General features: G+C 42.5%; 3 protein-coding genes, 1 non-coding gene and 1 pseudogene across 12 annotated transcripts; 3 read left to right on the forward strand and 2 right to left on the reverse strand.

The window, feature by feature from the left end:
* Positions 1–20,849: 20,849 nt before the first annotated feature.
* Positions 20,850–21,865, reverse strand: LOC137757360 (cell division control protein 42 homolog pseudogene; annotated as a pseudogene).
* Positions 21,866–37,826: 15,961 nt separating this feature from the next.
* On the forward strand, positions 37,827–37,899 carry TRNAV-AAC (transfer RNA valine (anticodon AAC)). The gene has a single exon. It is a non-coding gene; the product is annotated as a tRNA-Val (tRNA).
* An 11,356-nt stretch (positions 37,900–49,255) lies between these two features.
* On the reverse strand, positions 49,256–179,179 carry CTPS2 (CTP synthase 2). 8 transcript variants are annotated; one of them, XM_068532803.1, is made up of 20 exons: positions 167,983–168,083; positions 167,023–167,130; positions 161,691–161,895; positions 155,179–155,349; positions 152,929–153,029; positions 144,152–144,268; positions 143,791–143,874; positions 142,843–142,923; positions 139,409–139,560; positions 135,389–135,521; positions 133,064–133,152; positions 131,822–131,916; positions 129,779–129,841; positions 129,629–129,672; positions 87,260–87,356; positions 74,948–75,003; positions 69,519–69,615; positions 64,548–64,692; positions 51,104–51,214; positions 49,256–50,223 (listed from the first exon to the last, which is right to left on the reverse strand). In XM_068532803.1, exons 3-19 carry the CDS (start codon positions 161,854–161,856, stop codon positions 51,145–51,147), a joined length of 1,761 nt encoding a protein of 586 aa, XP_068388904.1. In that variant the 5' UTR covers positions 161,857–161,895; positions 167,023–167,130; positions 167,983–168,083; the 3' UTR covers positions 49,256–50,223; positions 51,104–51,144. The 8 variants fall into 8 exon arrangements, with proteins under 8 accessions (XP_068388904.1, XP_068388906.1, XP_068388908.1 ...); XM_068532805.1 differs by lacking the exons at positions 167,023–167,130; positions 167,983–168,083 and adding an exon at positions 179,120–179,179; XM_068532807.1 differs by lacking the exons at positions 167,023–167,130; positions 167,983–168,083 and adding an exon at positions 168,095–168,238.
* Positions 103,226–109,046, forward strand: S100G (S100 calcium binding protein G). Of its 2 annotated transcripts, XR_011072257.1 has the most exons (4): positions 103,226–103,340; positions 103,855–103,998; positions 107,296–107,465; positions 108,807–109,046. XR_011072257.1 is itself a non-coding variant. In XM_068533230.1 (3 exons), the coding sequence occupies exons 2-3, from the start codon at positions 103,864–103,866 to the stop codon at positions 107,398–107,400; spliced, it is 240 nt and encodes a 79-aa protein (XP_068389331.1). In that variant the 5' UTR covers positions 103,226–103,340; positions 103,855–103,863; the 3' UTR covers positions 107,401–107,560. The 2 variants fall into 2 exon arrangements, 1 of the variants encoding a protein (XP_068389331.1); XM_068533230.1 differs by lacking the exon at positions 108,807–109,046 and having other exon boundaries at positions 107,296–107,560.
* SYAP1 (synapse associated protein 1) lies at positions 174,572–202,787 on the forward strand. The gene is made up of 9 exons (XM_068532811.1): positions 174,572–174,904; positions 181,422–181,540; positions 182,347–182,413; positions 186,388–186,461; positions 193,855–193,994; positions 197,584–197,732; positions 199,077–199,135; positions 199,580–199,727; positions 201,851–202,787. Exons 1-9 carry the CDS (start codon positions 174,712–174,714, stop codon positions 201,976–201,978), a joined length of 1,077 nt encoding a protein of 358 aa, XP_068388912.1. The 5' UTR covers positions 174,572–174,711; the 3' UTR covers positions 201,979–202,787.
* The last annotated feature ends 18,871 nt before the right edge of the window (positions 202,788–221,658 follow it).

The following is a 221,658-nucleotide window of genomic DNA, read 5'->3' on the forward strand; positions in this document are numbered from 1 at the left end:
ATGCCCATCGACAGACAAATGGATAAAGAAGATGTGGTACATATATACAATGGAATATTACTCAGCCATAAAAAGGAATGAAATTGGGTCATTTGTAGAGACGTGGATGGACCTCGAGACTGTCATACAGAGTGAAGTTAAGTCAGAAAGAGAAAAACAAATACCGTATATTAACGCATATATGTGGAATGTAGAAAAATGGTACAGATGAACTGGTTTGCAAGGCAGAAATAGAGACAGAGATGTAGAGAACAAATGTATGGACACGAAGAGGGGAAAGAGGGGGGTGGTGGTGGGATAAATTGGGAGATTGGGATTGATATATACACACTAATATGTATAAAAAGATAACTAATAAGAACCTGCTGTATAGCACAGGGAACTCTACTTCACTTCGCTGTACAGTAGAAACTAAGAACATTGTAAAACAACTATACCCCAATAAAAAAAAATTTTGCACTAATGCCAGGCATATGATACATATTTAATAAATGAATCTGCTCTTCTCTCTAAAAAAAAGAAAAATAATATTTAATGGCTTATCAAAAAATGTTAATTATGAGTGAAAGTAATTATCTTTCTGTCAGCATCAATACATCATTTAAATATCTTTAGACATCTGTGAATTGCATAGGCAAGGTTCACAGCTTAGGGAACTATTTGTGAAATATCCTTAGCCAAGGATCTAATCTACTATGTCCAGCAAGTTTAAATGATCATGAAGATTAGGTTGCAACCCCCAAATATATTTGCCAGTAACGAAATATAATTTTTTATCTTCCAGTTTTATTGAGATATAATTGACATATAGCACTGTATAAGTTTAAGGTATACAGCATAATGATCTGACTTAATACATCATGAAGTGATTATCACAGTAAGTTTAGTGAACATCCATTGGAAATACAATTTTTAAATAGCATAACAAATTATCTGATCCCCTTATGTTTAAAATCCATATATTGCTGTGGCCACTAAAATCTGAGAAATACATTATCTATGAATTAACTTAATCAGGTTTTTGGATGGCGAGAAATTTTCCCTCTCTTCCATGGATAAATTTGTAGAAAGTAGTTTATATTCTAGAAAAAAAGTTGATCTACTTATAAATATATGTTTAATTTCTTAGTTGCAACTCCATCATCCCTGGTAAGTTAATTCTCTACATATAAGACTTTGAGATAGAAGTGGGGCAGAATGTGCCAGCCCAAAATATGCCTCTTTGGCATAAGAATTATCTTGAAGCCGATTATTTTTAAGGACCAGCAGTCAGAGAAGAAGCTCTGAAAATAGAGCAGAAGTTACCCTTTTGTAAGAGACATTTACATTTATAGGGGAAACCTCTATTTGTAAGGATGTCTCTCTCTCTGTACCAGGAAAGGGAGGATGACTAAAACTCTAGAAACTCTTATCAATGGAGAAGGCTTGGAGCTAAATCTGTATTAACAACCTTACTCTTGTTTGCTGTGTTTTTCCTGACATCCTCCCATAACTGGCTCCCTTCTCCCAACGTTTACTTTTGTCTTTAGCTGGAGCTTGCAGTGAAGGTGGTGGCTTGGGCCATTTCAGGGAGTTACTCAGTTCCCCTGGGTCTCTCCCATCTATACAGCAGGTGTACATGTTATCAAACTTCTGTTTGCTTTTCCTCTGTTAATCTGTCTTTTATTAAAAAGGAGTCTCAGCCAAGAACCTAGAAGGGTAAAGGGAAAATGACTTTTCTTCCCCCACAAGATAATATTTATTAAATATATATGTGTTGTCTCAGTAAGGACATTTCTCATTACTAGTGATAATAAAACCAACTCAAACTCGTTTTTATTAAAAAGGGAAATTATTGGTTTGATTAATTGAAAGGTAGAGGGAAGGAATTCTAGTTTCAGTCACAGTTGTATCAAACAATAGCATCAGGACTCACTACAGTCCATGCCTTGACATCCTCACATCTATACACACCTTTCTTTTCATACACAATTTTAAAAATGTCTCCTTCCAACATTATGCAACTATTTGATGTCCCACCAAAACTGCACTCACTCCTTCCCAAAAGGATATAGCCCAATATTAAGTCTCATTAACTTATTATACTCAAGATATCTAGTTATAATACTCAAGATATCTGGGTGATATCTCCCAGACAAGTCTACATGTAGTGCCTTGTTGTCCAGAAGTCTATGGAGACTATATTTAACCACCCTAACAGACCCAGTATACAAAGGCTGCAGGGAGAAAAGAGTAGAAAACAGGACCACTGTTAGACAAACAACTCCCATTTGAAAAAAAAAAAAAAAAAAAAAAAAGGAAAGGAGGAAAAAAACCCACAATGATCACGAGTAATACATCCTACTTGAGAGGGATCTCAACAATGTCCTTATGTAGAAACCCAGCTGCCCTGGGTTTTGCTCTCTGGGAAAAGCCTCCTTATTCATTGTCCTCCATATATGCATCTGAGATGGGCTTTGGTGGGAGAGTCTCCTCTTAGGGGGCTGCACCTTTTAGTAGCTTGATCCCCACTGTTGCAGGTTTGGGAGACTGAACATGACCTTTCAGGTTAAACAGGAGATCACAGATTTTTGCTCACAGAATTAGGATTTTGCCTCCAATACAACCTTTTTAAAAGCCTGATTAAATTTCTGCTTATATTCATTCACTCAATTCTCTGTGCTAAGAACTTAAGTCAGAGATCTTGTCAAGTCATAGCCCATGAATTTAGACCCTAACCAAAGAATTACTGTCTTTCAGTAACAAATCTCAGTGCTCTGCCTAGCCTCTAGTCTTCAGCTTAATGGCCTCCATCTTGACATCTGATTCAGAAAAACATAAAACAGGAGCAGGATTAGGAAGGCACAGCTATTCTGGATCCCCAGGCTGCATGATCTAAACCTTTATCAGGCAGGAAACACACTGCAGAAGATGCCCAGGAGGGGCAGGAATATGGAGTGTTTCCCAGGCCCCAATTTCATTACCTACTTTGTTTCCTGCCTCTGTTTTCACTTTAGCCTCAACCAGAGAATTCACCTTTTCCAATCCTGCATGGGTCATGATACACCAACTCTCAGACAACTTGGATTGCTGGCTGTAGGCAGAAAGGCCTCTAATAGTAAATAGCCCCAAGTTGAGATGCTTTTCTTTCTTGAACTATCGGAGACCACACAAAGGCACCAGCATATTCCAGCCCCCTGACTTGTTTTCCTACAGATTCCCCCAAAGCTTCAGCCTTGCCACATAGAAGAGCTGAGACCCAAGATGCCATGGGCAACAATTTAACCAATTTCTTTGCTAACACAACAAGAAACTGCCAGCTTCCCAGCCAGGGATGGAGAATCCCTGCAGCCCACACTCATCTTGATCACCCAATTCCACTTTGAGGATCTGTCACTCATAGTCCCCATCTACTGGTGCAGCATTGACTCTTACTCCGGGTAAAGTACTCAAGGGGGCTAAGTAGAAACCTCTTGACATGCTAATTTACCACAAACAGTTCCTGTTTTAATTCAACTTTTCCCCATTTTCCCATTTCAAAGAAATGTGGGAGAGCCCCAAGAGCCATCAGTTTGGGAGCAGGCTCTTAAAGCCCAACTTACTTTTTCCTTGCAAGATTTCTTCTGATTTTCCCAAGTTCACATCCCTCCCACCACCCCATCACAGTTCTTCTGCATTTAAGGTCCTCCATGAGGCCTTTAGGTAACAATCACCGTATTCCCTTCCCTCTTCACCCCCCCGCCCCCCCCAAACACACAGGGAAAGTAAAACCACACCTCAATCCCAGTATGTAATGGCCTATTTATTACTTTAAGTGGCTTCCTACCCTCATACATAAACAGATATCTAATAAGGTACTTCAAAACTCAAAAATTCAGACAAGTACTTTAAAATCAATAAGATAAAAAGAGATCTACGCTATTTTTAAATTATTAATATGTAGCTGCAGAGATTGGTTCAAGATGGGGGAGTAGAAGGACGTATACTCACTCCCTCTTGCGAGAGCACCAGAATCACAACTAACTGCTGAACAATCATCAACAGGAAGACACTGGAACTCACCAAAAAAGATACCCCACATCCAAAGACAAAGGAAAGCCACAATGAGATGGTAGGAGAGGCGCAATCACAATAAAATCAAATCCCATAACTGGTGGGTGGGTGACTCACAGACTGGAGAACGCTTATACCACAGAAGTCCACCCACTGGAGTGAAGGTTCTGAGCCCCACGTCAGGCTTCCCAACCTGGGGGTCCGGCAACGGGAGGACGAATTCCTAGAGAATCAGACTTTGAAGGCTAGTGGGATGTGATTGCAGGACTTCAAAAGGACTGGGGGAAACAGAGACTCTGCTCTTGGAGGGCACACACAAAGTACTGTGCACATCACGACCCAGGGGAAGGAGCAGTGACCCCAGGGGAGAAAGAACCAGACCTACCTGTTAGTGTTGGAGGGCCTCCTGCAGAGGCGGGGGGTGGCTGTGGCTCACCGTGAGGACAAGGACACTGGCAGCAGAAGTTCTGGGAAGTACTCCTTGGTGTGAGCCCTCCCAGAGTCTGCCATTAGCCCCACCAAAGAGCCCGGGTAGGCTCCAGTGTTGGGTTGCCTCAGGCCAAACAACCAACAGGGAGGGAACACAGCCCCACCCATCAGCAGACAAACGGATTAAAGTTTTACTGAGCTCTGCCCACCAGAGCAACAGTCAGCTCTACCCACCACCAGTCCCTCTCATCAGGAAACTTGCACAAGCCTCTTAGATAGCCTCATCCACCAGAGGACAGACAGCAGAAGCAAGGAGAACTACAATCCTGCAGCCTGTGGAACAAAAACCACATTCACAGAAAGATAGACAAGATGAAAAGGCAGAGGGCTATGTACCAGGTGAAGGAACAAGATAAAACCCCAGAAAAACAACTAAATGAAGTGGAGATAGGCAAACTGCCAGAAAAAGAATTCCGAGTAATGAGAGTGAAGATGATCCAGGACCTCGGAAAAAGAATGGAGGCAAAGATCGAGAAGATGCAAGAAATGTTTAACAAAGACCTAGAAGAATTAAAGAACAAACAAACAGAGATGAACAATACAATAACTGAAATGAAAACTACACTAGAAGGAATCAATACCAGAATAACTGAGGCAGAAGAACGGATAAGTGACCTGGAAGACAGAATGGTGGAATTCACTCCTGCGGAACAGAATACAGAAAAAAGAATGAAAAGAAATGAAGACAGCCTAAGAGAACTCTGGGACAACATTAAACGCAACAACATTCACATTATAGGGGTCCCAGAAGGAGAAGAGAGAGAGAAAGGACCAGAGAAAATATTTGAAGAGATTACAGTCGAAAACTTCCCTAACATGGGAAAAGAAATAGCCACCCAAGTCCAGGAAGTGCAGAGAGTCCCATACAGGATAAACCCAAGGAGAAACACGCCGAGACACATAGTAATCAAATTGACAAAAATTAAAGACAAAGAAAAATGATTGAAAGCAACAAGGGAAAAACAACAAATAACATACAAGGGAACTCTCATAAGGTTAACAGCTGATTTCTCAGCAGAAACTCTACAAGCTAGAAGGGAGTGGCATGATATATTTAAAGTGACAAAAGGGAAGAACCTACAACCAAGATTACTCTACCCAGCAAGGATCTCATTTAGATTTAACGGAGAAATCAAAAGCTTTACAGACAAGCAAAAGCTAAGAGAACTCAGCACCACCAAACCAGCTCTACAACAAATGCTAAAGCAACTTCCCTAAGTGGGAAACACAAGAGAAGAAAAGGACCTACAAAAGAAACCCAAGACAATTAAGAAAATGGTAATAGGAACATACATATCGATAATTACCTTAAACATGAATGGATTAAATGCTCCAACCAAAACACACAGACAGACAAATGGATAAAGAAGATGTGGTACATATATACAATGGAATATTATTTAGCCATAAAAAGGAATGAAATTTGGTCATTTGTAGAGACGTGGATGGATCTAGAGACTGTCATACAGACTGAAGTAAGTCAGAAAGAGAAAAACAAATATTGTATATTAACGCATATATGTGGAACCTAGAAAAATGGTACAGATGAACCGGTTTGCAGGGCACAAATAGAGACACAAATGTAGGGAACAAACGTATGGACACCAAGGGGGGGAATGAGGCCAGGGGGTGGTGGTGGTGGGATGAATTGGGAGATTGGGATTGACATATATACACTAATATGTATAAAGTGGATAACTAATAAGAACCTGCTGTATAAAAAAAATAAAATAACTGTATGTAGCTGCTGTGTCCCTAGATCTAATTAACTTCTCAGCAGCCCCTAAATTGTACCTTCCCTTCTAAGATATGAATAAACAGGCACATAAGTAGACAGAAGGACTAAATATATGCCAGAATAGCAATGACTATCCGTAGGTTGTGGAATGAAGATAATTTTTATTTTCTTCCTTCTGCGTTTCTATATTTTCTAAATTATGTGAAATCACTTTTTTTTTTGTAAAAAGAGAAAAAAGGTACAAAAATTTTTTAATAATTCAGTTAGCCCAGGAGGCCTTTGGGGGTCATGGGAATGTTCTAAAATTGGACTGCGGTGATGGTTACACAACCCTATAAATTTACTAAAAATCATTGAATTGTATACTTAAAATGGATGGATTTTATGGTGTGTAAATTATACCTCAATAAAGCTGTTAACAAAGAGAGAACTTCCATTTGGCTAAATTTAAGGGGCAGTAATCCCATGAGAATGGCCATGCAACAACCTCAGAGTGGTGGGAGAAAATAACAAGGAGAGGTCAGAGGAGCAAGTGATATGGACAAAGAAAGGAAGAAAGAAAGGCAGGAAAGAGGGAGAAAGAAAGAAAGAGAAGGAGAAAGAGAGAAAAACAGAAAGAGAGAGGGAGGGAGGAAGGGAGAAAAGAGAGAGAGAAACAGAGAAAGAGAGGGAGGGAGGGAGAAGAGAGACAGACAGACAGAGAGAGACAGAAAGAGAGAGAAAAAGAGAGAGAAGAAGAAGGAGGGAGGGAGGAAGAAGAGAGAGAAAGAGAGAGAGAGGGAGAGAGGGAGGAAGGAAGAAAGGAAAGAGAGAGAAAGAAAGAGAAAGAGGGAGGGAGGGAGGAAGAAAAGAGAGACAGAAAAAGAGACAGAGAGAAAAACAGAGAAAGAGAGGGAGGCAGGAAGGAAAGAGAGAGAGAGAGGGAGGGAGGGAGGAAGAGAAGAAAGAGAAAAAGAAGAGAGAAGAAAGGAAAGAGAAAGGGAGAAAGAAAGAAAAAGAGAAGGAAAGGAAGGGAGGGAGGGAGGAAAGGAAGGGAGGGAGTGAGGGAAGGAAGGGAGGGAGTGAGGGAAGGAAGGGAGGGAGTGAGGGAAGGAAGGGAAGGAAGAAAAGGAGAGAAAGGGAGGGAAGGAGGGAGGAAAGGAGATGGGAGAGAGAAAGTTGCTCAGAGATTAAACAGGAGTTGTCCCACTATAGCATAGCTAAAGACAGCCTAGTTGTACAGCTCCATCATTCCCACTTGGTGGGATATATGTGGAACATCGACATGTTGGTAAATGAACTTTTCTTGGCCCTCCAACACAGCAGCAGAAGGCTGGTACTTTGAAGATGTTGATATAATTTGGAAATTCTACCACCAATTCTGTCAGGTTGTCCCACATACAGCAATTTTGGCTTTGTGTCTTTGAAAGACAGAGTGTATGCAACAAACAAAATGCTCTTATGGTGTTGGTGTATACCACATGGACACAAACAACTCAGAGTGTTTGTTTTGCCTAAATGGAGAAGTGCTGTCTTCCTATAATTCAACTCGACATTTGTTGAACATCTGTTGGGTACAAGGAAATCTGCTTCTTATTTTGAGGGATATAGAGATGAACAAGGTATGGTTCTTGTCCTCCAGGAACATAAAATCAAAGAAAGTAGATACATCCTATTTGTGGGGAGCTGCCACAATTTATGAAGGAGTCAAGGCTGGAATTTTGAAGAGAATTTAAAAACAAAGAGATAAGTGAGCACCTTCCAGCCTGGGAAACAGCATTCATGAAGGTACAGAAAATGGTAGATTTAAGGTATGATTAGGAAATGGTGAATCATTTGGTTTGATTGCATGCAGATTCATAAACAAATGGTAGAAAATATGTATTAGGGCCAGATGATGAAGGATCTGGGGAGTTTGATCTCTTCTGTAAAGTGGAGTCAGAGAAAATATTCAGAACAAAGTTATGTCTCAAGATACCAGTTCCTGTGAAGGCTGTATGGTAGTTTTAAAGATATGTGAAGGTCCATAAATTCTTTTTTTTTTTTAAATAAATAAATAAATTTATGGCTGCATTGGATCTCTGTTGCTGCGCATGGGCTTTCTCTAGTTGTGGTGAGCGGAGGCTACTCTTCGTTGCGGTGCGCGGGCTTCTCATTGAGGTGGCTTCTTTTGTTGCGGAGCACGGGCTCTAGGCGCAGAGCACGGGCTCTTGGCGCACGGGCTCTTGGCGCACGGGCTCTTGGCGCACGGGCTTCAGCAGTCGTGGCACATGGGCTTAGTTGCTCCGTGGCATGTGGGATCTTCCCAAACCAGGGCTCAAATCCCCTGCATTGGCAGGCGGATTCTTAACCACTGCACCAGCAGGGAAGTCCCATAAATTCTTTGATATGAATTTTGCATGTGGGAAGAAGATAAATAATTTGTGGCCAGAGGACAACTTGTGATGGCTTTAAAGATACATCCAGATTCTTCAATAGTACTCTCCTGAAGAGATGGAAATTAATTCCCTCACCTGGACTGTGGGCTGTACTTAGTGACACTCTTCTAACCAATAAAGTATGGCAGGAGTGATGGATGTCACTTTCAATGTTAGGTTATAAAAAGACCGCAACTTCCATCTGGAGAGAGCACTCACTCTATCCCATTGCTCTCTGTGGGAGAAGCCAGCTTCCATGCGCTCTGTGCTAAGCAGCCTGTTGGAGAAGCCCATGTGGTGAGAAACTGAGGCCTGCTAAAAACCCTGTGAGTGAACTTAGAAGCAGATCTTTCCACAGCCAAGCCTCAGATGACTGCGGCCCTGGATTACACCTTGATCGCAGCCTCACAAGAGCTCTCCTGATCCAGATCCACCCAGCGAAGCTGCTTCTGGGCTTCTGACCTATAGCATCTGCGAGTTTTAAGCTAAGTTTTGGGGTAATGTGCTATGCAGCAGTAGGTAATACAAATAGCCTAGAGAGAAGAGGGAGTGGAGAAGGCAAAGAGATGCATTAGGAGAGGTGGCATTAGGCAAGGCAAGAAACAATGAAAATGGAAATCAGAACAGTAATGATGAGTAGAGAAGAAGGGATCTATGCCCAAGGCCTGAGAAATTTAATTGACAGGATTTATGGGCTGATCAAATTGGGATGGGGGCGGGTGTGGGGGTGGAGTAGTACTGAGAGAGAAAGATGTTATAATGCACTTTCCATGCCCAGTTGAGAGGATCAAGAAGAGAGCCATGCCATTCATGAAAAACGGACTACAGAAAAGGAAGCACATGAAGGGGGTAATGGTGAGTTGACTGTGTGTTGCCCTGTCTCTGTGTGTTTGGGTTTTAAGCATGTTGGCTCTGATATACTAGCTGACATCTGCACAGAGATATCCAAAAAGCTATTGCAAAATCATACCTGGCATGCCGAGGGCACAGCTGATTCAGGCTAGAAATGGAGATTCAAAGTTATTAACAGAGATGGGGCAAAATGATCCATACTTTGAGCAGCAGGGTTCTAAAGCACCTTCCAGACTTTCAATTCTGCCATTCCCTGAAAATGAGGGACGGTTGTTCAATATAATAAAGGTTCAGGGGGTCCGATGGAAGGGGATTTGGAAGGCAAACACTGAGACGAGTAGCACGCAAGTACAGAAAATGATCCTTTGTCACTGGGATAATTAGGGCTGGAAAAATCCTTCCTATATATACATCAACGGGGTTTTCTTTTTCTAATTTGTTTGTATATGATACAGGGAATGAGGAAAATTAAAAAAGGAATGCTTCAGGACATTTAGTCCCACTACTAACAAGGTATTGGTATAAATAAATGAGTTAACAGTAACGTAATCAAGAAGCCAGAAGACAGAGAGCAAATAAATACGCATGACTTTCCTATAACACTTTATATCATGAACAACTTCCTACAGAAGTTTGTTTTACTTGCCTGAAAATACATATTTGTATATTTAATAGGATACATCTAGACAGCCAATTTATCCACTTAAATAAGAACCTGTGATGCTTTAAGCCAATATTTGAAAACATATCAAAGATTCAAAGTTAATATAGAGGACTCCAAGGAAAGATTTAAAAGCCTCAGGGAAAATCATGCTGCCAAAACTAGAACGATAATGAGCTGAAATTTCAAATTTTATTCTTGCATTTGTTAATGCATTCAGGCAGAAATGTTGTTTAGAATACATTTCTTTCAGTGCTTCTAATGGCCGCATGTCTTCATTTCTCAGCCTCTGCCCATTGCAAAATCAAAGATCTCTCCAGTGCCCTTCTTAGGTCAGATAACCCTACAAGTTTGTTTTCTTGCCACAAGGATCTTTATGTCTCTGCTTGCTCTGCAGTCAGAAGTGGTCACATCCATCCTGGAAATCTGGTGTATCCGACCATTTCTGCTTCAACAGCTGAGTCCCTCAGCACACTACGCCAGCTTTGGGGAGCTGGGTAATTATGGACAGTCCCCACACTAAAAGCTACAATTTATTGGACATTTTTAATAGGAAACAGGTGTGGATCTCAGCTTAACTGTGCAACAAAGGCCACATTTCTTTGTTGTCTCGAGGTCAACCTAAATTGGACTCTGAGCCCTAGTTCCTCCTGGCTGGCAGGAAATCCAGTCTTAATCATTTGAGTCCACCTCCCTTCCCTTCCCTCTGGGTTGTAAAATGTCCCAATTCCAAATCAGTCACCAATCAGTAGTCTGCAGTGGTTATAGCTGAAAAGTTCAGTGACCATCAGTTACAATTATTTCCTGTCTGCTGGGATGCACACATTCATCAGTGAGTAATAAGGGCTAGAGAAAACTCCCTTTGCCCCTAGAAGCTACCTCAATGACAGCACCATAATCTTGTTCTAACTCATATGTTACATCTCAGCCCTTTGCCTGCCCTGACTCCACATTTCCACCCAGGAAACTATCCAGATTCCTAAGCCCTTGTTGCCATATCATGAGGGATGTAGAGAACCCTTGCCTAGGATCATGGGAGCTGAGGCAAGACTGAGTATAAAGGACAGGGTTAAGGAAGCAGCCAGACCTATACAAGGGCCCAGAAGTTCATACTCAAGGTGTAGGTAGGGGTCTTGAGCAATTTAGTGGTGGGTGCCAGAGACTGGAAAGAGTCCAATGGATTGAGCAGTTTAGAAGGTCATTTGGTCACTTTGATAAAAGCCATTTCAGAGTAGTAATAGGAAGGGAAATCTGAATGAAATAGGCTTAAGTGTCTTTAAAAAGTGGAAAATGTATACAAGTTTAGTCTGTTCTTTTGAAAATTTGAGAGCTAGAGGTGATTTGGGGGGTCTGCCAAGGTTTGTTATAGTTCTTGTTATTTTTTTATTTTTTAAAGATAACAGCAACTTGAGCATCTTTAAAAGTTACAGTGAAGGAGCCAGGTTGAACATATAAGACGAAGTGTCAGAGGAAGCCATATCTTTATTCTAGTGGAGATGGGAGGGAAGAGACTCAAAAGCACAGAGAAAAGGGTTTATTTGTAAAAGGAGAAGAGAAAAGGATGCCCCCTATGAATACAGGAAAGGAGGCAAGGGTGGGGGCTGACTAAGGTCAGTCTGAGGTCACAAGGTGGGGAAGTTGTGGGAGCTCACACCTCAGAGTCTCATTCTTGTCTGAAGTACGAGACAAGGTCACCTGCTGCGTGATGTGGTGGACAGTGTGTTTGAGGCATGAGGCAAAGATTTTAGTTTTATTTACATTTTTGTTTTTCATATAAATATGCAGGACCTCATAAAATCTACTTATTATTCTAATAATTTGAGGATTCTTTTGGATTTTCTAGGTATACAATCACAGAACCTACAAGTAATGAGTTTTTTATCTTCCTTCATAAAAGTTGTACCTCATTTCTTTTACTTGCCTTATGGCATTGGCTACAGCTGGGTTTATATTAATTCTTTGGCCAGGGATTTCCACACATGTGGAGACTATAAATTCAGGCTCCACACCTTGTACGATGCAGGCTTGGGGTTTTAGTTTCTCACAAAAGATTTATTTTTCCTCACTCCAAACCACAACTGGTTCTCAACATGGCTTCTCTCCTAGACCCATGGGCAGAGTTTTCTAGTTACCCTTCCACACAGGGGCAGCCTTCCCTGAGGGGGCCAGCTTTAGTCTGGGATTCCAATTCCCACTCCCCACCTCAACACAGACCCAGGGACATCTCTCTGTGTGTAAATGGACTAGCCTTCTGTGGCCCCAGGTATTTTTCTAGGCTGTGGATGTTCAACTTCAGCTCCTTTATCTGGGGTTGACATCCAGTCCTTTGGGACACAAGAACATCAGCTTGGAAGTTATCTTGGATGCTAATCTCCCCCACCCATACAGAAGAACACATCTGGCATGTGGTGATTTTGTACATCACATATTTTGCAGACTTTTAACTTGGGAATCCTGTGCTAAATAAACCAGAAAAGCCCAGGCAGCTTAAGAGAGCACGTGCACTAGGTGGACAAGGTCACTTTGATTCTTATTGAATCACAAAGAGCACAAGCACCCGCAGTTACCTGGTGGCTGAGCCGGGCCTAGACGTCAAGGGTTGTGGCTCTCAGTCCAGGGCCCTTTTGTGTGTCCCACGTTGTGGCATCAATCTTGGAGCTGTGATGGCTTGCCAGAGTAAATAACTGCTCAGCTGGTAGAAACCTCAGAGGACAGACAATGCCATGTCCAAAGAAAACGACTTGGAGACCTGAAATCCACATCCATTCTCCCACATCAATTAGCTGATCTCACAGTGGAGGAGAAGCAGCACCATGTGGCCTCGCCTGTCTGAAACTAGGAACTCTTTTACAGCAGCACGTTTTGTTTAGAGTGAAATCTTTTTTACTGAGCACTCACGGAGTCCTGATCTCATTTTCCAAAGTGTGTTCTCTCAAAACATCATCAGCTGAAAGAAACTTCTCTCTTTCCATAAATTAATTTTGTAAACAATTTTTCATGAACACCTACCTTGAAGGCTAATACTAAATGAGATACACTTACGCTGGCAACTACAATTTATCTTGCTTAGTGGGCAGTTTTGCTCCCTGGGAGGGAATTTTAATCTTCGATAGGAGCAAAGCAACTTGGGAGTGAGGAGGTATGTGTCAAGCTGTCAACAAAGAAAAGGACCAAAGAAACCAATGTAAACTAATCCAAGGACACAAGGACTATGAGAAGCACTGGGCTAAGTTGCCACCTGCTACAAATTTTTAGCTCTCCCCTTGTGATTAACTCTATGTGTTATCCCCTAACCTATAACCCCTTGCCCTCCTATTTGTCAATTTCTTTGCTCATTGTTGTAAGTGATATCTCCTAGCAGAAACCAGAAATCCCACCAAACAACCAGATTCACCAGGAAGATCTCAAAACTAGGTTGTTAAATTCAGAAGTGCTCCCATGCTGACTGGAAAACAGCTGCTGCCCCCAGCTCCTTGAGGTCTCCCCTCCCACACTGACAGAACCACCCCAGGTCTGGGGAGGCCTACGTGGGTGCTGCCTGGGTACTTGGTGCCCACTGGCCTTCCAGCTAGCATACCACAACTCCCATGTACCAGCGCCCATCTTTACGTGTCCTCCCAGCCAGAGAAGGCTCAGTCCTCAGCTGGGAAGATGCCACCCCAATCGGTGGTGCTGGCTGACAGTGGACAAATGCCCAAGGCCTCTCTAGTCCCTGAGGCTCTGGCCAATCCTCATAGGCTCGTACTCCCCATACTGAACCATCACATTAACCTGGTCCAACTATAACTTCAGGTCTTCTGGTTATTTTTACTCAGCATATAACATACTAAAATAATGTAGTTTCTGACACTCAAATGTTAGCATTAACTACTTAAAAAAAAAATAACTTGATTGCTGAGCAGTTTTTATATAGTACGACTCCCAAACTTTTGTTTCTCCTCAACAATAATTTCGCAGTGATTTTGATTTTGTTCTTCATCTACAATCAATAGGCAAAACAGTATTTCAGAAATGGAGTTCTTTGCTGCAATCATTGCCCAGACATTTATTAAGTTCCTGGCATTCTATTCATACATATGGTACAGGCAGACCTCAGAGAGATAGCAGGTTCAGTTCCAGACCACCGCAATAAAATGAATATTGCAAAGAAGTGAGTCACACAAATTTATTGTTTTCCCAGTGCCTTGACTATACTGTAGTCTAGTAAGTGTGTAATAGCATTATGTCTAAAAAAACAACGTACGTACCTTAATTAAAAAATACTCTGTTGCCATGGATGGACCTAGAGATTATCACACTAAGTGAAGTCAGACAAAGATAAATATCATATGATATCACTTATATGTGGAAACTAAAACATGATACAAATGAACTTATTTACGAAACAGAAATAGACTCACAAGCATAGAAAACAAACTTATGGTTACCGAAGGGGAAAGGGTGGGGGTTGATAAATCAGGAGTTTGGGATTAACATAGACACACTACTATATTTTGACAACCAACAAGGACCTACTCTATAGCACAGGGAACTATACTCAATATTTTGTAATAACCTATGATGAAAGAGAATCTGAAAAAGAATATATATATATATATGTATAACTGAATCACTTTGCTGTACACCTGAAACATTGTAAATCAACTATACTTCAATTTTTAAAAAATGCTCTATTGCTAAAAAATGCTAACCATCATCTGAGCCTCCAGTGAGTCACAGTAATAACATCAAAGATCACTGATCACAGATCACCATAATAAAACAACAATTAAAAAGTTTGAAACATTGCCAGAATTACCAAAATGGGACACAGAGACACAAAGTGAGCAAGTGCTGTTAGAAAAATGGCATCGATAGACCTGCTCGATGCAGGGTTGCCACAAAACTTCAATTTATAAAAAACGCAACATCTGTGCAGTGCAGTAAAGCAACGTGCAATAAAATGAGGCATGCTTGCATAAGAATCAAGAAATTTAAATAGCCTCTGAACCCAGGAACACAGATAGGCAATAATAACATAAGCAGAAATACTGATAACCAGAAAAACCCTCCTATACATTGACCTACAAACTATTTTGCTGCAATATTATTCCCATCCATATATATAAATCGTGAGGAATCAGGGGAGCATTTTTACTGTCTTTGCATAAGATTTGAAGGGTCATGGGTTCCAAGATCTGTACTCAGAGATGAGAGTGACAAACTCACCCAGAAGTAAACCCACACACCTACGGTCAATTAACCTTCAACAAAGGAGGCAAGGATATACAATGGGGAAAAAGACAGTCTCTTCAGCAAGTGGTGTTGCGAAAGCTGGACAGCCGCGTGTAAATCAATGAAGTTAGAACACACACTCACACCATACCCAACAATAAACTCAAAATGGCTTAATGACTTAAGCATAAGGGTTTCCCTGGTGGCGCAGTGATTAAGAATCTGCCTGCCAATGCAAGGGACACGGGTTTAAGCCCTGGCCCAGGAAGATCCCACATGCCGTGGAGCAACTAAGCCCGTGCACCACATCTACTGAGCCTGAGCTCTAGAGCCCGCAAGCCACAACTACTGAGCCCACATGCCACAACTACTGAAGCCTGCGCACCTAGAGCCCATGCTCCGCAACAAGAGAAGCCACAACAATGAGAAGCCCGCGCACCACAACGAAGAGTAGCCCCCGCTCACCGCAACTAGAGAAAGCCCACGCACAGCAACGAAGACCCAATGCAGCCATAAATAGATAGATAGATAGACTTAAGCATAAGACATGACACCATTGGACTTCCCTAGTGGTGCAGTGGTTAAGAATCTGTCTGCCAATGCAGGGGACACAGGTTCGATCCCTGGTCCAGGAAGATCCCACATGCTGTAGAGCAACGAAGCCCGTGCGCCACAACTACTGAGCCTACACTCTAGAGCCCGTGAGCCACAACTACTGAGCCTGGGTGCCTAGAGCCCATGCTCCACAACAAGAAAAGCCACCGCAGTGAGAAGCCCACGCACCGCAACGATGAGTAGCCCCCCTCGCCACAACTAGAGGAAGCCTGTGTGCAGCAACAAAGACCCAACGCAGCCAAAAAAAAAAAAAGACGTGACACCATAAAACTCCTAAAAGAGATCATAGGCAAAACATTCTGACATAAATTGCACCAATGTTTTCTTAGGTCAGTCTCCCAAGGCAATAGAAATAAAAACGAAAATGAACAAATGGAACCAAATCAAACCTACAAGCTTTTGCACAGCAAAGGAAACCATAAACAATGAAAATGACAAGACAACCTACAGAATGGGAGAAAATATTTGCAAATGATGCAACTGACAAGGACTTAATTTCCAAAATATACAAACAGCTCATACAACACAACAACAAAAAAGCAAACAACCCAACTGAAAAATAGTCAGAAGATCTAAATAGACATTTCTCTAAAGAAGACATACAGATGGCCAAGAGGCACATGAAAAGATGCTCAACATTGCTAATTATTAGAGAAGTGCAAATCAAAACTACAATGAGGTACCACCACACAGCAGTCAGGATGGCCATCATTAAAAAGTCTACAAATAACAAATGCTGGAGAGGGTGTGGAGAAAAGGGAACCCTCTTGCACTGTTGGTGGGAATGTAAGTTGGTGCAGCCACAGTGGAAAACAGTATGGAGGTTCCTTAAAAAACTAAGAATAGAGTTACTATATGATCCAGCAATCCCATTACTGGGCATATATCCAAACAAAACTGTAATTCAAAAAGATACATGCACCCCAATGTTCACTGCAGTGCTAGTCACAATAGCCAAGACATGGAAACAACCTAAATGTCCATCGGCAGATGAATGGATAAAGAAGATGTGGTACATATATACATGGAATACTACTCGGCCATAAAAAAGAACGAAATAATGCCATTTGCAGCAACATGGATGCAACTAGAGATTATCATACTAAGTGAAGTAAGAAAGAGAAAGACAAATACCATATGATATCACTTATATGTGGAATCTAAAATATGACACAAATGAATCTATGAAACAGAAACAGAATCAGGGACATAGGGAATAGACTGGTGGTTGCCAAGGGGGAGGGGAGTGGGAGAGGGTTGGGTTAGAAGTTTGGGATTAGCAGATGCAAACTGGTATATATAGAATGGATAAACAATAAGGTCTGTATAGCACAGGGAACTATACTCAATATCCTGTGATGATAAACCATAATGGAAAAGAATATGAAAAAGAATGTGTATATATGTATAACTGAGTCACTTTGCTATACAGCAGTAATTAACACAACATTGTAATTCAACTATACTTCGATAAAAAATTTTTTTAAAAAGATTGACAAACTCAAATGATATTCAAACACTTGGGATCCTTGTTCTTCTCTAAACATATCAATAGAATTTTTTAATAACTACCATCTGTTGGGCAAATATTATGTGACAGGTATAATGCTACAGACTCATTGTCTCATTTATTCTTCTCACAAGTCTATGCTTAGACGTTATTCTGATCAGAAAGGTTAACTAACTCGTCCAATCACTATCCTGCCTCAGGTTTGTCTGACTCTTAACTATTCTGCTATGTTGGCGTGTGTCCTGCTCCTATTCTGACGTCTGACACCAATGCCAAAAGGAACAGATGCTCTGAACAAAGACTGAAATTTGACCTTGATTAGGGTACCAGAAAAAAGACTCAGTCTTGTTCTCAAAAAGGAAGATTTCCTCAAATAAAAGCTCATTCACTTGACAAATATTCCTTGAATCCCTATTGTGTGCCTGCCTTTCTTCTGGGAGCTGATTATTAAAGTAAAATTGAAATGGCCGCTACTCACTGGGTAAGTAAGCTACTCACTGAGTTTTATAAACTCAGCACTATACTAAGGATGATTGATGAAAAGGAGGGAGAATGTAATTTATACTGTTCTCCTTAAGCATAGTAGGGAACTCAGCTTGAATCTAAATTTTGTTCACCACAGAAATCAGGTATGTTTATGGGCTTGGAAGGTAGAATACGGGATCCTTGGGCATGTAGGGAAATGTACCATTTAAAGAAACTCATTCTAGGGACTTCCCTGGTGGTCCAGTGGTAAAGAATCCACCTTCCAGTGCAGGGGACTCAGGTTCGATCCCTGGTCAGGGAGCTAAGATCCCACATGCCATGGGGCAACTAAGCCCGCATGCCACAACTACTAAGCTCGCATGCCTCAATGAGAGAGAAGTCCGTGTGCCACAACTACAGATCCCACGTGCCACAACTAGAGAGAAGCCTGCGTGCCACGACAAAGAGCCCATGCCGCAATGAAAGATCCCACATGCCACAACTAAGACCCGACGCAGCCAAAAAGAAAAAAAGGAAAGAAAGAAACTCATTCTAAGGGAAGAGAATTGTAAGAACAATTTGGGCACCAGGACAGTGGACAAAGTCAAAGAAGGTTGGTCATCCAGATCATCTGGATTGACGATGCAGTCCCAGAACCAGGGGCCCAAAGCAAAGGAGCGAACAAAACCCACAAGAGCTGAACCACCAAGTGTCAACCGTGGCAGTTCCATTCACAGGCAACAGGACCCACTGCCCATGGCTCTTGCAGCAATTGGAAACTGCGCCCTCCAGGCAGACATCAGTGCCCTCAGCTTGGGGCTTGGGCAGCTTCAGGACAAACATCGGCTCTGGCCTCATCTTTGAAAACCACCAACAGTGAATGAACCAGCTGCTATCTTGGGCGTTAACAGTGTGAAGAGACTTTCCCACAGAGGTCTGGAGGAGGAGAGGGCATGAACATGGGTGCCACAGGGCGGCCAAGGGACCTCTTTCCTGGAGCCTTCATGAGATCCCTGCCTGAGACTCCCAAGACCTTCTGGAAGGAACTGGAGGGACCAGAGTTCCAACAGAGTGCTGGAGGTGGAGGCTGAGCATGGGAATTTAAGGGAGTGCTCAGCTTCTGCCAATTTATATTAAGCAGATTTGTAATACTGCAGTGTGAGAAGATTAATGAAGTCTCACTTTATATGCGAAATGTGGAGTAACTCATCCATAACTTTTAAAATTCAAGAATCTCCTAATCCAACAGCTGCATGACCAAGTGAATTCCATATCGAGTTTATCCTATTGTCACATGGCACAGCCACCTTTATTTTTTTTTTTAAGGGTTTGTTTGTTTATTTAATACATCTGAAAAGAATGCATATACAAAGAATTGAGACATGAGAAAGCATTGATTCAACACTAATGAAATCTACAAGAATTAGGATTTGGGGAAGGTGGGGAAGACTACCTAACATTTTTAAGACTTGGAAACTGCAACCAAGATAAGTGTTAACAGGGATTTTATCAGCTTATGAATAGTCTTCATAAGACTCTCCCCAGGATTTTTATTAAACTAGAGAGCCTCACCTGGCTGCTCTAGGGTTCCTCATATGCAAAACAGAAATAAGGGGATTCCCCTGACTGGTCCCCATGTGGTTAAATGTTCTCCCCACCCCCACCCTACCCCACCCCCAGCTTCTTAATGAAGCAGGTCTCCATCCTCATAACTTCAAAGAGGATGTGTATCATCCCATAGACATCTGTCTTCTAGCACCACCCCTCGGAATTCCTCTATATACCAGGTCTTCAGCTGTGTTCTAGAACACTGTATCATACACTATTAAGCTGCACATCTATGCTAAGCATATAAAGACAATGACTGACAGGGAAAAATTGTTTTTTCATTACGTACTCAATCCATTTGGTGTTATTTCAAAAGGTGCAATACTTTTCTTCATTTATCAGTGAAAGAAGTTAGAAAATAACTTCAAAAAACAAAAATCAGCAAATGGCAAACAAATTTCCTTGAGAGTCACAGTCACATATATAGTGCATCCTAGAAAAGAGGAGGGGCAAGACAGGTTCCGCCCACTTTCATCAAATACTGGACCTACTCAAGGGTGGAGAAAAAAGGCAACTTTCAAATAGGAGTATGTTATTATTATTATTATTTTTTTTAATTATTAGCACCTTTAATTATTTATTTATTTATTTTTTGGCTGTGTTGGGTCTTCGCCTCTGTGTGAGGGCTTCCCCCGGTCGCGGCAAGCGGGGGCGACTCTTCATCGCGGTGTGCGGGCCTCTCACTATCGCGGCCACTCCCGTTGTGGAGCACAGGCTCCAGACGCGCAGGCTCAGTAGTTGTGGCTCACGGGCCCAGCTGCCCCGCGGCATGCGGGATCCTCCCAGACCAGGGCTCGAACCCGTGTCCCCTGCACTGGCAGGCAGACTCTCAACCACTGCGCCACCAGGGAAGCCCTGAGTATATTATTAAATGAGGCGTTTACTATACTCCTTCCTAAGAGCACCAGGTGGGGAACACGTTTTCTAAACTAGATCTAGGAAGTGGGATGTGGAATCAATCCATCCTCCTCCCCTTAAGGGCTGTCCAATGGTTAATTAAAAAAACATGACTAAATAACAACAAATCCCACACACACTCCCCCGCCCAAAAAAAGGGAAAAAAAAAAAAAAACTAGATGTTCCGGATTACTCGCCAAAGTGGAACCCGGGAACAGCTTCAACAACCCAAATTAGTCTGTTATAGAGGCATCACAAGCATGCCTTGCTTTTAAACAAAAAATTTTTTTGAAACAACAAAATAAAAACTATTACTGATCACTCTTCTGACAATACACAGTTACTCAAAATTAACTAGTATTGAGAGGGGGAAGGGGGCCATAGCTATGGGCCTTGTCTCACACGAGTGCATGTGGGTAGGTGCAGGGCATTTGTCATTATTGCAAAAATGAATTTTAATTTTTAATCTTTAGTTTGATTTAAACATTGCTTTTAGTATGATGTGGACACCAGCTGTGCAGAAAGGGCTCTGGAGAGACGTTCATAGCAGCACACACCTGCGGCTCTTCTTCAGTTCTGGAGGCTCCAGGGCAGCCAACGTTGCTTCATCAAAATACATTCTTTAGGCCTTTCTGTGTAAGTGCAGAACACTCCACATACTTGACAGCCTTCAGGTCACAGGCCAGTTTTCCACAGCCTCGGGGGTGACCGGCTTCTGTTTATTCTTAGCAAGTTTCTCAGTAGTAGAGGGGTCATCTCTGAGATCAATCTGGGTCCCAACAAGCAAGAAAGGGGCCTTTGGACAGTGGTGAGTTCTCAGGCACCCACTTTTCTTAACATTTTCGAATGAGGATGGAGAGACCACTGAAAAACAGACTAGAAATACATCTGTTTGTGGATAACTCAGCAGTCGTAATCTGTCATAATCCTCTTGCCCTGCGGTATCAAAAAGTCCAAGAGTACGAGGTTCTCCACCAATCATAATTGTGACTGCATAGTTGTCAAAAACAGTCGGTATGGGCTTCCCTGGTGGCGCAGTGGTTGAGAGTCTGCCTGCCGATGCAGGGGACACGGGTTCGAGCCCTGGCCTGGGAAGATCCCACATGCCGCGGAGCAACTAGGCCCGTGAGCCACAACTACTGAGCCTGCGCGTCTGGAGCCCGTGCTCCGCAACAAGAGAGGCCGCGATAGTGAGAGGCCCGTGCACCGCGATGAAGAGTGGCCCCCGCTTGCCGCAACTGGAGAAAGCCCTCGCACAGAAACGAAGACCCAACACAGCCATAAATAAAAAAAAAAATAATTTTTTAAAAAAAGAGAGATACGTGTTCTCTGTTTCTAAAAACAGTCGGTACATACGGACACTGCAGGTCTAACTCTTTATACTCCATGATTACTAAAATAATTCCAAAGCCTTTTAGAAAAAAACAAACGGAACTTGCTGTAAGAGCCTGCTTATCTCAATGACTGCATTTATCTTTGCCGTAAAAAAGCAAAACCGAAAATCCATTATAACACACAGAGTCTCTTGATTTCAGAAGACTGTCTTTACAAAAGGCTCATGAACTGCTTATGGCCATAGGTGACTTCTGAGTGGGTGGACAGAATTAAGCCCAGAGAGAGATGAAAAAATCTGTTTGTATCATCTTTAATTTCTTTCATCAGTGTCTTATAGTTTTCTGCATGCAGGTCTTTTGTCTCCCTTGGTAGGTTTATTGCTAGGCATTTTATTCTTTTTGTTGCAAATATCACTCATGATATACTAAAAGCAATGTTTAAATCAAACTAAAGATTAAAAATTAAAATTCAATGCCCTGCACCTACCCACATGCACCCGTGTGAGACAAGGCCCATAGCTATGGCCCCCTTCCCCCTCTCAATACTAGTTAATTTTGAGTAATTGTGTATTGTCAGAAAAGTCATCAGTAACAGTTTTTGTTTTGTTGTTTCAAAAAAATTATTTTTTTGTTTAAAAGCAAGGCATGCTTGTGACGCCTCTGTAACAGACTAATTTGGGTTGTTGAAGCTGTTCCCGGATTCCACTTTGGTGAGTAATCTGGAACATCTAGTGTTTTTTTTTTTTTCCTTTTTTTGGGCGGGGGAGTGTGTGTGGGATTTGTTATTATTTAGTCATGTTTTTTTTAATTCATTAACCATTGGACAGCCCTTAAGGGGAGGAGGATGGATTGATTCCACATCCCACGTCCTAGATCTAGTATAGAAAACGTGTTCCCCACCTGGTGCTCTTAGGAAGGAGTATAGTAAACGCCTCATTTAATAATAAGTTCGTGCGCCACAACTACTGCACCTGTGCTCTAGAGCCTGCGAGTCACAACCAGTGAGGCCCGCGTACCTAGAGCCCGTGCTCCGCAACAAGAGAAGCCACCGCAATGAGAAGCCCGCGCACCGCAACGAAGAGGAGCCCCCGCTCACCGCAACTAGAGAAAGCCCGCGCACAGCAACGGACACCCAACGCAGCCAAAAATAAATGATTAATTTAAAAAAAAAAAAGAATAATGGGCTCTGGTTCCAGTCAAGCTGGAGTAAGGACACTCCCCACCATCTAAGACAGGATGAAAAGAGCACAGCCATTTTGGAAAAGGACTAGGGAATGGCTTTGGGCAAAACAGGCCTTGCGAGCTAAAGAACAAAAGCCCTGGGGGCCTGAGCCCCAGAAACAAAAACCAGGCTCCCGGGAATAAAAAATTAACTTTGTCTCTGTTGCACTAGCAAGTATACCTAGTTGCCACAAGACAAGAAGCTCAACTATAAATTTTAACCTTATCTATTCCTGTGCTTTCTTGCAGAAAATTCTGAGGCACTGCTTTCCCCTCCCAGAAGCACTCCCTATTCCCGATAGCCACTGTGGAGCCATCTGCTGCTAATCAAGAAGTTTGACGACTTCTCAAAACTATCAGTTATAATGAGACAAACCCTCCCTTTTGTTATAAAAGCAACTCGCCCCTTCTACTCCGGGAGCTGGGCACTTTTTTTCTGCTTTCTCCCTTGTGCACAAGCTCTCTCTTTTAATAAAAAGCTTTGCTTGCCTAAGAGTCTTGTGGAAGCGATATTCATTTATATCTATGGTAATGCTGTCCAAGAATCTAGAAAGGGCCCGGTAACACATCTCTCCCTCTGATTGTAACAAAAAACCCTAGACAAGATCCATAAAGCAACTACCAGAAGGCTCCGAAAGGTGGATGAATTAGTTTTCTTCTGCTTAAACAAATTATCACAAATTTAGTGGTTTAAAACAACACAGATATATTCTCTTACGGTTCCAGAGGTCAGAGACGTAAAGTGGGTCTGCAAGGCTGTGTTCCTTCCGGAGGCTCTAGAGAACCTTCTGTTTCCTTGTCTCCGGCTTCCAGAGGCTGCCTGCATTCCTTGACTCACAGCACTCCGAATTCTGCTTCTGTCATCACACCTCCACTAGCTCTGACTCTCTTGCCTGTTTCTTATAAGGGCCCTTGTGATTTCATTGGCCCGCCCAGATAATCCAGGTTAATCTCATCACAAAATCATTAAGTTAATTAAGTTTGCAAAATCCCTTTTGCCAGGTAAGGTAACATATTCACAGGTGCCAGGAATTTAAATATTGACATCTTTTTGTGTGGGGAGGCATTATTCTGCCTACTACAGTGAATAAAGAGCAACGGGATTGGGTAAGGAACCCAGGTCTTAAATGATGACCTGGAAGTGAGTTCCTAGGTTTTTTTTTTTCTGTATATCGCAGCTCGAGCTCTGAGGTAGCCCGCAACTCAGGAGAGAGGGAGAGGGCACAGACACAGGGAGCTCTAGGAAAAGCCTGCTTTCTCCAGCCATGGGTGAAGCGTGGGGTGGGGGGGGGGGGGAAGTGTATGGTGGGGCTGTCCTGCAGGACAGAGCACTTGGGACTTTTCCTACTCTATGTCAGGGGAGAACCAGCCATGAAGCAGCACCAGGATATCTCCAAATTTCTAAACATAAATGCTTTTTTTAGGAGTCCAGGATCAAATCAATCAAAAACAGCACCGATAGATAAGAGAACACCATTGAGACCTATAGCAGTGGTCTTAGAGGACCAACATAAATTGTTGGGATATCAGGGGTGGATAAAAATCGAGTTCTAAGAAGGCTCTTGGGAAATTAAAAATAAGAAAGAAAAGGAAAGACTCTTCAGGCTGAAAACAAGGATCAATCATGGAAAATGCAGAACAATATCACTCATGAATTTCAGATACAGGCAGAAAATGAATATTTAACAATTATACAGAAGATAAAATAGAATTAGGCAGTAGCTGAATAAGATGCTGAAAACAGAACCCCTAGTCAGCTAAAGCCTTGCCCATTTCCTTAGAATTTTTCAAGAAAAATTTTCAAGTAACCAGCAACTGCACAATTTCAGGCTCCTTTTGAAACAGGAGGGAGGGGGGCAGGGCACAACCCTTAAAGAATGACATAGCCGTTGAGGATACGACATAACTGGTTAGAACTAACTAGGTCCAAGATGGTGAAAGATTCGACTTCCAGTAGACCTTGAGCCTCGTTATACGCTCATTGTAATACATTAGCTAAAAGACACACCCACAGCTGCCATGACAGTTCCAAGGCCAACCATAAAAGGGCAGAAAGTGGGCGGTGGCCCAATTCCTTGAAACCCCACCCCTTCTCCAAAATGGTTGGAATAATACTTCCACTCATTAGCCTATGAAATTACCCAGCCCCCCAAAACTAACCACCCCATATTTTGGAGCCTCTCGCTTTCTGAGATGGCCCACACTGTCTGTGGAATGTGTTTCTCCCAGGGCCACTCTTGCCTTTTGAGACGGACTACATTCTATGGAATGTGTACCTCTCTAAATAAGTCTACTTACCTATCACTTTGCCCCTCGCTGAATTCCTTCTATGCTGAAACATAAAGAACCTGAGCTTCATTAAGTCCTGAGATCAGGTGTGTGATTTCAATTAAAAGACAGTGGGTTCAAGACCCAGTCTGGGTTTTGGCTGGGTCCAAGTCCCATCCAAGTTGTGCGGTTTCACTTTCACGGTCATAAATCAAACCAGAGAACATTCCAAAAACCACTTAAACCAGTTATCTGTTCCAGGAAGGAGTAGCACTTAACTGACTCAAAAGGAAGTTTTAAAGGCATTTTGGAAGGTCCAGATATGACTTCAAACAATGACAAATGTGAGGGAATGATGTTCATTTGATGGAAATATTATTTCAGTATGAAAAGTCCAACTTAGAAAAAATAGCCCCCCAAAGTTAACTAGCAGGACACTGGTTGTTCCCTAAGAATAAATAAGCTAAAATAGAGCTTTACTATTATACTTTCTGTTGGCATGCCACTTTGCAATCTCCTGCCAAATCTGGCTGCGATTTTGTTTCACACATTGTTAAAAAAAAACTGATCCTCCCAAACCCTTGGTAATTTCTCCAAAACAGTGTTCTCATCACTGGCTCCACGTTAGGACTTACTAAGAGTTTTAAAAAAGACCCAGGCCCAGGCCAATCCTAGGCCAATTGAGTAAGAACTTGTTGAGGGCTGGGCTGAGGCACTAGCAGTTTCCATATCACCTCAGGTGATTCTAATGTGAAGCCTGGGTTGCGATCCACTGCCACAAGGGAGCCCCACTCCACCTGTGTGACTAGAGCCAACTCAGGTCTTGCTTCAATTAAAATATACTGAAAAGTAACCCTGTCATCCCTTCCCCCAAAAATACCATATTTAGATTTTCCGCTTGCATTCTCATGGCTGCTTCATTTTAGATAAAGGCAACAAGAAAAATATTTTCCCAAAATAGTTCCCTTTCACAGTTTTGCAGTTTCTGGTTTGGGCACTGTCTTCACTAAATAAAAATGGATTTGGGACTTCCCTGGCAGTCCAGTGGTTAAGACTCCGAGCTTCCACTGCAGGGGTACGGCCAAAAAAAAAAGGATTTGTCCTTGGCAAGAGAAAGGAGAGTGTTGATTAGTTCCCCTTCACTTACCTTCTATGTCCATCTCCAAAGATCCTCTGCCTCACGTAAGGATGCAAGCCTGTTGATGTTTCCAGAATCATTTCTGTAGGAAAACCCAAGAAATAAGTAGGGGCTGCATCTGTCATCTTACTCTGCTAGACGAGAATCTCACTGAAACATAAAAGAAAAATAACTGCTCGTGCTGATAACGCCTTTTGATCATTCCCACTCATTGGGAGTCTTGCTATTTGAAAGTAGTCTCTTTCCTCTCTAAGCATCAAGATGGTGGTTACAGGGGGAGTGGAGGATGTTAGATGTCCATGCACCTTCTTTATTGACTGTTGAATAATTCTGGATGAACTTGTAAACCTGATTCACCCAGAAACTATGAAGATAACTTGATTCAAATCCCAAACTAATCCCCTGTGTCTTTGCTACATGATGAAATCAAAAGCTGGAAAGAGGCATCTGTAAAAGAGACAATGGTGTATAACGTATTCAAAAGTTACACATGACTGTCTGTTAAGTTATATTAAATTGATTAATCTAATTTTATTATTTTTAGTAATTTTTATTGGAGTATAGTTGATTTACAATGGTGTGTTAATTTCAGGTGTACAGCAAAGCTAATCAGTTATACATATTCATATATCCACTCTTTTTTAGATTCTTTTCCCATATAGGTCATTACGGAGTATTGAGTAGAGTTCCCTGGGCTATACATTAGATCCTTATTAGTTATCTATTTTATACATGGTATTGTGTACGTATCAATCCCAACCTCCCAATTTATCTCTCCCCACCACCGATTAATCTAATTTTAATACTTTTCCTTCTCTTCAACCTAATCATGAATCAGAGGTTTTCAGTAATTCTCAGAGCAAGAAGAATTTCCATATTCAAAATGACATACTTGAAATGTTGGAAATGTTTAGACTATTAAGGGATTAACTAAATGAGCACTATTTGCTTGTTAAATTGCATAATGTAAAATGAATATTACTTTCAAATATTCAAATAAAAGACATAAAATGCTGAACATAAATGCAGTCAAGTTCTGATATCTATACTCATGGCAAAGAAAAGGTGACATGAATAAATGGAAAGTTAGAACATGTTTCTGGAAGGGAAGACAAGTGTCAATTCTTCTAAAAATAAAATACAAACGCCATTCCAATCAGCATGAAAATCAGAATTTTTTAAAGGGTAAAATGATTTTAAAGCTGATATAGAAGAATAAATGTAACAAAATAAAACCAAGGAAAAATAAAAGAAAAATTCTGAGGGGAGTAATTTATCTTCCCAGATACTAAGACTTACTGTAAAACCTGCTGTATAGTATCTGCATAGGAAGAGACAAATTCATGGTACAACAAAGAACGCAGGATTCAGAAACAGATTCAAGTAAATACAAAAACTTAATTTACAAGGGTGGTATTTCAATTTATTTTTAAATGAGTTGTATTACGTTAAATGGTTTTCCATCTGAAAATAAACACCATAGCTCTACCTCCTACTATATTCTTTTAAATTCCAGACGAAGATTACAGTTTTAAGTGTAAAAATAAAACAATAAAAATATTAGAAGAAAAGTTAAGACAGTAAATGGATAACCTTAGAATGTGAGTGTCATCCCTAAGCAAGACTCTAGTCCCAATAAAAGCTACATTACATCTTACCTGGATTACAGCAATAAACTCTTAACTACTCTGTTTGCATTCACTCAAGTTCCTCTATAATACATTCCCCAAGCAGGGTGATCTTTGGAAAACAAAATCTGTACAGCTGGACATGGTTGGACTTCTTGTAGCTATGTCCTCCTTTTTCATCCTTAAAGTTGTTTATATGTGCTTTTTCTCTTTTTTTGTTTTCTTGACTCAACTTTTGGTCTTTGTTGAGTTTTTTTAATTGTGTCTGTTTTCTATTCCACTTATTGTTATTCTTTCTTTCTTTATCCTTTTTTTAGAAAAGGTTTTATTGCTATATTTGGACATGAGACATATTTATAAGCTTTTCTTCTTTTCCAATGTAAACATTCAAGACTATAAATTTCCCTTACAGTACCACTTAACCTGCAAGTTTTGATATGCAGTATTGTCATTATTAAATTTCCATCATGATTTCTTTTCTTACTCATGATCATTTAGACATGTTTGTTAATTTCCAAACATATGGCATTTTCAAGATAGTTCTTTTTTTTTTTAATATTTATTTATTTGGCTGCGCCAGGTCTTAGTTGCGGCACATGGGATCTTTAGTTGTAGCACGCAGGATCTTTTACAGTTGCAGCATGTGGCATCTTTAGTTGCGGCATGCAGAGCCTTAGTTGCAGCATACAAGCGTGATCTAGTTCCCTGACCAGGGATCAAACCCAGGCCCCCTGCATTGGGAGCTCAGAGTCTTAACCACTGGACCACCAGGGAAGTCCCCTCAAGATAGTTCTTACTGAAGTGTTACATAAGTACCAGAAGTACAGAAATCATAAGTACACACTTCAGTGAACTTCCACAAAATGAATTTACCCATGTACTCATTCTCAGAACAAGATAAAGAATATTATTAGTCCCGGATGCCCCCAGTATGTCCACTCCAAGTCATCACCTTCCCCAAAGGTAACTAATCATCCTTACTTCTATTACCATCAGTTAGCTCTGTCCATTGGGGGATTTTATATATATATAAAAAAATACAGAATGTTCTTTTTTGTATCTAGTATCTTTCATTCTTCCCCATAGTTGTAAGATTCATCCATTTTGTTGCAAGTATATACAACTTTTGATGGACATTTGGGCTATTTTCAGTGTTTGATTCTGATGAATAATGCTATTACTGACATTCCGTAGAAATTTCTTTTGGGAATGGAATTGTGTGTTATAGCTATGCCTATGTTCAGCTTTAGTAGATACTACCAATTTTCCAGTGTGGTTGTACTGAGATACATGACCACCAGTAGAGAATAAGAGTTTTTGGTACTCCACATCATTGCCAACACTTAGCACGATCAGTTTTCCTAGTGCTAGGATTTGGGGAGTACAGATGTGGCTTCTCATTGTGTCTTAAATGTGCATTTCCCTGAAAAACTAATGAGCTAAGCACCTTTTCATATGTTTATTGGCAACTCGGAAATCCTTTTTTATGCAGTACCTGTTCAAGTCTTTTGTCCATTTTTAAAAGTTGAGATGTCTGTATTTCTCTCACTGATAAACTGAATATCAGTCCTTTGTTCAATATATGTGTTGAAAATGTTCTTCTTATATTATGTGTCTTGCCTTTTCACTCTATTAATGATATGTTTTCATGATTAAAGGTGTTTAGATATGGAGCAACAAAACTAATACACTGGCAATGGGGAGTGAATATTAGAACAACAACTTTGGAATATAATATGGTATTACCTTGTAAAGTTGAAGATAATCGCCATCACCCAATTTCTTTCCTCCCAGGTATCTGTCCTAGAGAATCTCTGGCACAAATACACACAGAAATTGGATAGCAATACTATAAAAAGGTAAAAATAACAAATGTCCATTGACAGCAAAATAAACAAATTCTAGTATATACACACAATGGAACAATATACAGCATCAAAAATTAAATAATATACATCTACTTGGATGAATCACAAAATTATAATAAGTATAAAAATCGATTCTCAGAAGTCTACATGCAAACTACACGAATACATTTGAAACTACATAAATGCCAAAATCATACAAAGTTTGACAATATATTGTTTAGGAATACATATATATTCAGAAATATTATAATGAAATTATTATCACAAAGGAATGATAATACAGTTTAAAATAATGGTTAGCCTTCATTCAATGGAACTGGGAAGGCACCCACAGCAGTCCTGAAGTTTTGGCAATGTTCTAGTTCTTAAGCAGGATGAGGGGATACACAGGAGTTTAATTCATTAATATATTTATATTATATAAGTGTAACATCTATGTAAGACTATTTCATAGTAAAGGGCTTTTAATATTATGCAGCCATCAAAGCGATATTTTTGGAAGAGTTTAAAATATCATGGAAATTACCAAGAGCACCATATATGCTTTTGTATGCATAGCGTATCTCTGGGAGGCTATATAAAAAAGTGGTAACAATTGTCGTTTTAGATACATTATATGGAAAGGCTCCATTAGCCCCTCTAGACCCACTTTTCATCCTTCTCCATCCTGCTCTGTATCCCAGACTCTTTAAAGACTGCCTCCACTGGCTTCCTTGTTCTAGAACTTCCAGGCGAGTTCAACCAATTGGAGGCACCAGGGAGAAGGGTGAGATTTAAGTATTTATTCCTCAGCTCCTTCCCTGCCTATTGGCCAGGATGTCTATATGTCTCTCTAAGAAAGGCCACAGCACCAGTTGCCTTGCCCTTTGTATTAGTCAGGGTTCTCCAGAGAAACAGAGCCAATAGGATGTGTGTGTGTACGTGTGTGTGACAATGAGAGAGACGAAGAGAGATTTATTACAAGGAATTGGCTCACGTGATTATGGGGCTGAGAAGTCCCAAGATTTGCAGGGTGAGTTGGCAAGCTGGAGACCCAGAAGAGTTCCAGTCTGAGTCTGAAGGCCTGAGAACAAGGAGAGCCAATGAAGTAAGTTCCAGTCCAAAAGCCAATAGGCTCAAGACCCAGGAAGAGCTGATGTGTTAGGCCGAGTCCAAGGCCAGAAAAGACTTGTCCCAGCTCAGCAGTGAAACGGGAGGAGTTCCCTCCCTCAAGAGGAGTTCCCTCTTACCCAGCCCCTTTATTCTACTCAGGTCTTCAACCGATTGGATGACGCCCACCCGCATCAGGGAGGCCAAATGTCTGGCTATCCCATGGCCCAGTCACTCTCTCCTATACCTGTAGCTGCTCTCTGGGTCTCCTCCCTCTTGCTCATTCAAGTCTAGAATGTTACTTCACTGAACCTTGTTTTCCTTAACCCATGCTATTGTAAATAGTCCCTCAATTATCCTATTTGAATATACCATCTGTCTCCTGCTGGGCCCCTGACTGATACTCGTATTTTTAAATATTACTAGCTGTGGTTAAAATTCCTAACATATAATAGATTCTGTGAGCTTATTGGTAAAGAGTCTTTTCAAACACATTGCAATCATAGGCCAGCTGAGTGGTTCAGAAGGCCTTTGACGCCCAGTCTCTCTCTCCCTGGCCTTCCACTCTGAATTTCCAAGTGAAACCAAGGGCCAGAAGAAACCTCAAATGCTAACACCTCGACAGCACTTACTGTCCATGGTACCTGACCCAGGATCTTTCAACTACGGTCTGGCCTTATCTCCTCCTCCAGGACACAGCTGGCCACTGACAAGCAGTCCAATGTGAGATTTAAAATTCAAAATGTGAAACACAGAATAATGAAGCCATCTGGTTCATATTATGTTGTCCAACAATTATAAGTAATGTGAGCTATAAATACAACAAGCAAAAGGAAGCAAACAAGAGACCATTAATCAATACAGACAATTTGCATGAGATATGATGACACAAGTGTATTTACACAAACACAGAAAATCCTTTCTCAGGAGAACCTTTACAAATGGTGCACTAAAGCAGGTCTAGATTGAAAAATATGACCTGCTAATGCCCTTCAGTCATATAACTTCTCTGAAGTCAACAAAATCTGCATGGGAATTTCACACAGGGAACCTTGAGGTTGACATTTAATAACCCACAGAGTTATATATGAAAGGTAACAGGACCAGTCTTGGTTCAGAAGACAGAATAACTTAAGAGTTACATCATAAGGACAACTTAGTGGCCGTCACTCGAAGAAATTAGTAACACTTGTCATCAGCCCCACTCATAAAACCTGTAGGAACTTGAGTGAGAAAATAGCCACAATAGTTTGGACTTGGATCTGTACAGCCAACAGTCTCCTCATGTCTCTGACGATCCCGTACTCAGCTCAAATTCAATATATCTAAAACTGAACAAGTGCTCCTCCCTTCCCAATCTGGAACTTCTCTTATACCCTAGGCTTCTAACATGAGCAACTGAACAGATAACACCGTAATCTGTGGAGAGAGAAAACACATTGAGATCACATAGTTGATTTCTCAGAAGAAGAGGGAGTGTCGGAGAATGGATTATTTGTTCTCAATTCTTCCTTCCTTCCCTTCCTTTACCAGGGTTTACTGTGGGCAGAGAATAAGTCCCAACCCTCGCTGATTTAGCCAATGGCATTAAAGCAGAGGCTTTAGTTGTGCTCGCAGGGTTTGGCTTGGCCCCTTTTGCACTTCTGCCACTGGCCATGAGAACAGGCCTTGAGTAGCCGCTGGGGATGTATGGAGCAGACCAGAAACCAACCTGCAGCCAGAAGCCAAGTGCTGCAAAGCCACAACTACTTGCAGACCCATGAGTAAGAAGTAAGTGTTTGTTTTTGTGAGCCATTGAGATTTGAGGGTGTTAGTTGTTCTGTAGCATTATCACAGCAGAAACCTGACTACAGGTTTCTTCACTGGGAAGACAAAATAACAAGTGTATATACCACAGTCTATCATTGGTAGTTTATTGTGCGTATACACACACACACACACACACGCCTTTATTCCTATGCATATTTTTAAAACGCTACCGCCTACTACAGCTAATCCAAATACAACCAAAAATGAACTGACCCCCTTCCCAATAGGAGGCAACTCAAAATCACAGTCTCCCCATCCAGCTTCCAAGTCAAGTATCACTTGGTGATGTCCATGACTCAAGCAGGATGAGATGTGATGTCTCAGGGTCTTGCAACTTGTGGCCTGAATGATATCCGTTATACAACATGAGCAGGGAGGGACCAAAAATGTTCAATAGACAGGAAAAAAGAAAAGCAACATGTCAAGCATGGACATGATCCTCCTGGAACGTCCTTAGTATCTACTTGTCAACTCGTCTCCCTGGCAGTGGAGAGAGGTCCTTGATCAACTCAGGTTGTGTCCTCTGGATTCCCTTCACCCAGTGTCTTCCAAGGCCCCACCTGAGCGAAGTGGTGGGAGGGTTCCCCTGCCGCACACGGCACCATCTTAGCAGACTGCTTCCTAAGGGAGCATGACCGACAGACGCTTGGTATGTCGGATCATCAGACAGGGTACATGCTTTCTTAATGATGCTGTACAACAAAGCTTAGTGCTTTCTTGAAGCACCTTGAGAAAGGCAGAAAAGTAGCCCACCCTGGGAAACATCCAGACATTTTACAGGTAAGGTGCACAGTCCCAGGAAAAAAATGAAGCACAGTCTGATCAGCAGTTTTGCTGCCCTTTATTATAAAAAAGAGGGCAGGCTCTGCCATTCTCAATCAGTTTCACATTCTAGGGTCTGTTCCTTGCAAAAATCCCTCCTGTATGAACAAATTTATGACTTAGTTTTCTTTTGGTTGTAAGCAAACAGAAACCAATGCTGGCAATAAGCACAAAGTGAGGGTGTGGGCTGTGGGAGAGTTCATCGGAAGGACACACACTCAAAAGCAAGCTGAACAACCGAGCTGTGGAAGGCAGAAACCAGGGCCTCAGCAACCAGAGTCCACGGACCTTTTGTTCAGGCCTGTGGGAACAGCAAGGTCACAGGGAGTGCCCAACCTAAACATGTCTCCTGGAGCTCAAGGAACAGCCACTTTTGGAGCTGACGAAAATGTTCTAAAATGGATCATGGTGATGGTTGCACAATATTGTGAGTATACTAAAAAGCAATGAATGCTTTTTAAGTGGGTAAATTGTATGATGTGTGAATTATATCTCAATAAAGCTAGTATAGATATAGATAGATTTTTTTTAAGTCAGGAAATCAGAGAAACAAAAACAAAGATTAAGAAGAGGCAATGCACAAAGCTGGAAGTCAGAATGCTAACATCACCAGCAACCAGAGAAATGTCAAAACAACAAGATACCACTTTGCACCCATCAGACAGAGAAAAATTAGAAAGGTGGGCAATACTTAGCAGGTGGGGGTGGGGGACCTGGCCCATGCCTGACGTGCTGATGGAAATGCGGACAGGCTGCTGCAGCCACTTTCCAGAAAAGCAACCTGGCTGGCTGTGGTTCAGCTAAGTGTGCCCGTTTCCTATGGCCCAGCAATTCTGCTCCTGGATCTGTGTACTCCAGAGAAACTCGCAGATAGCTCCACTAGGGCACAAGTTCAAAGATAACCTTTGCAGCACTGTTTGTGGTAGCAGGAAAGTGGATGCAACTCAAGAAATACATAAGGAAACGTAATGAATGCAGACTGAGGAATACTACGCAGCAACCCAAAGCAACGAACTAAACCTACAAATGGCAGTGGGGATAGACTTTAAAATCATGGTGCTGAAAGATAGCAGTAAAAAAATAGAATAAGAATTGTAGCACAATGCCATTTATAGAAATGAGACATAAACACGTGCATAAAACAACACTGTCAATGTTTCAGGGATTTGTACCTTTTCAAGAACATGGTGGGGAGAGGGGATACCAAAAAAAAAAAAAAAAATCAGGGGCCTTGGACTGACCACGGAGGATAGCAAGCCATGAATGGAGATTCATGATGAACTAAGCTCTCTGTCAGAGATCTTTTTTAATTAAATAAACAAAAGTCAAATGCTTCACTGACTCGTTCCAGATGACTCTTTAAAAATAAAAGAAATGGGGCTTCCCTGGTGGCGCAGTGGTTGAGAATCTGCCTGCCGATGCAGGGGACACGGGTTCGAGCCCTGGTCTGGGAAGATCCCACATGCCGCGGAGCAACTAGGACCGTGAGCCACAACTGCTGAGCCTGCGCGTCAGGAGCCTGTGCTCCGCAACAAGAGAGGCCGCGATAGTGAGAGGCCCACGCACCGCGATGAAGAGTGGCCCCCGCTTGCCACAACTAGAGAGAGCCCTTGCACGGAAACGAAGACCCAACACAGCCATAAAAATTAATTAATTAATTAATTAAAAAAAAAATACAGACGTGCAAAGCCACCTGAATGTGCAACCTTTCTAGCTCATTGTACTTTAAAATAAATAAATAAATAAATAAATAAAAATAAAAGAAATTAGAACAAGGAAAAAATTCACCTATATTTCCCATCACCCAAAGATAACCATTGTTAGTATTCCCAATGTTTTCTCAAAGAATTGCTTCTTTTAAAGTGATTTCATACAGCTATTTTACATATTAACAATTTATACTTTTCCTACTTTTCATGGAGCTCTATTACACATAAGCGATTTATAATTTTACCACTTTGATTACTATCATAAAATAGGATTTCCAAAGATTAAATAAGGTATGGCAAAGGTGCTTTACAAGTTTTCAACAGCCAGATTTGCTCCCTTGCATAATAAGGTCACTATTAGGTATGTCTCTTAGGGGAAGAAAGAGGTATCTTACAAAAAAAAAAAAAAAGACATTTTCAGTTACATGATGAGTATATGCCACCATATTTACCTACTTTGCTATTTTCTTTGCACATCAAATGACTTAGAGCTAAAGAAAACCTCAGGTGTGGACAATAAATAAATTATCTTGATTTGGTTGCCAATTTGTAGGCACTCCACATTTTCTCACAGCTGTGGAATCCCACCAAAGGGAGTTTTGCCTTCACAATAAACTTTATTTCTGGGGTTTAAATTCTAAGTGATTTAACCCCTGAAGTACTATCGTAGCCGCCTTGCTGACTTTCTATGAGTGGCGTAAGAGTGAAGTTGCAATCAAGGAGTCAAAGAAAATAAGACAAAACAAAATAAACAGACCTCAAGAGTTTCCCTGACTTGTACTGTATTTCCATTTGGTATTCTAGGTAACATGTTACTTTTCCTTTGATGCTCTTTCTGAATGCTTTCTGCCTGGGACCAGAACTGAGATTAAACTCGGCTTTTCTATAAGACCAGAAACATATCAAGAGCAAGTAACTGCCATTCCCAAACTAGCCAATCCATATTGTATGGCTCCCAATTAAACACAGAGAAAATGGATGTAGGAAAATGCTACCACACCCTGATTGAGAGGTAGTTTGCCAGGGCTGCCACCTTGGCCAGGCCCTTTACCCTTGTCTAGACCAGCGGTATTCTGTGTGAGAATTCAGCCGCATTTCTCTTACATAGAAAAGTAGTACTTCTCCATGAAGGGGCTTTGGCTCTTTGGTGAATCCCAGCTTTGCATGATACAAACTGGAAGTTCAGGTTAGTCTTGACCTAAATTTCCTCTGACTCATAAAGGTGGAAGTAACATTATACATACATTTTTACTAAGGATTATTCTGGACACCAAGCTTCTTGTTTCTGTGTGGCCAGCCAAAGAGTCTGGCATACCACAGAGGACCACTGCTGAGCACTGGAAATGTGGCCAGTCTACACTGAAACATGCTGTCGAGATCAACAGACCCAGAGTATATGCTAAATTTGAAACAAACGCCCAATAAACATAACTCTCACTTCTAAATTAAGAAAGACATCATTTATGCAGCCACTTGAAAGATTTTCTAGTCCACAATCATAGTTTTCCTTTATAAACTGCCATTTTAAAACTTTGATTGGGTCATTAGCATTAGGGGCTCCCTTCCCTCGACAGGCTTCCTAGCTTCTTTTCATTCTGTTTTAGATTAGAAAAGAATTGTACTAAGATGCAATTATTTATTATCAAGCTAGAAACAGACAGGAATCATGAGAGCCATGGAAAGGGATTCTAGTGCAATTTACAAATTTAATAAATTTCCAACTGCAGAGTATGACTGCATTTCCAAATGTTCATCATTCAACAGCTGAAAGCCCCATTATCGTTATTATAAAACCCCTTCACAAAACATGTCACAATCCCATAAATCTACCCAACTCTACCCTAGGTTGGAGGAAATCATCCTTGTGCATGTTCACACGTGTGTACAGCTTCTCTCAGTAAAACAGAAAGCCTCACATACATGTCATCACCTCCCAAGTAATATGCCATGACATGATTCTATCCCTCCATTAAAGAACTCTTGAAAGACTCAGATGTTACTCACGTGTAAATGTCTTCCTATCTGCCCTAACATCAGACTGAATTATCTGAACATAGGGCTTGAAGTCTACTGTCTAGCACCCTACTGGCAAAGCTGACTCAAAAAAATGTTTGATGAATTGAATTATCCATGTGTCTCAAACTTTCTTTCTTAAGAATTCCATTTTCTTCAGTCCTAATGTTTAGAAGGGCCAAATCTGCTGATCAACAGTAGCTTCCACCCGAAGCTTTGACAGGGGGTCTGGCTATTTTCTAAACTATACCCAAATCAAGGGCAAAATGTAGAAGTACAACACTGGCAATCAGTAGATTTTGCTGTAAATGTTTATTTTCCTTTGAATGCAGAAAATACTCATTACTTGCAAGTGTTATTAAGAAGAACCTGCCAAGTAAATTTCCCCTACTATGGTTCTGGGTAGAGAGTGGAAAACGCTAGAAAAGCAAAACCAACTAACCTGGGACTTCCCTGGTGGTCCAGTGGGTAAGACTCCGTCCTAACAATGCAGGGGGCCCAGGTTCGATCCCTGGTCGGGGAACTAGATTCCGCCTGCCGCAACTAAAAGAGTCTCACATGCCGCAACTAAGATCCAGCGCAGCCAAAATAAATAAATATTTAAAAAAAAACAACAAGAACTAACCTGCATTTTTCCTCTCTTTAAGAATACTATTCAGCATCTGGAGACTTCTAAGGAAGAGAGAAGCAAGCACTTTCTCAAAAAACGGAGGCAGGGGTAGGACTCGGGTACCTGGGGAGCCACCAGAAGAAACCAGCCAGATGACCAACTGCCAAACCCAATAGCAAGCCTCACACGTGGCTATACTATACTGGTTTCACCCCAAACACAAAAATATGCATAACTAAATAGGAGATGCTTTATGATTTTAATATGTATACTTGTGCTCTCTGAATTATACCCAGGGATTCCACCATGAGCAAGTGGTGGATGTGCACGTCCCCTTTATACAGCATCTAGAGCTGTGCTGTCCAGTACCAAAGCAACTCCTACATGTGGCTATTGAGCACTTGAAATGTGGCTAGTCTGAATTAAGATGTGCTTGTAAATGTAAAATCCACACCAAACTTCAAAGACTTCATATAACAAAAAAATAAAATATCTCATTAACAATTTTATATTGACTATATGTTGAAATTATATTTTACTTATATATTGTACTAAAATATATTATTAAAATTAATTTCACCTGTTCCTTTTCACTTTTTAATATGGCTACTAGAAATTTTCAAACGTGGCTCACATTTTTTGGACAGCACTGGCTAATATTTGCTTTATGTATTTACGTGCTCCTATGTTGGGTTCATATATATTTACCATTGTTATATCTTCTTGCTGGATTTATCCATTTATCATTATAAAATGTCTTTCTTTTAAAGTCTATTTTGTCTGATAGAAGTATTGCTACTCCAGCTTTCTTTTCATTTCCATGGAATACTTTTTTGCAACCCCTCACTTTCAGTCTGTGTGTGTCTTTAGATCTGAAGTGGGTCCCCTGTAGGCAGGATATATGGATCTTGTTTTTGTATCCTTTCAGCCAGCCTATGTCTTTTGATTGGAGCACTTAGTCCATTTACATTTAAAGTAATTATTGATAGGTATGTACTTATTGCCATTTTGTTCATTATTTTCTGGTTGTTTCTGTAGTTCTTCTTTGTTCCTTCCTTCTTTTGTGCTCTTTCTTTGTAATTTGATGGCTACCTTTAGTTTCATGTTTGGATTCCTTTCTGTTTTTGTGTGTGTATTATAGGTTTTTGATTTCTGGTTACCATAACATTCATATATAACAACACACACACACACACACACACACACACAGTTATTTTCAGTTGACAATTTCTTAAGTTCAAACACATTCTAACAACTCTAAATTTTTACTCCCCCCATGCACCTCTAATGTTTTTGACATCATATTTTATATCTTTTTGTTTTGTGTATCCCTTAACTACTTATTGTGGATATAGATGATTTTACTACTTTTGTCTTTTAACCTTCCTACTAGATTTATAAGTGGTTGATTAACTACCTTTACTGAAGGTTTGCCTATACCAATGAGATTTTTCCTTTCATAAGTTTCATATTTCTAGTGTGGTCTTTTCTGCTTAGAGAAGTCCCTTTAACATTTCTTGTGAAGCTGCTTTAGTGGTGCTGAAGTCTTTTAGCTTTTGCTTGTCTGTATCTCTCCTTCAAATCTGAATGATAGCCTTGACAGGTATTCCTGATTGTAGGTTTTTTTCTTTCATCACTTTGAATATATCATGCCACTCCCTTCTGGCCTGCAGAGTTTCTGCTGAAAAGTCAGCTGACAGTCTTATGGGAGTTCCCTTGTACATAACTAGTTGCTTTTTACTTGCTGCTTTTAAGATTCTCCATCTTTAATTTTTGCCATTTTAGTTACCAAGTGTCTTGGTGTGGACCTCTTGGGTTCATCTTGTTTGGAACCCTCTGTGCTTCCTGAACCTGGATATCTGTTTCCTTTCCCAGGTTAGGGAAGTTTTCAGTCTTGGCAGTATTTATAATACAAAGATGCATTTACTCAACTCCTACTCATGCATCAGGATTTGGTTCAAGCACTGTAGTAGGCCACTCCTCAGCTAGACCACATCTTACAGGTTTTTCCATATTCTCTGCTGCATCAATTCAGGATGGGCCCACAGCATGTACACGATATCTGTGACAAGCTGAACTAAGAATTGACCTTTCCCTTGTACATTTTTTCTCATAATTACTCTTTTTTTAAAAAATTTATTTATTTTTGGCTGTGTTGGGTCTTCGTTGCTGTGCGTGGGCTTTCTCTAGTTGTGGCGAGCGGAGGCCACTCCTCGCCATGGTGCACGGGCCTCTCACCGCTGTGGCCTCTCCCGTTGTGGAGCATGGGCTCCAGGCACACAGGCCTCAGTAGTTGCGGCATGCGGGCTTCAGTAGCTGTGGCTCACAGGCTCCAGAGCGCAGGTTCAGCAGTTGTGGTGCATGGGCCTAGTTGCTCCACGGCATGTGGGATCCTCCCAGACCTGGGCTCAAACCCGTGTCCCCTGCACTGGCAGGTGGACTCTCAACCACTGTGCCACCAGGGAAGCCCCATCTTTTTTTTCTTACTAAATAGAGAAATATAACCACAACTGAAATAAGAATGCTGTTTCAACATTATAGTAAAACAATAATCTTTGCATGGTATGTCTCTGCAAGAACCCAGACCATTTGATAATATGGTCTCCAGGGAAGGGAACAAGGTGGCTGAGGACAGAGGTTGAAGAGAGACTTTTCTGTAACCTTTCAATTTGTAACCTCATGTCAAGAATTCTTTTAAAATCTTTTTAAGAGAATATCTTCACTATATAGAAAAAAGATTTTTTTAAACTTAGGTTCCATTGGAGACTTGCAAATGTTTTTTCTTGCATTGTACCTTTTAGATCAGCAGTCAACAAACTTTTTCCGTAAAGTGCCAGATAGTAAATATTGTAGGCTTTGTGGATCTCTGTGGCAACCACTCAACTCTGCTGTAGTAGCATGAAAACAACCACAGACAATATGTAAAGGAACATGTGTGGCTGTGGGTCAATAAAACTTTAATTTAAAAAATAGGCAGGACTTTCCTCGTGGCGCAGTGGTTAAGAATCTGCCTGCCAATGCAGGGGACATGGGTTTGAGCCCTGGTCCGGGAAGATCCCACATGCCGCGGAGCAGCTAAGCCCGTGCACCACAACTACTGAGCCTGCGCTCTAGAGCCCGCAAGCCACAACTACTGAGCCAGCCCTCTAGAGCCCGCAAGCCACAACTACTGACCCACCTGCCACAACTACTGACGCCTGCGCAACCAGAGCCCGCGCTCTGCAACAAGAGAAGCCACCACAATGAGAAGCCCACGTGCTGCAACGAAGACCCAACACAGCCAAAAATAAATAAATAAAATAAATAAATAAATAATAAAAAATAGGCAGAATTTAGCCTGTGGCCAGTTTGCCACTCCCCCTACAACCACCCTGCTTTAGAGAGTGCCTCCTTTGAACAATAAAGAATGTGTAATCATATTCTTTACTTTTTCATTCTTAAACATGTTAAAACAAATCTCCCTTCAACTCAAGTTAAGAATTATGCTAGGAATGTTGGAACAAAAAGATAAAGATAATGGGGAACAGAAGAAAAACATCTAGTTTATGATATAAAACCATAAAGTTGTGATACTCACTTGGAAAAGCAAAGGTGTTTCAAAAGCCATGAATAACTCTCATCCTATCAGAAATCTTCTGGGTAAGAATCAATGGTGGCAACAAAGAAGTCACATTCTGGGTTGAAAATTACTTCTGAGTCTTCATACGTCTCAAGTTGGACACTAAAATAATATACACTTGTGCAAATAAATTCAGAAATTGCTACTCCAGAAATGTAGATAATCTAAATTAACTAAATATTGACTGCTTACCATTAAATTCTCTACAGAAGTGACCATTATAACAAGTAGTCTCGGACCTTCAAGACGGAGGAGGAGCAAGACGTAGAGGTGACCTTCCTCCCCACAAATACATCTACATGTGGAACAACTCCTACAGAACACCTACTGAACACTGGCAGAAGACCTCAGACCTCCCAAAAGGCAAGAAAGGCCCCACATACCTGGGTAAGGCAAAAGAAAAAAGAAAAAACAGAGACAAAAGAATAGGGACGGGACCTGCACCTCGGGGAGGGAGCTGTGAAGAAGGAAAAGTTTCCACACACTAGGGAACCCCTTCACGGGTGGGGATGGGGGGGTGGCGGGAGGAAGCTTCGGAGCCACGGAGGAGAGCACAGCAACAGGGGTGCAGAGGGCAAAGCAGAGAGATTCCCGCACAGAGGATTGCTGCCGACCAGCACTCACCAGCCCGAGAGGCTTGTCTGCTCACCCGCTGGGGCAGGCGGGGTCTGCAAACTGAGGCTCGGGCTTCAGAGGTCAGACCCCAGGGAGAGGACTGGGATTGGCTGCGTGAAGACAGCCTGAAGGGGGCTAGTGCACCACAGCTAGCCAGGAGGGAGTCAGGGAAAATGTCTGTATCTGCAGAAGAGGCAAGAGACCATTGTTTCGGGGTGCATGAGGAGAGGGGATTCCTGCTCCGTGTGCCCACAGAAGGCAGGACACCGCCTAAGCGAGTTCCAGAAACAGATGCGAGCCGCGGCTATCAGCTCAGACCCCAGAGATGGGCATGAACCGCTAACGCTGCTCCCGCTGCCACCAATAATCCTGCGTGCAAGCACAGGTCACACTACCACACACCCTCGGAGCCTGTGCAGCACGCCACTGCCAGGGTCCCGTGACCAGGGACAACTTCACCAGGAGTAAACACAGCGTGCCTCAGGCTGTTGCAATCTCACACCGGCCTCTGCCACCGCAGGCTCACCCCGGATTCCAATTATGACTACCGTACACCTACCTGTCCCTGGCCTGAGTGAGCAAGAGAGCCCTAATCAGCTGCTGCTTTAACCCCCTCCTGTCTGGGCAGGGAACAGATGCCTGAGGACAGCCTACGTGCAGAGGCAGGGCCAAAACCAAAGCTGAATCCCAGGAGCTGTGCGAACAAAGAAGAGAAAGGGAAATTTCTCCATGCAGCCTCAGGATCAGCAGATTAAATCCCCACAATCAACTTGATAAACCCTGCACCTGTGGAATACCTGAATAGACAATGAATGTTCCCAAAATTGAGGTGGTGGACTTTGGGAGCAACTGTAGACATGGGGTTTGCTTTCTGCGTCTGATTTGTTTCTGGTTTTATGTTTATCTTAGTTTAGTTTTTAGTGCTTGTTATCATTGGTGGATTTGGTTATTGGCTTGTTTGCTTTCTTTCTTAATTTTTTAAATTTTTTTAATTTTTTTTTTCCTTTTTTCTCTTTTTGTGAGTGTGTATGTGTATGTTTCTTTGTGGGATTTTGTCTGTTTAGGTTTGCTTTTGCCATTTGTCCTAGGGTTCTGTCTGTTCATTTTCTTTGTTTTTTCTTTTTTGTTTTTCTTCCTTTTCTTCCGAGCCATGTGGCTGGCAGGGTCTTGGTGCTCCAGCCGGGCGTTGGGCCTGAGCCTCCGAGGTGGGAGAGCCGAGTCCAGGACACTGAACCAACAGAGACCTCCTGGCCCCACATAATATCAATCGGCAAGAGCTCTGCTGGAGATCTCCATCTCAACACTAAGACCCAGCTTCACCCAACGGCCAGCAAGCTCCAGTGCTGGACGCCCCATGCCAAACAACTAGCAAGATAGTAACACAACCCCACCCATTAGCAGAGAGGCTGCCTAAAGTCATACTAAGTTCACAGACACGCCAAAACACACCACCGGACGTGGCCCTGCCCACCAGAAGGACAAGATCCAGCCCCACCCACCAGAACACAGGCACCAGTCCCCTCCATCAGGGAGCCTACACAACCCACTGAACCAACCTCACTCACTGGAGGTAGACACCAAAAATAATGGGAACTACGAACCTGCCACCTGCAAAAAGGAGACCCCAAACACAGTAAGTTAAACAAAATGAGAAGACAGAGAAGTATGCAGCAGATGAAGGAGCAAGATAAAAACCCACCAGACGAAACAAATGAAGAGGAAATAGGCAGTCAACCTGAAAAAGAATTCAGAGTAATGATAGTAAAGATGATCCAAAATCTTGGAAATAGAATGGAGAAAATACAAGAAATGTTTAACAAGGACCTAGAAGAACTAAAAAGCAAACAAACAATGATGAACAACACAATAAATGAAATTTAAAATTCTCTGGAAGGAATCAGTAGCAGAATAACTGAGGCAGAAGAACGGATAAGTGACCTGGAAGATAAAATAGGGGAAATAACTGCTGTAGAGCAGAATAAAGGAAAAAGAATGAAAAGAATTCAGGACAGTCTCGGAGACCTCTGGGACAACATTAAATGCACCAACATTCGAATCATAGCAGTCCCAGAAAAAGAAGAGAAAAAGAAAGGGTCTGAGAAAATATGTGAAGAGATTATAGTTGAAAACTTCCCTAACATGGGAAAGGAAATAGTCAATCAAGTCCAGGAAGCAAGAGAGTCCCATACAGGATAATCCAAGGAAAAACACGCCAAGACACATATTAATCAAATTATCAAAAATTAAATACAAAGAAAAATATTAAAAGCAACAAGGGAAAAGCAACAAATAACATACAAGGGAATCCCCATAAGGTTAACAGCTGATCTTTCAGCAGAAACTCTGCAAGCTAGAAGGGTGTGGCAGGACATATTTGAGGTGATGAAAGGGAAAAACCTACAACCAAGATTACTCTACACAGCAAGGATCTCATTCAGATTCGACGGAGAAATTAAAACCTTTACAGATAAGCAAAAGCTAAGAGAATTCAGCACCACCAAACCATCTTTACAACAAATGCTAAAGGAACTTCTCTAGTCAGGGGACACAAGAGAAAGAAAAGACCTACAATAACAAACCCAAAACAATTAAGAAAATGGTAATAGGGACATACATATTGATAACTACCTTAAATGTGAATGGATTAAATGCTCCAACCAAAAGACACAGGCTTGCTGAATGGGTTCAAAAACAAGACCCGTATATATGCCGTCTTCAAGAGACCCACTTCAGACCTAGGGACACATACAGACTGAAAGTGAGGGGCTGGAAAAAGATACTCCATGCAAACGGAAGTCAAAAGAAAGCTGGAGTAGCAATTCTCATATCAGACAAAATAGCCTTTAAAATAAAGACTATTACAAGAGACAAAGAAGGACACTACATAATGATCAAGGGATCAATCCAAGAAGAAGATATAACAATTGTAAATATTTATGCACCCAACATAGGAGCACCTCAATACATAAGGCAAATACTAACAGCCATAAAAGGGGAAATCGACAGTAACACAATCATAGTAGGGAACTTTAACACGCCACTTTCACCAATGGACAGATCATCCAAAATGAAAATAAATATGGCAACACAAGCTTTAAATGATACATTAAACAAGATGGACTTAATTGATATTTATAGGACGTTCCATCCAAAAACAACAGAATATACTTTCTTCTCAAGTGCTCATGGAACATTCTCCAGGATAGATCATATCTTGGGTCACAAATCAAGCCTTGGTAAATTTAAGAAAATTGAAATTGTATCAAGTATCTTTTCCGACCACAACACTATGAGACTAGATATCAATTACAGGAAAAAAACTGTAAAAGATAAAAACACATGGAGGCTAAACAATACACTACTAAATAACCAAGAGATCACTGAAGGAATCAAAGAGGAAATCAAAAAATACCTAGAAACAAATGACAACGAAAACACGATGACCCAAAACTATGGTATGCAGCAAAAGCGGTCCTAAGAGGGAAGTTTACAGCAAAACAATCCTACCTCAAGAAACAAGAAGAATCTCAAATAAACAACCTAACCATACACCTAAAGTAATTAGAGAAAGAAGAACCAAAAAACCCAAAAGTTAGCAGAAGGGAAGAATCATAAAGATCAGATCAGAAATAAATGAAAAAGAAATGAAAGAAACGATAGCAGAGATCAATAAAACTAAAAGCTGGTTCTTTGAGAAACGATAGCAGAGATCAATAAAACTAAAAGCTGGTTCTATACACACACATCCCTATGGGGATGTGTGTGTATACATAGCTGATTCACTCTGTTGTGCAGCATAAGCTAACACAACATTGTGCAGCAATTATACGCCAATAAAGATGTTAAAACAAACAAACAAACAAACAAGTAGTCTCATCATCCCAGCCTGTGGCACATGGTGAGGTTTAATTCAGAGCATCCCCTTGAGAGGGTGATTCAGTGTGGAAAAGTTTAGCACTGGGACACTGGCCCCAATCCCCAGATTCTAGGCTTTTATCTTACTCTACAGAATACTCCCAGCATATTAACTGAAAGCATAGTCTCCCACAGGAAAAAAAAAAATTAAGGCAATATTCTATTTTCAAAACAATTTCTTTTTCAAGATGGGAAGTTTAAAAGTTAACATTAAGGCTAAAACTGAACTATATAATCAAACAGTGCCAACTGGATTCCCCAGCTTTACACTGATATTCTTCTCAGAGGAAGCAGGTAATACCAAAGAAGCTTCAGGGATGGAAACTGGGCCCCATAGAATTTGCCACTATCTTTTAGAGATATTCATGGACATAAACCTTAAAGACCAAAAGTTGCATAGCAAAAAGCAGCTCAACAAGTTCAATTTATATTTCCATCAGCGCCTAGTATGTCCCACGTGGAAAGCCTATGTAGAAATAGGGTAGGATGTCCACCAGACCAGTGAAAAACCTTGATGTATAGCAAAACCCAAAGAAAGATGGAAATACAGTGGTTTTGTTCAAGGGCAGTGTGAGTCACAATAGAATGAGCTGTTTTTCAAAATGGCTCACCTACTGATTATTACTGATAATAGAAGAAGCAGTGACGTGCAAAATAAATGGCAGTTCATCATTATATCTGGCTCATTAATAAACCCATATTCAAATATTTAACACTCATAGCTCCCTGAACATCTCACAATTATAATTAAATGCTTATTTTCCTACAGATTTGTTTAAAGCCTGCCTTCCCCCAAGGGAAGGTCAGGTGCAAGAAGGTAGGTTGCTTCTGTAGGGGAAGAAAAATCATTTTCCCTCTACCCTTCTAGGTTCTTGGCTGAGACCTTTCTGTAATAAAAGACAGATTACCAGGAGAAAAACAAACAAGTTTTGTTGTTGAACCCAAGATTGTGTGCCTGTGTGTCCTGAAGCCAAACAAACCGAAATGTTGGGAGTTCTTAGTAGAGCAAGGTTTATTGATTGAGAGGGCGCCAGCCAAGAAGATGGGAAATGTAGGCTGATCTCAGATCCATTTTACTGGCTGGCCTGGGGGTAAGGTTTTTAAAGGCAAAAGGGGCAGAAGGGTGTGTGATCGGTCCGCGCACAGTTCTCTATTGGTGCGTGGGGAGGTGACGGTAATGTTTTGGGAGTCAACATCGTCAACCTGGTTCCAACCAGTCTGGGGTCTACTGCCTGTGCTCGGCATGTAGCCACCATCCATCACCAGCGTGCGGGTTGTAGTTCCTGCAGAACAACTCAAAGATATGCATCAGACTGTCACGTATATCCCTTGAGGAGGAACTAGGGCTATGTATTATCACTGAACTATTGTTTCTCGACTGCTTCTCCTTTGTTTCTGCATCTTCTCACTTCCCCAATTAGTAACTGCTTGAGTCTGCTCTTTGGAACTCAGGGAAAGCTTAGGAGACTAAAGCCTTTTTCTACAAACAAGAAACAGAGGACATGGAAAGGCTTTTGTACCCGGGAGGGCCCTGCAGGGTCCTGCTTGGTTTCAGTTTAATAACATGTGTACCTGCTGTATACATGGGAGAGACCCAGGAAAACTGAGTAACTCTTCAAAATAGCCCAAGCCACCACCTTCAATACCATCTCCAGCTAAAGACAGAAGATGTATTTGTCGGGGAGCCAGTTATGGAAGGTGACCAGGTAAAACACAGTAATCAAGGGTGAGGTTGTTATACAGATTTAAGTCCCTGCCTTCTCCACTGAGAAGAGTTCCAGAGATATAGAGTCCTCAGTCTCTCCCTGGTACAAAGAAGGACTCACCTTTACAAACAAAGGTTTCCCTTATAAATGTAAATGTCTCTTAAAAAGGGCAACTTCTATTCAGTTTTCAGAGCTTTTCCTGTGTCTGCTGTTTCTTTAAAATAATCAGCCTAAAATAATCCTTATGCCAAAGAGACAGATTTGGGGGGCAAATTCTGCTCCCCTTCACTTCCCCCAGCACCTGACACCATGTGTCGCTCATCCTGGGGGCTCAAGATACATTTGTCGAATGACTGATTTATAATACCTTTCTATGTGCCCCACTACCGTAAGCAGCCATGCTATTACCATTCTGCGCTTCGCTGAATTCCAAGTTCAACGGGTGTCTCCAAAAGAGAAAATCTCATGTAGCAACAACAAAGAGGCTGCTTTGCTGCTTCTTAATCATTAGCCCGAAGGTAAGCACTCTGTTACAAGTAACTTTAGAAGTCATAATTACTACAATTGAAAACTCCCATTTAAGCCAGACTACCTCTTTGTGCTGTTCAAGCATCCCCTCTGTGCTTACATACCTCTCTCTAGGAGGCCTATACCAGCTTTTAACCTATCTTGTGGGCTTTTCATTTGGAGCCTCTTGTGATCATCAAGCTGTAATTTTCACAAGTGGAGCCCTAAAGCTCTTTAATATTTTTGTTTACCAGAATCATTCATTTCATTTCTGCATGTGTTTGGTAGATGAATTTTCTGTAGCAGTTCACAAAATGCTTTACAGCATTAAGAGAAAACAGTTAAAGGCCAAAGACAACCACAAAAAAATTAACCGAGCAGTTAAAATATTTAAATCAGTTTCAGAAGGCTCAAATGTAAGCACCAACTAAGTCACCTCAAGTACATTCAACAGGGAAATCAGGAAGCATACTGGATGAGAATGTTGTACAACCGGCCCAGGACTAGAGCAGGTGAGGGAGGGGCAGGCCTGGATCCTGTCCATGTTTTAAAATTTGGTATTTTGCTCTTTGTAAATTTTTTTTTATGAATTTTGGTTTTTTAAAATCTTACATTAAAATATTACTGATGCTTCCGCCAAAAGTCAAACAGAATTACCACGTGACCCAGCAATTCCACTCCTAGGTATAACCGTTTACCAAAAGAGTTAAAAACAGATACTCAAACAGTTATTTACAGGAATTCCCTGGCAGTCCAGCAGTTAAGGATTCTGTGCTCTCACTACGGAGGGCCCGGGTTGGGTCCCTGGTCGGGGAACTAAGATCCCACAAGCCTCACGGCGCGGCAAAAACAAAAAACAAAAACAAACAAACAAACAAACAAAATTTATTTACACATGAATGTTCACAGCAGCGCTATCCAAAAAAGCCAAAAGGTAGAAACAACTCAAATGTCCATCAACGGATGAATGAATAAACAAATTGTAGTCTAATCCATACCAGGAAATTCTATTCAGCCACAAGGAAGAACTGACATAGGCCACAACATGGATGAACCTTGAAAACATCAAGCTCAGTGAAAGAAGCCAGACACGAGAGGCCACGTATTATATGATTCCACTAATATGAAATATCCAGAATAGGCCAATCCATAGAAATAGAAAGGAGATAAGTGGTTGCGTGGGCGGCTGGGAAGAGGGATGGAACCAGATGAAGGTGGTGGTTGCACAGCACTGCGAATGTACCCAATGCTACTGCACTTGAAATGGTTAATCTATGTTATGTGAATTTCACCTCAAGTAAATATACATATATATGTTACTGATCTTGATTCCTGAGTTTTTTTATGCCCCCTTAAATTCTGTGCCTGAGGCCAGGGCCTTACTTACCCACCCCCAGTCTTGGACCTGTTTCATTTTACTTTTTACTACAAACAAACAGAGTGAAAAACTGAAATAAGCTTGGTTCACATGCAAATCTGTGGCTGAATTCCAGGTAACAGAATGACTCATTTTTGACACAAAATTAGTTATTGCATGTGCCCTGCCGGCCTTCCCATATAGCCCAGAGAAGGCTCAGTTACTTGGATCCTTCCTCACCACCTGGACGTCACCATACACCAGACAAGACACCAACACACTTTCTGCCCATTGAAGTTTCTGGGAGAAGTTTAATTGGCTACAGAAATTTGCAGGAACCAAAGGTCACCTCTGGGGGAAAAAGAAAACTACCCCTTTGATTCTGGTTCATGAAAGTGCATATTATTAGATTCCCCTCGAGGCTGTACATCCCATGTTTGGTGGAGAAAAGAGTGATTCTATGAGTGTGGTGGTTTCCTTAGATAGTTCCTTCATCTTGGCTTCGGTTACTTCGGAGCCTTAAAAAAAAAAAAAAAAAAAGTATTAGCCACATCAGCAGCTGAATAATATGCCTTGCAAGTATCTCCAACTAATCTTTGCACCATTTTGGTTTGCTTCTGAAGGTCTCCATGTCTGAGGCAAACCTAAATAGACCCGGATGTGCCTTCCCTGGTGAACAGGAATGTTCTGCCCCTAAGTGAAATAAGAAGAGGAATCACACTGGAGCGATTGATTCTGTACGAATTTTCCAAAAGCTGCTGTCCCTGCTAAAGAGCAGGGTTGTCCCGGCAGCATCTGCCTCTGAGCATGAATGGAATAAAGCCATCCAGGAGCCGTGAGGGATATAAGCTGCCCTTGGAAGCCAAGCCAGTCTCTGGCATCTCCCTACAAAGAAAGAAAACACTATTTTATTTTCTACAAATCCAAGGAAATCTGCTTTTCCATGAGTGACCTAGACCAGGGGTCAGCACACTGTGTTTGGAAATCAGGTTTTACTGGGACACAGCCCTGCCCATCTATGTACATACTGTCCAAGCCTGCTCTCCCTCTCCAACGCACTGGAGGGCCCACAAAGCCGGAAACAGTCACTGTCTGGCCCTTTACAGAACAAGTTTGCTGACCCCTCAGCTACACTATCAGCCTCCACGTATCCATTTATAGGTGCACGGATATATTTATTCCTGGCCTCAGGCGCATTCCTAACTGCCTGCTTTCTCAGGTGCATTCCAGATTCCCAGAAGCACAATCAGCTGTCAAGTCCGTCCTGCTAACTATGCAAACAGGAGCATCCCAGGGGAGCAGGATCCTGCGAGACAAGTCCTGTGATGCTCCCTTCTACACCAAGAAGACAGCTTGTCTGTAAAACAAACAAGAACTTAAAGGTTCCATCTCACTCACCCTCTCAGGCAGTCCTGGTGATTCCAAGTCACGTATCAGTTTCAGCTGATTTCCAACTCAGCTATCCTTGGCTCTGAAAAGCTGTCATCACTGGCATCGCTGTATCTATCACTAGAGCAAAAGACGAATTAACTTAGCAAGGTGTAAAAAAACTCTGGACAATTATCCTATTTACAATCCTAAACACTTTCCACAATTAACCCCCAGTAAGAGAAGATACTAAGGAATATTCTATCATTACTTCCATAGTCACTCCAGGAAGACGTGAGTCCAACCACAACCAACGGTCTCCTTCTTTTGTCAGAGGAACTGATCACTTGCTTGTATCTTAAAATTGGAAGTACCTTATTCAGAAAATTTATAAAAGCATTTCAATTTAGACTGAAATTTATAACCTTCTGAAGACCACTAATATAGGTCAACAGCATGAAAGTTTTCCATTCCAATAAACATTCTAGTACGTCCAAGGGTTTGAGAAATAATTTGCACAATTTTGTTATTCTCAAATTAGAAACTTTATGTGATGCCCCAACTACCTCAAGTTACATGTAGTATTCAAAGTAGGACTGATTATTGACTTAGATGCCGCCATCTTGGGCTCCTGAAGAAATACACCTTCTCCATGAGATAGGCCTGCAATTGTACTTTCACTCTGAGCCACGGACTCAGTTTGGGGTTCCTCTTGCTTGGTCCCAAGTAAGTCAGCAGGTTGATCAACCCCTCAAGAGTTCTACTGATCTACGAACATGACATTGTCAGGAAGTGTTTTATGCCTGACCCATTCCTAGCCTTGGCCAAGTTTTTGCTGACTTATAGCAATAGAAGTCTGAATTCCATAAGAGGTGAAAATCCACTTTTTTTTAAAGAGACGAGAGGGAACAATTGGAGAAACCCTATGCTGACAGGCTAGAAAACAAAGATTTACCCTAAACATATGGAGTAAATATCAATAAATACATAAACAAAATCATAACAGACAACCTCACTCTCTTCCCTGACTTTTGGACAAAATACTGGAAAGGGGGAAGGTGGGGCTAGAGTATGGAGAAGACACAGAAAAAGATCAAGAATTGGCAGAAAAGACAAGATTACTTAGATGAACAAAGAAATCAACATATCCTTAAAACCAATCAAGTAGGGGCTTCCCTGGTGGCGCAGTGGTTGAGAGTCCGCCTGCCGAAGCAGGGGACACGGGTTCGAGCCCTGGTCCGGGAAGATCCCACATGCCATGGAGCAACTAAGCCCGTGCGCCACAACTACTGAGCTTGCGCGTCTGGAGCTGTGCTCCGCAACGAGAGGCCGCGACAGTGAGAGGCCCGCGCACCGCGATGAAGAGTGGCCCCAACTCGCCACAACTGGAGAAAGCCCTCGCACAGAAACGAAGACCCAACACAGTCAAAAATAAATAAATAAATAAATAAATTTAAAAAAAAAAACCAATCAAGTAGAAGATACCTCCTAGTTAGATTTTAATTCAGGAAAACCACTTCTACTGTTACAAAAGGGTTTCCAATAAAGAAAACACAGGAATAACCAAAGAAAATATTTTTTTAAAAAACAGCCCCCCAGAACTGATATATCCTTATCCATGCACTCTCACTACACAAACGTTGAGTCCTTCCTGGTCCTCTGCAACAAAAGGGCATTTGGAAGATGCGCTCAACTCCCTATGTGAGAAGAAATGAAGGTCAAGGATGTTCAAGTGGCTCACTAGGCACACGGCTCGTTCAAGGTAGGACCAGGATCCCCGTCATGCTCACCCAGGCCACAAGCTCCAGTCTAAGCTGTGTGCTGCAGTGGGCCCCACAGGGCATGTACCCTGACACCACAAGTGAGAAGGTCCAAAGGGCCAAGGGAACTCCATTTTCTCAAGTATCTCCAGCCTCCTTCCCCACCTCTGAGCCCGTGGAAGAGCGGGGTGGGCCTACATCTTCGCCCTCACACTCCTGCTTGTACTAGTTATTAGCCACATGCCTTCGCACTGGTCACTTGACTCCTGAGAGTCTAGAAAAAAGTAGTAACAATACCTACCACCTCATCAAAATGTTATGAGGGCCAAAAGAGAATGCATAAATGTGCTCTGAAACTATGTGAAAATATGAGCTGTTGCTGTTTATGGGGGTTATGTGTTTACAACACGATATCTCTCAAAAAGTCATGGAAATATAAAGAAGCGGCGAAAACTGCCAAGTGCATGATTTTCAGAAGTCTTTCCTGTACCAAGAGTAATTCCCTACCCACTTCAGCAGGTGGACTTGGGTGGGTCTAACCTAATGGCTCTCATTTCCTGTCTGCTGGCTGTCAGCCCCAAACTCTGCCAACGCATCAAAATGGCACAGGTCGAGTCTAACAAAGGGAAGCTCCAAGGCAAACGACTGGGTTTACTAATTTTCTTTCGTATGTGTTCAGGGGCGGAGGTAGAACAACCACATAAACCACAACACTCAAGAACAGAATTCTCGGGCTTCCCTGGTGGCGCAGTGGTTGAGAATCCGCCTGCCAATGCAGGGGACACGGGTTCGAGCCCTGGTCTGGGAAGATCCCGCATGCCGTGGAGCAACCAGGCCCGTGAGCCACAACCACTGAGCCTGCGCGTCTGGAGCCTCTGCTCCGCAACAAGAGAGGCCGCGATGGTGAGAGGCCCGCGCACCGCGATGAAGAGTGGCCCCCGCTTGCCGCAACCAGAGAAAGCCCTCGCACAGAAACGAAGACCCAACACAGCCAAAAATAAATAAATTAATTAATTAAAAAAAAAAACCCCAGAATTCTCAAAATAGGCAATGCTGCTATAAACATGCTGATTTTATGGCATTCATGCTCCAGCAAAACACAAGTGCTAGAAACACAATTCCACATGCGGAGCAGCAGTGGTTCCTGCACATCCAATAAAATGTGGGTGCTGCTCTGTGCCATGTAAGACTTAGGGCTTCATTTTTGTTTCACACAGAATGGACTTAAGTCATAAGATACTTATCGGGGCATATTTTCACTTAATTCGAGACATCTCAGCTCTATCTTAAGACAACTTGTCTTTTTAAATAACCTCTGTACATACACACACACACACACACACACACACACACACACACACACACACACTTCTCAGTGGGGAGAGTTATTAGATATTAGGGTCTTACATGTTAAATTTTTTGAAATGCCGCAGTATACAGAACTATTCGTGTGTGCCTTGTTACATATGAGGAGCAGAAAGTTTTAAACCTGCACTGTCCGATGTGGTAGCCACAAGCCGCAGTAGCTATCTAAATTTAAATCAACTAAAACCAAATAAAATTTAAAATTCCATTCCTCACGTGTACACACTGAGCCACACTTCAAGTGCTCAATAGCTATGTGTGGTTGGCAGCTGCCATATTGGACAGTGCAGATTATAGAACATTTCCATCACTGCAAAAAGTTCTATTGGATAGCATTGATTTAAAAAAAAAAAAAAAAACTATAATCACCATGCAATGGTTCTCCTTATCACGCCCTAAGAAAGGTTTTTTTAAGGTCTGGCTATGTACAGTCAAAATCACAGCAACTCTCTCTCATACATGCATGTACCCCCCAAATAACGGAAGCACTCTTTTTAAAAGTTTTTTACTGTACTATTTCTTACAAGACAAAATCAAAATCACCAGCGGCAACGCATGGGAATCGCTATCCTTAAACACTGGCTGGACTTACAAGACTTGACCGCCATGGTCTACATGTGGTTCTTTGACAAACAAAAGGCTTGTCGTAGTCAAGTTTGTTTGTCCAAGACTCCTGGTTCCTAATAAATTCGCAATATAAGAAAACATATATTCCAAGGCACCAGGGCAAGGGTAGAGTAATGCCTCATATAGTCCACCTTCTTTGCTACCCTGATGCAGCCGTTAAACCATTTCTTCTCCATTAACAGAAAGAGGTGATCGGAATTTAAAAATATTTTAATAGCATACTTAAGATTCCCAGCATGCATACATTCCTATAATACTTTATATCAAAATCCATTTCATATGGAGAAAGCATGTTTTAAAACAGGTTGCCATGCACACAGTTTCCCCCAAAGCATTGTTATTGCTATACTTACTTCCTTCTCAAAGAGCCCCTGGAAGCCATAAAATATAAGAGCAATGGAATAAAAACTTAGTATGCTTTGAATGAGTTTTGCATTGAATAGTAAATGGTAGAACACAGCCCTAGCAGGGCGTTAAAAGCACAGTAGTCTATATCACTATTAACTCCGTCCCTGGCTGGCACCACATCATCTGCAGGCAGTGAATCACGATCAATAAAGAGCACCTTTTAGGCAACATTTAATCCCTGAGGGAAGGCATACTCAAATGGGGTTTATCAGCAGTTCTTTACAAGAAAAAGTCTCCAGGTATGGTTCTGGAGTCCAACAATAAGGGAGGGGGGCTGTTTTAAAGATGTTTAAAAGAACTGTCAAAAAAGAAAGCAAAAAAGAATCTTTTTTTCCAGTTCACTTTTGCTTGAAATGTAACAAAGGAGGAAAAGTAGTATTTTTATATCAGTTGAAAGTTTACAAAGCACCATCTCAACTGTTCCTCACAGCAACCCTAAAGGATGAAGATCCTGAGGTTTAGGACTGGGGACTTGGAAAAAAATTACCCAGTAAGTGGCAGATCCAGAAAATAAACCCACAGCACCCGCTCTATCTGCCCACACTGTCCCCACAAAAATAAAACATTTGCACCTTATACTGCAAGAATGGCCCCTGGCAACATCAACCATGTAGCCCAAAAGTTAAAATAAAAAGCAAGGTGATTCCAAGTTTAAAACAGTGCTGGAAAATGCACATTAGATTCACACAGGAGAAAAAGAGTATCTTACTCTTCTAGTCAAATAGAAAGAGACACCCAAAGTGGGATAAGGATGACTTAGAGGGAGAAATGCACACTCTCTGTATAATCAGCGGAGAGGCTACACCCACCTCTGATGCCCACCGTCAGTAACAATTTGGGGAACCAGCATCCTAACAGGCTACAGATTGGCATTCCCTTCTCACTAAGCACTTCAGGAATGTATAACAGGAGCCACGGGAGACGTGAGAGCCGAAGCCAAAGCACTAAACCCTCTGGGGGAGTTCAGGCTGTTCCGTATGGATTTGTGTGCATTTTATGTTGTGAGTTAAGGGAAGCCATTTAGAGATTCAAGCTCCAAAATAATGTAGGAAGAGCATTCTGACAGCAGAAGATGGATTGAGAAAAGGAAAGCTGGAGGCCTGGAGACCAGGTAGGAGGCTTTGAGTAGGCAAGAGATGAAGGAGACAGGAACTAAGGTGAAATTAATAATAGCACAATAATAATTCCCATTTAATTTCCTACCATAGACCAGGCACTGTGCTAAGCGCTTTCCATTTAGAATAAAACGTCCTCTTCATCACTACCATGTGAAGTGAGTACTATTACCATCCCCTTTTTATAAAGACTATCTTAGCTGGAGGTCTGTATCTGAGGACCCCTAGAAGAATATCGATGGATGGGAGGCTTTTGGGATATGAATACCGTTCCAGTTGCTACGTGTGTGCAGTTTTCCAGGAAGTGGGTCCACAGCTTTCATCACTTTCTTGGAAGGTGATTTGTCAGCCTCAAAATGTAGAGAACCATTATACTACCCGATGAGTCCCCCAGGACAGGGTGTGTGTTCTTACTGGACTTGCAGTTGATTCTCCTGCACCCAGCACCATGGCTGGGATGGCGTGAGCTCCAGCACATGTGGCGCATTGAGTGGATGCTGAAGCACGCAGCCATCAAACAGCAAGAGCATCATGCAACTTGGAAAAATGTGTACGAGGTGTTCAGTTCAAAAGACAGGCTTTTGTAATTAATAAAGACTCTGTGGTGATGCTTTGAGAACATACGAATATCCTGTTTTCCGAAACCTTTCATCCAATGGTTTTGGCATCCAATGGTTTTGGCATCCACTGATGACCCTTATTTGACTCAGTTATTACATTGGGGGTTGCACCTACATTTTTTTTAATTGGTCTTTTTTTTTTTTTGAGTATTATTATGGAATTTTTAAAAAATGTAATGTGTTATAATCCCATTTTGTCATTACTGTTTTTGATGTTCAAACTGTCCAAAGTGAGCCCCTTTCAAGTGGCTTCTTTGACCTTATACAAAATCTCCCCCTTGGTTTTTGAACTCTTCCTTCCTTTAAGTCTAGCGATACATTCTGGGCTCATCTTGTACTTTCCCTGCCCCAGACCTGAAACCAACCATTTCTTCCAGGAACCCTAGTTCATTTCAGTGGGGGATGGTATTTTAGAAACTAAAATGGAAAAAAATGTTTCTTTACAAAAGAGACGTCCACACAGTCACTACCTTAACCAGGTGATAAACTCAGCATCATCCACCGTGTGACAACAGAGGGAAGGTTATGTGCCTTACATGTCTCCTGACGTGTCCTTATAAAGTCTACAACAGCCCCAATGAACTATTCTTCCCAAAATGTCTAACCTGATTCTAATCATGAGAAAACAATCAGTGAATCCAAATTCTGGTCATTGCTACAAGACAATTGGCCTGGCCTCTTTATAAAAGTCAATGTTATGCAGAACTGAGAACGAGAGGGCGATTTACCCAGATTAAAAGAAACTAAGGAAACATAACCAAATGAACCTCAAATTGAGCACTGATTACCTTTTTTTTGATTTCAAAAAAAAGCTAAAGATACATTTGGGGATAAATGGAGAAATTTAAATATGGACTGGATATTAAATGACGTCATTGAATTAATGTTAATTTTCTTAGGTGTGATCATGATACTGCATTTACGTGAGAAAATGTCTTCAGTTTTAGAAAATGAATGATAAAGTATCTAGGAGTGAAGTGCTATGATGTTTGCAACTTATAAATGATTCAGAAATAAGTATATACACGGAGAAAGAGAGAATCAAACGTGGTAAAAAGGCAACAATTCATGAATCTAGGTGAAAGGTTTACAAGTATTCACTGTACTATTCTTTCATCTTTTCTGTAGGCTTGAAAGTTTTCAAAATAAAAGAATCAGGAAAAATACACACACACACACACACACTCACTATTATGATTACAAGCGTGAAAGGAGTCATATACGGATATGGACTAAAGACTGGAAGGAAAGACTCAAAAGCGAGCACAGTGACTATGTTAGGTTTATAGGTTTATGGATCCTTTTTCCTTTTTTCCCAATTTTCTGTAATGCCTCAGCTAGAAGTCCAGAGAAAACAAAATCTTCCCAGGCTGGAAGCCAGCATGTCACTTAGAAGGAAAAGCCCAGTAGTCACGGGAGAGAGATCAGAGACAATGGCGAAGGAAATGGGTGCCTTCGCTCCCTGACTGCTGCCGAGATTCAAAGAGAAAAGTGAAGAGGGAAGCCCGAGCTTGCAGGAGAGAAGGGACTCAGATCCCAGGAGCACACCCGGGCTCAGGAAATGGAAGGCGCTGACTCCAGCTCTGTACTTCCTTTAAGGACCCTCCGATTATGAAGTAGTTTCAACTTCTGAGTTTGGTCTGAAACGATCAAGCTAATACAGTTCATGGTGGAGTTAACTTCCCTCCTTTTTCTGTACCGGCCTGCCTCCTGTCTCGCCACAAAAAGATGATTTCTCTGCATAAGAGATAGTATGTATTGGGTGGAGACATGGAATCTAAGATCCTAAAACCTAGAATAAAATGCTACTCACATGTCTTAAGATTCCAGTTTTATACTTTAAAAACATGTTTCCCAAAAGAGCTGCATTTCTGTGAACTGTGGACTGAACTCCATTTCAGTTCTTGCTTTCAGACATAGAACACACAGAACAAGCACTATCTAAGCACAAGAGTTTTACTCTGACCTGACAGAGGGGCATGATAAATGTTGGAATCATAAAAACTGGAAGTCGTTCCTGACCTCGGTGTGGAGTGATTGCACCTCAGGGCCTTGCAGGGCAGCCCCAGAGACACGCGGACTGAAAAACAACCTACGAACTTTAGACTCCCATCCCTCTTCTCTTTCCAGTTGCTTAAAAATGGAATTCTAAAACAACAAGGTCCTACTGTATAGCACAGGGAACTATATTCAATATCACGTAATAAACCATAATGGAAAAGAATATATATATAAAACTGAATCACCTTGCTGTACACCAGAAACTAACACAACACTGTAAATCAACTATACTGCAATTAAAAAAAAAAAATGGAATTCTGGACAAAGATCATGTGCTTTGTTTCTAGATACTGAAAAACTCGCAATTATAAGAACCTTTGGATATTCTATTTAGTATAAATCTACAATTTTTTATTACAATTATATGAAGCAGTCTCATTCCATTACATCATACACCAGCAAAGCCATGCAAATTTGTGGATACCGTTTAAACATGGGACAAATTATATTTAGACACCAGGGGAGAGATGTCAGCAAGTAATTACAATGATTTATTTAATGGACCATAATTTCCCATTGGATTTCTTTATTCTAAAAATGGTTTATTGGACTTGTGCAAAAGAGTTAACACAGCAGGCCTGAGGCTGCTATCTTTAGAAGGGCCTGCTTGCTGGAGAACTTAGCTTTCAGAACCTTTTCTCCATTACTAACTGATAAGGTCATTTCATTGGGCCTAGGCTGTTTGTACAAGCAAGGTGATTTGTGGTGAACGCTTGCTATCCTTCTGGGAGCCTGGAATTTGGGTGGTTGCTAGGCAGAGAATGCCCATGTGACCAGTCTCCTATAGAAACTCTAAACTCTTAAGTGTCAAATGGGCTTCTCTGGGCATAAACATTACACACTGCATTTTTACTGCTGGAGGGAGGGTGAGCTCTGTGTGACCTCTCACAGGAGGGAGAGAACATAGGAAACCTGCAGATAGATTTCTCCAGACTCTACTTATACCTCTTTCCCTTACTGAGCCAGCTGTGTATGTTTACTCTGTCACTGAAATGAATTTTAGCCATGAGTACAACTATATTCTGATTACCTCTAGTCAATCATTGAATGTGTGGGTGGTCTTGGGGGACCCCCAAAACAAGACTTAGTTTGATTTTGCAAGTACTTCTGAGTAGCTTATAAAAACCTAAAAAAAAATTAAAAATACTATCCTAAAACTATTATGCCTCTTGAACAGACCACCACAGGTGGTGGACCTGGTCTCCGTAACTGCTGCCATTCTATAGATACCAGAGTAGCTGAGAGTTCAGCTTACCAGCTCTAGATCCCAAAATAATATTGTTACTGCAATTTCCCAGGCAATAAAAGATAAATGTTCTCCACGAAGCAGAAAGCAAAGGTTAGAGCCCAGGTGTATTGGCTCAAAGCCAAGGATTTTTTACATTGTGGGTTTTAAAGACATCAGCTGCACATGTGCCATACATTTAAATAATATCAGCCAATTTCTGGGAAAGGAAGTCATTAGTCTAGTGTTCATATTTCTTGTCACATTTGTTTAGGATTGATTACAGACAGTAATCTTGTCTGACAGAAATACAGTCCCAACTCAGCTCACATTACAGCCTGGCCATCAAAGCAGTTATTTGCTTTTCAATGCTCACTAACACCACGGAGCCAGGCAGAGAGGAGCTGAAGTGCAAGGTTCCTCTGGAATCCTAGGGTCTGCCACTGGATTAAGTCATGGGCACCATTCTTAGTTGGAAAACCCCCTGCAAGGTGTCAAGATTATACTAGACTATATCCTCCCCTGCTACCTACATTTAGTACTGTAATGGGTAGTAAGCAACCACTGCATACTAGGGAGCCAGGGAGACAAAGATAAATAAGATGCTGGCTGCTCTTAAGGACCGCACCAGTTGGTGGCTGATAGACAGGAATTCTCTGACCACCATGGAAGCCTGCTAGTCAGCTGTGATCCCAATCCCAGCATCAGAGTCTTGTTAAGAGATCTATCCTTCCTTTCTGAGACACTGTGCCTCGCTCAGGAGTTGCTGGCAAGCAGTCACTTTTCTCAGAAACTACTGGTGAGCTTTACCCAGAGACCACCAGGCCCCAGGCAAGAACTGGCGGGCCAGCCAGCACACAGGTGGGCGGGCCACACAAACCAGACGCCATTTCTATATTAGTTGATGCTTGCAAACAACCAGATAGTTATGCATGAACGATTATGTGTGTGTTATTTCTCCCAGCCATCTCACTCGTTCCACTGTCATCCTCCTTTCACGTGTGAGCACCTGAAATAATGGAGACAATAAAGTGGCTGGGAAGGGTCAGAGCATATATCCAACACGGGACCACACTGGCATGTCCAATCTGCTGTGTAAGCCATGCAGCCTCACAGCACAGGAAGCTCATCTTCATATGCAATCTCATGCAGAACCAGGCCACGTGAGCCAGGAAAAGTGGAGCTGAAGCGCCACTGAAGTAGGGAAGCTGAAGCAGGGAAGAGCCTGGAAACGCCCCCCATCCCAGTCTACTCCTCATGGCAGCCTGGATTCCAGCTCCACAAGGCACGGTGTGAGAACCACTGCACTGGTTCAAGAGTGCAGGGAGTGATCATTAAGTCATTAAGAGGCCCAACATGCAAAATATGTAAAGCTGTTCCCATCTGAACACACAGTTAAAGGAAATGCTAGAGAGCTGTGAGTCTCTCCTAGCAGGTAATATCGCAAACAAGCAGGCTTGTGTAACAAAGCACACACAGACACACCACACAGCGATCCTGGCAGTCCTCAAATGCAATATCGCCAGGCTCATTTGCTAGGATGAGGGTCCACAATGGTAATCTTCTAAACAAGATATATCCAGTTATTGTGGTAATAACCCCTACCTAAGCACATGATTCTGGCTAGTTCCTTTCACTTTGAAAGTTATTACATACAATATTCTTAGATGAGAGGAAGTAAAGATGTAAATTCTCCCCAAACGAGTATTTAAATATAAAGAAATTTTAATGAAAATCCCTAAGGGATTTTTTTATTCAAACTTGACTCTAAAAATCATTATACAGGTCCTCCAGAAGAGAGCAAAACACTTTTTTTAAAATGTTAAATAAAAATGAGAGTAGGGTAGATACGGGCTTGATTTACAATAATCCTATGATAATGGCAAGGGTGGTAAGGATTCAGAAAAAAGAGATGAAATCACCAATGGAACAAAACAGAAATCCCTGAAACAAATCTAAATTACTTCATTGGCAGGGGTGGGGGGTGGGGGGTGGGGGGGCAGTGTAAGGGGGATGCAGATTCCCTACCTCACACAATACACCAAAAATAAAGTCCATATAAATTACAAATTGAAAATATAAAATTGAAACCATATCAGTCTCCCAAGGCAATAGAAATAAAAACAAAAATAAAGAAATGGGACCTAATCAAACTTACAAGCTTTTACACAGCAAAGGAAACCATAAAAAAAACAAAAAGACAACCTACAGAATGGGAGAAAATATTTGCAAATGATGCCATGGACAAGGGCTTAATCCCCAAAGTATACAAACAACTCATATAACTCAACCAAAAAAAAAACAAACAACCCAATTGAAAAATGTGCAGAAGACCTAAATAGACATTTCTCCAAAGAACACATACAGATGGCCAACAGGCACATGAAAAGATGCTCAACATCACTAATTATTAGAGAAATGCAAATTGAAACTACCATGAGGTACCACCTCACACCAGTCAGAACACCCATCATTAAAAAGTTTACAAATAACAAATGCTGGAGAGTGTGTGGAGAAAAGGGAACCCTCCTACACTGTTGGTGGGAATGTAAATTGGTGCAGCCACTAGGGAAAACAGTATGGAAGTTGCTCAGAAAACTAAAAATAGAGTTACTACATGATCCAGCAATCCCATTCCTGGGCATATACTTGGACAAAACTATAATTCAAAAAGATACCTGCACCTCTATGTTTATAGCAGCGCTATTCACAATAGCCAAGACATGGAAACAACGTAAATGTCCACTGACAGACGAATGGATAAAGAAGATGTGGTACATAAATACAATGGAATATTACTCAGCCATAAAAAAGAACGAAATAATGCCATTTGCAGCAACAAGGAGGCAACTAGAGATTATCATACTAAGTGAAGTAAGTCAGAAAGAGAGAGACAAATACCATATGATATCACTTATACGTGGAATCTAAAATATAGCACAAATGAACCTATCTACAAAACAGAAACAGACTCACAGACGTAGAGAACAGACTTGTGGTTGCCAGGGTGGGGGGATGGAGAAGGATGTATTAGGAGTTTGGGGTTGTTAGATGCAAACTGTTACCTTTAGAATGGATAAACAACAAGGTCCTACTGTATAGCACAGGGAGCTATATCCCATCTCCTGGGATAAACCATAATGGAAAAGAAAATTTAAAAAAGAATGCATATACATGTATAACTGAGTCACTTAGCTGTACAGCAGAAATTAGCACAACATTGTAAATAAACTATACTTCAATTCAAAAAATTTTAAAAAAGAGAAACCATAAAAGTGCTAGTGGAAAACAAATGGGTAATTATTTATATAATAATCTTTTGATAGGGAAAAACTTTAGGCAGGATACTGAAGACATAATCCATAAAAGTAAAAGATTTGACCACATATAAATAAAAAATACATGAATAAGGACTACATAAAGTATTTAAAACTTTAGGGAAAATAAAAACTAAGATAAAACTAAAAAAAACTAATGAAATTCATTAACAACTTAGAAAAAAAACAAAATCGCTTTGAAAAAGTATCTGTAACCTAACAAAGGATTAATGTCCTTTATATATAAAGAGCTTACCAATCATTAAGAAAAAAGGAGGGGATTTCTCTGGTGGCACAGTGGTTAAGAATCCTCCTGCAAATGCAGGGGACACGGGTTCGAGCCCTGGTCCGGGAAGATCCCACATGCCGCAGAGTAACTAAGCCCGCGGGCCACAACTACTGAGCCTGCGCCCTAGAGCCCGTGAGCCACAACTACTGAGCCCACGGGCCACAACTACTGAAGCCCGCGCGCCTACAGCCTGTGCTCCACAACAAGAGAAGCCACCGCAATGAGAAGCCCGCGCACCGCAACGAAGACCCAATGCAGCCAAAAATTAATTAGTTAATTAATTAATTTTTTTAAAAAAAAGACAAAGGATAATAGCAAAAGGAAAAATAGGGCAAAGGATATGAACAGGCTATTCATAAAACAAAAAGCCAATAAACGTATAAAATATTCATATATATATTTATTAATCAAAAAGTCAACAAAAGAAAATCCCTTTTTTAACCTATCAAAATGACAAAAATCTCTAAAACAATACTCAGCATCAGCATGATTTGGAAAGCTGACACATTACCATTGTAGATGTGATTAAATCATTTTCATTAAGAGAAAAAAGTATGCTTGTTAAGAGGGGAAAAAAATGATTCTCCACTTTTAAAAAAAATCCTACAATGATATTAAATTTTATGAGAAACCTAAGATGTTGATAACTGCATCTCAAGTCACTGCTAAGAACTGTAAGCTGGTTACCTGGAAGACAGCTTGCATCCCTGAAGGAGGTAGGCATTCAGATTCCCAGTTGCCGCAAGTAATAGTCCCAGGTATGGAGGGGAAGGCTTCATTGGCCTAGAAGAAAACTCAGGATGGAATTGGACACCGACAAAATAGGGGTGATCTGAAATGAGAATAGTCATAATGCAATTGAAGCAGATAAATATGAGAAGAGCTTTAAAGGTCTTCTTATCTTTAAATAAGAAAACTCATTAAATGGTAAGATGATTATTTAACTTGTTACCATCATAGCCAGTTATTTTCATGATCCAACTTGGTAGTAGAATTTCAAATTGCAAAACACATCTCACTAATAAGAGATCCAGCATTTTATTTGTGCAAGGTGTTAGAGTGAGCAAAGTTAAGCAAAAGTTTTTGAATGGGAAAATGATCTGCTTTCCCCAAATCTGCCCGCTATCTAGACCCTTCACAGACATACAATGGTACCATTTCCATGGGTGGGGCCCAGGGCAGGCCACCCCAAAACATGCCTAAATGGCATATTGATTATTTTGAATTAAAGTTACTTAAGACTGAGCCGATGGGGACTTCCCTGGTGGCGCAGTGGTTAAGAATCCGCCTGCCAATGCAGGGGACACGGGTTCGAGCCCTGGTCCGGGAAGATCCCACATGCCGCGGAGCAACTAAGCCTGTGCGCCACAACTACTGAGCCTGTGCTCTAGAGCCCGCGAGCCACAGCTGCTGAGCCCATGTGCCACAGCTACTGAAGCCCCTGTGCCTAGAGCCCGTGCTCCACAACGAGAAGCCACCGCAATGAGAAGCCTGTGCACCACAACGAAGACCCAACGCAGCCAAAAATAAATAAATGAATTAATTAAAAACAAAAAAAAATTTAAAAAAATTAAAAAAAAACAAAAAAAAACAAACAAAAAATAAAAAAAAAAAAAAGATTGAGCTGATGCAAGAGGGACACTTTGACACACACCCCACCTAGTCTCCTGAAAGCAGGAAATAAATCTCTCTTGTGAAAGGTGTACTTCCTGCCTCTGAAGTGGAAGGATACCCTTATCACCAGAGACAGGGAATTTGGGCAGAGAAGCCTATATAAACACATCTTGTGACTTCTTTAATTTACTACCCAAGCCCAAACTTTGTTTAGATTCTTCACTAATTAAGCACCCAAAGCCTAAGTTTCTTTGTCCTGTTAATTCCTCACATATTTTTTGTTTCTTTGTCTAAAAAGTATAAAGGCTGCCTGCTTTGGCCACTTCTTAGGCCCCATTTCTATGAGACCTCCATCTGCACGAGTTAAAATTTGTCTTTCTCCTGCTTATCTGTCTTGGGTCAATTTTATTATTAGTCTAGCCACAAGAACTCAAGAGGGTAGGGGGGAAAGGTCCCCTCCCAGCACCCTGGTATCCTCATACTTAAGGCTAACTGTAAGTCACTCTTTCTCTTAGATGGCTTCAGGCCATTTCCCACAAGGTCTCCTTTCCCAAGGGATGGGTCCCCTGGGAATGCAGCAGATATAACTGCTTTTCTAGTCACAGCTCTGGGCTGGATATTAATCATGGATAGCACCATGAAGCTGAAAAGGCACTCATATTTCAGCCTACGCCAACGTATCTCTTGTGATGAAAAGTCTCCAAGTGATAAAAGGATGCCCTTTCAACATGTTAATGGTGGTTATGGCTCAAGGGGTGAGAGTTCAAGATATTTTTATTTTCTCCCTTATATTGATACTTCTCCGTATCGTGTGAACCTTTACAATGAACACATATTTCTTACATTATCAGAGGACAAATAAAGCTATTACATATTGAGGGTTGTAAGAAGCCCCTATATGAGCAATTCAAGTTCTCCTAGATGTAATAGGAACAGAAAAGTAGCTTTTCTCAGGTATCTGAAATCCCTTGTTTGGGAATGGTAAAAATTAATGGGCAACGTTTCCAAATCTGGGTAGAAATTTTCTAAGATTACAAAATTCCTCTCCCCACTCAGAACTCTCAAAAACTATGTTTATTCCCAGATTAGGAAGCAACTCCTAATTAGAGATTGGGCAACTCTCTAATCCCATAATTGCTATAGTCAAAGCACGGTCAGTATGTATTCCTTACTTTAAAAGTCATTTTAATGGCCATATACATATCAAACTGAAGATGATAAAATACAAGTTTTATAGGAGGAAGTAAATATAACTTTAAATCTTTCAATGAGATGCTTTATCAAGTGATCTGAAAGTCTAGTATGGAATTCAAAATCACAAATCCCCATCACTTACCACTGAAGACCCAAAACTACTGCTCAGTAGTAAGGAAATGATGATTGAATGGCAATGTCCACTCTCTTAAGGTTATCATTTAAAGCTTAACCCTCATCCTAATAAAATAGGTAGCAGGCTAGCAGAGTGTTCTCATCTAATGGTTATGGAACTTTAGAACAGGAAAGGACTTCAGAAGTAGGGTAAATGTCCAGGTATAGACGCAGAAGCCTGGAGAAGCTTTGTCCTGCTCCTGGTCGGCTAGCTGGGGTTTCAGCTTTCATCGTCTGACTACTAGCTCACGCCTCCCTTTGCACCCGTGGGGCCAGGTGTGTCCTACGGCGCTCACTGCCCGCTTCAGAAGCTTTGATATAAGATCATCATTTGTTCCCTTCTGCAAAGGATTGATCTTTCAATTCTCAAATGATGACGATGATGATCCTTCTCCTTTTTTGAGTCTTCTTTATAAAATAGTGGCAGTATCAGATAGTAGTTTTTCACGTTTGTTTTAATTTTTACTCCTTACTTAACTAAAGAAAAGTTGGAAACCCGAAAAAAAATAATAAAGCTTTGCTATACAAAATGGTAGCCCCTGGCCACAGGTAACCATTTAATAAACTCACTCAAATTAACTGAGCACATTTCAAGTGCTAAATAGCCACAAACAGCTAGTGGCTACCATACTGAACAGGGCAGAATACTCCATTATTGCAGCAGATTCTACTGGACAGCTCTGAATCCAGAAAAATCCAGTGTAGAAACCCTCTACATCATACCCAAGAAGAAGCCTCCTTGAATTAGAAGGACATTCAGGTATGAAAGTTTGGTGAGAGGAATGCCACCTTCTCCCAGGAAAGTGTCCCCTCAAGAAGAGAAGAAGAGAAACCACCTGCCCTTAGAAAAGAAAACAATGCCGCTTTAAATTAAAGATGTGATGAATCTTGCAGCACAGCATCTAGGGATGTCTCTGAAAGAAGCCGACAATAATTGTGTTTTTGTACCACTAGAGACAGAAGCTGAGCAACGGATCGTTGCTCTGAATCACTTTACCCAAAAAATCCAATATGAGGAAAGAGACTAAAAACTTTTTATTTTGATGATGTTCTATCAGTCAGACAAAGTATCTTTTAAATAATGCTCTTAATTGCTTTGAAACAAATTCTGACATTATACTAATCTCAAGCTTTGTTGTTCCTTTTAGAACTCCTTCAGGAATGTAGTGATTCATGGATGTGATAAGGGTAGCTAAGATCAAAATCTTCTGGGAAATTTTCCTTAATAAAATGAATTCCCTTGCAGTCAGCTTTTTAAAAATTGCAAGGTTTTACAGCAGGTCTCATTTCCTTTCCAACCCACATGAAATTTGAAAGTGTCAATGGGAAACTAAATCCTTGCGATGAAGAAGCTTCCAAGTGTTTGCTGGTAATAATGAGAGACAGGAGAATTAAAGAGAATAAGTACTTGAACAAAGTAAACAAATAGTAATTTGCATAAGAAATTTCTCTGCCCTCTCACATGCCAGACTTAAGAGACTTCAACACCAAACAGTGATCCACACTATAAAAATTGTAAATGATGGGCATTTCCATCACAAGGACTACAGAAAATACATCCTCATATTCTAATTTAAAACTTCAGGCATGGATTGATAATCTTAAGTGGAATGTCCAATGAAAACAAGAAGAACAATAAAATCCCACAGAGGTGGTGGCAGAAGGAGGCTCCAACCTGGTTTAGCTCCAGCCCCAGCAGTGACTGGCTGGATGGCCCTGGCAGGTTGCTTAACCTCTCTGCACTCGGGTCTCCTTCTCCATAAAGTAGGAATAACATCACCTGCCTTGTAAGTTACACAAGGCACGTAGAGTCCCTAGCAAGGGGTCTGGTGAGAAGCATCTAGTGAGTGCACACTCAATGTCCACTGCTTGCCTTCTTTCTGGGTCTGGATAACATGCTACAGTGGTCAAAGAAGCCTTTCCCAACTTCAGTACTCCTCCCCGCTCGGGACTTCTGAAGTACCTGAACAGTTGAGAGACAGAAAAGGAAAGGGACAGAGAAAAGGAGTTTGAAGTAGAAGAACAGTGACATGGACTAAAATGGAAAAGACAGTAGGAAAGTTAGAAGAAGAGTAAGTAGTTCGGGTTATCTGGAGCCTAAAGTATACAGATTGGAAAAGGCAGGTTCTAGAAAATGATGCTACCATTTTTAGAGTATCCTGTACACACTAAGCATTCAATAATGAGGATGGTTTATCCAACAAATTATTGTCACATGTGCTGCACAGTCAGTCACCAGTAGTGAGGAGGGCACTGGGCCATTCTTCCTCAGAGGAGGGAGAAAGCAGAGTGCTACTCAACAGTGGGCTGCCTGCCTTTCCCAGAGCGCCTAACCCAGAAGCTGCAACAAGAGACACCCCAGGAAGGGGGCAAGGACACTAGGAAGCATACTACTGGTAGATCTGGTAGGCTCCGAACACTACGTCATTTTATGGCAGGTTCACTCTAATAGGCCCCAAAATGATTAGTACTATAAGCACTCTAGTTTTTCATGCACTTTATATTTAGTGCATATTATTTCTATTTAGCTGCATATTTATTTCAAAGGAGAGAGGAAAAGAAAGAGAGCAAATAAAATGGGTCTCAAGTTATATCTTTGTATGCTTACGGTCGACAAAGAGACATTAGCTCACCACAATCACCACAAAAATTTTCAAAAATGAAGAGCCCACTTACTTGCTAGTTCAATGATTTCCATCCTCTCCCCGTCGACATCCTGACCTACAAAACTTAAGTCATTCTGCTCAAGTTGGTTGATCAGGCTAGGATTCACCTGGGAAAACAAGACAGTAAGTGTCTTTGGACAGCAGAGCAATACAGACATATCAGCTTATGAAAATGTCCTCCACCAACTGGGTGGATTTTCCATTTCGGTGATGCGCTAACTAGGAGTTAATTTCTATTTATATTCAAATCTCAAAGCCTATTTTTAAATTCATGATGAACCTGATAAATAGTTGAATCACAGCCCTTAAATTTGGGAGGCCCACCTTCTATTGTCCAAAGATGAGTTTCAAAAAGTAGGACTGTGAGACTACATCAAACTAAAAACTTTCTACACAGCGAAGGAAACCATCATCAAAACAAAAAGGCGGGGAATTCCCTGGCAGTCCAGTGGTTAGGACTCCACACTCCCACTGCAGGGAGCACGGGTTCAATCCCTGGTTGGGGAACTAAGGTCCCGCAAGCCACACAGCATGGCCAAGACAAACAAACAAACAAAACAAGGCAACCTACTGGAGAAGATATTTGCAAATCACATATCTGATAAGGGGCTAATATCCAAAATATATAAGGAACTCATACACCTCAACACCAAAAAAAAAAGGGCAGAGGATCTGAATAGACCTTTTTCCAAAGAAGACATACAGATGGCCAAAAGGTACATGAAAAGATACTCAACGTCACTAATTATCAAGAAAATGTAAATCAAAACCACAATGAGCTATCACCTCATATCTGTTAGAAAGGCTATCATCAAAAATACAAGGAATAACAAATGTGGGAAAGGATGTAGAGAAAAGTTCTGCAGTGCTGGTGGGAGTGTAAATTGGTGCAGCCACTATGGGAAACAGTAAGGAGGTTCCTCAAAAAATTAAGAGTAGAACTACCATATGACCTAGCTATTCCACTTCTGGATACTTATCCAAAGAACATGAAAACACTAATTCAAAAAGATATATGCACACTATGTTCATTGCAGCATTATTTACAATAGCCATGATAAAAAAGAATTAAATCATGCCATTTGCAACAATATGGATGGACCGTGAGGCTATTATGCTAAGTGAAATAAATCAAAGAAAGACAAATATGATTTCACTCATATGTTGAATCTAAAACAAAACAAGGGCTTCCCTGGTGGCACAGTGGTTAAGAATCCACCTGCCAATGCAGGGGACAGGGGTTCAAGCCCTGGTACAGGAAGATCCCACATGCCGCGGAGCAACTAAGCCCGTGTGCCACAACTACGGAGCCTGTGCTCTAGAGCCCGTGAGCCACAACTACTGAGCCCACGCGCCTAGAGCCCAAGCTCCACAACAAGAGAAGCCACTGCAATGAGAAGCCCAGGCACCGCAATGAAGAGCAGCCCCCTCTCGCCTCAACTAGAGAAAGCCCGCGTGCAGCAACCAAGACCCAATGCAGCCAAAAAAAATGAATAAATAAATTTTAAAAATATATATTTAAAACAAAACAAAACCAACCAACAAACAAAATAAAACAAAAACAACTCACAGAGAACAGATTAGTGGTGACAAGCAGGGAAGGGGGTTGGGGGGCTGGGCAAAATGGGTGAAGGGGATCAACTGCATGATAATGGATGGTAACTAGACTTCTGGTGGTGATCACCCTGTAGGGTATACAGATGTTGAACTACAATGCTGTACACCTGAAAGTTAATAATAATAATAATAAATAATATAATAAAAAAATAAATAATTTTTATAATAAAAAAAAAGTAGGACTGTGACACAGATATCTGTCTTGAAACCTTGAGACTAGCTATTGATAGCTGTCCCTTTATTTGCCTCTTCCCTTGAGTTATGTGTAATTAACTCTCTCTCCCTAAATCACAAATCTGCTTGAGGATTGAAACTATCTTATTTCCCTTGTGACTAAACCAAAAGCTTTCTTTATATACAGTTACATAAACGCTCTAAAGAGAAGCTTGGAACCACTTTTCTACTAAAACACTGGTTATAGATGACAACTTGATGACCTGGCTCATGGCCCCTTCCCTCACTCATCTCATCAGCCGCCCTTTCCCAAACTTTTCAGCCTCTCCTTCACAGAAAGTGCTTCCTCATCGAAAATCAAAGTGGTGTCCCACCTGTCCTTCTCAATCTTAACCTCATATGCTTTTATTTCATTTTTAACATTAGGCTAGGTCTCATAATTTGTAATTATTTTTCCTTTTTTAACAGCTTTATTGAAATATAATTCACATACCAGGACTTCCCTGGTGACGCAGTGGTTAAGAACCCGCCTGCCAATACAGGGGACACAGGTTTGATCCCTGGTCTGGGAAGATCCCACATGCCGCGGAGCAACTAAGCCCATGTGCCACAACTACTGAGCCCGTGCACCACAACTACTGAAGCCCGTGTGCCTAGAGCCCATGCTCCGCAACAAGAGAAGCCACTGCAATGAGAAGCCCGTGCACTGCAACGAAGAGTACCCCCGCTCGCCACAACTAGAGAAAGCCCGGGCGCAGCAACGAAGACCCAAAGCAGCCAAAAATTAAAAACAAACAAAATACCCTACACCTCTAACCATCATCCCCCAATTCCCTTATCACTGCGCGCACGCACACACACACACACACACACCCAACCCTAGGCAACCACCAATCTCTATTCAATTTCTTTAGATTTGCCTATTCTGGGTATTTCATGTTAATGGACTCATATGATACGTGGTCTTTTGTGACTGGCTTCTTTCACTTCACATAATGTTTTCTAGGTTCATCTGTGTTGTAGCACGCATCAATACTTCAGTTCTTTTTATTGTCAATTTTTACTGTCATTTTATGGATATACCACATTTTATTTATCCATTCATCAGTTGACGGACATTTGGGTTGTTTCTACTTTTTTGGCTACTATGAATAATGCTGCAATGAACATTCGTGTACAAGTTGTGTGTGGACATATGTTTTAATTTCTCTTGGGAAATTAAATATACCTAGGGATGGAATTACTGGGTCATATGGTAACTCTGTTTAACCTTTTGAGGAACTACCAGATGATTTTCCAATGTGGCTGCACCATTTTACATTCCCACCAACAGTGTATGAGAGTTCCAGTTACTCCACATCCTCACCAATATTTATTATTTTCCATGTTTTTTTTTAAAATTTATTTATTTTTGGCTACGTTGGGTCTTCGTTGCTGCGCGCAGGCTTTCTCTAGTTGCGGCAAGCGGGAGCTACTCCTCGTTGCGGTGCACAGGCTTCTCATTGCGGTGGCTTCTCTTGTTGCAGAGCACAGGCTCCAGGCGCACAGGCTTCAGTAGTTGTGGTGCACGGGCTTCAGTAGATGTGGCTCGCGGGCTCTAGAGCACAGGCTCAGCAGTTGTGGCGCAGGGGCTTAGTTGCTCCGCAGCATGTGGGATCTTCCCGGACCAGGGCTCGAACCTGTGTCCCCTGCATTGGCAGGGGGACTCTCAACCTCTGTGCCACCAGGGAAGCTCTATTTTCCATGTTTTGATTATAGTCATCCGAGTGGGTGTAAAGTGGTATCTCTTTATGGTTTTGATTTGCATTTCCCTGATGACAAATGATGTTGGATATCTCTTCATTTTCTTATTGGTCATTCATATATCTTTTTTTGAGAAATGTCTCTTCAGACCTTTTGCCATTATTTATTTATTTATTTATTTTATTTTTTTAAAAAAATTATTTATTCTTAGCTGTGTTGGGTCTTCGTTTCTGTGCGAGGGCTTTCTCTAGTTGCAGCGAGCGGGGGCCACTCTTCATCGCGGTGCACAGGCCTCTCACTACCACGGCCTCTCTTGTTGCAGAGCACAGGCTCCAGACGCACAGGCTCAGTAATTGTGGCTCACGGGCCCAGTTGCTCCGCGGCATGTGGGATCTTCCCAGACCAGGGCTCGAACCCGTGTCCCCTGCATTGGCAGGCAGATTCTCAACCACTGCACCACCAGGGAAGCCCACCATTATTTATTATTGAGTTGTACGAATTCTTTATATATTCTAGACACAAGTACTTTGTCCAACATATGACTCAATCTGTAATTATTTCATCTGTTAATCTTTGTCCTCTCCAATTAGAACGGAAGCTCCCTAAGAGGAGGGAGACCATGTGTGTCTTTCCCCCTCTCATCTCCAGTACATATGAGATGCAAAATAAGTATGAAGGAATGAATGGCCACACCATCACGTGCACAGTAGTTCTTACAACTTCTAGTTACCACTTAGGCAAAGCAGCTCAATAATTTTTGTCCCACCAGTTGACCCAGTTCCCAACGGAAATAAGACCAAAAATGGCCTACACTCAGCAAATTATGTTCCCTAATTGTAGTGACACTATTGGTAGCCTACCTGGCATTGACTCCCACTTGTCCTCCCTCAAAACAGAATGCTGGGCTTGTTCTGGTATCTACTCCACCCACATATGGCCCATGGGACTCCATCTTCCCCATTCTAGAAGACGGTCCTAATTGGTCTAAGCCAAACATGATAAACCCATCCCTCTTGGCAGATGAATGATGCAAGAATCCAGGTTTAAGCCTGGTTCAGCACTGCCCTGGCAATGGTTACTGGTTCACAAGTGGGCAGGTAATCTAAATTGACCCAATCAGGTCTAGGAGAGATGTATGTTGCCTCACTTGCCACTGGCAGCCATCTTACAACTATGAGGGAGACCAGCCTAAGGACAAGGCAGACACACAGAAAAGGGTAGGGCCAAGGGACTCCTAGACACAGCAGGAGCCCTGACTGTACCATGCCTGGAGCCCGCCAAGCCTCTGGACTACCTATTACCTGAGATAACAAATTTCCTTATTGCTTAGGCTGGTTTCAGTGAATAATGAGCAGGAATTTTGACTCTTCACAGTCAAAAGTATTGTAATTGGTACACCAATTAATCCCTGTACAGACAATTTGAATTTTGGGGAATGTAGGCTTCTCATATGGCAATCTCAACAATAACTCCTCTTAATCATGCGACACTAAGCTTCCAAGAGGCTCCCAAACCAAGAGTCCATCATGTGATACCCAGAGACACATCCCTATCCCGAGAGGCATTTGGTTCAGAAGATGCAAGTACCCTTTTCCCAACTCTGCCAAAATAAAGGGCAGGAGGTTCAGGATAAGGATAACAACTTTATCTCGGTCTAAGAGACAGCAGTTAGGGTAACGGAGAGTCCTGAAATGTCCCATGTGCAGATACTTAAAGATTTTGCCTTTGGAAAGCCAAGACCAGAGTCTCCCCGCCCCTACCCGCCTCCTCTGGGAAGTCTGGCACTTCTCCGCTGAGCACTATGGACGCCAGGCTGGACAGCTTCTCCAGAGGCCCGCTTGTGATCACTGGGGCGCCTCACACTAAGCATCTATATTCCACAGTAATTCAGTGTGACAGCCATACCTCATACCGATGTCTGTGTCTTTCTTCTATAAAAGGAACGTCACCATAAAGTTTCCCTGCAAAGATATGAAAGTGAAATGAATACTGTAGTAATCAGCTTTGGAACCACATCCATGGCATCTGTGTGGGGGAAATCTCTTTGATCTCTATCGGTCTATCAGACGCCTAAAAATGAAGCAGACTCTAGATAGTAATCTCGATTTTCTTTTCTTATAGGACAGCCATAGCTTCTTTGAAACCCTGAAGCAATTCTCAAGTAAGCCATCAGCAGTGCACAGAGGGAAGCCCACCATGGACTCCAGCAGAGGCCCTCCTTTCATACGCCTGCCTGCAGAACAGAGAGCCCCAGTGACATCTGCACCATCACCATTGCGCAGATTCACAACGGGGCTCATGTTACAAAAGAAGAAAATGAAACCAAGGGAAGGGAAATGAAACCAAAGGACTTGCCCAAAGCCCCGCCCCGCTGGCCATGCCATCCTGTCTGGAGCCCAGGCCTCCACACTCCCGGCCCAACGCTTTCTCCACTACACCAGCCGCCTCTACTTTCGCATGGTACTGGCCACACTGGTTTAAACCCCACCTTAAAAATATGCCTATCCTTTGACTAAAATTTGACCTCTAAGAATTTACCCCAGAAAACAGAAACGAGGACAGAGATGTAACCACAAAGATGTGACCTGCTGCGTTATTAGCAGAGGACAATCGGAAACCAGCATCGCCTCAGGAACGGAGGGCTGCTGGCAGGAATGACAGCACATCTCCACCCACAGTTCTCAACCAGGGGTGTGTGGCAGAGAATCACACGCGCGGCTGCTTGGACAGGCCCGTGTCGCAGCGGGGGCCGCAGCCCAGGGCTGCATCTCGGGCTCAGCCTGTCTGGCGATGGACACGGGGGCCAGTGGGACGCCCAGTGACCCCAGTGTGAGGTGGAGAGGAGCGGGGTCTGTCACCAGACACCTCTCAAGAACATAGGGCCCATCGGGCACGTGGAGAAGCAGTATGGCCAAATGGGTCACAGCACTGGAGCAGGCACAGGGGCCGACGACTATTCCCTCCGCACCGGCTCTCAGCACGCAGATCCCAGGCTCACAGCCAGGGGACGGAAAGACCCGCCGACAGCGCTGGAACACATCGCCGAACCCCAGCAGAATCAGGAGCAGGGCTCGAGTCCACAGGCAGGGGATTGCCAGACTCTCCAAGGTGTCATCAGGCTGCGGAACAGGATGTTTCAACCAAGAGACCGAATGTCTCACATCCCGCTTGAGCTTTTTTTTTTTTTTGGCTGTGTTGGGTATTCGTTTCTGGGCGAGGGCTTTCTCTAGTTGCGGCAAGCGGGGGCCACTCTTCATTGCGGTGCGCGGGCCTCTCACTATCGCGGCCTCTCTTGTTGCGGCACACAGGCTCCAGACGCGCAGGCTCAGTAGTTGTGGCTCACGGGCCTAGTCGCTCCGCGGCATGTGGGATCTTCCCAGACCAGGGCTCAAACCCGTGTCCCCTGCATTGGCAGGCAGATTCTCAACCACTGCACCACCAGGGAAGACCCCCGCTTGAGCTTTTGACTTGGATACAGAAAACGCAAACTGGCTGTATTCTCTATGACTCAGTGTGATCAATTATCATGACTGAACTTCTACTTGCAATTCTGTGCATACAAACTGAGTTCCCTGGTGACGATGTCAATGACAGTGAGTATTTAGGTATGTGCCTTAGAAGAAAAATGGGCATAGTGGGGGCAGGGAGCTCCTTTGAGAGAACTCCAACATGCCACTGCCAGGGGGTCATTCAAGACAGAGCCCTTTGTACTCAAACTATAGGTTCATAAAAATTAAAGAACATATGGAAGACAATAGCACAATAATGCCCAGTTGCAAAAAATGGAAACACTTATACCATGAAGTTACAAGAAAAAGCAGTTGAAACATCTGGACCTAACTTTGAGAGGATTCTGATTCTCCTCTGACCTCTAACTTTGTCACTGATCTTTTCCTCCTAGAGTCCAAAGTGTCTTCTCTCCTTCCTTCATTAGGACAGATGACTAAGCAAATCCAATAACAGAGCCTGCCAATACTAACAGAGATGGTGAGGAAAATGGCAAAAACCTCCAAATTAGGATATAAGTAATTATATTGAGGAATTATATCTGAGTCATCGGGACTAGCAGGATATTGCACGAACTTTTGAACCTGCGTGGCTTGTGCCTGCTGCCTGGCTTAAGGCAAACTTTGTGTTTGCTATGAAATCCCAGAAGTGACAGGAAGAGGGGAGGTATAGTGACTCTGGAGCCAGAATGCCGGGCTTTAAATTCCACTATACCATGTAATGGATGTGTGGCTTCGGCAAATTACTGTACCTCTCTGCCTCAGCTTCCTCATCTGTAAAATGGGGGTGATGACAGTCTCTATTTCATAGCGTTGTTGTAAGGACTGAATAAATCAAAACATGTGAAACACTTAAAACAGTAAGTAAACCATGTGATTGGTATAGTTATCTCTAGACCATGAAATCCAAACAGAAAGAATGGAAGCTAGAACATAAGTTCTACAAGATAATAGACAAGATAGGGACCCATCCCCTCAATTCTTGAGACCAGTGTCTAGCACATAAGCAGGTACTCGATACATATTTGTTTAATGAATGAAGCATATATATGGGGCGGGGGGGGTACATGGTACACGATGAAACATGTTTTCAGAACTTTGGAAATGCTGTTTTGTGCACTCAAAATCTTTCTTAATCACTGACAAATCTATCAAGAATGAATTCATGAAATTAATCCATTGCCATATCCATGAAAAAAGAAAAAAATTTAAATTTCCATTAAACTATATGTTGAGAATCAACTCAGAATGTTACCAGGTGAAAACACCTTAAAATCAAAAACTAAGGGGCTTCCCTGGTGGCGCAGTGGTTGAGAATCTGCCTGCCAATGCAGGGGACACGGGTTCGAGCCCTGGTCTCGGAAGATCCCACATGCCGCGGAGCAACTAGGCCCGTGAGCCACAACTACCGAGCCTGTGCGTCTGGAGCCTGTGCCCCGCAACAAGAGAGGCCGCGACAGTGAAAGGCCCACGCACCGCAATGAAGAGTGGCCCCCGCTTGCCGCAACTAGAGAAAGCCCTCGCACAGAAACGAAGACCCAACACAGCCAAAAATAAATAAATACATAAATAAATTTGTTAAAAAAAAAAAATCAAAAACTAAGAATTCTCACTGCAGGGCTGCCCTGGCACCAGGAATTCTGATTTCCATGCTCTCAGGAGAGTGCCTAGGCACGTGGGTTTTTACAAAGCACCGAGTGACTCCCTGTGCATTCCTCGTCAGTAACCACTGAGCCACAGTGTCACTGAACGTGCTGTAGGGGGGACAATCAATGACAAGCGAGATGCTGGATGCTGCTGGACGCAGAGTGTATCCAGGTGCGGACTGAAAAGACTAAGGGGTAGATACGCCATGTTGTTAGGAGCGCTTCTCTGGACGGATTTATTGAGCACACATGCCACGTGGTAAGCCTAGGCACAGGGGGACATCCTCAACAATGACAAAGTGACATGGTCTTCCTTCCTGTCCTAGTCTTTTTGGAGACAAAATAAAATGCAACAGAGATTAACTGCACATAAGCTTAATGTTCACTTAAGAAGCAAGTAGCAGCAAAGCTTTAGAGAAAGACACCTGATAAGGTCTTAGGACCTACAAAATACTCTCAGTGTAGGCAGCAAGACACCAACAATGCATATAATAGCATCGTCGGAAACAAAAACCCTGCCGAATTACACCTTCTCCTTCTCTAATTCGCTACTGGGTAGATTCTGTCTCATATATAATATATATTTAACCCACTAACGGTCCTGCCAATCCCCACCCTCCTGTTAATAATCCTAGCGTCTGAACCTGCACCTTTCTCTTTCCTTTTCAGAGCAAAAATTTCCCCCACAAAAAGCTATACAAGCTAAAAGGTGGAAACAACCCAAATGTCCACGGACAGGTGAATGGATAAACAAAAATGGTATATACATGCAATGGAATATTATGCAGCCTTAAAAAGGAAGGAAACCCTGACACATGCTACCATATGGATGAACCTTAAGGACTTTATGCTAAATGAAATAAGTCAGCCAGAAAAAGCAAATGCTACATAACTCCACATATATGAGGCACCCAGAGTCATCAAATTCTTGGAGAGAGAAAGCAGAATGGTGGTTTCCAGGGGCTGGGGGCAAGAGGAATCAGGAGTTGTCGTTTAATGCGTAAGATGCCTTAGTTTTGCAAGACGAAAAAGTTCTGGAGATCAGCTGCACAACAATGTGAATATACCTAACACTTCTGAATTGTACACATAGAAATGGTTAAGATCATAAATTTTATGTTACATGTATTTTACCACTAAAATTTTAAAAAGTAAAAGGTAAACAGCCCCATTCTTGCTCCCACCACTCCCTCTTCCTCTGACTCCCTTTTTATCCAACACCCCCATCCCCACCCTTTGCAACCCAGCTTTCATTCCTGTCATTTTACTGAACTGCTCTCTAAAACCCAGCAGATCTGTCCTCAGTGAGGACCGGAGTAACGCCCCCACCCCCCATCTGTAACCTCTGCTCCTCTCTGTACTCCCCTTGCCCCGCCTCCCTGATCTGCGGCCTCTACTGGGGACAGCTGCCCAAGCTTACACCCTCCCTTCCTCTCCCACCTTCACTCCCCGGGAAGCTGTCAGCCATATGCTCCCATTCTACACCTCCCGATCCTTACCTTTCACCCGGCCTCCACATTTCCTATTTCCAGGGGGCCAGAAGAAATCACCCGTAGTGTGCAATAAAGCTAAAATCACTACCTGATGGGCTTCATTACCTCTCTCTCAGAAGACCTGCTGTGCTTTTGCACAAATATCTTTTAACTGCTGTACCAGTGTCTTAATTTGACTCACTTTTAAGACTGCCCAGAACCTTGCCCTGTACTAATTAGGTATTACAGGAGCTAGAGCTCTCTTTGTATGTGCAAGGATTTGCTGGTGTTTGTCTAGAGATCCCAAGAGGCTGCCCAGAGTGCAGATTTTTGGTGTATTTGGCTTGCATAGTGTCGGCAGACACACAGTTTTTAATTTTTAAATAAGTTGCCAACATTTAAAAATCAGAAGATTTCTCATAAAACTCTATTTCCAGATTCTCTTAAAAATTTAGAAGACTGGCAACAGTGAATCCACAGTCCTTCATGCAACTATCAGCTGTAGCAGTTACTCCTTTGATGGGTCAAGTGCTTGTCAATTTGCCCCAGGCCCCACCATTCCCTATGGCCTCTCTAACTCTGAGGCCTACTGCAACTGCCATTGATTGTTGAGCTTAAGCCATGGCATTTCTCACACTTGGCCGTGTAACTCGTTCACATTCCCAACCGGGGCCTACTGGCCCAGCTGCTCAGTCCAAGGTTGATTCAGTGTCCTTCCTCAAGCCAAGCACCCGATTTCAACTGGCTTTCAGAAGCCGGGGTGGGCTCTTCACTCCCTGTTCTCCTCCACAAGACACTCCTCCTGAAACCTGCGGAAGCCTGTCTTGGGGCTTTCAGTGCGAGGAGGCTCAGCTCTGGGGGCTGTTTGGGGGTTTCTGTCCCCTCTTTGATTAAGGTCCAGCCATTTGGCAGAGTGAGGTGGTCAGGAGTTCAGGCTCTGAAATCAGCTCAGTGACTTTCTAACAAGTGACTTCACCATGCTGCGACACGGTTCTCGCGTGCAAAATGCGGCTGGCTGCCAGGGGTGTTGACAGGCATAACTGAAAAGATGCCCATCGTGTCCTAGTGACCGATACTTGGAAAGTGCACGGTCCGGTATCTTTCTCCTTCTCCATTTTTTACTTCTGGATTTTAGCAGATCATTCCTTTAATTTTTAGAAAACATCTCATTTCTTTTAAGTATCTAAACTCCTCCCCTTACCCTAATTTTATTTTTCATGCTCTGCTTTTATCTCAATTTTCTATTATGAAAATGCTAACTTTCTAGTTTAAAAATGCTAGTCCTTCCCTTTAACTCTACACTGCTGGGTCACATGCTTTTCCATTGCTTGTATCTCCTTTTATTCCCACCCACCCCCCCTTTTAGTATTCTCATCGTATTTTTTTAAACTCTTTTCTTAGATTTTCTGCATTCTTCTGCTAGACCATATTAGCAGGTTGGGGAGCCAGGAAACCAGAACGGAGGGGCTTGAGAGAACCTGCAAGACAAAGGGGCTGCCTGCCCCCCACCCCTCGGCTCACCTCTCCTCCCCACCCACTGGCCCCGTGAGAGCCCATTCTTAACACAGGCCACTAACTGAAGTTTACCCCGAGCTCTGAGAGAATCACAGGTCAATACAATAAACCCTCCCCGTTCACGATCCTAGCATCGCACTGGAATAGTGCTTTCCTGTGCCAGGCGCTGTTCTAAGGACCCACGTGCATAGCTGATTTAGCCCTCACAAGGCCCCCACAAGGTAGCAGCTCTTCTGATGTCCATTTTCTAGATGCAGAACTGAGGGTGAGCAGCTACACAGCCAGCGACTGAGAGCTGGGGATGGGGCGGTGTGACTCCAGGGGCTGGGTTGTAACCACTTCCCGAGTTCTCACAGATGAAGTGCTCAGGACAGAGCTGGTCCAGTAAGGGGGACATAACTGCTTTAACACCTTACAATTAAAGGAGCTATGTCCCAGACCTGTGAGCCCCCATATCCACGAATACACTTTGCTGGGAAAGCCCCAGCAAAAGGCAAGAAGCAGCCGGGGAGAGAGGGAGCCCCACTGTGGGCTGTCCATGGGGAGGCGGGGAGGCTGGCCCACTCCTCTCCCGAGGCCCACCACGCTCCTTTCAAACTCCTATCTCAGCGCAACATGTTACCATGGCACGGACTTTCTGGGTCCCTAACTCCCTGGTGATCTCTTTCAAACTGTTTTATAAATCACCTCATTAACCCAGCCAAGGTTTTTTGTGTGGCGTGGTTTTTTCCTCAAACTTCCTAACAATCTAATCACACAAGGAACTAGAAGCTGTTTTTGTCTATCAACGCTTGGATAAGAGATAAGAAAGCAAAAGCAGTTTTTCTAGCCTGAAAATTTCTTCCCCTTATCCGCCTGTCTTTCAGTTCTTTCAAATTTGAGATTAAACCACTCTGCATTTCCAATGCCATGAATTTTACCCAGATTCTTAATACAGGGACTCACTCAATACCTTCCTAATTGGCCTCTTGCCTCTGTTCTCTCAAAACAAAAACCTCTTTCTCTTACAGCAAAGCAGAACCAAGCCTTTCAGTCAAGTCCTTCTCCTTATTATGAGGAAATGCAGACAAGGTCCCCAAAAGGAATTAAGTCTTTTCCTGAACTATTCAATTTTCACCTGCTGCGTCCAGACAGCTTCGCTGGCCTCCTGCAGCCTAGACTCTGCCACACTCACTAGCAGCTGGCGTCACCCTGAGGAGCTCTTCCCAGCCTCCTCTGCCAGCTGACGTCTGCCAGCATCAACTCATTGTCCCCATGTCGTCTGCCCTGAGGATGAGGGTCATGTCAGAACTCTGATGGGAAATCACCAGGACCTGGTCTCCAGCTGTGCGCACTGCACAGCAGGGGGCTCTTAATTCCTTCCAATACGTCATGCTGCATCCGCCACTGGACCAGACACCCCTGGAGGGCAAAACAACATCCACTCGCCTTTAACGACCCCACAGCGCAGCCCCACTGTGCTCAGGGGCTGGCCCTCTCCCTCCTCTGCTTCCCCGAGTGCCTCCTCCGCACCCTCCCGACTTCCAACCCTGTGCATTCCTCTGATTCTAAAGGCAAGAGTGCTGGTTTGGAGGGCAGAGTCACGCGGATCGCACACACAGTTTGGGACTGCTTTCAACTGGGTTTACTCTAGCGTTCCTACCAGCGCACACCCACACCAGACTCTGCAGTATTCAAACACGTTACCTGAATGGTCCCAATAATGTGTTCCTGCTGCTGGGTGGCAGTTCGGTTTAAAGACCACACTTGGCACAGACAAAACAGGCTTCTTTTCCTGGATGTCTTAGCAACATACTTGGGACCTGACCAAAAAAATTAAGCCAGGGACCTGTAATATTTTGGACACACTATCCAACAAGCTGTCAGCTGTCCCCTGAATGAGCTCTGAACCTTGTCTGTATTGCTTTGTACTTCACTATGTTCCCAGCTCTCACACTCAGTTGAGAGCCACAAGCAAAACAATAAAGTTTCTGAAGTCTTAAAACCCTCTCATACCAAAGTTCCTCAGTGCTCTCCCTGGCTCCCCTCTCACCTGAGCCTGACCCCATCCATCTCTAGCCACACCTCAATCTAGATTTCTCACTCTTCAAAGCACCCCATTTAAGACTTAACTGCTAATGTAAAATAGATAGCTAGTGGGAAGCAGCCGCATAGCACAGGGAGATCAGCTTGGTGCTTTGTGACCACCTAGAGGGGTGGGATAGGGAGGGTGGGAGGGAGACGCAAGAGGGAGGAGATATGGGGATATATGTATACGTATAGCTGATTCACTTTGTTATAAAGCAGAAACTAACACACCATTGTAAAGCAATTATACTCCAATAAAGATGTTTTAAAAAAAAAAAAGACTTAACTGCTTTGTACCATATCCCCCTGCTTTTCAAAAGTCATCTATCTAATGGGTTAATCAACCAAGTAATGGTATCACTATAAGTAGACAAGTCCTACCATCTACATTCCCAGATAAAATGTGTGTGGTTTTTAAACTGAGGTATAATTTACATGCAATAAAATATACACATCTGAAGTGTTTGACAAGTTTCACAATCCTGAAATGTGTGTTTAAAGAGTCACGTTTTGGACAGTGATCGTAACGGTGGGCTGTGGAGCCAGGGCCACGTGTTCCAGTAGAAGACCAAAAACAATGCGAGAAGCGCAGCCGAGGCCTGTCCCCCCACCCACCCGTGGCGAGCTGTTCCACCTGTGGGCCCTCCGCTTGCTCAGGTGAACAGCACAAAGGCTGGACCAAATGGCTTCTGAAAGCTGTCTTGGCCTTATTCTGTCACTAAATAGGGTATTTAGGCAGGCAAGTGGACAAGCGGGGAGATGTCCTTGAACGATCCCCAGGAGGGTAGCAGCCTTGCGGCCTTGGCCTCTTGCTTCGTTCAGCCTGTGCTCCTTTTGTTTAGACAGGGGTTCTGTAAGCCGTGGCAACCCTGAGGCAGAACAGGATTCCCCTGTCTTTGTTCAGCTCTCGAACTAAGAATGGTTTTTACATTTTCAGATGGTTAAAAAAAAACAAAAGAAAAATAATGTTTCATGATGCATGAAAATTACATGAAATTCACATTTCAGTGTCCATAAATAAAGGTTCATTGGAACACAACCATGCTCATTCACTTGCATATTTGCCTATGGCTGCTTTCACACTACAACACAGAGTTGAGTAGTTGCATCAAAGACCATATGGCTCCAAAATTGAAAATATTTACTATCTGGCCCTTTACAGAAAAAGCTTACCAACCCTTGCTTTAGACCATCTAGGTAAGAGACTCTGGGCTGGTATAACTCTCTCTTCCCATATTAAGTGCTGGTGGAGACTTCAGACATGGGTGGTATACAAACAAGTAAATCAACATCTGGAAAGGGGAAATTTCCACTTTGTAGAAATGAAAAGAAATGCAAATTAAAGTACAATAATACAAGGCCCTTTTTGTTCTTGTTAATAGAGCAAGAAGAAAAGTAATAAAAATATTAGCAAAAAGACTAGAGAAAGCAAGGACACGACAGTACAGTTAACATCATTATGAACTGGTTCACCTTTTCTTTCAAACAATCCAGCAGAATTATCAGTTATAAAAGTGTTCATACCCTTTGACATAATAGTCTGACTCCTGGAAATCTATCCTAAAGAAACAATCAAAAGAACAAAAGAACACTGGGTCAAAATGTTCACATCAGCATTTTTCTAACAAAATGACAGAAGCAACCTGAAATGCTTACCAACTGGAAATGAATCAGTATATTATGGTTCCTTAACTCAATTAAATATATGTCCAAGTAATAGACATGAAGACTAAATACATGAAAAAGTTTGCTACTGTAAAAGACTATATAAAAACTAAGAATGATAGGGACTTCCCTGGTGGACCCGTGGTTAAGACTCCACACTTCCACTGCAGGGGGCCCGGGGTTCAATCCCCGTTCGGGAAACTAAGATCCCACATGTCACATGGTGTGGCAAAAAAAAAAAAACAACTAAGGTTAATAAAGTTTAGAAAAGACCATGAAAACTTAAAAAGAAAAAGTTTAGAAAAAAAAGGAATGGAGTACTGACACATGCTATAATGTACACATACGTTTAAACATTATGCTAAATGAAAGAAGCCAAACACAAATGCCAGAGATCATACCATTCTATCTATATGAAATATTCAGAATAGGCAAAACTATAGATTAAGGTAATGGGCTTGGGGCTGGAGGGGGTGGTGGTGATACCTAAAGGGAACAGGGTTTCTTTTTTTTTTTTTTTAATTTATTTAATTTATTTATTTATTTTTGGCTGCATTGGGTCCTCGTTGCTGCACGCGGGCTCTCTCTAGTTGCAGCAAGGGGGGGCCTCTCTTCGCTGCGGTGCGCAGGCCCCCCACCGCGGCGGCCTCTCCCGTTGCAGAGCACGGGCTCCGGGCACGCAGGCCTCAGCAGTTGTGGCAGGCGGGCTCTAGAGCACAGGCTCAGCAGCCGCGGCGCATGGGCTTAGTTGCTCCGCAGCATGTGGGATCTTCCCGGACCCGGGCTTGAACCTGTGTCCCCTGCATTGGCAGGCGGATTCTCAACCACTGAGCCACCAGGGAAGCCCCAGGGTTTCTTTTTGAGGTGATAAAAATGTTCAAAACTTGACTGTGGTGATGGTTGCATAACTCTCTGAGTTGTACACTTTTAACAGATGAATTGTATGGTATGTAAATTACATCTTAATAGAGCTGTTTAAAATTTTTTTCAAGGCAGGCAAAAGATATTAATCAAGCAACAAACTTTGGTGTTATGTTTAAGATTCATAAAAATCATCAATGCTACTTTTATGTCTACTGTAAAGAAAAACAAATCCTAAATCAGTCTTATTTCCATCAAGACAGGTAAAAATTTTAAATATATTGAATACAAAGCTCTTTTTAAAAAGCTTAGTACAATTATATCTGAATCTTTTACAGTAGATACAATTTTAAAAGATGAAATTTCTCACTAACCATTTTTGCCTCTTAGACCACTATTTGAACAAAGTTTCAAAGTATTTAGAAACATCCGAAAGCCAAAGAATTGCTGCTAATACCCACAAAGAGAAAAAATTCTTATATTCTTAAAGAAAAAGTCACTTAAAGAACACTGGCTTCTGACCCAGAGAGAGTAGGGAAATATGTGCACTTTAAAACTTTTCCTTTTTAAATTTCCTTCTTGCTAGGAAGCTTTATACTCCTTAGAAGCTGTTTATCAGCCTTAAAGGAGAAGCTCATATTTCTAGTCTTATTCTTCTTTGAGTGAAGAAGGCATTTTTCTAAGGTATTCTTATAGCTTCACAGGAACGATGCTGGACGCCCGAGATACCTGGGTTCCCTCCTCTGCGTCCGGCCCGGGGACGGGCGGGGTGGGGGGCGGAGGGGGGAAGGTGAGCAGCGCTGGCATCTGTCCTGGCCACTGCTGTATCTCCAGAATCGAGCACAGTGCATATGGCGCAGAGCAGGCACTGAGATATATTTATCAAACTGAATTAAGGGCTTTGGGGTTACATTAAAGTTATTCTCATATCATATGTTAATCTATGGAAAAAAAGTTCCACAGAAATTAGAATAACCTTATCGGGAGTAGAAGATCAGCAAATATCAGACAGTGAAGCACATCATATTTTCCTTACCCCATGCTGGAGCTACTCAGGGAACAGAGAGACTTCTGAGACATAACTGCCCCCCTTCTCAAGAAGTTCAAAAATTAGTGGCTCAAAGCAGTCAGACATGAAACAGTTAAACAGGGAGCCGGTTTCAATGCAGTGGAGAAAACAGTGGATTGGAAAGAACTGAGCTGGGATCAGGGCTGTCCTGGTGCAGGGTCATCCCCAGGAGCATTGGTAAAGCACAAAGCAGCCCACTGGCCAGGGTGTGGTGGAGGGCAAATGAGAAGGGGCATCCATGTGTGTTCTACCAACCTTTTCAGGGAGAGGAATGGGGAAGCAGGAGGACCAGCGAGTGCAGAGGCAGGGAAGGGGCGAGAGGGACGGGACGGGAGAGCTCCAGGAGGGCTGTGGCCAGGCACAGCCATGCAAATGATACCTGCCATGTTATAAAACAAATGATTTGAGAAACTTACTTAATATTGAATTTTCAGTTTTGAAAACAGTTCTTCTTATTCCCAGCCTCATCGTTCCTCCCAAATTGCCAGGGTTGTGTTCCGGCATATCAATCACCTTAGAAAACAAAACAAGTCCGGTTTTGCCATCTTGTAAAAACATTATTTCCCACATTTCAAGCTTTACTTTTAGGGGATGCTCACTGGGTAAGGATGTCCCTTAAACAATAAAATCCGATCGTTCCTTCCAATTTTCCTATTCAAACACAGTCATGCTTTTATACACTCCTCACAGTATGCTGCCTTTTCGTCTCTGCTTCTCATCTTTCATTCAAATCACAGGTAAAAAATTTATCAGGAGCATCTTTATAACCTCCCTCCTGTCATTACTCAAACTGTCAGTTCCAGGCAATGTTCACACTTCAAGTTCTGACCTTCTGGGACCTTCCGCTTTGGTCTTCACGTCCCTTATAATAACAACCCTCTCCCACCGCCCACTCCATTCCGTAAAGATTTTCCATAAGCAAATCTGTCCATTTTGGAAAAGGATACCAAAAGTACAGTCATCCCTCAGTGTCCAGGGGGACAGGTTCCAGGACCCCCGTGGATAACAAAATCCTTGGATGCTCCAATCCCTTATGTAAAATGGCATAATACAGTCAGCTATTGGTATCTGCAGATGCCGAACCCATGGATACGGAGAGCCGACTGTACTTATTTGCAGAAAATCATTTAGAAGGATTCCTTTTTTTTTTTTGGCCGTGCCATGTGGCATGCAGGATCTTAGTTCCCCAACCAGGAATAGAACCTGTGCCCCCTGCAGTGGAAGCATGGAGTCTTTAACCACTGGACCACCAGGGAAGCCCCCTAGAAGGGTTACTCTTATAAAAAAAATTTTAAAAATATATATATATATATAATCCATTCTACCACATTCCACAGGTAGAAACCTAAGTGCCACCCTGGATCTCTCCCTCTCCCTCATCTCCAATGTGTCAAGTCCTATCCACTTACCAGCTCCAGACTTCCTGCATCCATCCACAGCTCCCACCACCACCCAAACCACAGCCCCTCACCCAGACTGCGGCCAGAGCTCACCAACTAGACACGCCCCACATTCACATGTCCCCCCAACCCTGCGCACTGCAGGCAGAGTGGTCGTGGTGTTTCTCCTGCTTGAAATCCTTGACTGCCTGGTACTGGCCCAACCTAGCCCTTCAGCCTCACTTCCCGTGACTTTCCCCTCCTACCCTGAGCTCTGGTCACTGAGCCTTCCTTCAGTTCCTCAAGTGCATCTTCCTTCCTCCCACCATGGAGACTTTGAACATCTCCCACTCCCCTACCCTCCTTTCCTAAATTAATCCATCCTTAACCTTAAGATCTTAGCTCAACTATCCAACGTGAGCTTCCCCGGGAGCTGATATTACCAGGCACCATAGCCTAGTCGGGGTCCTCTATCAACACGCTCCCCGCCACCGTGCTCCCCTCCGTTTGTGTGTAGGGTGCTTTGTGCACTAGACTGTGAATCGCTAAGAGCTGGGGCACTTTTTGCTTTTACCATCGCATTCCCAGCCCCTAGCACACATGGAACTGGCATCTGGTATGCACTGAATGAATGCATGGATGATTGAATGAACTCAGACCAAATAATTTCAGATTTATCTTTAGGATTAATTCACAGAAATGCAGACATGTGATTTTTATGAAAAGCCTGTTCTTGTTAGTCAATGGTCTATTTTCACAATTCTGTTCACTACAATCTCATGGTTTTATTTCATCTTTAAGTTGTTAGAACAGACTACAGTTGGGTGAGTTAACCTGTTCTAATGGAATTGCTCAAGTTTCCTCTCATAAAACCTTTCTTTCTTTGTTTTTTCTATACCCTAACTGCCACATGTTGCTCTACAGGAATCCTTGACAACTGGAATTTTCCAAGAACTTGTATGATCTTATCAGTGCTCCAGAAGAACTTTCTGAGCCATTTGAACCCTGTGGCCCTGGTACACTCTAAGAGTCACTGAGGGGAAGGGGCGGAGAAAAAACTTGACTACACCCCTTGGCAGATGGAGTGCTCGGTTCTGAAGTGCTCTTGGCCTTGGCATGTCTTTCCTATCTTCTTGGGTCGGCTAATTACGGCTAGATTAAGTATTACAGGAGTGAGGTGAGGAGAGGGCATCAGCTTCCAGTTCAGAAAGCTGAGCTGCTTAGCTTTCAGCCCCTTGGGTATTTTCTAGGAAAGGACAGATAAGACTACACTACCTGCCACAGACTCCATAAGAAGTCCTAGGTTGATTCACAGCTTCAATTTCCGCTTCAGTTGAAGATAACCTGAACCCTTTAGGAAGACCACAGGAATAAACTCCCCTGGTTTCTTCTTATAAGTGTATTGTGATGCTTCAAGTCAGCCTTACTTCCTGCACTGGGTTTTTCCACTCAGGAAGAGTCTTTTAATGTAGTTTGTTCAGTTATTGGCATGTTTGGAATTCAAGGAATGTTCTGGTATAAACCACTGAGAATGGAGTCAAATGACCAAACTAAGAACAGGAATCCTCCCTTACTGCTTACTTGGGTTGAATCTGACAAACACAAGGCCAGAAAATATTTCCAAAAGAAATATTTCCAAAAGCTAAATGCAGTGGGCACAGGGCTGCCTAAGGATCTTAAATAATCCTCCAACACAGAGGGAAGTCTGGAAATTCCTGAAAGAGCAATATGAGAACATTATTTAGAAACATGAAGGTAAATATCAGGAGAAACAGCTATAAGAGTTGAGTTTGGTAGACAGGAGGTAAGGATTACTGAATTTTTTCATTATAGGCCTTTTGGAAATGTTGGCTTTTTTGGGGGGGGGAATTGTTGAACACAGTATTACTTTAATGAAAATACAAATTGAAGGCCCAAATAGTGAAATATATTGTGTAGGCCTTCCACTAGGGTATTAGTTCACATTATCCCTGCTGTTTTCAAAAGCAATAAATAAGACCTTCTCCTGATATGATAGCACAGAAAGAAATCCCAAGGTGTAACTGCCACGGTGACCCTCCGATTAAAATACGCTCCCATAGAAACCACTGGAGAGGCAAAGAAAACGTTAGACAAAAGATGGGGGAGCAGATGGAAGTAGCTTTCCAACTCTGAATGATGCCCTGAACAGCAGTGAAAGGAGAAAAGCAGAGCAAGAACTGACAGGGGGCTTCATCCAGGGATGCACATCACACACTCAGTGGAAGAACGTCCAGGCCAGGAAGACCTTCAAGATGGCAGAAGAGTAAGACGTGGAGATCACCTTCCTCCCCACAAATACATCAGAGATACATCTACATGTGGAACAACACCTACAGAACACCTACTGAACGCTGGCAGAAGACCTCAGACCTCCCAACAGGCAAGAAACTCCCCACGTACCTGGGTAGGGCAAAAGAAAAAAGGAAAAACAGACACAAAAGAATAGGGACGGGACCTGCACCAGTGGGAGGGAGCCGTGAAGGAGGAAAGGTTTCCGCACACTAGGAAGCCCCTTCACTGGCAGAAATGGCAGGTGGCTGGGGGAAGCTTCGGAGCCACGGAGGAGAGTGCAGCAACAGGGGTGCGGAGGGCAAAGCCGAGAGATTCCCGCAAAGAGGATCGGTGCCGACCAGCACTCACCAGCCCAAATGGCTTGTCTGCTCACCCGCCAGGATGGGCGGGGGCTGGGAGCTGAGGCTCGGGCTTCGGTACGATCCCAGGGAGAGGACTGGGGTTGGCTGCGTGAACACAGCCTGAAAGGGGCTAGTGCGCCACAGCTAGCCGGGAGGGAGTCTAGGGAAAAGTCTGGAGCTGCCTAAGGGGCAAGAGACCATTGTTTCTGGGTGCGCAAGGAAAGGGGATTCAGAGCACCGCCTAAACGAGCTCCAGAGACGGGTGTGAGCTGCGTCTATCAGCGTGGACACCAGAGACGGGCATGAGATGCTAAGGCTGCTGCTGCAGCCACCAAGAAGCCTGTGAACAAGTACAGGTCACTATCCACACCTCCCCCCCCGGGAGCCTGTGCAGCCCGCCACTGCCAGGGTCCCGTGATCCAGGGACGACTTCCCCGGGAGAACACACAGCGCGCCCCAGGCTGGTGCAACGTCATGCCGGCCTCTGCCGCCGCAGGCTCGCCCCGCATCCATACCCCTCCCTCCCCCCGGCCTGAGTGAGCCAGAGCCCCCGAAGCAGCTGCTCCTTTAACCCCATCCTGTCTGAGCAAAGAACAGGTGCCCTCAGGCAACCTACACGGAGAGGCGGGGCCAAATCCAAAGCTGAACCCCAGGAGCTGTGCGAACAAAGAAGAGAAAGGGAAATCTCTCCCAGCAGCCTCAGGAGCAGCAGATTAAATCTCCACAGTCAACTTGATGTACCTGCATCTGTGGAATACCTGAATAGACAACAAATCATCCCAAAATTGAGGAGGTGGACTTCGGGAGCAACGATATATATTTTTTTTCCTTTTTCTCTTTTTGTGAGTGTGTATGTGTATGCTTCTGTGTGTAATTTTGTCTGTATAGCTTTGCTTTTACCATTTGTCCTAGGGTTCTCTCTGCCTGTTTTTTTGTTTTTGCTTTTCTTTAGCATAGTTTTTAGGGCTTCTTATCATTGGTGATTTGTTTTTTGGTTTGGTTGCTCTCTTCTTTCTTTCTTTCTTTTTTTTATTACTTTTCAATTTTTTTATTTTTAATAATTATTTTGTATTTTAATAACTTTATTTTATTTTATTTTATTTTACTTATTTTCTTTTTTCTTTCTTTCTTTCTTTTTTTCTCCCTTTTATTCTGAGCCATGTGGATGACAGGATCTTGGTGCTCCGGCCGGGTGTCAGGCCTGTGCCTCTGAGGTGGGAGAGCCAAGTTCAGGACACTGGTCCACGAGAGACCTCCCAGCTCCACGTAATATCAAATGGCAAAAATCTCCCAGAGATCTCCATCTCAACACCAAGACCCAGCTTTACTCAATGACCAGCAAGCTACAGTGCTGGATGCCCCATGCCAAACAACTAGCAAGACAGGAACACAACCCCACCCACTAGCAGAGAGGCTGCCCAAAATCATAATAAGGTCACAGACACCCCAAAACACACCACCAGACGCGGACCTGCCCACCAGAAAGACAAGATCCAGCCTCACCCACCAGAACACAGGCACTAGTCCCCTCCACCAGGAAGCCTACACAACCCACTGAACCAACCTTAGCCACTGGGGGCAGACACCAAAAACAATGGGAACGACGAACCTGCATCCTGCGACAATGAGACCCCAAACACAGTAAGTTAAGCAAAATGAGAAGACAGAGAAACATACAGCAGATGAAGGAGCAAGGTAAAAACCCACCAGACCTAACAAATGAAGAGGAAATAGGCAGTCTACCTGAAAAATAATTCAGAGTAATGATAGTAAAGATGATCCAAAATCTTGCAAACAGAATGGATAAAATACAAGAAACGTTTAACAAGGACCTAGAAGAACTAAAGAGCAAACAAACAATGATGAACAACACAATAAATGAAATTAAAAATTCTCTAGAAGGAATCAATAGCAGAATAACTGAGGCAGAAGAACGGATAAGTGACCTGGAAGATAAAATAGTGGAAGTAACTACTGCAGAGCAGAAGAAAGAAAAAAGAATGAAAAGAATTGAGGACACTCTCAGAGACCTCTGGGACAACATTAAACGCACCAACATTCGAATTATAGGGGTCCCAGAAGAAGACGAGAAAAAGAAAGGGACTGAGAAAATATGTGAAGAGATTATAGTTGAAAACTTCCCTAATATGGGAAAGGAAGGAGTTAATCAAGTCCAGGAAGCTCAGCGAGTCCCATACAGGATAAATCCAAGGAGAAACATGCCAAGACACATATTAATCAAACTATCAAAAATTAAATACAAAGAAAAAATATTAAAAGCAGCAAGGGAAAAACAACAAATAACATACAAGGGAATCCCCATAAGGTTAACAGCTTATCTTTCAGCAGAAACTCTGCAAGCCAGAAGGGAGGGGCAGGACATATTTAAAGTGATGAAAGGGAAAAACCTACAACCAAGATTACTCTACCCAGCAAGGATCTCATTCAGATTCGAGAGAGAAATTAAAACCTCTACAGACAAGCAAAAGCTGAGAAAATTCAGCACCACCAAACCAGCTTTACAACAAACGCTAAAGGAACTTCTACAGCCAGGAAATACAAGAGAAGGAAAAGACCTACAATAACAAACCCCAAACAATTAAGAAAATGGTAATAGGAACATACATATCAATAATTACCTTAAATGTAAATGGATTAAATGCTCCAACCAAAAGACACAGACTGGCTGAATGGATACAAAAACAAGGCCTGTATATATGCTGTCTACAAGAGACCCACTTCAGACCTAGGGGCACATACAGACTGAAAGTGAGGGGATGGAAAAAGATATTCCATGCAAATGGAAATCAAAAGAAAGCTGGAGTAGCAATTCTCATATCAGACAAAATAGACTTTAAAATAAAGACTATTACAAGAGACAAAGAAGGACACTACATAATGATCAAGGGATCAATCCAAGAAGAAGATGTAACAATTGTAAATATTTATGCACCCAACATAGGAGCACCTCAATACATAAGGCAAATACTAACAGCCATAAAAGGGGAAATCGACAGTAACACAATCATAGTAGGGAACTTTAACACGCCACTTTCACCAATGGACAGATCATCCAAAATGAAAATAAATATGGCAACACAAGCTTTAAATGATACATTAAACAAGATGGACTTAATTGATATTTATAGGACATTCCATCCAAAAACAACAGAATATACTTTCTTCTCAAGTACTCATGGAACATTCTCCAGGATAGATCATATCTTGGGTCACAAATCAAGCTTTGGTAAATTTAAGAAAACTGAAGTCATATCAAGTATCTTTTCCAACCACAACGCTATGAGACTAGTTATCAATTACAGGACAAAATCTGTAAAAACTACAAACACATGGAGGCTAAACAATACACTACTTAATAACCAAGAGATCACTGAAGAAATCAAAGAGGAAATCAAAAAATACCTAGAAACAAGTGACAATGAAAACACGATGACCCAAAACCTATGGGATGCGGCAAAAGCAGTTCTAAGAGGGAAGTTTATAGCAATACAATCCTACCTTAAGAAACAAGAAACAAGAAACATTTCAAATAAACAACCTAAACTTACACCTAAAGCAATTAGAGAAAGAAGAACAAAAACACCCAAAGTTAGCAGAAGGAAAGAAATCATAAAGATCAGGTCAGAAATAAATGAAAAAGAAATAAAGGAAATGATAGCAAAGATCAATAAAACTAAAAGCTGGTTCTTTGAGAAGATAAACAAAATTGATAAACCATTAGCCAGAGTCATCAAGAAAAAAAGGGAGAAGACTCAAATCAATAGAATTAGAAATGAAAAAGGAGAAGTAACAACTGACACTGCAGAAATACAAAGGATCATGAGAGATTACTACAAGCAACTCTATGCCAATAAAATGGACAACCTGGAAGAAATGGACAAATTCTTAGAAATGCACAACCTTCCGAGACTGAACCAGGAAGAAATAGAAAATATAAACAGACGAGTCACAAGCACTGAAATTGAAACTGTGATTAAAAATCTTCCAACAAAAAGAAGCCCAGGACCAGATGGCGTCACAGGCGAATTCTATCAAACATTTAGAGAAGAGCTAACGCCTATCCTTCTCAAACTTTTCCAAAATAAAGCAGAGGGAGGAACAATCCCAAATTCATTCTACGAGGCCACCATCACCCTGATACCAAAACCAGACAAAGATGTCACAAAGAAAGAAAACTACAGGCCAATATCACTGATGAACATAGATGCAAAAATCCTCAACAAACTACTAGCAAACAGAATCCAACAGCACATTAAAAGGATCATACACCAAGATCAAGTGGGGTTTATCCCAGGAAGGCAAGGATTCTTCAATATATGCAAATCAATGTGATACACCATATTAACAAACTGAAGAATAAAAACCATATGATCATCTCAATAGATGCAGAAAAAGCTTTCGACAAAATTCAACACCCGTTTATGATAAAAACCCTCCAGAAAGTAGGCATAGAGGGAACTTATCTCAACGTAATAAAGCCCATATACGACAAACCCACAGCCAACATCATCCTCAATGGTGAAAAACTGAAACCATTTCCACTAAGATCAGGAACAAGACAAGGTTGCACACTCTCACCACTATTATTCAACATTGTTTTGGAAGTTTTAGCGACAGCAATCAGAAAAGAAAAAGAAATGAAAGGAATCCAAATTGGAAAAGAAGAAGTAAAGCTGTCACTGTTTGCAGATGACATGATAATATACATAGACAATCCTAAAGATGCTACCAGAAAACTACTAGAGCTAATCAATGAATTTGGTAAAGTAGCAGGATACAAAATTAATGCACAGAAATCTCTTGCATTCCTATACACTAATGATGAAAAATCTGAAAGAGAAATTAAGGAAACAATCCCATCTACCACTGCAACAAAAAGAATAAATTACCTAGGAATAAACCTACCTAAGGAGATAAAAGACCTGTATGCAGGAAACTATAAGACAGTGATGAAAGAAATTAAAGATGATACAAACAGACGGAGAGATATACCATGTTCTTGGATTGGAAGAATCAACACTGTGAAAATGACTATACTACCCAAAGCAATCTACAGATTCAATGCAATCCGTATCAAACTACCATTGGCATTTTTCACAGAACTAGAACAAAAAATTTCACAATTTGTATGGAAACACCAAAGACCCCGAATAGCCAAAGCAATCTTGAGAAAGAAAAATGCAGCTGGAGGAATCAGGCTCCCTGACTTCAGTCTCTACTACAAAGCTACAGTAATCAAGACAGTATGGTACTGGCACAAAAACAGAAATATAGATCAATGGAACAGGATAGAAAGCCCAGAGATAAACCCACGCACATATGCTCACCTTATTTCTGATAAAGGAGGCAAGAATATACAATGGAGAAAAGACAGCCTCTTCAATAAGTGGTGCTGGGAAAACTGGACAGCTACATGTAAAAGAATGAAATTAGAACACTTCCTAACACCATACACAAAAATAAACTCAAAATGGATTAAAGACCTAAATGTAAGGCCAGACACTATCAAACTCTTAGAGGAAAATATAGGCAGAACACTCTATGACATAAATTACAGCAAGATCCTTTTTAACCCACCTCCTAGAGAAATGGAAATAAAAACAAACAAATAGGACGTAATGAAACTTAAAAGCTTTTGCACAGCAAAGGAAACCATAAACAAGATGAAAAGACCACCCTCAGAATGGGAGAAAATATTTGCAAATGAAGCAACTGACAAAGGATTAATCTCCAAAATTTATAAGCAGCTCATGTAGCTCAATATGAAAAAAACAAACAACCCAATCCAAAAATGGGCAGAAGACCTAAATAGACATTTCTCCAAAGAAGATATACAGACTGCCAGCAAACACATGAAAGGATGATCAACATCACTAATCATTAGGGAAATGCAAATCAAAACTACAATGAGGTATCACCTCACACCGGTCAGAATGGCCATCATCAAAAAATCTACAAACAACAAATGCTGGAGAGGGTGTGGAGAAAAGGGAACCCTCTTGCACTGTTGGTGGGAATGTAAATTGATACAGCCACTATGGAGAACAGTATGGAGGTTCCTTAAAAAACTAAAAATAGAACTTCCATACGACCCAGCAATCCCACTACTGGGCATATACCCTGAGAAAACCATAATTCAGAAAGAGTCATGTACCACAGTGTTCACTGCAGCTCTATTTACAATAGCCAGGACATGGAAGCAACCTAAGTGTCCATCGACAGACGAATGGATAAAGAAGATGTGGCACATATATACAATGGACTATTACTCAGCCATAAAAAGAAACAAAATTGAGTTATTTGTAGTGAGGTGAATGGACCTAGAGTCTGTCATACAGAGTGAAGTAAGTCAGAAAGAGAAAAACAAATACCGTATGCTAACACATATATATGGAATCTAAAAAAAAAAAAAATGGTTATGAAGAACCTAGGGACAGGACAGGAATAAAGACGCAGACCTACTAGAGAATGGACTTGAGGACACGGGGAGGGGGAAGGGTAAGCTGGGACAAATTGAGAGAGTGGCATGGACATATATACACTCCCAAATGTAAAATCGATAGCTAGTGGGAAGCAGCCGCATAGCACAGGGAGATCAGCTCGGTGCTTTGTGACCACCTTGAGGGGTGGGTTAGGGAGGGTGGGAGGGAGACGCAAGAGGGAGGGGATATGGGGATATATGTATACGTATAGGTGATCCAGTTTGTTATAAAGCAGAAACTAAGACACCGTTGTAAAGCAATTATACTCCATTAAAGATGTTAAAAAAAAAGAATGTCCAGGCCAGGCACCAGCTGGGAGAACAGAAACACTCCAGAAGGGGACGGCTGGGGAAGGCAGAGAACACAGGGTACTTCTGGTCAAGCCTGGCCAAACCAGTTGCCTTGCAGAGTTATCAGGCCGTCCTACCAGCTCTAAAGATGACAGTATGACTGCCTCTCGGGTTACAAGCGACCTGATTCAGCAAGAAAATTAAGGAAACGTCTTTGTTCCTGGCATTCCTTCCGCAAAAAGCCTGAGAGATAGGAGAACATCACAGTTTTAAAACATATCTTTTATCATTACTGGGGTGGTTAAAGAAAAGAACTTCAGATATGCTTTAGTTTTAATCCCAACATTCTCAAAATACCCTAGATTTTGCAACTAAGAGGAAAATGCCTCTTCCATTGCAAAAGGGTCGCCTCGGTCCATTCTGAGTTTGCCTAAATACAAGCTGTCATCTGATCCCCACTACAGATCTGTCGTTTCTTGGAACCGAGCCATAGCGCAGAAGAAAAATAAAAAAGGATCAATAAGTAACGAATATTGGTGGTGATAAAGCTTTAGGAGATGTAAAAGTACCATGTAAGGATAAACACGGCCCTAATTAACCTTTACCAAAGTTTCTGCAGCCCATGATAAAAGTGTAATGGGTTCAAGACTTGAGGAGTCCTGGGTGCCTTAAACAACAAAGCCTAGGGAAGTTAGGTTCTCTTATCAAAGATGAAATTCCCCCTTATTTTTTTTTTTTTTTTTTGGCCACAGAGCGCGGCTTGCAGGATCTCAGTTCCCCAACCAGGGAACTAAGCCTGAGCCTCGGCAGTGAAAGTGCGGAGTCCTAACCATTAGACTGCCAGGGAATTCCCAAAGATGAAATTCCTAAATGGCAGTGTGGGAAAGAGTGCAAGCCTCTGACCTGACAATGCTGGTAAGGCCTGCTTCTGTCCAGTCCCTTGCCTTTGGACATTTCATTTGGGGACACTAGAGGAGCCTACCTCCCAGCAGACCATCTCCAGTAGCTGGGCAGCTACAGCAGCCTCCATCGTTGCAGACCAAATCTAAACCCTTCCATGTGGCACGCAGGTTCCACCTCATTCAGGAACCATCTACGCTCTCCCCACATATTCTGACCCGTGGTTTCTACCTCAGCTGGATAGGTCCATCGCCGATGGCGCCTCTGCTCCCCTCCCCTCGACGCCACTACATACATGCCGCCTCTTCACTACTTTCCCTGAGATGGCTTCTCCCCACCATCCCACGTGGGCTTGCGCTTTAGGGGCACCCTCCAGTTCTCCTTACCGTGCCATACTTAATACCACTGTTATGCTCACCCTACCAAACAAATGACCTACACAGTGTTAATTCATTTGCAGTAAGTGGTAGGCCGAATAATGGCCCCCCCAAAGATGTCCAAGTCCTAGTCCCCAGAAACCGTGAATATGTTGCTTTCCATGGCAAAAGGGACTTTGCAGGCCTGATTAAATTTAGCCTCTTGAGATGGTAAAATTATCTGGGGTTATCAGGGTGGGCCCAACGTAACCACAGGGTCTTCATAAGAAGAAGCAGGAGGGTCAGAATCAGAGATGGAGATGTGACAACGAAGCAGAGGTCAGAGAGAGAGGGAGAGAGAGAGACTGGAAGAGGCCACATGGCTGGCTTTAAAGATGGAGGAAGGGGCCATGAGCAGGCAGTCTCTAGAAGCTGGAAAAGGCAAAGAAATAGATTCTCCCCTAGAGCCTCCAGAAGAAATGCTTCTGAGCTCCAGACCTGTAAAAAAATAGATTTGTCACTAAGTTGGTGGTAATTTGTTACAGCAGCAATAGGAAACTAATACAGTCCTTTATCGTATACAACTTTAACCTCCTCCATCACTTCGTATATGCATCTCCTCTCAGAAACTAAAGTGCGGGCTCCTCACGCACAAGGACTAGATCTTCTTCTCTAGCACCACCAGAGTTCAGCACAATGGCAGGTTTGGATCAAGCGCTCCATCATTAAATCTCCCTGGATTTTAATCAAAAACTAACAGAGGAGACCCAGGGACTGGTCGGTGGGCCTACAAGAAGTGGAGGGTCTCTGAGACCAAGTTGCAGACGGAAGGGGAGAGGGGCAGTGGCCTGCTCTGAGGTCAAGGTACGCTGTGCCCAAGCTCACCTCTCACCTGATACAGGGCCGGTACTTCTCTGCAGCATCAGGGCAGCGTGAGGATGGAATCTACAATGGTGAAAGCATTGAGCAGTCCTAGAAATATGTGTATATTTTCTAGTTTTTTTAACTTGGTTTTTTCCACCAGTAAAATAACGTCTATGTTACTTCCACTAGGAAAAGAACATTCTTCTACCTTCAGGTGTGATCATGACACTCAAGTCCTGCCTCTGAGCCTCACACTAACATTGACCAGCTCTCCTCACAGAAGCCCTGCTCCTGAGACGGGGCAGGTGGCATGCTGGCACGGGTCGGGTGCGGGGGCAGCACACAGCCCATGGTAAAAAGCAGCCCTCGATAGTCCCGGGCTCTGATAAGGAGGCCTCTGCGAACTCTGGCACCCAGGGCAGAGGCTGGAAGTGAAAGGTGAACTCTGTCATGGTGGGCAGGGGGGCTCCCTTTTAGGGACAGCTGCTCTTTAATAGTCAGGGTCTCTCCCAAACCTCAGCATCAAAGACAACACGAGCCCACAGACAGCATTTCACACCCATTTTGCTTCGCAGGGCCTGGCTGCTGACACTACGCTCTTCCCGAGGTGCTTTTTGAGGCGCTGCTGCTGTGGCCTTCGAGCACAGTAACCCGGCCACGGAGACCTGTGGTACCCCAAGCTTGTAAAATAAGTTACTCTTGGCTTTCCTAGGAAAAACTGAAGTCTGTCCAAAGATCAAGCAATTGAACGGTGAGGTGAAATAACCTTTGCCTCTCCATTTTTCCATTACCCATCTTGTGCCTGTCATTTTTTCCCCCTTCTCTGGTTTCAAAATGCACTCTTTTGAACACACCCTGTATTTATCGCCCATCTCCATATATTTTTAGTTAATGTTTCATGAGAGTATCTATTGGTGGATTTCATGTTTCCCACTGCAGGTTTACCCTCACGCTTGAGTCCACAGGTAAAGAGAAAAATAAGAGACGAGAGATGTGACTTGCAGAGGTGAGCAAGTGAAAATGTAAGAGGACCGACGGGGTGTTTTTCCCGTTCTGTTAGCGTTTACCACAAGCCTAAGTTCTGACAACAAGCGGCACTGGGCCTGTTTTAATCAGAGGTCTTCCCTTGAAACTAGAGATTTGTAGCCTAAAAGACTGTTAACCAACACTGTTCCAAATGTTTTTCTTAGAGTTCATTTTATATACACACATGCTCACACACACGTGTGTTCATATATACATTTCATGTGTTATATACAACATATACTATCTCATACAATATATACTTGTTAAAATCATATAGTTATATTGTTATTAAGATCACATATAATTATTAAAATCATTTCTTCAACAGACTCAAGAAATAAAACAACTGCCATGTTGATTTTAGTTCACAGGTGGTAATTTGAGAGAACAGATAATTTAAGATGCTATTTCAACAACTGGGGAGATGTGAATACGGGCTGTGATAATGGCATTGTGGTTGTGTAAGAGAATGTCCTTGTCCTTACGAGATAAGATGCTGAGGTATTTAGGGGGTTAGTGTCTGGATGTCTGTAACTGATTCTCAAATGGTTGGGGTTGGGGGGGTCGTCCATAGAAAGAGAAAGCAAATGTGGAAATGTTACCGATTAGTGAATCTGGGCGAAAGGTGGGTTGGTATTCATTGACTCTTCCTGCAAATTTTCTGTAGATTTGAAATTTTTTTAAAAAGGTGTTGGAGGAAAAAGATATTTCATGACTGTTCAACAAAAGCCTTCTTCCTCCCAGGTAAGACAGAGCATAAGTATAAAAACCTGAGAAATTCTCTAAAATCTTGATTAAAATACACTGCCAAAATCAGAACATTTTTGTGTAAATCTTACAGCTAAAAGCAAAATGCCTATCTTTACTCTAAGAAGTGAGTTAATACAGAGTCAGTACGGATGCATACCAATGTCAAATAATCTGCAATAAAAGCGAGAATAACATACACAAGACAGCTAAGGTGCATGGAATGATCAGGACTCAGGATTGGTGGGAGCTTTTAAGGAACTCTATATATAAGATTTCACATTTGTTCTCCAAGGTAAATAAGGCCTTAGAATTTTAGAACTGAAAAGCCTCAGAGAGAAATACAGTCCAATATTTTAATCCTGAATTTGTCTGCAATGTAACAAAGGGCCATAGAAAACTAAATATACAAAAGGTCCATAAAAAGTATGGACATATACAAGTATTTAAAAGCTGATAAGTGCTTTTAAAGTTGATCTGGAACCCCCTTTTGTGAGTTACAATCAGTATCGGATCAATGTTCCCGGGAAATATCCTAATTCTTTCATGGAACTCTTTCTAAGAGAAATAAATTTAGTCTCCAATTTTAAATCCTGGCAGTTCCAAAAGTTTGAAGTAATTCCAATTGAATAAAAGTAAGTCAAGTGTTTTCACGAGTTTTTAGAATGATTAACAAAATAGATTTGGCAAGGAAAAGCAATAAGAAATAAAAAGCACATATGTGAACAACAAATAATGAAAAAGTTGAAAAATGACCATGCTATTTGGCGATCTTGCTTTGCCAAATGAAACCACAAATTATTGTGTATCTTCCCCCGACTTCTTAAACCTGCTTCTCAATGATATTTTATTCATTCATTCAGTTACTCAAAAATTTAACCACCTAGGGACTTCCCTGGTGGCGCAGTGGTTAAGAATCCACCTGCCAATGCAGGGGACACGGGTTCGAGCCCTGGTCTGGGAAGATCCCACATGCTGCAGAGCAACCAAGCCCGTGCGCCACAAGTACTGAGCCAGTGCTCTAGAGCCCGTGAGCCACAACTACTAAGCCCGCGTGCCACAACTACTGAAGCCCACGCACCTAGAGCCCATGTTCCGCAACAAGAGAAGCCACCACAATGAGAAGACTGCGCACCGCAATGAAGAGTAGCCCCTGCTCGCCGCAACTAGAGAAAAGCCCGCACGCAGCAACTAAGACCCAAGACAGCCTAATTAATTAATTAATTAATTATTTTTAAAAAGTGGATGTTTATTTAAAAAAAAATTTAACTACCTTATATGTACAAAACATCAGAGGGACTTCAAAGGCTATAAGGCAATTCTTTAAACTATGTAGTATTTGATTATCTATTTCAGCATTTTTTTCTTGATGTGCAGAAAATTATTTTTTTCAAGCCTAAATATGCAACTAAATTGAAAAAAACCAACCCTCCATATTTGAGCTTTCTGAAATGTGAACAGTGAGCAAATATCCTCGTTCCACATTGTAGGGAAAATATAATCTAAGGGGTAAAGGATCCAAGCTTATACTTGGGACTCTGAACCATTAAGCAACTGTTGAGGTGGCCCTTTATTGGATCTTGCCCTTAATTATGAAGCTCATGCAGTCTTAGGCTTGGGTTTCAAAAATCATTAATAATTACCCTTAAATGGCAAACAAAAGGAAAATTTCCTAATCAGGGTGGCGTATCTGTAAAGACTATAAAAGTCGCAGGATCCTGCTCAGCTTCTCACACTCCTATTTGATTCTTCCAGCTGCCTCACTGCTGGACGACCAGGTAAGTGTGATTTTAGTAGTACCTGTAGCTGCTTCTGCTTCCTTTCAGAATGGTGTGAAAGATCACGGTCTAGAGAAAAAGTGGGTTTGTGCCATCTAAAGATATTACCAGTAACTTAAGAGGCTAGAAGCTGTGGTCAGGTTTCTTCAAGACCACAGCCTACAGAGTGCAGAGTAGGTACCTAAAAAGTGAAAAATGTCATAATTACTAGTAAACGTATTTGGCTCCAAAGACTATCTTCTAACAGATGTACTCTAAAAACAGACATTTAACAACCTATTTAAGATGATTATTTTTAAAACACGTTTTCAGTCACTGGTACATTGTGATTCCCACAGTTCCCGCCCCCTCTCTCCTCCTCCTCCTCCTCCTCTTTATCTTCCCCTCTCCCCTTTTCTTTATTCTCTCTCACCTATGCCAAGGAAACAGCCCAAAAGCACTCAACTCCTGCTGGCAATCATCAATAGAAAATACTTCAGCTTTTTGGTAAGTTCGTTTCTTTCCCAATTTACAGGACACCAAAATGAGTACAAACAAGTTTCCTGAAGAACTGAAGAGCATTTTTGAAAAATACGCAGCCAAAGAAGGTGATCCAAACCAGCTGTCGAAGGAGGAGCTGAAGTTATTGATTCAGACTGAATTCCCCAGTTTACTGAAAGTGAGTATACCACCACAGAGCCCGCTGATGGGGCGGCGATGGTGGGAAGGGAGGGGAGAAGAGAGGAAAGGACGTGGGGAGAGGCTGAGGTCCGCGACGAGACTGATCAGAGCTCCATCTGAGGCAGACCGCCTAGCAGCCCAGGCATGGGCATCACCGGAGGGAGGGCACTTGAATGTGTGCTTTCCTCCCCTGAGGGCAGGCCACATTTCAGAAGGCAAGCTCCTAGAAAGCATGGACTACGCCTTCTATTGCCCACAGCCTTGACACAGAACTCCCCGGGACCAGCCATAGTAAACAGAAGCCATGATCGCACGCTTACCAAGCTAGGCCTGGAAGACCCGCAGGTTGCCAAGCAAACACACTAAGGCCTTCAGCCTGGATTCAGCACCCCTGTGCCAGGCTTTAGGAAAACAACGAGGCCTGTACGGTTATAGGAGTTGGACCTGGATGTGCTCCTCTGTTATAGGTAGGATCTCTCAACTAGACCAACACTTACTTGGCAGTCTGTTAAGAAAACCGGCTTCATGCTGATAAATTGCCCTCTGGCGACACCCATTTCTATTTCAAAAGCATTTACATTTGTGTTAATTTGTGTTAAGCACCTAAATTTGTGCTAATGAGCAACCACGCGTTTCTAAACAACTTTCAGGAAAGGATTACATTTCCTCAGCCATAAAGTTTCTGATCAAAACCATCCCAGAGTTATCAAAATCAAAATCCATCTAGAGGCAATAAGGAATAGGGAAAGGTTGATTCTCTTTGCTCCAATACATTTTCTTTCCCTTGGAACTAAAAACCATCTTCGAAATGGAAGCAACTGTGCAACTACCTGTTACATTTGACTTGGTCCCTACTTAGCTCTAACTTCAGAATTTGGTTCTCAGTTTTTAACCAGAAATGTCCCTTCTGCCAATATGACATGTGAGAAGGTTTCTAGTTTTAGTTAGTTAGTTTAGTTGCTGAGGTTTCTGTTTTTAGTACTAAAAAGTGAAGTATCTGAATTCGATGACCTTATAATCGATATTTTCTTATAGTTAAAATGTGAAATAACTTAAAAAGTTAAAGGTACTAGCAGAAAAATAGACTTTCTAATTAAAAATAAAAACCAGTGTTTCTGAGAAAGATTCAACTCTTCAAAAAACTCTTAAATTTTTCCAAAAGGAAGAAAAATAATAATAGGAATAATAGAAAATAATAAGAAAAAGGAGAAAAATAATAATCTGACAGGAAAGCCTAGGCAATCTACTCAAACAAGTTGTTTTTAAATAAGGTAAGATTGGTGAATTTTTCTGTATTTTTCTATATTTTATGTATTTCCTATAAAAAGCACATATGACTTTTCTAATTTGGATAAAGGTAGGAAGACTAATGGTAAGTTGTGAAAAATCTACTTATCAAGTCATGTACTGATTATATTTCCATATGGATTTCTAAGGTTTTCTAAACTATACTCTGTTTACATCACATCACCTTGTATGGTTTAGAATCTAGCAAATGCTTCAGGAAAACAGTGCTTGGTATTTATAAAACAGATGCTAAATAACTAACACAGTTTGGTCTTGTGAGCATAGCTAAGTGCCAAGTGTCTTTAAAGGAATCTTAGGGATTAAAGCATACCTTGATGTAGAGATTTGTTGCACAACAATGTGAACATACTTAACGTTACTGAACCGTATACTTAAAAATAGTTAAGATGGGGAATGTTATCTTATGTGTTTTTTACCACAATTTAAAAACAATTTTTGAAGCTGACTTATAAACTGAACTGTGATTTCAATAGGTTTCCTGGGTACTATTTTGCCACAGAGACTCCTAACCTGAAAGTCAGAGTTGTGATGGCTTTAAGATTTGAGTTTTACGGCAGTGGAGGGGCTCAGTACAAGTCTCCCTGAAATATGCCAGTTTAGCATGAAGATTACTTGGAACTAAAAGCAATCAAAACCCAAAGATTCAGGGAAAGCTCTTTACCTCCCACTCAACTGCCTAAATTTACACTGCAAAGAAGAGAGCTCTTCTTTTACCAGGAAGAGAGCTCTTGCTAGAGATTCCTTTTTTCCTAAGAAATGTATCTGTATAACAGGCCAAACTTTTGTTTTCCAAACATCTCTGCCTACCTGTGAATGGCCTTCCTTCCCTTTGTAGCCTTAGCCCAGGATGTTATATAAGCCTCAGTTACCTGGCTGCCCTTTGGGTATCATATTTTTATGGGGTACCCTGTACATATGTAATTAAACTTGTTTTTCTCCTGTTGATCTGTCTATGTCAATTTAATTAATAGACCAGCCAAAGAACCCAGAAGGGAAGAAGGGAAATTTTTCCACCCCTATAGCAGAGACAAAAATTAATCCTGCTTAAGTCACTACAGGAATACCAGTAGTCAAAAGGGAGTTGAGCTGAACATGATCTGATGTAACAAGCAGTGGTTCTCTGAGTAGTCAGTACTGCACCAGCAGCATCAACACCGCCCAGGAACCTGTTGGAAATACAGATTCTCAGGTCCCACCCCAAGCCTAGTGACTCGGAAGCTCTGGGAGTGGGACCACCCATCAGTTTGGGTTTACTAAGGTCAGCAAGCCCACCTGGTGATTCTGACGCATGCCAAAGTGTAAGAACCACTGAGCCAAAGTCATCCTGCATGGCATGGCAGTGGGCTGCAACCCGGGGTTTGGGAAAAAACTAGGGTGGTTGCTAATTAAGGGGTTGAGCTCTGGAGTCAGTGTTTGAACCCCAAGCCCTCTACTTACCAGCTGGGGGCCCTAAGCAAGTCAGCGGGTGTCTCAAAGCCTCAGTTTCCTCATCTGTAAAGTGGATCTCCCCCACACGGCAGCTGGGAGAACTGCACAGGCTAAGGAAAAGCTTTGGCATGGGGCTGGCCCATGGCAAGCCTAGGATCACATGCTGGTCCAGCTCTGGGGCTGGATGCCAAACCAGCTACCAGGGAAACCTTGGAGCAGGGCCTCTCGGCAGTCAAGTAAAGCCCTGGGACTTCTTTTCAAAAGAATGATTTAGATTTAGTTTACATAGGAAACCAGTTATTTTAAAATACACATTATCAATTTTAAAATAATAAATGTATGATATAGTTTTTTTTTAAAAAAAGGGTAGTCAGTTCTGTGACATGAAGCAATACTACAACTAAAGTTGGTTTTTTCATCTCTATCAGTAACATGTGACTGAAAACTCGGCTGCCTTCTAGGAACGCAGACCCAGTGTCTCTAATTTCGGAGAATGTGCAGCAGTAACTGCATCATTTTCTCTCCTCTCTTCTATCCCATCCTTTTTGTCTAAAACCAGGGTCCAAGCACCCTAGATGACCTCTTTCAAGAACTGGACAGGAATGGAGATGGAGAAGTTAGTTTCGAAGAATTCCAGGTGTTAGTAAAAAAGATATCCCAGTGAAGGAAGAAACAAAATAGATCACTCTAAGAACCGGAAGAAGAGTGCCTGGGATGTGGCCCTATTCTGTACGAAACCACCATTGTCTCCACTTAATTCTTTGCAATTGCAATGATCAAGCAGTGAGGTCTAATTACTGAATAAAGAAATCCTTAGACATGTCTCACCTTGTCAAGTACTGACCCCTGTAGCTTACTAGATTTGAAAGTAACCTTAATTTGATGCATCTAATTTATAGATTTATAAGGAAAAAAAAAGGCCCAGAATAGTTCCATGATCTTGACCAAGACCACATAGATGGTGGCGGAGAGTTGGAAAGAATTCTGACGAGTCAAACCAACTCCCTCCCGCCACTCGTCCACCAGAATAACCGCTCCCTGCTCTCCCTCCGCAGCCACACAGGGCTCACATCATTCCCAACATCAACTCGTATTTCACTCTAGTCAATGCCTAGGGAGAAACAGACTTCATAAAACAGACACTTGTCTTTAAAGTCATCTCCCAGCACCGGCTGTGCCTCTTGAATCAATGACCCTTTGGGGGAGCAAAAGGAATGTATGTCCAGAGAGTCAGTTCCATTCCATCATTGAGGGGATGGCCTTGGTTCTAGTATGTGATATGGAAAATAAAAGGGACAGGAAGGCATAGGGCCCTCCAGCTCTGGCATCCTGCGATGCTGGGATGCTGGGTATCTGAGAAACAGCTAGTCCTCAAGTTCTACTAGTTGAATCCAGCTGGGGGGAGGGAAAGAGGGAGGAGCGCGGGAGAGGAGTAACTTTCTTCTGCCCCTTACCAGACAGTTAAAATGGCAAAGTCAAATCAGTCCAAGTTGGCCACGGCAGCCCACCACAGCAGTGCCCAGGCAGCCAGGTCTTTATCCTGACCACCACTCTCCCCTCCTTGGAAACACCCACAAATCATCAGCACTGCACCCATTCCCTTTGACCAGCATCTCAACCTTTCTGTTCATCATCACCTTCCTAATGAGCCTTGTTAGACATTTTTTTCCCAATTGCCCCTCCAACGAAATTTTAATTCCACGTATACATTGTGTGTATACCTGTTTATGTACCACATTCATATCTGCGCTTTAGACATGGTGTAAGATGGTTTTTTGACCCACCACCGCCCCTCAAAAGCAATTTTAACCCCTGTGGTGTAAGTACATAGGGTAGCAGGTCCCCAGAGGAAGAAAACCAGGCAGGGCTTTCTTGACATAAGAGAACCCATTTTTGGCCTAAGCCATTTTGTGATCTAAGCCTGGCCATAATGCTTGTCCTTGAACAGGTCTCAGTAATTAATGACCTTAAGGAAACAATGTAGGAACAAATGACTGTTATCAGGCAAGAGAAGTAACAAGAGCAAAGATAATACATCAGTTGTAAAGACCCCCAATTCTGTTTCAGCAGTAAAGACTAGCCTGAAGCACTCAACCACCAGATCAACTGGAACCTAAGGGATGATAATGTTGACCTCTTCTGACCCTTGTGACTTCAATCAACTAAAGCTTGGACTGTGTGGACTACCCAAGCCCCTTCACGAACATGCATGTACCCTTAGCTTAAAACTTGCCCAGTTTTCAGGGAGACACTGCTTTGGGAAAGATCCCTGGTGTTCTCCTTACTTGCTATAAGTAATAAATCCTTCCTCCTCCCATTCTTTGGCTTGGTTGCATCTTTTGGTTCAACACCCACGAAGAGATGAACCCAGTTTTTGGGTAACATTGGGAGCAAGAGCGCATGCCTTTGAACAATGTTTTTCGATGTTTTTATTTTTAACTCATGCTCTAGAGCCAAAATTGCCACACTTTACTTTCTGTAGTTGACATCAGAAAGATATGGGATTATTTCCACTTTCAAAATGTAGGAAATGACAACACTGAATGGTTTTAAAACTACACAAGCCCTCCTGAAGATTCTGCTATGACCTTACTCTCAAGCTGAGAATCACTGCCTGAAAAGTACTGCCTCTGAGTCAGTTTTTTTAACCTAACATATTTGAAGTGTGTGCTGGGTATGTCAGTCAAGTTGGCTGCTGTAATTATCCCAGTAGTTTCAACTGTGCACTTGAAGGCACTCCAAGGTGGGCACACACCCACTCCCCACCTCGTTCACCCTGTAGGGGAGCAGAATTTGCCCCCCTATGTCTCTTTGGCATATTAATTCTTTTAAGCTGGTTATTTTCTAAGAAACAGCAGACATGGGAGAAACGCTGAAAACCAAGTAGAAGTTACCCTTTTGTAGGAAACATTTACATGCATAAGGAAAATCTCCATTTGTAAGGGTCTCTCCTTGACTGTACCAAGAAGAGGATGACCAAATCTCTAGAAACTTATCAATGGAGAAGGCAAAGGCTTACATCTGCATGAAAAGCTCACCCTTGTTTACCGTGCTTTTCCTGGTCACCTCCCATAACTGACTCCCCACCACCCACACCCTCTTTTGTCTTTAGCCAAAGATGGTATTCAAGGTGAAAGCCTTCTCTCCCATGTATTCATGTTATTCAAATTTTGTGTGATTTTCTCCTGTTAATCTGTCTCATGCCCATTTAATTCTTAGACCAGCCAGAAGAACCTAGAGGTAGAGGAAAATGTCTTCCTCCCCAACAACCCACAGAGTGGGCAGGGGGCTGTCCATCGGCTGAGGAGTTGCATCTCAGACAGGCAAGTCCTGGTGATGTAAGAATCTAGAACAAGGCCAGCCAGGGTGGCCCAAAGTGGGCCAGGCATAAATGAGTTAGGCAGTAGATAGTGACTTGAGGGCAAGGTGGGGGGAGGTCATATATTTAAATTTGCTTGAACATGAGCTAAAAAAAAAATCTCTGAAAGGACACAAAAGAAACTGAGGCAGGAGACAGGTGGGCTCCAGGCTAGGCATTTACAACTGGCATCCTGTTCATATCTCCTGGGGTGAGAAGAAGATGAGCTCCAGGCCGGACATTCATTACCAGCCCCCGGTTTACATTTCCTGGGGCAAGAGACAAACGAGCTCCAGGACTACATATTTATGACCAGACTCCTGTCTATATTTCGAGATCTACACCTCGATATAAGAAACAGGAACAGGGTAGATAACCGGACACTGGACACTTTTATGGCAGAGACAGAGGGGCTAAACCCTGTTAAAAGATCGAGAGGTCATACATTTCCCATCCTTGGGGCAAGGGAGACACTACGCATGCACAAAAGCCTTCACAGGGTCAAAAAGGCAGGAGACGCCAGACCATAGTAAGTCCTGCTACCTCCCTCCCAGAGGCCTTTGCAATGAAAGCCATCTTGACTGAGGGGTGCGTGTACACCCAGGGGAAGGTCCAGAGACAAATTAGCCATGGGGTCAAAACAATACGATTGGCCAAGAAGAAGACAAAGACCCGGAAGACTGCCCCCTCATAAAGGATTTAAACTTCCCAAAGGCACGACTCTCGCGACTCTCTGAGTTCGCCTGTGCATCTTTCCGCATGTACTCTGCTTTTCCAGTAAACTTTTCACTTTTCTCTTTACCTTCTGCCTCCTCGCCTGAATTCTTTCTTGACAAGGCAGGCAAGAACTAGGGACCCAGGCCCTAGCTGCTGGCCCCTGTGGTCCAGTGGTTAGGACTCCCAGTCCGGGAACTAAGATCTTGCTTCCAGCTACTGCTCGCTGGTGCTTGCTGCAAGCTGCTGCTTACTGACGTCTGTGTCCAAAATCAAAACTAGTATCAGTGGTCACATGTTGGGATGAAACTGAGTCCCCCTAAAACTGAATTCCCCTGCCGAGTTTATGATTAACCTCTCTATTAAAACCTTTTTTCCCTTTCTCATCCCCTCTGACCTCAATCCTGTGCCAACTGAACAATGATCAACCAGTCAGAGGACTAAAAGTGCTCTTGTCAATAACATCCTTAACATACTCAGGTTGTTTCTCCAGGGCAAGATGAGCTAACAGACCGCCCCCCTCCCCAGGTCATGGAAAACCTGGCCAAAGACTCATAAACCTTAGGCATCCTGACTCTTGAAACTGCGATTAACAAATGTCACAAGACAATGATTAGCCCCACCTTCTTTGTCCTTCCCCTTTAAAAACCCCGTAACTCGAAGACCAAATTGGAGGGGATCTGAGGCTCACTTCCCACTCCCTTGCTTGGCACCCTGCAATAAACCCTTACTTTGCTGCAAATACCCGCTGTCAGAGTTTGGCTTTCTGAGCAGCGAGCACTCAACCCCTTGCTCGGTTTCAAGGAAAGGACTGGGCAGATGAGGGACAGAGGTGTGAAAGCCACTCCTCACTTCATATTTTATTGTACATTCTTGGTTTTTCAACCCTGTAAATGTGTGTCCCATCAAAAAGAATAAAAGAAAATTTTAAATAAAAAGAAAACATTTGTAAAATACCATATTGTTGCTTTTCATAATGAGCCTCTTTTCACCCTCTTTCTTATTTGGAATAGTCAGAACATACAACCATCTAAATTTTGGGAAGTGCATTGGAACCTGTTTCAAACACTCAGAAATTTAACCAGAAAAAAAGAAAAATGAGTTCTAACCCTTCCATCAAGAAACAAAGGAGATTTTTATACACCATGAGGGAATGTTTAAACACAATCTGTATCATTCTAATTCATACAAGAGCATTCTCATAGTATCAAAAGCCTTAAACATTTCTAATGACTAATTATATTCCACTGTAGGGATACCCCTTAATGGTCTCAACTATTTCCCCATTGTGGGGCATTTAAATTTCTGTCATTTCTGATTCTTCTAACTAATGTTATAGTGAATACCTGTTCACTTCTTTGTCAACATATCAGATTCCTTAGGAGAATTTCGGAGAACTAAATGTCTGAGCCAGAGGGTATGAATATTTTTATGCTTTGTGAAAGAGACCACCTAGTTGACTTCCAAAAGGTAGTATTGATTCATATTGCTACAAACAGGCAGGAGAGCACCAACTTCACTCCCCAGACAGCATTCATCAGTCTCATTTTAACTACTTCATTAATCGCAACAGTGCATATCTTTTATTATTTCTGGTTTTTATAGGAATCCCCCACTACAGATGGTACCCAAATTACAATGCTTCAACTTTCCATTTTTCAGCTTTAAGATGGTACGAAAGCAACGTGCATTCAGTAGAAAATGTACTTCAATTTTTGAATTTTGATCTTCTCCTGAGCTTGAGATATGCAATATGATCCTCTCGTGATGCTGGGCAGTGGCAGCCACAGCTCCCCATCAGCCGTGCGATCACGAGGGGAAACAACTGATACACGTACAACCATTCTGCACCCAGACAACCATTCTGTTTTTCACTTTCAGTACAGTATTCAATAAATTATGAAACAGAGCAGGACCCCGCGAGGCCCTCCTGGGTACAAGCCCCTCCTTGTCTCCTGTTGCTTGTTTGTAGAAAAAGCTTTTGTCTCCTAGGCCTTCCCCAGGTTCCAAAGAGCAGACCCAGTTAATGATTAGAGAAGCGGAAAATGCAGAAACAAAGGGAAGCAATCAAACAAGAAAAGTGCTAATAGCTTAAACAATAGAGTCACAGGACTCCTAGTTCCTCCTGAAGGGATACAGACAACAATCTGATACATATCTTTGAGTTGTTCTGCAGAAACTAAGTGGAAGATGTTGACTACATGCTGACCACAAGCACAAAGACCCCAGACTGGTTGGAACCAGAAGACTGATGATTGAGATTCCTGAAACACCACCCTGTTACCTCACCACCAACCAATCAGAAAGAATGTCCATGAGCTGATCAGGCACCCTACGACCCTCTCCCATAATGTTGCCTTTAAAAACCCTTGCCTAAAAGCCATCGGCGAGTTTGGGTCTTTTGAGCACTAGCTGCACATTCTCCTTGTTTGGCACCCTGCAATAAAAGCTGTCCCGTCCTTCACCACAACCTGGTGTCAGCATAATGGCTTTGCTGAGCATCGGGCAGGTGGACCCAAGTTTGGTTCAGTAACAATTTCATGAGATTTTTAACACTTTATTATGAAATAGGCTTTGTGTGAGATGGTTTTTCCCAACTGTGGGCTAATGTAAGTGTTCGGAGCACATTTAAGGTAGGCTAGGCTAAACTATGATGTTCAGTAGGTTAGGTGTATTAAATGCATTGACTTCCAATATTCAGGACATAACCCCATCATGAGTCAGGGAAGATATTTATTCTCCCACTGAGTTTATGGTTGGGTACTGTTTTGTAAAAGATATTCTTTCTCTTGTTTGAAGTACCCTGTCAAGTTTGTTATGAGATTGTGAGCACCAGGGTGTAGATACTGTACACTGCCTATTGAGTGTCTATGGTGACACTCTTTTGTTTGATCAATATGATGTGTTAATCAATTTAATTCCCAGGATAAACACACTATCCATTCATGACTGATTATCCCTTAACACTATTAAATTAGATATTCTAATATTTTATTTAAGGTTTTTACATCTTTATTAATAACCAACAGTAGTCTATAGCTTGGAGTTTTATTTTTTGTTGTATGTGCTTTCTTGAGTTCTAATGTTTAGGTCATGCTAGCTTCCCATTTTTGCCTATGTTTTCGATCTCAATCAGCCTCTCACAAAGTAAATATACACTATCTCTTTCAATTCCAACATACGTAAAGCACCTACTACAGGCAAGGTATTATACGAGATGCCATAAGAGATACAAATTGTCAGACCTCTGAAATCCTAAGTCAGTGATTCTGAGATCAGGCGAGAGAAAGGCTTAATCTAAGAAGTAGTATTTCAACTGGGATTTGTAGGAGCAACGTTGAAGAGAACGTGCAGAGAAGGGGCAGCACTGGGCATTGAAAAAGAGAGGAAACACATCAAACAAACATCATGTTGTTAAGAAGGAAGACATTTTCCTCTACCCTTATAAGGTCTTCTGGCTGGTCTAAGAGTTAAATTGACATGAGACAGATTAACAAGAGAAAATCAAAGTTTAATAACATGTATACATGGGAGAGACCCAGGAAAACTGAGCAACTCACCAAAACGGCCAAAACTCTAACCTTAAATACCAACTTCAGCCACAGACAAGAGGATGTTGAAGGTGGGGAGAGTCAATTATGGGAGGTGACTAGGAAAAGCACAGTCAACAAGGGCAAGACTGTGATGCAGATTTGTGCCCTGCCTGAAGTCTTTTCTCCCCTCTCATCCCTCTGTCTCCCACGCCAGCTGAATCCTCCTAAAGCACCCATTTCTACTGAAAAGCCTTCAGTAACGAGTACGGTATTTATCAATTACATAAGATGTCAAGGTTGGCAGGTATTATCTTACTCATTCCCTGATGCCTTCAGGATTAATTTTGACACTGACACTCAAGGACCTCCACAAGTTCACACCAATCTCCTTTATTTCCTTCCACTTCTGTACAGGAGAGATGTGCTTCGGCCATGTTATTTTATGACCAAATCTTGGACATTCTAGCCTAGCATAAGCCTCCCCTCCTTTCAACTAACTCTCCAAGAGTCTCACAATCTTCCCTTCTTACTGTAACCCACGGTATTTCCCCCCCTCTCACCACCCCGGACCCTTAATTCTTAAGTATCCAAGGACTACCTGTGCTCTGCAATACCTTGGCCACTACACTAGGTGGCTACTGACATTTAAATCAATTAAAATTAAATAAAATTTAGGGACTTCCCCGGTGGCACAGTGGTTAAGAATTCACCTGCCAATGCAAGGGACACGGGTTCGAGCCCTGGGCTGGGAAGATCTCACATGCCGCGGAGTCACTAACCCTGTGCACCACAACTACTGAGCCTGCACTCTAGAGCCTGCGAGCCACAACTACTAAGCCTGCGCTTTAGAGCCTGCGAGCCACAACTACTAAGCCTGCGCTCTAGAGCCTGCGAGTCACAACTACTGAGCCTGCGTGCCACAACTGCTGAAGCCCGCGTGCCTAGAGCCGGAGCTCCGCAACAAGAGAAGCCACTGCAATGAGAAGCCAGCACACCTCAACAAAGAGTAGCCCCTGCTCACCTCAACTAGAGAAAGCCCGTGTGGAGCAGCGAGGACCCAACGCAGCCAAAAATAAATTAATTAAATAAATTTTTTTAAATATTAAATTTAAAATTCAGTTCCCTGACAGAAGAGAAGACACAGAGACACAGGAAGAGGAGGAAGCAATGTGACCAGGATGATAGAGATAAGAGTGAAGTAGGCCCTGAACCAAGACGGCGGAGTAGAAGGACGCGCTCTCACTCCCTCATGCGAGAACACCAGAATCACAACTAACTGCTGAACAATCATCGACAGGAAGACACTGGAACTCACCAAAAAAGATACCCCACATCCAAAGACAAAGGAGAAGCCACAATGAGATGGTAGGAGGGGCGCAATCACAATGACATCAAATCCCATAACTGCTGGGTGGGTGACTCACAAACTGGAGAACACTTATACCACAGAAGTCCACCCACTGGAGTGAAGGTTCTGAGCCCCACGTCAGGCTTCCTAACCTGGGGGTCCGGCAACTGGAGGAGGAATTCCTACAGAATCAGACTTTGAAGGCTAGCGGGATTTGATTGCAGGACTTCGACAGGAAAACAGAGACTCCACTCTTGGAGGGCACACACAAAGTGGTGTGTGCATTGGGACCGAGGGGAAGGAGCAGTGACCCCACAGGAGACTGAACCAGACCTACCTGCTAGTGTTGGAGGGTCTCCTGCAGAGGTGGGGGGTGGCTGTGTCTCACCGTGAGGACAAGGACACTAGCAGCAGAAGTTCTGGGAAGTACTCCTTGGCGTGAGCCCTCCCAGAGTCCACCATTAGCCCCACCAAAGAACCCAGGTAGGCTCCAGTGTTGGGTGGCCTCAGGCCAAACAACCAACAGGGAGGGAACCCAGCCCCACCCATCAGCAGTCAAGCGGATTAAAGTTTTACTGAGCTCTGCCCACCAGAGCAACAGTCAGCTCTACCCACCACCAGTCCCTCCCATCAGGAAACTTGCACAAGCCTCTTAGATAGCCTCATCCACCAGAGGGCAGACAGCAGAAGCAAGAAGAACTACAATCCTGCAGCCTGTGGAACAAAAACCACATTCACAGAAAGATAGACAAGATGAAAAGGCAGAGGGCTATGTACCAGATGAAGGAACAGGATAAAACCCCAGAAAAACAACTAAATGAAGTGGAGATAGGCAAACTTTCAGAAAAAGAATTCAGAACAATTATAGTGAAGATGATCCAGGACCTCGGGAAAAAAATGGAGGCAAAGATCAAGAAGATACAAGAAATGTTTAACAAAGACCTAGAAGAATTAAAGAACAAACAAACAGAGATGAACAATACAATAACTGAAATGAAAACTACACTAGAAGGAATCAATAGCAGAATAACTGAGGCAGAAGAACGGATAAGTGACCTGGAAGACAGAATGGTGGAATTCACTGCTGCGGAATAGAATAAAGAAAAAAGAATGAAAAGAAATGAAGACAGCCTAAGAGACCTCTGGGACAACATTAAATGCACCAACATTCGCATTATAGGGGTCCCAGAAGGAGAAGAGAGAGAGAAAAGACCCAAGAAAATGTTTGAAGAGATTATAGTTGAAAACTTGCCTAACCTGGGAAAGGAAATAGCCACCCAAGTCCAGGAAGCACAGAGAGTCCCATACAGGATAAACCCAAGGAGAAACACGCCGAGACACACAGTAATCAAATTGACAAAAATTAAAGACAAAGAAAAGCTATTGAAAGCAGCAAGGGAAAAACTAAAAATAATATACAAGGGAACTCCCATAAGGTTAACAGCTGATTTCTCAGCAGAAACTCTACAAGCCAGAAGGGACTGGAATGATTTACTTAAAGTGATGAAAGGAAAGAACCTACAACCAAGATTACTCTACCCAGCAAGGATCTCATTCAGATTCGATGGAGAAATCAAAAGCTTTAGAGACAAGCAAAAGCTAAGAGAATTCAGCACCACCAAACCAGCTCTACAACAAATGCTAAAGGAACTTCTCTAAGTGGGAAACACAAGAGAAGAAAAGGACCTACAAAAACAAACCCAAAACAATTAAGAAAATGGTCATAGGAGCATACATATCGATAATTACCTTAAACGTGTGAATGGATTAAATGCTCCAACCAAAAGACATAGACTGGCTGAATGGATACAAAAACAAGACCCATATATACGCTGTCTACAAGAGACCCACTTCAGACCTAGGGACACATACAGGCTGAAAGTGAGGGGATGGAAAAAGATATTCCATGCAAATGGAAATCAAAAGAAAGCTGGAGTAGCTATATTCATATCACATAAAATAGACTTTAAAATAAAGAATGTTACAGGAGACAAGGAAGGACACTACATAATGATCAAGGGATCAATCCAAGAAGAAGATATAACAACTATAAATATATATGCACCCAACATAGGAGCACCTCAATACATAAGGCAACTGCTAACAGCTATAAAAGAGGAAATCGACAGTAACACAATAATAGTGGGGGACTTTAACACCTCACTTACACCCATGGACAGATCATCCAAAATGGAAATAAAGAAGGAAACAGAAGCTTTATATGACACAATAGACCAGATAGGTTTAATTGATATTTATAGGACATTCAATCCCAAAACAGCAGATTACACTTTCTTCTCAAGTGTGCCGGAACATTCTCCAGGATAGATCACATCTTGGGTCACAAATCAAGCCTCAGTAAATTTAAGAAAATTGAAATCATATCAAGCATCTTTTCTGACCACAACACTATGAGATTAGAAGTGAATTACAGGGAAAAAAACGTAAAAAACACGAACACATGAAGGCTAAACAATACCTTACTGAATAACCAAGAGATCACTGAAGAAATCAAAGAGGAAATCAAAAAATACCTAGGGACAAATGACAATGAAAACACAACGATCCAAAACCTATGGGATGCAGCAAAAGCAGTCCTAAGAGGGAAGTATATAGCTATACAAGGCTACCTCAAGAAACAAGAAAAATCTCAAATAAACAATCGAACCTTACACCTAAAGGAACTAGAGAAAGAAGAACAAACAAAACCCAAAGTTAGCAGAAGGAAAGAAATCATATAGACCAGAGCAGAAATAAATGAAATAGAAACAAAGAAAACAATAGCAAAGACCAATCAAACTAAAAGCTGGTTCTTTGAGAAGATAAACAAAATTGATAAACCATTAGCCAGACTCATCAAGAAAAAGAGGGAGAGGACTCAAATCAATAAAATTAAAAATGAAAAAGGAGAAATTACAACAGACACTGCAGAGATACAAAGCATCCTAAGAGACTACTACAAGCAACTCTATGCCAATAAAATGGACAACCTGGAAGAAATGGACAAATTCTTAGAAAGGTATAACCATCCAAGACTGAACCAGGAAGAAATAGGAAATACGAACAGACCAATCACAAGTAATGAAGTTGAAACTGTGAATAAAAATCTTCCAACAAACAAAAGTCCAGGACCAGATGGCTTCACAGGTGAATTCTATCAAACATTTAGAGAAGAGCTAACACCCATCCTTCTCAAACTCTTCCAAAAAATTGCAGAGGAAGGAACACTCCCAAACTCATTCTATGAGGCCACCATCACCCTGATACCAAAACCAGACAAAGATACTACAAAAAAAGAAAATTACAGACCACTATCACTGATGAATATAGATGCAAAAATCCTCAACAAAATACTACCAAAAAGAATCCAACAACACATTAAAAGGATCATATACCATGATCAAGTGGGATTTATCCCAGGGATGCAAGGATTCTTCAGTATACGTAAACCAATCAATGTGATACACCATATTAACAAGTTGAAGAATAAAAACCATATGATCATCTCAATAGATGCAGAAAAAGCTTTTGACAAAATTCAACACCCATTTATGATAAAAATGCTCCAGAAAGTGGGCAGAGAGGGAACCTACCTCAACATAATAAAGGCCATATATGACAAACCCACAGCAAACATCATTCTCAACGGTGAAAAACTGAAAGCATTTCCTCTAAGATCAGGAACGAGACAAGGATGTCCACTCTCACCACTATTATTCAACATAGTTTTGGAAGTCCTAGCCACGGCAATCAGAGAAGAAAAAGAAATAAAAGGAATCCAAATTGGAAAAGAAGAAGTAAAATTGTCACTGTTTGCAGATGACATGATACTATACATAGAGAATCCTAAAGATGCCACCAGAAAACTACTAGACCTAATCAATGAATTTGGTAAAGTTGCAGGATACAAAATTAATGCACAGAAATCTCTTGCATTCCTATAAACTAATGATGAAAAATCTGAAAGAGAAATTAAGGAAACACTCCCATTTACCACTGCAACAAAAAGAATAAAATACCTAGGAATAAACCTACCTAGGGAGACAAAAGACCTGCATGCAGAAAACTATAAGACACTGATGAGAGAAATTAAAGATGATACCATCAGATGGATTGATATACCATGTTCTTGGATTGGAAGAATCAATACTGTGAAAATGACTATACTACCCAAAGCAATCTACAGATTCAATGCAATCCCTATCAAATTACCAATAGCATTTTTTTATGGAACTAGAACAAAAAATCTTAAAATTTGTATGGAGACACAAAAGACCCCAAAGAGCCAAAGCAGTCTTGAGGGAAAAAGGCGGAGCTGGAGGAATCAGACTCTCTGACTTCAGACTATACTACAAAGCTACAGTAATCAAGACAATATGGTACTGGCACAAAAAAAGAAATATAGATCAATGCAATAGGATAGAAAGCCCAGCGATAAACCCACGAACCTATGGTCAACTAATCTATGACAAAGGAGGCAAGGATATACAATGGAGAAAAGACAGTCTCTTCAATAAGTGGTGCTGGGAAAACTGGACAGCTACATGTAAAAGAATGAAATTAGAACACTCCCTAACACCATACAGAAAAATAAACGCAAAATGGATTAGAGACCTAAATGTAAGACTGGACACTATAAAACTCTTAGAGGAAAACATAGGAAGAACACTCTTTGACATAAATCACAGCAAGATCTTTTTTGATCCACCTCCTAGAGTAATGGAAATAAAAACAAAAATAAACAAATGGGACCTAATGAAACTTCAAAGCTTTTGCACAGCAAAGGAAACCATAAACAAGATGAAAAGACAACCCTCAGAATGGGAGAAAATATTTGGAAACGAATCAATGGACAAAGGATTAATCTCCAAAATATATAAACAGCTCATGCAGCTCAGTATTAAAAAAACAAACAACCCAATCCAAAAATGGGCAGAAGACCTAAACAGACATTTCTCCAAAGAAGACATACAGATGGCCAAGAGGCACATGAAAAGCTGCTCAACATCACCAATTATTAGAGAAATGCAAATCAAAACTACAGTGAGGTATCACCTCACACCAGTTAGAATGGGCATCATCAGAAAATCTACAAACAACAAATGCTGGAGAGGGTGTGGAGAAAAGGGAACCCTCTTGCACTGTTGGTGGGAATGTAAACTGATACAGCCACTATGGAGAACAGTATGGAGGTTCCTAAAAAAACTAAAAATAGAATTACCATATGATCCAGCAATCCCACTACTGGGCATATACCCAGAGAAAACCATAATTCAAAGAGACACATGCACCCCAATGTTCACTGCAGCACTATTTACAATAGCCAGGTCATGGAAGCAACCTAAATGCCCATTGACAGACGAATGGATAAAGAAGATGTGGTACATATATACAATGGAATATTACTCAGCCATAAAAAGGAACGAAATTGGGTCATTTGTTGAGACGTGGATGGATCTAGCGACTGTCATACAGAGTGAAGTAAGTCAGAAAGAGAAAAACAAATATCGTATATTAACTCATGTATGTGGAACCTAGAAAAATGGTACAGATGAACCGGTTTGCAGAGCAGAAATAGAGACACAGATGTAGAGAACAAACGTATGGACACCAAGGGGGGAAAGCGGCAGGGGGATGGGGATGGTGGTGTGATGAACTGGGCGATTGGGATTGACATGTATACACTGATGTGTATAAAATTGATGACTAATAAGAACCTGCTGTATAAGAAAATAAATTAAATAAAATTCAAAAATTCAAAAAAAGAAGAGTGAAGTAGCCAAGGAAGCTAAGGGTTTCTGGGAGCAACCAGAAGCTGGGAGAGACAGGGAGGGATCCAAAAATAAATAAATAAATAAAATAAAAATAAAATAAAATTCAGTTCCTTGGCCACCCTAGCTAAATTTTAAGTGCTCCACAGCCCCATGTGGCTCGTGGCTGCCATAAAGGACGGCACAGATCCAGAACATTCTCTCATGGCAGAAGTCCTGGTTGTCAGAGCTGGTAGCATTACTGAGGGCACACTCACATACTGCCACACATTTGGTTGTACGTCTCAGGCGTCTGTGTCTTGTGTCTCCAACTAAACTGCATGCAAGCAGGGTTGCGGCAGCTGCTCATTTGTAATACACTACATTTAGGACTGCACTTAAGTGGACGAGTGCCAAATGCACAGTGAGTTTTTCTTCTTAATAATCTCTTTCCACTAGAATCCAGTTATTTCTACTGCAAAAAAAAAAAAAAATCTTTCAAGTTGTTGAAATACCTATTCCTAAGGCATTTCCCATTGAGCTAAAGGTATAAAAGCTTTCAAATACATTAGCTTTGAAGTACTCATTTAGTCATTCAGTTATTGTTAAAATTATGGACTACCCTTATTGATTCACTAATGCGGCCTTACTCCCAGCTGTGCTGACTTCTTCTAAAAAGTAGACTCCAGTAACAGCCTGATATCAACTCTGAACCTATGGTCCCCACAGAGACAGGATTAAGTGACTATTAGGCTCCCAGACTGGTCCATAAAAAGCTATTTTACCCACAGTACAGCTGTCTTCCTCACAGCTGCTTTTATGAGAAAAAAGTTCTTTAGCCCAAACTAAGCTCCAAATGACTTCTTTAAGATCATTTTGTTAGTTGGGAGATGCTTACTACAATGTTCTAAATTAAAGCAGTCTTCAAAGTTACAAAAGTTGCCTGGAAGGTTACTGTAAGTGGCTGTCTGGGTTTTTTAACGCTCTTAATTTGCTTTCCATATGAATTGTTGAAAAATAAATGAAAGTAGAAAATATTTCAAACAGGGCTTCAACTAAAGGTGGGAAAATGTTATGCATTAATTATGCTTAGTATATAACACAAATTACCCTTCACCTGAATGCATTTTTAATTATATGTGACCATCATAAATCCACTGTGTCAGATGTAAAATTAATTTTGGCTTTGAAAATTCTTGGATCAAAAAGGGGTAAAAGAAGTCACATCTATGATAAATAACCAAAACTGCAATAATATCAAATGCCACAATCTCAAATCTCCATTTGCATCTGCTTAAAATGCTTCACATTTCTCACTCTTCCTTACCAATAGCACCGTCCAAGTGTACATTTGTGAAAGGAAAAATCAAAATGCACTCAGTACTGCTAAGAGAACTCTCTAAAATGGAGCCAGGAGGCCACTAAGGAAGTATGACTTATGCACATGTCAGCCTGGATGGAATCTGACCTTTTGACCCAATGAAGTCATCAGAACTGATACCAAGCAGGACCCTGTGGGGCTCCTGAGCACCAAAGCCCTTCCGTGTCCCCCATTTCTTGATTACAGGAAATAGGCTTCATTCAGCCTCCCTGACCTTCCCTGAGTTCCAAGGAGCAGGTTCAAACCGATGCTAATTAGGGAAGGGAGGGGATAAGGAGACAAGGGAGGAACAGTCAAGAGAAACAACAGTGCAGCCTTGCGGCAGGGTCCTGGTTCCCCTCAAGGGACACACATAACAATATCTTTGAGCTGTTTTGCAGATGCTGAAGCCCCCACCAGGTGGGAGAAGTTAACTGCATGCTGACCACAAGCACGTAGACCCCAGACCAGTTGGAACCAGAAGGTTCCAAGTTCACCACCAACCAATCAGAAGAACGTCCACAAGCTGATCACACCCTCTGTGAACCATTACTATAAAACTCCTCACTACCCCTCCAGGTCGGGACACAGTTTTGAGGGCATTAGCCTGCTGTAGCCCCCTTTGCCTGGCAAAGCAATAAAGCTATTCTTTTCTACTTCACCTAAAACTCTGTCTCTGAAATTTAATTTGGTGTTGGGGTACAGAGGCCAGATTCGGCTTCAAAACACCTGCCAGAAACTCAAGATATTTACTGGACCCCTACCCTAAAACAACTCATGATTCCTCAAAGGCAAATATTCTCTGACTCGCATCAGAGTCTATCACAATTCTTACCAAGCAACTTTTAACAACCTCTTGGCATTCTGTCTTTATAAGCCCTCTCTCTTCCTCAGAACACTCTTTTAGGATTACACAAATCTATGTCTCCCAAATTGGTTTTTTTTTTTCTTTTTGGCCATGCAGCGGGGCTTCTGGGATCTTAGTTCCCCGACCAGGGATTGAACCCGGGCCCCCCCCCCACCCCGCCCCGCAGTGGAAGCGTGGAGTTCTAACCACTGGCAGGGAATTCCCCCAAATTGCAATTCTTAAGATTCCAAATAAACTCTTTTCCTATTTGCAGCCTCCTGTATTACTTTTTTAGTTGACACCAGTCTGTGTTGATGTGTTTGAATGTGGAACATGGATTCTGTTTTCAGATTCTGTTTCCATGTCTAATGTAAATTCAGATTTTTAAGTTACTATTTTCAGTAAACAGAAAAGAAATGCTAAAAATTATGCATATCCACATACCTAAACATCAGATTGAGATCATTCTTCCTATATATATCTCAAAAGCCAAAAACATTCTAAATATAAACTCTACAATGCCATGAGCTATCCTCCACATGAACTGGAGAGATGTGAAGCCAAATTCAAGGTCAAGGGTGTCAGCAGCAGCCATGTGATTGATACAGAGTCAGAATACAAGTCAGCTACAGCTCTGTTCCTGGTACGCATCATCTAGAAGGCAGGTGAAGCTGCTTTAAAGCAGGCCAGAAAGTCAGACTTGCTGTAGAACCTAAATATTCTGCAAAGTTCCAGAGCCTTCTATCTCACCTTGTGGATCAAGCAGAGAAATGGCACAATAAAATAAATTTTACTCACTCTCTCCTGGTACTTCCAGACTCAGAAAGACTCTACCTTCACTCTTAGAAAAAAACCTATTTCTCCTTTTATGTGCATAAGAGACGCCCCCTCTTAGATATCTGTCCTGTATGCCAGTTATCTCTACTGATTTAATAAGCAACCATAAGACTAATCATGCATGCCAAAGGAGGGTCACGATGGCCCACGAAGGGGAGCAGAATTTGCCCCCCACACACAAAATATGTCTCTTTGGCATAAAGATTATCCTGGGCTGATTATTTTTAAGAAACAGGAGACATAGGAGAAGCTCTAAAACAGAACAGAAGTTACCCTTTTGTTAGAGACATTTGCATTTATAAGGGAAACCTCCATTTGTAAGGGTGTCTCCCTCTCTGTACCAGGAAGAGAAGGGTGACTCTAAATCTCTAGAAACTCTTCTCAATGGAGAAGGCAGGGACTTAAATCCGCATAACAAACTCACCCTTGTTTACTGTGCTTTGCCTTGAAAACCTCCCATAAATACCTCCACCCCCAACATCTTCTTTTCTCTGTAGCTGGAGACGGTACTTAAGATGGTGGCTTGGGCCATTTCTGGGAGTTACTCAGTTTTCCTGGGTATACAGGAGGTATCCATGTTATTAAGCTTCTGTTTGTTTTTCCCGTTATTCCTTTATTACAGGGGGCCTCAGCCAAGAATCTAGAAGAGTAGAGGGAAAATGATTTTTTCTCCCCAACACCCATGAAACAGATTTTAGCTGCAAATATACCCTTTAGGAGGCTCCTGGTTTCCAAACTATTTACTTTCTTAGCAAGAAGGGCCAGAATGGCCATTACCCACTGTAAGTCATTGTTATTTGCTCAAGTTTAAGTGATTCCCCAGGCTTCCTGGTGTCTGCTGCCTGGTGATTCTATTACCTTAGTCTTTTCCTTCAATAAGACTTCTCCCCATCCTCATAAATGGTGGCTCTTAAGGCTATTTTTCTCCAACAAACTGATTGCAGGACATAAAGATGTTCAGTAGCAATTAGGTTTTATTGTTCTCATCTCACTTATGAGTATAGAAACTATCAAAATGTAAAACGCACAATTCCTCTGACTTCGCAATTCCCCTTTTAGGATTTCATCCCATAGAATTGTGTGTGTGTCGCTATGAGAACATATGTACAGATACTAATTTGCAGCATGATTTAAAGCAGCAAATAATGGACACAAACTAAACATTCACCAATATGAGACTGTTTAAATAAAGAATGATGTGTAGAGCAAGGCAAGCCATGTAGAAGATCCCTGTGCACTGATGTGGAGTGATGAGTACAAAAAGCAAGGAGGGGACTTCCCTGGTGGCGCAGTGGTTGAGAATCCGCCTGCCAATGCAGGGGACACGGGTTTGAGCCCTGGTCCAGGAAGATCCCACATGCCGAGGAGCAACTAAGCCCATGCGCCACAACTACTGAGCCTGCGCTCTAGAGCCCGCAAGCCACAACTACTGAGCCCGCGTGCCACAACTACTGAGCCCGCACGCCACAACTACTGAGCCCGCGCGCCTAGAGCCTGTGCTCCGCAACAAGAGAAGCCACCGCAATGAGAAGCCCACACACCACAACGAAGAGTAGTCCCTGCTCACCGCAACTAGAGAAAGCCCGCGTGCAGCAACAAAGACCCACCATAGGCAAAAATAAATAAATAAAATAAAGAAATTTATTTAAAAAAAAAAAAAAAGCAAGGGGAACGATGTCTCAAGCATGGTAGCATATGTATTTTTTTAAGGGAACATATGTCCATATATGTTTGCAGTAGGCATTTGTACACATACATGCACGCACAATCTTTGGAAGAATAACAAAAGAAATGGATGAAGGTAGTCACCTCTGGGTAAGGGAACTGAGGTGAGGTAGGGGCACATGAGAGGCAGTTTTATACCTTTTCTGTAGGGCTTAACTTTTTTATCCTGTGTATATATGTCTTAAAAATATGCAAACACACACACACACACAAAGAGTAAAGGATAGTCATCAAGGAATTAACCTTGCCAAAGCTATCTAACAGTGGCACCTACTGGTAAAATCACTTTCTATCCCAAAGTATTCTCTAAAAGAAAACCCAAGGTTCGCCTGGCACAGCCATTTCAGCCATTAGTCAGGACGTATGTTTCTGTTAAAGCCTTGTAAGGAACTCTTCACTTGTATTAAGTCTTCTGAGCATAAGACTTAAAAGTGTCATCTGGCTGGGAAGTTACAATTCATTATAGTCTGAATTGCAAGCTATAAAAATGAGTTAAGTGGACTTCCTTGGTGGCGCAGTGGTTAAGAATCCGCCTGGCAATGCAGGGGACACGGGGTTCGAGCCCTGGTCCAGGAAGATCCCACAGGCCCCGGAGTAACTAAGCCCGTGCGCCCCAACTACTGAGCCTGCGCTCTAGAGCCTGCGAGCCACAACTACTGAGCCCATGGGCCACAACTACTGAAGCCTGCACGCCTAGAGCCCGTGCTCCGCAACAAGAGAAGCCACTGCAATGAGAAGCCCACGCACCACAATGAAGAGTAGCCCCTGATCACCGCAACTAGAGAAAGCCCACGCACAGCAACGAAGACCCAACACAGCCAAAAATAAATTTAAAAATTTATTAAAAAAAAAAAAAATGAGTGAAGAATATCTCTATATCCTTCCACGGAGTGATCTCCACTCCAGCATATAGAGTTAAGTGAAAAAAGCAAGGCAGAAAAAATGGGCAGGTATGCTGTCATTTATCTAAGAAGGGGAGGGGGTTACAAGTAGACATACAGGTTTACTTATATTTTAAAAATGGAAAGAAAACCCATTAAAAAAAAAGAATTAATGGTTGCCATAGGGAAGGAAGGGACTATGCTGGAGGAGAGAGAACAGAACTAGATTTCTCTGAATCAGTGTTTCTCGACGGGGGGCTATTCCACCTGTGTCCCCAGGGGATGTTTGGCAATGTCTGGAGGTATTTTTAGTGTCACAACTGGGGTTTGGGAGAAGTGTACTACTGACATCTAGTGGGTAGAGGCCAAGGACGCTGCTGAACATCCTGCAATGAATAGGACAATCATCTGGCCCCAAATGTCAGTAGTACAAATTATATATCTAATAAGGAACTTGTATCTAGATTATATAAAAAACTCTTACAACTTAATAATAAAATGACAAATAACCCAATTTAAAAGTGGGCAAAGTATCTGAATAGACAGTTCTCCAAAGATGATATACAAGTGGCCAATAAGCATACGAGAAGATGTCCGACATCCTCAGACATCAAGGAAATGTGAATCAAAGCCACAGTGAGCCACAACTTCACACCCACTAGAATGGCTATACGGTTGACCCTTGAACAATGCAGGGCTTAGGGGCACTGACCCCCAAGCAGTCAAAAATTCGAATATAACTTTACACTTGGCCCTCTGTATCTGCAGTCCCACACCCGTGAATTCAACCTACTGGATCATGTAGTAGTGTAGTATGTATTTATTGAAAATAAAAAAAAAAAAAAACCAACGTATATGTGGACCCATGCAGTTCAAATCCGTGTTGTTCAAGAGTCAACTGTAATCAAAAAGACAATAACAAGTGTTGAGGATACGAAGAAATCGGAACCCTCACACACTGCTGGTGGGAATGTAAAATGCTGCAGCCACTTTGGAAAACAGTCTGGCAGTTCCTCAAAAAATTAAACATACAGTCACCATATGACCCACAATTCCACTCCTAGGTATAGACCCAAGTGAAACAAAAACATATGTCCATACAAAAACTTGTACACAAATATTCATAGCAGCATTATATGTAGTAGCCAAAAAGTGGAAACAGCAAATGTCCATCAGAGGATGAATGGATAAGAAACAAAGTACTGATACATGCTACAACACAGACAGATCTTGACAATGTTATGTTAAATGAAAGAAGCCAGTCACAAAAGGCCACATATTGTATGATTCCATTTACAATTGACTAACACAGGTTTGAACTGAGCAGGTCCACTTAGACATGCTTTCTTTCCATAGTAAATAGTACTACATGGTCCATGGCTGGTTGAAGCCGTAGATGCGGAACCACAGATACAGAGGAACACATATACGGAGAGGCGACTAGGAGTTATAGGCAGATTTTTGACTGCATGGAGGGTCAGCCCCTGACCCTTGCATTATTCAAAGGTCAACTGTATATGAAATGGCCAGAATAGGCAAATATATAGAGACAGAAAACAGATTAATGGTTGCCTAGAGCTAGAAGGATAGGCGGCTTGGGGATGTCAGCTAAAGGGTGTGGAATTTCTTTTCGGAGTAATCAAGATGGTCCAAAATTGATGGTGGTGGTGGTTGCAGAGATCTGTGAATGTGCTAAGTCACTGCATTATACACTTTCGATGGCTAAATTTTATGGTATGTGAATTATATCTCAATAAACTGTTAATAAAAAACCAATCACAATGGTGAGGTGTATACTCTGATAGAGGTGGTACAAGGTACAGAAGGCAGAGGCCAGGAAACAAAGGAGGTCAGAAATGGCTTCCCAGGATGAATAGGAAGTTGTCAGTAATCAGGTTTGGTTTATTTTTGTAATTAAATTTTTCATCGGTTTTATTGAGATTCCAGGGGTAAGGAGGTTGCAGGACGGGGACATCTCAGGCGTAGGGAATCTCAGGATACACCTAAAAAACTCATTCAGATTGTCCAACTATAAAACCCCAAGTGCAGGAGAGACGGGGATGCCATGGGATAAGTTAGCAGAGCAGCAGGTGACAGAGCACAATGGCCTTCGCTCCCAGCCAAAATCTTGGACTGAACGTTTTACAGGAAAAGGAATCGGTGAAAGATGAGGAGCAGCAGAAGAACAGACGGGGATGGGTCTAGAGACAGGACAGCCTGTGTGTTCACATCAGCTGTGATCAACTGTCGTCACAGTCAACTCAACCCTTTCCTAAACGTTCAGCTTGAAAACTACTGCAAAGAGAAACCAATCTAGGACTGTGTCTTCCTTCAAGGCACAACTGACAAGGTGGACGATTGAGAACAAAGTGGTCTGATATAAACTAATAACAATAAGAGTAATAAGAATAAGAAAAATCATATATAATTAAAATGTCCTGATGTCAGAGTGAAGAAAATAATAAGAATAACCCCTCATGAGTTTATGCCAGAGCCAGAAACAAAACAATGACCCAACCCAGAAAGTTAAGCCACTTACCACAGGAACATGGGCATTTGGCTCAAATTCTGTGGAATCAGCATCTGAAGATAAAGAAATGAGTTCAGTAACTCACCAATAGTACTGAAAAATACTTCAAGTAATAAGAATGCTTTTTACTAAGAGGTTATTAGAAAATCTCAGACTTACCTTTCAAGTTAAGGCAGTTTCTCGCAAATTCTATCACTGCCAGTTGCATCCCAAGGCAAACTCCTATTTTAAAAAGCACATATATAAAGCAAATGAACGTTATTTTGTACTGCTTCGTATTTTCTGTTCATTTATTTGCTGTCTATCTCCTCCATCTAGAATGTAGGCTCCAAAAAAGCAAGTTTGCTGCTGTAGCCTCTGCCCTCAGAACACATGTGGCAGGGGCAGGGAAGGGGTTGGACAACCCAAACTCGAGGAGGAATAAATGCGAGGTCAGAAAAGGGCAGGAAAGGAGAAGGCAAGGTCCAAAAGGCAAATCTGCCTCCCTGCAAATGTGTCTCTAGATCGAGGCACACTTGTGGGCTGCAGAGCTGCCCCAAAGCGCCCGACTCCTTCAGAGAATGTCTAACAACACCCCAGTTCAAGAGGGAGTCTCCGTGGGCTGGGACTTCACACCCCCTCTTCTCAAGGTAGATTCACGGCCTTAAATGCGGGCTCTGCTTGTGGGCAGCCCCCGGCTGGCCAGCAGGCTGGGATCCAAGGAGCACCTACAGGCGGGCAGGGGAGCGGGAGGTCTGTGCCCAGCTGCTGAGCCCAGAACAGCCCTAAACCTCACTGCAGGGAAACAGCAGCAGCTGGGGGAGCTGGTACCTCCACCGCAGGCTGGAGCGCGACGGAGAGGCCAAATGGAACTGAACGGAGAGCTCAGTAAGGAGAAAAGGGGACCTGTGTAGGCCCAGGCCTGTTGCCACAGGGATGTGCCCCTCGCTGATCTCCACATTCACTGCGGCCCACCGATTCTCTCCAATAAACAAATGCCAAGGAGCATTCCAGATGCTTTTATAGATATATTCAAGGTACACAGGGGCTCAAAGGAGAGAGCAGTCAATATACCGGGCACGCCAGAACAAAAGTCAATAAGCGTGAAACAGCTGAGTGCTTTGGGGGCACTTTAGAAAGTTTCATAAGGCTAGGACATAAAGAGACAGTGTGTTAAAGAGAAATTTAAAGAGCTGCAAACTATTCTACACAGTGAAAATTATCTGAAGAACGCTAACCACGTTCAGACAGAAACTAAACAAGATTACTTCAAAAGAAAACAGTGGCCCAGATGAGCTTAGATGGATAAAACAAAGCAAGGTATCAAGGTAACTACTCCTGGCTTCTCTTTTGAAAATGGATCCCAAGTGGAGAGCGTCTAGGAAGCTAATCAAAGAACAGGCAAGGGGGAAAATGAACAGTCTGATGATATTAAGTAAAGAGTACCAAAGCCGGTCCAGTCAGTTCATAAACCCACCAGCCCATGCAAGCACAGCATGAAACATGGCCTCTCCCCACTCCCTCTTCCGCCTGAATCCCCAGCTGCAGGGCTGCCTTTATCCCATCAGTGTTCCATTTCATCTGGTTCCATTGCTCCAGAAGCCATGCTTTGCAATTTGAACAAAAGCATTGAAAAGACCCAGCTCTACTAAATCTTAACAGAGCTGCCCCTGTAATGTTGGATGGTCTTTCTGTATTATCTTTTCTAGAAGGAGCATATAAATTTCAAGTTAAGCTTTTTTTTCTGATGAGAAATAACATTGTGGCATTCTGTTGAGATGTTTGCTCGAAGTGGTGAAAGGTGGAATCGGAGAAGGGCAGGTATGAACAGAGGTTCCTCCCAGCCTCTTGCTACACAACCAGAACAGTGGTAAGTTCTCCTGGGCTGGCAAATGTTTTTGGCCAAGGGCCAGAGAGTAGAGATTTTAGGCCTTGCAGGCTGTAGGGTCTCAAACTCTGCCACTGTATCGCGAAAACAGCCACAGACAATATGTAAACCAATTGGTGTGGCTGTGTTCCAATAAAGCTTTATTTACAAAAACGCTGCAAGCCAGGTAAGGCTTGCAGAATATAGTTTCCAGACCCTGTAGCAAACTATTTGGCACCTGAATATTCAAATTCAAGATCACACTTTTCACATTAACCAACTCTATTACATGTTACCCTACTAGGTGTCAAAAATCTAAAAAACTCATAGTTAGGATTCATAAACATCAGTTTTACCCAGAAAAGGAATCTTCCTTGACCGTGCCCAAGAAATCGCCTGGAGTTTTCCCAACGTTCCTCTGATTCCGAAGCCTCCTGGCACAAGAACACCACTGCAAGCAACACAAGAGGAGGGGAAATTTGACATTATTTTTATTTGTAAACTCTTGTTTTCAGCCATTCATGCTTATTGATCCCAAATCCGACACTTGGCACAGCTGCTAGAGAATACGCTTGGAGTCTGTTTTCAGAACTGATTACATGATTTCACATCCTGAACTTTCTTCTTGAAATCCTCCCAATGTTATAAAGAAGTTGCAACAATTTCTCACAACTGACCTTGATATATATTTTCTCATAGGTCTTTGCAGCACGTGAGCATAGTGACTGAGAAGCTCAATTCAATTAAAAATGCCACTGAAAGAATTATCTGAATAAAAATAGGTTAAGGTTCTTTTAAAAGTACTTTTATACAAATGTTAAGACCTCTGGGGCTTCCCTGGTGGCACAGTGGTTAAGAATCCTCCTGCCAATGCAGGGGACACGGGTTTGATCCCTGGTCTGGGAAGATCCCACATGCCGTGGAGCAACTAAGCCCATGCGCCACAACTACTGTTGTGTGCCCGTGTGCCTAGAGCCCGTGCTCCGCAACAAGAGAGGCCACCGCAATGAGAAGCCCGCGCACGACAACGAAGAGTAGCCCCTGCTCACCGTACCTAGAGAAAGCCCACGCGCAGCAACAAAGCCCCAACACAGCCAAAAATAAATAAATAAATAAATTTTTTTAAAAAAACAAAAACACAAGCGTTCAAGAGAAAAACCCAAGGGCCATGCTACCCTCACAACACAATGCCACCCCCAAAAGCTTTATTGCTTACTTACAAAATAAAACCTAGAATCAAAGGATGTGGAAAAGAAAATAAAACCAAGAGAGGAGGGAGGATTGTCATTCTTGCACTTTAACTTTGTATATGTAAGGTCCACCTCTGCATCTTTCAGTAGCATCAGCTCACTTTCCCGCCAATACGGTATCGTCATCCTCCCCAGAATAAAACCATCTCCACTGCACGTGCCCCTAACATTGACATGGCACGTTTCAAAGTAAATGCAGCGTGAATGCAGCACAGCCATCCAGAATCACCACGAGTACTCCAAACTACACTTCAAAATGCACAAAAATTAGTAATTGGGGTAAATCGAATCATGGAAAAACTCACAATGGCGTTCTCCTAACTGGAGTGGATGGTCCTCGGTACTTACTCAGCTTTGCAGAGTTTCTGCCAAGCTTCGTGGAATTTCACAGCGTCCTCAGTTTCGGTAGTCTGCTCCAGATCAATGGAGTCTATGTACTAAAAACATGCAACAAGTTAAAGGAACATTTCAGGAAAATAAAAACTGGAAAATACTAGAGCCATCTAATACTGACACAATTATTCGATGACTACTTATTATGCAAACACTGTACTGGTCACTTAGCATAGAAAAGCACCATCTCTGTCTTGTGGCTCTTACAATCTTTCAGGCAGGTTATGAAACCAAATAAACAGGCATCCACATCACAGGGAGGTAATGGCTACGATGGGCAAAGAAGAGAACGCTGCAGAAGGAACCAGGAGCCGCAGCTGATACGTATGCGGACTGGAGAGAAGACAGGCAAGAGCGCCTTCGGGGAAGCCCTCTGGGAAGGGGATGTCCAAGAAGCTAAGCCCTCGAGGATGAGTGGACGCGAGCCGAGCGCGTGTGTGCAGTTGGGGGGCAAGTGGGAAGGGGTGCGGGGGGTGGGGGAGGGCTGTGAAGGAACAGCTTCAAAAACCAGAAAGACAAAAAACAAAAAACAGAAAGTGGTGACCACTCTGGGGACCTCAAAAGAAGCTCCATCCAGTGAGAGAAGTTTATACTTGAAGCCACTGAAAGATCTGAAGGAACAGAGAGCGATCTTAGAAAAATCACTCTGGCTCAGTGAAGGAAAGGGAAGGAAAACTGAAAACCAGTCGGGAAATTACTGCAAAAGCCAGGCGAGATAAACACAGCACAAGCCCATGATTCAAACAGTACTTAGTAGAAGCCACCATCAATGAATTCTACTACGTGAAAAACATGTACAACAATTCCTATGTACATAACAGTCCCTATATGTCTCTATTATTTTCGAATTTCTGTTGTAAAAATTACTATCTGAATATATCTTAAGATACAAAATTTTACTTTATAAAATTAGTATTATAACAGATTTTCTATTGTTTTCTTTTTTCTATGAGGGTCTGGCGGACTAGGAAGGGAGAGGAAGAACAGGGAGGGAACTGTTCCCTGGAAAGTCAAAAATAAACAGTGACTAGAGAAGGAAGCTACAGAGAGGTGAGAGAAAACCGGATAGGTCCTAAGCTGGAAGTTACTAAGTTTCCTGAACATATAAGTGTATCTTTTGGCTCATTATATTAAGGTTTTACCATTTAAATCAAGATAATAAGGCCTCCCTAAACTGTGATATACCCAGAGAGAATAACATTAAATATAAACATTTATATAGGGAGAGAAAACTCTAGAAAGATATGCATCAAACTGGGAACGACAGGTACAACAAGAGAAGTGGGATTTCACGGAGGAAGAACCTTCCACTTTCTGCATTTTACATTATGCTTTGCTTAAATTTTCTACACTGAGCATATACTACTTCTATATCTAACAAAGAATATACTCAAGCTATATATAACTCCACCTCTGCTATCCCATAATACTGTTTAAAAAACAAACAATCACTGTTTGCCAGATATCAGTCCTTCAAGTTAGAAAGGGAAATATATATAAATATGGCATTTTAAAAATCTGGGTTCAATTCCCACGCTAAACGGGAAATAAAGTTCTATTATTTTCTCATTAGACAAACACAAAATAGTTAAATGAGCATGAAGTATATATGTCCCTGAATGTGCAAAGCCTAATTTCAAAAACTGTGCCTTAAACCTGTATGCAGAAAAAAGTTAACAGACTGAAATCCTTGGAAATGCCTGCTTACAAGTTTGGGCCTTGTCTGGCATCTGGAACTTGGATCTGGGGAGGGTTCCCACCATTCCCAAGAACCAGTAAGAGTGGCTCAGTGTGCCTACAGTGTTTGAAGAAACAACATGATTTAAGCTGAACACCTGCTTTCCTCCTGGGAGTCTGGAATTTTGACACTCAGGAGGCAGAGAGCATCTGTGTGACCAGCTCCCAGTAAAAACCCCGGGCGCTGAGTCTCTAATGAGCTTCCCTGGTAGACAGCACTTCACCTGTGCTGTTACAGCTCGCTGCTGGGGGATTTAAGCACGTCCTCTGTGACTCCACTGGAGGAGGGCTGTTGGAAGCTTACACCTGGTTTCCCCAGACTTCATCCCACGTGCCTTTTCCTTTGCTGATTTGGCTCTGCATCCTATCACTAAAATAAGTCATAATCGTGAGTACAGCTGTATGCTGAGTCCTCTGTGTCCTCCTGGTGAATCATTAACCCTGGAGGTGGACTTGGGGATCCTTGAACACAACCTGCCTCTCTGCAACACGAGATTTCACAATGAATGCCTGAAATATGCAGAAGACCAGGGAGGGGCTCACCATCAGATTCAACTTGCGGTTGATGGCCAACGCTGAGTGTTCCAGGGCTTTGAACACGGAGGCATAGCAGTCCCTGAGCTTGGTGTATTTGCCAACCAGGGCTATGGAACACGTTTTCTGTAACCTTTCATACCTGGGAAGGAAAACAAGCTTAAAGGTTATATGCATGTAACATCACATCACAAGCATAATGACAGCCACTGTTCTTATCCCAAGGCACTTTTTAAAACCTGAGGAGCAGACGTGCCTTGAACTTGATGTACTTGACTCAGATTCCCCACCCCACCCCCAAAGAATAACAATCTGTACCCCAAGAGATTTGAAAATCATGAGAAAGCCCAACATTGGCTTACATAAGCAGGCAAAGATATAAATCTGAGGAGAGTATATCAGAGAAAAAATTAAAAGCATTAAAAATAAAAAATAAAAAAGCTCTCCCCAGGCTTCCCTGGTGGCAGTGGTTAAGAATCCGCCTGCCAATGCAGGGAACACAGGTTCGAGCCCTGGTCTGGGAAGATCCCACATGCCGTGGAGCAACAAAGCCCGTGTGCTACAACTGAGCCTGTGCTCTAGAGCCCGTGAGCCATAACTACTGAGCCCACGTGCCACAACTACTGAAGCCCACGCGCCTAGAGCCCGTGCTCCGCAACAAGAGAAGCCATCACAATGAGAAGCCCATGCACGGCAACGAAGAGTAGCCCCCACTCGCCGCAACTAGAGAAAGCCTGTGCACAGCAACAAAGACCCAATGCAACCAAAAATAAATAATAAATATTTTTAAAAAAAGCTCTCCCCATCTCATAAACATGAGCTGTCCTGAAATTCATTTATAACGTGACACTGTATAAGAAAATGCATTCTCAGTGTCAATAGGAAACACTCCAATACTAACTTTGTAAGGTGATATAAGAAAATGCATTCAAAGTGTCTACATTAAAAATTGTTACATTCCCAGCTGGCCCACAAAAGCCAGGTTATTTATGGCATTCCTGAAGAATGGTGCTGAGAGAACTATTTAAAATACTATAAGCCACTTAGATCATTTTTATGAGAAAATTCCATTCTACATGAGACACTCAATCACATTTTACCATTAGAGACATAATCTTTACCGTTGCTTTCGTCAGGAGATCTGTTCAAGGAACATGAAAAATGCCTGGTCTGGTACTAAGTATGCGGGAATGTCACTTGGGGCTGAAGATCTTTTAGGGCTTTGAAGCAAACTGTTCCCCAAACAGCTTAGAACAAAAATGTTAGCGGGATGAGGAATATTCCTCCTTCATATCAACATCTGCAAAGAGTGAAAGAGAAGCCTGATGGAAACAGGCTGGGAGGTGAAAAAGGCACAAGGAGCTAAGAAGTCAAAACTGACAGCAGAGGTGGCTTTCTAGGAAGGTGACTGAAGAACGTGAGAGAAAGATGGTAAACCTTTAACTTACCAGTTAATTTTATGTCGCTGTGGAGACTGCCTGCCTGCCTGACCGTGCTTCGCCCCAGCTCTACAGAAAGGACTCAGGTAACAAAGCAAGTTGGTATCAAGCCAAGATTCCAAGACGATGTGGGGTCGGGGGGCGCATCCTGTCCCTCCTTGCACCCACTCCTCCTTCCACTCACTCGTTGCGGGTCTTCCCGGGGCGGGGTGGTCGGGGGGAACAGGGGAGGCCACTGGGTCAGTCCAGCCGCCGTCCAGGGAGGTATGCTGAGCCCACGCCCCCGTGCTCTCTTTCCCTCTTGGCCCTGCAGGCTGGGCTCATGGAGCACTGCCCGGACCAGCCAAGCACCTCCCTCCCCTCGTGCTCTCCATTCAGCCATCAGCTGGGCGTGACGCAGCAGCTGACACTGCAGTCAGCTGGTCGGCTTTGTAAGCCCATCCCCCAGCAGGAAGGTTCCCGGGGAGGCAGGGTTGTCCCCACCTCAAGACCCAGGCAAGTTCTTCCACCCAGCTCAACCAGGGACCCCTGGCCTATGGGCAGCACTGGACCTCCACGATCAACGCCGTCCCTTTGACCTCTGTGTGCCTCCTTGTATCTCTCTACAGGCTGTACTGAGGGGACAGGGCCTAAAGAATGGACACTTCACACTGCCATGACCAATGAACCAACATCACGGCCAACATGATGCAGAGGGACTGATGCTCAATATCCCCTTTGCTTGAATCCTGAACTGAATGGTGGCCCCAAAAAACATATGTCCCCCGGAACCTATGAATGTGCCCACATCTGGAAAACAGGGTCTTTGCAGATGCAGTTAAGTTAAGGATCTCCAGTTGAGATCATCCTGGATTAGAATGGACCCTAACTGCAAAGACAAGCATCCTTATAAAAGTGAAAGGAAGAAGACACAAAGGAGAAGGACATGCGACAAGAGAGGCAGAGACTGGAGTGATGCGCCCACAAGCCAAGGAACACCAAGGAAGCTAGCCCCCAGAAGCCAGGAGAAACGCATGGAACAGATTCTCCCTCAGAGTTCCAGAAGGAACCAACCCTGCTGACACCTTGATTCAGGACTTCTAACCTCCACAACTGTGACAGAACAAATTTCTATTGGTTTAAGCCACCCATTTTGTGGTAACTTATTACAGCAGACACAGGAAACTAATACAAAAACCAAACACTGGCTTTAAAAAGCACAGAGGCATAGAGTAAAATTTAGAACTATTACCAACACAAAGAGTTAAAATATTAAAGTTTCTAGTGCTTAAAGAGGATCAGCCCCAAGCTACTCAGAAAATTCCTACAAAGTGACTGATTCCTTAAGCATTCTGGAGGACAGGGGCTTAGCTGTGTCACCAGTCATGGGAGCACCTACGTTCCGAAAATGCACTTTGTTCGTGATTCTTCTTGCCCCAGAAATTCTAAAACGCTTTTAAAATTTTAAAGTGAAAGGGCAAAAGAACTTTCAATCTACTAGTCATCTACCAAAGGTTGGGATTTTGTCATCATCAAATCACTTAAATTATTGTTACCGACATCAGTAACCAATAGTGCCTGATGTGATGTTAAGGCCTGGTGTATTTTCTCTCATAAGTGCCACAACGTGGTACTAGTATCCCCCCATTATATATGGATGGGAGAATAAGCCCAGAGAGGTTAAGTAATCTGCCCAAACTCAAACAGCTAGTGAAAGGAGAAGCTGGGGTCTGAATCTATGGTGCCTGACACCAGAGCTTACGTTTTTTCATTGAGATATAACTGACATACAACATTACATTAGTTCCAGATGTACAACCTAATGATTCAATATATTTATATATTACAAAATGATGACCACGATATTCTAGTTAACATCTATCACTGCACATAGTTACAAATTTTTTTGTGTGATGAGAACTTTTAAGATCTACTCCTTAGCAACACCAGAGCCTTCATTTGTAACTACTGCGCCTATTGCCTCTACTTCAGCTGCAGGAGAAGTCAAGCAGCCAGGACTTTATGGAGTCACGCCTCATCAACATTTAGTAAAAGAAAACAGGTGATGGGGATTTAATCTGTATACGACATCAAATTAGACAAACCTTGCTGAAATTAATATGATTGTCTTAAAGCTAAAACCTATCAGGGGTTTTTAATGCCGATACTGATAGTTAATAACTGCAGGATAGAACAACAATGCCATAGCCAAAACTTCCCATTCAGAAGGATTTTCTTTAAGAAATGTTAGCCAAATCTTAAAAATAAGCAAAACAAAACAAAACAAAGCCTGTAGCATTTTAAACTGTTTAAAATATTCAGAAACTAAATAACAAACTAATAAATAAATGCTTCCAAAGGTTTTTTAAAATTCTGGAATCCAAATGCCTTCAATTCACTTTGCTTTAGTAGAGCAAAATCAAAGGCCCCAGAAATCTTCAGAGCACAGCAAAACACCCTAACAATATGCTAGAGCTTTAGCTATTTCCAGAACCAAACATACCCATGTGGAAAGTGGAATGCTACATAGTTACCTTTTAAGGTACACCTCAATGCTACCCCCAAACCCAAGAATTATGAAAAATTACATTAGTAATTCCTTTCACAGTACCTGTCAGCCATATTTCTCCACTTGAAAAGCAAATTACTTGCAGAATCCCCAATAGGCAGATCCAATCTCTCTTTGAAATATTTAACGATGCCTTGTTCCTCCAAAAGCACAGGTACTCGGTAGGTGGAAGAAACATCGTGGATACATATAACCTGATTAATGATGATAAAACACCATATTTAATGGAACAACTCAAGTATGCCACAAAAATGAACGTAAGAATGAGCCAAAACTCAAGAGAGATGGCAGTTTATTTATACTGACAGAAGAAAACCAAGAACACAGCAACCTAAACAGGAGTCAGAATTAACACAAGGTTAGTTGGATCTAATTACAAAACACTGAAGTCATTATTCTACATCTGGAACCATGGATGCTATGGTAGAATATATATATTTTTTCCCTATATACACGTTCTTTGTTCCTAGTTCCTGGCACAGGGCTTCAAAAACATTCACAATTTCCTGAGTTATAGGGGTAACTTTGTCAAGTTAATGAGATGACTCAGGGTGGCCCCTAGATGACTTCAGGATGGGAGTTGGTCACCAGAAAAACCAAGCAGGTCATTAGAAGGCTGGAACTTTCAGCCACCTGACCTCCACGGAGGGGACAGGGGCTAGAGACTGAGTTCAATCAGGTGACCGATGATTTACTCAATCACGCCTACGTAATGAAACCCCAATCAAAATGCTGAACATCAGGACTCAGGGGAGCACCCTCGCTGGTGAATTTACAGATGTACCGGGAAGGTGGTGCACCCTGACTCCACAGGGATAAAAGTTCTTGTGCCTGGGACTCTCCTAGAACTTGCCCTATGTCTCTCTTCATCTGGCTGTTCACCTGCACCCTTTACAATTAAACAGTAATCATAAGTATAGCACTTTCCGGAGTTGTGAGTCATTCTAGAGAATTATCAAACTTGAGGTGGTTATGGGAAGCTTCAACTTTGTAGTCAGCCCGGCAGAAGCGTGGGTGGCTTGGGACAACAGAAACCTGCGGCGAGTGTCTGAAGTGCAGGGCAGTCTTATAAAGACCTGCGGAGTCCGATGCTCACTCCAGGTAGTTAGTGTCTGAGTTGAACTGCAGGAACCCCAGCGGGTGTCAGAGACTTGGTATTGGAACATGAATGCTTTATATGTCAGTATCCAAGACACATGGCCCAAGGCACCATCTTCTAAGCCTAGGTTAAGGCAGTAGCAATGAATACATACATCTTGTCTTCTAAGTGTGGGTATGAAGTTTGTTCACTCATTTGTTGTTGCTGCTGCCTCTGTAGTTGCTTTTGTCTGTGCTCCCTTCATTTGGGTAAATTTAGAAGCACACATTAACACAGTCAAATTAATTACACTCGTGAGGGGAGAAAGGCTCTTTTAAATGCCAGGTGGTGTGGTTGTTTTTCACACCCTAATGAGCTTTCACCACCCTCTCAGGTACATGCAAAGGGCTACTGGCAGGCATTTAAGGATCTGCCACATCCTAAATAAATGCCAAGAAATGTTCTGCCAACTTTATGTGTTCAGTCTTTCCCAATCCATAGCTATCCAACCAAGGGTTCCTAAGCTGTTTGGACATGGACAACTTGATACTTAAGACTACTGTGTCTCACCCATGCATTCCCTGATACAATTCAAAGTGCCAAGATGTCACTGATATGAGGCTCCATCCCAATTATTAATTAAAATTATTGATAAATCTCTGGACAGCCACAACTCCCACAAGTGGAAGGCATGAGGTGTGGAGCTATTTACTCATTTATCCTCCAAGCCAGAGACATTTTTTCAAATATCATGGTAACAGAACATCACAGAGACGCCTGTGACTTTCCATTCCCTCCTCAGCAATCCAGGTGAGAAGAGCTCTAAATGCAAGTTCACCAGGAACTAAGAAAAGGGAGAATTAACTCATATGAGAAAAAGCAATGTGCTGACAGATGTAGAAAACAAACTTATGGTTACTGGGGGGCGGGGGGGGAAGTAGTGGGGGGAGGATATTGGGAGATTGGGATTGACATATACACACTACTGTATATAAAATAGGTAACTAATGAGAACCTACTGTATAGCACAGGGAACTCTACTCAGTGCTCTGCGGTGACCTAAATTGGAAGGAAATCTAAAAAGGACGGAATATATGTATATGTATAGCCGATTCACTTTGCTGTACAGCAGAAACTAACACAACATTGTAAATCAACTATACTCCAATAAAAATTTTTTTTAAAAAAAGCAGTGTGCTAAAAAATGGCTAATAGACTAGCCTGTAGACTGATGAGACAGAACATTCTTCAGAATCTATAGTTATAAAGAAAATAAACTCAAGGATTCCCTGGCGGTCCAGGGGTTAGGACTCGGCACTTTCACTGCTGTGGCCCAGGTTCAATCCCTGGTCAGGGAACTAAGATCCCGCAAGCCGTGTGGCATGGCCAAAAAAAAAAAGAAAAGAAAAGAAACTTCATACAGTTGAAAGTTTGGACTGTATCACCTGTTCTCAGAGCTCTCAGCAACCCAACTCTAAAAGCTGTATCCTTCTATTTCGGAAACCAGGTTAAATGTGTGTGATACCCACACCAAGTACTATTTACAAAAAACAACGGAACAAAACCAAAATGGCTTGATGACACACAGATATAGGAGAGTGCTTTAAGCCTGCCATCACATTTTTCAAAGGAGTTCAGACTTGTGCACTGACCCTGAAGCATCAGGCAGTGAATACATCAGCCTGCCTCCTGAGACTCAGAAATCTGATTAGGTGGTTTTTAGGCTTCAGAGAACCCCAAGCTAATCTGAAGAAAACAAAAGGTTTCTGCCAAACCTCGCCCTTTTCCTGAGCACCCATCATATCACTTTTTAAACTCCAATCCCTTGTGCCTGAGCCTTATTGCAAACAAGAGACAGAGATAAGCAGATGAAAGAGAAAAGACAAGCCGGCTCTGGGATACCCAGGTGGAAAGTCCTGCAGAACAGAGGACCTGAACCCACGTCACAGTGGTTTTTGTAGCAATGAACTGAACTGAGGCCACTGATGTAATCAGAAGTGATAGTGTGAATGTCACCGTAATGTGTGGTTTGGGGTGAGTTAAGCTGTAACAAGTACAAAAGAGAAATCAAAGTAAAAGCCGTAAGTGTCCTGGAAAGACAAGATAAAGAGACGATAAGCAGGCTTCAAATGGTTCTCTCTCTAGAGGTTGGACTGCGAGTTAAAAAAACAACCCACCTGGTTTTGTACCTATAATTAAAATTTAAGGAGTGAAACACACAATCTATTTCAGGAGTCTCAAGACTGTTCACTTAAGGGCAAGGGAGCCATAGTTGCATATGAGTCCCCCAAATCTTTTATAAATGTTGTGAAAAGTAATACGATAATTTAAGAGGTGTAAAATGCTGGCATCAGCAGAAGTGCCTGCAAGGCATTCAAATCTAAAGAGCAGCACTAACCTGTTCAGGGTTCACGTGACAAAACATAGAAATCTTTTCCTTCACAGCCATTTCGATGGGCGTTGAACTTCGGCAGACAATCTGTCAAAGTCAATTACGCACAGGTTAGCAGACAGGAATTGGGCTGTTCACACCGCCACTGATTTTCAGGAGGACGCTACGTTAATTTTGCTCCAGGAGACTTGACCGAGTGGGCATTTCTCCATCCTGGGAGTTCCACTGGGCTACGAGAAATTGGTCTGAGCACTAATACAAGCAAGTGTAACCAAACTCAACGCAAATCCACCAGTGGGAAATGTCAAGGCATTTCTAGCGAACAGACTCGAGGCTCACAAATGTTACTTCTGTAAAACTACAAGAAAAGAGCCAGACCAAGGGTTGGCAAACTTTTCTCTAAAGGGCCAGATGGTAAAAGCTTTAGGCTTTGCAGGTCATGCAGCTGCTGCCCTGACTCCTCATGGTACCGCCACGAGCAAAGGCAGCCAGAGACAAATGCGGACAATGAGTGGTAGTGTGTCGTAGAGAAACTTCCTTTACAGGAGGCGGGTCTGCAGGCCCTTACTTGCCAGCCTCTGATCTAGACTACTGGCAATAACTGGATTACTGCTATGAATAAGAGCAGGGGTAGCCCGACCTAGCAGGCTCACAGGAAAATCTCCCAGGTCCCACCTTCCTCTAAGGGACCCAGGGACCACACAAATGACAGGACATTGCACTTGCCCAGATGTCAGTGTGGCCAATCAAATGAGGACCTGGAGAAAAAGAGATGGCCAATTTAGAAATGTGTGAAGCGACACTTGAGGATGAGGGAATAAGCCTTCCGCAGCTCCCAGATACAAAAAGCTCAGTCATAGAAACCATTTGAGAGCTAGGAAGGACTTAGATGATGTTATAGTTTAAGAAATGGAGGTCCTATTCCAAGAGACTTACCCACTCTCTTTAACTCACCAGATCGGGAGACAGGCCTAACCCCCTCAGCGCACGGACACTGTTTTGTGTGGGTTTGGTTTTCTGTTCTCCAGTAGCACTGGGCTGAAAAGAAATGGGTCACTGTCAGTACACTGGGCATCTAGCTCTTCTGGATAATGAATGGCTTCCTGGTTTAAAATGTGGAATAGGGGGTTTCCCTGGCGGTCCAGTGGTTGACTCTGCACTTTCACTGCAGGGGGCGCAGGTTCAATCCCTGGTCAGGGAACTAAGATCCCACATGCCACACGGTGCGGCCAAAACAAAAACAAAGTGGAATAAACAGAGTATCATAGGAAGACCTACAGGAGTTGCTGACTACACACTTATCTGGAAAACTCACCTGTGGGACAAGGCTAACATGGATATTACAGAAATTCTCTCTTTTTGCTTTAAACTGGAATTGTCTGAACGCTTCCACAAATGGCATTCCTTCAATGTCTCCAATGGTGCCACCCAGCTGGGAATGGAAAAAAAAGACACAAGAGATCAAATAGCTTCCGTGGTACACAGACTAACAGAACAATTCTTAATACACTAAGCGTGAGAACTGAAGTCCCCCGAAAATGGGGGATCACTAATAGGCTGTCAACCCTTCATCTCATCAAGACTGAAAAAAAATTTTTTTAAAGAAAAGGAGCGGGACTTCCCTGGTGGCGCAGTGGTTAAGAATCGGCCTGCCAAGGCAGGGGACACAGGTTCGAGCCCTGCTCTGGGAAGGCCCCACATGCCGTGGAGCAACTAAGCCCGTGTGCCACAACTACTGAGGCTGCGCTCTAGAGCCCGCGAGCCACAACTACTGAAGCCCGTGCACCTAGAGCCCATGCTCCGCAACAAGAGAAGCCACTGCAATGAGAAGCCCACGCACCGCGATGAAGAGTAGCCCCCGCTCGCCGCAACTAGAGAAAGCCCGCGCGCAGCAACGAAGACCCAACGCAGCCAAAAATAAATAAATAAATCAATTTTTTTTAAAAAAGGGTTTGTTAAAAAAAAAAAAAAGAGCACTTTAAGAAAAGAGAAGGGAATTCCTAAGCAGATAAAAAGATCCAGAATATACACCACAGAGGAGTGAGATCAGTTAGTTTCTACCAGTGGGCCCGTTGGAAGGGAGAATTCAAATCCGGTGACAATATTAGAAAAGGGAGAGCCATCTGGTTCTGCCCGGTGTGAAACAGTTAGCATTCTCTCTCTCTCTCTCTCTCTCTCTCTCTCTCTCTCTCTCTCTTCATGAACACACACACACAAACACACATACACACACACACACACACACACACCTGTATGCAGCTGAACAGTCTCTTGTAATGGTGGTACTACCAGAATTAAATCACTTGTACTAAAACATGCTGGCTCTCTGAAAGAAATAGTACCGAAAGCCCCGAGAATATTCCTGACAGTAATCCTTTGACAAATGTTAACTTAATTTACATTGTACTTCCAATAAAGTTACTTAAGCATTTTACTTTAGACAAGGATAAAATTCACCTTAACGCATTCGTCCTCACCATATTTAGACGAGATTGGGCGCGTTCAGGGTGGTATGGCCGTAGACCTCACCATATTTAAATACTTAAAGATTATCACCCAGATTTTTTAATTAACTCTTTAGCATTTGAGCATCTACTACAGGCTCAACACTTTAAATGAGCTGCTGGGAAGAACTTGAGACAACCTGCTCCTGAGGAGCTCGGAATTTAGCGAGGAGAATAAGGCAGAGCTAAAGAACAATAAAGCAAGAGCAAAACTTGAGCACTAAGTGGAATGATCTGGATGCTGAGGAAGAAGACATCATGGTGGGCCCAGGCCCAGGATTCACCATCTTCCCTGGCTTCAGCTACTCGACTGGGTCCAAAATCTACTTGCAGCCCTGACCTCTCCCCCCAGCGCCTCTGGGCTTTGAAGCCAACTTGTCCGTGACATCTTGGATGGATCAGTAAGCATTCAAACTTACCATGGCCCAAACTGAACTCCTGGTCCCCGCAGCCCCGGGCCTGTTTGTCTGGGGGCTTCTCCCTCATCTCAGCAACAGCATCTCCTACCACTGACTGGTTCAAGCTAGAGGTCTGGAGATCATCCTCTATTCCCACCTTTACCTCACCCAACCCTGTCCAGTGAGCTGTACCTCCAAAACATTCTTGCAAATCTCTCCACTGCTATTTCCACTACTACCACCCTAGACACCCAAGCCAACACCATCTTTTGCAGGGATTATGGCAATCGTCTAAGCCTGGGGTGGCTAAGATGGCCTGCTGCCCATTTTCACACATGAAGCTATACTGGCACACGGCCACGCCCACCCACACGTCACCTAAGGCTGCTTGGGCACTGCAATGGCAGAGTGGAGTAGCTTTGACAGAGACTCTCTGGCCTGCAAAACTAAACATATTTACTATCTGGCCCTTTACAGAAAAAGTTGGCTGCCCCCAATTTTTGGTTTTTTTTTATAATACCAGCTTATCAAACTGATCAGTAGACAGAACTGAAGATTATGACAATAATTTTTTTTAATTAATTAATTTATTTATTTATTTTTATGGCTGTGTTGGGTCTTCGTTTCCGTGCGAGGGCTTTCTCTAGTTGTGGCAAGCGGGGGCCACTCTTCATCGCGGTGCGCAGGCCTCTCACTGTCGCGGCCTCTCTTGCTGCGGAGCACAGGCTCCAGACGCGCAGGCTCAGTAGTTCTGGCTCACGGGCCTAGTTGCTCCACGGCATGTGGGATCCTCCCAGACCAGGGCTCGAACCCGTGTCCCTGCATTGGCAGGCAGATTCTCAACCACTGTGCCACCAGGGAAGCCCCGGCTGCCCCCAATTTTAATGGCCTCCCAGCTTCCACCCTCTCCTGTCCTACCAACCATTTGTCATACAGCAGCAGAGTGACCTTTTAAAACTCAGAATACATCTCTCCCATGCTTATAACCTTCAGCAGCTCACTGCTTCACTAAAAATAAAATCTAAACTCCTTTAGGCAGCCAACAAAAGGCCCTACACGATCTGACCCTGAAACATCTCTCTAATCTCATCTCATGCCCCACTCCCACCTGCCCCTTTCCCACCCCCCTACTCCCCAGCCTCCACCTCTGTGCTTCAGCCCCACTGGCCTTTTAGGTCCTCAGATGAATCACGCTCTTCCTTCCTGCCCCTTAGGCCCTCCTACCCACCTTCTTCACCTACACCTTACTTCCTTTTTATCCTTCAGCCCGGGGAGCTGTGTCCCCCTCAGAGAGCCCAACCCTGACCACCCACCTAAAGCACCCTGTCTCTGCCCTTCCTAGTAACACAGCACAAGTTGCCATTATTTTATTTGAGTCCTTGTCTCCTGTCTCTACCCCACTGGGCTGTAAGGCCCATGAGGGCAGGAACTGGCCTGCCGTATCTCCAGCACAAGTCCAGAGACCTGCACACAGCACTGGGAGTTTAGGTTAGTGGTCAGGACAGGACAGAACGGTCTTGAAATTCAATATAAGCCCTAGGTCACAGCGTTCTAGTACCTGTTACCATAATTACAACAGAATCAAACTAAGAAGTCTGAGGATTTCACTGCTACAGAAATTATTCTTTACTAACTTTAACTAAGATAACAAAACATAATTAAAATTCAATTCTCCTGGCTATGGAACAGATAGAAATATATGATCATTCTGTAAGTGAATGGCAAACTTAATTATGAAAATCCAAGAAATAAAACATGAAATCAGGAAACTGGCAGGGGGTGAGGGGTGTAAGTGCTCACTAACTATAACACACCAGAATCCAATGGGGGTAAAAAATGTAGGAAAAAAAAGAGGTCTGCACTTAAACTAAACCATAAGGACGCATTTTCTGGTTTTTGATGGGGGCTATTCTGGGAGTAAGCAGGGAATCCGGAAAAGGAAGCAAAAGCTTTAAACGATATCTGCTTCCACCCCCACTGCACCCTCTCTGCCAATCTGGAAAGTCCCATTTCTCCTCTGGTTCACCATTATCGTCATTGTGATCAGAAACTTTCAGTGTTATTACTAGAGTAGTCCTAAGTTAATTCTTTCCTCGCACAACAGGGAAAATACCACCCATAACAACATTTTAAGATCTATCCAAAGCCGAAACTGAAGCAGCAGTCAAACAAATTTTTGAGATGTGCAATGTCCATTTTGCCTTTAAGGAAAGGAATCTTTCTCTGAAAGTTGCTGAGAGAGTAAATCTTAAAAGTTCTCATCACAAGAAAAAAAACATTTTGTAACTATGTGAGATGATGGATGTTGACTAAATTTATGATGGTCATCAATTCACAATCTAGGGACTTCCCTGGTGGCGCAGTGGTTAAGAATCCGCCTGCCAGACACTATCAAACTCTTAGACGAAAACATAGGCAGAAGACTCTATGACATAAATCACAGCAAGATCCTTTTTGACCCACCTCCTAGAGAAATGGAAATAAAAACAAAAATAAACAAATGGGACCTAATGCAACTTAAAAGCTTTTGCACAGCAAAGGAAACCATAAACAAGACGAAAAGACAACCCTCAGAATGGGAGAAAATAGTTGCAAATGAAGCAACTGACAAAGGATTCATCTCCAAAATTTACAAGCAGCTCATGCAGCTCAATATCAAAAAAACAAACAACCCAATCCAAAAATGGGCAGAAGACCTAAATAGACATTTCTCCAAAGAAGATATACAGATGGCCAACAAACACACGAAAGAATGCTCAACATCACTAATCATTAGAGAAATGCAAATCAAAACTACAATGAGGTATCACCTCACACCAGTCAGAATGGCCATCATCAAAAAATCTACACATAATAAATGCTGGAGAGGGTGTGAAGAAAAGGGAACCCTCTTGCATTCTTGGTGGGAATGTAAATTGATACAGCCACTATGGAGAACAGTATGGAGGTTCCTTAAAAAACTACAAATAGAACTACCATACAACCCAGCAATCCCACTACTGGGCATATACCCTGAGAAAACCATAATTCCAAAAGAGTCATGTACCACAATGTTCACTGCAGCTCTATTTACGATAGCCAGGACATGGAAGCAATCTAAATGTCCATCAACAGATGAATGGATAAAGAAGATGTGGCACATATATACAATGGAATATTACTCGGCCATAAAAAGAAACGAAATTGAACTATTTGTAGTGAGGTGGATGGACCCAGAGTCTGTCACACAGAGTGAAGTAAGTCAGAAAGAGAAAAACAAATACCGTATGCTAACTCATATATATGGAATTTTTTTAAAAAATGGTTATGAAGAACCTAGGGGCAGGACAGGAATGAAGACGCAGACGTAGAGAATGGACTTGAGGACACGGGGTGGGGGAAGGGTAAGCTGGGACGAAGTGAGAGAGTGGCATGGACATATATACACTACGAAATGTAAAATCGATAGCTAGTGGGAAGCAGCTGCATAGCACAGGGAGATCAGCTCGGTGCTTTGTGACCACCTAGAGGGGTGGGATAGGGAGGGTGGGAGGGAGACGCAAGAGGGAGGAGATATGGGGACATATGTATAGCTGATTCACTTTGTTATAAAGCAGAAACTACTCCAATACTCCAATAAAGATGTTACAAAATAAAAAATTAAAATTAAAAAAAAAAGAATCCACCCGCCAATTCAGGGGACACAGGTTCAAGCCCTGGTCTGGGAAGATCCTACATGCCACGGAGCAACTAAGCCTGTGCGCCACAACTACTGAGCCTGCGCTCTAGAGCCCGCAAGCCACAACTACTGAAGCCCACGCGCCAAGAGCCCGTGCTCCACAACAAGAGAAGCCACCGCAATCAGAAGCCCGTGCACCGCAACGAAGAGTAGCCCCTGCTCACTGCAACTGGAGAAAGCCCGCATGCAGCAACGAAGACCCAACGCAGCCAAAAATAAATAAATTAAATTAATAAATAAATGGGAAAAAAGCAAAATTAAACTGGAGAAATTAATCTTAACACTATATTTTATGTAGCAGAGTATATCGAAAATATTATCATTTCAACACCACCAATTTTTTTAAAATTATGAGGCACTTTACATTCTTTTTTTTTTCATACTAAGTCTTTGAAGCCCAGTTATATTTTAAACTCACAGCACATCTCAGTTTGGATGGGCTACTTTCACATGCTCAACAGCCCCATGTGGTGAGTGGCTACCACACTGGACAAGGTGGTACTCTGCAACAAATAAACACTGTAAACCAAAGGTGTGAGGGTTTGTCCGACCCTTTGCTGGGCTTGAATAAAATCAGTCTTGGGCTGATCTTTAAGATTTTGAGGACTTCCCTGGTGGTGCAGTGGTTGAGAATCCGCCTACCAATGCAGGGGACACGGGTTTGAGCCCTGGTCCGGGAAGATCCCACATGCCGCGGAGCAGCTAAGCCTGTGCACTACAACTACTGAGCCTGCGTTCTAGAGCCCACGAGCCACAACTACTGAGCCCGCGTGCCACAACTACTGAAGCCCACGTGCCTAGAGCCCGTGCTCTGCTACAAGAGAAGCCACCGCAATGAGAAGCCCACGAACCGCAACGAAGAGTAGCCCCCGCTCGCCGCAACTAGAGAAAGCCCGCGCGCAGCAACGAAGACCCAACACAGCCAAAAATAAATAAATAAATAAATAAATTTATTAAAAAAAAGATTTTGAAATTGCTAAATGGCACCTTCAAGTTGACGTTAATAAGTTTTTTTTCAAAAAGTAAAATAATGCATGCACATGGTTAAAAACCAAATTGTACAGCAGAGCTTATAATAAAAAGCAAGAGTTCCCTGCCCCACTCTTCCCTCTCCCAAGTCTGATTCCCCAAGGCAAGCGCTTTATTTTTTTATTTACTTTGTTTATTTATTTTTGGCTGCGTTGGGTCTTCGTTGCTGCGCGCGGGCTTTCTCTAGTTGCGGGGAACGGGGGCTACTCTTCGTTGCGGTGTGCGGGCTTCTCATTGCGGTGGCTTCTCTTGTCGCAGAGCACGGGCTCTAGGCACGTGGGCTTCAGTAGTTGTGGCACGCGGGCTCAGTAGTTGTGGCTCGTGGGCTCTAGAACGCAGGCTCAGTAGTTGTGGTGCACGGGCTTAGCTGCTCCGCATGTGGGATCTTCCCGGACCAGGGTTCGAACCCATGTCCCCTGCACTGGCAGGCAGATTCTTAACCACTGCACCACGAGGGAAGCCCGGCAAGCGCTTTAACTTCTTTGTTGGGATTTCTTCTGGTAGTTACCTCCATAGCTCTAAACCAAAGCTCATCCATCTCAGCTCTTCCTCAACTTAGCTATTTCAGACACCCTGTAATGAACGTAGGTGTACTTCCTGCTGTGACAGATGAGGATGCAGCTCTCTGGTACCCCCATCCCCAGATATCAACCTCAGTTGTTAATTCTACTGGTTACTTTCCTAACCTGAGATACTTCTGCTTCTTTTTCCGCCAAATACTAACAGTATCTGTAGACACTCACAGCGTAAAATGAGCTTCTGCCCTCCCTCCTTCCCCTCCAGCACTCCTCCACCCCCTCCACCTCACGATCCCTCTTTTCAAAGTTGATGACACATTCCTGCTTTTAAGGTTCCTCTGATTCATCCTGGAGATGGGTCCTAAAAACTGAAAATCAATAAAGAGAGTGACCGTGTAAGTCTCCTTCCCCGTAGAGTCAAGCTATGCCCCGGTTTACATCTTTGTTCTCATATCAGATGTTATTCTCCTGACACTTTTACCTGCCTTTCTCTTTTCTCAAACTATTTGTCTTTAAATTGCCTTGATTTGTTTGCAAACTATTCACTGTATTAGATATTAAATTTTTTTAAAGGAAGCAAGCCTAGTTATGCAGACATGGTCAGTTTATAAAACTTCATCAAGCTATACATCTGTGATATGTGCACTTTTCTGTGTTTATGTTATACTCCGATTTTTAAAAATTATAAAGGAAGCATCCTCTCTTTCCTCATAAATTGTGAAGGAAGAAATACAAAGGGAGAGAAAATTTTATATAGCACACTTATACACTTACATTAAGTTTATCAACCATACCATTATAGTAGCAAAATATATAATTAATATATGATAGTACAGCACATTTACGTTAAGATTATCAGCTCTACTATTAACAAAATGGATCTTGTGGGTAGCATAATATCTATTTGCAAACACTGATAACGATGACAATAATAGCAGCTAACATGTTTATTAAGCATCTCCTAAATGCCAGACACGGCCAAGTGCTTTTTACATTATTATATATAATTCTGGCAACAACCCTGTTATTATTATCTTGTTGTTATTACAATATTACACAATCATATTGTTATAGATGAGTACATTGACACTTTGAGAAGTAACTTGCCAAGTCATACAAGCATCTTAACAATGGTTAATAATTTTCGAGCACTTAGTATAGATCCGACACAATCTAAGCACTAAACGTATTGGCTTATTTACTCCTCAAAACATTATCCCCACTTGGTAGATGAATAAATTGAGGCACAGAGTAGTTAAGCAAACTCGTCCAAGGTCACCCAGCTGGTAAGTAAACCAGCTGGGCTATGAACCCAAGCAGTCTGGCTCCAGACTCTTAACCACTAAGCCATACACCACTTGGGGGTCAGGGCAGAAATGTGAACTTGGGGAGTCTGCCTCTAGGAACCAAAATGTTCATTATTCTGCTGTCCTGCCTGGCAATTAGGTCAACTGACCTTCAGATAAGGAGTACATGGACGTTATTCTCATTCTGCACATTGAGAGGAAGGGAAGCAGTGAACAAGTGGCAAGTACAAATACTATGCTCTTTCTTTAAACAGCTAATACTCACTTCTCACCTCCAAATCACCTCTACAGTCTGACTTCCCTAACTCGGTCTCTCTCTAGTTCCAAAGCACTTTGCAAACAGCGCTCAGTAGAATGCATTCTGTGACTGATCAGTCCTCACTTGCAGACTGCTGCACGCCCACCCCAGGAGTAATCACCCAGTTTAAGCCAATCTTGCCCACTGACTTGTGACCACAAAAGCAGGGACCATCTATGTCGCTCCCTGCTGTAATTCCACCTCCTAGGCCGGTGTCCAGCACACATGAGGCCATCTACACATATCTGTTGAATGAATGAAGATCAGCTGCTTAAAAACCCATAAGGATATAAAATTATAAAGAAAAGTTCCATGCTTGCCTCAATAACACATATTTGGGGCTCTTCCTTATGACCATCCACAGGCACCATGGCTTGATTCATAACCCACTCCTGGACAGCATCAGTAATGTGAGGGACAACTGTAGAAGGAAGTAATAATTAGCACAAAAGCTTATTTCACGGTCATGGTCATGAGAAATGAATGTATTAGTGTCTTTAGACCTCCCAAATAACCTGAAAGCCACCTGGCAAATTAGACAAGCTACAGTCCTCACATTATTATCCATCTCACTGAAATTAATACTATAGATGCAACATAGGTTTAGTCATTTAAATGTTATGCCATTTCTCTTGAAATCGACCAACCACAGAGAAACAGAGAGCAGAAGTGCCATCTTTGATGCCATCTATGGAAAACACCTATAATGCCAACTAAAAACTGTGCAAGGAGGGCTGCCAAGGGTGCTGAATACTGGACTCCAAGGGGAAGAAGGTCTCAGAGTGGCCCAGCCCTGCAGACCCTGGGCAATTCGCCAGCCAGTGTGGAAGGGTCACTCAGAGGGTGTAGACGAGGCCTGCATGCTGACCAGGGGCCTGAGGCTGCTAATCTCAGCCGAAGAGACAAAAAGATGCAGCCAACTAACCTAATGTGACGTACGAAGCAGGAATGTTGGCCTCTGGGAAGCTGACGCGGACAGCGCCCATCACCTGCTCTACCGGCACCTGCAGCTCCCTGGCCCCCCTGCTCCCGCGAGGCGGGAGGAAGTCGTCTCTGATTGGTGCGGTTGGAACGACCCACCACGCATGCCCAGCCCGCCCCCTTTCTGGGAGGGCGGGGTAAGTCCGGCTCTGCCTCCACGTGGGCAGCACAGGGCTCAGGGGTAAAGGCCCAGGTCTGAGGCCTTGCCTTCTCCCCAAGTTTGGGACGTGGCAGGTATGAGGCAGCAACTCTCCCTCCCGCGGGTCTTCCCTATACCTACACTTGGGGGAAAACTATTAGAAAGTACAATTGTAGCTAAGATCTAAACCACACCGTCCAGTGTCAGCAGTAACATAGCTGATCTTTTGATCTCCATCTGTCCAACTTCTTTATCTACTTCTCAGCTGCTTTCCAACATGAAGGTGATTTAAAGGGGATGGGGAATTAGCACTTTTACCCTACCACGTAGGAACTTACGAATACAAGTGGGGGGGGGGGGTGGGGGGGTGGCCTGCGGGTCTCTCTTCGAGGACAAAAGAGAATAAGAATCACACCCCCCATGGAAAGGGTTGGTGAAAAAAGGGTCATATCATGCTGCCCTCCAGTTCAATCCGCGCCCCCCCACGTCCCCCCCCATCACTGTTCTTCTTCAAAGGGGAGTAATCATCATCCATGCAAAGATACAAGAAAAAAGTAGAAAAAGAACATATTAAATAAAGGACAGACAAAAACAAACCAAAATAAATCTATACCCCAATCAGATTTGTGATGAATAAATGGTTCCCCATGGATTTTATAAATAAAAGCTAAAGAGAGAAAGAGAAAGAGGACAGATACATGGACTAAAGGAAACAATGACATTAGTTAAAAAAAAAAAAAAGACTGATGAAAATACAATCAGGAACATGGAGGATGAACTTGAAACCTTTGAGGAAAATGAAAAGTAAAAGTTTGTATGGTGACATCGTGGTGATCATTTTGAAATGTATAAAAACATCAAACCACTATGTTATGTAACAGGAACTAACATAGTGTTGCAGGTCAGTTATACTTCGAAAACAAACAAACTCATAAAAAAGACGGATCAGATTTGTGGTTATGGGGCAGGGGGGACTGGATGAAGGTGGTCAAAAGGTACAAACTTCCAGTCATAAGATAAATAAGTACTAGGGATGTAATACACACCATGATAAATATAATTAACACTGCTCTATGTTATATATGAAAGTTGTTGAGAGTAAATCCTAAGAGTTTTCATCACAAGGGAAACATTTTTGTCTATTTCTTTAATTTTGCGTCTATCAGAGATAATGGATGGTCACTAAACTTATTGCGGTCATCATTCCATGATGTATGTAAGTCAAATCATTATGCTGTACACCCTAAACTTATACAGTGCTGTATGTCAATTATAGCTCAATAAAACTGGAGGAAAAAAAAAAGAGAAGGAAAGAAAAGGAGGAGAAAACAGGGATTTGAAAAGGATTGGAGCTTGTAGAGCACAGGGACCCCCTCATCTTCAGGTCTATTTTGAGCAGGGTGTGAGTGCTCAGCACACAGGGCCCCCTAATGTTTGTGGAATATAATACCTTGTACTGTTTTCCCCAGGTAATCGCCACGCCTCTCTTTATTGATCACATGTTGATATATCTTCCCAGTGGTGATGTTGTTGTTTTTATAAAGATTAATATCCAAGAACCTTTCATAATTTCCAAGGTCTAAATCAACTTCTCCACCATCATTTAAGACAAACACTTCACCTGGGATAAAAAGGCAATGTAAAAATTAAAGATTTGCTTCCAGTAGATTATTTTTCAAAGATGACCACAATATATTAAAGAGCTGGTAAAAGACTTATTTATAAGCCATAGTGTATCACCATTTCCATATTTCGATGGGAAAATTTAGCAATTCGATTCTATCCATGAAAGTGCATTGGAAAAATTCTGGTATTCTATTATGGTAGTTTTAAATGCTTACTGAAATTCTGTCCTCAAGATTTAGCTTTTCCAAACTCATCATATACCACATGAAAAAGGGACTTCAAAACAGCAATTTTTAAAACAAATAGCAATTGACTTCAAAGCATCAGTATCCCGGACTCTGAAATTGGCATAAGAAAATTTTCATTGATTCCAGTCTTGGGTAAAGTCACTATTAAACAGACAGTAGATGAAAAGCAGGGCCTCCACTAGCCCACGGGGCGACTTGGTGAAACTGAGGCCAAAAAGAAAGTGAGCAATAAGCCACCTGCACAACAGCACCATGAAGAAGGATATAGATGAAGACTTGGGACTTCCCTGGTGGCACAGTGGTTAAGAATCCCCTGCCAGGGGCTTCCCTGGTGGCGCAGTGGTTGAGAGTCTGCCTGCTAATGCAGGGGACGCGGGTTCGAGCCCTGGTCTGGGAAGATCCCGCATGCCACGGAGCGGCTGGGCCCGTGAGCCACAACTGCTGAGCCTGCGCGTCTGGAGCCTGTGCCCCGCAACGGGAGGGGCCGCGATAGTGAAAGGCCCGCGCACCGCGATGAAGAGCGGTCCCCGCACCGCGATGAAGAGTGGCCCCCACTTGCCGTAACTAGAGAAAGCCCTCGCACGAACCGAAGACCCAACACAGCCAAAAAAAAATTAAAAATAAATAAATAAATAAAAAGTAGATTAAAAAAATAAATAAATAAAAAAAAAGAATCCCCTGCCAATGCAGCGGACACAGGTTCGAGCCCTGGTCCGGGAAGATTTCACATGCCGCAGAGCAACTAAGCCCACACGCCACAACTACTGAAGTCTGCGCACCACAACTACTGAAGCCTGTGTGCCTAGAGCCCAAGCTCTGCAACAAGAGAAGCCACCGCAGTGAGAAGCCCGCGCGCCACAATGAAGAGTAGCCCCTGCTCACCACAACTAGAGAAAGCCTGTGGGCAGCAACGAAGACCCAACACAGCCAAAAAACAATTTTTAAGTAATTAATTAATTTTTAAAAAGTGTATAGATGAAGACTTAATCACACGACCGGCAACTGTGTTGACTACTGGGCGTGCCTCTGGGTCTCCAGCGTTACTTGAGGGCATCGATTGGGAGTCCAATGTCCTAAAGCCACCTTGTCAGAAATGAACCTCTCCCTGATTAAGGAAATTCTATCATTTACTTCTATAGCTAAATGTTCACAGCATAAAAAGAAGGTTGGCTAGCTTCTGAACCTAATCAGAAGCCTTTTATAGTCTCATTTATGTCTCCCTCATAAGGTACCTAAGTGTGATCGGAAAGATCTCTAACTTTAAGGACAAAAGAGCAAAATGATGAAATTGCAATATTTTCGTGTTTCCCAAATTCCATTTCCAGTTCAAACTCTACTTTCTCATGTTTATCAGGAATTGCCAATCCATGGAAAAGTCTTTGTACTTTGATCATCTTAACTTCTGCCAAATACGGGAAGATCTCTGAAATCTCTCTAGTTAATTCAGGCCAAATCCAGTTTGGCAATACTCCAGGTATACGGCAAAGGTCTTGAAATTTTAGATTCCTAAATTTTAAAATTTTAGATTCCTATTATGTTCCTAGAAGAAAAAGAAAAGCTGTAGATCATGTCTTCAAAAACATTTTTTTTGATTTAATGCAATTATAATAAAAATGCCAACAGATTTTTTTTTCACACACACACACTGTATTTTATTTTTACAAGAGATAAATAGACTGACACCAAGCATTGTACATGGATGACCACAACAAAAGCAACAATGATTGCAATTACCAAACATGAAACACACTCATACTATGTCATAATATTGACATTCAGTCCAGCAATCCTCCACTGTAACAGCTCCTTTACTTTGCAGTGAAAATTGATTTGTATATTCTTTGCCTCTGAGTCCTTGTGGGATTTTTTTTTTTTTAATTCAGACAGAAAGTCACAAAAATTATACTCATCCTCATCAGTTCACTCAGTCCCATGTAATTGATTTTTTTTTTCATCTTGATCTTTTGTTAGCACTTTTATGAGTTCATCAGTTTTTCATTAGAGTTCTGAAAATGCTTATTCATTCAGTTCAGCAGTACAGTCACAACAGATTTTTTTTAACTTAACAGTGAAACTAAAGTTAATTTGGAAGAAAAACAGGTGTGATTACCAAAACAAAACACATGAAAAATAAATAAAAATAAAAGCCCTTAAAAAATAACAGTGTGTAAAGGAAGATTAAAATATATGTTTAAAAAAATAAATAAAATAAAATTCAAAGAAAAATGTGTATATATTTATATATTTCAGTATATACAAATATGGAATAAGACAACATGAACAAATACTACACAAAACCAAAATACCCCAAAAAGTCCCTATTACATAAAGGAATTTAATACATGACTAAAAAAACCAAAGATATCCTTACAAATCAAAGTAGGTAAAATACACAGAAATAAACTTCAAAGAAATGTGTAGGACCTATATGAAGAAAACTTTAAAACTTTACTTCAGAGACATAAAAGAAGGTATGGATAAAATGAAAGCCACTTATAAAGTTCCTGAATAGGCCAGTCAATATTTTCAGTGTTTAATTCTCCCCCAAATTAATTCATAAATTTAAAGAGTGATTTCTCATAAACTTTGATAAAAGGACCCTTTAGTTAATCTTGAAGACAACTAACATTTTCAGGTTTAAAAAAGGAGAAAAGGAATAATGAGAAAAGTCCTGATAATAAAAAGCTGCAGCTATTAAAATGGTAGGCAGGAATAAACAAAGAGATCTGGAACAGACCAGAAAACAAAGACAGAAATTTAGTATATACTGAAAGGTGGTATTTCAAGTCAGTGGAGAAAGGATGCAATCTTTGATAATTGCGATTAGGAATAGTGGCTAATCAGAAAAAAATTTAGAGAAAAAATTATGTTACATCCTCATCTCCCACCAAATTAAATTCCAGATGTATTAACAATATTAAAGTAAAAGCAAATGGTGGTGATCATTTAAAAATGTACAGAAACATCAAATCACTATATTGTGCACCAGGAACACAGTGTTGTAGGTCAATTATACTTCACAATCAAACTCATAGAAAAAGAGATCAGATTTGTGGTTACCAGAGGAGAGGGGTGGGGTGAGGGGAATTGGATGAAGGTGGTCAAAAGGTACAAACTTCCAGTTATAAGATAAGTAAGTACTAGGGATGTAATGTACAGCAAGATAAATATAATTAACACCACTCTATGTTATACATGAAAGTTAAGAGAGTACATCCTAAGAGTTTTCATCACAGGGAAACAATTTTTTGCTACTTCTTTAATTTTGCATCTATACGAGATGATGGATGTTCAACTAAGCTTATTGTGATAATCCTTCCATGATGTATGTAAGTCAAATCATTATGCTGTACACCTTAAACTTATACAGTGCTGTATTTCAACTATACCTCAATAAAACTGGAAGAAAAAAAAATAAAGTAAAACCAAATGAAATTCTAAAAGTGCCAGAAGAAAATATAGATAAATATTTAAATATTCCTGGGACGGAGAAGCTTACAGGTGACATCAAAGGCAGAAACCATAAAGGAAACAGCTGATACATTTAGTCACACAAATGGTAAAATGAAATTTATCAGCAGCAGAAGTAATATTAAGACAAACTGCAAACAGAGTAAAAATATATACATGTGGTAAGTATAGGTTAATATACTCTGCACAAAGTATTCTTGAAAATCATTTTTCAAAATCCAAAGGAAAATTGGCATAACACATGGAGTTAGTCAGTTCTGCTGCCTACCAAACAACCCTAAAATCTCAGCGACTTAGAAAACATTTACTGAATTCTCCCTCATGTTACGTAGGGGTTGTGGGTCAGTTGTGGGTCTACCCTGTGTCTTCTTATTCCAGGACCCGGGTTGAAGGAGAAATCCCTGTATGGGGCATGCAGCTCTCACAGCAGAGGGCAGAAAGACGACAGAGACTGAGCCAAATCATGCCATTGCATTGAAAAGTTCTGCTTTAACAAGGCATATTTCATATTCACTAATATCCCACAGAGCAAAACAAATCACACAGCCAAATAAGGTGACTGACCTCTCTGGTTTGCCCAGGAGTAAAAGGGTTCCCAGGATTCAGGACTTTCAGTTTCAAAACCAGGAAAGTTCCAAACAAACCAGGAAGAGTTAACCATCCTATATGGCCAAAGGCCAAAGTCAGTGGGGCAGGGAAATTTACTCCACCCAGGAAGCTGGGTGACAGTTTCAAACAAATATACAATCTACCATAGACTTGAATAAGCCATTCCACCGACAAAATGAAAATCAAAGAAATCTAAATTAACATAATGAGATACCCGGGAATTCTCTGCCGGTCCAGTGGTTAGGGCTCCACGCTTCCACTGCAGGGGGCACAGGTTCGATCTCTGGTTATCCCTTTTTTTGGTTGTTTGGTGTACTCTCAGGTTAGTAAAGTTTAAAAAGAATAGTATTCAGCAAAGTTATAAAGAAAACTGAAAAACCTGAAAAACATACCTACCCACCAAATCAGAAATTCTGTACCTAGGCATTTATGTTAAAAAAATAAATTTTAGGGGCTTCCCTGGTGGCGCAGTGGTTGAGAGTCTGCCTGCCAATGCAGGGGACGCGGGTTCGAGCCCTGGTCTGGGAGGATCCCACGTGCCGCGGAGCGGCTGGGCCCGTGAGCCACAACTGCTGAGCCTGAGCGTCTGGAGCCTCTGCTCCGCGGCGGGAGAGGCCGCGATGGTGGGAGGCCCGCGCACCGCGATGGGGAGTGGCCCCCGCTCGCCGCGGCTGGAGAGGGCCCTCACGCAGAGGCGAGGACCCAACACAGCCAAGAATAAAAATAATAAATAAATAATAAATAAAAAATTTTTTAAAAATAAATAAATAAAATAAAATAAATTTTAAAGTTTCCCTTCACAGTGTTGTTTATAATATCAATAAATTGGAAATGATTTCCTATTATTGTATAGATTCTGTGCAGCCTTTAGAAGTATAGAATCTATTAAAATGTCTACAGTAGATTAAGTTTTAAAATTAGATTGAAAAATAGTATGACTAGGGGAGAGATAAATTGGGAGTTTAGGATTAACAGATACCTACTACTATATATAAAATAGACAAGGACCTACTGTATAGAATAGGGAACTATATTCAAAATCTTGTAATAACCTATAATGGAAAGGAACCTGAAAAAGAATATATATATGTATAACTGAATCACTTTGCTGTACACCTGAAACATTGTAAATCAACTATACTTCAATTAAAAAAATCGTATGACTAAGATTCAGTTCATTTAAAGTTCAAAAATAAGCAAAACTGATCTATGATGTTAGAAGACAGGATAGTGGTTACCCTGGTCGTTTCAGATGGGGAGAGACTGGAAGGGGCGTAAAGGGGGTTTCTGTTTCTTGAGCTGGAGGCTGATTACACATTATGTTCATTTCATCTACTGGTACTTATGATTTATACACTTTCTTGCTTGTATGTAAAAAGTTTAAGAAGAAAGTATATAAGGGCTAGTGCCTTTTTAAAGATAATTAGCATAGGGAATTCCCTGGCGGTCCAGTGATTAGGACTCTGCGCTTCCACTGCAGGGGGCACAGGTTTGATCTCTGGTCAGGGAACTAAGATCCCACAAGCCACGTGGCATGGCCAAAAAAAAAATAATAATAAATAAATAAATAAAAAGAATTAGTATATACACCAAAATTTCAACATTAACAATAATTGTTCCAAGTGGTGGGAAACGGACGATTTTTATTTTCTTCGGGTCATTCTATATTGTCAATATATTCTATATTGTCTGAGTTTTTCTCTTAACAATGAAATGTTGAGAAATATATTACCTTTATGATAAAATAAAACAAAACATAATCCATACTACAAAAGGTACAGTGAGAATGGTATCCTCACACACTGTTTTCCAAAAGGGTGGACTAATTTAGAATGTCATCAGCAATCGGAAAAATGTATCAATAACCATGAGAACATTCACAGATCCAAAATGTATGACCCAGCAGCTCTACTTCTGGAACTCTATCCTAAAGAAATTACCCAAAATACAAGAAAGAACCTCAATTTAACCCAGTGCTTTATAGGGGGGAAGTGGTCCTCCCTCATACCGTGCTCATAAGGTGAAAAAGTGCCCGCATCGATGTTTATATAGGGGTCGATTTTGATGGCAGTAACTCGGAGTCCACATGATTTTAGAATCGTCCCAATGCTGCTTGCTATGATCCCTTTACCGATGCCCGAGATGACCCCACCAGTGACCAAGATGTACTTCATTGGCAGAGGAGTGGCTGAGTGCCAGCACCCAGATAGAATCTGAAAGGTAATGAAATTAAGGGTCAGGGAAGAGAAACATGTTCTTAAACCAGTAAAGTGGAGAGTGTGTTGGACCAGAATTTCAAAAGCACATAGCACTTTTTCTAAGTATTTGAAACAAAGTCTTATCATCTAGGTTTTTCTTTCTTGTCGACATGCAGGAAGCTCTGGATACAGCAAAATGTCTGGCTCCATTACCCTGATTTTACATTTACCCCAACTCTGTCGTGTGACAAACTTCATCATAAGAAGCCAAAATTCTCTGGGATTCAGAAGCATGGTAAAATTTTTAAGAGATCAGGCTCTGGAGTCAGATCTGTACAAGCTATACCTGGGCGAGTTACTAATCCTTTCTGTACCTGTTTCTTCATCTGTGAAATGGAATAAAAAGTACCAATCCCTTGGAATATTATTCAGCACTAAAAAGAAATGAGCTACCAATCCATGAAAAGACATGGAGGAAACTTAAGTGCATGTTACTAAGTGAAAGAAGCCCATCTGAAAAGGCACATACTGCATGATTCCAACTATATGACATTCTGGAAAAGACAAAACTATGAAGACAGTAAAATGATCAGTGGTTTTCAAAGGTTAGTGGGGGAGGGAAAGATGAATAGGTGGAGCACAGAGGATTTTTAGGGCAGTGAAACTATTCTGTATGATTCTATAATGGTGGATACAGGTCATTATACATTTGTCCAAACTCACAGAATGTATAACACCAAGAGTGAACTCTAACGTAACCTATGGACTTGGAATGATAATGATGTGTAGCTTTATTGACTGTAACAAATGTACCTCTCTGGTTCAGGATGTTGATAATGAGGAACGCTGTGGGCATGGGGCAGTGGGTGTATGGAAACTCAGTACTTTCTGCTCAGTTTTGCTGTGAACCTAAAATTGCTCTAAAAATAGCCTATTTGGGGGGACTTCCCTCGTGGTGCAGTGGTTAAGAATCCGCCTGCCAATGCACGGGACACGAGTTCAATCCCTGGTCCAGGAAGATCCCACATGCTGCGGAGCAACTAAGCCCATGCACCACAACTACTGAGCCTGTGCTCTAGACCCCACAAGCCACAACTACTGAGCCTGCATGCCACAACTCCTGAAGCCCACGCGCCTAGAGCCTGTGCTCTGCAACAAGAGAATCCACCGCAATGAGAAGCCCGTGCACCGCAACGAAGAGCAGCCCCCACTCGCCGCAACTAGAGAAAGCCCGAGCACAGTAACGAAGACCCAACGCAGCCAAAACTAAACAAATTTTTTTTAATTTAAAAAAATAAAATAAAATAAAAATAGTCTATTTTTTAAATCAATATTCAAATATGCCAACATTTTAAAAAGTCTTGGGACTTCCCTGGTCTTCAGTGGTTAAGACTGTGCTCTCAATGCAGGGGGCCCAGGTTCAATCCCTGGTCGGGGAACTAGATCACACGTGCCGCAACTAAGACCTGATGCAGCCAAATAAATAAATATTTTAAAAATAAAATAAAATAAAAAATCTTGCAGATGGTTGTGAGGATTAAATGAGCTAAGGTATAGATCAGAGGTCAGGAAACCGGGGCCCACAGGTCACATCTGGCCCACTGTCTGTTTTTGTATGGTCGCCAAGCTAAGAATGTTTTACATTTTAAATGACTGAGAAAAGATCAAAAGAATATTTCATGACATTAAAATTGTATGAAACTCAAACTTCAGTGTCCATAAATCAAGTTTTATTAGCGCACAGCCATGCCCATTATTTACATATTGTCTCTGGTGGCTTTCTGGCTACAATGGCAGAGCTGAGTAGCTGGGAAAACAGAGACCTCTGGCCCACAAAGCCTGAAATATTTACGACCTTTTATAGAAAATGTTTGCTGATACCTGGTTTAGAGGGGGTCAAAATTGACCTCTATATTAACATACAGTAAGAACTTAGTAAAAGTTAGCTACTAATGTCACTATTAATAATAATAAATATATCCTCCATAACTATGCACTGCATCTATTCCTTACCCATCCATTTCACCATGCAGAAATATTCAAGCAGAAAAAAAGAAAAAGAAAATATTATGTCATAAAGAAATTTTATTTGACTTTCCTGCTGCTGTCTGATTCAAACCCTTTTGTTTTAGAGGCAGACAGGAAGCCCAAGAGCTACTTGGGCTACTCTACTCTGAGAACTATTGTTTTCCCCTTGAGCCTGGGCAGGGGCCTTCTGCCCTTGCCATTTCACCATGCACGTGAAGGTGAGCCTTAACGGCATTATTCGTGTGGTCCTGACAGGCAAACAAACGGCCAACTAAGACTATTAATATAAAATCGCAACTACAAGAAAAGAGAGTAACTAACAAAAGCTAATAACTAGAAATCCCACTTTCTATTGTAATTCACAAATGTTTTTAAATACCTGGAAATCAAGCTCAAATGCAATCAGGTAGGAATGATTTCAGCTACCCGCTTATCCTATCTGCCTGTCTTCCCCAAAGGAATGCCTATTCTGATTTTGTAGTTTCCTCTACTTTCAAAACCAACTAGCTTAACTTAAAAGGTGTAGAGCCCTTTCACTTCAGAGCTGTGAGTTCAATTTGAATTAGCTGACCACCGTCAAGGCGAGTAAACTGAAGCCATCCAAAATATACAAGCCCCATCCCAAATGGCTTCCTTAAGTCCCTAGGCCTGCCTTTCTCTACACAATACAGTTGATCATGTTCAATGTCACCGTTCCTCTTTACTAGCCACCTGGCCATCCACTCACCTGAGCTAGATTTAGCCTAAAAGATTTTCAGTCCAAACCCAGAATGCTCCTCCTATAGATCCAAAATGTATCTGAATATTCATCTCTTGCCATTTCTACTAGCCGAGGTAGTCGTTAGAGTGGGAATTTCATCACAGTCTTCCCTTACTCATCCCACTGTTGATTTTTTTCTATTTTGATAAGTGCTCCTCCTCTGGAGTCAGACAGCCTGAGCTCAAGTGCTAACTGTCACTTAATAGCTATGACCCTGGGCAACTTCAACTTTTCTAAACCTCAATTTTCTCCACCTGTGCAGTACACAGAAATAATACCAGTGCCAGCCTTATAGAGCTGTGTGGGTATTTACAAAGAGGGCGCCCAAGTGCTAAGTCAAGGTTAGCTCTTATATTTCAGAGCCCTCTACTCACTGATTCAGTCAGCTCATAAACGTTTATGGAACAGGCAGAGGAGGAAAATCTGCCACAGCAAAATGTGCCTCTTTGGCATGAGCATTAATTTAGTTTGATTATTTTTAAGAAACAGAAGACTCAGGAAGTCCTTTTTTATTGCCCCCTTTGCTGCCTAAAGAATTTAGATAAAGGGCCTGTTCCTGGCATAGAGCTATCACCAGAGATATCTTCAGAGAATATGAGCTAGATGTGGTCGGGGAAGCTCTCAGAGATCAGAGCCCACTCTGTGTCCCACTGTCTCTGCCTGACCCAGCAAACATTTGTTTACCAAAATATTTGCCTTTCCATCTCCATGTTAATTGCCTTCTTCCCTTTTTTTTTTTTTTAACTATTCATTTATTTAGTTCTCGCTGCGTTGGGTCTTCGTTGCTGTGCGCGGGCTTTTCTCTAGTTGCGGCGAGCGGGGGCTACTCTTTGTTGCAGTGCGCAGGCTTCTTTTGTTGTGGAGCTCGGGCTCTAGGAGCGTGGGCTCAGTAGTTGTGCCTCGCGGGCTCTAGAGCGCAGGCTCAGTAGTTGGGGCGCACGGGCTTAGTTGCTCCGCAGCATGTGGGATCTTCCCGGACCAGGGCTCAAACCCGTGTGCCCTGCATTGGCAGGCGGATTCTTAACCACTGCGCCACCAGGGAAGCCCTGCCCTCTTCCCTTTTGAAGTCCCAAACCACTACCCGCAACATCTTCTTTTGTCTTGAGCTGAAGATGGTATTTAAGGCAAGGGTTTCAACCATTTTACCAAGTGACTAAATTTTCCTGGGTCTCTCCCATGTATACACGTTATTAAACTTTTATTTGATTTTCTCCTGTTAATCTGTCTCATGTCAACTTAATTCTTAGACCAGCCAGAAGAACCTAGAAGGGTAGAAGGAAATTTTCTTCCTCCCAGACAATTATATGCTTGACGTGTTCCCAGGTCCTGGGGATATGGGGGTGAACAAAAAGTCAAGGTCCCTGTCCTCTTGGTCTTCACCTTTCCTGTTGGATAAAGGGGCAAATAAGCTGTTCTGTAACTACATTGTTCTGGCACTGTCACACTATTAAAATGACTTCCCATTTGTAAAAGTTAGCAAAATGGAAAAATGCCATAGAAAACTGGAGAGTATTTATGAGAAGGCACATTATGTGGCTGTCAAAAAACCTAAGAATCTTTCATATAAGGTATGCTTATGTTACACAACAGAGCAGGATATAAAATTAAATATATTATTATCTCAACTGTTTTTTTTAAAATTAAGACTGGTCAAATTACACCAAAATGCTACATTTTAATATATATTTAGGTGGTTGGGTTGCAGGCAATTATTACTTTTCCATATTTTCAAAAGCACAAGATACCTTTTTAAGCACATCAGATATTTTACAAAGTCCTTTTTGAAAATGTAACAATATCAAGGAGACACCTAGTCCTTTCTATTTTAAGCAAACAAGTAAGTTTGAAGCAAAATTTTAAAACAACAGGAAAAGCAGGTTCTTCAAGCTACTTCTAGAATCAGGATTTTTTTTCTCTTGTGAAGACCATTATTTACATTTACTCTTATATGCAGTGAGCAGACCCAATTGTCTGTAAAATAGGCATGTGTAGGGCTGTCCACTGTCCAATAAAAACATTAAAAAAAATTACACTGTGTAATTTTAAATTTTCCAGTAGCCATATAAAAAGTAAAAAGAAACAGATTAAGTTCATTTTAATAATATCTTATTTAACCCAATGTATCCAAAATACTATCATTCAACACATAATCAATGTAAGAATATTTTGGTGAGATAATTTACATCCCTTTTTTTTTTTTTGTAATGTCTTCCGAAATTAGGTGTGCCTACGCACAGCACATCTCAATTCACACTGGACAGTGCAGGCCTAGAGCAACTAAAAACAGAAGCACCAAGAGATACCTTCTCAATGACGGCCATTTAAAAAGTAGTCAAAAACAAAAGAGTACTTACTGCATGAGCCCACTTTATGAAGTTCTAGAACAGGCAAAACTAAGCTCTGATGGAAATCAAGGGGTGAGGCGGTTGTGGATCGACCGGAGAGGAGCACGAGGGAACTTTCTGGAGTGATGAAAATGGTCTATGTCTACGTTGGGGTAGTGGTTACACTGGTGTATAATTTGTCAAAATCCCCGATCTGCACGCTTAAAATGGGGGCATTTTACTGAACGTAAATTAGACATCAAATGTGGAGAAACTGTTGCAGAAAGAAAGCTATGTTGTAGCAGCAGCGGACTCGGGCTCAGAGCGCCCCAACCAGCTCCGACCCGGGAAACGCGAGGGTCGCCGTTTAACTAGTGCCCCGGGCCGGGGAGGAGACAGAAAGGCCATCTCACGCCGCGCGGGGCTGCACTTCCGCCAACGCCGTCTCGGGGCTCCTGGGGCCCGGGAGCAACCGGGCGGGGGCCGCGGCGGGCCCCAGCGCCCGGTTCCGAGGCGGGGTGCGCGCCGAAGCGCCGCTCGCGGACGCGGCGCTCCGGAGCCCGGGCCGCGGGCCGCCGCAGGGCGGGCTCCCAGGGCCCCGGCCCTGCCCCGCCGCTGTCTGCCCGCGGGCAGAGAGCACAGGGTGCGGGGACGCGTGCGGCGGCCGCCCTCCGAGGGGACAAAGGCTCCCGGTCCCATGAGCGCGCCGGGCTGGGGGCGCGGGCTGGCGGGCGGCCCCGGCGCTGAGGCCCGGGCGGGGAGTTACCTGTGCTTTGGCGGCGGCGGTGGCGCGGAGGGTGGCCGGTGGAGCCGGCGAGCTCCGCCTCGAGGCCCGCCCGCGCTCACCTGTCGGGCTGGGGAGGGGTCCGCCGCCAGCGGTGTCCCGAGTCGCCCCCGTGTCCCTCCCGCCGCCCGCGCGGGCCTCGGGGTGCATGGCGCCCTCCTCGCCCACCTCCCCCTCTCCTGCCGCCGCGGGCCCCACTGACTCACGCCGGTGAGCTCGGGGTTGGCACCCGGGTTTGTGCAACGCTCCGAAACAAGCGCCCCTCAAGTGACTCCTCAGGCGTTGGTGGCTTCCCGTCACCCTCCGCCCTGGACTCACTTGGCCCCAGGCCTGGCTCAGCCCGGGGACTGCTCCTCCCCTCCGCGGCTTGCTGAGCACCGGCACCTCGGAGACTCGGGTGAACGCCAGGTCCCGGCGCCCCGGCCCCTCGGCACGCCCAGACCCTGCTCGGGTCCTCGCGTCCCGCTCTCGGCGCCGGAAAGAGCTTCTCTGGGTCACGGAGAGCAACTGCAGGAGCGCGGAGCAGAGGACGACGATCAGATGGGATGCCGGCCTTTGAGGGGCTCACAATCTGGGGGGAGGGCTACACCTTTATTGGAATCAGTAAGGTTCCTGGAACAGTACGCGTATAGCAAAAATTAAAATTTAAAATGCGAGGGGCAGGAGGACGACAATCAGGACTTCGCCGAGTGACTTTTTAAAGAGTATTTGGAGGATGGTTAGCGCCTTGGTGCCAGGAAAGGACACAGGAGGTTATTAAGGCGAAGGGAAGAACATAAACCACTGAAGGAGAGAGGATCTAACTAGGGACAATAGGAGGGTTTGGAATCAGACGGAAGGGTTAGGAAAGTGGTGAAAATTTTGAATGACCAGGTGAGTCACTAGAGGGCCGAGTGGGGAGAGCGTCATTGAAGACCCAGTGGAGTCTAGAAACCATCATTGTGTAATGAGCTCCAGCTACAGTTGTGCAAGATGTCTATAGGTCGGTATATAAATATTGATAAAACCAGAGTTTGCTGGTTGAGTAGAGTAGAAGGATGAGAGTGAGGAAGTTAAGGGCACTGAAAGAACGTGATGGTAGTGACGCACCAGGGCTCTAGTCCCCAGAGGAAAGGGAGGGAGAGGAGCAGGGAGCGGATAGACTGGAAGAGAGAAAAGAGATGGACCAAAAGATGAGGGCCTGTGGGAATGAAGGAACTGAGGAGTTGTCACCACAGTGTGGGTGTCGGCGATGTCAAAGGGGAAGCAATTCCAGGAGATGATCCAGTTTAGGGTCTGACTCTGGAACGGAGTCAAGTGAGATGGACGTCACTGGAATTGGGTCTAGCGCCCACCAGGCCAGTGTGGGGGACACTGAAGTCTCCCGGAAGGATGGCGGAAATTGGAGGAGTCAATTGAGGCCAAGGAACCAAGTCTCCAGTGAATGTGGAGGAGCAACCCCGAAGCTAGTAAATGACAGCAACAAAGAAGGGTAGAGGGATGTCTGGCAAAATTCGATCAGTTTCAAAACAAAAGGGAGTTTCTCCTTATCAAGAATGACAGAGCAGTGCCATGGAAGAAGCAGTAAGGAGCTGAGGATGGTGATGTCAACTTCTGGGAAAATGAGCAGAGGCTCCACTCAGCAGGAATGGTAGGGGAGACCCAAGTCTCCATGGAGGCCAAGAAATAATTTTTTTTTTTTTTTAAAGCAAAAGCACCTTGTAAAAAGGCCGGAAGCACAGAGGGCTTTGTTGTGAAACAAGTCTTCCAGAGGACCCAGTGGAAAGAATGCTTGTGAAACAGGTTGACATGGACGGTGATACTTAATACCCGCCACATATGTAAGGCTTCCCTCCACATTTCGGTACTTTGTTTCCTTTTTACAACCAGGACAGCTATTAAGATCCCCTTTTTATAATGAAGAACCTGAGGCTTAGAGATGTGAAATGCCCTGACCAAAATATCTGTCCCCAAAGTCAGACTCTTCACCACAGGATATAAGGCCTCATCCTTATTCTATTTATCTACGAGGTCAACAGATGAAGGATACTTTGTGAATACAAAGGGGTTATGATAACTATTGTATCATTAATCCAAAATGGGAAAATATTTGAGCAGAAAAACAAATTTGATAACAGGGTTCAGATTGACTGATTTGTGTGGGATCAGAGCGTATCCTCATTCAACAGGTGTTTTATTCATGGCCTGTATAGCATTGAGGATAAAAAAAGAAGAAAAAGAAGTCTGTCATTAAGTTGACGGCTTGTGTTCTTTTTTTCTTTTTTACTTTTTTTTTTTTTTTGGCAGGTGCCGAGTGGCATGCGGGATCTTGGTTCCCCTTCCCTGACCAGGGGTTGAACCCATGCCCCCTGCAGTGGGAGCGTGGAGTCCTAACCACGGGACCACCAGGGAAGTCCCTCGTGTTCTTTTATAATCTTTTGTTTTGAAGAGTTCTAACCTTCAGGACGATTGTAAACCCTGGGGAACATGGACTTCATCATGATTTTGGGTGGAGATAGAGCAAAAGTAAGGCTGAAAGGGATGGCCCCCACCTCTGCTATCAGAAGGGTCAGCACTGTATTCCTTTCATAGGTGAAGAAACTCGAAGGGGAAAGGATGAGTAATGACTCAAGTTTACTCACCCATTAGATAGTGGAGTTAGCACCCCTGTCCTAGGCTTCTGACCGAAATTCCAGGCTCATTCCAATCACCCTTGAACCAAATATCCTTTTTCTGGAAAGTGTTGACCACTTTCAGGTTCTGACTAAATCCTAGAAAGGCATTGGTCCTAAGATATCTCCTGACTTTCAGAGATTAATCACCCAGACTCTAAAAATAGATTGGAATGTCATTGATGCCACGGAATTGTACACTTAACAATGGTAAAATGGCAAGTTTTATGTTATATATATGTTTACACAGTTTAAAAAATTAATGGGGCTTCCCTGGTGGTGCAGTGGTTAAGAATCCGCCTGCCAAGGCAGGGGACACGGGTTTGAGCCCTGGTCCGGGAAGATCCCACATGCCACAGAGCAACTAGGCCCGTGCGCCACAACTACTGAGTCTGCGCTCTAGAGCCCGCGTGCCACAACTACTGAAGCCCGCGCGCCTACAGCCTGTGCTCCGCAACAAGAGAAGCCACTGCAATGAGAAGTCTGCGCACCGCAACGAAGAGTAGCCCCCGCTCGCCACAACTAGAGAAAGCCCGCGCACAGCAACGAAGACCCAACGCAGCCAAAAATAAATTAATTAAATAAATTTAAAAAAATAATAACGGTGTAATACACCAGAAACCATTGAATTGTACAGTTTCAACAGGTGTGGATGGCATGTGAATTATATCTCGATAAAGCTGTTTGGAAAAAAAAAAAGTAGGTTGAGCCTGTTAAGCTAAAGTCCTGGACCACCCTCTTACGCTGTTGGTGGGAATGTAAACTGATACAGCCACTATGGAGAACAGTATGGAGGTTCCTTAAAAAACTAAAAATAGAACTACCATATGACCCAGCAATCCCACTACTGGACATCTACCTGGAGAAAACCATAATTCGAAAAGATACATGCACCCCAATGTTCACTGCAGCACTATTTACAATAGCCAGGACATGGAAGCAACCTAAATGTCTATCAACAGAGGAATGGATAAAGAAGATGTGGTACATCTATACAATGGAATATTAGCCATAAAAAGGAATGAAATTGTGTCATTTGCAGAGACGTGGATGGACCTAGAGACTGTCATACAGAGTGAAGTAAGTTGGAAAGAAAAAAACAAATACAGTATCTTAACACATACATGTGGAATCTAGAAAAATGGCATAGATGATCTTATTTGCAAAGAAGAAATAGAGACACAGACGTAGAGAACAAACGTATGGATACCAAGGGGGAAGGGGGGGGTGAAGTGGGAAGTTGGGATTGACATATATATACTACTATATATAAAATAGATAACTAATGAGAACCTACTGTATAGCACAGGGAACTCTACTCAGTGCTCTGTGGTGACCTAAATGGGAAGGAAATCCAAAAAAGAAGGGATATATGTACACGTATGGCTGAATCACTTTGCTGTGCAGCAGAAACTGACACAGCAGTGTAAAGCAACTATACTCCAATTAAAAAAAAAAAGTCCTGGACCAGAATTGTAAATATACCTCAGGCTGGAAAACTGGAGAGCAAGGAAATCAGAATTGTAATCTGTCCCACACATACTCACACAGGTCACTGGAACTAGGCTACTCTTCTCAAGATGGTGGGGGGGGGGAGGAATACGTAATGCTTAAGACTGTGCTTGGGAAATACGTTCATGAACTCCCTACTCTGAAGGCGGAGTTGTTCACTTGGCCAGCTTTTTGTTGTTGTCCATTTGTTTACACGTTATTGTGGGAAAAGTTGAATATATAGAAAAGCAAACCTAAAACTCGAACTTCAACAATTATCAATCCATGGCCAGGTTTGTTTCATCTGTATCCCCACCCATTTCCCCCATCCTGTATTAATTTGAAGCAAATGCCAGGCATCCTATTATTTCATTGGTAAATATCTCAGTATGACCCTAAAAGATTAGAACTCTTTTAAACACACACACACACACAATAGAATCACCACAATTTAAAAATTAATAATTCCTATGTCCATCACACATGAATGGGTAAACAAAAAGTGGAATATACGTACAATGGAATACTCTTCAGCCTTTTTTAAGATAGCCTCTTTTTTTGTTCTATTCACTGGTTTGTTTTTTATTTTTTAGATTTCACATATAAGTGATGATATACAGTATTTGTCTTTCTCCATCTGATTTATTTCACTAAGCATAAAACCCTCCAGGTCCATCCATGTTGTTCAAATGGCAAAATTTCATTCTTTTTTATGCTGAGTAGTATTCCGTTGTATATATATAGCACATCTTTATCCATTGGTCTGTTGATGTACCCTTAGGTTGCTTCCATATCTTGGCAATTGTAAATAATACTGCTATGAACATTGGGGTGCATGTATCTTTTCGAATTAGTGTTTTCATTTTCTTTGGATATATACCCAGGAGAGGAATTGCCGGATCGTATGGTAGTTCTATTTTTAATTTTTTGAGGAACCTCCATGATGTTTTCCACAGTGGCTTCATCAATTTACATTCCCGCCAACAGTGTACAGGGGTTCCCCTTTCTCTACATCCTCACCAACATTTGTTATTTGTGGTCATTTTGATGATAGCCATTCTGACAGGTGTGAGGTGATATCACATTATGATTTTGATTTGCATTTCTCTGATGATTAGTGATGTTGAGCATCTTTTCATGTGCCTGTTGGCTATCTGTGTGTCTTCTTTGGAAAAATGTCTATTCAGGTCTTTTGCCCATTTTTTAATCAGGTTGTTTGGGTTTTTTTGATATTAAGTTGTATGAGCTGTTTCTGTATTTTGGATATTAACCCCTTATCGGTCATATCCTTTGCAAATATATTCTCCCATTCAGTAGGTTGTCTTTTCATTTTATGGATGGTTTTCTTTGCTCTGTAAAAGCTTTTAAGTTTAATTAGGTCCCATTTGTTTATTTTTGCTTTTGTTTCCTTTGCCTTAGGACAGCGGTCCGCAACCTTTTCGGCACCAGGGACTGGTTTCGTGGAAGACAATTTTTCCACGGGGGGCGGGGGATGGTTCAGGCGGTAATGCGAGCAATGGGGAGTGGCAGATGAAGCTTCGCTCCTTCACCTGCCGTTCACCTCCTGTTGTGCGGCCCCAGGGGTTGGGGACCCCTGCCTTAGGAGACAGATCCAAAAAAATATTGCTACAATTTATGTCAAAGAGTGTTCGAAGTAGCCTTTTTTAAGGCAGAATTTTAAGGAAATTCTAACACATGCTACAACATGGATGAACCTTGAGGACATTTGCTCAATGAAATGAACCAGTCACAAAAAGACAAATGTGGTATGATTCCACTTACATGAGGTTCCTGGAGTAGTCAAAAATCATAGAGACAGAAAGTAGCTTGGTTGCCAGGGACTGGGGGGAACAGAGAACGGAGTTGTTTAGTGGGTACAGAGTTTCAGTTTTGCAACAGGAAAACAATTGTGGAGATTGGTTCCACAACAATGTGAATGTACTTAATACTACTTAACTGTACACTTTAAAATGATTAAGGTGGTAAATTTTGTTTATCTAGCACAACAAAAATTTTTTAAACTTAACAATTTCTTAATCTCATGAACTATCCAGTCCCCAAATTTCCAATTCTTATAAACGTCAAAAAATTTTCCCCACTGTGTTTGTTTGAGGATCTAAAGAAAATCCGCAAGTTGCCATGGGTTGTTTTTTAGGTCGTTTTTAATCTATAGGTTCCCCTTCCCCCCTTCCTTGCAATTTATTTGAAGAAACAAGGTCGTCAGCCTGTGGTCTCTCACAGCCTAGATTCTGCTCCCTGCATCCCGTGGTGTCCTTTAATAGTTTCCTCCGTCCCCTGTATTCCCTGTAAATTGGTAGGTGGACACAGAGGGCCTGGGCTAGTTTTAGATATGGACTCAGAAGGAGATTAAAGACATCCATGTCCGCGGGGCCGACCCTGCTGAACCAGAAAAGGTGAGGCTAAACCACCAGCCAAGCTGCTTAGAGTGACAGAGACGCGGTGTAGTCGCCTAGATCAGGAACCCACAAAGCCGGGGGAGGAGAAAAGGAAGCGGGGCTGGGCTACGTGGGGAAAGCCCTTTATCCGGTTTCCAATCGCCTAATCGAATTACGAAAAACACAGTCAGCGGGGAGGGCGGGGCCTTTGTCCGGAAGTGACGCTAGCGCGGCCGGCGGCTGAGTTACAGTGGAGGCGGGGCGACACATAGACTGGCTGCTCCGAGGTCGCACTTGCGAATATCGCCCTGGGAGACGCGCCTTGTGGAGTCGGGCGTAGGCGGCACCCGCTAGGGTCTCCGGTGACCCCGACCGCGGTGGCGGCCCCGCGGGCGGGATGTTCCGGGGTTTGAGCAGTTGGTTTGGCTTGGAGCAGCCGGCGGCGGGTGGCCGGCAGTACCAGGGAGACGGACAGCCCAAGGGAGACGCTCCACCCGAGCAGCGCTCCGAGGCGGTGGCGGAGTCCGCGGAGGGGGAGCTACAACAAGCCGGGGACCAGGAGCTCCTTCACCAGGCCAGAGGCCTCGGCAGTGAGTCTCCCCCGGCCTCCGGGACCACAGAGTTTCGGAGAGCGCCCGCATCCCACCTCCTGCCGCCCCTGGGCGTGGGCCACCAATGGTCGGGGGTGTGGGGTGGGGAGAGGAAGGTGTGTCTGTCGGTCGGTCCTCTGGGGACCGGAGAGGTTGATGAGGATCTGGGCAAGGCCGAAGCCTCATCTAGCAGTCAAATCCTGTGCCTGAAGTTCCTAGTGACATGTCACTCTTTGCAGAGTGTGTCAACATTGGGAGCAGGGCCGCAGTAAAGCAGTGGGGCTCCACGTCTTTAGGTTTGACGAGGAATCTTTTTTGTTCAACTCACCAACTTTCACCTCCACCGCCTCCCACCCAGAGGACAGGGGACGTTGAGGAGCTCGAGTGCCTTTTTGCCCTTAGGTCAGAATGTGTCGTCCCAAGTAAATTGAGGAAGAGTTATTAAGGCCTATGGCAGGCAGGCTCATGTCCTTTTAGGTGCATTGGGACCTTTTTCCTTAAGGCGGGAAAGTAGTTGCCAGTTATTGTCTGTGTTGCAAGTTTCAGCACTAGATGTTTTGTGAACGATTCATCTCTTTAAACACCCCAGTTTGGGAGAACGAGCGCAGAGTTAGCGGCCCAAAGTTATGCTGATAGTAAATGGTAGAAGTGAAATTTGAACCTGGGGCTGTCTAATTTCAAAGCCCATGCTCTCTCCCAGCTTACAGTCTAGTTCGGGAGGAGGGTATAAATAATAGGCATGCAGAATAAACGCATGCTGTAGTAATTCTGCTCCTGGAGAGATCTTGGCAGGCTTAAATAGTCAGAGAAAACGTCTTTAAGAAGGTGGCCCTAAAGCAGACAACACTACAAGTGAGAGATTAAATTTGGCAAGCAATTTTAAAGAATTTACTTCAAGATACTACAAGGCAAGAGCATAGGACAGGCTGGAGCCTGAGAGTGGAGAAACACATACTTGAGTAAGAAAGGCTCTAACGTTCAAAAAGTTTACTGTGGGGTGGAGAGGCAGGGAGAACAGGCATAATCTCAAATCATGGCAGTACACAGTCTAAGCCCCAAGCCTCCAAACAGTGTACTAGAGAAATAAAACTAAGTGCTATGCAATGAAATCACTAGAGGGAACAATTATTTCCTGTGTGGAAAATTGGGGAGAAACGAGTTTGGAATATTCGAGAGATGTAAGGAGATGAATTTGACTAGAGCAGAGAGGCTATGTTAGGTAGCTGGGATAAATAAAAGTGGGACCACCTTAGGAAAAGCTGGGTATGATTGTTTCCTTGATTTCATAGAACATGGAGAATCATTTTCGTTTATCTTCAGAGGAGTATCAAAAGTGGCTTCTTAAAACTTAGGGCTTTATTGAAATCTCATGTTTATATTTCGTAATAAAGACCCCCGAATATTTTTTTAATGTTTTCGATACGGATGTCTACTTTGGAGCTTAACGCTGCCATCTCTTTCTTTCCTCACCAGACTCTCTCTCTCTCTCTCTTTTTTTAAAATATTTATTTCTTTATTGGGCTGCACCGGGTCTTAGTTGCAGCATGCAGGATCTTTAGTTGCGGCATGCGGGATTAGTTACAGCGCAGGATCTAGTTCCCTGACCAGGGATCGAACCCGGGCCCCCTGCACTGAGAGCACGGAGTCTTAGCCACTGGACCACCAGGGAAGTCCCCCTCCCCAGACTCTCTTGAGGTTGGGTAGGCTAAGGTTAGATGGAAGTACTTCCCCACCCACACACGCACTGTGAATGCAAAGTTTCCAAAGAAATTAGAGCTCTCTTGGCTCTGAAATTTGATTTTAAAAAGATGTAAAGGTCCTAGTTTGTACACAACCCCTCAAAAAGAAAAGAGATGATTAAATACTTTTTATTTCTACATAGTGATCCTAAGAGGTATATTCTTTAAAAAGACCCACCTCTGTTTTGAAAACTGAAGTTAAACATCTCTGTGCCTGATTCCCACTGAGTAGATTCATTTCTTTGGCCTTTTAAAAATCTACATGGAGGGACTTCCCTGGTGGTCCAGTGGTTAAGAATCCGCCTGCCAATGCAGGGGACACGGGTTCGAGCCCTGGTCCGGGAAGATCCCACATGCCGCGGAGCAACTAAGCCCCTGCGCCACAACTACTGAGCCTGCGCTCTAGAACCCACGAGCCGCAACTTCTGAAGCCGGTGCACCTAGAGCCCCTGCTCCACAACAAGAGAAGCCACCACAATGAGAAGCCCCGCACATCGCAACGAAGAGTAGCCCCCGCTCGCCGCAACTAGAGAAAGCCTGCACGCAGCAACGAAGATCCAACGCAGCCAAAAATAAATAAATAAATAATAAAAATAAATTAATTTAAAAAAAAGAAATATTTGGAAAACACAGTGTTTCTTTAAAAAAAAATAATAATAATAAAATCTACATAGAATTTCCTGGGGCTCCATTTGTTCTGTAAACTTTTGTTGAGTGCCTCCCTTCAAGATTGGAGCGTAAATACTTCTGGTTCACGGTGACCTATTTCTACATTTAGGCAACTTTATAAATTAGGCACCAGTTAGGAGTGGCGGACACCCAGGCCTATATTCCACTTCCTAACCCCAAATTAAACCTTCTTATCCTTGGATCTCCCTCCTGATGAACTTAGGACTTGCTGTGATCACAGAAGGAGGGCAGTTTATTAGGAAACTCACTGAAGAGCTTCTCCCTACCTCCCAAGGCCTCATACCCCAGAGTAACCTCTTATTCAGCGCAGATTGGTTAGTTGGTTTTTGTTAAAGTCCAATTATCTATACTCTTATCTATACTCTTTCTCTAAAAGAAATCCATACCTCTGAGAGTGTAGTATCTGAGTCATTCACACAGCTTAAATAAGTGGGAGGGTGGCCAGAGATGAGCTTTGGCTTTTTCAAAACTGTCCCTAAGGCCAGTCCGTGCCCAGGAATGGAGGAAGGGCCACCTCCTCTTCCTTCTCCTTTGAAAAATGCTATTAGTATTTGCAGTAGAACTGTGTTAATTAGACCATCCTCTTTTTCTATAGGGAAAGTGCATTTCAAGTTCTAGATGCCTCACTTGCTTAGTTTACAACTAAGGACTCCAAAAAATAGTTGTGTATGTAGGAAAATATATGTCTGCTTTGATATAGAAGTAAAATACCCAGTTCGGTTCTGATGAGAAACCCAGGTTTACCATGAGGAGGGCAGTGCAGATGGTCAAGAGCTTGGATCCCATGGCTTGTGAACAATACGAAAAAGAACAGGGGATTTTAGCTTCAAGAAGAAGAAACTTTAGGGGCATCGCTCAAAATTTTTAAAGGTTTTTTGGTAGAAAAGAAGTCATTTTATGTTACTTAAGAGGACAGATCTAAATCTGAGAGGTAGAAATGACAAGGGATGTGAAAAGGATTTTCTAACTAGAGATGGATAACAGTAATAATTGTCTGCCCTTCGAAGTCATGTGCTCCCCATCCCTAGAAGTGGGGCTACCTGGATAGGAGGTTGAATAAGGTAAGTGCTAAAGTCCCTTCCAACACGAAGATTCTAAAATTGTGTGAAATATATAGTATTTTTGAAAAATTAACCAGCCTTTTCATAAGAATATTAATTTTCTAAAGCTGCCTTAAAAACCACTGTCTATTTATTATTTTCCTATTCTAGAAGCAAGCCTTAAACTCTACCTTCCTCTCTTTACTCTGATAAATTTACGCTTTTTCTGACCTTTTGAGAACCTTCCCGCTTTTCTTTACCTTTACCATCCATTCAGTTTTGCAAGCCCTTGTCACTTGCTCATCTGACGTGAGACAATGTGGGATTGGGGCACCAGCTTGCCATTTAGAGGCAGGTAACCTGTGTTTGAATTCCCTATACTACTTATTGTCTTTATTGTGATGTCATTTGCAAATTACAGTAAGTCCAACAAACAGGCTTAAACAGAACGGACCTTTGTTGTTTGTGTCAAGGGTCGCCAAGACCACCCCCAGGTTTGCTGAGCGCCCACCAAAATTGGGGTTTCTTTAGGTAGGAGGAAGGGGATAAGCTATTGGCTAGGCAGTCAGCCAGGTCTGCCCCACCTTCATGGACAAATCATTTATCCTCTGTGTGCCTTGGCTTCCCTATCTGGAAACCGGGCTAATTATACCCACTCTTCCTGGGATGGTTGTGGCATGATGAAAATGAAGGTAAAGTGTTAGTGATCTGCCCCCTCCTTCCATTAAGTTGCTGCGTCTACTCACGTTTTACTTAGACTTGCTTTTCTTTGGTTGCCGCTTCAGTTCAGACCCTCTCTCCTTGTGCCTAAGTCTCTGAAGTGGACATTGTACTCCTGTTACTTCCTGTTAACTCTTACCTGTGTCTCAATTTTTCTAACCACTTAATAAAAACTGTCTTTAACTTGGTGTCAGCCGATCTCTTCTGCACAATAGCAGACTTGTGGTCTTTTTGAGCGTCCTACCTGAAAATCTCTTGTCCTGCTCTCCCACCACCCACTCCTCTGACTTCGGAATTTCTAATTACTCTTGGGAGACACCCCTCCCTTCTGGGGTGCCTCAGTTTAATGAATAATCTTGCTCCTCTTGTTGTCTTTGAATCCTTTTTTGTTGGTTTGTTTGTTTAGAAATGGACATCCCTTGAGGGCAAGAACTGTGCTTTCTCAGGACTTCCCTGGCTGTCCAGTGGTTAGGACTCAGCACTTCCACTGCAGGGAGCCTGGGTTCGATCCCTGGTTGGGGAACTAAGATCCCACAAGCCAAGTGGTGCGGCCAAAAAAAAAAAAAAAAAAAAAAGAGACGAATCTAATTCAAAAGGTATTCCTGAGAAAATCTTACAGGGAACCCTGCTCTTTTAGAAGTTTGGATTTGTCTATCTGCAGAGAATATTTTTAGGAAGTAGTGTGGCTGTCTACCCATTTTATCATACCACTCTGGGTAAATAGGCTAGTCACAACCAAAGGGAAATCAGAGATCTCCCTAAAGCTCAGCATTTATGTCACTCCCCATTCATGCATTTAGCGAGTACTTACTGGTCACTCTCTGGGGATACACTGGTGAATCAGACAGCCTTGGTCCCTGCCCCAGTGGGGCTTAGGATGGGCCTTCAGTCTAGCTGAGAGGACGCATTCACCAAGTAATGGATAGAGTGTCATAGATGGTTTTGATCTGGCACCACAGGTAGTGAGGGAACACCTCTTAGGGACACCTACGCTGGCCAAGGAGCCGGGGACCATTTCTTGAGAAGTGATGTGTAAGCGGAGGCTCACAGGATGCGTAGAGTTAGCCAGGAAAAGGGAGGGCCGATAAAAGTGTTTCAAACCAAGGAATAACATATTTGGGGCCTCCTTGGAGATACTCGAGAATTTCTCGTGGTCATACGAGTGTAGAATAGGAGGAGGAGGATGGCAGGAATGAGACCAGAGACAAGGAGCTTCCTGAGATAGTCACAGTGGGTGTTGATACCAGGAACAGATGAACGCCCTCAGACGCAGTGGGAGAAAGGAGACTGTTTAATGCTAAAGGAGGTGGTAAGTGGGAGAGATGGTCCTTCGGATCAGGAGATAGTACTTCTGCTCCCAGGTAACGGTACGAATCGCCTGATTTTCTGTGGCACCACCCGTTTAATCAGGGGTGCCAGGCTCCCTGGGCCGTTCTTAGCGGGGTCTTCTCCCTGCCTGAGTGTTGTGAGTCAGCCCACCTGCCCCCTCAGCACAGGCAAGTAGCAGAGGCAAGCCTGCCCTAACTCACGGAGCATTTTCTGTGCGATGAGATTTGAAGGCCAGTTGCCCAGAGCATCCCCCACTACCACCTGCCTGAGGTCGCTTCCTGCAGCCCAGATTCTGTAGAATGTGGACTTTGAAATGATACTTGTCTACAAATACACCTTCATATCATAGTGCAAAAAGAGTCTTGATACAAATGTCTTTTCAGGTCTTTAGAAAAGTTAATTTTGTGCTTTCGTTTTGTCTTGTGAAGTTCGTATGTTCCAGTTTGAATTTCGTTCTATATATTTGCTCATTATTATTAGTGAAGAGATTTATATTAGGGCCTGCCAAGATTTCTATTTATTAAAAACTCCCCCAGATTCATCATGGGATGAGTTAATCTAGGAGAGGAGGGGCTTTTTTCCTTCTTTTTTGATCATGAGGGAAGGAGAAAATAAAGATGGGCTGCTTAGGGTTTAGGAAGGAAAGAAAGTAAAAAGTAGCCTTGATCTTATTGTAAAGTAGGCGGGGAGATTACTTGCTGAGATAAGTTAGAACTGGAGACTGGAGAAGGGCAAGATAAGTTTGAAACAGCTACTGGGGTGAACTGGGGACTATGCTAACAGTCTTTGAAAGCAACGAATTAAAGGCCCAGTATGGATGGCCTGTCCACTGAGAAAGTGGAGTACTGTCAGCGCTTCTCGCTCATTGTTTCAAGTCCTCATTAACAAGGAACATGCCCTACGGTTTAAGAGTCTTACAAGCACTTATTAAGGGAGAAATCACAAATACAATAACCATTGTACTTGAATGGAGCATAGACTCTTCTTTATTCTTTACAGACTATCTATTTAACTTTGCAACTGCTGCTACAAAAAAGATAACCGAATCAGTTACTGAAACAGCACAAACAATAAAGAAATCAGTAGAAGAAGGAAAGATAGATGACATCATTGATAAGGTACATTTAAATATCTTTCGGAAATAGAAATTTATGAAATGCATTAGCAGCTAATATAATCGTCCCTTCTTACGAACTTTACTAACCCAAGTAGGGTATCATATTCTGATAAATATCATATTCTTGGGGTTTTTTCTCTCTTTTTTGTATAATAAGTAGCTATAAGTTACCTGATTTAAATAACCTTTGTTTTTGTTTTAATATATTCTAAAATACATTGATACTTTTGGATAATACTAAGCTTTTCATATTGTGAGTTTAATTTTCAACTATAACCATTTCAGAATACATTTATGCCTTTGTATCATTTGGGTAAGTTTTAAAAGTCCTAGACCAATAGGAACAACCCTTTTAAGACTCTAAGGAGTGAGTTTGTTCATTTTTTGCAGTGGTAGGGTACAGGCCTAGGGAATTTCATTTATGTTGGTAACTATTTGAACTAAGGAGGTCATCAGTTAAACTTTAGATAGCTTATTATTTAGATATTTTCGTTGTGTGTACTATTTGTTAGAATGAGATTTGACCTGTCTTTTATTGTTTTATGGAATAAAACAAAAATTCAGTTTTTAACTCATTTTATTTTTGCATTTGAAAAGATCATCTGTCTTAAAGGCAGCTGAACACTTAGAGTTCGGAACTGTCGAAGATCCCCTCTTATTGGGGAAGGGAAGAAGTATCACTTTTTTAGTCTCTTTATTTGAAGAAAATGAATAAAATATCTCAAATAGACTTCACAAGTCTTGAACGTAATTCTTATCTAATAATAAGCTTTTAAAAGTAATATAACTGTATGTATTTTTTAACAGACAATTATAGGAGATTTTCAGAAGGAACAGAAAAAATTTGTTGAGGAGCAGCATACCAAAAAATCAGGTATGGTATAGGTTTATACGTGACCTACTCGCCTGCCAAATTTTATTGAACACCGGTTATGTGCTAGACACCCCGCTAAGGCTCTGAGAATACAAAAATGTCTAAGTTACGCCCCCATCTTTCAGGTAGCACAAAGACTAGTGGGGACAAACCTATAAACCTTCAGGGTTTAAAGGAAGGAAGGAAATAGTTCCTGGTGGCTATGATGGTGGGTGAGGTAGCCCTTCTGGGGAGCTGGCTCTGACAGAGAGAGAGTGAGCTTTTATTTCTCATTTTATCACAGGTCCAGCACAGTGTCTGATGTACACCTAATAGGCACTTAGCAAATGTTGGCTCCCTTCCCATTCTGTTCAGAAGAAAAAATGAAAGAGCTTTCCAGGGAAGTGACAGAGGGCCGTGAAAAGTCACGGGGAGTTTGAGAACTTACTCAATACATTTCTTTACTGACAAATGCTTGTTTAAATGTTTGCAGTTGCAAGATCTCAAAATGCCTGCTTTTACTGTTTGGTGGTGTGCAGACACAAAACTGGCCTCATGTCTTTGAATTTGGCAAAAGTAGTGTAAAATACTTAAGTTGGTTTGAGCAGTACCACAGATTCAAAAAGAACTAGTTAGTCCTGTGGTGAGTTCCCATCAGGCATTGTTGCCCCTAAGTACTCAAAAGTGGGAAGTAGCTCTTTGGGACAAATAAACTACTATACAGGTTAGCATAACTTAGTGATTCGTGGGAAGCAGTAAAGTTGACCCTGGCTCAGAGACTTGGTATAGGAGCTCGTTGGTGCCTCTGAGATGGGAACTGTGGAAGGAGTGGGGGTGAAAAATTTGGAGGCAAGTTCACTTTTTTTTTTTAATTGAGTGAAAGATTCTTTAAGTTCTTTAGTGCTTTACAATTTTCAAAAGTTTCACAGACTTGATTTTGTATAATCCCATAATAACCCTTTTTTTACCCCCTTCTCCTATATTGCCCCTCCCCCCCTCCACTGGTAACCACTAGCTTGTTCTCTCTATCTGTAAGTCTGCTTCTTTTTTGTTATATTCACTAGTTTGTTGTATTTTTTAGATTCCACATATAAGTGGTATACAGTATTTGTCTTTCTCTGTCTGACTTATTTCACTTAGCATAATGCCCTCCAGGTCCATCCAGGTTGCTGCAAATGCAAAATTTCATTTTTAATGGCTGAGTAGTATTCCTGTGTGTGTGTGTGTGTGTGTGTGTGTACACACATATATGAGTATATATATATACACCACATCTTCTTTATCCATTCATCTGTTGATGGACATTTAGGTTGCTTCCATGTCTTGGCTATTGTAAATAGTGCTGCAATGAATATAAGGGTGCATGTATCTTTTTGAATGAGTGTTTTTGTTTTTTTCAGATATATACCCAGGAATGGAATTGCTTGAGGTGCTTATTAGACATCTGGGGAGAGGAACATGTACAAAGTCAAGGAAGGGAACAAAGGTGGCATATGGGGAAAATCCATTCCTCAGTCACACTAGCCACATTTTAAGTGCCTGATCACTACATAGGGCTAGTGGCTCCCATGTTGGACAGTGCAGATATAGAGCATTTCCATCACTGCAGAAAGTTCTGTTGGTCAGCACTGCTTTAAATTAATGGAACGGGGTTCAGCAGCAGTTCAGTCCTGTTTGAAGCATGGAGGAGAATTCTGTCTGCTGATGCAGATCGTTAGTCAAGTCATGTAAAAACCATGAGAGTAGGTGAGCTCCTCAGTGAAGAGCGCGTCAAGCGTGAACAGTGCTGAGTAGAGATCTCCAGTGTTGAGGGGACGCAGAAGAATGGAAGGAGTCGGCAGTTTCTGAGAGGCTGCTGGGCACTTTATATACAACATCTCCTTTAATAAAAGGAAGGATCAGCAAGGTTAAGTAATTTGCTGAAGGTTGCTCAGCTAGTAAGTGATGAAACACGTCTGCCGTTAAAACTAGTGCCCATTTACTTGAGAGAGAGAACAGCTAGGAGAGAGAAGCAATGAAAGCACAGAGAGGGAAGAATTTCAAGAAGAGCAAGGTCAGGTGAGTTCCATTTACAGTGACCATGAGGAAGGGCACGTGCATCTCTTCCCTTAACGGTCACAGTAACTCTCTGAAGTACTTCCTATTATTTCCATTTTCCAGATAAGGAAAGTGGCCTAGGGAGAAAAGAACTAAGAAACATCCATGGGATTGGACAAGCAGGAGGTTATTGGTCACCCTAAAAAGAACCATCTTAGAGGAACAGGGAGATGGGGGGTGTCTCATCCATACCAGTAGCTTGGGCCTTGGGAGGACCTCATTATTCTAGGGTAAGTGGCACGAGCAGAGGCTGCCCAAGGTGAATAGACTGAAAATGGAGACCAAAATGCTAAACAGTGTAAGAAAAAAGTTTTGAAGGGGCTTTACCCTAACTTTTTAAAAAGTATGAGAATATGTTAATTTTACCTTATAATTAACAGAATTTGGATTATAATTGCCACCATTTGCTTGTTTAGGATGAGCCAAAGAATGAACCAGATGCCTGTCCATGTGTCCGTCCATCCATCCATCCATCCATGCATGCAGATAACTTTTCTATCAGTTGGTACCCAGTAGGATGTGTCTTCCATTTGACTTTTGAAGAATAATAGTAAAAGGCACTATTTCTGCAAAAATATGAGGACCCTCTGCATTTGCTGTCTTCTGTGCTGACCACCGAGCTCCACAGCCTTAGCCATGCCCTCGGCTCAGACAGTAGAGCTGCTCAGACACACACACACGCACACACACCACACACACCACACACACACGCACACACACACTGAATTCCATGGGACTCGCCTCTCCAGGTGGCTGCTGTTTGTCGTCTGGCATTATAATCCTGCTGAGTTGTAATCATCTCTTTCTTGTGAGCCCCAGATGATGCAGGCTGGGTGTTAGTCGTCTTTGCATCCCCAGCTTTTTGCTTCTGAAGACTTAATGGAGGATTTGATCCCAGCCCTTTTGTTTACTGCCTCCAATTTTGCCCTTTCCTTTCTTCATTTGCTTTCACTCCTGACAACCCTTTTCTCAATTCGTAAGCCCTTATCTTGCAACCTCCTTATCACCTTTTGTCATGAATCAAGTACAGTAACTTTTTAGAAAGGCTTTTTATTTGGAAATAATTTCCATGTACAGAAAAATTACAATAAAAGTAGCACAGAGATCACCCGTGTACCCTCCTAGATTGCCATAGTCCATTTGCCTCATCATTTACGTTCTGTGTCTCACTCTGTGTCTTTTTTTTCCGTTGCATTCAGTGTGCATTTCCTAAGAAGTAGGGATATTCTCGTACATAAACACCAATGGTACAGTTACCAGCTTTAGGAAATTTAACATTGATATAATATTCATAGTCTAATTTTGTCACTTGACCCAGCAATGTCCTTTATACATTTTCCCCCTCAGTACAGCATCCAGTCCTGGGTACAGTACTGCACTTTTTGTCACGTCTCTTAGCCGCCTATAATCTGGAACATTTTCACAGCCTTTCTTCATCTTTTATGACATTAATGTTTTTGAAGAATACTCCCCCCTCCTTTTTTTAAATAGACCATTTCTCATTTGGGCTTTGTCTGATATTTCCTCATGATTAGATTCAGATTATTCATTCTTGGCCAGAATACTACATAGATGATGTGTCCTTCTCGGGATACTGCATCTGGAGGCCCACAGTGGCCATCTCTCCCTCGTTAGTGATGTTGATTTTGGTCACCTGGTCAAGGCATTGTCCAGTTTTTCCCTTGTATAATTTAAGGAATTTTTTTATCAAATGCATACATGCCTAAGATTCATACGTCAAGTCTGAAGATTGTGATGAGTGTTCATATTTGGAACTTATTAGTAAATTGCTAAAATGGTTATGTGGAAGCTTTCTCATTCTTTCAATCCACAGATCTCAGTGTAACCCTTGTAACCTGTTTTTTCTCTTTTCTTCTTTGCCATTAAAAACCTTGTAGAAGTAGCAGTACCACCATGGGTTGATAGTAATGATGAAGAAACAATTCAACAACAAATCTTGGCCCTATCAGCTGTAAGTATCTTGTGATACCCTGTATAGAAATACTTCCTTCCTATCATGACTTTATCCTTAGCAGAATGTTTTTCTTCTATACAATTTTAAAAATATTTTGAGATGTTAGGAATGTACACATCAGCTTTCATCATTTTTTTTCACTGACTTTAAATTTGCTTTTTTCTTAGGTAGTTTTCTCTTATTGGAAAAGTCTAGCCTATTACACAAAATAATTCTTTCAGCCTTAAAAGGATTCTTTTATGTTATTAAGACAGTCTTTTGAGATGTGCAATCATGAAGTTTCTAGACAGCATTCTAATTCTTCTGAATGAAATGATTGTATTCTAAATTTTCTCTTTAACTACTATATGTATTTGTCTGAAACTGAAATTGAAAGAAAGAAAATTCCATATGCTGCGCCACAAAATGTTCTCTCAGGACTTCAGAGGGAACGGAGTGATACCACCTAACAATCGTGTAGCACCTGATAGTTTCAGGAAACACTTTCTCACACATTATCTCTTTTGAGCCTTGTGGTATGTCTGTGAGGTGGGTAGGGGCTTTTACCACCACTGTATAGGTGTGGGGACCGAGACTCTCAGATATGACCCTCACTTTTTTTATTTTTCGTGGACGTCCGGCGTGTGGGATCTTAGTTCCCTGACCAGGGATCAAACCCACACCCCCTGCATTGGGAGTGCGGAGTCTTAAGCACTGGGCCGCCAGGGAAGTCCCTGACCCTCAGTTCTTATCTGTGTCTCCACTGGGCTGTGAACTCTCAGCAGAGGCTGACTTTGATCTCTGTCCTCAGCATCCAGCACCCCACCAGGCATGGGACGCAGCGAATAAGGCTTTTTACTATATCAGTGGTTTTCAAGCTTTACTTTTAACCCACTCTTTTTTTTTTTCTTTTTTTTTTTAACCGAAGTCAGAAATGGAACCTTGGTCTAGAAAACAAACAAATGTAGAGCTGGGCTTTTCCTCCCTTCCAGTGCCCCAGGGCACTTTAAGGTTTTTTTCTTCCCATTAGTAAATCCTTAAAGGCCTAAGCATCCAATTCCAGGTTCATTGTGGTCACCATGTATTTTGTTTACCATGTTACAGCCAAACTTGACACTGACATCACACACCGATTATTTATCCCCAGAAGGAAATTTTGACAGTGAGAATCGGTGTCATTTGAGGGTAAATGTCAGATACCAACCAAGTCCCCATAACTCCTCTGTCCCCCATACCTGTCCCTCTCCTCATCCTCTACATGTCAGAATAAAAGACTCCAGTTGTCCACCACTTTTTTCTAGAGGAGTCTTTCTTGAGTCCTGCCTCCCCCGCCATCCTGACAGTGCTGTGTTCAGACATAGCGTTAGTCCACTTCACTGCTATCACCATGCTCCTGGTGCTGTCGTCTTCTGCCCGAGGCATCCCATCCCGACTGTTGTCCCACCCTTGCCCCTTTCTAGTACAAGTGCATCTCAGCAGCCAGAGGGGTCCATTTATGGTGAACACACTTCGTGTCACTCTCCTACACAGACCCTTTTAGTGGCGTGTCACTCTCCTACACAGACCCTTTTAGTGGCGTCTCATCTCTCGTTGACTAAGGTCTAAACTCCGTCCGCTGGCTTCTAAGGCCCCTGGCTTTGCACACTGCTCCCTCGTGCCCCACTGGCCTGATTGCCAGCACTCCAGCCACTGTTGCTTTCTGATGTACAACTAGATCCAGCTTTGTCCTGCTTTAGTACCTTGAGTTTGCTGGCCCTTCTTCCTGGAACCTCACCCTGCACCATTCCACAAGATCTCAGCTCAGATGACATCTCCTAGAGGTCTTCCCTCACCACGCTTTCAGCCCTGCACGCCCAGTGACACCAGCTCAGAGCCCTGACAGTCTAAACCCTTGTGTCTCTCTTCCCGCTCCACCGCCCCCAGCTGGAATGTAAGTGCCGTGAAGGCAGGGACTCCATCTGTGCTTTGCCCTGCTGAGCAGGTGGCGTGGAGCCCGGAGCATAGCAGGTGCCAAATGATCATCTGCTGAATAAATGATGCAATAAACGTTGCACCCAGGCACGCCTACGAGAGAGCTTCCGAGATTTCGGCATGACCCAGAGGCTTCGAAACGGTCTTCAACCCATCCTTTATGGTGGCTGCTGAATGTGTTAAGGAATAGATTCAATTGCTGTAATAGATCTAAAAACACAGTAGGTTAAATGAGCTGTGAGTTTCTCTCCCTCCCTCCCTCCTTCCCCTTCACAGTCAGTCCAGAGGTAGGTGGTCTCAGTAGGTGTGCTTTGCCCAACGAAGTCACTTAGAGGCCTAAGTTCTTGTCTTACTCCCAAGCAGCCCCTAGGACACGGTGTGCATGACTGTGTTCCAGCCTGTGGGAACTGGGAAAGAGGTGGCTGTACCAGACCACCTGAAGGACGAGACCCGCAAACTGCACTTATCACTCAGGCACGCACCCCTTTGGCAGCTTAGACACCAGCCACCCCTGTACTCCAGGGAGCCTGGAAATCCGGTCTCTGGCTGTGTGGCCACATGCCCAGCTGGAACTCGGAGTGGTGATCCTGAAAGAAAGGAAGGTAGAAATGGATACTGGGAGACGGTTAGCAGACTCTGCCGGAGTTGCCTGACATTCTCTAACTTACCAGGCACTAGTTGGGGACACTTCAGAGTGTGTAGCAGAGTAACCCTTTAAGCTCTTTATATTGGAGGGCCACATAGGGCCACGTAATACATGAAAAGAAGTTGATAGTACATTTGTCATTAGAGACTTGTGAGAACTCAATTCAGCAGACCGAACTTAGTAACTACTCTAGGCCAAGCCTTCTCCTAGGACTTGAGATAAATGAGATCCACCCTGCTGCAGGAGCCCGTAGGCTTGCTAGAGAGCTGCTCGATGAACGCACATACAGGATTATTCCCTGGAATGAGGAATGTAATACAGGACGCTAAGGACATGCAGCGAGAGGAGCATCTCATTTATTGTGGAGCGGGAAAAGGATGATCCCAAGGAAGCTTCCCAGAAGTGGCGACACTGGAGCTGAGTTGAGTCTTAGGAGAGTGTGTGGATGCTTGGGGGACGTGAGGCCGGGCTTGGCATTAAGGTGGGCGTACCGCGAGCATTTGTGTCTGACCGGACTGTAGGATGCAGGTGAAGAAGTAGATAGGCAGAGGTCATGAGGACCTTATCATACCATTCTGATAAGTTTAGGTTTTATCTTAAAGGCAGCAAGGAGTCATTGAAGGATTGTAGTCATAGGTAAAATATGTTTTTCTTGAGGCGGGAGAAGTGGGACTGGAGACAGGTGCCCATTAGGAGGCCGGTGTAGAAACCCAGGTGAAACATGATTGGGACAACTTCAGGCTTTGAAATGTTTATTTTGGAAGGTAAAATAACTAAAATCCATTGAGGGGGAATTCCCTGGCGGTCCAGTGGTTAGGACTCCATGCTTTCACTGCCGAGGGCCCGGGTTTGATCTCTGGTTGGGGAACTAAGATCCCACAAGCTGTGTGGCGCAGCCAAAAAATAATAATAATAAAATAAAATCCATTTAGGCTCAGAATTGTTCTTGCCTTATTAATGTAGGAATTATCAGAAACCAAAAATATTGTTAAAATCCAATATGAGCAAAATGAGATGAAACTGACGCTATTAGTAGCAGTATAAACTGCTACCATCTTCTGGAGGAGAGTTTAGGCAATCTGTGTCAAAATAATCATACTCTTGGATTAGAAATCCCACTTCCAGGAATTTAGTCTAAAAAGATCACTTTAGAAGGGAATAAAAATTGTTTGTAAAGTGATGTTACTTGCACGGTTCTCTATAAGGAAAGATTAGAACCAATCTAAATGACTACTGAAGTGGGCCTGGTTAAGTAAATTATGGCTCATTCAGGGTAGACACAGCTACATTGGAGATGGAAAGATGTTCACGACTCTGAGAGGAAAGGAAAAACAGATGATCCACAGGCTGCAAGTATTTTCCTATTTACATCAAGTTGTATTCACACAGACACGTGCATGTTTGCAGAGAGACACGCATCCGGGAGGGTGTTTGAGGAACTATCTTACTACGGTTGTCTGTGGGTGTTGGGATTTTTGACTATGTTTTTCTTTGGTGTTTTGAATTTTCAAAAAATGGATGTGTATCATATTTACAAACAAAAAAGGTGTTTAAGAAAAAAAAAATCCAATAGCAACAATCAGTCTTAATTGTTTGAGTGGTCCAAAACAACAGCCTTTTGCCTTGGTTATGCTCAGTCTGTGGGAAAGGGGGTGGTTTGGAGACATTCCTTTATATGTTAATCAGTGTGAGTCCTGCTCCATCTCAGAGGAGTTCAAAACCATCCTCATTCCCTAGGAAATTTGCCTAATCCAGGAAAGCTTTGTTTGCCCTTGGATCTTTCATTTTGTTTACTTCTTGACTAACTGAAGAGAACTGGTCCAAGAGAAACATGGACTCTGTCAGAGCTCTTCCAGGTTGGGCATAGTAGGTACTGGCGCGCTGGAGATTCACAGTGCTGCCCAGTCAGAATGTCCACATTATGTACTGACCATGCAGTCATGGGCCATACGAGGGTCTTCTGTGATGGGCATGTTTTCTCTAACACAGTCTTGGGTTGGATTTCTTTTTTTTTTTTTTTTTTCTTCTGGCCACACTGCACAGCTTGTGGGATCTTAGTTCCCCAGCCAGGGATTGAACTCAGGCCCCCGCAGTGAAAGCACCGAGTCCTAACCACTGGACTGCCAGGGAATTCCTGGATTTCTTTTTAATGAGACTCCAGTTTTAATATATTAATGATAAAATGTTTGTATGACGCATTTTATTTTGTTACTGTGTTGACTGTGCCTCTTAATGGATTGTGAATTCGCTAACCCTTAGTTTAAGGTATCTTAACCTAAGCCTGAGTGCAGCAGCATGAAGAATAATTCACTTGGGACTTCCCTGGTGGCACAGTGGTTAAGAATCCGCCTGCCAAGGCAGGGGACACAGGTTTGAGCCCTGGTCCGGGAATATCCCACATGCCGTGGAGCAACTAAGCCTGTGCACCACAACTACTGAGCCTGCGCTCTGGAGCCCGCGAGCCACAACTACTGAGCCTGGGCGCCTAGAGCCCGTGCTCCACAACAAGAGAAGCCACCACAAGGAGAAGCCCGTGCGCTGCAACAAAGAGTAGCCCCCGCTCACCGCAACTAGAGAAAGCCCGCCTGCAGCAACGAAGACCCAACGTGGCCAAAAATAGTAGCTCTATTTTTAGTTTTTTGAGAAACCTCCATACTGTTTTCCACAGTGGCTGCACCAATTTACATTCCCATCAACAGTGTAAGAGGGTTCCCTTTTTTCCATATCCTTTCCAACGTTATTTGTGGTCATTTTGATGAAAGCTATTCTGACAGGTGTGAGTTGACATCTCATTGTGATTTTGATTTGCATTTCTCTGATGATTAGCGATAATGAGCATCTTTTCATGTGCCTGTTGGCCATCTCTATGTCTTCTTTGGAAAAATGTCTATTCAGTTCTCCTGCCCATTTTTTAATATATTGCAAATATTTTCTCCCATTCAGTAGGTTGTCTTTTCATTTTGTGAATGGTTTTCTTTGCTGTGCAAAAGCTTTTAAGTTTAATTAGGTCCCATTTGTTTATTTTTGCTTCTGTTTCCTTTGCCTTAGGAGACAGATCCAAAAATATTGCTATAGTTTATGTGAAAGACTGTTCTGCCTGTGTTCTCTTCTAGGAGTTTTAGGGTTTAATGGTCTTACATTATGTCTTTAATCCATTTTGAGTTTATTGTTGTATATGGTATGAGAAAATGTTCTAATTTCATTCTTTTACATGTAGCTGTCCATTTTTCCTAGCACCATTTATTGATTGATTGATTTTTGGCTGCGTTGGGTCTTCATTGCTGTGCGCAGGCTCTCTCTAGTTGTGGTGAGCAGGGGCCAGTCTTCGTTGCGGTGCACAAGCCTCTCACTGCGGTGGCTTCTTTTTCTTGCGGAGCACGGGCTCTAGGCGCGCGGGCCTCAGCAGTTGCGGCACACGGACTCAGTAGTTGTGCCTCGTGGGCTCTAGAGCTCAGGCTCAGTAGTTGGGGCACATGGGCTTAGTTGCTCCATGGAATGTGGGATCTTCCCGGACCAGGGCTCGAACCCATGTCCCCTGCATTGGCAGGTGGATTCTTAACCACTGCGCCACCAGGGAAGTCCCCCCGGCACCATTTATTGAAGAGACTGTCTTTTCCCATTGTATATTCTTGCCTCCTTTGTCATAGATTAATTGACCATAAGTGCATGGGTTTATTTCTGGGTTCTCTATTCTGTTCCATTGATCTATATGTCTGTTTTTGTACCAATACCATACTGTTTTGATGACTGTAGCTTTGTAATATAGTCTAAAGTCAGGGAGCATGAGCCAGCTCTGTTCTTCTTTCTCAAGATTGCTTTGGCTATTTAGGGTCTTTTGTGTTTCTGTACAAATTTTAGAATTATTTGTCCTAGTTGTGCAGAAAATGCCATTGGTATTTTGATAGGGATTGAATTAAATCTGTAGATTGCCTTGGGTAGTATGGTTATTTTAACAATATTAATTCTTCTAATCCATGAACATGGTATATCTTTCCATCTGTGTTGTTTTCAGTTTCTTTCATCATTGTCTTATAGTTTTCCAGGTACAGGTCTTTTACCTCCTTAGTTATTAGATTTGTTCCTAGGTATTTATTTCATTTTGATGTGATGGTAAATGGGATTGTTTTCTTAATTTCTCCTTCTGATATTTCATTGTTAGTGTATAGAAATGCAACAGATTTCTGTATATTAATTTTGTATCCTGCAACTTTACCAGATTCATTGATGAGCTCTAGTAGTTTTTTGGTGGCATCTTTAGGATTTTCTATGTATAGTATCATGTCATCTGCCAACAGTGACAGTTTTACTTCTTCCTTTCCAATTTGGATTCCTTTCGTTTCTTTTTCTTGTCTGATTGGCAAGAAATGCCCTGGGAATGCAATGGTGACTGAGAAAGACACAGTGCCGCTTCTCTACAGATCATGGCCAGGCAGGGGAAAGGCTCATTGTTGGTTCACTTGCCGAACCTTGGCTGAACACTTGCCACCCTGCCCAAAGGGCCGTTTGGGCAGGGCGGCTCAGTAGCCGTGGGCCGGGTGGCTTCCCCCAGAGGACTCCTCAGCCTCCGGCCTGGCTGTAGGCCTCCCATGATGCTCTCTCCAGTTGAAACCGTTAAAGAATATGTGAAAGGATTGGTCATTCTCCACTCTCTCTAAGGCAGGCAGGTTAATGACAGCTCAGTGTACTTTGCGGCTGAAGCATTTAGGAGAATTCGGTGTGTCAGATCAGTGATGTGTTATTACTTATTAATTGCAGTCTATGGTTTTCCCTATGTTTTTCCTCTTTTTATGAAAGGACAAGAGGAACTTCCTTCGTGACCCTCCAGCCGGCGTGCAGTTTAACTTTGACTTTGATCAGATGTACCCTGTCGCCCTGGTCATGCTCCAAGAGGACGAGCTCCTGAGCAGGATGAGATTTGCCCTTGTTCCTAAACTGTAAGCAGTGGGCTCTCGAGCTGGAGTGGCATGTATGGCCCTGGTCATGTAGCGGGTATCGGGGAAGAAGCATGGGATGGGGGCCAGGATGCTCTCAGACGCTCTTTGTGAAAAGGGGCTCTGCGGCCCTTCAGCAGCACCCTCCCAACCCCCACGCCCCACATAGGGTGCCATAGAATCAAAACTCAGGGTGGACTTTTCAGGAATTTTGGGGTCCAGATGATATGTGCTCTTTTATCCCCAGTTAGAAGGTAGAACGAATTTTCCTATAAAAACAGCAGAAGTGCCCATGCCCTCCTGAATAAAATTAAGGTCTCCCGAGGCCCATCAGGACCTGGCCACTGCCTTTTCTCCACTCAGTCTCTGCTCTCTGGCAGCAGCAGTCTTGTTCTGCTTCCCACCCGAGGCTTCTCCCCTCTGCAGATCTCTGCTTGTCCATTAAGCTCCAGCACATGCATCCTGACTTCTGTGACATGGCCATCAGCAGAGGCCACCTCCCTTCCCCTCTGCCACCATGGGTTCTTCCTCACCTTTTCTAATTCCAGTGCCTTCTTTTGAATCTGCCCCATTTTTAAAGTCAGCGGTCTTTGGTGTTCCGTGACTGTTCCTGTTTTATGACTCTCTTCTTGTCTTATGATGCAGTATCTTACTGTTCTCTGAGGACATGAAGTCTGGCTTTCTTGAGATACCCTTTCCGCTATGCTCTTTCCCTGCATCTTGGATTTGGGCTCTGTGGTTCATGCTGCAGGCTTTTCTTACCCATCCTTTGGGACTGTGTGCTCCCCAGGGCCATTTGGGCAGGGCGGCTCAGTAGACCTGGGCCGGGTGGCTTCCCCCAGAGGACTCCTCGGCCTCCAGCCTGGCTGTAGGCCAAACAACGGGGAGAGCCTGAGCCCTGTGGCTTCAGTACAGCCATGTGCCCCCGTTCTCAGCTATACCGACTGTCCCTGAGTGCAGAGCCCTGGGCTCCTGGTCTCTGCTGTGCAGTTCAGTCCCTGGCTGTCTCACCGCTCCTTGGGGCCTCGGCACCAGCCTTCAGAGCCGCCCGGTGCCTCCTGCCCCCATGGGCTGCCTTTGAGAGAAGAGTGGCAAAGCTCTGGGGTCAGATGCGCTCCCGCAACTCAAAGACCATTCGAATCACCCCGAGCCACACGTTGGGCTCTCTGCCGGCTTCTCAGGACTGTCCAGAGGCCCTGAGGCGCTCAGACGTGTGGCCTGGGGTGCTCGTGGCAGGCGTGTAGTTTTGGTTATTGCCAATTCTGCACTCCCTCTCGCTGCTGACAGTAATTTTAGATTTCTTTTAAGCTTTGGAGAATTGATATTTGACAAACAGTATTTTTGTTTTGTCACCAGCTACGAAAACTGCCCATTGAGTAATATAATTCCAGTTTCCTACTGCTTATTCTGTTAGGGAAGATTTAGAAATTAGGGTTATTTTTTATGAGTCTTTATCTGTTAGGAATATTTACTGAAGTATTTATGGATGAAAGGACATGATGCCTGGCATTGCCTTAAAATATTCCAACCCCACCCAAAGAAAAGCATTTATGCAGGGGAGAGGGGCATAGATTTTGAAACGTGGTTGGCAGAATGCTGGTAAGTGTTGAAGTTAGGTCACAGGTACATGAGGGTTCATTGTTCTAGTCTCTCTACTTTTGTTTTGTTGAAATTTCCATATTAAAACAAAACAAAAATGAGCCATCACATACAAATATGAGACTTCTGGACTTTTCCTTCCTGACATACAGAAGTACAACCTTTATCATTTGGGACATTTTTTCTTTTTTCTTTTTTTAAATTTATTTATTTTATTTATTTATTTTTGGCTGCATTGGGTCTTCGTTGCTGCGTACGGGCTTTCTCTAGTTGTGGCGAGCGGGGGCTACTCTTTGTTGCGGTGCGCAGGCTTCTCATGGCAGTGGCTTCTCATTGCGGAGCTCGGGCTCTAGGCGTGCAGGCTTCAGTAGTTGTGGTGCGTGGGCTCAGTAGTTGTGGCTCGCGGGCTTAGTTGCTCCACGGCATGTGGGATCTTCCAGGACCAGGGCTTGAACCCACGTCCCCTGCATTGGCAGGCGGATTCTTTTTTTTTTTTTAATTAATTTATTTATTTATCTATTTATCTATTTATTTATTTATTTATTTATTTTTGGCTGTGTTGGGTCTTCGTTGCTGCGTGTGGGCTTTTCTCCAGTTGCAGCGAGCGGGGGCTACTCTTCGTTGCAGTGTGCAGGCTTCTCATTGCGGTGGCTTCTCTTGTTGCAGAGCACGGGCTCTAGGTGCACGGGCTTCAGTAGCTGTGGCACGTGGGCTCAGTAGCTGTGGCTCGTGGGCTCTAGAGCGCAGGCTCAGTAGTTGTGGCGCACAGGCTTAGTTGCTCCGCGGCATGTGGAATCTTCCTAGACCAGGGCTTGAACCCATGTCTCCTGCATTGGCAGGCGGATTCTTAACCACTGCGCCACCAGGGAAGTCTCCCTATCATTTTTTGAGCACTTGCTTTCTGGCATGAGATAGTCCTCCAGGCTCACCTTGTTCTTCCCCTGCTGTAACCCTAGAATTGGCCATTTATCCAAGGAGTTCTGGTTCCTTTAAGTGGAAAGTGGTGTTTAGAAACCAAGGTCTAAGCATTAGGCATGCTCATGGTTATTGGGGTGTCACTACTCCTTGGCCCACTGAGTGGACAGAGCTAGTGTGCTCATATACACACACATGGACTTGTTTGCATCTCTCTCAAATGAAAGCCGTGTGTTCACAGTGATACTTCACAACAGGGATCATTCTAGAGTTTTCCCTTTCCATGATTGTAACTCCCTTTTCTGATGGTGAGAAACCTGGTTTCCACTATCCTTAATATTTTTACTTAAGCAATCAATCCCCTTGCGAGTGACCAATCTTCCTTTTTCACCACCACCCACCCCCGAGCTTAGACACCCTCCTCTCTCTGCTCAGGCTCTCACTCTCCATTCCAGGCCACCCCCGTATGGATACTTACCTTACCCCTCTTGGGCACCAACGCCCCACCCCAGGTGCCTCTAATGTGCAGCCAAGTTTGAGAACCACTGAGAGTTCTCAGGTTGAACTGCACTTCAGTCTTTTTTTTATCAACCATCTTCCACCTCATTGCTAACTGTTACTGATTGCTAGTTATTTGCAAGCTACCAAACATTTCCTCTCATGAGGAGCAACACCCACAATACTTTATTCTCACTGCTTGAAAGCGTTTAATCCTTCGGTAAACAGCAAACAGTTGGAGCCCTGGCTCTGCTTCCGTCTCCCAGGTTGCTCATGGTGCTTTGACAGCAGTACCCTGTTTTCTTCTGCTGAGGGCAGTGTTGGTATTAAAATACCAAGAAACACTGAGGTTTCGTTGGTGTTCTATAAACTTGTCTTTTGCTGCTGTGGAGAAGATAGCTATTCTCTTTATCCTGTTATTCAGCTTTCAATTCAAAAGCAAATGAGAATTTCGTTTGAGCCTCATTCAGATTCGAAAATGTCCCTAAAAGTCATCTATTCCCATCTCCACTGCAACAGCTAAACCCTGCACACACTTTATGCATGCCTTCTCAAACGCGTTGTTGTTTGTCTTTGAAAGTGTGAAGGAAGAAGTGTTTTGGAGGAACTACTTTTACCGCGTCTCCCTGATTAAGCAGTCAGCCCAGCTCACGGCTCTGGCGGCCCAGCAGCAGGCTACCGGGAAGGAGGAGAAGAGCCACGGCAGAGAGGATGAGTTGCCACTGACAGGTATATTCAGAGAAGATGTCACTCTGCGGGAAAAAAACAAAGGAGTTACTTTTAAAATATTCTTCATTTAGAGACTCTCATGAGCTTGTCATCGTGTATATACCAGAAATGTCATCGTCATCTTAGGGAAAGTTCTTTTCTTTCCAGATAAAATGCTCATTCTTCCCTTGTTGCCCTCTCTCTGACCCTGCTCACTGTCTTCCCCCAGCTTTCTTTCACTTTGCTGTCTTTTTCTCGTTCTTCGGGTTTTTTATTTCTCCCTCCGTCACCGGTCGTCTTCCCATCTCTTTCCTTGAGCTTTTTATACCTTCTGTTCTCTGCTGACTCAGTTCCCTGCTCTTCTTCGCTTCTCAGTCTTCCATTCAGCCTGCTCATTTCCGCAGTGCTCCCGTCTGTAGAACGGAGCTAAGATATCCAGCCTGGAGCTAGATGCCGGTCAGTTACACATGTGACTCTTCCTTATTCTGACAGCTTTACCCCTGGTTTCTGGGGAAAGTGGTTTATAATAGCGGCAGTGATTTAATACCTATAATAACAATTGAAATAAGATATGTATTTTGTGTCACATTTTTAATGTTTAATGAACACCTGCTGTGTATAGGTACCCGTTATAAATGGAGACTTATCCGTTCATGGAATTTTACATGATTACACGAAACATTGTGTCCTAAGGCACAGGTTGTACGGACCACTAGGAAGGTACCTGACACTGCATTTAGGGTCAGAGGAATGTAATGAATCTGCTCTACACAGTACCATTTGGCATTTTGCATATAGAAGTTAATATGAATCCCAGTTGTCTCTCATTCTTTAGTATTCCTTCTTTATTACTTTTATTGGAAAATGCCATTTTACCCAATACTGCCCATGTATCAAGATGGGCTTAAGACAGGATTCAGTAAAGACTGTATGTGTGGTAAGGTTGAGAAGATAGAAAATGCAGCCTGTGAGAAAGAGGAGCTACTGTGCCTGAGCGTTACATTTTACTTTGTGAGAAAAGGAAAACTTGATAAATAACTTCATTCTCATTATCCTAAAAGAAAGAGCAGAACTGTTCTTCAATGCATTTTGCTAACACTGAAGTCAAAATTTATTTCCTGCTGGAAATCTTACATAAGGGGTATTGAATATGATGATATATATTAAAAAGATCCCCAAAAGAAAGAGGCTGAGATGGTTTCATCTGGGTAGTTCTTACTGCAGAAAAACGGAAAGCATAACATTAAAAGCTAATTTCTGTAAATTATTTAGTATGATCATGCTTGTGGATAATTTAGTTGTTATTATAATATGTATTCAGAATTGAATCAAGCAATTCTTGTCTCTTTTATTCTCACTTCTTAGAGGCAGTACGGCCCAAAACACCACCTGTTGTAATCAAACCTCAACTTAAAACTCAAGAGGTAATACAGTTTTACATTATACCTAGTAGTTGATGTCTGGAAATGAAGTAACTCTGTGTTGACTATCTCAGATACCATTTCAAAACTACTTATGAATATGGGTCTTATCTGTTCTGAAGAAGAGGGGTCCGGTACTTGAAGAGTTAAGGACCTACAGCTGAGACATGAGACGATTCCCTGGCATCAGCAGTTCAAGATGTGCTCGTCGGGGATGGGACAGAACGATTGGAGTGATCCAGACCATGAATGAGCGTAGAGATTCAGGTGGTAGCTTGTGTGGCTACTGAGCCAGTGTGCGGGTTAGGAGGTGGAGAGCAGCGACCATCCGACTAGCAGAGGAAGGGAATGAGGCTGCATTAAATTGTGAGATGACCGTAAACACGAGCTCTAGTCTCTATATGTCGCTTCAAAAACCACTTCCAGAGCTCATTTGTTGCATTTCAGGATGAAGAGGAGATTTCTACCAGCCCGGGTGTTTCTGAGTTTGTCAGTGACGCCTTTGATTCCTGTAACTTCGATCAGGAGGATCTGAGGAAGGAAATGGAGCAGCTGGTGCTGGACAAAAAAGAGGAGGAGACAGTCGCACTGGAAGGTACAAAGCCAACAGCATCACTGTCCTTGTCCCCAGTGCCGAAGCTGACCGTAGAAAATTGTTATTCTGGAGCAGATACACAAAACTGTGTCGTAACTTGCATCAAAACCGCTTCTCTGTTCCCCACTAGAAGGTGGATTCTAGCACACATGACCTCATCTCCTGTCCCTCTGCCCTTCTAAGCACAGAGGCATAGAAAGGAGAAACAGACCCAGAGAGGTTAAGTGAGTCTTCCAAGGCATCTCAGCCCTGAGGACACATGGCCAGGAGCGGGCAAGAAAGCAAGCGCACCCCTTCACGTGGAGATGCTGCCCTCCGGCCTTCTGCTTTCAAAGCTGCGTCCTGCTGGGGCTTATACTGTAGGTAGAAGACTCTTTTCCCAGCTGCTGTGTGCCGCTAGCACATCGCTTCTGGGAAGGAGTAGGCTGCCTTTAAAAAACCAAATTAGCTTAAAAACTAAGGTAATTTAGAAAAAAAGTGCAAGTGATGGGGCTGCGTTCTTTGGCACATCAGGACAAATTACTGGCTTTCTACTAGATGACAAGCAAAGGCTTGGGTTAATCATCATTCATGAAGCCTTCAGAGACTTACCATCGCGGAAGCCAGCTGTTCCCACTGTTGTGCAGAAAGCACTGGTGAGAAAGCTGACCTCCCAGAGGTGAACCGCCTGCCCACATGCACGCTGCACACTGCAGAGGGACTCTGCAGGAGAGAGCTGCTGGGGAAAGCGGCTGGTGGGGGAAAGAGAAGCGAGTGGGGAAGTGAAAATCTGGGCCCCAGACCCCTCGTACCCCATCTATTTTCTGATACGATGGCTGCTGGCCACCGCGGAAGGAAGGCGGGCATGCGCCCCACGTGCAGCAGGTAGTAGCTCGAGCAGACTGTGCCCTGCTTCCCTTCTTGTTGGTGACAACTAGTAGCAGGGAGCCCACGGAGACTGGAAAGGAAGCCTGGTCAGGATTCGCGTGGCATTGGCTGGCCATTCTGGGCAAGCTATTCTTTCTTTGAATCCCTGCCCTACTTATAATTTGGACCACTTAATATTCTTTCATATGTTAGTTGTCTTGGCCCCCCAGCTAAATTGTAAGTTCCTCAAGGGCAGGTACACCTTGTCTTTTTATCCCCTACAGCACCTAACGTAGAGCTTAGCACCCAGTAGGCACCTAATATTCGTGAAATCAGTGTTTTGCTACGCAACATGGTCACTGCTATAAAAAAATTGAAAACATTTGGTTTTTCTTTTCTCTATAGGTACTAAGTTTAAGGTTTATTTTTAAAAGATGAAAATGAATTTTAGCTTTTACTTTTTAAATAGCTGGTTTGTTTTCTGGCTGTTTTATAACACAACATAGCAGATGCCTTATCCTATATACATATGTATTTGCATACACACGTATATTGAGCGTCCAAGTGGCAAGTTGCAGCTCTAAATCTCACCAGTGTGAGAGCTCAGGTAGAGCCCACATGGGGGGCCAGGCTTTGGCGAGAGACTGCCTGACTTCAGGTCCTGGTGTCTTTTGCCACTCGTGGGAGACCACTAAGCACAGACTGTGGAGCCCTGCAGATGTGGTTCCATCCGTATGTCTGTCACTGTCAAGCTGTGTGACCTTGGGCAAGTCACTTAACCTATAAGCCTCCATTTCCCCATCTGTCAAATGTGTATAACTGTATCTGTGGTCCACGTATTGTTCTAAGGATGAAAAGAGTGATATGTAGAGAGCACTTAGCCCTAGGCCTGGCTGAGTGAGTGCTCGAGAAATGTTAGCTGTTTTTGCTACCATCATCATCATTGGTAGTGGTAAAAATTAATTTGCGACCAAATATTAATTATCAATTATCCATTTAAATAGAAGGAAAATTAGAGGCCTAGGTAAAGAAAAATAACATGCAAAATTTACTGACAACATCTGATACCTTTGCTTCTACATTTAATAAGTTTATCTTTCTAATCATATTAGTTAAAAATCTGTTCAGTTTTTCTGAGCGCACACAGTGCTGAAGCCTGACACGGTAAATATTTCCGTGGTAGGACTTACACAGGTAATTATAGTGGACTGCATTGTTAAGACCGGCATTAAAAATTCAGAACCTTTTTTTTTTTTTTTCTCATTTGTTTCTTTTAGAGGATTCTGCAGATTGGGAGAAGGAACTACAACAGGAACTTCAAGAATACGAAGTGGTGACAGAATCAGAGAAACGAGATGAAAACTGGGATAAGGAGATAGAGAAAATGCTGCAGGAAGAAAATTAGCTGAAATAAAAGAATAATCCTTAACGTTCTGCAACTGACATTCTAGATGCTGGCACTCGCTGAATCAGAAGGCACAAAAGCGTATGACTTTATGAAATTCAAAATTATCCTTTTTTCAAGCTGAAACTTGCCTCTTCTACTTAAGAAAAAGTACATAGGACAGTTATTCTAATAAAAAGGGATGTTTTATGTAACATTTCTTTACATCTAGTTAGAGATGTTCTTGTAGTCAGTACAGACATCTTTGTCACAGAAACACAAGTAAAATTTTACAGTTCTGTTTTCCGTGAGGTCAAAAATACAATATATTCTTCAATTGTGGTTTTCTAAACATTTGTACTTCTTGTTGCATTTTTGTTGATACATATGTGTTAAAGTACCTACTTAATGGATTGATAACTATCAAAATGACCAAATGGTACCAAAGAACTTAAGAGGAAGCACTTTCAGAACTATTTTCTTGCAAGTATTTTCTAAAATTCCATCTGGAAGCCAAAAGATAAAATAATTATGTTGATTATAATGATATAAACATCACTCAGTTTGACATTGAGAAATACTGTTTCTTTCTCAAAAAAAATATATTTGTTTTTCTTTGGGGCCTTTTTCTTTTTTAAACTATGCCACATTTAATAATGTTTTCCTGAATTTCACATCGTGGTTTTTGTAGAAAGCAGGGTCTTTCATCCTTTTAGTGTTGATGACTGTCAGAAGGCTGTTCACCTTAAAGTCTCATGTTGTTTAAATCGTCACCACATATGAATGTTTTCGCTTTTTTTGTCTTAATTAAACTGTCAGTCTTTATAAAATTGTGTTCTCTGAATACAACTTTTGGAACTTCATTGATCAATCCTGCCTGCATTCTGCTGTAGCAGCACGACCGTTCATAGAACATGGTTACTTGAAAAGGACAGATGGCTGAACATCAGAACACGGCGTTTGCTTCCCGAACCTTTCGGATTTTTCAAAGAGCCTTTATTTCATAAAGGGGAGTAGAATTAAGACAGTTCTTATAGGGAACATGTACTTATTTATATTCTTGATCCCATAAAAATTAGTCTATGGTCCTCTGGCAAAGATATAGTCAACAAGAGAATTGGGTGCTTAGGTTTGTAGTTTGGGATATGCTCCTGTGAAGAAGCCAGGCTTCCTCAGCTAGGATCACTTGTGTTGTATTCGATGAAACCACTGACCCTATTATCAAGAGATTTCCACTTGTGGTGCCGCAGTTGCTGATTACTGAGTTAGAGCTCAGAGGTGGTGTCTGGCAACTTCTGAAAGAATCCTATTGAAGGGAAAAGTTTGATAGAGTTTGCTGGAGGGAAAGAAATATGTTAAATGTTTTTAAGTAGTTAAAAATCCTAGATGCAAGCAGATCAGAATGTGACAGTACTTGACTCTTAGTATATGTACTAAAATTCTTAACGATAAGTGTTGAATAAATATAAAAAAAGGAAAGGTTTCAGAGAATGTTAAAAAATAAAATAAAAACCTAAAATGAAAATAGAAATATGTTAAGTTGTTGCTATCAGTTTTACATGATACTCATTGCCTAATTGTGTATTGCCCTGTGAAAATAAAAGGATAAAGTAAGATTTTATACACAGCATAAAAATACATTTAGGCTATAGTTTTATGGATCCATCAGTGGTGATATGTTCTGCTTTTGTAAATTTTACAGGTATCTGAAGTGTTATTCTTTTTTTTTCTTTTCTTTTTTTGGCCATGCCTTGGGGCTTGCAGGATCTCAGTTCCCTGACCAGCGACTGAACCCAGGGCCACAGCAGTGAAAGCCTGGAATACTAACCACTAGGCCATCAGGGAACTCCGTGAAGTGTTATTCTTTTAAAGGGCAAAATAATTTGTAACCTTGTTTGGTGGGAAATTTCTCAGTATTTATTACTTGCTTAGGGGTCATCCAACAAGATATACTGTGCATAAAAACACAAGTTTCATGAAACGTTAAAATATGAAGATAGTCCATCACACTGGAAATTATACCTCACTACTCAGAGTGTAGCTCGGGAACCCTCATCCTCTGCCTGCCCTGGGAGCTTCATAAAGGGGAAAAGAATTAAGGGCTTAGACATGCAGGGTCTCAGGCCCCGCCCCAGACCTGCTGGCCCAGACTCTGTGCGGTGCCAAGATTCCCTGGGGTTAGAATGGACTCCACGGCTTGAGAGGCGGTGCACCAATGCACTAATGCACTCAGGAGAGCAGAATTTTCTGGGGCTTTTTACTTTTTACTCTTCCACTAGCGTCCTCAGGTGACACTGCCTTCCTAGTTGGCGTTACAGGTGCCTCTGCTGTTCCAGTTGTCACCCCCTGCCCACTCCCCTTTCCACATGGCCAAATTAAGAGGAACCAAGTTCCCAGGGGGACAATGAATAAGCCTGCTAAATCAGATATTTCTAATAGCACATTTCAAAGTGTGTGCTCTACCAAGCGCAGAGGCGCCGCTTTCTGAGAACTGGGTTACGTGTTCAGAAGCCTGCAGCACCTCAGGGCTGATGTGCCTGCCCCGAAGGCTGTAAAAGCATGGATGGATGGTGTGTTTATGCACATGAAATCAAATAACAAAAATCGTTTAAAAGGTTAATAGAGCATCGAACCAAACTAAGTCTTTAAAGCATATTTTAGGTGCATTGAGTCAATATTATACAAGAAATAACAATATCCATTTATTTGCGATTACAGCAGTTGATAGCAAGTAAGTAAAATCCTCAGCTGAGGGCTTCCCTGGTGGCGCAGTGGTTAAGAATCCGCCTGCCAATGCAGGGGACACGGGTTCGAGCCCTGGTCTGGGTCCCACGTGCCGCGGAGCAACTAGGCCCGTGCGCCACAACTACTGAGCCTGCGCGTCTGGAGCCCATGCTCCGCAACAAGAGAGGCCGCGATAGTGAGAGGCCCGCGCACCGCGATGAAGAGTGGCCCCCGCTTGCCGCAACTAGAGAAAGCCCTCGCACAGAAACGAAGACCCAACACAGCCATAAATAAATTAATTAGTTAATTAATTAAAAACAAAATCCTCAGCTGACCCTGCCAGTCTCAGGAGGTTGCGTGCTCCTGCAGCAGACTCGGTCACAATGGCAGAATCTCCTATACTTAGAAGTGGTAACTTACACAAAATGAGCAGTCTCAATTTGTAATATCTGAAAATTAAGAGAAGCTTATCTTTTAGGAGATACAGCAGATATTTGTACTCACTGTGCTTTCAGATGCCCTGTTGTAAATAAGATAGTTTTCCACAATCAAAATAATGTTACAAATAGGATTCTTAGGACATTTTAAAGGTTTACCAAGAGAAAACGTACCATTACATCCAATTTGCAATTTTTTATTTGCCTCCTTGACTGCTTTTTTTTTTTTTTTTTTTTTTGGTTGCGTTGGGTATTCATTGCTGCGCGCGGGCTTTCTCTAGTTGCAGCGATCGGGGGCTACTCTTTGTTGTGGTGCGCAGGGCTCTCATTGCAGTGGCTTTGCTTGTTGAGGAGCACAGGCTCTAGGCACGCGGGCTTCAGTACTTGTGTCAACCGGGCTCAGTAGTTGTGGCTCACGGGCTTTAGAGCGCAGGCTCAGCAGTTGTGGCACACGGGCTTAGTTGCTCCGCGGCACGTGGGATTTTCCTGGACCAACGCTCGAACCTGTGTCCCCTGCATTGGCAGGCGGATTCTTAACCACTGCACCACCAGGGAAGTCCCTCCTTGAATGCTTTTGGTATAAAAAAACAGGACTCTGAATGTGCTTCTACAATTTGAATTACTTGCTGTGGTTGCTCTTTCTGGTAGATTTTCCCTCCATTTTTAAGTAAAGATACACATCTTTCAACTATGAAAATTAGGTGCATTCAATTTTAACAAATTTATTTTTCAGTTTTAAAAACTATAAGTGGTAGAAATTTTGATATAGTTTATATAATCAGTTTCATTGGGAGAAGACAGACTATTTTAATGAATGATTACTTCATTAAAGTATCAGACTACGTTGCTATGAAGAAAATAAAATTACAAAAGGCATGTTACAATACCCCCAAAGATGATGCTTGGAAAACTAATAAGTCATGGCAGATGACAAATGTATATTCATGAAGCTTTAACCACATGCAGTTATGTATTTCTCACAGATCAAATTGGTTACCTGAACTTCACACTGGGGATTTGTTTAGATAAAGTCATTTATGATTTCAGTTGTTAAACTACAACTTTTTATAGCATTTATTCCGTGAATCCTGATTTCTTTCCAACATGAAACACTGTATTACACTTTGTTCTAAATAAATAAATCTCACTTTTAGTGGTAAGGTTTAATGATTTTTCCTGAAAACAAAAAATTTTCTTCTGGTAAAGAGGACCTGTAGGACCCTATCGTTAGAATTAAAACTGCCTTGAGATAGTGTTGAGTTTTAAGAACGCATTTTACTTTCACTGTAGACTTCTCAAATTCAGTGGCTTGTCTTACGTTATAAAAGATCATTATAACCTAGTCGGCACGTCTTTTTTTCTTTCCTTTCTTTTTTTTTTTTTTTTGACCCGCGGCTTGCCAGATGAATCTTAGTTCCCCGACCAGGGATCAAACCTGCGCCATGAAACCCGCAGTGAAAGCGAGGAGTCCTAACCACTGGGCCGTCAGGGAATCCCTTCAGCACATCGTTTACTCTAAACCTGTTGGATTTTCCCCTCCTCCAGTAGTGATGATATATATTGATCCATCTTGTTTTCCTCTGATAACCATGATGAGTGATGACTATGCTATCTGCAGGCTAGAGCTAAACCTCAGCAAGGCTGACGAGCCCCTCTAGGAATTAAGCCTGTTCTCATTAACGCTGGGTGTGCGGGGGGTGGGGAACCCAGCCTGTGGCTGAATAAATAGAGATATTAGATCATGGAGGATCTTGGTGACTACGACTGAAGTATCCACTTTATAATCACAATAATAGCCGTTAAGTGCATAATATTCTCTGCCATTACTGCACTCCGACAATGCAAAAATCCAGTTACAGAAAAGTGGCCGCAACGCCCGACAGTTTTCACTCTCTCATGCAGACTTACTGCAGGGTATAAACGTGATGTGAGGACTAAGCTAAATCGTATGCCTCAACTAAAGGAGTGTGGCCCACGAGAATGCGATATTAATGCCGCCAGCAAAATCAGCGTGAAGTGTTCTTTGTTAATCAAATTAACAGAATACAGGCTTGTGACATTAAGGCATGAAAATAGACACCATTCAGAATCTGGACAGCACACAAAAGTAATTGCATAACAAGAGCATGGGCTGGACGTCCTACTGTCCAAATATTACCGTGCTGTTACAAATGGGCTACTAAATCACCGAGTTTCTTGGCCTAGGGCAGTGATCCTACACTTGAGAACCACTTGAGAGCTTAAAAAATGCTGATGCCCAATCCCCACACCCTGAGAGAATCATTTAACTGGCCCAGGGTGGAGTCCTGGGCATGGGATGTTTAGAAACTCCCCGAGTCCTTTGGTGGACCGCCAGGATTGTGAAGCTCGGGGCCCAGGCCAAAGAGGCCCGAGGGACAAGTCAGACTGGCTTGGGCAGCATGCTCCACTAGGCGGCGCTCGGCTGCTTCCTTCGAAAAATAAAAGGGTGGGATTGCGTGTTGTTTAAGGTCCATCCCGTGTCCCAAACGTTATCCTATTTTCAGAGGGGCCTTTGTAAAATGCATACTATTCTAATCGTTTTCAGAGGGTTTCTTTTCAATTTTCTAAAATCTACAGTATCGGGAATTCCCTGGCCGTCCGGTGGTTGGGACCCTGAGCTTCCACTTCAGGGGGCAAGGGTTCCATCCCTCGTTGGGGAACTGAGATCCCGCAAGCTGGGCGGCGGGGCCAAAAAAAAAAACAATCATAATAATAAAAAATAAAATCTACACTACCTTGGGATGTCAGGTTGTAAATGGTAGATTAAATACATCCATTTATCTCCACGCCATCCACAAAACCCCACTAAATGACAGTAAAGGAATAAACAGAAAAGATATACGTTCATATTGACAAAAGGGGGAGAGCAGGGCTTCCCTGGTGGCGCAGTGGTTAAGAATCCGCCTGCCAATGCAGGGGACTCGGGTTCGAGCCCTGGTCCAGGGAAGATCCCACAGGCCCCAGAGCAACCAAGCCCGTGCGCCACAACTACTGAGCCTGTGCTCTAGAGCCCGCGAGCCACAACTACTGAAGCCCACACGCCTAGAGCCTGTGCTCTGCACGCAACAAGAGAAGCCACTGCAGTGAGAAGCCTGCGCGCCGCAACCAAGAGTAGCCCCCGCTCACCGCAACGAGAGGAAGCCCGCGCACAGCAACGAAGACCCAATGCAGCCAAAAATAAATAAATAAATGGATAGATAGATAAATGAACAAAATTTATTATCAAAAAAACCCCCCGAAAACATGAGAGCAGCTAACAGCAGCCAGGTGGTGACCAGGACGTTTTAGTGCTTCAGAACCCTGGAAAGGCTCAGGAATTCTGAGCTACCTCTGAAGGCTGAGGAAGATGTTGGTATCAGGGTGGGCAACTAGCAGTGTCTGCCACAGTTAAAAACAAAATGAAGAAAGAGCAGTATAAGCGTATTCTGAGATACAGAAGCAAACAGACGAAACTGCTCAGGATGTAAAAGGGTGGTTTCTGGGAAGTGGGAATTGGGATGGGGAAAAGCAGTTCGGGGTTTTGCTCTTCTGAACGCCTTGTGTCATTTGACCTTTAAAATTAGGTATATACATCACTTAGATTTTTTTTTTTTAAAGCTGCTTTTGAAATGGGTGTGGGAGAAAAGGCATGCAAGCACTGTAGTTGGGAATATAAAGTTGTACAAGCTTTCCGAATGGCAGCTGGGTAATATGGATCAAAAATTTTAATGTGTGGAACATTCAGTCCAGCATTTCCACTCCTGGAATTTATTCTAAGGAAGTAATTGGACAACCACTGCTTTGATTATAAAATAGAAAAATTGGAGACTATCTACATGCCCTGCACCGGAATCTTGATTTGAACAAGTGATGGCTCATCCACACAGTGCAGTTCAATGCCAACGCTTTAAACGATGGATTTCATACCTACCAGCCGGTCAAAAATTGTAAAAAGCCTGACGGACTTCCCTGGGGGCGCAGTGCTTCAGAATGCACCTGCCAGCGCAAGCGACACAGGTCTGTGCCCTGCTATGGGAAGATGCCACATGCCCCGGAGCAACGAAGCCCGTGCGCCACAACTACTGAGCCTGCGCTCTAGAGCCTGCGAGCCACAACGACTGAAGCCCGCGCGCCTGGAGCCCGAGCTCCGCAACAAGAGATGCCACCGCCAGGAGAAGACCGCGCACCGCAACGAAAACCCAACACAGCCAAAAATAAATAAATAAATAAAAAAAATTTTTTTTTTAATTGTAAAAGCCTGAAAACAGCAAGACTTGCTCAGCATGTGAAACAACGTAATGTGGCTATAGTGCTGGCCTGTGGACACTGGTACAATCTCTCTGGACAAAAAAACAAAAATTGGCATTACAGAAACGGAAAGTGAAATATATACTTTGATCAATTCTTCTCCTACGGACTCCGAAATGATATGAGGACTCGGGAAGAAAATTACCAGCGTTTCGGTAAAACGGAAGATCAATTCGAGGGCTACGTGCCACGTCCAAGGAGGTGGGACGTGCAAGAACATCCCTAAGAGGGTGCTGAGGGCCTCAGGCTGCACTCCAGCCGAACGTCTAGCAACCTAAAACGGAAAAACAACACCACGTGATGAGCCGAGAAGCACACCAAACAACAGCTCCACAAAGTAACGCGAGAACACGTATGAGTCTGGGCAAACATTTCACCTGCGCGAAGACGATAGGAAAACAAAGAACGAACTCACGTTATTTACCTAAGCTTCCACGGGAAGAAAGCGAACCTGGGTGAAAAGTCAGACTATGAAGATTAAACACCACGCAAACCAGCAGGAACACGGCAGGGTTAGAAAAATAACCTTCCCAAACATTACACAAAACCTCCCACAGGCCACGGAAAAACAACATCTCCCGGAGTGTAAAGAGCCACGAGGCACAAGCGCAGTTAAGCTCCTTCTTTGGTAAGTCTATTTTTTTCCCACACACATCTCAGCCTTGTTCACTAACACAAGGCCTACCAAAAATTGCACGTGGTGCCGAACTTCCCTTCTCTCCTCAGGCAAACCTTAAGGAGAAAACAAGAGACTCTAAGCCTCTTAACGAGGAGCAAGAGGATAGATATCTCTGGCCGCCTGCAGAGACAATGCTAAGGAGATCGTACCCCCTTGTACAGTGAGGGCGAACGTAAGCTCGGGTCAAGAACTTGCAACACTTTTTTCCAGTTAAGTGACTGAAGTCTCATTCTTTGAAATAATAGGTTTAAAGGAAATCTATGGCTTTAACTTGAAAATATATTGTTTGCATTTGATCCCGGTTATGCAAATGAACGCTGAGTCCCCGCCCCCGAGATTCTTGCCCGACCTCGGCCGGCCGAAGCCCGCTTCCCGGGACCCTGACTACATCTCTTCTGCTCCTCGAGGCTCTGCGTGTGATTTCTTTGGGGTAAAGGATTTTGTTGACTGCTTAAGAAAACGTCGGAGCTCTGCATTTGACACGAGACACGGTTCACAACATAATATCAAGTGAAAGGTAAAAGACAACTACAAAACTATATTTAATATTACACTTTTTCTTCCAAAAAGAAATGTCTGTGTGTGCGTTGGGCATGTATGTGCATAGAAAAGTGCTTACACCAAAATTATGCTTACACTAAAATATTACTGGCCGTTATGCCTTTCTTTAACTCTTTTCTTCCGTCTGTGTTTTCAGAAATTTGTGTTTGACGTATGCAGAAAAAATAAGGAAAATCAATAAAAAAGATTTCATAATAAGCAAAGATAAAGGAATTAGAAGGAAAGAATAATAAGCATAGCAGAAATCCAAGACAGAGAAACAAGGAAGCCAAAATGAGCTTTAAAAAATTTTTATTGGACTATAGTTGATTTACAATATTGTGTTAGTTTCAGGTGTAGAGCAAAGTGATTCGGTTATACATATATATGTATATATCTAAATTCTTTTTTTCCAATTCTTTCCCATTATGGTTTATTACCATGAATTCAAAATATTGAATATAGTTCCCTGTGCTCTACAGTAAATCCCTGTTGTTTTTGTCAGTCTTAATAATAACAACCTCTCTCCGTTTCTCCCTCCAGTTCTAGGAGCCATAGCTGTTTCTAGCAATTGCTACCTTAGGGTGGTTCCCTTTTTGCCTTTTCAGCTCTCCAATACATGGGTTAACCATTCTTTATATTATAATGATTTTTTTTTGATGTTGACCATTTTTAAAGTCTTTACTGAATTTGTTACAATACTGCTTCTGTTTTATGTTTTGGGTTTTAGGCCGTGAAGCATGTGGGATCTCAGCTCCTCGACAAGGGGTCGAACCCATTCCCCCTGCATTGGAAGGCGAAGTCTTAACCACTGGACCGCCAGGGAAGTCCCCTATTCTTTATATTAAATTTTTTCTGTGAAAATAACTTTTATTGTTTTCTTTTGACAGAACATGACTGATGCATCAACTGCAGACAGTTATTCATTATATTTGCTTTATAGCTTATTGTGTATCTGAAATCTTTCATTCTAATATTTTCATTTTATGATTTTAATTAGCAACCAAAAAATATAAGGTAGCTAGGAATAAACCTGACAAAAGATGCACATGAAATGTAAGGAGATATTAAACAACACCTAAATAAAGGAAAGGTATACTACATTCATGGATGGGAAGACAGATATCCCTAAAGATGCCAATCTTCTCCAAACTAGATCTTGGAAGGGGGCCTGGAATCTATATTTTATCATCCCAGGAGAATTTTTTTTAATTAATTAATTTATTTATTTATTTTTGGCTGCGTTGGGTCTTGGTTGCTGTGCGTGGGCTTTCTCTAGTTGCAGTGAGCAGGGGCTACTCTTCGTTGCGGTGCACGGGCTTCTCACTGCAGTGGCTTCTCTTGTTGCAGAGCACGGGCTCCAGTCGTGCGGGCTTCAGTAGTGGCTCATGGGCTCTAGAGCGCAGGCTCAGTAGTTGTGGTACACTGGCTTAGTTGCTCCGTGGTGTGTGGGATCTTCCTGAGCCAGGGATCGAAGCCATGTCCCCTGCTTTGGCAGGCGGATTCTTTTTTTTGTTTTAATTATTATTTTTTACATCTTTATTGAAGTATAATTGCTTTACAATGTTCTGTTACTTTCTGCTGTATAACAAAGTGAATCAGCTATACATATATATATATATATATATATATATATATATATATATATATATATCCCCATATCTCCTCCCTCTTGCATGTCCCTCCCACCCTCCCTATCCCACCCCTCTAGGTGGTCACAAAGCACTGAGCTGATCTCCCTGTGCTATGCAGATGGCAGGTGGATTCTTAACCACTGCGCCACCAGGGAAGTCCAGCAGGTTCTTATTAGATATCCAATATTTTATACATATTAGTGTATATATGTCAATCCCAATCTCCCAATTCATCCGCACCCCCCACTTTCCCCCCTTGGTGTCCATACCTTTGTTCTCTACATCGGTGTCTCTATTTCTGCCTTACAAACCGGTTCATCTGTACCATTTTTCTAGATTCCTCATATATGTGTTAATATACGATATTTGGGGCTTCCCTTGTGGTGCAGTGGTTAAGAATCTGCCTGTCAATGCAGGGGACACGGGTTCAAGCCCTGGTCCGGGAAGATCCCATATGCCGTGGAGCAACTAAGCCCGTGTGCCACAACTACTGAGCCTGCACACTAGAGCCCAGGAGAAGCTCGTGCGCCTAGAGCCAGTGCTCCACAACAAGAGAAGCCACCGCAATGAGAAGCCCACGCACTGCAACAAATAGTAGCCCCGGCTCCCCACAACTAGAGAAAGCCCATGCACAGCAGCAAAGACCCAACGCAGCCAAAAACAATAAATAAAATAAAATAAAATAATATACAATATTTGTTTTTCCTCTGTCTGACTTACTTCACTCTGTATGACACTCTCTAGGTCCATCCACGTCTCTACAAATGACCCAATTTTGTTCTTTTTATGCCTGAGTAATATTCCATTGTATATATGTACCACATCTTCTTTATCCATTTGTCTGTCCATGGGAATTTAGGTTGCTTCAATGACATAGCTATTGTAAATAGTGCTGCAATGAACATTGGGGTGCATGTGTCTTTTTGAATTATGGTTTTCTCTGGGTATATGCCCAATAGTGGGATTGCTGGGTCATATGGTAATTCTATTTTTAGTTTTTTAAGGAACCTCCATACTCTTCTCCGTAGTGGCTGTATCAATTTACATTCCCACCAACAGTGCACGAGGGTTCCCTTTTCTCCACACCCTCTCCAGCATTTGTTGTTTGTAGATTTTTTGATGATGGCCATTCTGACTGGTGTGAGGTGATACCTCATTGTAGTTTTGATTTGCATTTTTCTTATAATTAGTGATGTTGAGCAGCTTTTCATGTGCTTCTTGGCCATCTTTATGTCTTCTTTGGAGAAATGTCTATTTAGGTTTTCTGCCCATTTTTTGATTGGGTTGTTTGTTTTTTTAATATTGAGCTGCATGAGCTTTTTATATATTTTGGAGATTAATCCTTTGTCCATTGATTCATTTCCAAATATTTTCTCCCATTCTGAGGGTTGTCTTTTCGTTTTACTTATAGTTTCTTTAGGTCCCATTTGTTTATTTTTGTTTTTATTTCCATTTCTCTAGGAGGTGGGTCAAAAAGGATCTTGCTGTGATTTATGTCATAGAGTGTTCTGCCTATGTTTTCCTCTAAGAGTTTTATAGTGTCTGGCCTTACATTTAGGTCTTTAATCCATTTTGAGTTTATTTTTTCATATGGTGTTGGGAAGTGTTCTAATTTCATTCTTCTACATGTAGCTGTCCAGTTTTCCCAGCACCACTTATTGAAGAGGCTGTCTTTTCTCCATTGTATATTCTTACTTCCTTTATCAAAGATAAGGTGACCATATGTGTGTGGGTTTATCTCTGGGCTTTCTATCCTGTTCCATTGATCTATATTTCTGTTTTTGTACCAGTACCATACTGTCTTGATTCCTGTAGCTTTGTAGTAGAGTCTGAAGCCAGGGAGTCTGATTCCTCCAGCTCCATGTTTTTCCCTCAGGACTGCTTTGGCTATTTGGGGTCTTTTGTGTCTCCATACAAATTTTAAGATGTTTTGTTCTAGTTCTGTCAAAAAATGCCACTGGTAATTTGATAGGGATTGCATTGAATCTGTAGATTGCTTTGGGTAGTATAGTCATTTTCACAATATTAATTCTTCCAGTCCAAGAACATAGTATATCTCTCCATCTGCTTGTGTCATCTTTGATTTCTTTCATCAGTGTCTTATAGCTTTCTGAGTACAGGTCTTTTACCTCCTTAGGTAGGTTTATTCCTAGGTATTTTATTCTTTTTGTTGCAATGGTGAATGGGATTGTTTCCTTAATTTCTCTTTCTGATCTTTTGTTTTTAATGTATAGGAATGCAAGTGATTTCTGTGCATTAATTTTGTATCCTGCAACCTTACCAAATTCATTGATTAGCTCTAGTAGTTTTCTGGTGGCGTCTTTAGGACTCTCTACGTATACTATCATGTCATCTGCAAACAGTGACTGTTTTACTTCTTCTTTTCCAATTTGTATTCCTTTTATTTCTTTTTCTTCCCTGATTGCCATGGCTAGGACTTCCAAAACTATGTTGAATAATAGTGGTGAGAGTGGACATCCTTGTCTTGTTCCTGGTCTTAGAGGAAATGCTTTCAGTTTTTCACCACTGAGAATGATGTTTGCTGTGGGTTTGTCGTATATGGCCTTTATTATGTTGAGGTAGGTTCCCTCTATGCCCACTTTCTGGAGAGTGTTTATCATAAATGGGTGTTGAATTTTGTCAAAAGTTTTTCAGCATCTATTGAGATGATCATATGGTTTTTCCCCTTCAGTTTGTTAATATGGTTTATCACATTGATTGATTTGCGTATACTGAAGAATCCTTGCATCCCTGGGATAAATCCCACTTGATCATGATGTATGATCCTTTTAATGTGTTGTTGGATTCTGTTTGCTAGTATATTGTCGAGGATTTTTGCATCTATATTCATCAGTGATATTGGTCTGTAGTTTTCTTTCTTTGTGACATCTTTGTCTGGTTTTGGTATCAGGGTGATGGTGGCCTCGTAGAATGAGTTGGGGAGTGTTCCTCCCTCTGCAATATTTTGGAAGTGTTTGAGAAGGATGGGTGTTAGCTCTTCTCTAAATGTTTGGTAGAATTCACCTGTGAAGCCATCTGGTCCTGGACTTCTGTTTGTTGGAAGATTTTTAATCACAGTTTCAATTTCATTACTTGTGATTGGTCTGTTCATATTTTCTATTTCTTCCTGGTTCAGTCTTGGAAGGTTATACCTTTCTCAGAATTTGTCCATTTCTTCCAGGTTGTCCATTTTATTGGCATAGAGTTGCTTGTAGTAGTTTCTTAGGATGCTTTGTATTTCTGCGGTGTCCTTTGTAACTTCTCCTTTTTCATTTCTAATTTTATTGATTTGATTCCTCTCCTTCTTTTTCTTGATGAGTCCGGCTAAAGGTTTATCAATTTTGTTTATCTTCTCAAAGAACCAGTTTTAGTTTTATTGATCTTTGCTACTGTTTCCTTTGTTTCTATTTCATTTATTTCTGCTCTGATCTTTGTGATTTCTTTCCTTCTACTAACTTTGGGTTTTCTTTGTTTTTCTTTGTCTAGTTCCTTTAGGTGCAAGGTTAGATTGCTTATTTGAGATTTTTCTTGTTTCTTGAGGTAGGCTTGTATAGCTATAAACTTCCCTCTTAGAACTGCTTTTGCTGCATCCCATAGGTTTTGGATCATCGTGTTTTCGTTGTCATTTGTCTCTAAGTATTTTTTGATTTCCTCTTTGATTTCTTCAGTGATCTCTTGGTTATTTAGTAACGTATTGTTTAACCTCCATGTGTATGTGTTTATTATGTTATTTTCCCTGTGATTGATTTCTAATCTCATAGCATTGTGGTCAGAAAAGATGCTTGATATGATTTCAATTTTCTTAAATTTACCGAGGCTTGATTTGTGACTCAAGATGTGATCTATCCTGGAGAATGTTCCATGTGCACTTGAGAAGAAAGTGTAATCTGCTGTTTTTGGATGGAATGTCCTATAAATATCAATTAAATCTATCTGGTCTCTTGTGTCATTTAAAGCTTGTGTTTCCTTATTAATTTTCTGTCTGGATGATCTGTCCACTGGTGTAAGTGAGGTGTTAAAGGTCCCCACTATTATTGTGTTACTGTCGATTTCCTCTTTTATAGCTGTTAGCAGTTGCCTTGTGTATTGAGGTGCTCCTATATTGGGTGTATATATATTTATATTTGTTATATCTTATTCTTGGATTGATCCCTTGATCATTATGTAGTGTCCTTCCTTGTCTCTTGTAACATTCTTTATTTTAAAGTCTATTTTAGGACTTCCCTGGTGGCGCCGTGGTTAAGAATCTGCCTGCCAATGCAGGGGACACGGGTTTGAACCCTGGTCCAGGAAGATCCTACATGCTGTGGAGCAACTAAGCCCATGAACCACAACTACTGAGCCTGCCTGACGCACCTACTGAAGCCCGCGCGCCTAGAGCCTGTGCTCCTCAACAAGAGAAGCCACCGCAATGAGAAGCCCGCGCACTGCAATGAAGAGTAGCACCCCGCTCGCCACAACTAGAGTAAGCCCGCACGCAGCAACGATGACCCAACGCAACCAATAAATAAATAAGTAAATAAAATTAAAAAAAAATAAAAAGTCTATTTTATCTGATATGAGTATTGCTACTCCAGCTTTCTTTTGATTTCCATTTGCATGGAATATCTTTTTCCATCCCCTTGCTTTCAGTCTGTATGTGTCCCTAGGTCTGAAGTGGGTCTCTTGTAGAAAGCATATAGATGGGTCTTGTTTTTGTATCCATTCAGCAAGCTTGTGTCTTTTGGTTGGAGCATTTAATCCATTCACATTTAAGGTAATTATCGATATGTGTATTCTTATTACCATTTTCTTAATTGTTATGGGTTTGTTTTTGTAGGTCCTTTTCTTATCTTGTGTTTCCCACTTAGAGAAGTTCCTTTAGCATTTGTTGTAGAGGTGGTTTGCTGGTGCTGAATTCTCTTAGCTTTTGCTTGTCTCTAAAGCTTTTGATTTCTCTGTTGAATCTAAATGAGATCCTTGCCGGGTAGAGTAATCTTGGTTGTAGTTTCTTCCCTTTCATCACTTTAAATATATCATGCCACTCCCTTCTGGCTTGTAGAGTTTCCGCTGAGAAATCAGCTGTTAACCTTATGGGAGTTCCCTTGTATGTTATTTGTCATTTTTCTCTTGTTGCTTTCAATAATTTTTCTTTGTCTTTAATTTTTATCAAAAAATTACTATGTGTCTCGGTGTGTTTCTCCTTGGGTTTATCCTGCCTGGGACTCTCTGCGCTTCCTGGACTTGGGTGGCTATTTCCTTTCCCATGTTAGGGAAGTTTTCGACTATAATCTCTTCAAATATTTTCTCTGGCCCTTTCTCTCTCTCTTCTCCTTCTGGGACCCCTATAATGCGAATGTTGGTGCGTTTAATGCTGTCCCAGAGGTCTCTTAGGCTGCTTTCATTTCTTTTCATTCTTTTTTCTTTATTCTGCTCCACAGCAGTGAATTCCACCATTCTGTCTTCCAGGTCACTTATCCGTTCTTCTGTCTCAGTTATTCTGCTATTGATTCCTTCTAGTGTAATTTTCATTTCAGTTACTGTATTGTTCATCTCTGTTTGTTCGTTCTTTAATTATTCTAGGTGTTTTTTCTTTAATTCTTCTAGGTCTTTGTTAAACATTTCTTGAATCTTCTCGATCTTTGCCTCCATTCTGTTTCTGAGGTCCTGGATCATCTTCACTATCATTATTCTGAATTCTTTGTCTGGAAGGTTGCCTATCTCCACTTCATTTAGTTGTTTTTCTGGTGTTTTATCTTGTTCCTTCATCTGGTACATAGCCCTATGCCTTTTCATCTTGTCTGTCTTTCTGTGAATGTGGTTTTTGTTCCACAGGCTGCAGGATTGTAGTTCTTCTTGCTTCTGCTGTCTGCCCTCTTGTGGATGAGGCTATCTAAGAGGTTTGTGCAAGTTTCCTGATGGGAGGGACTGGTGATGGGTAGAGCTGGCTGTTACTCTGGTGGGCAGAGCTCAGTAAAACTTTAATCCCCTTGACTGTTGACGGGTGAGGCTGGGTTCCCTCCCTGTTGGTTGTTTGGCCTGAGGCAACCCAGCACTGTAGCCTACCCGGCTTTTTTGTGGGGCTAATGGCGGACTCTGAGAGGGCTCATGCCAAGGAGTACTTCCCAGAACTTCTGCTGCCAGTGTCCTTGTCCTCACGCTGAGCCACAGCCACCCCCCGCCTCCATGGGAGACCCTCCAACACTAGCAGGTAGGCCTGGTTCAGTCTCCTATGGGGTCACTGCTCCTTCCCCTGGGTCCTGATGTGCACACTACTTTGTGTGCACCCTCCAAGAGTGGAGTCTCTGTTTCCCCTAGTCCTGTCAAAGTCCTGCAATCAAATTCCACTAGCCTTCAAAGTCTGATTGTCTAGGAATTCCTCCTCCCGTTGCCGGACCCCCATGTTCAGAAGCCTGATGTGGGGCTCAGAGCCTTCACTCCAGTGGTTGGACTTCTGTGGTATAAGTGTTCTCCAGTTTGTGAGTCACCCACTCAGTGGTTATGGGATTTTATTTTATTGTGATTGCATCCCTCCTACCATCTCATTGCGGCTTCTCCTTTGTCTTTGGATGTGGGGTATCTTTTTTGATGAGTTGTAGCGTCTTCCTGTCGATGATTGTTCAGCAGTTAGTTGTGATTGAGGTGCTCTCTCGCAAGAGGGCGTGAGCGCACGTCCTTCTACTCCGCCATCTTGAACCAATGTCCTATACAGAGATTTTCAACAGCGCCTAACCCCACAAGTATTTTGTATTTTTCTTTACCACTCTCTTTATACATATAGTTTCCATTTCCTTGCAAGTCTGTAAGTCTGGCCGAGACTTGTAGAAATAAATCAGAACAAAATTCATGAAGCCTGTATATTCAATATATGCATTTGAGTTTTTGAAATGCATGTACTCTCTCCCAATATTACCTACATGACAAGAGTTTTTATTTGAAGTATCCTCTTCCTGCTGGACCTGGCACCCCAGTGTTTGCCAATCTAATTGTACACTCTACAGCCTGCCATCAGTATGCCTGAGCAAGCTAGTTATAAGGTATAATCATTTTTTAAATCTTACAGTGTCTGCCAGAAATGTGGAAGTGTATAGCAAATGCTGAAATTGGCCAAATTCCTATAAGGACTAAAATCAGGGTGCGCATAGAAGGATGGTATTGGGTAATCGAATTAAACAATAAGCTCTCTGTTCTATGAAAAGGCAAATACTCCTTTTCACTACCTACAACCCCAAGAGCGTGCAACAAACATGAAATTGAGCTCTTTTGTTGAAATAATACTCTTGGCTACTTTAAAGGTTAGTAGGAGCTTTTCTTTCTCTGAAAATACTCCAAGGTAGACAAGTCAAACTAGCGTGGTTTAACTCCTTTTGACACTTCAAGATACGGCTCAGATGTCACTTTAAACCTTCTTTAAACTTCCCTACCACCAGTAGAAAATTACACTTAAGCCGTTACTTTGCAATACCTTTATCTTCTGAATTTTGTTACTGTTTTTTTTAAATTTTTTTATTGGAGTATAGTTGATTTACAATGTTGTGTCAGTTTCTGCTGTACAGCGAGTCAGTTATACATATACATATATCCACTCTTTTGTAGATTCTATTCCCATATAGATCATTACAGATGAATTATGTTACTGTTTGTTATTTGTATCACTGGCAGTGTTGGCCTGAGAGCCCTTATTCTAAATCGTGGTATGCCTGGTGTCTAATTAAGTGCTCAGAATGTAGTAGGTGCTCAGTAAATGTTTAACTGATGAATGAAAACTTTCTATTGCCACTAAGTTTACCCTGGGATGATCTTGGTCCCGTGGCTGCCTGAGGTCTTCTCAGTGTGGCAGCAGGATGTTGCCACTAGGAGACTCTCCAAGAGGTTGTGAGAAGGGATATCACCTTGGGGAATTGGAGGTTTGGCCCTCATCTGTATAGATTCAGAAAACTGAGTGGCCAGTGCACTTCTGCTATTCAGAGCTTCTTTTTCTCAAAAAGTATGTATTGAGAGCTTTCTCCGAGCCTGGCCTTCTGCTGAGTGCTGAGAATATAGAAGTTCCATGGGCACGGCCCCTGCCCTCACTTCATTTACCACCTAGCTGCAGGAGTCCATTCAACAAGCCCTAAAAAGAAACAACTCAAGGGAGTTCCCTGGTGGCCTAGTGGTTAGGATTCCACGCTCTCACTGCCAGGGCCCGGGTTCAATTTCTGGTAGGGGACCTGAGATTCAGCAAGCCAAAAAAAAAAAAAAAAAAAATTCATGAAAAAATAAAAATAAAAACAAGCCCTTACACTGAAGTGTGGGACTGGCCTGGTACGGGAAGTACAGCATGCTAGAGATGCAGAACAGGAGTACCCAAAATATTCCGGCCCCCCGAGGGGCTTCCAAACACACTCCCAGAAGGCACTGTCTCCAGAATACGGCTCTCAGTCCCGATTTACAAAGTCAAAATGTTTATTAATAATGAGCAGTGGAAGCATCTCACTGAATACAAATATACACTGTGGACAGAGAATGTCGCCTGCATTTCAGTAAACAAAGGATGTTGTGGCCATAAAGCCACCATTCACGTAGCCGCCCCTGAGGGTGTGCCCTGAGTGGATTCAGGATGGAGAAAAACAGGATAGGGGCCCTAGATAGTTAAGGTGCATATCAAAGGAATGATTTCAATGAGCCCAGACTCTTGCATCTTCCCATACTAAAATCATTAACTTGAGATGTCTGTTTTTGTGATTAGCAGTAATCTTTTGATGTTCTGATGGTTGACTACGTGTTTTGTTTCCTCAGCCAAAAACTCATATATCCTGGCTCTTCCCGTACCTCTTTTATTTATTTATTTAAATTAAAACAATTTTTTCTTGGCCACACTGCTCGGCTTGTGGGATCTTAGTTCCCTGACCAGGGATGAAACCCGTGCCCCCTGCAGTGGAATCGTGGCGTCCTAACCACAGGACCGCCAGGGAAGTCCCTCGTTCCTTACTCTTTGGAGCAGTCTCTCAGAGCTAACTGAGGGTCTGTATCCCAGGCTCAAGTCCTCAGTAAGTTTGCTGAATAAAACAGAATTCTCAGGAGTTCCCTGGTGGCCTAGTGGTTAGGATTCTGGGCTTTCACTGACAGGGCCCGGCATTCCATCCCTGGTCGGGGGACTGAGATCCCACAACTAGGTTGTGCATTTTTTTTTTTTAGTCGACTACACACATCTACATTCCCTCTCCAGACTCAGACCCACATAGGGAGACAGATTCTGATGGGAAGGTTTTTTGGTAAGACATCAAAACAAGTCTCCTGTTCAAAGGCATTAGATTAGCATGCTGGAGCCTCTGTCCCCACACTAAGGATAGCCTTGGAAATGGGGCCGTTATTTCTTTTTTTTTAAAACTTATTTTACATTTCAACTGGCTTTTTAAAA

This window comes from Eschrichtius robustus, chromosome X (genome assembly GCF_028021215.1).
Source record: "Eschrichtius robustus isolate mEscRob2 chromosome X, mEscRob2.pri, whole genome shotgun sequence".
In the NCBI taxonomy this organism is placed as follows: Eukaryota; Metazoa; Chordata; class Mammalia; order Artiodactyla; family Eschrichtiidae; genus Eschrichtius; species Eschrichtius robustus.

Coding starts and splice junctions, on each gene's coding strand:
- SYAP1 (XM_068532811.1), top strand. CDS start 174,712: ATGTTCCGGGGTTTGAGCAGTTGGTTTGGCTTGGAGCAGCCGGCGGCG. Junction 181,541..182,346: donor TAGATGACATCATTGATAAG/GTACATTTAAAT, acceptor ATTTTTTAACAG/ACAATTATAGGAGATTTTCA. Junction 199,136..199,579: donor CTCAACTTAAAACTCAAGAG/GTAATACAGTTT, acceptor GTTGCATTTCAG/GATGAAGAGGAGATTTCTAC.
- S100G (XM_068533230.1), top strand. CDS start 103,864: ATGAGTACAAACAAGTTTCCTGAAGAACTGAAGAGCATTTTTGAAAAA. Junction 103,999..107,295: donor AATTCCCCAGTTTACTGAAA/GTGAGTATACCA, acceptor GTCTAAAACCAG/GGTCCAAGCACCCTAGATGA.
- CTPS2 (XM_068532810.1), bottom strand. CDS start 167,926: ATGCACCCCGAGGCCCGCGCGGGCGGCGGGAGGGACACGGGGGCGACT. Junction 143,875..144,151: donor ATGTTAGCCTTGTCCCACAG/GTGAGTTTTCCA, acceptor ATTTCTTTTCAG/CCCAGTGCTACTGGAGAACA. Junction 133,153..135,388: donor ACCGCAAGTTGAATCTGATG/GTGAGCCCCTCC, acceptor GCATGTTTTTAG/TACATAGACTCCATTGATCT.